This window comes from Dromaius novaehollandiae, chromosome 6 (assembly GCF_036370855.1).
Source record: "Dromaius novaehollandiae isolate bDroNov1 chromosome 6, bDroNov1.hap1, whole genome shotgun sequence".
NCBI lineage: Eukaryota > Metazoa > Chordata > Aves > Casuariiformes > Dromaiidae > Dromaius > Dromaius novaehollandiae.
In genome coordinates this window covers 11,928,136-12,162,621 of record NC_088103.1, presented here as the reverse complement: position 1 = coordinate 12,162,621, position 234,486 = coordinate 11,928,136, and the positions used below count along the sequence as shown (strand labels likewise).

The following is a 234,486-nucleotide window of genomic DNA, read 5'->3' as shown; positions in this document are numbered from 1 at the left end:
AGGATATCAAATTATTAAACAAAATTAAATAGAAAATTGAGTAGGTGCTCATTATCTGAATGCCGTTTATCCTATGCACAGGATGAAGTAGAGTTTCAAGAAAATCAGGATGATGCAGTAGTGTCTGTCAAGACTATCATAACACACCCATGTTAGAAGACTAAACAAGTGTTTTGTGTGTAAGCTTGATTCTTTGAGAACAGCTGATCCATTGCATCAAAAAGGTATTAGGTTTTATGAAAGGGCCATTAAAATCTCAGGCTTTCGGGCTTAAACGAATCTCAGGTACAGCCAATGTGGAGAGCAAGTTAACCCTTATCTGTGTATTAACACAGTCTCCAAAAGCACACAGTACTGAGTACCGCTAGGGCCACGATTCTAAACTTAGATCTGGCTGCGGCTGGAAATTGTTACACCTCTATTTCTTGTGGAGCTTTTAGGGTAAGCGTCATTCTTTCTTACCGCAAAGACCGTGGTGCCTTGGTGTCCATCACCCAGGTGCTTTTGGAAGATTGTTCTGTTGCTTACCTTGCACAAGGCAGTGGAGTTCACAAATACCTGCAAAGGTAGTTATGCATTAGACAGCTCCCTTGTTGTCCAATTTGACAGAAAGATCAAATTTTATTGTCATTCCCAGCTTCTTCAGAGTAATGGTGTCTAGACTGTGTTGAAAGGTTGTGGGACTGCTGGAAGCTCTGTGGTTAATGGGAGACTTTAATCTCTGCTGTTCTCTGTTTCAAACTGCTGTTTGTGCCACAAGAGAGAGACCTCTGTGCAAGAATCATTTGAATGCATTGGAAAACAGATCAAAGAACATTCGCATTGCAATGAAAAATCAAAACACATATTTTACGAGAACTTTATTTTGGGAAACGCTGTCTGTGATGTTCCAGTATAATGTCAGAGAGGTAGTTCTCTATAAATTTCCTAAACTGAATTCTGGCATGGGACTTGCAGGTGTTAGAAACAACAACATTTCAATGGCAAGTTTTTCATCATGTCCTGGAGTGCGAAGCTCATTTCTTGTCTTCAGCCTCTTTTTCTTCCCCCCACCCTGCCCTTTTTTTTTATTATTTTTTTACTTAAATTCCAGCTCTCCTGGGCGTGTTAATAAGGTTCAAACAATTTCTGCCCAAGTTTGCAGCAAGTACAGAGCCTGCAAATTGAACTAAATTTAAGCCAAGTTCAAGAACAAGCTGGTGTAATGCACGGATTTCAATCATTTTGTCATGAGTGCATAAAGGCACGGCACAAATGCTGGTGATTTACAGGGAATGTTCACAAACTCTCTTGGAGCAAGGCAGCCCGACTGGCTCCCCTGGGTGCTGGCAGCTTAGTACATTTTTACTTGCTGTCACACAACGTGTTAGACATTCACACAGTGAAGTGTATTGGTTCCTGTGTTAAGCAGTAATAATGTACTCAACTATGAAAATCACTTTTAAGCCAGTAACAAGAAAACCCTTTTAGCCTTTCAGGTGCTTTTGCATTTGAAAAATAGTTATTCTGATAAAGCAATGTGAAACTGTGTTTTGGAGGATTTTTTCTTTTTATAACCTTTTCAAATGGGTATGCAATGAATGCATAAAAATGAAAAAAGGATATACAATTTCTTTTCTGTTACAATTTTTGGTCATTTATCTCTTTCTCTCATTACCAAGGTGTTGCATGTGAATTGTGTGGCCATGTTATATTTTGAGTTTGGAAAGGGTTTTATTGCGGAGATGAGATTCCTGCTGTGGTTACCACTGTATACATGAAGACTTGCGAATTTATAGTTGCCTCCATTCCTGTGGCTACAATAAATTGAAATGGGAGGGAGAACTCTCACTGTGCCAGTCAAGTGATAGAAAGATGTGAGGGAAAGTGAAGTTTAAGCAAGCTGGAGAGCCCAGGGCAAAAGAAGTTCCCTTTGCTTTTTGCGAAGAAAGAGCTTTTCTTGCATCTCTGCTCAACTGTGGCGTTCCTGTGCAATACCACTGTGCGCATCCTAATCAGACGGCATTCACGCGCAACCCCTCTCTGTCACTGCGTTTTTCAAGACTACCTAGTCAAAGCAAATCTAGTGAATAACTTACATTTGTTAGAAATTTATTTACATCTTCTTGGTTCATTTGAGTTCAGTGTGCTGGAAACAAAAACATACTGTATTTTTTTCAAGCATTTTTTTAAATTATTTTTTTCCCCCACTGTGAACATCTTTTAGCTTATGATAAAGACAGCATGACCTGACCAGATTTGTGCTGAAGTAAACCTATGGAAATTAAAGCTCCCTGCAGTCGACTAGCGATGGGTCCTTTCTGGGCGAAGCTGGTGGAATCGGGCTCCTCAGGCTGTAGGTTTCCTGGTGTGGGTGCATGCAGGGGCATCTGCCTTGTTCAGCGAGCTTCAGCACGAATTGCAGCGTAACAGCCCGGGAGACTGTGGCTTAACCAATTGTAACAGCCCCCAACAGCGATGCGATGTGATGTATGCTCACTCTCTCCCTTGTGATCTTCTTTAGTGTCACAACAGGTAAGCTAACCAACATCAAAGACTCTTTTTGGTTAAGCTCTGATGTATATTTCTCATTAACCACCTCTTAGGAATATTACACTGGCTACAAAGGCTTCTTTTATGTATAAAATAATTGGGTCAGGATTTCTTAATGATTTTTTTTTCATTCAAGACTAACCACTGAAATGAAAGTCAGTTAATTGAAATGGAAGCTTTTCACACAGCTTTTCTGTTCAAAGTGAGTCAACCCTGGCCAGCCCCAGCGTAGCCAGCAGTCTGGTGTGCAGGGCGACTGATGGGGAGGTAAGAGACCAAGGAGTCAAAATCCTGCTGGTTCTCAGAGTGGGGACTTGAACCTACTTGTCTCTATTTCAGAAAAAGACCCAGCCCCTAGACTATTTCTCTTTTTCTCTATATATGTGCATAAACAAATATGTGGGTGTTTATCCATAATGGAATAGTTCCAGTGGGAAAGACAGATGAATCGAAACAGCTGAATTCTTGCAAATAAATAGCTTGACAGAGCTTTGTGGGAGGCAGTTTGGTAAATCTGCCTGTTAAAAACAGCCTCTGTTCTGTAGTTTGTTGTCCTCTGAAGTTGGAAGAGGAAGTTTCTTCCTCCTGCCCATGCAGCCTTGGACCCAGAAAGACCTGCCCTCACACTTCGTCACTCCTGGAGCCAGACCTCCTCCTCCAGGCAAAGGGCAATTGGCTCCCTTGTGCCTTCTCCCCTTCTGAGCAGATAAGCCTCTGCCTCACTGCAAAATTTTTGAAATAGCAAAAAAAAAAAAAAAAAAAAAAAAATCCAGAAAAGCGGAGACTCACGTTGTGCCAAGCGCTCCTAGGAAGTGCAGCGTAGGGGAGGCACTTGAAGCCCCAAAAGTTCTGCAGGTATCATCCGAATATCCTTCCCTCTAGGAAAACAGGTCATTTGGGGCATATATGCTTCTGTAACTTAATTCAGTCTGGGCCAAACTAGGAAGGTTTCAGGGCCATACATATATATATTCAAGACTGGTAAAATGTTCAGAAGAACCTAAGGCTGGGGTGGGGGGAGTCTCCTCCCCACAGCTGGATCTGAAGTAACCAAGACGCTCTTGTGCTGACTCTGAGGACGTTGCGGTGTGTGGGGACAGCGGGGACAGGCCTGGGTGTAGAGAGCTGGCGGTTACAAGTGTTTTAGCTGTAAGAATTGTAGCAGCGGATGTCTAGGGAGACTGCAGAAGGTCTTTCTTCCGGTTCTGGGCAGCGACCTCGGCATGTGGTAATTTCTGGGCCAGAAAGGTTAGTTTGGCCTGGGTGCAGTTCCCCGGCTCCTCTGCCTCCTCAGCTGTGGGACTTTGGCCTGGGTGTTTGTGTCCCCTGCTCCGTTGGCTCGTTGCAAGGAAAAGCTCCTCAAGCACTGGCTTGGGTTCTCCTCCTCGAAGCACTGGTAGGCAGCATGTTTTCTCCTTTATTAATCTCATGTAAATAAAAAAAATTACTCACAGAAGTGAGCACAGCATACAGTAAACAGCTTTTGCCTGTATGCTTTGTTGAACAGGAATTGACTTAATTATATGCTTAAAGAGAAACATATGCATGTGAGCTCTGCTGAATCGCAGCTCGTGCTGGTGATGGGTGCAGATTCTGGCCCTTAATTGCTTCTTCAAATACTGATACATGTACCTGAAACAAAACTGATGCATGGTTTTTGAAGACTTTTTTCCCTTGTGTGTTTATACAACAAAGACAGGTCAAAGTATTTTTAAGAATTACTGCTTTATCCTTTTTACAAAAGGATGGATTAAAGTGTATAAATTAAAAATTATTATAGTTTAATAAAGAATGGAGGCAACAGAAATCACTTTAATTTCCTTCCTTGCCATTTATAATGATAGCCTTAAGGAAAAGTGTAGAATGTGTGAATAGAAATGTATCCGTTAGGACTGTTTTTTCTTTTTTCTTTGCTTCCCTTGACATGAATATGCAGCTAACAAAAATACTTTTAAGGGACAAGCGCTTGCTCTGTAATTTAAGGGACAAGCGCTTGCTCTGTAAATAATGTGTTCATTAACTGTGTGACATAGAAATCATAAAGCAGCTAACTGGGGGGTTCTTTCCTCAACATGCAGAAGAGTTTGAGCTTCTTGAACACAGCATTCATTTTAATTTTCAATGCTATGCACCAAGTTCATCCCTGGCGCGCTATCAGGAAGGGGTCGGCTCCCTTAGCCGGGGCCGGTGCAGCCCACGGCACTGGCCTGGAGCGCCACGGGGCCGGGAGCAGGCTCTGCACCAGCTCCTGCCAGGGACCCAGCCCAGGGCAGGGAAGCGGCACGCTGGGCGCCCATGCCCACGGCTGTGCAGGGGGGCCCCGTGCTGCCCGGGGGGAGCGTGGCGCCGGGCCCCGACAAAGGAAGGAGCCGCAGCCTGGCAGCTGCCTGCGTCTCGGTCTCCCGCGAAGGCCACTGGGCAGGAGGGCAGTGCGGTGGCGGGGGCTCTTGGAGCGCGCGCTCTCCTCCCTGAGCGCCCTCTCGCCGTTTCGGGGGATTGGAGTTGTTTGCTTTTGTGCACGTCTGCAGAGGAAATCTTTCCCTTTCCTTGGCGCAGGCCGCGTCCTCCGTTGCGCGGAAGGTGCTCCCTTCCCGCAGGCGACTGGCACGGTTCAGGGCCGCTAGCGCTCGTGTCGCCGAGCAGCTGTGACGTGAGGGCTGTGCTTGGGAGCCTTCGTTACAGATATTGCCTAGGCTACGTCATAATATACCCGGTTTACGGTTGCTGACGAACACAGAGCCAATTTGCAAAGCAGAGCGGAGCGAGCCCTGGGCGACATAACGCCTCAGAGCCACCGATGAGGGGACCTCGGAGGCCCGTCACCCGCTTCTGCCAAGGCTGTTTCTGGAGTGAAACCTACTGTGTGAGTCAGGCTTTTAAGGCTGCTCTTTCTTCACTTGACCTACAGCAAAGGCTATAGGGTTGCCACGCTAGTGTACGCCCAAATCCTCAGTTGTTGCGAGGGGGTGGTGGCTTTTGTCAGCAGAAAGCTGCCGCCGTGTTATACCTGTCCTCTGTTTCATAGCGGTGTTGTGCCACGCAAGGACTCCTCCCTCCTCTGATTTAACGCCCTCGGACACTGTTCCAGTGGTGTTCCTGTTTAGGAAAAAAGACTTACATGTCTGCTTACTATGTCCAATGAAAATGTTTAAACTCGGCATCATCTTGAATTCTTTCCTGAGAGCCTCCCGCCAGGTCGTCGCTTCTCGACGTGCACCACGCGTTCCTGCACTTGCTCCTTAGCTCGGTCCCTTTAGCACTCCTCCTCCTCCTCCTCCTCCTCCTCCAACATCACCCCCCTCCCCCCCAAACCCCACACGGCATGCTTTGTTGTGCCTACCCTATTTGCAAATATCATCCTTGTTTTCTTTGCTTCTTTCTGGACCTTCACGTAGCAAAACCTTTAGAGCTGTGGCTGGGTCGCTGTAAAGTCAATAGGACTCAGAGAGGTTTTGTTTTTATGTTGCACTGAAGCAACCTGCACAGTTACTGGCTCAGAAACTGCCACAGCCTTTTGCTTGCTCAGTCCTTTTGTGCTACCTTTGGCAGCCATATCAGCTGAAAACCCAGTTTTTGGAACTTTTATCCCCTCAGGTACCTCATTAGTTTAACAAAAATAGAGTTTTTTCCTCTGTGATTAATTTTGTACACCTTTTCAGATCTGCATTTGCCTAGTGGTGTGCAGGGAGGAGGTGGCCGTTTTCCCGAGGCTCAGTTCCTGCTGGGCTTCCCAGCACTGTCGGAGACGCGCAGACTGCCTCTGCCGTTCCTTCCCCGGGCGGGTTTTGTTGCTGTTTTAAAAAATGAATAGGGTTTCCAGCTGATATCCTCAGATCTGTGAACTTCTGTCACTCATGTGCTGCAAAAACTTCCCAATTTCCCGTGTTGAAAAGAGCCAGTCATCACAAGAAGTAATTGCTCTTCAGTGCAGAGGGTGGGGGTGGGGGGGGGATAATAATGTAGCGTTAATTATTCAGTGTGCTGCTGATATATTAATGTCGCCCATAATAGGTGCATTACTGAAAGAGAAGACACGAGGCACTTAAATTCGAGGTCTCTATTTTAGCTTTGCTGTTTTTAAGAAAGTTATAAATTAGGTTGTTAACTAACTGATTTAGAGGATATGCTTATTGTGCCCATAATTTTCTGCGTCAATTGTAAATTACCTTCTTTTATTTTGCCATCTGTGTAATTGTATTTTATCCTTTTGCCTGTGTGCAAAATTTGTTACTTTGACAATCTTTACCAATCAAACATTTTTTGTGGATTTTTTCATTTTTCTCATGTGAATATGATATTGCAAAAATAGATATATACTCCAGTGATATGAAACTTCAAGCGACAGCATTGTCTAAGGCTAAAATTAGTTAACCTGCCTGAATAAAGTAAATGGAAAACTTGTTTTGTGCCTGCATGAAACTGTGTAAAGTAACCTTTTTATAAACTACAGTTAATAGGAAAAAAACAGAACTGTTTTTTCCATATAGTTTACCCAGTTTAACTAGTTTGACTTGCAGAAAATGTGACTAATGGTAGTCGTTGTGGCATTAGCTAGCTGTGTAATGATATTCCCACAGGTCATCTGTTTGGAATATAAAAATACCTATGAGAATCTCTGTGGTACAGGTTATTTGTTTTTTCCAAAAATATGTTAAAGCATTTTAATTCACATTTACTTTAAGAAGCTATTTTCTGTGCAACTGTTGTATAGAAAGCTGTAAGGAGGAAGGATAGAAATTTGTCTCTACATGTATCTATAGTCATGTCTCTCTCTATATGTTTATATATAGTAAGATGATAAACCAAAACAAAAGCACCTGTAGTGTGTCTGTTTTCCAGTATTAGAGTAGATGTTATAACTTCACTAATGTTAACATTAAACTGCATGTAATGGGGCTTATTTGTATTTTTGACCTGATAAATGATGTTCTAGATCAGGCTTTGTCTTGAAGTAAACTACATTGATATGAACTGATGAAACGGAAAATGATAAATGCAAGGAAAATGATAAATGCAAGAAGGAAGTGATGTGCAATAAAATATCCTAGGACAAAAATGAAAAGATGTTATCTAAAACTTGACGTATTTTGTAGGGTTTTTTTTTTTCTTGATAAGAAGGTAGAACTCCTGTCCCAGAGAAAGAAAATAGCATGTAGAAGATGAGAGACCTTAAAACTGCTTATGATTTTTATTTCTTAAATTGGCTACATCTAGAGGAACTTTAAAGTAACTTATCCCTGAAAATTTCATTTTGTTTGAAAGAACTATTTGATTTAATACGCAGTTCCTAAATATAAATATCATTTGTCTTTTTGTAGAAGCTGTGCTAGTATGTAGTCATAAGGTGATTGGTTTTGTGGGTTTTTCTTCCTTTTTTTCTGATGGATGGATATTGAATGGCTGGTTATTGCTAGGTCTTTTTCAATCAGTTATTTTAATAGGACTTGGGCTCAAACTTTCCATAAACTGGAGACGTAATGTCATTTCAGGATCTGTCGCTGCGACAAGGTGGGGCCGGCATGCTCAGCAGCGCTGTGATCCATGGGAGAGGCAGCCTGCGGCACGTTGCCCTCTTCTCTTGCATGAGTTTTAGCTGGTTGTTTTGTATTATAATAACTTCACTCATCTGTGAGCTGACTATTTTGGGGTTTGTCGTCTTTAATGAGACTACACATCTGGGTAAAAATGAACAGCAAATAGGAAGGTTTGAAAGCTGTAAAATTTGATTTGTCTCCCCAGGAAGAAGAAATAAAGCCACTTCAGTTTATAAAGTGTTTTAAGTGTTAGGTTGACTGTTTGGGGAAAACTTTTTGTAACTTTCTGATCTATACAAGATTTTTCCTCGAATGGTAACTTCAAGGAACAGCTTGCTCTTTCTTACAGGGACCACGAGCTGGTGATTTCAGCTTTCGTTTCCATGTTCTGTAAAGGTCTATGCTGTATTTCCTATCTGGGTTTTAATTTGTCCCATTGAACATCTTTTCTTTAAAGAACATATACTCTAACATACACATGAAGTAGTGCCGCTCTCCCCAGAAGTGACTTTTATATTACTGTTGTATTTTCAATTATAAAATATAATGGAACGTGGGATGATCCTATAAGCTTAGCTAAGAAACTCTTCTCAGCAACTGCTGTACAGGGTATTTTTATCACAAAGCTATGAAAAAATGCTTGTTGCTGTTGGAAATGCTTGTTGGAAAGATGACATGTGAGTACTGGATTTTCAAAGTAACTGTTAAAGTGGGGGGTTGGCAGCAATTACAGCATGGAAATATTTAATGACATCTTGGCTTTAAACATGTTGGTAATTATTACAAATATGGATAAATCTTAAATGAATGTGTGGCTTGAGGAGTACTGGCATTTGCAAGGTCTGAAGCCAAGTGAACTGACTGAATTTATAACAGCATTTTGAGTAGAAAATGCTAATATAAAACAAAGAAAATACTTCCTTGGAGTGCTATTTTTCGAATCATTGATTTTTTTATCATGGTGGTTTCAGGAGCGTCCATTGATCTGTACTGATTAAACCTAATCCTGATACAGATGTCAAGATCCTCTCTGAACAAAGGTTTCTTACTCTTTAGGGTTTTTTTAATACACAGCTTCACACTTCCATTTAATGCCATGGCTTGTATGTTTTAATATTAGCACGTTATATTAAAAGAAGGCACGGTGCTTCACAGGCAAAATAGGCATTAATGAAGAGAGATTAAAGAACCAGACCTTCAATAACAAATCAAGATGGGCGCAAGCCGGGGGTGATTTCAGGAGCTGGTAAAGTATGAATGCAAATGGACGTCTCTTGGACAAATGTGCCTGTTTGCTGGCCTGTAATGCAGAAATGACTCCTGCGCCACGGTGTTCTCCAACAGTAGAGTAAAACCTTTCTTTAACAGATGTGTTTTGGATGCGGATAAATGAACTTACCTGCAGGTGTGTGCGAGGAAGTTGAGTGCTGCTGCAGTTGACTGTGCTATGGCGTAGGACAACGGAGAAATAACAGCTAGAAGAGACTTGGCGTTTGGATAACGTAAGGCTAATCAACAGCTGGCAAACTTAATTCCTTAGAAGGAAGAATTCCCCCTTCCTGAATTAATCTGTCAACTTCCGGGTAGCACGTGGGTTACTGTGTGTGGTCTGATGGCTACGGGGTATCGCTGCGTGCTTACGTTAGGCAAAGCCTTTGCCAGCATGCGCGGGTCTGCGGTCTGACGGCATGCTGCAGTGCCATGGGGAGGGGGCGAGGCGCCTTGCCGTCCCCAGGGACCCCCGGCCTGCTCTGGCGCGAAGCAAGCACCAACGGCTCGGTGACACCAGGCAGTCGAGGCACCGTGTGCTCTGTGCCACTAACTTTTGGCCATGCTTTCTTGCTGGCGCATTACATATCTCCTGCGACGCTGTTCACCTGAAAGCCACGCTGCCAGTTTTTAGGGATGGCTGAAGGGAACTCGGTGACTGTGTTTGCATGAACTCCTCGAGACCTGTCTGATTAGAGCTAAAATTACCTCCTGATTTATTGGAGCTGATGGCCCTTAAGCAAAGACCATTAGTCTTTTGAAAGACTCCCATTTGACATAAGTGGGCTCTAGATCAGGCTTCATGTCATTAAACAACTATATTTCCTGATTCTTGGAGATGTATGCACTGGATTCTTGCAATGATATTTGAATTAAGTATTATGAGCCTGATGTAGGAAGTAATGGGTGATATTCTGTAATATAAGTTATAAGGGAAATTGGAACAGAGGATGATAATGGTTCCAGAGGGCCTCAGTGGTTAAGTGGTTATTAATCTTCTCATCCCCTTCCCCCTGTCACCTCCCCGAGTCAGAGGCTGGTACTGAAGCAGAGAGCATTGGGACAAATATCGATAGCTTTGCGACCAGCCTGGTGAATTCATGCCTGCTGTGATTTTGTGAAAGTTAGTGTGACCAACAGTAGACTGTTCCCTGTCAGCTCCATGCAGTTAAAAGCGTATTTATGGAGGGGGGGGAAAAGAAACACCTTTAATGACTTGAAACTTGATGTAAAATAATTGGAAAAATGCTTAGATGAAGAGCAAATGTGATATACAGAATGACTGCAAGCAAGAGCTTGCTGTAGAAATACAATACAAGAGTCATCTTGTAAAACAGAGATTATAGTGAAGCAGTTCTTTTATATAAAAATTTCTTTCCCCCGCCAGAGGTCGAGGCAGATTGTGCTCTCTTATGAATTTCATAGTTCATTCTAAATATTGAATTTGAAGAAAAAAAAATTCAGATAACGCTCAGAGTAAAACTGCTTGGAAATACACAGGATTTTATTTCTCTCTCCCATTTTTCTCAAAAAAAAAAAAAAAAAATCTGAATGCCGGAGTGACTAAAGTCTAGCGCTGTGCTAAGTCACACTGAGCTGGATTTTGAATTACTGCCTTCTGCCTGACAAAGGCTGCAGCTGCTCTGATTCCTTGTTGGAGTCGTGTGGTGTCCAGGTGGACTTCCCAGAGGTCTCAGCTCTCCACAGTTGTGGATGGGTGCACTATATAAATTCTCCTTAGCATTTAGAAACTCCTTAGCATATATAAAATCTCCTTAGCATTCTCCTTAGCCTCCCCATTGCCCTCTCGGGGGAGTGCTTTCCTGCCTACCTTGGCAGTGACACTGCTCCAAGTCCAGAAGAGGTTTCTGTTGTTTTATGTGGTTTGTTTTTCTGAGAAGGAGGAGGAGGATAATTGAGGGCAGAATGCAGTAAATCTAAATATTTGTTTTTTCCCTCCAGTGTGGAGTCTCCTTCCATTTTTTGCTCTGCAGGCTTATCCTGTACAGTCTATTCAATAGCAGAGAACAGCTGGAGAGAAATTTGACTGATTTCCAAAACAGGAGTGCAGCCAACATATTTTGCAGATGCAAGTTAGTTTTTTTATATACCTGCTAATTTATCAGAGCGTTAACCTTAGAACAAGTACACCTGAGAAAAAGGTTAATCTTGTCAGACAACTCAGTGGTACAGGATCTTTCCCAAGCAGAAATTCGAAGCTTGCATTCTGAGCGTGAATAACAAAGGCTGTAGCACAGAGAAAATTAGAGGTGAGCTTGTTTTTCCTCATTCTTGATTATAGAGTTTAGTGCTTGCACTGCTCCGTTCACTGAAAGAACCCTGTAATCACCCTCTGCACTTCCTTTTTATGCTCACCCACGACTCAATTAAGAACTCATTAAACTGCACACCTGCAGTGTCTTTACTCTGAACTGTAGCTTTTAACCCCCTACATCTATATAATTATAATACAGCCTGCGGATTGCTTGACTTAAGCCTAGTAAAAACTTACTTACAAAAGTAAAACTTATATATCTTATATCATTTAAAACCAGTTCATAAACAAGAAGTGGTACTTTTTTTTGTTGTTAGCACTTAAGATGAAAAATGAGACTAACTGGGACTTTCTGAGAAGGTAGGACAGGGTAGGGTGCTAACTAGGGAATACCTAGAGCACAGGCATGTTCTCATTAGAGCGGTGGTGATGGAGGAGACTCAGGGAGCTGCTGCTGTATTACCGTGGGATGTAACTTGCACAATGGCCCTGTTCCGTGTTTGTTTTCTCGAGTGTCCCTTCTTGGCATGTGAGCGCTGTTAAGTCTTGGAGGAAGTGACTCCGGTTCTTTTGGGGAGACCTGTTGCAGGCAGCATGAATTTGAATCTTTTCCATTGTGTTTTGGCAGCAGTTCGCTAGAGAGGGCAGTGCCTGTTCTGTTAGTGCTCAGCTGTGTTCAAAGGGTTGTAAACATACCAGATACACTGGGAAAGCATCTGTACTGAAGTACAGATCTCTGGTTTCTTGTCTGGCCATAACGTTCCCTAATTTGCAAATGATTGCTGATGATTTGCTAGGATGGCAAGAGAGGCAGCAACAATAGTGAACCTGACAGATTCGAAGAGTATAACCTCAGTGCTGAGCGGTGCTTGGATCTGTGCTCTGGGACACCAGGTGATTTTTTCTTACATACTTTCTTAACTTTGTTTCCTTCTGAGTCTAGTATTTAATGCAACCATAGTAAGTATTTAATGCAACCATAGTAAGGTTTTTATAATGCTTTGTTTTATAAACTCTTTACTTACTGTTACTGTAGGATCCCAGTGGTAAAGGAGCTGCAAGAAATATCTGCTTTGCTTTTACCCTATGCCTCTGTACAGTGTACTTTATACACTTTATTTGCTTTTCTGCCTACACTGAATAAATTTTATGTGGCATTGCCAGAGATTCAGTTGATTGCTTCCTACTCTGAAGTTTTAAGTGAGAACATAGTGAGGGGTGGCAGGAGGGCAGCGAGCAAGAGGAGGTGGTTGCAGGTTCTCAGTAGTTAGTGAGAGACAACGGAGGCAGCCCAGGAGCTGGGGAAAGAGAACGAGTCCCAGGAGGAGGCAGTAGGTGGTTCAAGAGCATGGGGGAAATGAAGAAGGGAGGAGACAGTAGCAGCAGCCCAGGAGAGGAAGAGGAGGAGTTCGATCCCACGTGACACAGAGTATTGCAGATTTTTTCTCATGGGAGGTGTAGCTACAAAAAGGCTGACAACCCCACAGCAAATGAGATGTGGAAACTCATGAGGACTGCTGAATGCCCACCTAACTTCCCAAAGGCACGACGCTCTTTCTAATAATAACGTGTATGTTCGAAGAAGCATACAGCCCAATTCTTTCCTGGCCATCCTGATGGGGAGTGGTGCTGCATCTGCGAGGGCCGGCGTGCACTAGGAGCCTTGGGAAGTGTGCCAGGGCTGTGCGCTGGGCTTGGGGTTAGCCGGCTGTCTGCTGGAGAGCTGGGTTGTAGACCTAGGCATTAAACTTGTCAGGATGCACATGTTCTCATTGCTTTGCCTGCTGATAGGTAGGTAGCACACGCTGTTTAATGGAAGAGCTGCCTGATTCTGTGGCTCAGAATGGCTGCTGCAAGTGGTCCAAGTGTTTTCCCCTAAAGAAGGTATCTATACTGCAGACACACGCGGCATAGAATAATAATCGCCTCTCTCACTACAAAACCCGACACGTACTGTAGCCTTCCCTGGTTTCAGGAAAAACCAGGAAAAAACAATCAGCCTAATGTTCTGGCTCAGTAAGTCAGGGACATAAACAAACGTGTAGTTGTCGGCTTGATTGCAGTTCCCAGCCAGAAAAGCCCTGCTAGCTGGGCTCCAGCATGAACACCTGGTACCGGGAGGGATTCTTTTCTGACGAAGCCAAAAACTCCTTCCCAAAAGGGGGATTTTTACAGATGCTAGGAGGTGTTTCCCTGGGCTGTTGCTGGAGCTTACAAATGCCCAGGTGCCAAAGGGAATCCCAACAAAGGCGGCAGAGCAGCCAAGCGTCGCTGCCTGTCGAGCCGGGCACTGACACGCAGCCCTGAGCAGCAAGGCGATCCAGGCAGGCAGCAGGAGAGCATCCAGGGCTATCCTAGGTGTGTGAGAAAGCAGACCGTATTAAACCAAAACCAGAACAGAAATCTAGTTTTTTTGTATTGTATACCCCACATATTGCTTTGGGGCCTTGATCAAAGAGTGTAAAAGTAAATATAGCTGACGTGTATTCTGGATATATTTGTAGTATGTTTACACATAGGAGATACTATTACACATATTGCATGGTAGGTGTTGTTAGTGGTACGAAATTGGGAAGAGTCACGGGGAAGGGCCTGAAAGGGCCATAAATGAATTATGTGTATTTTCTTAAATGAAAGACTATGAATTTTATTGCATTTTTCAGCCACGTAAAGTTTATCAACGTTTGGTACAACTGCTTTTCAACCATTTAACAAATTATTTGAAATTGTTCTCTTTTGTCGCTTTGGCTATTCAGTTCATTGGCTCTGTCAAACACTTATTGAAATAAAGCTCTTAGGTGCCACAGTTGCTTTGTAGCAGGGATAAAATGGAGCAAAATGTATGTACTATACACAAACAATAGTTGCAAAATACCCTTTGACTTTAACAGGTAAATGACTGTGCAGAAATTTGAAAGCACTCTAAAAGCGACCTAAAACAATTTTCTCTGCCTACTCCAAATGCCAGAGTCCTTAAGTGTTATCTTTGGATCTTTTGAGCACTAAATATGTGCTCCCTCCTGCTTTGGAGTTTGTGGGGATATCAGTGTTAGCTCAGGCTCTGGGTTACAGTGCACAAGGGAGAAGGAAGATGAAGAATTTGAAGAGGCATGGCTAAGTCGCATGATAGCACATCTGTTTAGCAGAGAAACTAAGTTTATGTACACTAATTCACTTTCACAATGCTTTTTCTTTGCAATTCTGTCACACTAAGAAATTACGCAAACACCTGAGAGAAGATTTTATTGAAAATGTGTGTCCTACCCTTTTTTCTTTTACAGTCAATAGTAAAGAGATGATCTTTTCAAGGACACTTAAGAGTTATTGGGTAGGTTTCCATACCAATGTTAAAGATGTTTTTATTTGTAAGAACATTTGTGACACTGTAAACCCAAGTTCACTTGGAGCATTCAGAGTTTCATCAGAAGTGCTAAGCTGGAGAGCTAAAATTCTGGTATCCAGGAGGGTTTTTAATTATGCAACTTGAAACAAAAATAACAATTAAAATATATATTTTTTGATGTTGTCTAAGTTAACGATTATCAGACCTACATCTTTCAGATATGCATTTCAGTCATACTGAGCGATATTTATGCCATGGTACAACAGCTGTGTTCATTGGCATGCTCTGACCGTAGGCTTCGGTGACTGGGATTCTTGTTTGCTCAGCTTTCTCCTTAGTGGATGATGCTATTTATCCTCATACTAAACATTCAAGCTGGCTTTGTATAACTCAGTGTGACGTTTTGTTATTTTCTCCTGAGATGTGACTAACAGTGAGATAATTCAGGAAAAGCAAAATTGGGGATGCTGCTGTGTAAACAGTATGTGCCTAGAAATGCAAAGTTAAGACTGCCCACTATTTCTTTGTTGTGCCCCTCTGCACGACAGCATCCTGCAGAACTTCGGCCCTGTTCACTGCTTGGATTCAACAGCAGTTACAGTAACTTTTCAGTATTTTTATTCCCTCGGAAAGGGGTCCTTCTCCTATTCACATCACACCCGTCCTCAAATATAAAGCTGGTATTGTCCTCCATAAAATATTGCCTACTTTACCTATTTGATGACATGCAAATTCAACAGGCATAAATGTTTACACTAGTCTTAGCTGAACCTGTTCAAGATTGGCTCGTAAAATAAATTTGTAAGCTGTGCAAAAAAAGAGAACCTGTTTTATGAAGACTGGGTGCATATTGAATTTATGCATACTATACAATTATAGCATGTAATTCCTATAATGTAAAAAAGAAATATCAATGTTACAGTTCTAAATTCCATGTTGCAAGTGCTTTGTCCTTGAAAAGCTTGCAGAGGGCTGTCTCCCACAGACACTGAGTAATAACTAGCTTTAAAAAAGGATTAACGCATGTAGTGTTTCATAGAATGGGGCCTAATCCTGACTGTGACTTTCAGGTTCCACCGAAGTACAGGTGCTAGCCAGAACGGGAAGTAGCTCGGAAATCTCCAGGTGCAACATCAGAATTGTTGTAGTAACAGGAATATTTTGAAAGGAACAAGTAAGGTTGGTGAATACTGAAATACAACTTGTGCTGAAGGCTGAAGTAACACTTCAGTTGTGCGCACAAAAGGTGCACTACAACAAATGAGTTAAGCTTCCCCGACGTGGGGGATCCCCGAGGTAGATTCCCCTGCTACCCTCGCAGGCACGTGCTCTGAAGGAGCGCAGAGCATTGCTTTGCCACCCGGTGCGGGTTTGCTTTGCGGGGAGCTGGGGGCACGCACCCCTGGGCCCTCCCGTTCCGGGAATCCCTGGTGCCCTCAGGAAATGTGACAGTTCGAGTTCAAGTTGAGAGCTCTGCCTGGGACTCGGCACGGTCAGTTGTGACGTTTGTTGCTGCTGTCAATCCAGCTGTGATTTCCCAACATTGTTCAGAGAGCAAGGGGTTAATGCTGCTGCCAACACCCTGGCGTGGAGAGTAGTTATTTCTGCTGACCAACACTGTCTGTAATGCAATTAAACTGAGATCTGCTTGCTAATCATCGCCCCACTGTGCTTTTAGGTTGTCCAGGCTGACAGAGCCAATACCTGTTTTCTTCCTTATTGCCTGTCTTTCTGCGAGATAGCTGCTAGCCAGCCTCTTAGTAGGATCCGTGTGCGGATCTGTCCAAGAGAGAAAATACATTATTGTTAAAAGAAAGTGTATTATCCTGGATAGGGTGCCACGCTCAAACAGGTCTGTACTGTTGTTCTAGCTTAGGTTATCACTGTAACGGCACTTTCTGAGCTTTCACCCATGGCCGTGAAGTAGCAACTGTCTCTGCACTACCTTCTGAAAAAGGTCACAGAAATGCACGAGGATGCTGTTGGGTGAAGCATTCTTGCTGCTCTTATATGGGACATTGTGACTCCAGAGGGACGGGGCTGAACGAAAGGCAACTGGATGATCCTGCTTCCGTAGAAGGAAAAATTCTCCTTCTGACGCAATGCTAAAAACAGTGGGCCAAAAAACCAAATTCACCATGAGGTTGATCACCTGCAGCCACAGCACACTGAACAGAGCCTGATGGGGAATATAATTGTGTGTGTGTGTGTACAGGCAGAGTATATATGTAAAAAGGAAACATGTACATAATGGAGCAGTAGTTATGGTTGTAATTGTTTATGCTGACACAGAAGTTATAAGGTCAGTGTGTAGAGACTTTGATGATCTAAGTCATTGATTTTGTTTCTCACTTTTAACTGCGTTTGTGTTCACTGCAGAGTACATCATGTAAATTCCATCACTGCTTTTTGTACTTCAAAATGTGGCAGGAATCTTATGTAAAAATTGAGATCAAAGATAAAATTCAGCTGATTTGCATCTGTGCAGCCTTCAGAAAGGCCACACATATATAGGCAAGAACCAAACTCATCCCCATAGTTTTACATTTTCATCTTATAGTAATGTGGTTTAAAAATATCTACATTGGAAATGTTTTTCCATAGTGTAAGAAGGTTATTCTGATTGCATTTCATCCAAAAACTATCATAATACTGAAAAATGATTGACACTTTTCTGCATATCAGTCCTTGCTTATGAAAAGCTTTTGCAGCTTACTGAAGTCAGAGTTCAAATGCTACTTTGATCTGACTATTTTTGGATTTGTATAAGCACATGCAAATAGAGGACCTCTTTCTTTAATTCAAGACATGTTCCTTCTTTTTTTCATCCAAGAACATTCTTCTTTCAAGGAAACCTTTAAAAACTTGTATCAAAGTTTTTGTTTTGATTATAGGTAAAAAATTCATCAGAGAGTATTGCAGTGGAAACAAATGAAGTTAAATCCAGACGCTAGTAGGTTTTTTTTCCCCCTTCTTGTGGATTTCAAATAATTTCCCAAAGATTCATTGCCAGACCTTTAGAAAACCAAATCTATATGCTTAGATTTTCCCTAAGGAACTCTTCCTGCCTGCGTCTGGAAAGGACAGCTGCACAGAAACAGTTGTGCATCGCCCATATCCCATCCCTGACTTCACAACACAAAGCTGCCTCTGGAAGGAGGAGAGTGTATCTCATTTCTTCCCTCAGATTTGAGACTCTTCTATTTGCCTTTATTTGGTTGTTTCCAATGCTCAGTAGACGGCTCACTTTTATTCTAAATACTGATGACTCACCTATACCCCCTCTCTGCAAAGAAGTACGTAACCATGCCAGGCTCTCCCCCACTTTGCGAGCACAGATTGACGAACATGTCTCTTCTGCCTACTTACAGGTATGTGAACGTGGTATAAAATCGGCGCCTGTCAAAGGCCAGCCAGTAGTGGAGAAACCCAGTGCACAGCTAGTCAGAATGTAGCTTGTCCACATAACACATTTATCAAGTCTCTGAGCCTTAATGGCGGTAACAGACATTTGCGATGCAACTCACACCCGTGAGCATGTTTTCTTCTACAGTGTGTTCTTCGAACAAGCTGAGTAGCAGACCCTGAAAGTCTCCTTGTCAGTACTCTAAGATGACAATTTCTCCATTGCTTATGAACCAGAACCATCAGTCTTAAGATGTGCGTTTAGGATATTGTGCCCCCTTCACATGCTGTAGTAAGCGAGTTGTATGCTGTGCACACCCGAGGCATTGCAGGGAGAAAGGGCTGCACCACAGCAAGTGAAGGTGCCCTTAGCTGCTGTTTGACAATCTCTCCAAAGAGGAATAGTTGAGCAATCGCAGGGTTGTCAGCCGTGGATCCCCCAGCCTGGTTTGTCTCATCACCAGGTCTGCGCTGGCCTACAGCTGCCTCTGGGACAGCTCGTACTTGCTCAGCAAGACAGCAGTCCGCCTGCTCCGTCCCGCTGCGAGGGGGCAGCTCCTCTTGCCCAGCACAGCACGTGGCGCTGGGCTAGCTGAGTTTTTAAAAATTTAAAATGCGTTGTACAGAGGCACAGAGGATAAACTCCACGGGTGTCCTTCACTTCACACTGAAAGTTATGAGGGCAACTAATACATACATTTAAAATTTTGTCTGAATGCTGGCATCGCAGGTATGCCTAATGGTGTTTTCCATGTGTGCACGCTACCTGACTGTGACCTAAATTTCCTCTTCTACCTTGCACATAATTAATGAAGTTGAAATGACAAAGTACAAAGTCAAGTCATATTACTGACACTGTACTGGTGTCGTTATTAACATGTTATCTCATTTGCATAATGGAATCAGATGGCTTTAGAATGTTTAAGCTTTTTTATTCTCGATGTAATTGTCATTGTGTCTTTCATTATTAACTAAAAAAAATTGCATGAATAATGTGCATGGACTTTTGGAATGATTGATTTAAAAGAAAAAGCCAGTGTGAATTAAATGCCTTGTAGTGATGTGATCTGGCATCAATGAAGAATAGTAATGGTTTTGAGGCTCATTTATTTAGCCTTAAGTTTATTTCTAGATCTGATGCTAAAGGGAGACCAAAAGCTTAAGCTACAAGATAGACGAATGCCCTGTGTTAGACTTGTAGAAGTTCCCTGCATAGAGAAGACTGAATCATCTTGAAAACCTGGCCCCCTTGATGGATGCTGAGTGCCTACAAAAATTCTGCCCCCGTGCATACTTATAGGCAATATTATGCACTAAATACTAGTTTCCTGTGAAGAATATGACTAACTTCCAGGAGACAGGGACTGCTAGAGGAAATTATTACAGACTGCTGGTCACTTCAGTCTAAAAAGCAGGTACATTTTCCTTAATCTTACCATAACAGCACAGCTGGTTCAGAATTGGACTTATTTTAAAAATGTACATATTCAGAAAGTGACTTTTAAAATTGAAATCACTAAGCACTCAGCTGTTTGTGTAATTAAATAAGCAAAGGAATTAAATAAGCCAGTGGCTGACCTAACATACAGCTATTTATAATGAATGTGCAGGTGCAAAACATTGGGGTGTGTCTGTATTTTTGCACCTGTAATTCCTTTGATCTGCTTTCTAATGTGACCTCCTAATATCTTTCAGAAGTCTCTTCTAGTCTTAAATGGGCTGCAACATCAGTTGATGTATGCTGGCCCCTCAATAAGTTGCTAATTATTTATAGGCAAAATGTCCTGAGCATTTCTAAAAGGCACTGAAAAAAGACAATCAAAAAGCCTACTGACCCAAATGGCGCTGGAAAAAAACTTGTTATTCAGCACTTTGTAGGCTCTGCTGCTCCACCGACACCAGCTTGAATGAACTGCAAAGTTTATGATCAAGTTTCCTACTTCGTAAGGATGTACTATGACATGAAAGGAACACCACACCAAAACCTACTCGCAAAAATTCCTTGAACATGTCCAATGAATTGGCTGTAGTTGTAATTTTGGAATGTGTATACCTTGGATTGCTAGGGTGCTCCCATAAAAAGTTATTGTATTAAATACAATAAAACATCTAGAAAAAAAAAAGCATGTGCAAAACACTGAAACACTGAGCTGAAGAATGCCTGCAGGCATGCTGAAAGCTTTGTGGAGTTGAGGTGGATCTCAAATCCAGCCTTTGCAGGGGGAGTAGCAGAGGTGAAAGCCTCTGTCTTGTCACTCATGCTTAGCTGAAGGCTGAACAAGGATATAATAAGCAGATATTAATTGGCACCAATTTAATGTTCCCTTGGCTGTTTTCCTGAGAATAAACTGACAGCTTCGAAGGAAATTGTGGTGTTGCAGTTTAGTGCCTGGTTTGTCTTTAGCAGCCTATGTACCTGCTCTCCTCTCCTGATATAGACTACGTTTTTTACAGTTCAGCCCAAAGTTTGCAAGTTACAGTGGAGAGCAATCACTTGCATGTCTCTACTATGGTTCAAGAGATGGAGAAAGCATCAATACAAATTAAACCAAGAGAATTCTTTAAAATTGGCTTACAGGGAAAAATATAAGTTACAAAGCAATTCCACCTAAAATGTTAAAGTATTCCTCTTTTTGATGGACAAGTCTTTAGCTTTCATAAGAATTACTCAGAGCTCAGAAAAACTATTGTAATTCCATTTTCATGAGCAGATAGGTTTTAAACTCAGAATGAAAGAAGTTTAAACTGATATTATTACTATTACACAGAGAAGATATTTAGAGTATCAGATAGAAATAACTTTTCTTCTACCCACTATTTCCATTAAATTTTGAGAAGCTGCACTAGTATGTTGAATTGTAGATCGTGCTAAACAAAAATCCTGGCTTCACAGTTCCTCACAACTTTGAAGGTTAGATACAGATCCAGAACATGGATTGTGCACTAAAGAGGCAAACTTAAGATCTCGGTGAAACTTTCTTGACAAACTAGTAATCTGTTAGTGAATAATAAATTCTGCATTCATTTCATTCAGGAGAACTGTGTCCAGGGATCATCCAAATCTGCTGATGTAAAGCTGGTTCGGCATATCTCAGTACTATCATCTGCTGTACGAGTTTGTCTCTAGTAGGTGTGGAATAGACATTGCATAGGATACACTGCCAGCTGTTACTTCCCTGCTTTGCTGTGGGCTGTCACCATGCTCCAGGGCTTAAAATTGCATGGAATCATATAATCGTCTTTTCCTTCAAGCAGATATTGTGGTGCTCCTAGAGAACTTGGAAGATGCAGCCCTTATGAGCAGCAGAGCCTGATAAGAGAAGGAAGCTTTCAGCATGCGTTGAGCAGGAGGCAGAAGAGGCTCAGGAGGGAAGAGACTTGCAGCAGCCATCTGGGAATTTGCAGAATTCCCAACTGAAACTAAGAAGCTGCTGAGGTCAGCAGGGAGTAGACCCAGCCAAACCGCAGAGGTGATAAAGAAAAAACTTCCCAAGGACTGCAGAAAATTGGGCAGCTTCCTCTTCTAAGCTAGTCACTCTGAGGTTTTTTCCTATTAGAATGCTAATTATTTCAGTATTTTTTCAAATAGAAACTGACCTGGAGTCAGTTGTTTTGGGGATGTTTGCAATAGGGAAGAGACTGAGACCAGTTCATTTCAAAGCTCTGTTCTAGTCAGGGTCCCGTGACACCTGGTTTAAGGAGCAGCTCTCCCTTCCCTGGTCTTAGTTTCACTGTGGAGGGCCAGCCTCTGCTCTGAATGGATGCAGGCAGATATTTTAGCTGGTTTGGACTGAAAACTCAGTTTGGACCTGAGAAATCTTTTTCAGTGAATTTTTTATTGAAATTGGTAACTTTCCTAAAAATTCACATCAGTAGGAAAGTGTTTAGATAAATTGGTGCATTTCCAATGAAAAACGTTTCAACAAAAAATTCTCATTCGGCTCTACTTCTGTTCAGTGTAGGAGGATTTTTTTTTAAGATAAGCATTTTTGTATTCTAAGCTAGTGAAGTTAGTCGTCCTTTGACTGTTGTACCTTAACGTTTCTTCTGTTTTTACAGGTAACTGTATTTTAAAGGCTTGAAATCCATTGAATATGGAAGAAATAGCTGCTATAGCAAACATACCCTTTGATGCAAGCAGCATAAAACATGAGGAGGTCTGGAAATTGAGAAATTACTTAGCTTTGAAGTGTCACAGACCCAATAGGAAAACCCCAAGCAGGTCCCATTAACAACCTGTTCAGAAAAAAAAAAAGACTGTAAAGCGAAGCTTTTTAAAAAGGTTCAGGCATATGTTTTCAAATGCAAAAATGAGAAGGAAACATTGAATGTTGCATTGGCTTTTTGTGGAGGAGAGAAATAGAAAATACCTCTCTCCTGGGGGGAAAATGGGTTCTCCTCTGACTGTTATTTTCCAAGATTTCACACCTTCGCTTGTGTTAGGGGTGGTAGCTGTTGCACAATTTATTAACAAAGGTCTGGGCTGGAAACAGAACTTAATCCTCTTAGATGGTAGCTTTCCTACTCATTTTTCTACTCAGCTGACCTTTGCAAGTTAGTAGTCATGGTGTGTAAAATGTACAGTATGGGAAACTTTCCCTGTTTCCACTCAAAATCTATTACTGGAATTGAAGGCAATTAAGTATAAATGAAATACAGAAATGATCGGGTCCCAAACTCTATCTTTAGTATTCATTTACATGAACAGGAACATTGCTCTAGTTTTAAGGCTAATATAGATTTTGCAATAAAAAGATACCAGAAATTTTGTTGGTTATCTATTGGCCTCAGAAAATATTGCATGGGTGTGGATTTTGCTTGTGTTTTGCTGAAAGAAAACCTTAAAAAACAAAACCTTTCCCCTCTGCATCAGCTTACAAACTACAACAGTTCCTAAACAAACAAGTAACTCCTCTTTGATATTAGTGTGAATCGCAGGTGAGGAAAGGACTGTTTTCGTGTCTTCTAGAAGACAGTTGCCCAGACTCTGATGTGGCTTTTCCATTCTATTTTAAGCCATGAGAGATTCTATTATTTTGATGCATTTTTGGCAGTTGGAGCCAAAAATACAAATATCCTGGAGATATCTAAATGTGTACATATATTTAACATCAATTCTAGTGCATTTTATAATACATCTCTGAAGCAAGAACAAGGAAAGGGGAAAATAGGTGGTAGTAATAGCACAAAGTGATATAAATCGCTTTTTTCTTTTAAAATGGCATCTCTTACAACCTGGATGTGGGTGGAAAGCCTTTATATGGTTCAGGATCAAAATCCAAACATGATGCCACAGTATTTCTCCCTAGGTACAAGCTGGGTTATATTACTCACAGGAGACTCTTATTAGATCTATTTAGACTTTCTTCAAAATTTTTAAATGGAAACAATGCCTTGCTTTAGTAGTATGTGACAGATGTTCCTGTACAAAGTGTTTGAACTGCCTCCTGGGTCCAGACAGAATTCCTTCCCCATCTTAGGCTGCAACGATCTTCTTGTGTTGTGAAACCAGTCAAGGTGACATACTGACAACAATGCTGTTGATTTCAATAGGATCTTCAGGGTCATCAGTTACATCAAACAGGGTGGCGATGACTGGTTTATCAGAATCATTGTTTTGCTTTAAAAGATATATGTATGTATGTATTTTCTCTATATATATATGTATATCTGCATTTGTCAGAAAAATAGAAGAAAAATAAAAATCACTGTTTTCTTTAAAGAAAAGAGGAAAGAAGTCAGTGAGAATCATAGAAAGGTTGCTGTGGAAACAAGGAAAGAAGCACTGAGAAATATCTTTGAGGAGACAGGTCAAGAAAAGTAGACTGAATATCTAATATGTCTAATTATAAACAAATCTATTAGGAGAAGATTGTGTCTTTGTTTTTTTGAGGAAGAGTTCAAGAACAGATAAAGTATCCACTTTGTTAAATTCTGAAAATCTTTAGATGAGTTTATGGCAAGGAAGCAAAAGTGATGAACAGGATAATTCTGAAACTGAGAGAAAATACGGAAATAGATTTCTGGTTGCAAAGATGTGCTGGATTGAAAAAAATGGACTGTTTTCTTACTATTCACAGTTTGTTCCTCCTGAAGAGATACTGATTCACATCGTCAAGTACACCAACAAATGTGTGAGGAGAGTCCTAGGAAGAAATGCTTTCGGTGCCAATACATCTGCTCTCTGCAGGTTGTTGAACTGGGGAGTTTTGACCGCTAATAGCAGAAAATGGCATTGTGGCTCCCAAAGATGAGATGCCATATAACGAAGTTATGTGTTAGCAAAGCTGAAATCCACTTCAGGATTTTCATTAGGATATACCATCCACTCCTTTTTTTATACTTTGGTTGATGTGCCGCCACTAGAGCACCAATAAGAATGGAAGAAGAAAAAATCAGGCTATTCATAATGGCTCTGCTCAAGCAGTGCCATCTGAGAGCTGGGAGCACGAGTGCTCGTGTGGCAGGATTTATGAGCCGTTGTGCTCTCTATTATTGTTTTGTGCCTTTCTTGCAGAGCATAGTGGCCATAAACTGGCTCAAAACATCCAGAGCTTATTGCTGAGTCTGCTGTCAAGTTTTAATTTTGGATCTAGGTCATGCCGTGCTTTCCAGCATTTTCAAAGACTTGCTGGAGGAGTTCAGGATGTAACAGAGAAGTCCTGTGGGAAGACTAGACCCAGTAAAGAGCAGTGTGCTGGTATAGAGGAAGGAGACCAAATCTTTTTTCCCTCCTCCAGAACATCTTAATTTAAATCTTATTCTTAGTCTGCCTGTGGATAAAGAACCCTGAAAGATAATTAACATATTTTCAGCTGCCCTGGATTGCAGGAAGAAGCTGTAGGGCAGATGTTTGTATAGAGCCACTATTGGTCCTGCAAAGGAGCAGTATTCTTGTTACTGGTCCCGGGTGCATGTTCCCAACAGACTGAGAAAAAATGACAGCTACAGGCAATCAGGTAGCTTCTCTCAAATACAACAGACAAAATACAAGTGAAATGGGAAATATTTCACTTTATGCAATTAGGAAGAATTATGTTCAGAAAGGAGAAGTATTAGATGAAATTCAGAGCTCTGAGGTAGACTTTTTCTAGGCATCTTTTAAATGTCTGCCTACAAAATCCTTTACCAGCAGTCTTTTGAACAAAGCTCTGTTGCAGCACAGACATCATTTTGGTAATGAGATGAGACTTATTAAGAGACTGAAATTAATTTCTCTTTGTTAAGTTTATCTGTGTAGAGCAGTTATAAAATTGCTTAAAGCAGTCAAGATTTTGGTAGTTTGCCAGCTTTTTAACAGATAAGCAGTTTTGAAATAATTATTTTCCAATAGTGTCATTGAAGTTGAGAACATTTTTGTTCCTCCTACTCTTTCAGCTTTCTTTTTAATTAAATGGGGGGGGGGGGGGGCGGGCATGCAGTTTCTAGAAATCTGTAATGAACAGGCTGTGAATACCAAGCCTGCATATTGTAATATTGTACTTCTTTTTCAAGTGTTCCCATGAGACATTGTAACACTTAATACAACTTCTGTACTGTTCTGTTTTATAAGATATATTTTTAGGGCTACTTATGCTATGATGCAGCCTATTCTATAACACCATTAATAAATCTACCCAAATGTTATATGAAAATACCTATATGCATCTTTGTATTTAGCTGCCAAAAGAACAGCTCTGCTCTAAAATTATGTAAAAAATGAAATTACAGAAAATAATAAATGGACATGTTAAAACGCATTTCACTCCTAATCAAGATGGTGGTACCTAAATGAAAATTTACTGTGTAAAAGAGAAAGGAACGTAAGGAGCAGGTTTATCTCTCCTTGGGATTATCCTGAGCTTGCTGCTTAAATCAATATCTTCACTGAGTTGCGGTGTGGGGCATATGGTCTCTTGAGGCTCCGAAGAGTTCGTGGCCCTCCTCTGAAAGAAAGTTAGCCTGGGTGCTAGGAACCAGACTAGGGACAGTTTTTATAAAGTCAGAAAATAGCTATATTCTGTCTCCCTGGAGGTGAGATGAGGGGGCAGACAGGAAAAGAGGGGGAGAAGAGATGCTCCCGCAGGCGGAGAGGCATGGGTGCTTCTCGGGGTGGTTTCCCAAAGATGGACCGAGGCCATGGCTGCATGGCCTCAGGAAGTGTGGAGTTCGCTGCTGCTGTTGATTACGCAGTGATTTCTTTTTGCTCTGAGGGGGGAAAAAAAGAGTGATTAAGATATCGTGTGCCAGAATATCTGTGGTACATGTTGTCCAGGCTAGCAGGAGGTGTGATCAACCTGCAAATTACTTGTTTAGAATTATGAGAGTGTAATCACTGCAAATTAAAACGTTGCTCTAATCTACAGGCTATTATTTCCCAAGTTCAGTTACAAACTTACTGTATTTTTTACTTTTTACTCTCTCTGTGTGAACAAGAGAGAATTATTGATAAGTTAGAAAAATAACATAGGCAGGCTACTAATTTTTTAAAAATATAACCCCAAAGCTATGACTAAAAGGTCTGTATGAGAACAATAGAATTGCAGGAAGTATGTAGTATTGATTGATGAAACTGGGTGGGAAACAAAGCAAATTAAATGGATTTACTAGCTTTGTTCTCTTTTTGTCTTTTTTAGTTATGAATATGTTTGGAATACTTGCAATGCAGTAGCTTTCAGAAGCAATGACACAGTGTGTTAGATAGCAAGATATTAATAGAAAGAAAAGTAATTTAGATATTTTATTACTAATGCAAATTTACTGAAGCATCTGTTCTTTGTCTTTTTCTTTTAATTGGCAGAGACAGCAAGGAGAAGTTTCTTTACCTAATGGCTCTAGAATCGTTTTGGGGTTATTTCAAAAGAAATTCTCCAGAAGAAAGATGTCTGTGTGAATCTTTGGCCATACTACCAAAAATCCGCATTATTTTTAAAGTCAGATTTCTGTGAAGACACAGACAGGCCAAAAATATGAAATGGACCAGAGAAGAAATCAAAGCACCAGCCAACACACTGTGTTTTGTTGGCCAACGTTAAATAGGTTGGTAAATGTCTTGAGATGTTTTCCATTGCTGGATCAAAACCAGAAACACCCACGGCTCCCTAGGACTGCATGCCTATGTGTGCATCTTCTTCAGTCTCAGTGCCATCCTAGCCAAGAAATCAGATTAACCCTAGCTCCTTCAAAGAAATCCATGCAACCCAAATTAGAAAATCTCAAGCACCAAATTAGAAACTCCCTAATTAGAGCAATCCCTGATTTTTCTCTATATTCTGGTGTGTCTTTGGAATTTAATTGTCATTTCCCTCCTGCACACCTATTGTTGTTAAACTGGCACATCTCCCTTCTTTCCAGAGGAATTAGCTTTGTTAAAATGATCCTGCCAGTTCCTAATGGCTATGTGGTCAAATGACAAGTGCATCTTTCTACTGGCATTCCTCAGTGCCTCTGTTGCTCGACTCAGCAGATATTTATTACAGTGAAACAGCTGTGAAGAATAAACTGTACTCTTAATGTATTTTGTTTACAGAAATGTGGGGTTTTTTGCTCTGGTTGGGGGCATCATTAGAGTTTTAAAGCTGAACATGAAGTTATGTCCTCCCTGCTATGGCAAAGGATAAAAATGAGGAGGGAGGAAATGCAGGTGGAAGATGAGGAGGAAAAAAAGAGAGGCGCTCAGAGAACAGCCACGCGCTCTGCCTCCTGCAAGGCTGCAAAAACATGCAGAGGGTTGTCTCAGTGACAGCAAGGTTGCAGTGCCGGCCCCTGGTAGGAATGCGTTCCTCCTGAAAGGGGGCAGGGGAAGGAAGCAGCACTGGGAAGATGTGGGCCCCAGCAGGCAGTCACCGTGGGGACTTCAAAGAGTCTCTGGCCCCTATGTGCACTCCTAGTTACCTTGGCTTGGGAAGTTAGCAGGAATGCCAGGGCCACGAACTCTCCTCTTTCTGGCAGGCTACATCTTCTTGTTGATCACTTTGGTAGCCAGAGCAATAAAAACAATCAGGAGTGCAGACATAGGCAGTTAGGCTTTAGCCTGACCATAAGACTTTCTCAGCTGTAAGAATAATTTCAGAAGAGCAGACTAAGGGAAATAATTTTTGCTTAATAAGTTACAACATCTCATCGGTCACATATCACACAACACACAATTTTATGAACTGTTAAACTTTGGCTGGATATAAATGGATTGTAACTGATAACCCATAAAAATTAATAGTTATTTTGAGGTTTTTAATGGGCTAAAAGACATTGCAGTATTAAAAAGCTGAGGTTTTAAAGACTGATAAAACAACAGAATCATCAGAAGAATGTATTAGCAGACTACCTATGTATACACTTGGTTAAGCGTAACAGACCTACCATCAGAAGGTATCCAATATAACAGGAAGGAGGTAACCAAAACTAGAAAATTGAAAATTGGGACACATGAATTTGTAGGAAAGATTGGAAAAAGTATGATCTAAGAGACGCTTGAAAGCTGGTACTTTGGCAGAGTTGTGTTCCTGAATGCTGTTGATCTGTTCATTACCTTGTATTATAATGGCCAGAACCATCTTACCACAGGGTTGCATGGTCACAGCAAAGATACATAGCCTGTGCTGTTTTAAGTTGTTTTGCTGTTTAGTGAATTTGATTAGTCATATTCCATTCAAGTTAAATAAGAGTTTTATAAACCTCAAATCCATTTCATTTTCATGAGTTCTGTCATTCTCCAGCCTACAGGAGGGGCATAACCATTTCCTCATTGACACATGGGATCAAAATGGAAGTCAAACAACGTATGGCCTAATCAATACTGGTAAGTGAATATCACTGAGTAATTGATCTCTGTCCTTGTCTGCAGCTTGTTATCATAATGAGTGCTCAGCAGAGCTGAACGGGTCTAGACAGAAAATAAAGGCCTTCAGTGAAAATGAGTCTTTTCAAATGTAAATTCAGAAAACACTAGAACAGAGGGTTATTTTTTTTCCCTTTGATTAAATGCAACTTTTTTAAAATCAGCACCAGCATTTTCTTCAATTAAGAAATGCAGTAAACACTGGAATTATTTATGACATTATATAACTGTACAGCGGCTAGTTATCTCTCTCCCCTTTGTTATTTTTAAGGACCTGTTTACTGAATTCAACAGTAAAATCCCATTAATAATTAAATACTTAATTTTCTTTAGAGAGAAAAAATAAGATAAATACTCTATTTTCTTAGGTAATTCATGGTTATGAATTGAATGACCTGTTTAAAATCAATGCTAATAAATTATGTATCAGATTCTTTTTCAGCCACCCCATAAATACAAAGCTGATTTAAGAAAACAGTGAATGTACTAATGGAAATATATCCTCAGGCAGCGATAAGATTTTTGTGTGTATGTCCCAATTTATATGAAATTGCTTTCACACTACCACTGGCAATCCAAGCCTTGTATCAATCAACTCAACACACGCACTAGCAGGTGAATGCTTAAATATTGCTTTCCGCTTGCTCAGTTGCTGCTCAGGGCCCCCGTGGTAAGGGCCTGTCTGACTCTCCTTTGCCACCATGTGTGTGGTTCTGCACGCCTTTGCAGGGTTAAGACCCACATTTCACGTATGTTATTTTGGGCGACTCCTACATCGCGTATATCTCATCCAGTACTCTTTTGCTGAATCCACATCTGCACATGTGACCTGTGTAAGGAAGGTGCCTCTCCTGACTGAGACAGGGAAGTCACTACAAAGTTACTGTTGGAGGCAGTGGCTGAGTTGGGAGCAACCTATTTTATAGGGGCAGGAGGGAGGAGGAAACTGTAACGCTGTTTATGGCAAGCAGGAAAGTCAGGTTATGTTGAGGTTCTGACTGGGAAACGTCATAGTCCCTGAAGTTTGTATCACCAGCATCACCAAGGTTAAAACTCTCAGCTGATGAAAATCATCACAGATCCATTACAATTTAATGGTTCAGAATTTTGCCCTTACGTGGCCCAGGTAACTTCTGTTTATTATACTAGGCATAAAGGATGGTGGAAATCTGGTCAGGAGGTTCTTTTATCTTCTTTTTTTTTCAAAATCAAGTAATAATATATAGAGAAATGATGAAAGTAATATATTAAAAAAAAAACTGAACAGAGAATTCAGCAAATAATTTTACATACATAATTTTACATTACAGAATACATGCAACACAGATCCTGTTAACATGCCTAATTCTGTTAGTTGCATCAGCATACATCAAAACTCAAAGAAGACTATTCCTAATTGGCAGTGATGAGAGGTGTGTGGAATCTGGAAGACCATCTGTGCTATCAAAGAAATGGAGAGTCACAGGCTACAGCCATTACGGCAAAATACAACTAGTGTGTTGCAACTTTTCTCAGGGAGAGAAATACTCTTTTCTTAGATAATTTATGTTTATGGCAGAAGAGCAGTGATGTTGCCAATAAGGCAATATGTGAGTAAGGCTAGGTGAAGGTTTTTTCTTTTCTTTCAAGAGGAAATTAAAGAGAAAATACGAATTCCTTGGGAACTGAGGTGCTTAGCACCAGAGCCTGTTTTCAGCTGTGGAGGTGTATAGTTGGTTAGGTAAAATAGAGTATTGTCTCTGAAAATAATAAAGATGATTAAAGTGTGGGGTGATGTATCATAGATGAAGAGGGAGTGTCTATGTTTTGGTTGCAATTATCCTGAAGATTTGAGAAGGATTTGCTTAATAACTGTTATACCTGGTTTCAGATCTCATTTTAACACTGAGAGCTGCTAAACACTGCAGTACTCAAGGAAGGGAATAAATTGTTTAAGGTAATGAACAGATTTATAGGCTTGGAAAATGGTGAAGAAGAAAAATGCATTTAGGTTAAAAGCAAGCAATGAGTTTCTTGACAGGTACAAACATAGATCCTGAATTAGGGAGAATGAGGTTGAGAACATCGCATGAGTGCCTGCTATAAAACCAATCTTTTTGACTTGGAAACCACCTAGAAGTGACATCAGGCTTAATTATGTGAATACACTAGACTGTTTTGTGAACAACTTTAAGCACAACTTGTGAAGCACCCACTCTAGAAACAGACATGAAGCACCCCAAACTCTTGTCAGTCTATGAATTGTGAATGTACCAGGCAGTGCTGAATATGTCACTCCTGTGAGCACACAGGGCTTAGCCTACAGAGTGTATCGCTTAAAAAGAGGACTGTACAGACAAATAAAAAAGTGTGTAAAGAAAGGATACTGAAAACCAGATGGTCTGAGCCTTCACAATATGCTTGTAAAATGAAACAGAATGGGTTCACACCACTAGCAATGCTAATGATGAATTCTCTTCTCCTTCTGCCTTAATTTTGGGCTGGTAGTTTTATACTAGAAGGCATTAGGAGAAAGTAAGCATATGAAGGTGGACAGCCTTGTGCCCTTATTAGCTGCTTTGAACATAGCTGACAGCGTTTTGTAGATAATAAAAGAGCAGCTCCATGAAGGTTTGGCAGTCATTGAAAGCATTAGTCTGTGGTTGGTATTTTCTGCAGTTGCGTGGCAAATCCCTTTCAGGACTACAAACCACTTGAAAAAATTCAAAAAACAGACAAAAAGCCCTAACATTGTAAAACAGATTTCCATATTTAAAAACCATAAAAGAATCAACTTTATCCATTTTACTTTAAAGGTGACTTCCTGGGTCACTATTTCTGGTATTACGCTTCCATTCACTTCAGTGCTCTCTTTTGTTATGGACTACTATGACTATGATTAATACAGACCCAAACCTTGAGGAGTTGTGTTTGCACATCTTGTCTTGTCTTAGGGACTCGCCCGTTTATTGTATTGTCTAACACCTTTTGATGACCTGTATTTCTTTCAGTGAAAAAAAGCCCACACTCCATTAACAAACACACCAGAGACAGGAAATCACAGAGGGGAATTTTCAAAGATGCAGAGGGATGGACATCCTCACCCTTTGCATCTTTGAAAGATTACTTTTATTTTGAAAGATCACTGTTACTTTATAAAGGGTTACATCATAAGCTGCTATTGATAACAAGGTTGTCAACTGAGTGTATAAACATCTCTCCCCTTCAAGGATGCTCTTGAGGAAAGCCATTCATCCAGGGAAATTAAGCTTCAGCCTTTATCTCTTTGTGCGTGCTTTTTGCTACAATGATCTTTGTTTGACCCTCGTCTCACAGACAAACAAGGCTTTATGCACGTGTCTAGCAATTGATTCCTGCCAGTCTCTTAACCACATGGTATGTTGTACCTTCTAAAGCTCCTCTGAAGTAGTGTAGTATCATAGCATGCTGTCAGAGGGGAAAGATGAATAAGATTAATGTCACCCCTAGCGGAACCTCCTGTTTCCTTCATTAGTATAAGCATTAGGAAAATCACAGCACTCCTGGCTCTCTCGGACTCTGACACTATGAATGGTAAAGAAGCCACGGCCAATTCTTAGGCCTTGCGAGTTTGCACTACCTGGCCATCTTGGCCCCTTGTATTAGGAAATTCTTCTGTGCTGATTTCAGTTTTGGAATAGTAATTAATGACTACACTGCACCTACACACACAAAGCCAAAGCACTACTATATAAACACTAGGGAGCTACAATAGAAAGTTTTGGGAATCCTGCAAACTAGAATCACTGAGTGCATCTCTATGAGACCTATTAAAGAGCAGATGTTAAAACAGACTGTCACTTGATCTATGTTCCTATGAAGTACTTGTACATCATTAGGTGGGCTAATGCTACATTTGTTGAAGGCAAAGAAAGATAAAATTAGAAGTCACTTGAAATGACTCCTTAACCGAATTAGATGTTTTCTTCTGAGTGCGCAGCCTGTGTTTTGCCATCTTTAAGTTTCCATTTTGCTTTTTCTGGAGTGAACTTAGCATTATTTGAAATGTCTAATGTCATAAGTAAACCTCACTTGTTTCTCAAAGGGAGAAGCCTCTTTGGAACCCAGAGAAATTATGAAATGATGTGACAAAGAGGTATGACTAATAATGCTATTAAAATCTGATTTCTTTGGAGGGAAAAAGTTCAGTATGAACTGCGGAGTAAGTGCCTACATCTTAAAAGCCTGTAATGAGAAATGAAATTAGTTCCATATCATTTGGCTGTGAAAGTTTGTATGAGATTTTGTCTTCTGAAGACTGATCCCAAAAATAAAATAAAATCTCATTTAAAGTGGCAGAACTGTGTAGCGAGAAGACATATTAGTGCTAGTTTGAGAATTATTAAAAAGAATCCTGAAAGAAATGACAAATGTGATTTTAGGAAAAATTCTATTAGCACACACTGCTCAATAATGTATAAGATATGTGACTCTAGCTTAATAAAACCAGAGAGGGAAAAGTGCTGCGTGTACATTTATGTGAAATCTCCATGTTTTGAACTCTTTAAAAAAAAGGATTGAAGACAAAAATGAGAGTTAAGCAATGGTTTTACCAGTTACTGTTCAAGAAATGGCAGCAACAATGTTGCACTTAGTAAAATTACCCAAACTGTTCACTCTGCAATATGCTGTAGAAACATAATTATCTGATCTTGCTGTTCATTTATTGTTGCCTGATTTCTTGTTATTCCTTAATGAAACAGACATTCAGAAAGTTACAAAATGCAAACCAGGTTACTAACATGTTTTAACGCAATACCAATTTGTGGAAAGCAGTAAGAGTTTTGTATGCCCTGAGCAATCTGGTTGACCCTGCAGCAGACCCTGGTCCCAGCAGGAGGTGGAACAAGAGCCCTCCTGAGGCCCTGGCCTGCCCGAGCTATCCCATGGCGCTGTGAACAGTATTAGTGTGACAGAGTTATGTATAAATACTTTGGAGGGGCAAAAGATGTGGTCAGTATCCTCCCTGAGCAGGGCTGTCTGGGATGTGACTTGACTGGCAGTGACAAAGAAGAGGTAGCTGCTCGGGTGGATGGGAGGGATTTTGGTGAGCGTTGCCTGGCACTTCACAGCCCCCCAGCTGGTGGAGGAGGCTGCGTGCCTTGCAGCATTACTCGGTTCTGCTCCTGCTGGAATTCCAACACTGGGGAAAATTACTCAAGCTCCATTTTGATTTTCATGTATCTTTCACCATTAGAAGAATGAAGGTATGCACCACAATTGCTGTGTGAGAATATGACCAAAGGAAGGAAAGCAATAATCACCTCCTAGCCAGGAGTACTACAGTGCCCGTGTTTTCTCAGTGCCTTGTTTTGGTCAAGCTCTGAACAGCTTCGCAGTTTACTTGTTCTCAACTGAGAGGAGGCATCCTGCCCTAACATACTGCAGCGGGCAAATGAACTCTGTGGAGCACATTGGGCGTGAGTTACGGGGTTTGCTGTGTTTTCACAGGCGCGCCCAGGCAGGAGCGCAACTCCCCCGCGTGGCAGTAGCAGGGCTGCAGCGCTGCCCCGCGGGGCCCGCCAGGTACGGCTAGCCGCTGCGCCGGCCCCGCTCAGCAGTAACGGTCCTGCGCGCGGCGGTGACGGCACGTGGCACGGCCCCGCCCCGCCCAGCAGTAACGGTCCTGCGCGCGGCGGTGACGGCACGTGGCACGGCACGTGGCACGGCCCCGCCCAGCAGTAACGGTCCTGCGCGCGGCGGTGACGGCACGTGGCACGGCCCCGCCCCGCCCAGCAGTAACGGTCCTGTGCGCGCCGGTGACAGCACCTGGCACGGCCCCGCCCAGCAGTAACGGTCCTGCGCGCGGCGGTGACGGCACTTGGCACGCGGCGCGGCGCAGCACCGCCCAGCGTCACGTGGCGCAGGCAGATTTTAAAAAAGTGCGGCCGCCACGGGTTCGGGCGGTGTGTTGCGAGCGAGGTGGCGGTGGCGGTGGATCTGTGGGGCTGAGCTTCTCTGGGGATCCTGTGGTTGGCTCCCGCTGGGTGATGCCCGCAAGGTGCAGAGGGCACCCGTCGTCCCGCAGGGAGGAGCGGCGGGGAGGAAGCTGTTGCGCACTGGCGACAGCCCCTTGTGCTGCCCGTCGTCTCGCCGAAGGGCTGGGGGGACGGAGAGAGACCCGTGGTGAGAACGAGGTGAGTTGAGCCTGGGTGAGGGGAAAGGTGTTTGATGAAGCTGAGCCGTGGAAAAGGGGAGGAAAGGTTTTTACAAGTGTGTTTTTTAATAGTTTGATACCTGAATTAATGATTAGATGTTGGTGTTAATTGGCTTTTTAAAAAAAGTGAAAATTTCCCAAGATGTGACTGTTTTGTCTATGATGGTATCAGTCCAGTGTGGTGTATCATAACTTACAAAGAAATTTTTTGTGGATATCTGTTTTTCAAGTTGTGAATGAGTGTTTCACTTTGAGGTCCAAAAAACTTCTTTGTCTGAAACAAGTGTAACGTATGTGATAACACATTAAAATAGGTCTCTTTTTGTAATGTCTCATGTTGGATGTCATTTAAAACCCCCCAGGAAATAATTTTATCAGAAAATTTTAGTGATACTCCTGGAGTTAATAGTGCTTTTGCATGTACTAGAAAAGCATTATGGAACATTGGTATTCAAAGGCAGCAAGCATTCCATCCTTACCTTAAATTACAATCTAATACAGTCTTCAGAAGTATTCTTAAAATGGACTTGCCTAGTATCTTAATTAGTGTATTCTCTCATGCTTGTGATGAAACAAATTGTTCCTTCAGGCCAGGTGCTGCGTTTTGTCAGGTAAAATCAAACACAATGCTTGCTATGTAGGAGCAGTTCTGTAAATAATTAATTTGTCATTTCTTTAACCAACCTAAGAAAAGTAACCAGAAAAGCACCTACCAAAATTTTGAAAATAATTAATGGAGCAATTGGGTTAGATTCAAATCCTTTGTTTTTGTTTGTTAGGATCTTATCAAGCCTTTTCTGGCTTCAGTGGGACTATTCATGGAGCTTAATTATCTTCCAAGAGTGGGAAGAGTAAAAGTAAGAATGTAGTCAGAGGCAGTGGCGTTGGCCAGCCTTGCTGCATTCAGCAGTGTTTCTAGCTACCCTCTTCCTCCCCCATCCCAATTGGTGACCAGTCTAATATTTGCATTTCTTTCTTCTTCATTGTTAGTAGAAAGCTCTGCAGTTCCCAGTATGAGAACCTTTGGCTGGATACATTTTTAAAAGCAAGCAAGGAGATAAGTTAGCTCTTCTAGAATGCTGTGCACAGTGCTATTCCAGACCAACAAATACTTCCACAGGGTGGGACTTCATAAAAGTTGATCTTATGCTGGGGATGTGTTACTGTCTTTCCAAACTGATGATCAAAAAAAGGCAAATGATGTAGTATAACTTACTTTCCATTTTATCTTTCTAAAAGCCATAAGTACCATAACTTATTATCAGGCTTTTTTAAAGGGAAAGCTGGGAAGCTAATGCAGAAAAATATGATGGAAATTTGACCTTTTTATCTCTACAGAGATTTTAGGAAAAAGTAGTTGTAGTTCTACAAAGACAAATAGCTTGCACTTGCTTAAACTATAGGTTTAACTTTTTTAAGTGCTGAAGAACATTATTCTATGCAACAATTTCTTTTTTCAGGGTAATTGGATGTGTCCTTTGTAACTGATAGGTAAAGATTTTTAATCAAGCTTTTTGTCATAATTATGGTGGCATTTAAAAACATGAGACAAACTTGTTTGGGTATTATTGTTCTAGTGCTTTAGCATTGTGTTTATGTTCAAACCACCTCTTTCACTTTTCTGTCAATTGCTATGTGAATACTATGCCCTGCTATAATGCAACCTGCAGAGGAAATCTGTTTCATTCCACTGTTGCAATAGAAAAACTTAAGATTTTGAGGTGAGAACTTTAGTGGGACTTAGTTTCTTCATTAAACTGCAGGTTAGTCACGTTTCAATGCTTTGTAGGAGGTGTTACCTAGTCATTTTTTTCCTACGCTATTCCTGCTAATCCTTCTGAGAGGCTCCTGTCTCCTAATTTCAGCTGCTAGAGGGTAAGAGTAAGACTATTTTTGTGTCATTTCTCAGTACAAAGGATGAAAGCATTGCTCTAATGGAGCAGCTGCATAACAAAATAATGAGCTGTATTAACTGTCCTTTCCCATGTTTTTAGAGTATGATACCCCTAGGGGTAGTGCTGGAGATTGGGGGGACCAGAAGAAAGTGCTCTGGTGATCTGGGCCCCACCATATGAAGTGTCTTAATTTTTTGGTAAAGCTTCTTTGTAGCCCCAAGATAGAGAAGAAAATAGCATAAAACAATCCAAGTTCTGAATTTAAGGACATCTGGAATATTGCTTATTGAAACTAGGGCTTTCATTCAAGATGATGGTGTGTGCTCAGGAATGAGATGTGTAAACTAAAGATCTGATATACAACAACCTGTTACTGAAAAACCTACTTAACTGAGAGTAGCTTGATAACTCCTGACAGTGGAGACTAGCACAAAGTGATATGTTTCATGAGCTCCCTACCCCTTTTTACATGTAATGAATAATTTAAGTAGGGTTTTTTACTACTTACTGTTCTGTGAGTGGCAGAATGATGTATGACCTGAATAAATATTTAAGTGTATTAGTGTCTGTAAAAATTTCCCATTGCTATAAAATGCCTTTAAGAGTGTTAGGCAGTTCAGAAGAGTAAAAGCAGTGAACTGGAATTGTCCCAGATAATGACTTAAAACATATTTGTACTTTACTCAACCCATTCTTTAAATTAAAGGCTAAACAAATTTTGGATGAATATTGACATCTTCATACATTTTAAATTGAAGCTGACTTTGTTAAATGTCAGGCAGGTACTATAAACTAATATTGAAAGCTGTAAAATAACCTGGTGCAATTATGTATGGCTAATCTGGATACGCAAGATTAAAGAAAGCAACAGTGGGAATAGGTTTAACATGACAGACTATAAATTTATTAAGCTAATGCCAAGATAAGGATGAGCACTTTCAAGAACAGGAAACTGGGTGGGGGGAAAAAAACACCCTATCTTATCTACTTGTGGAAATGAAGTAATGACAGTCTTACCCCTCCTAAACTCTGACTGTGTACTTTAAGATGGGGTATTTCTGTGTTCAAAGAATGTCAGTGATGCAATCCATGATAAACTTGCATCTGCCTTTATCTCAGACCCAGTCAGCTTTGGTTTTGGTACTTGTTTGGCTCTGACTTTTGCCATAGGAGATGATTGCCTCTGTTTTATAAGCAGCACAAGATGCTACTGAAGAATTGACCTGAAGGCTGTTCCTGGGGTTTTTGATCTCCAGATGGTTGATGCATTGACTTTGAAAGCCCTCTCTTCTCATGCTTGTTTCTTGCACAGAAGGGAGAAAGTGCAAGAGGAGCAGAGGACTGTACTACTTCCCATTTATTGTTATACCCAATTATTTTTTTCCTGTGCATCAAATTCAGTTTAAAATCTCTGATTTATCATAAAGCAGAAACTTGCATCTGAAGGATTTCTTAATGCTGTTTTTTACCTGCTGTCTTAATGCCTACTTTTGTATGGAGTTTATGGGTTTGAGATGCACAGTGAAAGCATAGCTGCTAATTCATGCTGGAAGTTGTCTGGTACTGAGCACTCCCAGGTGTTTTAATGGAAAGCTTCAGATGGACTGTCTTAAGGGCGTGCTTATTTTCTTTAAACTGGTTTAGCCTTTTCTCATCAGTTCAGAAACTCTTGGCATGTTACTTTAGGTTCAAAAACATATTTATAGCTTAGTATTTTTATTAATAAATACATAATAAACTGTCAGATTTTAAAGCACATAATATTTGCAATTTGTGGCATGTCCTTAAAAGCAGGAAAATCAAGTTGAGAATTGTTTTCTTATTCTAAACTTCAGTTCATGGTTTTGTCTCTTAGCTCACTGGATTTTTCTACTGGTTACTACCAAGCTAATAAATATGCTTTCCCCATGAAGAGCTATCACTTCCACTTGATATCAGTGAATTACCAGTGCTCTCTGGAGGAAAACTCTGAATCATTAGTGTCTATTTAGAAAAGCAACAAGTGGTGTGTGAAACCTTGTCTGATCATGGTGGCCAGAAGTTGGCCTAAATATGGAGGGTTGAATTGTGCCACAAAACCCCTCCTATATTTAAGGTTGTTTTTTTTGTAAAATAACACTTGTACCCACCCTGCTCATCTGAGCCTGACCAGGCTGTATTGTCATGGAGGTGGGGCATAATAGGGAGTCATGGTATAGGTGACCATCTCTTCTAACCAAGGCTTTAGACCAGAATGTATCTGCCAATTTAGGACTAAAGACCAAAAGTATAGGCTGCCTGATACTCAGTAAGAGTATCTCCTGCCAGTGACCAGCTGTCACAATCACTCCCTCTCATTAAGGGTGCTTATGCAGTGGTGCCAGGGTAACTGTGTCTAGCTGTAGTGTAGATCTGTGTTCTAAGCATTTAGCAGCCAAATAGGGTTTTTTCAGGTCAGCGTTTATCACAAGCATAATGTATATAATTCTAAGGCTTTGTAAAGCATATGGATTTATTTGTTGGCTATATTTTCATGCTTCTTAAATGAATATGCATCAGGATATATATGTTGCAACTTTCAGTGCTGTTTGGTGCTTATGGAAAAAGGCACCCAGCTCTGGAGTAGGATCCAGGACACTGTATATGTGCCATAGATTGCTAAAGGGAGAGGGAAACATCAGGAGAGACTTCAGAACAAGCAAAACTAAAAACAAAGTAATCTGGAGCTAAGCAACAGAAAACACTAACAGACTGGGCAGTCTATTAAGTATGTTTCCATGTATGTGGAAAGTGTCTCTGTCCATGTAAGATGCTCAGTTCATATGCCTGTTCTGGAAAGTAGAACAAGGATGGGCTCAAGCCTGGCATCTAGCACAAGCATTCAAAACCACAAGCGCAGCATCTCAGTCAGCAGAGTTCAAACAACCATTTCCTGGCAGAGGCATACTGCTTTGACTGTTTTGTGTATCTGTAGAAATAGGTGCACCACAGTTAGAAACCTGTGGTCAAAGTCAGCTAGTGTTTCATTAAACTCATCTGTTCAGTTTCTTGAGTGAGATCTTGATGCTGCTGAAATCAGTAGCAAAATTTCCACTGACTTTTACTTGGAGCTAGATCTCATCCCTTGTTTTTGGTAAATACAGAGAAACAGTGACTACAAAGGCCAAGGCTTTCAAAGCTGCCAGAGGGATTTAAGTGCCCCCAAAACATGAAATAGTTGTGGGTGTCCGTTTCCCTCAGGCAGCTTTTGCAATCTGAATTCTACATTAATGGAAAACCATGATCAAATATTTAAGCCCCTGTGAGTTGGAACATGCGAAGTGCACAATGTGTGGACTGCTGAACTGCCATTTGGCAAGAGCCAGCCTTCAACTGTCAGTGCACAAAGATACAATTCCAGGGTAGGGGAAGAATCTGCAGTGTGCCCAGAAGTGGTATTTTCCCTGTGAAGAGAAGAATTTAGATGCAAAATTACTATACACAAAAAAGGAAGAAAATTACAAATAACCTTAGGGCTGATGGCAGGCTGTCAAAGAACAGATCTGAATAAGAGAATAAATAAGCTATGTGGAGTAGTAAAGTTTTCTTCAGATCTGCAGGCTTTCATCTTTACCACAGAAAATCTGCTAACCTTCTTGGTAAACTATCATTAGAACCATGACACCACCAGCTTAAACATTGCTGAAATGAGCATGCCAGTAGTAACTGCTGAAAACAGCTTTTTCCCCTCCCTCCATTGTAACCCATCTATCAGTGTTATAGAGGTTGCTTTTGTTTAAGAATTTGGTGAGTGTGTTGGATAAGACTGAGTTCACCTGTGGATTATAAGAAGTGTGCCTGCTTGAGGTTATAAAGTACCTTACTTCCTGCATTCTTTAGGTGGATGGGGCAAGGACTTCATTTCATCAGTTCACAGGAAATTGCTTCTACAACAGATAAAGCTGTGTATATTAAACTACTTCAGAAACTTGATGCTTCTGTTTTTTCATAGATTATTCTGTCAGCTTGTTTGATAGCTTGTTTAATATTGGATCCCTTGTCCTCTGGCAAATAGTTGGCAGCCAAACTCAGTCCACCTATTTCAAACTTAAAGAGGATAACTTATAAAAGCCTTTAACAGATGAAGGCCTTATGTTACATGACCAATACAGAGTTAGAGCTGCCTGCTCCCCTATCTGCTTTAGTTATCTGTTACTTTAGCCAGTGTCTCTGCTTCCCTGAATGTTAGAGGAGCCCTCCTTCATTCAATGTCACATTGCTGAGTTGGACCAGAGCTTGGGAAGGGTGAAGGGGCAGGGGCAGTCCTGGGAAAATGTTTGAGGGGGCAGATGTGCCCAGGCTCCTCTGCTGCTGTAGTCACCCAGGGAAAGAGGCTCCCAGTGTCCTGCAGTGGTTGTAGCAACTAGCCTTGGGCAGAGGGAGGGGAGCACTCAGCTTCCTCATGGGGCTGAAAGAGTAGCATCAGGACTAGTTGTGTCCCACAGGCCAAAAATATCTTATCACAGATTTGCTGAGGAAACATTCCAGCTGTGAATGCCAAATAGGCTACAGACACTGCAACCCTTTCCCTGTCTCTGACTAAACAAATAGAAAGCAGCAGGGGACCCTTGAGAGAGATGGATATGACATCTGTAGCTGTTCCAATAAAAGTTCTATAGAAATGTTTTTGTCTTTCTACAACAGAGGAAGAGGTAATGTTTAGATATTCTGTAAATCATCTAAGTCAATCCATGTTTTGAGCTGCTCTCAGGGGTGTAGATGTTTGGTAAGTTTTTTCCAAACAGTGCCTCTTTTTATTCAGGAGAGGAGTGAAAGACTCTCTACCATCCCTCAGAGAGTTAGCCTGTACACATCCAATATTGGCAAGAGGTGCTATTCAAACCTAAAATAGCTCAATTTTTTTCTTGAACAGAAGTGAACATCAGTATGGGTCCGCTCATTTGTCTTGCTCTTGAGCAATGTCTTCCAGCTTGAGTTTGACTAAGACAATTCTTTTGGTATAATCTGGCTGCCTCATCTGTCAAGGGTATGTGTGATGTGGGTTTTTTCTATCATTTATTTGCTGTATCACAAACTGACTTTGCCTTTCTTCCTCTTGCCTCTCCATTCTAATTTTGAAAACCTGAACAATACTGATCGCTTCTGTGCCCAAACTGCCAAGAAAATAAAATGAAAAGAGCACCAGAACTGAGAACACTTACTTAAAAGACATTTCCGTTTGATTCTGCTTGTGTTTTCCCACTTTACTGAAAATCATTTGCATCAGAGTTCAGTGTTTGAATTTCAGACCCTAAGGAGTATATTCAGAAAGACCTTCTCTCCTTTCTGTGTTGCTCTGCAATGCAACGGCAGTTTCAAAAGTGTACCTTTACTTTCCTGAGTCAGTTCATTGGGATCAACATGTATTTGTAAATCCTGTGCCTTTGTATGAGGTGAGGGGGGACTTTAAGACTTGCATTACTTTTACACTGTTTCTTATGTTCTTACTGTATTCTTACACTGTTGGTCATGAAAGAAAACTGAGAAATAACTCTAGTTGAAGTACTGAAGTGATAGTCTTTTATTTTTTGCAAGTTTTAAATCTATTTTGTACATAAATACATTTATTTGGTTAACAATAAAATTCTCTTCATTAACGAATTCTTTTATCAAGAAATAAGTGTCTAAGGCTTTACCTTGTTCTCTGACAAATCTAAAATTCCTACAGACACTGTGTAAACATAAACTAAAACATTCTTGTGAAAAGTCCACATATACAGCAAATTCACAGATCTGATCCAGGGGAGATAAGTATGAATTAGGCCATTAAATAGTGATGGTTCTGTACTTAAACCGAACAAAAATATTTCCTGGAAGTTTGTTGAAAACTGGATATGTGTTAAATGGAACTAGTTAGAATGACAAAAACTGATAACTGGAGTTTGAGTTATTTTTACTTACAGATCTTGTGCTCCCTAACTTCTTTAACATCTTAAATGTTGCCAGCCTAGTAGAGCGTGGTAGTAAACTTTAATCTCTGGAACAGCCCACAGCTTGTGTGCTTTGATCTGTAATAAAAAGAGTGTAACTACTTTCTATGTATCCTGAAAATAGGCTTAAACAAGTTAACATGAGAACTAGCTACTAAACAAAGTTATTTTATCCCCTCCCTCCTTTGGGGAAGGGATAAAATAAAAGTACACAGAAGAACTGCCGGTGCTTCTTGTGGATGTGTGGTGGGGGGGCTTTGACTTGTTATAGTTTTCCTCATTGTTTTCAGGTATCAGTAACTGAACATCTGCAACTAACCAGAGCAAAGGGAAGGACAGAGTAAGTTAATTCATGGCAGAGGCTAAATTAGCAAAGCTGTGTTCACAGAACCAAGCAGCCTGAAAATTCGCAGCTGCCAGAAAACTTCCTGCTGCCAGAGGGAAAGGACAGTCATTTGGACAATCAATTTCTGACTGTTCTCAGTTTTGGGTAAGTGAATATTATAAATTATGGTACTGAAGCTGACTTACTGAAATTGCTAAAAGCTTGTGCCACATGCAGGTTACTCTCAGGAAACTGAGCAGATGTGGCAAAAGATAAATGCACCTGGTGAATCAAAAAGGTATGAAGGTTTTGAAATACAGAGGTCTATTCCCACTCTGGCAATTCTTAACAGTGGTATTATTGATAACTTAACTTTTAATAGCGAAATGATTGTGATTAAGAAAAGAGGATGTCTGCCATGCAGGCTATCCTCACAATATTCAAAATGCGCAGGGGGGATGTCTCAGACTTTTACTGGAAGACTGGTGCTGCACATAAAGATACAGGGTGTGATACGAGGTATGTACACTGTTAGCATGTTATTTATAAATGTTATGTTGACTTGCTAAACTAGAGAGTTTTCTCATTATGGAGAATGTAAAGCAGAACAGCACGTTCTCTGAAGTTATAGAGCAATTGTACTATACAAGAACCTGTTTTTTTATATTAAAGGAATTTGAATATTAAATGCAGTGGATTTGGGAGGAATTTGGATCTCCTTTTGTAACTTCTGTTGAGTGTGTGTCCCCATGATTTTCTTCAACAGTGTTTACTATGGTATGACAGAATTCAAAAGAATAAAAGTTTTGGACCTGAACATAGCAATATTTTGCTGAGAATTACACTCATCAGTGCCTTTAACACATTGTTAAAAGTTACCTATGACAATCTCTTGCTCCACCTGTTGTTTCTTGATGATGATCAGTTTTGCATATTATTTGGTACTTGTTTCTTATGGAGGTAGATATTCAAGAAAGGTTCAGTCATGTTCCTACCAAAACCCTTTTCCTGTATACTGAGTTGTAATAATCTGAATGGAAAAACTGAATTTAGAATTTATAGTAAAACTTTAATCACAGGTGATTATTTTTAATACTTTAATTACAATAAGTTCTGAAAATTATTTCTAATGTTTCAGAACTAGTAGACAAAAATGGCTGTGTTTGAACATCTTGACATGGTAGAGAAGTGCATATGTTATTGGATTACTTAATTATCAGTATTTAGCTGGGCTTTTCTGAGACAGACTACCATGGACAGAGGCATTTCTCTGGGGAGTATGGTGGAGGGTTTTTTCCTACACAAGAATGTTTTTTACCTGCCATGTTACTTCCTTTTGTCAAGACTTAATTTAAAAACACACTGTATTTCCCCATGTTTCCCTGTGACCCAATTTTTGGGAGGCCTTCTGTAATAATTGGCAACAGTAGGGTCTTTGAACTGTACTGACTAGGTTCTGTGACCCAGGTCATGTCTTAAGGTCACCTCCTGTAAGCTTTGACCAGATGCCTGGAAAAAGCTCATCTGTGTACCGGACTCCTATAAAAATACTATCTGTACAAGGCTTCAAATCTGAAAATATTGTAATGGTGATACTTTATTTTAAACTTAAAAACCAGATTTAAACAGATTTAATTATTCTTAGTTTCAAGGCTAATAGCTTGCAGATTCCTGGAAGTACATAGCCTGAATGGAGTTTAAAAAAAAAAAAAAAAAAAAACAAAAAAACAAAAAAACCCACCCCAAACCTCCACTTTCAACATGCATATCCAAAACACTGTTAGGGAATTGGTCTAGGCTATCACTTGCTCTTTAGCCATCTCTTGTTCTTCTAAGATGAAATGTTCTTGTATCTCAAATACCTATGCTAATGGGATCTCTCCTAGGAAGGCTGAAGTTTGTATTAATTGCAGCAGTAAGTGGTATTGAGAAACAACTGAAATAATTTAAAAACTTGTAAAAGTACTTCAATGTTATTTTTAAGATGACTTAAATTATTGTTGTTCCTGGCCATTTTTGTATATACATGTAAATGAAACAGGAAATAGAATATATGGGGTGAATTTCTATATAGGACAAACATGGATATACAATTAATGGAGAACTAAGTTACTTGCATCATACTCACTACAAATATATTTGAGACTTGAAGCAGATTTCAAAAACACTGGGCTTCTAGTTTATGAAGAAACACATCTTAAGGATTAATAGTATTAAGACTTCATATTTTCTATCCCTTCACAAAGTATATTCCCATTTCTTACTGCTTCATCAATCAGTGTATTGGAAACTGCCAGAAAGTAGTAGTACAGTATTATGCTTTTTAGCTCAAAATATCCAGAAAATCTTAAACCTGAGCAAATTAGTTGAAGAAAAATCCATCAGTGTCAGTTGAAGCAGATGCCCTTCCTCTTCGCCAGGAGGACTGTGGGCTTACAAGGCTTTGAAGTCAGGCAGAGCTTTTTTAAGGGAGGAGGAAGTGTCCCTGTAGGGTTGTTACCCCTGGTTTTTATTTTTTCCTAGGTGATTGCTATTGGCTGCTGCTAGGGACAAGGTGCTTGAGTGAACTGATGGACTTCAATTTGACTTGGTGTAGCTGGTTCTTATATCCATCATAATGTCAATTGGTTTATGAGATTTCAGAGATCAGTTTTTGAGCATCACTATCAATCTGTTCAAGATATTAAACATTTTTATATGAACAGCAGTATGCTGCTCCCACATGTGCTTCTCCCCCTGCTCTGTCCTTCCCCTGCCATCTAAATTATTGGTCCTTTTTGAGTAAGCAGGTGAAGGTAACCATACTCCATCAGTGTTAAAATGACAGTCTTTACTTTTCTAGAGCTTGTCAAAAATGTGTTTAAAAGATACTTAGGTTTGCAGAATTTATACATAGGCATTACAAAGTAAAATAAAACTGGGGGGACAAAAAACTGCTTAGCAGAACCTCTGGATGGATTTTAAGTTTCTATTTTTTTAAGCAGAAATGAGTTCTTTAATATAGAAACTACTGTGTTTAGATGTCATTATAAGAACAGCAGGGATATGAGTAGGGGCAGTCCACCAGAAGCATACCATAGAGCAGAAAACCTGTATTTCTGCTTTCTGTTTTCAGCTTTTTTCTCTGTTTAGCAAGGGACATCTGAAACTCACAAGGGAAATAAAAAATAAGGACAATGATAAAACCAAAATTCTTTATGATGGAGCTGAAGATGTGGCAGTGTTTGATTCATTTTTGGTGTCTTGTAGGAACTGAAATATTTTTTTTTCTATCTTTCTTCATTTAAAACTTTTTATTGTTGAATGAAAAAATGGGCAGTAAGAATTTTTTCCCTTTATTCCCTATGCTTTCACTTACTAGGTGTTGGAATCAGTTACCTGATTACATTATTTTTTGCTTGTGGTATTACCTTTATAATCCTTTCTATAAACTGTTTTCTGTTTTTTTTCAGTGACCAGTGTTCCTGCTTTTGAAAGACTGCAAAATACTCTTAACTGTGCTCTCCCCTCCAACCCTATCTCTCATTAACAGCTATTGGTGTTGAGTATATGTAAGGAATTTGGGTTGAGACCTAGTTTACATGCCCCAAACCTGCTCATCAGGTGGTGTAAATTATCCTACCACACTGACTTGCAAGTGGTTGCATTGAGTGGCAATGAGTGGGAGGGTTGGTGTCAGCAAGATCCTGGTTAGGGATTATGGTCACTGAGACACAAGAAGGAAGGAAGAGGCAAAATGACCCATAGGGGAAGAGTTAACAAGTAATTTACTATCTGTTTTTATTCTTGCCTAAAACACTAATACACTAATACTAGTATTTAGTAATAAGGAAAATCTTGCATGATAAAGCAGTTCTTAATTCCAGTTTAACATCTTTTAAATTTGCCTTTTGTCCTCATTTACTGGCAAGCTAAAAACAGCTGCTTCTGGCTTGTCAAGTGGTTAGCTAATACACAATTGAAGAGTTTTGTACACTTTGACTACTTTATATTTTTAGTTTTCCAATAAAATATCTGAGAAATGTAGTTCTGCTACCTCTAAACTGTTCTTCTGTGCTGCAACAGAAATTAATGTTTACATGCATTGGCTTACTGTTAAACCTCTCTACTAATTTCTTGATCTGCTTTGGGTTATGTTGTACTGCTTTCACCTTCATTTGTTAACTTTTAACTCTTCTGTAATATGTAAGGGACTGATTTTATAAGCGGTGCCTCTGTGCACCATCTCCAAATGTTATGATGGTGACATGGACTTTGGTCAGTAACTAAACTTAAAGCCACTTTTTTCTGGGCTCCTCCAAAATAACCTGTTGATGTGAAAGTAACCAAATCAGAACCACTCTGTGCATGCATGTCTACCCTTACATTAGCATGGAGTGGGTATGCTTTTAACTTGTGGTTAAAGATGGTACAAGAATGTGTTACTGTTATTACAAAACCAATCATCTCTTCAATGAGTATTTTCAGAGTTGATTACAATTTTCTATAAGTATTTTGGGGTAATCAAAAAACATCTGAATGAGCATGATTTGGGCACTCAAAACTACACGAACAATACCCTGTGGTGTATCTGTATGCTAGCCATATGGCTCTAAGGCATTTTAGCATTTGTATTTGTGTCCTAGAGGAAAAGAAACTAATACATATTGGACAATAATTTTATCCTCCCTACTGTGCTGTAATTGAGGATATCTACATGTCCTAACTGTGCATTTCCACTTCTAGTATTCATGGGTTTCTTTTCAGTGCAGTATAAGCTCAAATCCAAGTTTATAATGTTTGAATTGGGGATAACTGCAACATTATATAGTGTACTTCATGGTGCACTACCAGAGGAATGCTAAACTACGCTCCCTGCCTTAAGCTAGTTTGTCAGACAGCTCCCTTGGTTTGGCTTTTAGTAATTTAATGAAGACTTAAGTAAGCATCAGCACATAATATTATCAAAGAATTGCTTTTACCTTTGACTTTCCTGTTCAGATTCATCAGTATATTTTGGCTGCTGTATTTATTTTGGAAAAGTATAAAACCTTTGGATCATACTATATTTAAAATGGATTTATATTCAGAGCAACAAAATAAACCTTGAGGCTTTTATCTCCATTTCTGTATCTTTGCATTTTTGTCTTTTTCCACTTTCTATGGCTGCCCCTTCCTTAATCCTCTATTTTTGCTTCATGCTAGTGCAAAAGAGTTTCTGCATGTCTTTTCTGCAGCTCATACTCCTTTCATCCACAGCTATGCTATTTTCAAGGCCAATCTCCTTTTCTCAGCCCTACTTTTTATTTCTTTTTTTCACTCTGAGACCTAAAGGAATGACTTAAAAAAATATTTTAGACTACTACTATGTTTTTGCCTTTCTATTGTGGAATTGCAGTTTATTTTTTGCAAAGCAGTGTATAAAGATGTTAACTTTAATTTTTGAAAATGTTTGTTAACTTCTATTGTATGGTAACTGGCAGCGCTGGACTTGCCTAAGCAGTTCATGCACTTTGTAAGTTACATAATTTTGGCAATTAGGACACAGTCATCATTAACTTTGTTAGTTATAATATGGGCATCTTAAATAAAAAGATCAAGAATAATGCTGGCTATATAAACGTTTACAGGGTCTCACATTGTTAAGGCCCTTTGAACAAAGACAACTGTTCTTCAAATGTCACCAGTTTGGGTTAATTTTAATCTGTTTTACAGAAGATAAATACTGTTTGAATATACTGTTGTGTGGTGCCAAAGGTGGATTTTTAAGTGTTTGCTTTTTAAAGCAAAGCTTTTAAGTCTCAATCATTTAACATGTTTTCAGTAGAGTGCAGCCTTTTTACTTGATAAGAAAGAGGGATGAGATGAAAGCACATCTGATCAAGACATATTTGAGATATTAAGAGCAGTTTATCTAATTAACACAGCTTTGTTTTAAAAGTCTAAAATTCAGCCTGATTAAATCATGTACTTCCAAGAAATAGAAGTAGCTTATACTGGTCACTGTGCCCCTTTTACAATCATGGAGTACTGTATAACAGACTTAATAGAACATACTGTCTGTAGCCCACTGACCCCCCAGTTTTGTCAAAATGTATTTTTTTCTAATTAGTTGTTTCTTGAATCGCTGGTAACTCCAGCCATTGCCTACTGTTTATTACATACATGAATAAAGTGGAATATTTGACTCTACTACTAATGTTAATACATGGAAAGAGACATTTATGAAATAGATGTGCATGACTATGGAAGATTATAGTGCTTTAAAAGGAAGCTTTTAAAAATACTTAACAATAACTTGTTCAAGTTCCTTGGCTTTTCAAGTCTAACTTTCACATGGATATCATGGTTACTTTTGTACTACTGCTAAAGAATTTCTTCTCTTGGTATGGCTTTCAGTGTTAGAGCTTCTCCCATATGTCTTCATAGTCTTGTCTTAGTATTCAAGACTCATTTACTTGGAGAGCATCACACCAAGTACTGATGAAAAGATGCCTCTTGAGGAAAATGTGCCAATTGTCAATGCACACTTGAGTGTGATATTGGAAGGCAGGATATAAAATTTTATCCCTCTGAAACTGCTGGGGGAACTTAAACAAATTGGTTGATAATAGTAATTGTTCTAATTGAAATTTTCCTAGGATTTTGGGTGTAGCACCTCACTCCTGACAAGGCTGTGCAAAATGCGTAATGACTATATAGCTTGTCTCAAGTGATGCACTTCATTGCCACAACAGCCCCTTAAACAATGATGGACCTCACTTAAGTATAGGCTAGAAAGAGTGAATTAATCATAATCATTAAACCTTATTTTCCCCAACACTGGCTTTTTCTTAAATGCTCTTGACTAGGGTAAATTTTGAGCTGACATCCAGCTTTGTATGAGGAGGGAGAGGTCAGATTCCAAGTCCCCTGACTCTGACATACTCCTGTGTAATTTGCAGCAAGGCTGCACAGCAGCACTGCCTGGTTTTTCATTTTGGTTCAGATACTCTCAAAATGCTGCTCCCTGCAACTCTTAGCTGAAAGGTGATTGAAGTCATGTAGGAACAGTGGAATTTGCAGGGAGTTTGCCATATTGTTCTTCAGTTTAACAGGAGCTGAAAGCCAGACTTGAACTCTAGCCCATATTCTGCTTCACACTTGAAGTTGCGCTAGATCAAGCCTCTTATTTTCTTAGTCTTTCGTGGCTATGGTATTTGAAGAAAGCAAGCTGTGTTGTACAGAAACCTGCACAACCTATATTTTCACTTGAGCCATGGCCTCATGTTAAATTAGAAGAGTTTGCCCTCCCCTTAGCATTTCTGCTTACTCTTGTTGAAATCATTGAGTTTTACTATATGCATGAGTGGCAGATGATCTGTTGAGTCAAAGTACCAGCATAGTATCATCAGAACTAAAATATTGGACAAATCTGCTATTTAAGAAGTAAATATATTACTGTATTTTTATCACACAGTGTTCCCAAAAGTTAAAATGCTATTATGCAACTGGTCTTAAAAACATTGCTCCTGCTGCTACTGGTGGTGAATTACTAAGAAAAATAATACTGGCATATGATTTCTTCCAGCATGCAGGTGTCTGATTCACTCTTTAAATAAAGACATATGGCTTACCTAAAGTTAGCCAGAAGTGTCAGTTGGTGTATTTCAGAGCTACAGAAGAAAATTAAATTCCTTTGAAACTTGGGGGCAGCATACCACATATATAACTTGTTTTGAGGGTTCTGATACTCTTCCTTTCCCTGTGTTTTCAAAATGCTTCTGTGAGCAAATTCATGACTTTTTTTTTTCTTACCCAGAAAAGAGCTGTAAAATAGACCTTCATTTTTGAGAGGCTTGGACTTGGTAAGCTTGCTCTGAAAATTCCTGGCCTGTGTTTTCAGGATTTTCCACGCAAATGTGCAGTAATGTTTGCCAGTTAACAAGGAATGGGACTGTTTCTGTCCTTTAATCTAATAGATGTTTTGTCTGTGATAGAAATTTACTTCCCTCCTGTGCTTCAGGGGGTTCAGATTCACATCTACATCTTCACGAGGATTGCTCTAGCCTCTAGGCTATAAATGATCGCACTGAAAAACTTATCCCCTATGTGTTCACAAAAAACCCTAACTGAAAATTGAAGAGCACTGAAGAAGAGAAGCAGTAATGTAATAATATATAGGTGAAGATGTGTGTTTGGTTGTGGCTCACAAGTCTGTTTCAGTTTTACCTTAAGTTATCAGATAGAATAGTTGGATTGAGGACTCCTAACTTGGTTCTTCCTTCCTTGTCTTATCTCTCCCAGTGCTGTCTCATTAGCATAACTGCTGGATGGAGGCTGAATGAGAGAGTGGTTCCTCCGTTCATTCTCCTGCAGCCCTGCTCCTCCCTTTAAAGGCTGAGATACTGGAACAGGTTGTGGGTTTATCCAAATTTCCTCAGTTTTAGTCCCCTTCAAGATTATGCTGAAGTCTTAAACAGACCTAAATAAGTGGTGGAACCTGTCATGCTTGAGGCTGGATCAGGGCCTGGGGTTGCTCATGCTTAATGTAGTGTGGGAAGCTGAGCATTCTGGCGGTGAGTGGGCTGTGCACCTTGGGGTGGCTGCTGGCAGGCACCCTGATGCTTTCAGCAGGCCTCCTGTTGGCAGCTGAGCCAGAAAGATGGCTGAGGGATAGGGCTGCAGTTGTCTGCCAACAGGAGTTAGGGTGTGAGGCAGCAGGGGAGGAGAAAAGTGAGCAGCCTGGATGAAACTCAATCTACCACCTGAACCTTCTAGCCTGAAGCTGAGGCTAGCAGCACGGAGGTATTTGGTTAGACAGGGGCTGACTTCTGGACTTTTGGGGATTGGCGAAGTTATCTGGGTCTATGTCAGCAGTGGGTACTGCATGTGAACGGATACTAAGATGCTGTCAGAAACCTGATAGCTGTCTGCTAGTTTTCTGCTGCAAAGATGTTGCTGTAGAGATAAGCAAGAAAGTTCCTTACAGCAAAATTGGTGGAAACTCCTATCAGGCTTTCAGAACCTCTCCCCAAAATAAAAAGGACTTCTCGAATGGGGAAGAGCACATCTAGTCAGTGTCTTTTTTTCATGATTGAAGAGTGACCCTGAATGAAAGTAAAAATTGCCAGAGGTTATGAAGATTACTAGAGGTTACAAGAGTTGGTGATGCATCCAGCTCAAAACAGTAAATCAGGCTAATTGTTTTTTATTATTACAATATTTAGTAATGCTTTACTTTTGCAATATGTTGGGCAAAAAGAAGAAAGCACTGCAATGCAGTCAGATATCTAACTTTTTCCCTTGAATTATTCCATTTAAAAAAATTTTTCCTGTAATAATGGTAAGGATGTTAATGAAGCATTGATAAAGCCAAGTCATGTGATATATGCCACCTCATTCAAAAACTGAAAACCAGAAAATCTTTAGTATAGCAAGAAATGCTTATCATTCCTCCAAAAGAAACCAACAAAACCTCCCCAACTGAAGGAGGAGGATTACTTAGCACTTTCAAGGGTTCAGAGTGTGGCAGGCAATGTGAGAAAGATAAATACACTTTAGCAGAAACCTGAATACTTAACAAGGAAGCAATGTCACTGGTCAGATTCTACAAATACATATTAATGGTACAGACTATACGTACCATAAAATGGTTTGGAGACTATTAAAAAATTTAATTCATAGTTTTGTCAACTGTTAAATTTGGACTCTATAAAGCTACTGGTGATAGAATTACTTGCACCAATGTCTTTTGAAATGGCAGTTAAAATGTCTTTCAGTGTATTCGCAGAGTGCAGATGTGAAGTTTTGAATCATAAGTATTCACAAGAGACTGCAAAGGTTATATATGATCACCTGAGGAATTGGAACACATTAGTAAATTCACAGAAATGGGCAGAAGAATAATTCTGAATCATGAATTCATTTGTGAAGATGTAAAAAACTAAATATAACGATGTGAAATTTGTCATAGAAAACTTATTTGTGCATTTTAGCCATATATTTTGCTGGCACATTTTCAACAGCAGAAACCAGTGTTAGCTAAAAAGGAAAGCCTGTGAGTTTAATGTCAGGTACGTGATTGCACTAGTAGGCCTTACTGACCCTGACCAGCCTCAGCTGGGACCCCCCCCCACCCCCCCTCACTGCTGTCTAGGCCTAGAACTCCTGGGGGGCCAGCTCTTGCAGTGCCCTGATAGTTGAACTAGTCTAAGTCAATGGCGTTTCCAAGAACAAAAGGTAAGAGAAAAGATTCAAGGGCGTCCCTCTATTTTCCTCCCTCCTTCCCTTTCTCCTACTGCTGAGATTTAGTGTAGGAATGGAAAGATATTTTTGGTGAGAGAGAAAAGCTACTATGGAAATAAAGTAAGATCAGGGTCTCTGTAAATGAATGGCATGAATCCACCTGATACCAGCTGGAATGTTTCTTCCAGTTTTGTGGGTATTAGACTGATAATGTCATTCCCTGGTATGTTTTCTTTGTGTCAGGATGCTGTAGAGCTCTGCAGATACCTTCAGTTTTATTTTTTTTTTTTGCCCCATCTGTGGGGTTGCATAGGGAAACCATTGCTCTTTGGCCTTATGTACCAGTTCTCTCTCAAAAATAGCAAAATAACTCTGTAGCTGTTTGCTGAGTAACTTGCAGATCTTCACAGCCCTGCTCTTGACAGTGAAACTTTGGGGGATTATCTGTCTTCAAGGGCTGAGGGTAAAAACTCAAGCTGTTCATTAACCTATCACTTGGGAGTCATTGGTAATACTAGTCTCATGCTGTTACCGGTATTGTGGGGGAAAAAAGTTTGGGAATTGTCTCTTGAGACAGCAATTATGTAGGCTCCTTCAGTTCCATTATCTCTTGACACTAATGGCCTAGTTAAACTGATTAAGAACTTGTGAAAGTGATTATACTTAAACAGGGCAGCATGAAGGTAGGCAATGAAAGGACTGTCAGATTCTGACTTTTATCTGCTCCTTTACCAATTGGCTTTTTTTCTGGGATTGATTAAAGTATATGGAACTTTCTGTTATGTGACTTTGAAATCTTGCATATATTTGAGCTGGTTATTTCTGTGTCAGTTTATCCTACACTGTGTATGTACCTGAGTTTCTGGAAGATCACTAAAATTGTCACTTATTTAGAATGGGGAAAGTCGTTCCTGCATATCTGACAATTACACTACTATAAATAAAGTGAAGAAGTAAGTTTGGTTATTTTTATTGTTTTATGCAGAGCAGTGAAAGAATAAGTGGTAACAGGATTGAGAAAAAAGGAAGGGCTGAGCATAGAGGAGATTGCGTTAATTAAAATCTGTGAGAGACTCATTACTTTGACATTTTAAATTGTGTTGAGATGCAATGTAATTTAATTTTGAAGGCATTTAAGTAGTCCATTCTTGAGTATTGACTGATTATCTTTTGCTCCATATATAAAACTTGAATAGCAATTTATCTTATTGTTGAAGTAAGTAGTTTAGCATAGCTCCTGCTTCTCAGAAATATTTTTGATTGGTAATCAAGCCAATGTCAATATTTCAGAATGAATGGAATAAAACTGTAATGACTGAGGTAGGTTAATGGAAGTGTTTTTAAACCTTGTACCAAGAGTAAGCTTATATGACCTGTTACAACACATAGGGAAGATGTTCTGTGGTCTCCAATTAAATCTAAATTCTCTTGCTCTTTTAAACTTAATTTGGATTTTTAGGGCAAGTTTGCATCTTGATAGGTATGTGCAGTTCTTCTGGAAATGTAGTGGTGTTGGGATGGTTTTGAGCCACCATTCACTGACTTCAAGGAGACTTGTGCTGGCTCTTTTTAGTAGCACCTCAGATGCCTTATCCTAATAGAAAATGCACTAATGATCCTTCTGCTAGCATGTTGCCATAGTTTGGCCAGAGCTAGCGAATGATGTCTGGACTTTGGTCAGCCAACATGTCTCACATAAACGTTTGTTAGAACAGTTCAAGTGTTCTTTCATCTAGGAGTTCCAGGGCTGAGTTATGTCAGATGGCTGACAGTGATACAGGTATCCTTTGGGAGGAAAGGGGAGCAGCACCTTGGCAAGAGGAGCCCCAGGGAGTATCCTCAGATCACCGACTATCATCCACTCTGTCTATTACTTGGACTTGCCACAGTTTAGGTTGCAACCTCCTCTTTCTGTTGGAAGCTTCTTGGTATGTTGGCCTTGTCTAACTGTTCTGGGAGAGCCATGCCACATCTTTAGGCACAGATTAAAATATTTGTGTTAAATACACAGTTGTGTATATATATGTATATAAACATACATATGCAATAATACAAAATACAAGCATTAATAAACTCAGATTAAGAAAAAGGTGAGAAAGGGAAGGGAGGGAGCAAACTAGCTCAGTGCAAACATGGGAGCGTAACAGGGAATTTCAGAAAATATTGCTTTGATGTATCTGATTTGCCTCTTTGTAATTGAATTTTGTGATTCTGAAACCCGTATTGTTGTGTAAGAAGTAATAACTGAGTTATGCTTTCACTTCCAATATTTATCCATCTTAACAACTGCCCTGGGAAACTGTCCATTTCTGGAGGAAGAAGAAGAGTTACTAGTTTTCAGGCTGCTAATACTTTAGAGTCTGATCTGTACTTTCATAACACCTACCTGTTCTCATTATTTGTGTGCCAGCTGTTTCTCGTTTCCTGTCTGAGTCTGACTTATCAAAGTTGAATTATGAATTCGTCTGATCTGTACTTAAATGTCCACCTTCCTTTTCTGTCCCCTTTTACATAAGATTGTAATTTTCATTCCTGTTAAGATTTCACATTATTTAAGTGTTCATTTAACTATATTATGGTTGTTACTCCTTTCCTGTGGATTCATAAATTACCTACCATATCTACTTTATTCATGTGAAGTTATTTTGCAACTAAAATTGTTACTTGATAAATAAATGGTTAATTCATGCTTCCCCCCCCCCCCCCCCAGAAGACCACTTTAAAACTTGCTCTCTAACCTCAAACATTTTTAATTTCTATCATCATTGTCTCAGGGCATTTCCTGTTTGTTTGAAGCTAATTAGCTCATCTGAATTAGTTGCAGAATATTTTGTGTACCTTAGAAAATGCCAGGAAATCACTTAATATTTCAAACATTCATCTTAATGGATGATTCTCAATCTATAAAAAAGAGAATTGTTTTAAGCCTTAAAAAAGCCATACAGTATCTAGCTGTGGAAATAATTCCAGAAGCTTTCAACATGGATCACTTTAGCATACAGAACAGCTTGAGCTGATGTAAAATATATGTAGTTTCATAAGGCTACTATGCTTGCAAAATATGAGCAATTTTTTCTTGGAAGAAAAATAGATCCAATGCATACATTTCTCCTAAGCTGTGTTATTTTACAAGATTCAGTAACAAAAATCTTCCTGAAGGTGTTTATAGAAGAATCTGTACTGCAGCAGTTCTGTAAGAACTGAAGCACCTTAATTTTCATGAAATTTTCTTTTTGATAGAAACTGTGGTTATGTATGGTGTTTTTGAAAGGAAAATCTGTGGTGTTAGTCCATCAGGCATCTAATATATTCTGACCTTTGTTTTGTGAGAAGAATGTCAAAATGAAATAGAAAAGGACCCTGAAAAGATCCTTTAATCTATTCCTATCCTTCAAATTAATTCCTGTGTTGAAATAAGAGTGGGGGCAGGGGACCCAAATCCCTGCAATAGATTGCTTGGGATTTATCATTTATCTGGCTGCAGCTACATCTCTTGTTGCTTCAGTGCAAACTGGCTAAGGGACTTATATAAAAGGGGAGAGAGAGAGGGCCAATGGGAATGTGTTCAGTTTCTGTAGAAAGGTGATTGTGTCCAGTGTGAGGAGATGGTCTTTATCAGGAGATCTAATTTATGTAGACAGGGAGCTTGTCTTTTCAAGAAATCCGTAATCGATTAATATCATACATTGATGTGAATTAGAGTAGGATAGGCATCATATGAAAATAAATCTGTAGGCACTCTGGCCTATTGGAAAGGAAGTATTTGGTCCATTTTTTGGCAAGCATGTGCACCAGGGAGAGAGAAGGGATGACCGACAAGGTTTTATGCAAGGCAAAGACAATATGGGCCTTGGCTACCATGTGCATGATGTAGCTCGAGCAGGGCACATGCGGCCCTTTGCATGGTGCAGCAGGATGGCTCCCCCATCCCAAAGTCATTGTCACTTGGGTGCACTAGTAGCCTCACCCTATGGGAAGCCTTAGTTTGTAACCTCGTTTCCAGAATTGCAGTGGTTTACTCTGTATCTTTTGCCTCTACTGTTATCTCTCTCAGATTTAAAACTTGTCAGAGAATTTGTTCAGATGATACTTTGATGTACTGTGGTCAGCCACTGTTGCAACTACCTCGTAGTTGCTGATCTGTCCATCCAGACTGTCAGCTCTCTGACTTCCAGATACTTACAGCTTCCAGGATTAAATCTCCCACACAGAATAAGAATTAATCATTTACCTTGTATTTATCCTGCCACTGTTTCCCTTCAGCTGTCCCTTTACAGTTCTTTGGTGTCACCTTCACAAAGTATAGGTAGTCAAGGCTGTGTCAGTTATTTCTCCTCTGCTTCCTTGTCTGTAAACTGTGCCCATCTGAGCTCTGAAGTAGTGTGTGAATGTGTACCTCAACATTTTTCTGCTGGTGCTTCTGTGATTCTGTGGCTTGGATCTTTAGTTTCCTTTTTAACAGATTCCCTGAGAATCTTAACCACACTCTGGTACTTAGGTTTTATAACGAAATACTCCCACTTTGGAAGACAGGGCATAGCACTTACAACTGCTCCCTCAGGCTTTCAAGCCATCTAGACAGACTTTGTGGGGTTGTCTTATATTGGATTGCTGCAGTTGTGTGTGGTGCTAGACTTCAGCTATCTGTGTACTTCATTAGTCTGTTCTTGAACTCCTTCCTGTCCTCTCTACTGCTTTGGCTCCCAATAACTAGAAGTTGTTATTGAAACTGTGGTGTTGTCACAATTCTTAAATTTTGTAGGTAGATGGAGCTATTACTTCTGTGCATTTAGAAATCATGAGTCAACTCCTGCCTTCAAATCTCTCTGTATGTTTCTGTTCATTTTATTGATCTATTTTTTCTGTTCTCCCCTTATTTTAACAAAGAATTGATGACAGTTGGCTCTAACTAAATGAGAAGATCTAATTCTGCTCTTACTTGTTTCAAACTGAGGTTCTTTTAGTTTCAAGTTTCAGTGAAGCTTGTCCTTTTTGTTTTGCCTAAGGCAAAACAGTAGTGATCTCCCCCACCAGTTTCGATTCAGCTAGATTCAAATGAGTTGCTTTTCAGCCTAAGATATTTCAGTACAGAAATGTCTTGATAAACACTGGAATTTTAGATGCTTAAATGGGACTTTAAGCATTTTGAGGTTCACTTTTTTTTTCTCTGGTTGTAGCTATTCTAGTGCTTGTACTCTAGCTGCTTTTAAATTCAGCTATTTTCTGTTATCTGAGCTACTTCAATTTTATTTGTATATTTTTGTTTTGCTTTTATGAGTTGGAGTATCCAGTTCTCCAAAGCATTATCTTGTTCTTTTATCTTTGAAGTGCTAGGTGGTACTTTGTATACAGGATGTTCTATAAAATTGAATTTATTTTCTTTGTGTTATGCTGTAGATCCTTTAGTCTGTGTAAGTCTTATCCTAGGCAGATCAGTCCTTCCTTCCCTCCTGTCACCTCCCTCCACTATCTTTTTAATCCAGATGTCCCTGGGCTGAGAGGCATTGCTCTTACATAGCAGTTGTAAACTGAGATCAGACATTCTTAACTTTGTGGTATTTCCCCAGTGAACATAGCTGTGCCTCTGTGTAGCTTTCATCAGAGTTATGTTGTGAAGTAGAAAATGCTTGAGCCTTGGGTCAGAGGTAGTGATGGACGCAGCAGCAGCTCAGGGCAAAGCCATATATAAGTGAAGAGAAGTAAGATCTTACCCAGACAATGAAGGGGCCAGAAAAGCTCTGTAATTTTAAACCTCCATTCTGGAAAGGGACTCAGAAGAAATTGCCACTGGAACTTTCCTGTGGCAGAGTCAGTAGGCAGGGTGTTTACTTACAAGTAAACCACTTCAAAAAGTTAAGCTTGCTGGGTTTTTTTATTGTTCTTCCAGAACAGAAAAGGATTGGCCGAATACTGCTTCACTTTTCCCTTTCTTAAGCCTCTTCATTCTCAGCAGCATTAGACAGCTATAGCTGAAGGCATAAGGTGCCTTAAAGTTTCTTTAGCATTTTGAACAACTACTTGAGTTTGGGAATAAAAGAAACCCAGCTTGATTCTTGTGCTGAGTTTATGGGTTTAAAGGGATTTTTATTTGGCAACTGAGCAATTGTGCTATGGAATCAGTGAGACATGCTCATGGGACGAGTTGAATACTTCAAACAACTTTGTGGTCTCAATCACATGTATGAGTACTTCTGAAGTATCAAAGTTCATGGATTTGATAAATATTTACACTGTGAACTGAATTTGATGTGACTGGAAGCAAGCAAGGAAAATTTCTGGGCAGACAGCAAAAGGTGGTAAATTGCTGACTTCTGGGATGTAGGACTCCTCTGAGAGCACTTCTGAGCCTGAGTTAGGCTCCTGTTTTGAGCAGGTGTCTAAAAGAAACCTTTTTTCCTCTCCACTGATTGCAGGGTTCCTGCATATAGAAAGGCAGGTGCCTGAAGTCTGGCAATGTGAACACATCCTACTATATTCCTCTTCCTACAGGAAGAGGAGGGGAGAATTTAAATAGAAATCCATGTGAAATATTCAGAGCTTTGAACCCAATGGGACATGTAGAGCAGATACCACTCAAAGGAAGGTTGTCACAGACTGAAGGAAAAATGGTTTGTGGCAGTATTGATGGGGTTAGAAGAGCTGGCTGCTGGCAAGTATCTACTTTATGTCCTTGATTTAACTGTTAATGCGGAAATACAACTTCACAAAAATTCTGAAAAGCCTAATGCTGTTCAGCTACTTTTCCATGTGTAGATTGTTAAAGGGAGACTGTTCTGGCTGATAACAAAGGTCTTCAAAGGAAATCAATGTCTTTAATTTTGAAGTAGCATTATTTTCCAATTATGTCTTGGTTATTCAATGTCATATGAAGCAGTTGCAAAATCACTTTAATGTACTTCATTTCATAATTCATAACAATTTTTCATATTACTTAGAATACAGCTTTAGGTTCTAAACTAGTAAGCATCCGAGCCAAATAAAAATACAGAAAATTAAACTCCATTCGCAACACGTTTAAAACATATCCAAAAAAATAGCCGAAGTAGTTATTGAATTAACTTAAAAATGTCTCATTTTATTCCAGTCTTCTGAAAAAAAGCACCAGTATTTTTTAATTAAAGTGGTGCTGATTTCAGTTTGATTGTGGTTATTTCTTATAGGCCAATTTTCCTTTTGTGGATGGGGCTCAGATAGCAAGAATTGTTTATAAGGTCCATGTCTCTTCTTTTCTCCTTAATTAAGTGGACACTAATGTAAAGAGGAAGTATTTTCATGTGTGCAGTGTGTCTGCTATCTAAATCTCAGCTGCTTAATAAAACAGTTTGTATTGCTGTCTTTTGTGTCCCTTTTTGAAAACAGCTCTCTATTTTACTTGTTAAATTTCAAAAACACTTTTGAAATGGAAATCAATCCCTAACATAATTTACATCTGAAATTGCTTGCATATGAGAACAGCCTGGTCTCCTTCAGGCATTTTATTATGAAGTATCAATTAGGAACAAAATTTAACTTGTGAAATATACAAATCACATGGAATTTGCATGTGCTCTGCAAGGGAAAAACATGTGAATACTGGAAGTTATGCATTTCTGATATTCAGTTGCTTGCTATCATACTCCAGAGCCCCAGTGCACTTTATTTCATTCTCATTGGCTTGTTAAGAATAGAAAAAGGAATTAGAAATGTAAACATTTGTATTAAGAAGGGGAAGCAAATCTACTGCGCATTTGTTCATCTTATTCTGCAGAGACCTTCACAAATTGTACCTGGGAAATAAACAGGTTTAGACTTTTAAGTGACTGATGGTCCTTTGAGGACCAGGCCAAACTTGAGACAACCTGTTAAGACCTGTTGCCCCAAATCACAAGACATTTCTAAAATTTTACCTCATGATAACTTTTATTTTTATCCTCCCTTCCTGAATCCCCCATTTTTCTTTATAGAAAGCTGTTTGTGCCTCATTAAAAAAAAAAAAAAAAAAACAAAAAAAACAAAACAAAAAAAACCCCACCATCACTAAAGGGTTCTGTCTGCCTTTGTGTGATGGGTATTGCCTTGGCCATCACCTTAAGGATTTAGGCAGGGAGCCGAGTGCTTAAAAATGCATGCATTTCTTCAGTTTGAGTTGAAAAGCTGACATATCAGAATGACTAACATGTATTTCTGTAGATTTTTGTAATATATGTAAGCATTGTGCAGTACTTCAGTGGATACTAAGGTCTGAATAACATACTTTTTTTGGTAACAGCTAATCTCTATCATGGTGCAATGCTAATACAAGTGAGTTATAACTCCATCTATATAATTTCATACAAGCTACTACATATTACTTCATCTCTACTCTCTAATTTATATTGCCTTTTAAAAACACAGATTTAATTATAACAATTTTACTCTTGAGATAAAATATATACTTGCCCAGAGAACAAAAGATAATAGAATAAAAATCAGTTAAGCCAAATCTAAATTAAATTCAAGCCATGTTGAAGCTGAACACAGTTCAAATAATGATCACAAAGAAGAGAGGGTAAGTACTTTGTATTTTTCTCCTCCAACCCAATAAGCAATCAGTGAGATTCAAACAGCTTTTGTATGTGCAGTATGATTTTGGCTGGATTAACATTTTAATTCTTCTGCTCAGAAGAAAATAGAGCAGGTGAAGTTGCCTGCCTGAAGCAAAACAAAGTCTTGGTGGAATGGTGGAAGGCAGATTCCTGCAGTCACTTGGAGGAGCTCCTGGCAGCATTGGCCCTGACTCAGGCAAGTGTGATGGATCTGTTGAGTAAGACCCTGCTTTGCAAGGGCCCAGATGGATACTGGCCCCAGTGAGAATTAGCAGGGCTCACAATTAGGCTTGGGCACAGGAAAATCATGAAGGCAATGCTTTAGCATCCGCAAAACCCTGAGAATGAGCAAGAGGGAAGCAGGAGCCCAGTGAAGGCTTTGTCCAAGAAGATGGTGGGTTACAGTAGTTGCATGATGGGATCTGCGTGTTAACTTGAAGAAAAGGCCCAACTTCAATAATTTATTAAATTTACCTCCTGCTTTCTAAATTAGGTTTCACTAAAGGATGAAAATAGCTGCTTTTTCTAGTTAAATATAACCTAGCTTGAGGTCTGTGTTTTCCAGGGGATGTAAAGGGTGTAGATTCTTGGGGTGTTAACATGCATTTTATGTAGCAGCAGCTACAGTGCTTTCAAATAGTGTTGTTGCCCAAGCACAATACAAGTGTTGCCTAACCTGCCTCCAGAGCAAGCCTGGCACCTTAGCTTGCCTGGCCCCTGAGCTGTTGAACCAGCTGAACCCCCCAAATTGCTGTGGGATGGTCATGTTTTCCCTTCTGCTAGTAGCAGGAAAGTGTGGGGCAGTCACCTCTGGCAAAAGGGCAGTAGCTACCAGTGAAGTTCTGTCTTTTTATGGTCTAGGGGAAGACATGTCTAAAACTTTATACTCTGAGATGTAGTGTGCGCTGCTCTAGCATGAACTACAAGCTACTTTGTCTCAAGTCTTTAAGGACAGGGAGGTTTTGGTTATGGCTTGGGCAAAGTATGGAAAGGAGTTTTTTAGTGATTTTAACCATGTCACCTGTAGTGCTGTGGTGTAAGAAAAGAGCAAAACGTTCCTGTTTTTGACTTGTAAAGGAGAGAAGTAAAAAGGAACATACTGATGTAGAGAAGGAATCTTTCTGGAGTATAGATCACAGATGGTACCAGGGGTTCAAGGGCATCAGTGCCATTTTTTTTATCTGACAGTTATTTCAGTTAGTGCATATATAAAGGTTGGTTAATATCTTTAGAGTAACCATCCTGAGACTCAAGAGCAGCTGTCTGACAGTGGCTAGTAGCAGATGCTCAGGGAAACGGGAAAATGTGATGCTTCAGAAAACTCTGCTAGTTTCCAAGAATGGGTTGGGGATCTCTTCAGGCACAGTGAGCACCTTTGTATTTAACAGGCCTTGATGGATCTCTTTCTTAATAGATTAATTTGGTTGATCGCTTACTGACCCCATTTAAATGTTAATATCTACAGCATTTTGGGCAATGAGTTTCCTGGTTCTTGTGCTTTTGAGAAATTGTTTTCTTAATTTGATTCTGCCATCATATAACTACATTTGGTGTCCCCTATTTCTTCTATATAATGTGACAGTTAATAATCATCCTTATGTGCCTTCTCATGTCACTGAGTTAATAGACCTGGTTATACTGCTTTGTCATGACTTCCAGGTTGAAGGGTCCTAACCTACCCAGCTGTTCCTTGCACAGAAGTGCCTCTGATTACCCTTTTATCCATCTCTGTACTTTCCTAAATCTAAAATATGCCTTTATTCAGGGGGAAGGGCAGGGTCACATCTATGCACAGCATCTGAGATGAGGGGACTGCATGGGTTGAGCAGTGGCATACTGATCTGTTTTCTATTTTCTAACTCACAAGATGTAAATTCTTTATTGTTCTTTTGACAGCTAGTGGGAGTTGAACTGACGTTTCTTGGCTGTTGAGCATGCACAGTAGTCATTCATTGGATTATTACCCAATTAGGGGGGCTTTTCCTTGCCTGAAATCAGTATGATGTGTGGGGCAAGGCATTGCTGACTGGTGACATTTTCATAACACAAATGAGGCTAATTAAATCATGCTTGTTTTTATTATAAACCCCAAACTTGCTCAAGGTGGTCATAGTTATCCAAATTCAGATTGTGAAGGGCCACATCTCAAATTTCCTTTCCTTCATGATAAGGGTTGTCTGATAATAGGATGTCTTTTGGAAAGCCAATGCGCTAGAAGAAGGGGTTCAAAGGAGTCCTTTCAGAACTGACAGTTACAATTATGCATAGACTATGGCTGGAGTTTGATAGCTATCAAAGTAGGTTTAATTACTAGGTATATGTGAGGGTTGGCGATTAGGATAGAAGCTCATCTGTGCTGGAAGGTTAATGAGCTTCTAAACATGTTAAAGTGTGGGGAAGGATAACACTTTCCTGAAGGCAATTCTCCTTGATAGAGGGAACCTTCCCTTATAACTCAGATCTCAGAAGTCTAGTGCATGGATAATTTGTGACAATGAAGGTGATAAGAAAAGCTGTCAGAGCCTGGGATGAGTTGGGAGGAGTTTTATCAAAAGAAGCCAGTTTTGCCATGTAATTATCCAGTTATGCACCTGCTAAGCCAGTCTTGACGCAGCTATCCTATTTCAACTTTCAATGTGATAAGCAGTGTGATACTACAAAAAAAAGCTTGCTAGCTCAAATTCCAGTTCATCAGAAATAATCTCTCTGGTTTTTGTAATTATAAAAAGACTCAGGTTTTCTTCACTTACTTTAGCTATTGATTATATGAAAAGGTTACAAATACAGTCTCATTTTACTGTACAGCTACAATGAGATTTTTAAGTTTCATATTACTTTATAATATTCAATCTGGAGTTTAGCAAAAACTTTCATTTCTTCAAAAAACTCATCTGTTAATATTAGAATGCAAAATATTTAGGTACTTTGCAGTAAAAACTCCAATGAGAAGTTCAGCCACTTAATGCAGTGCTGCCTATCTGGAGGTTGCTTTTTTGGCTAATGCATTAAAAATTCACTTGCATATGATTCCTTTTAGGCTATTAATGGATCAAGAAGGGTCTCTTGAAGTGAACAGCATGTACACAATACTTTCGTTTAAGTGAAAGAGAATTAAGCACTGTTAGCCCACTTCTTTGAAGATGTTTGGATTTAAATGTTTCATTTCTGAGGAATCACTATTTTTGATAACATGTTCTGAAAACAAAACAAAATGTATTGAGGGTTTTCTTTTACCTTGTGTATAAGGGTCTCAGACAAAAACTAGTCGAGGGATAGGTAGCTTGTTATGCACAGTCTTATGGTGTTGGCTATATGAGCACAGTCTCTGCAGATCCTCACTCTAGCAGCCTTCAGCAACAGTACTGCTGTGTAGATCTCTGCTGCTACTATGCCCAGAGAAGAGGGTTGGCTCTGTGCCCCCTTCCAGGCTGTGCCTACCAGGATGGACATGAAGCTAAAATAGCTTCCTATCCCTAGTTCCTGCTGATAGGGAAGTCTCTGGGCCAGTTCTGAGGCAGATGTTCCTGGAGGGAAACCCCAGGTGTTGGAAATGGTCTGAACACACTTGCCTATGTTAGAGCCTAGCCTTGCATCCACCCCTGTGGTGACAAGGGAAAATGGTGCTGGAGCTTGCCTGGCAGTGTTGCAGGGTACCTGGGAAGTCTCTGTCATTGCATGATGCAAAAGAAGGCGTCATCTGTAGGTTCTGGAGAACTTGCAACTTGCCTTCACTATATTTGGGGGATTTTTACAGCTTGTTATAACAAGACAAGTAATGTGTCAGAGCACCACTAATGTTCCATGCTTATTTGCATGGTACAATGTTATATAAACTTAGTAAATTCAATTTAATAGTAGAACAAAACCTGATACAATGGGAACAAGAACTACTATTTGGTATTTTGTAAGGGTCAGTATTCCCCAGTGAAGTCTAATGCTCCTTCCAGTTTTGACTAGGTACTCATGATGACTGGAAGCTTGGCAAAGAAATGAGAATAGAAACAGCGACAGCATGAGGAAAACCAGTTCAGTGGAGCTTGGTTTAAATTTATATTGCATACTCAGTAGAGACACTTGTATACTGCAGGAGGTATCAAAAAACAGGTTAGTAGAGCAATACTAAAAGTAGAGCAATAAAAATAAATGCTCAGATTTCATATGAGTGGAAGCCTCCTTTTCTTAGTGACTTATCATATGGGGGAATGTTGTGCACCAGCTTGAAAAGGCATGAGAAATATATAGGGAGGGCTGAGGGGAGGCAGTCCTCCCTCCGAGGCCTGTGCATTGTATTTGCTTCAGCACCTAACTGATAAAAATCACCTGTCTTGAAGAGCGTAGGCGGGAGTGGGAAGAGACTTTCATAACCCACTTACTTTCTGTATGCAACTCCTGATTACATGGTATGGTGATCATGTTTGAAAACATAACTCTTACTGCAGTTATTCATTATTCACAGAGAATTAGAGGAAAAAGTGTTAATTATTTCTACTTGGTATATTAGATGATAATGTACTCTCATCTTTTTTGTTTTTCTTTTTCTGAGGATTTTAAGTTTCTCCTTGCTAGCACGTAGTCATTTCTAATAATGAAATCACTGATCATTAGTGCATTTCATTTTAAAAAGGGCAGGTCCAAGTGCTTACAGCTGACACCATATTGTGGCAAAGAATGATTTGCTTGTTTTAGATGTATAAAGTTAGAGAGTATGCTTAGCTTGCCATGCAAAGAAAGAACTGATTGTATTTAATTGCTAACAAATGTCAGTGCTAGAAGTGCAGCAATGCTCTTGCCCCTCAAAACAAAAAAAACCTAACAACAAAGACATCTTTAAGATTATTCAGTGAAGATGCATGAAAACTTGACTGATACACATTACTATTCTTACTGCAAGTCTCTAGCTATAAAAGTAAATCAAAAGTGAAGAGTTGGGTGGAAATTGCCTCATCCGTCCTTAGAAACATAAAGGGTATGTAGGTGATAGCTAACAGATAAGTAGCAGTGAGAACTGAAATAAGCAGATCCTAAATGGACTGGCTGCTTAACTCTTATCTTGATTCTGTTTTTTTTCTTTGCTTTTGCAGAAAATATTTTGATCTATGTGGGAAAAACTTTATAAAAATGTTAAATTTTTGTTTACTAAAACTACCAGAATTGTTTTCTATATCATCTGCTCCCAAGTGGAAGATTCATCCCATGTTCATCAGAAGATTGGCTACAGGTTGAATGGCATTCCTGAGCATGGTTGAGTGTTTGATTTTTCTGAGGGCACAATGTTGACAGTCCTGTGAGGGGTGAACTGTGGGCTGCTGGAGTAGTTGTGGACTGATGATACCCTCAACATTTGCTTCTCCTTGCTTGCTGTAAGCAAAGGAGTCTGCACCCATCTCTCTGTGACTTCTACTTTGTACATATCTGCAGTCCTGGTCATAACTGAAGCTTTAGCCCAACAAGTAAAGCTATTGCATAATGACAGCTTGCCTTTAGCTGTCAGAACAGATATAAGAGTGTTTACATGAGCACTTCAAAGTTGCAATGAAAGAGCTCTATTTCCAGTTTAGGCACAAGGCACATAGGGTTCTTATATTTGCTCAGTATTCCCAGTTCACCATTAGACTGTGGCTGCTCTGTGCAATCTGTTTTGATCTGCTCCCATCTGCTTCAATCTGATGTTTTTTTCTGAAAAATGAAGCTGGCAGTGTGCGATTGTTGCAAAGGCAATCAATTACTGAAGCTGTAAAAGTGTTCTGCCTGGTAAAGACGGAGTGTGCTCTTACCGGATTGCTGCCTTTCTTCCAATCCCTAACATTTTGCAGGTAAGCTCCACAATGGATTATTGTGCAGGCTTAAACTGGCAGTAATGCAGGGAGCTCCAGCTGACCTGCTGTGGAACGTAAGGGCAAATAAGAGACTCCTTGCTGTCTTTCCCTTTTGTGAGGGGACTTAGCTAGTAAAAACAACTACTGAGGGTGTGCAGCTGGTTGGAAAACTGCATTCAGGGAATAGTTATAAGTGGCTAGCTTTGAGAGGAAGGATGTATTGCTGAGGAACTCCAGACAATCTGTCCTGGGTCTGGTACTGTTCAGTATTTCATGGATGACTTGAAGGAATGGAGAGTATGCTTATCAAACTTGCACGTATTTCAACAGTTCAACAGGTGATTGAACACCTGATTGAACAGGTGCAGAATCAACAGGCATGAAGAATAGCATCTCCACACTGGATACAGAAACCCTTCAGAAAAGGATTCTGGGAGTTACTGTGGTCTACTTGCAAGAAAGGAAGAGGAATCCTCCTACTGTGTGTGATGTTGCAAGATGCAGCTGGAATAGTGCATCCAGTTTGGAGCTTCAGTCTTATGGTAGGTTGCAAACCAAGTGGAGAGTCTGGAGGAAGAAATAAGAATCATCACAGGTGGATTAAAACATCTTGAAGAGGGTTTGGAAGGACTATAATGTTACAGGCTTACAAAGATAAAAGTGGGAAGACAGAAGATGACAGCAGCCTTCAAATGTGAGAGGCATCTACAGAGCAGAAGGGAATGATCTCTCCATGTGTGGTGATGTCTCTGGCTTTAGTTGTCTTAAAAATAATGATTTGGAAAGCTTTTTATATAAACCATTCTTTTAATGAAACTGGACCACTGAGAAGCTAGTAGTGGAAAGCAGTTGAACGGCATTGATAAACAGATGACAATCAGATCAAGGTATTCTGATAAGAATATATAAGAATATATTACTTCATAGCTACAATTTATTGAAGTTTTGATGTTCTTGTGATCTTCTTGGTATGAGTACCATAACTTTTGAGGAGCAATTAAATGCTACAGCATGCAGACAGCTATGTGAATCATAATCCTCAGGCTTTAACGTGTGCCTAAATTAGTAATTTACAAGTTATGGATATGGGAAATATTTTGCCATAATTAAGAAATAATTAATGCAAAGCTGTATTGGCAGCTTCCACCCAGTCATTCATCCTTATTGCTTCAGTGACATAATGTTTCAGCCTGCCTTAGGAGGGAATTGGAAGAGTAGAGTCAGAATGACAAAAACCACAATCACAAGGAGGTCTTGTGGATTAATGGCATTGCGAATAAACAATTGGTTAATGGGATAGGGGGTGCATCTGTTGAAGCTGGGGGCACTTTTATGTAGGAATAGATGTATGTCATGCTAAAGGCTGCAAATTGAGTGATTGTTTATCTCTTCAAGGGAGGGTGGAAAAGTGAGTATGTCTGTGCTTTGAATGTTAAGGTGCCTGAAGTCTGGTCCTAACCAGTGTCAAAAATAAGTGGCTGCACACATGCATCTTTTCAGATTTGCCTCACCTGCTACATGAACACTGTGTAATATTGAGGTTCATAGTTTTCATTAACCACTTCATAAAAATGAGAACATATTACTGTAGTGAACTGAGGAAAACCTCTGATATTCACTGCATCCTTTAGAGCTGTTGTGGAGATCTTGTTCCTCAGTAGGGTTAGCCACTGATGGCAAAGAGGGGCAGAGAAGGGAGATGCTGGAAACTAAAATGGAGGATCTGTGCAAGTTCAAAAAAGTTCATATCTTGGGGATATGTCAGCTCTGGGCGGCAGAGCCAGCCAGAGTGGACAGTGAAAGCAGTCTGAATTTTGCAGGTGCAGGTCTGCGCTAGGACTCATGCACCTGGGAGTGCTGTTGCAGCATGACTATGCTGTGTCTGAACCTGAGCTGAGGACTGCGCAGAGCAGCTCCAAGGTGTGCAAGCACGGTGCTCTCTGCGTGCTGCTCTCATGGCGAGCTTTAGTGTTTGCCTCCACTTTTTATTTGTAAGTCCACATAGTATGAATCAGGCTCGCACTCTAAAGTAATGAGTTCTGGAGTAGGGTGTCAGAACTTGGTCAAGCCAAGATCAGGCCTGAGTTCTATATATCCTCCCTTTGAGCTTCCCTTGCTTGCAAGGCACCTTGCGTCCAGGCTGTACCTTGGCTATGCTGTGCAGAGACCAGTGCTGTGCTTTTGACCCTTTTCTTTCACTTTCCTTTTATTCTACTTGCCGCATTACATATGCCTAAGGATAAGAAATAAGTTAGGCTTCCTCAGTGTCATCGTGTCAGCAGAGCTACCTTGGTGGAGCTCCCTAGTGAAGATGTACCAGTGGAAAACTTTCTGCCTTTTTTGGCCACAGATAGGGCTCCTATGTGCTTTTATAGCATGCGTGATTAACGAGAATGCTCTGATCCACTCTGATCCCCATAAAAGCACAGAAATTATATAGCTCCAATTTCAAGAACCCACTCTAAGAAACTAAGGGAGGAAATATTAATGAATATTACTGCCATTTTCCTTGACCTCAAGAGTGGTACAGCCAGGATTGTTCCAGAGTGTCCCCAAATATCCTCAAATACAATGTAAAATCAATTAAAGGGCATAAAAATTGGCTTTAAAAAAAATCAAGGTGTTGATCTGATTCTTGGAGAAATCTTAAAGAGGATCCTACTATGATCTGTCTTTATTTTCTTAAGAGGAGTGAAGAAAAAAAAACAACTTTGAATTGTGATTTTTGGTGTATGTGAAGTTCACAAAAAATGGTTAATGCTTTGCTTGGATGATTTCCAACCTGCTTGTGAGCAACACTTTCTTGGAGAATTATTTTTAAAAATTAGTAACTCACAAAGGCTGAGTTTACAGGTATGACCTGAACTTTTCTAAGATTTGTCTTTTTTCTTTGACAAGAACTTACTTGCTTATTTTACCTAATTCTTCTCAGCTTCCAACATCTGTGTTTTGCTACTGTGTTATTGCATACTGGGTTCGTTTTGTAACAACTGCATTGAAGGGTTTTTTAAGCTTTCTGCTGTATTTTCCAGAACTACTTGTCTTTCACTCTCCTGTGTTCCTCTGAATCAGACAAACTAGGAATTCTTTTTTGACTTGAAACAAAGATCTAAGACTTACAAGACACCAGATGGTGGCAGTGGTCTTTCACATCTAGAAACTAGATCATGCAGTGAAGCATGAGAAGTTTTATGCAAGTTACACTAGGATGGCACACTGTGTTTTATTTTCCAAGCTGTATAGCTGGAATAAGCAAGGTGACACATGCTTTGAGCAATGCTAATACCTTTTTCTGTATTTGTATCATGCTATTCCATTTCAGAAATATTTGTGTAATTTGAAATATAGAATAGCTTGCAGAATCAAATTCTCTGCAGTTGTCAATAGCTGTTACTCCATATATGCCAACTGAGCTATGTCAGTTTATACTAGATGAGGCTGTAGTTGTGATTATTAAAAGCAGATGTGTACTTTTAACTTCTTACTCTTGAGTGAATCTAACTTCTCACATGTACAACAATGTTGTGTGGTTCCTAATCACTACTTTTTTGCTGAATGTAGCAGATATTAGATTTATGGTGACATTGTACAGTTACTAGCTCTGTTACTGAAATCTTCAATTTGTTTTTTTTAAAGGCACCTTTATATTATCTCTCTACTTTTAAGGAGGAATAGCCACAGAAATCTGTATTTGAAAGAGATTGATATCTTGCATTTAATATGAAATACTTTGTTAGTGAAATACTAAAAACAGAAAAGCACTGCTTGGATTAATCTCCAGAAACAAAAAGGAGTTGATGCTGTGATTCTTTCCTGTTTTGGCACTAATTGTGCCAGAGAAGAGAAAAATATCATATGCAGATATAAAGGTGGTGGGTGCAAAATGAGAACATAGGTAAAGGCCAATGCTAAATAGAATGCAGACAGTGAACAACACAAAAATGGCTAACTGCTGTAGTAGTACACCACTGCATGAAAATAAGTTAGATATATCAATATCACTTCAGACTTTTAAGCCTCATGCAACACCTGTAACATAAGCTTTGAACAGTATTAGTGAAAACAGGACAATAGGAAACTTGCTGTCTGCATTGCCCCACAATCTGCACAGCAAACCCTCTCAGTAGGAAATGTCCCAGCACTATGAAAGAGGCAGGATGTGAGGTCCGCAGTCTGTTTTCATCTTCAAACCCAGTAGGCTTTGAGCTACAAACGTATGTTTCTCAATGAGAACAATGTAGTTCAGAGCAAAGATATGGATGGAAAATAGGAGTTGTGGATGGCAGAGCAGAAATGACTGTGCATGTCTGTGATGCTGGGTTCACTTTTAGTGAACGTGGCCACAGAGAAGGCTCTGCCTAATGGTACTTTTGTCTGTGCTTGAATAACTTAAAATGAAAGTATCCTGCACCACCATCACTTCAGATACAGAGGTTCATACCAGAGTTTCAGCTATTCTTTTATTACTAGGTTTCCATTATTATTAATGATTACAATTTCAGCAAATGAGCTTTTCTTACTTTAAATCAGAGAGTAATGTTCTCTGGGTAAGAATTACTGAGATTTTTCCATAGTCTAAAAACTCCATGGGAAAACATTCCTTGTTGCAGATGGCCTAAGGAGGATTAAGGCATTAGAAGCATTACTTACATATTTGAAGCATAACTTGATTTCTAATTTATCGTGGTTTGTTCATTTTAAACACTTTAAGTGAAGTTCTTACTAAGCAAAAACAGGGACTTGTCATTTGCCTTGCAGTGATCAAAAGATGCTTTCTTTCTTTTCTTACAAGAAAGCCACAGTATCAAATAAAATTATTAATTTGGTAAAACTGTGGTATCTGATCTAACAGTATATATATTTTATGTAGCAATGCCATAATTATTTTGAGGCAACTAGAATCCTGATGGGAGTAAAGGCAAGGGGAACTGGAGAGATTCAGCCCTATGTGCCCTGTTCAAATTAAGGTATAATTAAGAGCGCCTTCCAAAGCCTTTTGTGAGGTTGAGGGTTTGTAAATCAGGGATTAAGTGATTGTGAATGTTTTGAAGTCACTGTAGTCTCTATGCTGTAATGTGTGTGTTCCTTGTTTGCTGAAGGAAAGAAGTTATATTACAGTTCACTAAGCTGTAGGTGGAAGAATAGAAAATGAAGCAGTGTGCCCAGAGATGATGAGGATAATGTAGGGAAGAAATGGTAGAATTGTTTCTATGACTGAGTACTATTTTTCTTCTTAAATTAAGACATCCTGTTTTCCTGTTTTTATCCTATCTGTATATTGCCTATCCTCTTGGGTGGAAAGCTTAAATTTTCTAAAGGTGGGGGGACCCAAACCCTGGCTTGTGTATAGCTTATAGCCTTCCTACTTATGCAAGGTTCAGTACAAGTTCAGTCTACTACAGCTATGGTGCAGTAATTCAGTTTTAAATAAAACCTTACCTTCAGGAACCATTTAGATTTCTTGCTGAGTCACTGGGCTGAGATTTTGCCTTTTTTTGTGTTAAGTCAGGCTTTTCTTTGCCTGAAGAAGTTAGAAGGCTAGTACTCTTCTTTTTCCCATAAGACACAACTTTTCCCTGAAAGTAGATATATGCAAGAGAACCCAGCAAAAATTCAACTGATGAAATGACCACTGAGTATGTTATTCTTGTGTTGGAAAATTTGCTGCTGAGTGCACACTAGGAATAGGTTGGTCATTTTTGTTGTGCTTAAATATGTTGTGAAATTTCAATCTGAAAGAAGTGTAAACTGTGGATCAAAATGGACACTGAAAGTTGCAAGTTACAGGATGTCCCTGCAAGTAGTGCCTGCTTTTCAAATGACAGAATGTAATAGCAGCTATTAGACAACATCATCTGCTTTTGTAGCAACACCTGGCATTCTGTAGAGTTAAGCCTTTATCAGACCTTTGAAAACTAGGTTTTCACTTCTACTGTATTCTCACAACTGTCTTACTCCCCTTTTGTTTCTCAACATGACCTTGGTTGTGAGCAGTTTAGGGAAAGAATAGTCATTCTTGTTTGTATTTACAACATTGGCCTGTTCACAGCCTGAGATTCTGGCTCATAGCACTGGTTGCAATATAAATAGTGTAAATGTACTGTAGTGTTTGGCCTGAAGTAGATTTAATGTCTCACAATTTTTAAGGTGTGGGGGTTCCCCCCCCTCCAAGAGACAAGAGGTTCTCTTTTACCTCCTGAGTAGTAGGAGCTGCCCTCTGATTTTTCAGTTAAAGTACCTGTATGATTAGAGATTTGTAGAATCTATGGTTGCTGTTTTCAGTCTCAGGATGTCAGCAAACTATTTTGTCAGTGCACAGGCACTGCATCTTATTATTGCTTTTGTGTTGAGTGGGGTATGTACTGGTCAAAGTGAATATTTATGAAGTTAGTGAACTTTTCTTTGAGGCTTACTGTTGTCACAGTAAAGTTACTTTTGGGTAGCTACTTTTGTTCCTTATAGCCTGCAAGTCTGAGCTGAGGACCTTTTAACTTTGCTTTTTTTAGTAAAGCTCCCCAGAAGAAAACTTATTTTACCTGCACTGAGGGATCTCGACCACTAGTCGTACAACAGGAAAACTGAACCCAGAGTTGCCATCTCCTTAAGGTATCTTTCTATTTTTTTTAGTTTAATAATATTTGTATTAGCAGAACCCATAAAGAGGGCTCCCATTGGAAAGCTGTAGTGCATACATGAGTGCAAAGACAGTGCACAGAGACCTGTGCATGAGACTAGCCAACTGAAGATGATCTAAACCTGGTGTGCTGTCTGATGTGGGAGTGGTGACTGGGCAGCGTTTTAATGTGCTGACCTGTGTAAAGACATTTGCATCAATGGGAAAGGTAAAATTGGATGCTGAGTTTTTTATATATACATTGCTTACTGTGTTGGAAGTCATATCTGATAGTGGAAGACTTTAAGAAGCAAATGCAAAATACTAAGTTGGGCAGGGACATTTTTTCTTCAAAGTAAACCAATAGCCATGGATATTTCACCTTTCATCTTTTGCTCTAATGCCTCACTTGGGAAAAACCTTTCCTCTTGGGTGATGTGAAAGCAGTTGTCTTCTGGCTGGCAGATGGCTTAGGCAAGATTTCAAGAAAAGTGCTGTTGGGGAGGACAGAGAGATTGTAAATGGTGGAGAGTAAAAGATGGTTAAACACCAGTGAGAATTGCTTTGGTGTCATGCAAGGGCAGAAATCACACTGGAGAAAGAGGAAATTGAGCGCAGACATGCAAGAGCATAACTAAGAAGCAAGTTTGGTGGCTTCTAGGTGGAAAAAAGTAAAGTCACTGTTAAGATGTTTCTAAAAGCCTGTTTTTGTGGGGAGGAAAAAGAACTGAAAGGAATGGTAAGGAAAAGAATAAGTGGAAGACAATTAACAAGGAAGGTCAGAAGTTGGATGGAATAGGATGGGAGAAAATGCAATGTGGAAAAAAGCATATGAAAACTTGAGAATCCATGACAGCTATAAGGAACAAAACATAAAGGAGGAGACAAAAAACAAGCCAAAGAGATGATGGAAATCATGTTATATTTTATCTAGTTTCTACTAGAGAGGAGTAAGCAAAGTCCATGAGTGTACGAAAAAGCCTAAGTAAGTGGAAGAGTGGAGCAAAGCTAATGAAAAGGCAGGTGGAAGAGCAGGATACCAAATGAAAAAGGGAAAGATCAGCTTTGTGCACCGTTTTTTCTATCGATGGGAGAAGGACTTGGATCAAGGGAAATGTGTGATGCAAGTCAACAGTCTGGACAGAAATAACAGGAACTTGCACAAAAGCCTCTGAAGTAGGCATGACAGTTACTCTATATAATAGTCATAGGATGATAAGAAGGATGACAATGGGTTAATCTACCAAACTTCTTAGATGCCTGTGTACAGATGAAAGAATATCAAAGTCGTCTTATGTGATTGTGGCCATGACAGCAAATTGGGATGATAACTGTCATGATTGGTATATTAATATTTAGGAGGTACACATAAGAGCTCTGTCATAAAGCCTTTATCTTACAAACCATGCCAGGACCACCACAAGGATGAGCCTTTTTACAAACAACTGGCAAAGTAATCCAACATACAAGAGAGACATCATCATTCAGCCATGTGTTGTGAGCAGAGTAGCACAGAGTTGAGCACAGAGCCTCCAGGATGCTTTTGTAATGCCCTGGTGTCTTTAGTGCAGAAGGTGCTGGAAGCATCTGGAATGGGGGTAGGTGAGTCTTCCAGATTTGATTCTAACCAATGGGGGAACTGGTTGAGAATGTAAAAGTGGAGGTTACCTAGGTGTGTGTGATCATAAAATGACAGGACTCACCATCATGTTGATAGGATGGAAGAGAACAGCAACATTACAAAACAAACAAACCCCCCCCCCCAACCCAAAACAAAATAGGCTTCAGGGAAGCAGACTTCAATAAACTTAAACAACTGGTGTACTTTTTTGAGGCATGAAACAAAAAAGAGTTAAACTCTAATTCTTTAAAGAAATGGTGCTAATGGCAAAATGTAAATGATCATAATGCATAAGAAACATGAGATGCTAGTAAAAGATCAGTCGGACAAAATAATGAGCATTTCCCTATCATCAAATATATGAAGGAACCAAGCACATAGGGTAAAAACAGGATTGGGTCACTAACAAGTGTAAAGGTAGAAAGGCTAAGATATAAAATTTAAAAATGGTGTAAAGTTAAAAAAAAAAAAATAAATAAAAATAAAGATAATCCAAAACTGCACTAGCAGTAAGAAGGCAGCCAAGAAAGTGCTGGGTTCCTGCTCAGCAGAGAAGGAAAGCTCCTGATGACAGTGAGAAAGCTGAATTTTTAGGGAAGTCACTAGCACACCAGGAAGCAAAGGTTTAGGAGACTGTTTTCACTTCTTCACATGCAATTCTGTAAGTTATTTAAAAAATAAGTAGTAAGAAAACTGAAAGGGGAATCAAAACAGACCACAGTTTAGTCTACTCCTTGAAAATAAAGTTTATGAACCTACCTTGCTTCAAACAAACCCCAAAAGCAAGCAAATCTTTTGAAGTGGTCTTTGTTTAAAAATGAGAGATTACAAAGTGATTTGGACAGGAAGTATTTTGCTGCTACTTGCATTTTTTTTACAAGAACAAAGCAATTTTCAGATAAAAGAATTCCTAAAATATTGCTTTAACTTTTTATTCTCGCAAGTAGCGTGTTGGTTACGTTTTCTGCAAGGTGCTTGTGATTTTTTTGTCTGCTCAGTTAGCTACCATTAATATTTCCAAGATCATGTTGCACCTTATTGAAAATTTAGTCCAAGGAAAGGCATGTCATATTTATGAATTGAGCTTATCACACATCCCCTATTTTAAAAATATTTGTGTATGTGGTGACTCACTTATGCAAGCTCATGGCATGATCAGTTTTGCATCGGATAGTAACTAAGTAGATACTAAGGTCAACATCTTTACGCAATTACTGATTTTGGCTGTCCATTTCTTGTACTGAGTAATTCCAAATGAGAGAGCAGTAATAAATATTAGTTCTAATGGGTACAATCTGTACAAATCTCAGCCGTCTCAGTTTCACTAGTAAATGTTTATTCCATACATGTATGCTTTCATTACTTTAGGACTAGTTTAAAAATGTAAAGCAAGACAATGTACCGTTCTGACAGAAAAAAAACCCTGGCAGGCTGATAAAGGGATGCAAGAGTATTGCTACCTCTTCTAATAGCAATAGCTGTTGTTTTTTTGCTAGTATTACCACTGTGGGCAGTATGACCTGAAACTCTTAGGGAGATGTCAAGGAGATGGCCACAGTTTAACCTTATCCAGAACACTGGGCATAATCAGTTGTTTAAGATTTTTAATAGAGGCAGAACAGCTTTTCTCTGGTGTTGTGCTTTAACTACTTTTTTTTGTACCAGTGCTGAACTTCAGTTCTGCTGTTTCATTAACCACTGCCTGCAAGTATTACAGTAAGGGCCTGTTACAGGTACCAGGCAGTAAACAAGAAGACTAGGAGTTACCTAAGTAAGCTGGCAGGTGCCCCAGTGGACAAAGGCTGCAGTCTGTGGGGAGCTCTCCTTTGCAGAGTCAGTGGATGATTTCAAAGAATTTGGACCACGTGTATGTTTGCAAGAGGTGGTGGTTGGGAGTACTTTGATCAGCAGTGTTTAATTTGGAGTAAAAAGCTATTACTTGCTCTTGTAACAAGAGGACAAGTGGATAAAGGATGAGGTGTGACTAATGATGCTGTTATGCTTACTGGAGCAAGGCTATCTGGAGAATATGAAAGGGAAAGAAAAGGAGGATTGTCCTGTTTTAAACTGCAGGTGTCTCTTGAATAAAAAAGACTTTAAGGTTTTATATGCAGAGATGAGGTCTTGAGTCAGCTGGAGCTGACTGAGAGGCAGAACTTGTTGCCTTTTTCTTTGTGGTGAACACATCAAAAACAAAGGGAGTTTGAATACCTCTCCTTGGAAACCTGACTAAAACTCTGAACTTCTAGCAATGAGAAACTCGGAATGAAAAAATTAAAAGGGTTTTGTAAGCAAATCTCCCCTGCTGATCCTGTCCTTGCAGGGTAGCGTTTTTTCTTCAGGCTGGTTCTCAGTCTGGTCCCTTATCGATTTCCAATAAACCTGTCTGAGTTCCCAGGGAAAACCTTCTTCCCATCACTTTGGAGGCCTGCCCATTTCCTGCTCCTTCAGGGGGCTTGGCACAACAGTCCTTTGCTGCTGCATCCCTTCCCTAGGCCCTCAGTCTGATCCTGTGCTCCAGAAGCAGCTCGTAGCTGAGCTGATTCAGTTTCTTTTTGGAGAGAAAAATCTTCCTTGACCTTGACAGCAGCAGCTAGGACAAGGCTAAGAGGCAGTTGAGACTTCTGTTGCCCAGCTACTGTCCTCTTAACTAATCATAACAGACATTAATTGGAAGCAAACAATAGAAGCAGATTTCTGCTTTATTGCATATGCTAATAGATTTTGGGCTTTGTTTATTTTCTGCAGATTTGGCATAGAGCTGAGGGTGGCAGGCACAATAGTGGGTACCTTCCTTAGCATCACACCTGGCAGTGCTTCAGCCAGATTATGTGGTGAAGCTGCTGCAGCTGCTCAGGAAATTCTGTCCTTGTGGACAAGCCACAGCCCCACCTGAACTTCAGATGTCTACTGTTGGCAGCAAATATTGAGTCAGATACAGGAGAAAAGAGATGCTGTGAAGCAGCCATTGCAGGAAGGCTTTGCCCCAGCACGCTGTGGTTTGGAGACTTGAATACAGGCAGTTAAATTTCTTTCCAGGTTTCTGGGTGGGAAGCTTAAGTTTGTGTTAAGTTGAGTCCATCTACTCTGTCTCCTTCCCCTGTCTGTAATGCTTGGCAAATGGGTTGTGCTGTCTGCCAGAGTGACCACATTAGGTCTGTTTGTTTAAGAATACTTAATGCAATTTTTGAATGCTAGGAAAATCATTTCCAAAGAGGTATCATATGAAAGTCAGTAGTTCTTTTCTGTGCCATGTTGTTAATGAGACAGAAGCAGAAAGAGGGTTCACTGGAGCAGGGGTAAGATCAATACATTTGAATTTTAATTGGATCTTCTTTTACTACTAGCTGAGTGCTGTCTGCTTTTAACCCTATATATGCAAAATACAAGACCTTTGGCACCTAGCAGACTTTTTCCCCACATAATTTCCTTTAAAATTTTCCCACCATTTCTGTTTTCTGCTCAAGCTTAGTTAAGATATTGTTCTTTTTAGGGCTGATTTGTCTTCTCACATTGCCTGTGATTCCCATTTAAGCAAGCTTTCCTATGTTTGTTTTTTTTTTTTTTTCCCCCCTTGTGCATGTATATTTGCTGTAACCTTCCTTTACAGCATTCTTGTGGGTGCAGTGGGTTAATAAAATCATCTTCTCCATGGGCTATATGAAGTGTGGAGATGTTCATAAAATATTGTCCGTGTTTCCTCAGAAATACAGTATTTTCTCACTTTTACTTATCCTTCCCCTTTGTCTGTGATTGCAAATTCATTTTGGCCACTGCGGTTATTGAATAACCTTCCTTCGTCAGCCACCCCATCAAAAAAAACTCCTCTGAAAATGTTCCCATGTCCTTTTGGCTTCCTCCTCTATAAATTCCAGAGCCAGATAAGTCTCCCTCTCTCTTTCTCTCCCCCTCTTTCCCCTGACCCCCACCCCCGAGAGTCTCACTGGGATCTCTACTATGGTTTCCCTTTCACAGTATCTGTCTCTGAGGTTCAATATAATTTTATTTGTAAATTGCCCAATGCTTGGCTAAATCCTCCTGGTGCAGTAATTCTGTCAGCTGTCAGGTTGTGGATTTTAATGGGATACCCTTTACAGCATATAAAACTTCTGTAGGACTGTGTTCTGTTCTCCCTGAGAGCCCAGCCTTGGTGTTTGCTGTACTTAGATGTGTATAATTTGTGAACTGGTTGCAAGGAATGTTTCCTTTCTCTGCATACCTGGAACATATAATCCAATGTGACCATTCTCTGAAAGTCATCATGAGAATAGAAATATAGAATTATCTGCTTCATCTTCATCCTGTGAGGTTTCCACTGAAGAGGAAATTCTACCCACTAGTATGATTTTTGTCAAGGGACCCAAATGCAATGCCTGGGGCCAGCCTGTATTTTTATAGTGTCAGCTAAATAGCAGAAAGATCGCTTCTTCCTCGAGGACGTAGGATTGTGAAGAGGTGATGGTGAGATGATGCTGTTGCTGCTGTTTGTGATAACTTTTAAGAAGTTTTAAGAAGAAATGCTGAATGCTCTTACTGATTTTTATAGTTTCAGTTGTGTAACTTTACTGACTTCAGTGTTATTTCTAGTGTGTATGAGACTCCTGAAGAGGAGAGAATCTGTTGTTTTGTGGCTAATGAAGAGAGATTATAGTCACTGTTTTATTACTACATGATATTCTTCTCTTATTTTCTTTGAAAGCACAAGTGGTAAAATTTTATGCTGTGCTAGTACAAAAATTAAAGCCCTAGGGGAGGGAGGCGTGTCATGGCTCCAGTCTTCTGTCCTGCTCCCTGAGCTGATGCAGGACTAGGAGAGGCTGTAGGGCAAAATAAGTGGATTTGAGGACCTTCAAAATATAAAGCAGCCTGTTGTGGCAGCCTTGCAAGTCATTATCCAAAACCTTTACACAGCTGTTGTTGGGGCCTTCTGTGGCTCAACTCAGTTTTCCCCTAGCAGTGTCTTGACCTGTCAGCACATTCTGCTTCTTCTGACTGAAAGAAGGGTGTATCTGCATCTTTATACTAGTCAAGCCCTTCTGTAAAATGAGTTGGAGCCTGGGTAAAGCTCTGATTCAGGATGCTTAAATTCAGCTCCTTGGGCTTGTTTACAGGTGTGTGCAATAGAAGCATGCAGCCTAGTTAAATAAATGGATACTTAATTTGAATACTTCTGGACAAGCTGTTTTGAGCAAACTGAGCCATCAGTTTGTGGCATGTGAGGCTGTGGCAACGGCAGGAGCATGCGGCTTATCTTAATGCTTTTTCCCCTGAGGTTTTCAGGACTAAATTATGGGCTCAGGTACATCACCCAACAGATGTGCCTGTAGGACTCCTGAACTGAAGCTGGTCCCTTGAGGCTAGTCCCTTGTAATAGGGGTAAAGGCGTTTGGGTTGATCTGTGTAGTCTCTACCCATCCATGTAGACATGCTTGGAGTGTCTTCTGTAAAGTGCAGTCTTGATTTTAGAGCTTATCTGCAGACTCTTCATGGGAAATAAGACTTGTACAGTTAGTGATTTACCTAAACTAGTAGAATGGGAGGCATGGAGGGGAAATGGCAAAATGACTGCCCCGAGGAAGGGAAATAACTTGTTGGCTTAGAGCTTTCACTCAGCAGTTGCTCCATGATTTTTTGTTCTTGCTTTGTTTTTTGTTTTAATTTTACCAAGAAACTTGCATTTCTGAATTTTCTGAAATTTCTGAAAATTTTGTCCACTGGTAGTTCTTCAAAACACATCAGTAGAAAAGTGATTTATTTTTGATATTTGTTTCCATCAGATCTCTTTGCAACTTGTATCTAATCTTCTATCCTCTCACTCAAAGACTGCTTTTGGCTTTCCTGCTTTTCAGTTCAAGGCATCTCATTGACTTTGCATTTCAGATTATTTTTCACTGAATATATTAAGTTTCAGGCTAGAGGCTCTCATAGAGTTATAAGCCTCTTAAAGCAGGGAAAGTGCTGACATAGCCTTAAATTGTAGTATGGCAAATGTTACACTATAATTACCTTTATCTATCATCAAACTCCCTTTCAGAGGCCTGGCTGTGTGCCGTGGGCCTAGTGATGGAATGCTCCATTACACAGGGATTTTTCATGGAAAAACTCTAAACCAAAGCATGATAAGTACTTTTATAAAAGTAGTCTCAGTAGCAGTGACTGGGTGGTGAGAAAAGAGATGATGGTGAGTGGCTGGAGGAAACATCAGGCAGTATTAGAGGTAGATCTGTATGAAGAGAAGAATATGAATTTGTTACTTTTTTCACCTCAGTCTCTCTGCTGTATTACTACTTGACTTCCATATACTTTCAAAAGTCAATGTTTAGCATGAGCTGTGAAATTTAAGCATATGGTATGTGTATTTTTACTATGCACTGGAGTACTGGACAAAGATTTACAAGCTGGCAGACACCAGGCTAGCTGCAGAGTGGAAAGCAATATAGTAATGTCACTGTACTAGCGCACTTGAGCTAATGCACCTGGCAGAATAGCTCTTTAGTTTTGGTTCAAGGCTATGCTGAAGCAGTTTTACTGATTTCAGGACTGATACAGTGTCTGTGCACTGTATCATGTCTTCAGATCTGTGCTCATTTGATTGCCTTCTGATCTGATTCATGCTCAGTGAAATGTGGGTTTGGTTTGTCAACTCTGTGCCTGTAAAATAAAGGTAAAAGAAAGCATTAAAGGGGGGGGGGGCAAAGAAAGAAGGGTGAAATGCAGAGAAAGAGTAAAGGGGTACATGCTCCATTAATGCAAAGGCTTAAATAGAGGAGAGAGACAAGATACTAAAGCAGTATCTTTGTATTGCAGCCCGGACAGTGTCATGTCTGTCAGGAATATAGTTAAAAGCAGAGACCAGCAAGAGCATGTTACATTAGTCGAGAGGCCCTATTAGTAATGTAAAGCATGGAGATAAAACCATTTAAGGACAACACTGAAAACCTATTTAGAGACAGTAAATGTTTTCTTGATTAATTAAAACACTTGCATTTACCTGCTACCTGCCTTTGCTGTCTTTTGAGTGACTTTTGTAAGGCTGCTGCCTGCTCTTTAATAGTTGGGACATGGTGTATCCATTACTGAAATGCGGCTACAATTAATGTTGTCTGAAGTGCCTGGGAGCATTTCATGTGCAGATGCTGTGTAAATAAATGAAAAAGGGAAAGAAGAATTTGTGTAAAGGAAGATACTAACATTTCTCATGCAGTTGACTATTGAAGTAAATTAGATTCCTAGAGGCAGCTAAAGGGAAATAGTTTTGTCCACCAAGATCTACTTTAGTTTATCAGATTCTATAATTACTATTTGTGCATTTTTATATTCCTGCTCAATACTTTGTGTTTTGGTGGCTAATAAAATTAACTCAATTTTAATACAGTTCAGTATTCTGCTTAGGATATGCTACAGCAGATATGCTTTTAAAAAAATGTGAACTAAACATGTTGGACTTGCATCTCTCTTGCTTTGCATATTGAGCAGTCATTTATCTCAGTGCAGTGGATGTAAAATTTTCCAGTCATGATGTATTAGTGTTTTGTTCATTCTTCAATACAAAAGAATAAAGTTCAGTGCATTGAGAATCAAGGAAATGGTTTCTAGACTGTTATGCTATTACAAAATAGTGAATATACTAAATATCATTAAATACTTGAGATGAAAAAGTATGGAATTAACAATCAAATTCAACTACTTTGTAACAGAACTAGTGGAGTCGTCTGAAAAAAGACTAATCAGCTGGCAAACTGCAAGGACTTGGAGAGGTAAGTATTTGGATTTTGTGTTTAAGAGGAGTAAATCCATGAATGAGTGTGGGATTTCTCTTATTGCAGAGTTGCTAAAGGTAAGAAGCTGTGCAGTCCCAGAGCTTAGATGACTGAAATGTGCCCAGCTAAGTACATAGAGGTGCATCTCAAGATAAAGACTTTGCAGCTGAATTTTTACACAGGAAAGAATGGAGTCAAAATGATTTGAGATATGAAACCAAGCAGTTGTTCTGGCCTAGATGCTCTTTCTGTGAGTTGCAGCAGATCATCTTGGGGTGAGATGATGAGTGTCTCATGCATAACTTGCTGATGTGGGGACACTGCTGGAATGGGAGCAAATGTTCCTCGTGATCTGATTTGTCTTTGAGAGCGAGGTCTTCAAAACTTTCTTTTGCTTTTATGTGTTGGTAACTGAGTAGGTGGGTTTGCCTTTAAATTCTCTCTGCACTTATCTAACAGTTTGTCCATCCATAGGACACAGTGAATTAACAAAGGAAAAAATCCTTAGTTTTACTACAGCTGGAATTTAAAACGGTGGCAACATCTTGAACTGCCTGCATCTGTCTTGAATGCAGGCACTCTGGCCTTTCTCCAGGAAAAAGGAGGAACAAAAGGATGATAACTTGTGATTTGTAGATCCTGTAGTGTGGTTGGTTTGAGAGATAAGAGCCTTATCAAATTTCTGCAGCAATCAGATGATGGCTACGTGCTTAAACTGTAAATTATAATTCCATTACTGTAACCTTCAAGCATCTCTAGCAATTCTACAAGAATTTTGCTATCATTTCTCAAACAAATTAAAAGTCAAGTTTAGTAGTTGACAGACCTGGGCTCGAAGTTGTGTTGTGAACTGTGTTCTGGTTCTATGAATACTAATAGACCACAATGATTTTTTTTAATTATGACTTTGTATGTTTTGTGTAACACTTGTTTATCTGAAAATGTTCATGACTGTTACTTTGAAGGAGATAAATTTTTTTCAGGGAAGATAGGAATAAGTGTATTCTTAAAAAGGCATTTGTGCTGTAGGAAAAAAAGAAACCCCAAGTACTTCTTGCACAGAAATGAGTGGAAGCTGTCTCTCAGCTAATGTTGGGTTTTCACATCCATTGGGAATGTAACTTGCAAAGCAAGATCGTCTTTCTCCATTAAGCATTTCTTGATGTTCTTGGTTGTATCACAGGCTGACTATTACAAACATACTCCAGTAAAATCTGATGCTGTATGTATGCAGTCTTAAAGTGATCTGTAGCCCAGCCTGGTTGGTTTGTCTTTTAGTGAAGTAAAAAATCCAGGATTTTGCTCTTAATGAAGCGGGGACTACTACATGAGTAAGTATTACCTATAGCTCTAGTACTGAGATGTTTAAACACTATAATTTGGGAGAAAACACAATAATGTCTGAATAATTGTAACAGCTGCCTATTCACATGAAGCATGCTTACACAGAGGCTGGGAACCACGTAGTGGATGGTGATTAAAAAAAAGATAAATGGATTCTGCAGAGACCTGCAAGAGTCAGGATCATGGGTGGCATTGCTCTCTGAGACAGTTACAGAAATGAGCATCCCTTTTTACTTGGAGCCTTTTTTGTCAATCAGCCAAATGTAGGAACTGCACAAAATATGGAAAGATTTCTGTTACAGAGAGATATTAGGTTGGGCCATTATGCATGGAGATACAAGCTTCAAGCTATCTGTCATTTTTTAAATAGTGTGCTCTTTACCTTAGTTGCTCTAAGTCAGTTTTTAAGTGTACAGCTGCTGTTCAGGGTGGATTTACGGGGAAAAGGCTTGGAATGGTGGCTTTTGCTCATGTGGTCACTGGTGCATGAGCGTATGGTCTTTTGAGGTGGAACATAATCACAGCTGCACAGCCCCTCTGTTCAGACCTCACCTGGGTCATCAGTGCCATATTGCTTACAGTTTAATGTCTACATACTGTTTTTAAAAACCTGTTTTCAAGGACAGCGTAACATGAACATTGATTTGCCGATAGTTCATACCTTCTCCATTCCAGGGTGAAATTATGTTCCTTGGTGTGACAAGAGAATGACAATATGAGCAGATAAGAATTCACAACTTATTATACCTTGATAGTCTTTAGAGTAAGCAGTGGGACCTAGTGGGGATAGGCACTGGGTTCATTTACATGAGCCTGACAAGGTACTTGTGGTAGAATTTACTTTTTTTGGCTTTTTCTTCTGTGCATAAAATAGCTTTTTCATTTGATACTCCTGGAACAGGAGACAACTTTTCAAGAGGTCATTAAAAAAAAGTGCTGACTTCTCATCTGTAGATATGTTCTCATTTAAACCTGAGAAGACTTTTTTCCTCTAAGTATGTCTGTTTTTAATCTTTATTGTTCATTTAAAATGCTGTATACTTGTAAATATGAATATGCTGTATAAATACTAGATATGTTCTGTGTGTTTTAAGTGTGAAAAAGTTACCTGAGTGATATCTATCTAATTTAAAACATAGAGACAACAGAGTTTTAAGTCACTTCCCTCTTTTTAAAGATAAAAGACCTAGGAGCTATATTCGTGGTCTTGGAGTGCCCTGGAAAATCTTGGTGTGTGCCTTGAGCATGTGTGTGGGTGAATGCCTTAATGTTTGTTCTAGAGTAGCTGGTGCAAGTGTACAATGGACATTATACTGTGTCAGATAGACTTCCTAAGCTAGAGCATGTGATTGAGAGTGACAGAGAACCAAGGTTTTGGCAATGGATGAGGACAGCACTTTAGTTCTTCTACTGATGGATCATCAGTCAAAAGATCCAAATAAGTTTCTGGTGCTTCTTACTTGGTAAGGTAACACAGATCCTCAAATCTGATAGTCTGAGGACTTAGACATCTATATTTTTAATTTCACTCTGCTTTCTTAAAAGAGCAGTATAATATAGAATCCTGTAACTCTTCTAATAAGAATTGAGATGTCTTTGCATCTTTTAGACTTACGCAATTTCTTCAGAGCACTGGGAGTTGGTGTGGAGTTTATGGCTTGCTAGGAATTTAGCAAGTATATATTTGAGAGAATATAGTTTTCCTTTTGCACTCAACCCCCAAATCCATTTATAATAAGGATGGGTATATATTTAGTTTTGTTTGCATATATTAGCTGCTGTAGTCTCTATAGGCATGAACAACAATAAAAAATCACTGTCACTTTAAAAAGGCCTTAGTGATCTCAACAGACCAAACATGAAACAAAAGGCATTTTTAAATGGACTAAATTTTAGGAACCCTCCATGAGTATTTTTAGTTAAAATATTTATTTGGAGAAGGATAGAGACCTTTGGAGTGACTGAAAATGGTGCTGCTCCTGTTGAAAGTTCACATTATAACACATTTGAAAAAGCTGTAAAATTAACCCACCCCCCCCAAAAGCTATTAGAAGTGTATCTTTAAACTTCATGAATTTTGAGATTGCTAGGTAGCAATCACATAATGAACTGAAGACTTCTCTTTAGGTGAACAGTCTATAACAGTTTAATGGCTTTGCTTCTCAGTCTTAGGAATAAACTGTTTTCAGAGTAAAATCTGCCAATGATTTAAGGGGGGGGGGGGGGAAGCACACCTTTAAAATACACAGTACCTGCTACCTGGAATGCCTGTTGCAAAATGGCCATGGACTTTGGGCCCAAAGTAAGTACTTGTGATTTCAGTATCTCTGTTGCCTGGTTTCATATGAGTGTCTTTGCTGATTTATTTCTTTGCTGATCAGTGAGGGGAGAGCCAAGTCCTAGAGTGTTGGTTAGATAATTTTACTGTTTTTTCAAAATACATAGTGGCATCTCTGGTTAACAGCACAATTTTCATGATTTGACTTAAAGTGAAAGATCACTGTTGAATTTTGTTGTTTATGGAAGTGAGCGTGTAGAAATGAAGCAGCCAGAAAGCAAGTAACACAGCTTTATAATCAGAAATATGAACAACACTATAAACCAGGCTCTCCTGGCCTTTCCAGCTGCTGGTGCAAGGATGGAGAGGGAAAACAGCACGTGAAATTTTTGCACCACAAACACCAGTGTGAGGAACACAGCAAAAGCACCTGAGTCACATCTGGTATAAATGCTCAACTATGGCTCCTTTTTATGCAAGAGCAATGTTACAGAGGTTCCAAAGGTAAGCTTTATGCCTCTGGGTAGCTGTATGATCAGCTGTATGAGCACAGGAAAGCAAAGTCATGCATGTCCTCCATGGAAACAACCTTTGTATTCTCTCGTGGGGAGGAGGGAATGTGCTGGTACTGCTCTTAGCACAGTCTTACTTGCTGCATCTTCCAGTAGTCCATGTCAAAAGCCATAGGTTTTATGGGATATGATAAATTTACACTCAGTTAATATTGCTTTATAAAGAATAATTCTTCAGTACCCAACTTTGAGTTTGACAACTGCTGTTACTCCAGGATGTCAGTATGTGTTGTGGGGACTGATTTTGCCTTGTGTAGGTGAAACAGCTGACCCTAGCTGGAGCAGTATTTATGCGCTTTATTTAAGAATTCAGTATGGGGTGACTGCAATGTTCTTCTGGAAGTAAGTCCTCATACAGATCCATAGAGCTACTTGGCTTTGCCATCTCTATTTGTGATCAGTAGGATGTTGCGTGTAATGTTTTGGCATTGGTAAATCATCAACCATTAATTCTGCTTTTTCCAATCCCAAAATAGAACTACCCTTTAAAATTAGTTAATCATACTGGAGTGATTGCAGCATAACTATACTAATGTGTTCCTTCCAGAAGCCTGAGACAACTCAAACTGAAATGCTTATATGGTTAATAAAAACAAAGTGTTTTTGTTTTGACCAAATATTGCACATCCCTGTTTTCTGTAGGGATAAAGAATGGAGCACTATTTTTTAAGGCAGATTGTCAAAATGGATAGTGGTTCTCCAGGAAACAGAAGATAGCAGTATAGTTGAAAGATGCTAACCCAGGCGTTGGTATTCGGTAAAGCTAGAGGACAGAACACAGGGAAACAGCAGCTGAGAAATGCTCTGGTCCACTGGAGGCGGAATAGATAAACTCTAGGCATGTTGGATTTTGAATGGCATGTCTGAAATATGGCTGTTGAGGGGAGGAGTGGGACCCATGTGTTTAAAAGCAAAGCCAGTGAGGAGGGTTGTGGTTTGGGCAGGCTCTTGATCCCCATCTGTGGAAGTGCAGGAGCTGTGTCCTTGCAGCCCTAGCTCCTTGACCTTCACAGCAGTCTCACCTCTGGGGCCCATTTAAGAGGGCTGTCTGGTTTGCTCAGTATGTTACCATCTTAGGGCTCAACATAAGGATTAGAACTTCTTGTGCTTTGGGTTTTTTCTCTTTGCTGTTTTTTTTGTTTGGTTACTTGGTTCTTCTGTCTTGTCACTGTGGGTAAGGCAATCTGTTGGGATGGGGGCAGGGGATTTGTTTCTAGCTGCTGCATCTTAGTGGTTGGCAGGTGCCAGATGCAGTTCCAGAGCGAGGCCCATATCCCTTTTAAGCTTGAAATGGGCTCCTGAGATGGCTTTGCCTAAAGAAGCTCAGAAATAGTGTTGGGGCTTCTCTCTGATCCAGCAGAGAGACTATATGTAGGGGTAAGGGGTCCGGACTCACAGGAGTGGTAAGAGAGGGGTCCTGGCTTTTCCAGTAACTTGTCCTGCACTGCTTCCTAGGAATCTTAATAAAGCTGCAATGGTGAAATACTTACCAAAATATCCACCAAAACTTGCTTTATTTCTGTGTGCAACCTGGAACAGAGAAACTGTGTATGAATGATCAGCATAAGTCACTCAACAAGAATTTTAAAAGCCTTCATACTTAAGCAGTTTTTTTGGCAAATGTTTCACTTGGAATTTCATGTCTTCTAGAGCTAGAAGAAAGACCCAGGCATGAAGCTCTTCCTTCTTTTCAGATTCTTGATGCCCTTAGGCTGTATGTGGCTCTAATCTAGTCTAATAGGAAATGTATATGGATTCAGACAAAGAACTAATAGATGCTGAAGAATGAATCAGAAAGTGAACTTGTACTGAATTCAAAAAATACATTTCAGTTATTAGAACATGTTAAATTGCAAATAAATGAGCTCTTGCAAAATCAACAGTCTGAGCTTTTAGAGTATTTGATCTCAAATCATCTCAGCAGTGCCACAAATGTTAAAGGACTTTCATATGATGGGTGTAAATGAAATGAAGACAGTGGCCTGGATTGGTACTTACGTACAGCAGGCAGTAAATACCAGGTGGAGTTGGATGTAGACAAATGGAAGCATGGGTTGTACTGCTATGTTAATGCTTTCTATGTGTAAGAATTGAAATCTTCAGCCAAAAAAAGGAGAGAGATTGAATGGACATTTGTACTGTTAAATGTAGTTCTGGGATAGTCTCTAAAGTTCTCTTAGCAAATAATTGAACATAAAGTACCATATGTTTGAAATTCAACATGTTGAGTTGACTTCAAAGAAAGTTCTGAGGAGAGTTGTAGGAAAGCAACAGAGAACAGACACAAGAACACCAGAATTCAGAAAGGCAGAAAGTAAAAGCAGGGTCAGAGGTTTGCAGGGAGGAAATGAGCTTCAAATTTTACAACATAGAAATTCTGGAAGATCTAGGATATGTTTCCTGATAAAGTCTGTGACCAGGGGCCAGGGACATGTTTAATAGGACCTGCTGTTTCCTTTCCAATTGCAAGGAAGGGTCTTCCCTTTTCATCAGGTCTCAAATCTAAAATGTACTTGCTAAAAGTTTTATGAACTCTTCTTTCTTTTCTTCCAAGTAGCAAAGTGTAGCTATTACCACCACCATTAACAGAATGGTTTGTCTGCATATAAACTTTTAATTAGTTGAAAATTACACAGCTATGCCTGTGGATGAACATACCAGTTTAAAGCCTAAAACAATAAAGAGCAATTTTGACCCATACTTAGTTTTTTTCTTGTTTGTATGAGTTTTTATAAACCAGCTCAAGTCTAATGTTAACTTGTCTTAAGTAATACTTCATAAACCAGAGTTGATGTACGCTTACTTTTTTCAAGACTCTTTAGTTCTATGGTCTATATCTCTTTTGCTTTCTATATTCTTCTTACATCCCTCATAGAGAGTGGACAGCTGACAGAGGTGGTTGGCCAGCTACCTTCTGTCACCAGGTGCTGTTATGCTGCTAACAGAAAAGCAATGTCAGCAGGGAGAGCTAATTACTTATTTTAATCCACTTAGCTCTAGGTTTTGGTATCCCAAGTATGTTTTTAGAGTTTGCCTCTTGAAGTGAATTAAAAATTGGCTGCCACTATGTCTATTCTATGGTCTAAATATTCTTTTCCAGCATCACTTTTTTTCCCCCCAATGTGCTTACATGGAAACTGAATTTGGAGCTCAATAATTAAAATATATATTGTACCCATTGAATTCCTTTTACAGGACATATTTTGCCCACACTTTGATTTTGATTTTTTTGGGGGGTACAACTGAATGAATAAACATCAAGCAACAAAAAAAAGACAAAATACTTGGGATAACAGGGGAGGTTCTCTCCTTCATAACACATTAGCACAAAGTTAGAGCAAGTATTTCATAAGTGTGCTCCGTTGAGAAATTTTCTATGTCCACTGGACCTTGGCTATTGCTTTAAATCTGGCATAGGTGTTTAGGAAGTTTTCTAAGGCACAAAGGGCAGTAGGTACCCAGCTTACAAGAGGCACTTGACTTTTCTTTTTTGTAGTCTGGACAAAGAAATTCTTATTTTTAATAACTTCCCTGTAGAGAGATTAATTTTGATGGTATGCATTTAAAATATATTTCTTTTAAAATTGGTTTATTTAAAAAATAAACATTCTGCTGAACTGTAAAGAGGTCTACAAATGTAATTGTGTTTATATAGAGTCTCTATCTGGAATTATAAGCAATAGTTTAATACCTTACCATCTGGGAACTGGATTTGTTTAAGGGGAAAGCATAGCACCATAGATCACACTGTTTGTTTATCTCCATATTGAACATCTTTTCCAAATGTTTTTCTGGTATCTTGGACTCGCCTCTCTTAGTGATAAGTAGCTGCAACCCTAAAGTGACCATTTGCTTGCCATTTTGGAGGTACCATCTCTTTCTTCTATCTTTCTCTTATTTTCCTCCTGAGAAGCTGGAAATCTAATGGAGGCTTTAATCTAATGGAGCTGACAGCCTCTTGAAGCCCCTTCTGCTGATAGCTTAGTCAGTTGGTAAGTTTGTCTTCTGCTTTTTTTAACAGCAGAAAAATGCCACAGTTTGTTTGTGAAGCATCAAAATTAACCCCCTAGTGGTAAAAATATTGCATTTATTTCCATATGTACATAAGACTACCCAGAATGTAATGCATTATCCTATTTCTTATCCATTAAAAAAGATAAAAGTATTGAGCAAGTGCAGTCCCTACCTCTGAAAAACTCTAATATGACTAGACTTTAATCAGTCTTCCTGAGTTGGTGTGTTAGTGGGCTGACACTTGCCAAACTGATTTAAAATCCTTCTTCCCAGCTGGTAAGCCAACTGATGAAATAAACTGTGAACTTATGTGGGTTAATTTGCTTCTTCATTATATGTCTGCTGGAGAAAATTTCTCTTATATAGATCTATTTATAAATAAAGGATCTGAGCTTTGGCTTAATCAAAGTGATATGAAATGAATTTGATTGAACAAAGCGCACTGTGGGTGAATATGGGCTGGCAGGAGAAAACTTAATACTGATGGACAACAGATAATTGTTTCCCACTCTTGCAAAGCAGTTTGTTTCCTGACGGGCTGAAAAACTGGACTTAAATCTACCTGGCCACATTACATTATTCCATTTTTAGCAAGTTTTGGATAGTATGATACTTGCAACCTGACTCCTAATGTGGAATTTCTCAGCCCCAGATCTCAGGGTGTCTTACAGAGTAGGTCAAGGTTGTGAACAGGATTTGCCAATGCAGTAACTGAGGCACAGAAGGTTAGTGACATGGCTGTGATTACCTGGCAAGCTATGGCAGAGGTGCAAATATAATCCATTCTCAAAATGTAATCCACTGTTAATTTAAAGTTTCCTAAACAGGTCTGTTCATGTATATATGGATCCACTTAAATTTGCACCTGAGCACATGGGTTACAGAAACTTCACTTTTATGTTTAGTCATAACACTCCAGAAAAACTGTATGTACAAAAGCACTCAGACTTTGCAAGAAACTTGTGGGGAAAAAAAGCCAAGCATATATAGTGGTAAAAGCCAAGTGCTGCAGTAAATCTCATAATTACACCAGAAATTTTTTTGTTAAACATTTTTTCTTCTTTCTGCAAATTAAAGCCATGTTAATGCATTTCATACAACTCTTTCAAAGAAGAACAGCTGCTTTACATCTATCAGGTGCTGTATCTGAATTTTTTTAGTGTTTATGGAGAAATGTTGCTCTATACTTCAAGTATTCTGCAGCACAGGCCATCCTGCACTGTTAGTCAAATTCCGTTCTGTCTTGAGTAAAGTAAATCACATATTTTCTCAAAACTGCTTATTCTAGCTTTCAGAAGGAGGCTGTTTCATCTTAATTAGCTCCCAGATAGTTCTGTTTAAATAAATTCTAAAACCATGTTTTAGTGAATTATTTTCTTGATAAATGAATTTAAGTCATTTGTTCCCCAGAGGGAATTTAATATATACAAATAGGCTATGGTACTTTCTTTATCTTCTGATCTGTGATGCTATTTTGATTCAATTTGCTGTGAAGTTTTTTCTTAAACCTTGTTTCCAGAACATGGTCCCAAATCCTAACTGAATCATTGTGGTTTGTGGTGATTGTTTGTTCTATCTTGTCAAGTATGAAAATAAAAAGATAGGGTGTTTTATAGCAGGAAAGGCCTGCTTTGTACTGATGGCAGTTTTATGATTACTGAACAAAGACATGTGAGAGGCGGCAGGGATGAGTGTGTGAGAAGGCAGACGGGGCGGGAATCCCTGTTCCCCTGTGTCCTCCACCTTCCCTTCCATGACCGAAATGTGTTGCATAAAGTCTGACCTTGACAATTGCCCTTGGATTGATTTCTCTGTGAGGGAGCTATGATAACATCTGCTGCTTCTAGGTGAAGTGTAGATGCAAGATATGCACTTAGCATTCAGGCCTCTGAAGACTAGATCACATCCACATGTTTGTTGAAGCCCAACTTCAGGTCTGGGGAATCTGTGCTCCTGGAGGTGCTTTGGTGCCTTCGAGGCTGGGGTGGTTCTGAGCAGTATCTGTCACTACTGGGATTTTGGACCCAGTGCTGGAGTTAGACTCCTGAGCACTACTGTCACTCCCACCCAAGCTGCTGCAAGCTGTGCCTGCTTGAAGCTTTGCAGCTTCTTTCCTGTACATCCTTCGTTTTCCAAGTCTGCTTTCCTGTTTACATCTCTTACAAGAATTACCAGTTGTTATGCTGTGAACAGTGTTGTATTGTTTGGTAAGGCATCTGCTGGATTTAGTGCTTGGGCTGGTATCCTTATACTAGGTAAAACATATGGAGGTTTCTATTAGACTGCTTTTCAGACCTATTTCTTCTAAATTCATTTTTCATGTTCAGTCAAAGTTTAAGCATTTAGTACTCCCTTCCCTCCAAGCAGGCCCTTTGTGAATCTTCAGTATGAAACAAGCATGATAATATTGGGCTCTTTTTTTCTTTTTTTTTTTTTTTTTTTTTTTTTTTTTTTTTTTTTTTTGAAACTAACGCGTTATAATGGGTTGCGGTACTTTTTATCATTTCAGATTTATCAGATTACTGTAACAGACTTGATATGCTAAATTACTAGAGTACTTAGTAAAGTCTGTGGTTGTCAGCTTCTAACTGGTAGCAGAAAAGTTCAGGTTTTGACATAATTTTAAATTTTTTTCTTTCTTTCTTTCCTGTTTGGAAGGAAAAAGGAAAGAACTGTGATACAGTCACCAGAGTCATAGGGAAAATGTAACATGAAACTTTTTGCTTGCTTTTGTTTTTTTAACTGGAATATATCTTCTACTTTTTTTGCTGCTAGATAGGTGTGGGTTTGTGTGGCACAGTTGGTTCCTAACATGTAGCTTTTAGGTCCAGATTACACTGATAGTTATTTAGTTTTGCTCATTCTATCTCAGAGCACAGACTGTAAGGAAAATGCCCAGGTAAATTAGGAACACCCCCCCCCCCCCCTTCAATGTGTGGAAAAACTTTACTTTTTCACATACATAAAATCCAAGAGACAAGTTTTCCCTTCCATTTGGTGGGGTTTTTTTTCCTCCTCCTAATGATAAAAGAACTAAGGACATACACTGAAAGTAAAGGGGAGGCTGCTTGATTTGATAGTTTGTCTTTTTTTTTTCCCTAACGTTAAGAATTAACTTGTGGAACCAGCTAATTTGTGTATATGTACATGGATATATAGCAAGAGAGAATGTATCTGCAAATGATAAACAGCTGTGTTTTGCTATTTCAAGATTTTAGTTAACTAATGCTACAAAAGAATTTACCAGAAACATGGTGGTGTAGATATCTATTGCATATCTCTGAAAGGGAGGTGCCCTGAGGCTGCTCTAAAGGAGCTCAGTTTTCCTGCTCTTGGTGAAATCTTTTTTTATGAACATCTTTGCAATTAGTATGGCTGACTGTCACTCATACACAGTGACTTATGAATACTTTCGTATCTCTTCTGAACATGTATTAGGTGGGTTTTAGAATCCTAGTTTGTTCAATAGGAGATAACTTAGTCAGCTAGGCAGAACAAGGAAGTTTGAGCAAATGATTTCTCGTATGTATTCAAAACCTGTTTTCTGATCTCAAAGATATCGGAGCTGGTGACTCCAAAATACCTTTCATAATAAGGTTTGGAAACTGTCATGCACAAATTAGGAAAGGCAAAAGCAAAGTAACAGGTAATTTTAATACAGTACAAGTAGAATTTAGGACTGTTATGGCTTTTATATAACAGGGTGAAATTCATTTTCCAAAAATGTGTTCATTATCATTTTTATTATTTGCCATCCTTTAAAATAATATTGCTATGTATCACTGAATAAAATTAACGCTTTATTAAAAAGTACTCCAAGCTGAAATCATGAGCAGTTTGTAACTGGAATGATCAAATCTCTGGATCCCTGATGCCTTTTTTTCATACTGTGTGGGGGAAAATGCTTCTATTTTAAAATTATAGAACTGGGCAAAAGGAAATTTATGATCTGAACTTGCTGCAAATCATTTGTATTGATCTGTTTTGTTTCCATTCTGCTGAAGCTAATGGAAATCATTTGTCACCTGACTTGTCCCAGTTGATTTGGAAAACCACCATACCATTTATCAGGCCAGCTGAAGGTCTGGTAGAAGTGTGCTTATGTCTGCAATTACAAAGATATATTTAACTTCTGGCCAAGTAAAGAGCATCAAGTGAGAGTGTTCTTTTTATTTCAGCATATACTGTCTGTATATTCATGTCACTGTCTTATTGCAATTGAGTAATTATAAACTTGACATGGGGCTCACAATGGGTCCTGTCTTGTTTGTGCTCTTCTCTTATAGGGTCAGTACCAGGTCATCAGCAGTTATAGATCAACATCATTCCATTTAAACAAGCAAGTAGCCATTAGGAGCAGGACTGGTAACTAGCCATGTGTTAACACTTAGGTCCTAGTCCATGTTAAGAGCAGCCTGAGCTCCTTGTTCTCCTTTTCCCAAAAGAGGAGAGAATAACTTGTTGAATCTCTTAACAGACCTTGCACATCCCTTCCCACTGTCTGGCTGCTTATCTTCTGACCGGAGAGTGAGTGTGGCAAAGCACCAAGCTGCCTCCTCAACATCATGCCAGTGCATAGCAGAGGTGCAGGCACCAGCTATAGCTTTCCCTCTGCACCAGACTGCCCTCAAGTTATTATTCATAGGTATGTGATTGGGATGGGAGGAAGAAGACCAAACTCACTAAATTAGGTCTGCTCCTTGCATCTCTAGGACACCCCCCCACCCCCAACAGCATGCTCTTTTAGCTACAGCAATCCTTTGCCATTTCTCAGTCTTAAAATGGGTACTGTGAGTTAGATCTGAAGGAATGGTTGTAAAAACTGTCTTTCTCAGCAAGGTACCCACATGCACCCAAAACACCCTCTGTGTGGACTAGATTGAGGGTGTGGGCCCTCAAACTTGGGACTTTTAGCACCTGTCAGTGCTTTGTAGTCAACATGACTTTGGGAATGGAAGCCAGGTTTTGCTCTTCTCCAGTAAAAACAGAATTACTACTTTTTTCCTCTAGAGTCATTAACAGTGATATGCAGCAGCAAGAATGAGCATAGTCTGGCTTTCATAGAGATGTTGATTAAAACATTGTGATTAAAGAATATTGAAACAAATTGTGAACCCCACAAAATAATCTGTTTTATAATACAAATTAAGCTATAGTACAGTTCATTTTAAAGTGAGGCCTAAAACCTCTTGGGTTTTTTTTGCAGTATATTATAGATAAAAGCCTTAGATGTCCAGCTCTCTAGTCTGTGGGGTCAGAAACTGTCAACTCTTGACTATATGTACAAAATATATGAATATAAATTAAGCTGGGTCCTCAGTCAAGTTCAGGAGCTGTGTAGTTGTTCAAAAATAAGAATTGTTTGGAAAGCCTGACCTTCAGCTTTTGAAACTCCTACACATCTTTAAAGTTTTAAGATACACTAAACTTTTTTTAAATCATAAAGCAGTTAAAAATGTAAGGCTGTTTACTAAGGCTGCATAAACTGACTCATCCTGGGTCTGCTGAATGTCTGTAGATGCAGTATGTTTTTAAACAACCCAGATTTCAGATGACCTCACTGCTCTGCAGGCATTCAGTGTCATTCTAGTTCAGTGGCAGTCAGTGAACAGGTGTCAGAGCTTTAATTCAGGTGTCCAGATACAAAGGCTGGTATGCCAGTCTCTTGGCTCTGGTTTGTTTTTTACAGGTTTGATCTTGTGTTCTGCTCATTTTCAGAACTTTGTAGGAAATCAGCAGTTATGCTAGCGAAAGTGTCACTAGCAAAACGTATATTGCCGAGAGTGAAGTGTCTTATAAAAGTCAAGAAGAACTAGAAATGAACATGCTCCAGAAGTCCAAGCTCTTTTTAGTCTGTTCATCTACAATTTCGTTGGAAAGCATTTGCTTTCCATTCTAGTCTTTTCTGGCCTCTGTCCATGTGTAGTTTCTCATGATTGTCTCCAGGATAGTTATCCATGTACACTCATGGAAGATATAATCTGGTAATGTTTCAAAGAAATCCTTACAGTAACAGATCAGCTCTGCCTCTCCCTCTTTCTCAGTTCTTTGTTGCAAAATGCAATAAGAAAATGGAAAGAGAATAAGAAATCAGTCAGAAAACTGCCTTATTTTTCTGAAGTTTTATACAAAACCAGAAAATTTTTGAATAAGAAAATGCTGGAAGGGATTTTTCATCTGAGCTCTGGTGTAGGTACTACCTAGTTTCTTCCACAGAAGAAAAATTAGAATATGCCACAGTGCAGTTGTAAGAGTGATGGCTGGAAAAGTAATCCAAGTTAAGTTTGGTACTGTTGCAATTCATTTGTCAGCAGTAACAGTGGTGCATTTAAAGCTAATACAGTATCTTTAAAGAACTTGCAGTTACTTTTCTGACTGCTGTGTTAGATATACCCTTAGATTTAAGAGCAGTGGAATGACTGCGTGTACATTTAACAATTTATGTTGAATTAAAAAATATAAATTCTTATTCACCACAATGTGAATTAATTCACAGTAATTATAAATGTAGCTGCATTTTAAGCAAGCACATATCCTGAAACATATTCACCATAATTTGGTTTTTTTATCTTGATATTTTCCAGTGACTGAATCATTGAATTATTTTCTCTCCATCCAGTTTGACATTTCACATGTATTTGCAGGAAGACTTAATTCCAAGTACAAATTTATAATGATAATTTTAATTATAATCATTGCTAAATTTAAGCCCTACACCTATTGTATTTAATTAAAATCATAATAGTCTAATTTCAAGAAAAAACAAGATTTGCTAAGAAGAAAATATATATACTATTATGTTTTCTGTTACAGCTATAAATGGAAGGGAATACTGCAATGCTGTCTCTTTCTTGCTAGTGTTGCAGCTGGTAGCCCAAATAGATGTTTTGACAGACTGACATTGGATGAATATTTCAGGTCTAGTACCAGTTTACATTGCCCATTTTTTTTTTTTCAGCAGTGCTGTCTTTGATCTGATTCTATGCTTGTATTGTCTATTGGAAGTAGGAGTTAAGGACATATGAGGAATTTTTTCAGTCTGTGCCCCCCCCCCCCCCCCAAAAAAAAAAAAAAAGAGGCAAACCGAACTGCCCCCTACCACTTACATCGATGTGCTGAGAGTTCTCACAGGCATCCAATCTATGGAGCTAGGCTTTAGCTGACTGCAGAATAGTAGACTAGAACAGCATAACAATGTAAACTTGGAGAATTTGGATCTTTTGGAAGAGCAAGTTGGAGTAAAGTTTGGAAATCTGTCCCTTCCTGTTGCATCTTCATAGTATAGGTCCTTTGCATTTTAACCCCCAGTTTGCTGTGTCTCAGGAAGCAGTGTGGTGACTACTTTGCCCTGACAAGTGCATGAAGTCTCCAAAAAAGGCAGTCCCATCCTTTCCTGCCTTTTGCTCTGTGCCATGGGTCCCTGCTACTTTCCCTGTGTTGGTACTCATGTTCCTGTTGCTGTGCAGTAACTTTATTTAGTAAGAAATTAACTCTTGAAGAAAAGGACAATTCCAGTGGGGTCAATACCTGGACAATAGCACAGTCATTTGAAAGCAGAAGGAGGCTGTAGGTATTTTAAGTAGTCTACATTTACATTTGATTAAAGTGAAAAAAACAAGTACAAAAAAGTCCAGTTTTGGCTTCAGCTGTATTTTGGGAAAGCAAGTTCCACTCTCTGGTTCTTGCAATCACTAGATTTCCCTGTTTGCCATACAAGTACATATGATGAAGTTGCCCTTTTCCCCTCCAAAACTGTATCAGCAGTGTGTACTGCGTGATTGCTAAGTAGCAGAAAGAACAATTATTATATCTCTGGGAGAGCCAAAGGGTTATGTTTACTGTGTATTGGGTTTCCTTTTTTGCCCCCAAATCGATTAAAGTCCATGATTTTTATAATTTCTCTCCTATTCTGAATAAATGTTTGCAATTGGAGGCATAGTTGGGCTACAAAGATAACTCCAAATGTAGAAGTGGTCTACTGATGTGCATAATTAGATCTGTCCTAGTTATAAGTAAATCTAATACTGCTGGCTAACAATGGACTACAGAGGACAAGGATTGACACATACTATCATGTTGTGGAGTAACTGTATGATGGTTGTGCAAATGAGAATTCTTCAGGAATAATTACAGTGATTGGACAGTAATTGAACAGCAAGCCAATATTCCATTTCAGTGTTGTGTCCTTTGTGCAAAGCAAGTTGTCCTGGTGAAGGCTGAGCCTGATAAAGCAATGGTTACAGCACTCTGAAATGTGACTTGAAACCAGGCACAGATTATGATTCAAAGTACAGTGTTTGGTGAACATGGGATTATTATTCATTGTGGTTTTTCTTATTTTGAACTCAGTGGTGGAATGTCAAGCATCTATGAATATAAATGTGGAAAAGTTCCATAACATCTGCTACTAATTTCTGCCAGATGAAAGGGATAATGATGATGAATATTTTTGTTGATGATGCTGATACATTGGCCTAAATAAATTTACTTGGAGACTGTGAATATCTAGTTGAAAATACATGATTGTGTTACCAAATTGTTGACTTAATGTTCACTTAAATTTTTAATTGTTCTAATTTTCTGAAGAGTTTATGATATACTATTTTGGAGGAAAAAAAATACTGCAGTGAAACCAGGTGTCATTAATGCACTAAATAAAGGCAGTAGTTACAGATGACTAAACTGTTACGTGTTTGAATTTTAGGATCGTGATATACTGCTCAGCCATTTTTGAATGGTGCAATAACCTTGTTTGAAAAACATTGTTTTTCAAACAGAACGGTGCATAGCAGTAAAGGAGTAGTATCCTGACTTTAGTGGGGCTTTGATTACTTCTGATGTTACCATTGCAAATACCCGCCACTCTCAGTGCCCTTCCTCCATGCCACTGCTTCCTGCACTGTCATGGAGCACTGTTGTACCTATGTGAGAACAGGGCTGAAAGGTGACTGAAAGGCAGGAGGGCTCTTTAGCCCTTGAGTGCTGGGTGGTGGTGGTGTCTCTTTCAGTCAGGTGAAGGGCTTCTCTAGAGAGATCAGTAATGTACACACAGAATATGTTTAATTTCTAGTTCATTAAGAACCACCCCATTTTTACCTCATAGGTTGTTTAGGATTAGAGACTAAAATACATCATTTAAAGGCCCCTATGGCAAAAGGGCAGTTCATCTTAGTGCTGGAGACACATACTTGTTCTCCCCTGGTTTTCTTAGACATAGGAAGTTTTTTGTAAAACATATCCTGTATTGAGTGCTACTGTTCATGACTGTCATGGTCCCAGTGAGAATCTGGTTCAGGAAGTTGACAGTTAAATGGGCAAGGCTGGCTGGTCTTTGGTAGGAGGACACTTACAGAGGGTGTGTCCTGGTTCTCTAGTGCCAGGGTATTTAACTGAGGGATGCAAGAGCTGTGCAGAAATTGGCTTCCAGTAAGGTTCAGCAGCTATCTGAGAGCAGGTCTGTGTCTAATTAGACAGATTTTTGCCAAATCAGTTCTGCATGCTTTGGCAGTGAGAATTTGTGAGGCGGTTGATATCATAGTTCACTTGCAATTGTCAGACTGATAATGGGCCATGTTTATAATTGGCTTTAAGGGAGTGAATTTTCCAAACTCTTCTGTGACCGACTACAAGCACTTGGATGCTAGCCCTATGGAGTATGGAAATACAGCAGCAGCAAAGGGTGCTCATCAGTTAAGTGAAAGTAGGCTAATTGCAAAGACAAGTGCCTGAGCAAGAGTTCATGATAACCTCATAGTAACTTGCCTGCTAAGATAAGCAGAGCTCTTGTTCTCCCCACACAGCTTAATTTCCAAAATGTTTGAATACACTAATTCACTGTTAGTTTGAGTTCCACCATCTTCCACTGTCATGGCTTACTGTACTCTAATATTGAAGAACATGACGGTAGAAGGTTGCTGTGATGACATTTACAAACATTAGAGTTGCAGAAATGTGGTACCATGTTTGTTAGGTAGATATCAAAATGTCATTGCTTGTAAACTAAATGTGCCCAACCATCTATCTATCTGTATCATTGCTGTGCCCTGCACAGCTGCATGAGAATAAGGGTGAAAGCATTCCCCATTAGTCACTATGGGAAGCTGTTGGTTTACAGGTCTGAAACAGAAGATGGAGTTGTCATCAGATGGTCTCAGTACAAGAGAGCAAGCAAATGAATAGCTGTTATGTGTTTATATAGCCTTACCTTGCTGTATTACGTGTATGAAGAGAGGTGTGGCTGCCAGTTCTGTTCCTTTACTTATGTTTGAGAATCATGTTGAAATATTAGCAGACTTTCGTATTTTAAGAGTTTTGATGCAGCTCTTGTATAACTAATTGGTTTGGTTACAGAATATATAGGTATCTGAGATCTTAAAAGTGCAAAACTCTGAGGAAGTAAATGACACGGGTACAATTTCATCGATAACTTCCAGAATTTCTGTTTTTATCATTGTGACAACATGGTACACACCAGCTGCAGATTCTGACTAGTTCTGGATCTTGTCTAGTATCCAAATTATCTAATGGCTTCCAGCAATAACTGCAGTGTAAAAACAAAGATACTTAACTTGGAAGTAGTATTGTTTGAAGTCTCGCTGCAGCAGGGTGAAGCACAGCATGAGCTGAGTTGCCAAAAGTATTGTACATGATGACGTATCTTTCTTTTTCTGGCTGTACTTGTCCGGGTAATGGTGGCAGTAGGGCTGTGGAGTCAGCTGTTTGGAGGAAGAGTGCCCTTTTGGCTCCAGATATATGAAAGAGGAGCAGAGGAAGGAAAAGAGGTTTTTCCTCTTATGCAGAAGCCGAAAGAGAAACCCCTGTTGTCTGGGGGAGTTATCAGAGTTTATCAGAGGTTTGGTGTTACGGCCTAGGGGGACAGGCAAGGTATGAGGGTGTAAATTGGCTCCCATTTTGTTAGTGAATCTGAGGTGCTGCTGTAGATTATCTGTGACATTACCTCTTGATGTTTGTATTGCAGTGGTGTATGTGAACATGTGAGTATTTTGAAATGAAAGTATGAATTTGCACTGTAGTCTGATTAGTCTTAAATAATTTTATTAATATACATTAAATAGCACAACAATGTTGCCCCTCTCTACAAGTGACTGTAATGGTAATAGTAAGTTAGTTCTTCCATATAGTCAGCATTAATGAAACTGTACACTTGCAAAAGAAGACTAATCAATTGTACCAGAAGAACAAGAGATTGTGACATAAATATTCTACTACTCTAGTGACCACTAGCATTAGAATTTCCATGAAGCAGCTTGTATACTAGGGGCAATCTGATTTAGTCAGGGAATTATTCACATGATGTGCTTACAGGTGATAGGCAAGAAAGGAGAGGAGAAAGGCAAACAGACCAGGACCTCTGTGTACCGCTTTGTGTAATGTCTCCCTCGTTATAATTTCAAAGGGATGTTAAGCTAGACTTGCTATAAAAGCTTGTATAAGGAGCCTTCTATATGTAGAAATGATTTTGTCTAAACTAAAGCCTTGCATTTTTTTCATATTCCTACAAATAATCAGCAGTTTGAGAGGCTTTTTTTGACAGAGCTCTGAATAAAATGTCAATGCATTTTTACTTATTTGAAATGTCATGCATTTTACTTTGCAATTTTCCCATGTTATCTAGAGTCAATTCCTTGGATAAACTTACATCTTTGTTAAAATGTACAAAATAGTTGTTTACACTGAGAAGTAGAAATGATTCGTATTTCACCTAGTCTAGTTTCCAAACGTAAACAAAAAACAGTGTAGCTTCCTCTTTCTCGTGCTTCATTGTTTTCTTGTCATGACATTTTATTCTGAAAATAAGGTAAAGCATCTTTATGAAAAAACGTAGATAAATTACTTCTGCTAGCTATACAGAGAGCTGCTTTCAAAAGCAACTCAGCCAGATTTAGACTTGATGGAAGTAGTAGAAAAGTAAAATTATTTAAAAGAAGAATTTCACTAAAGAAGTACTTAATTCTGAGTGTATCTAAACCTTTGTGTAGTAGCCTTTTCACATATTGGTTAATGTAGCCAGGAGACTTCAAACTAGTTTTCTGTGACTCAAGTATTTGAAATGACATAGTGCATGATGAACTGCTATGGCCTGATGCTGGGGAGCACAACTGGTTAATCATGGTCACTGCTGTAAGCAAAGCCGCTAGACATATGAGTGAAGACAGAAGAAATAAGGCAATTCCTTCAAGTCAGCAAAGCTTAAGGCAACTTTGCTAAGGAAAGTCTGCTTAAAAAAATTCAGTACAGTACATGAAAGTTGTTTGGAATTTGTTTGAAGCCATTTTTTTTTTAAAGCCAAATGCTGTGTCAGTGTATTTGGAAGCTCACTCTTGTAAACTATCCAGATCTTACAGCCTGGATAAAATTTAATTTTGGCATTCTAAATGATCATAGTTTTGGTATTTTGTTTTGCAGTAGTCTGAGACAGTCTGACATCTCTCTGATGTATCTGAGGCTGATACGATTCTGTCAACTGAACTGCTTCAAGCACAACTATCACTAAGCATGTTGACCCCTAGCAAGTGTGTAAAGGTTTTTTGCTCTTCCCACCGCCATGAAAAACGACTTGCACTGTCACTTAACTCACGTACGTGTGTGTGTGTATACGTACCTATATGCTTGTCTGTGTGTATGTATTTGTGTGTATATATATACTTTTTACATATATAAAATGCACATTTTTTATATATATGGAAATTAGTTATAAGCATGGTGATATATAGTGAATAGCGGCAGCAGAGAGCTCTGCTTTGTGAAGGCACTTCTTGGAGCTCTGAAGGATATGCAAACCTGCCTCCTCCTGCACCTTGTCTTGCACAGGGCTGGAGACTGGTGCTGGCTGTGGTACCTGAATACACCTGGATTTGGAACCCTGGCATCAGATACTACTTCATAAGCACTATTAATTTTCACAGTTGAGTACTGGCTCTCCTTACTTTTTACATGGCAGTCTGGGCTGCAGGATGTTAAAGAATATACCTCTAAACTCCGTCACCAAGATGGTGGCAAAAAAGGAGATTGTTTTATGGCTCTCCTAAATACTACGGCAATACTTAAGTCAGTGGATTACAATATCCCTGAAAAATCTTTTGAAGTTTCTACTGTTTTATTTCTGGTGTATCTACATGGTAGCAGTGATGGAAGCAAAAACTGAAAATTATCAGGGCAGAATTTAAGATAACTGAAGCTACTACTACATACATTTTCTTGTGCAGATGCGAGGAAGCATTATCCTGTAGTTAATTCTACAGTTGAAAGCATATAAACTTTGAGGCTGAATATGCATTCAAGTTTGTGAAAGTCACTTAAACAGTCTGCTTACATCAGCCTTATTTTGCACAGAGGGAAGCTGATGATGATCTGCTCCTCATTCCTGCTGTCACTTCTCCCAGCCAGCAAAGCAGAGCGTTTGTGCGGGGGTATGGAAGCTGCAAGTCTGTCTCACTTGTATGGAGTTATCCCTCCTGCAGTGCAGCTGCTCTGAAGGGTAGCTGTAACTCTACTCATTTCAGGCTTCTTTGCAGAGGTAGGAAGGGTTGGGAGAGCACTGATGGGAGAATCATGTCCTACGCACCAAATCAGCAAATGAGTCTGGCCAGACAAGCTACCATAATTTAGACTTGCATTGCTTAGGGACATCATGTTTTGTAGTGAGGTCTCTCCAGTATCAGATTAATGAAAAGGAGGATTTGTGAGTGGCTTAAAGCCTCCTCCCTTGGCTGTAGTCTGCAAGTCCTTGGCTATCACTCTCACCCTATGTTTGTTGAAATAGTATAGCAGTAAAAATGGTGAAAGCCTGATGAGAGCGAAATGGGGACTTTCCTGTATTTCAGTATGGTGAAAAGCGAAGCCTTTTGTATAATATAAGGATTTTGGAATTGGATCTAAAACAAATGCACTTTACTAGGAGAAACGTTAAAAAGTTCTGATAGACTGTAGGATAGGCTTTGACAGAAGACAATGTAAGAATTGTATTTTTTTGACTGGAGTGAAAACTGACAGGTAAGTAGAGGTCTATTTTTCAACAGCAAGAGAATATTTTAACAATAAGCAGGATTTTAGAATATTAATAACTTTCATAGCTTCAGTCTTGCATATCAAAATGAATAGCAAAGTTGATTATAAGGAAATTACTGTACTACAAATGATAGTTTCTGTTAATAAAGTTCTAAATCACATTTGAACTGCATCCAGGAAAATGAGAACTAAACTAGATTATTATAAGCAATAGTTTAGAAAGAGTAACGTGTCAAAGGCTGACTTCGGATGCTTTCAAACAGATATAAGATAAAATGCCACAGTACATAGCAACAGATAGAGATGTGTCATAGTCAGTGACAATGTATGTAGATCATGCTATAAGGTTATTCTCAGCTTTATCTGACATTGATTCTTTCCCATTTCTCCTTCAGTCCTTTAAGAACGGTTTTTTCATTGTCATGAGAATAAAGAGTGAACGAGCCTCTTTGCATTGCTACTATCTTGCTAGATATAAATACACAAGGTACTATTGCAGTAGTCAATGTAAAACAGAATTTGATGCACTGTATATGGAGTTTTTGGTAATTTCTGGAATTTCTTTATTGATGTAGCATTTCTGTGACTGTTGTTCTGTAGCAGACTTCATGGAATACTGGGAGGCAAAATAGCATTTTGGCCTAGTCTTTACTGTGGCAAAGAGTAAACACCTGATTTCTGGTAAAACTTAGAGAATCTTCAAACCTTTGAATACTGCCAGGAGGAGTACTATGAAATTGCTTCTGGTAGTAAAAGTGAGGACTGGTTGTCCTTACTGTTGACTGGTAGTTTTGAAAAATAGAATTCTGAGTTCCCTTCTAAAAACTGACAAGCAGTTTAGAGTGTAAGTTTTGTGGAAAGCAATAGGAACAAGGTCATTAAATGCCTGTCCTTTTTTGAAAAGGAAGCTTTGGCTCTGGAATTGCTTAGGTGCTTTTATATATGTGTATATACATACATATTTTTTTCTTAGTCTTAAAAAGATTTTTATACTTAGTTCAGAAACCTTGTGTGTTACTACTCATTTTAAAGCTTTTTGTATGTTAAGTTCTTTCATTTAATAGGCTTACTTAAAGAAATAACTTTATAACAATATTCTGGGGCACTGTAAAGAGTTAGCCCTGTGATGGCAATTGTAGAATGGTATATGATACCAGTAAAACATTTACAGTCACATTTCTAGTCCTTGTGATGGTGGTATATTGATTATATACAACTACAAAGCAGTAAGAAAAGATCAAGATTTTGTGAAGTACTTTGTTTACACTGCCTTCATGTAATACTCCCATTACTCAAGAGCCCTATTCAGTCAGATTTTTATGACTTTCCAGTGCACATAATTTCCATTAGGCTATGTAAGCTGGCTTCACATCAAGCCAACCTACTTAGGGAAAACTTAATTAGAGCTGCTGTGTTGGAAGGGAAGAAAAACAAATGCACCTGACAGTAGGTCTGTTTATTCTTTTCTTGTTTGCTCAGAGTTAAGTAGTGTGTGAATAGACAGCTGACATGTACTTGGGCAAAGAGGTCCAGGTGGTCTAGCACTGTGTGGAGGACTTCATCTTCAAAGAGGAGTGAAGAACTGTGAAATGGAGAATTAGGGAGAGCTTTTGCAAAGGAGAGCTTTCAACCTGACTCCTGTTAAACTGAGGCTGCCTTATATCCTAGAATGTGAGAATTTCTTTTCCACATGTAGATAATATGAAAATTATTTCCTGTTGTCGGTTTGAATATTTTCCTCCTCCATATGAAAGATTTCTTCTTTTATGGAAGCCTACAAAGGTGTGATAGCTCGAGTGACCTAACTGAATTTTTCAGTGGACCAATGAGCAGCTAAAGCAGTATCCTAGTGTCTAAATTTAAAGGATAATAAAGGGAAGCAAGGATGTGTAAATATGCTATATTCTTTATGGGAGTAATGTCCAATACTTTCTCGCTTCATTTGCCCTAGTAAATCATGAGCATTACAAGAAAAGGCATATGTAATAAAATGTGAAATAAAAAGTACTAGTTACAAACTTAGTTTGAGAAGGCATGCAAAATCAATTTATTTTACGGTGCAATAAAAAAGTGCCTTGACACCTGCCAGTGAGATGAAAACTATGAAAAAGATTTTACAAAACTGGTAACAGCCATTTTCCTGTTTTAAAGAGGTTCCTGGAGAACTCTGTTCTCAGCCAGATGCAGGATATACAAAGTTTTGGGAGCCAGCACCACCTGTGGCACCACCTGTGTAAGGCATTTACCCATTTCAAAAGTCTGTAGCATTGCTAAGAAAATTGCACTTTCATTTCAGATCCTCCCCTTCATTTCACTGGCAGACTTGTGCAAACCGACAAAGTCAGGAAAAAAACCCAGCATGCACAGACTTGTTAAGTAGAGTTGTGTTTTTGGGAGAGACTGCTGACATGATTCTCCAGTTTCCCTGCTGCCTCATGCTAGAACCTTGCTGATTTTCACTATTATTCCATTAGATGAGATTCCTTGGGGAAGAAGTACAACAGAGATCCCTTTCAGTAGGGTTCTTACAGGCAGGAGTGATTCACATCACCTTTAAAATCAGGTCCCATTGTAACAGATCCCATTGTACATTGTTTACATACAAATGTAGTAAGTCATGGTGTGTGTTTGCTCAGTTTGTTACATTTATCTTAAGACTTCAGGCTTTCATGTGCTACTGAAAATTCAGGATAGCAGAGGGATGTGTGACAGATTTCAGAGATCATTTGAGGGATTGGGTGAATTATTATTCTTTGCTTTACTTCCCTTCTTTTTCACATACCAAAAAATATTTATTTAGTTTCTCAAAAACTGCATATTTAACTTTCTAGGGGAGCAATATTGAGAGAAGTTTTGTTCACACAATAATGTTTTTTAATAAATACCAGTAGTGCAGTATAGTAAATATGCTGCCATAGGTATTGATTATGCTAGTATGTGATTAACCATTTCAAATAATCAGGACAGGAAACTTCACTGAATAATTGTTGTATATTTTTTCTGTTATTATTATTGATAATATATGCCTTAGAGGGAAAGTCATCTTAAGGGGGAAAAGTCTATTTGCTATCAAATAAAGATTTCTGTAGCTTTATTATTTCCCATGAATAAAATTTGTTTATAGAAGAGGCTGATGAAATGTTGATTTGATGCTGATTTGAATTGAAGTGGTAAATGTTTTTTTTTACAAGAAAGAAATAGAGATAATCTGTTTCAGGAATATAACCGTTTTGTCATGATCAGCTTCTCTGTGTTGATTAGGAAAAAGAGACCATGAAAGAGAATAAAAGTTATATTTTTGACTCCGTTGAATAGCCCCTTCTTCTAGTATTGGAAACTTGACCTGATCATTGAAATAAGTGAGAAGCTTATTTGGAGGTGTTTGTGTCTTGGTCCTGTCTGTGAGCAAGTGAGGAGGTAAAAATTTTTCAGGTAGGATATTTGATTTAGATTAACTGTGATATTGCATTGTTATGCTCGAAACCTTGTTATGGGCAAAAAGGAAACACCCACTATATATGAAAATCTAAGCATTTATTTTTAATATTAGAGAAATCTTTACTGTCTAATCAGTCATTAGTCTACATCTAATTATTGCAGGGAAAAAAAAAAACCAAAGAAATGAATACTACATACAGAAAGATCTCAATAATAAATACAGTTAAAATTATTATACATGCACTTCCTGGTTTCTATTCCTTTTCCTGCTCATCCACACTCTGCTCCTCTGAATCCTAAGGGCAATAGCGTTGGTCAGAGGGGCCAGAAGGGGGAGGGGAGGTGGCTGTGCAAGTTCTTTGCTAGGAGGAAGATTGTTGCTAGTTTCTTCTTCCTCCTCTCATTGCCTTTCTTTTTCTTTTCCCTCAAATTCACATGGAGCTACCTTTGTATGTTTTCTACCATGCTTTTACAGCTTGCTCTTTCTTCACTAGTCTGCAACTCCACATTATATCTGAATTTACTATGTATGGTGTATTTTACGCATGTTAGATACTACTCCTTTGGTCTTGTTGTTAGCCCTAAAATCTGGCTTTGCCTAGCTCCAGGTCTGTTTCTCTTTAACTCACTATGGGTGAGGGGTTTTTTATAGCCATGGGGTCTCCATTGCCAAGCCTGTGCCCCATCTCTTATTGTCCTAAGCCTGTACTTGTCTACACTGCATCCTGTGTCTCCACTTCTCAAGGCCTCTGCTATCATACCAGGCCTATACTACATAATTATGCTAGTTGTAAGTACCTCCTTTTGTATAGCTATTTATTACTACTGTCTGTATAAAATTATGGTGGGTGCTACACAAAAGTAAGCAAAGGCTGAAACAGGTTAGGCATAGCCACCTGGTCAGAAGGAGGGAAAAAAAAGTGCTGTTAGAGCCAAGCTAAATAAAAACAAAGCTGCAGGCATGTCAAGCAGTTCAGATAGAGCAAGCCTAACAAGCCTCAGTCCTGAGGCCTTGCAAACTCAGTACAAAGCCTGTGGTCTGATACTAACAATGGTGGTACTGTATTACTAAGCTACAGTGTACATCCCCCACTAACTTCAGCTGGTTTTGAGGATGCTCTGTATTTTTGAAAATCAGGCAAGCAATGTCAAGTTTAGCTACTAAAAATGGGAGGACACAAAATCCTAGCATGTACTTGAATATTTCAGTGTTTATTACTTTATCTTAGCTCTTCAAGCCCAAATATTGACAAGTCAAACAGAAATGCTGTGAGATGTTTTTGCAGTGTTTTGAAAATGTCTAGATGAAAAGCATTATAAAAATGTGCCGTAGTCCATTCACTGTTGGTTTGTATGCAAAGGGCATGAACAATGGAGCCATAACACATGCAGTTAACTTTTTTTTTTCTTTTCCCCCCTAAGTAGATGAAGTCCATACAGGATACAAACTAACAATTTTTAAGGAAGTAGACTTCTTAAGCCTCCACCTGTCACAGGTTTTTGGCTGCTGAACTTATTAACTCTGGTTCAGACAAACATGAGTTCTTTCCTTCACAGGGAGCAGGAGATAGTGTCTTGTTGGGTCCTTTTCAAAAATGTTGTTATAGCTTACTTAGGGCTTATCTTCTAAAACTTGCACTTATTTATGAACCTCTTCAGATTAGGATTGGACAGTGTGTTTTATCTGTAATACGACTGAGAAAGTGAGCACAAAAAAAGCGATCAAATATTTTTGCAAGGCCTGAGATAAACAGATTACTGAATCTGTTCCTTTCCAGGCCCAACGTTATCCAGATCTATGTTAAAATTTACAAAAGAGTGGAATGATTTAGTCCTAAGTAGTTCTGCTGTTGCTCAGAGGTGGTCATTTTTGTATTCCAAATGCAGTTGATATTTTTCAATTAAAAATTCTGCCTATAAGCACTTTTCTGGAGCATATATTAAGCCTGGTAGAAAATTAGATTCTGGAGTATATATTAAGCCCGGTAGAAAATTAGATTCTGGAGATTGAGGGAATACTGAGAGCAGGGTGACATAGAACGTGTTACTGTGTTTGAGCTGCTTTGTGATTCAACTTCAGCCTTCACATTAAAGTTAAATGAGAACTCTCCATAACCCTTCAGGGCCTGTCTATACTTCAAAGCCTAGTCTTTAGCATTAGTTCTGCATTAATACTGTTTCTTACCATGAAACTCAAAAGCAGTGATTAAGTTGATTTGTGAATCCGTTATTATTTGGTGATCAGTACAGCTGTGCCTGTGTTTGGAGATAGGGGGAAGATTACGAGTTTGTTCTGATTGCAAGATAGTGTGCTTGCAGAACAGAGCCTGTGAACGTGCAATATATTGCCTTAACCTTAAATTATACAAAAGTATGGTTACCCAGGATTGCAAAGGAGCCTGGGGTTACCAATATACATGAGCATGGAACCTGATTTAATGCTATTTTGTTGTCTGACAGTTGATAGTGCAAGTCAGCATATAGAATATGGATTGTTCTTGAATATTAGAGAGTCATATGGCATTCTTCCTGCTTGAGAGCTAAGTTAGAGTTTACTGCTGGAGCTGGCAGGTTTTTTTGTTTACAAGGAGAAAGATGTAATGTGCTAGATGCAAAAGAGTAGAAAGTCTTTGCCATAGGTGGACTCTTGTGCAATGCTGCTTGCATTGCCTTTTGTTACGGATAAGGCAACACATTTGAATTATGGAGATCCAAAGTATTTACCTTGGGGAACAAAATCTTGAGGATTGAAAAATTCTATTCAATTTTCTGAACTTTTCCAGTTGTGCTGAGGAACAGCATCTCCACAGTGAATTTTCTTGAAAGGAAGATTGAGGGAAAACATGCTCACCTTTGGCCTCAGAAGCAAGGAAGGAAAAGAGGAGGCTATTTCATCATTTAAATGGGATGTACTTGCTTGGAAGAGATTCCCTTTCTGAGTTAAGAGCTGATTTCAGTGATTAGCAGATCTGTACAGGTCCTCAGAAGTTCGGGCTTCTGTACATTACAACTTTTATTGATGCTCATTTGAGAATATTCAGGAAGTATGTAAAGTGTAAGACTGGATTGTATTTATTTTTTCCAGTGACTTTTTTCTTGTAGAATACTTTTTTCTGTTTCTTGAAAGAATATAAAGGAAGCTAACAGCTTTGGAGGTGACCTCTTTACAGTATCTGGAGGTTTACTTGGTCTTGGAGTGCAGGCTGTGTGTGTGTGGGAGCTGGCTGGCTTTTTGTTTCTGCTGTTAAAAATGAAAATTTTCAAAAATATCCACATCTGGGAGGGAGATCTCTAAGGGAAAAGAATCTGACAGGAAAGCAAGAGAGGCACAATTTTATGTGGGGGGGGGGGGGGGGGGAAGGCTTTGATGCTAAAAATAAAGCTGCCTTCTCTGTGGGGCTACATCTCATTACTTTCTGTGAAGCTGTGAGCAGTGCGCTTTTGTCTTCTAATGCTGTCTGTAAACACTGGTTTTGCTCCTTTTTTTTGGTGTATTCCACCATTTGGTATTTAATAGCTGCTTTCTCAGATACTTTGAATTTTCAGGGCCAAACTGAAAAACAGCCCCCTCTTTCTATTAAGAAAGGAATTGTAAAGTCAGAATTTTCCCGGTGTACTTGTGATGCCGAACCCAAAGGTGGGCTGTGGAGTTTCCTGTGGTATCTGCAGATTGTTTATAGGAGTCCATGTTGTGTATATATGTTTTTTTTTCTCTGTTAGATTTGAAGGAAAAGTTTGTGTGAAAGCTGGTTTGTTTGTAAACTTTGGCCTTTTTTCTTGGTTTTTGGTATGATGAGAGGCTTTTGAAATGATAATTGCAGGGGGAGGTGCTTGCTCATTTCAGAAAATACCGGCTTGGGAACACATTGGCTGCTTTGACCTCGTGTGCCTGTTAGCATTCCCGCTTTCCCCTCACCTCCTTCCTTGACTTTCTGTATGTTACCTTAAAAACAGGGTGCGTGTTCCCTGGGACGAAGTCCTGGCTCCCTATGGCCAGGTTATTGCAGCAGGAGCCAGAGTGGTGGGGAGCCCTTGGGCCCAGCCTGGCCCTGGGGCTGCAGGAGTTCCCCCTGCAGGGTAGAGGTGCTCCAGCAGCTCCCACTGAGTGCTTGGCCTTGGTGAGGGCTGCCTCTAAGCACCTGCCTTGCCTAACTCAGGCTGATTTTTTGCTGTTCAGTTTATGGTCAGTTGTAACAGTTTCAGCCAAAATGGTTCAGCTGTTTCTGGTAATGATGCTGGGGAAAACCCCTTATCATTCGGCAGTCTGGCAAGCCTTCCTTGGGAGACCCTCTTGGCACCACCAAGCCTTAGAGTGGAAATGTAGTTTGGCTGGTGGTAGTGTTGGTGTTAGAGCTGTTTGAAACTTAGGTTTTACAGGCTGTCATGTTTGCAGAGGTTTCTTAGTGTGCTACGGCCTCTCACAGGCCATAATAGTGTTCGTGAGCCACCTGGTATAGTGGTCAGGCACAGCAGATTGGTGGTTACCTCAGGCCTGTGTGAGACCAGTACTGGAACTGAGAGCTGCATATCTGGCTGCCTCTAGACATGGCTTAAATGTAATGGGGGTGAGAGGAAGAGTCAGTGGGCTGTGCTGAGCAAGTGAAGAAAATGGAGCTCCTGGGGAAACGAGAGTAAGGCTAGGACACTGGGTTTGTTGCAGTGCAGTCCCTAAGGTGTAGGAATGGGATCAGGTTAGAAACAAGTGTGACAGAGTCATAGCAGAGAAGAGATGGGTCTGGGACAGGGAGAAGGTAAAGGAGATGCTGCACAGGAAAGGGAAGTGAGAGCCTGACCTTGTGAAAAGGAAGTCTCTTCCAAAGCTTGTCATGGCACCCAAGAGTCTCAAATCTCTTCATTCTTCTCATGTTAGCAAAACTCTAGCCACTTGCAAATATCAGCTTTCTTTAGGTCATACACAGGATATCAGTTTACTACAGCTGAAGCAGAGATCTTCCAGTCAGCCATTATCCCATCAGAATTTATCTTCTTCCCTTCTTTGCTCTGGAGAAGGGAAATGTCACATGGAAGGTGTATGTGCTGGTAATGTACACAGGACCAGAATGCATACAGTGGAAGAGACTTCTTCCTGAGTCAAATGCAATTTTCTATCTTTTTTCCATGTCAATAAAAGCTTGTGTTTCTTTTCTAGAAGAAATGTTATGTTAGAATCCAGAATCTAGTAATGTAAATCAGTATCAACAGTAATTGTGTTGCAGACTGTAACTACATCGTTTAAAACAAAAAATCTGATTAACTCAGATAAGCAAAGGCTAGAAATCACACAATACCGAATGACTACGGTAGCACTCTGTGGGAACATTTTACAGTGGTGTTTATAGCTAGATCATCATTGATTAACAATCTTAGAATGAGTTTTCTTTTTTCCTTTGGACAAAATTTTTTAGACAAAAGCATTTTTAAATAATTTCATGGTGATCAGATTTTCTTCTTACTTATAACAGCTAGTTGTTGTCTTTCAGATCAAACACATTTTTACCTACATAAAATATGCATTGACATAATAAAACAGCCCAATCTATGTATAAATCAGCTCATGAAGAAAAACCATACTCAGAATTTTTAATCAAGTATAACAGCATCAATATCTCAAAAACTAACAATATAGTCTAGCTATGGAAGTAGCTGCCAACTATTCCACTATAAAATTAGATGATACAGCATGATCTGGAAAGAATAAAGTGTTTGCACCAAAAATTATCAACATATATTTGTACTTATTTTAATTTCAAGAATTCAGCCAATAACGAGGGCTGTAGTACATGTAAGGAGCTATGTATGCTTTAATGCTTCTTAGTGACATAGCAATATTACGTTGGCAAATGTCACTGCATGTCGTCTCAGTGGTAGTGCATTCCTAGCGGGAATGAAATTCACCGCAAGTTAAGAAAACTGTAACCCAGCTCAGAATTAATGAGAATGCAGTTCTAATATCAACCAGTCTCAAATCTACCTAAGAATGCCCAAGGTTAATAGGCTTCTTGTTATGTAATCTCTTGCCCATGTCCATCTTTTGCCTGTACATGTGTGGTGTTTTGAAGGTACTATTATCTTGGCAAAACTTTTGTTTTGGAGTATCAGAAATGATGGCCAAATGTTGTGAGCCATGGTCATGCTGAAGTCTGCAGGCACAGAAGAGTGTGTGTATCATCAGAGAAAAATGCGAGTTTATTTGCTATTTAAAATTAAAATTTATTTTAGAAATTGCTCAACATTATCAAGTGTAGTTTTGATTTAGTGATTTTTTTTTTATGATCTGAAAATCTTAGAACTGAGAAGTGAGGTAGGATTGACTCCAGCCAACTGTTACAGTGATGCAGCTAAGCTGTGTCAGATTATCTGGGGGATATGAATATCGGTGTCAGAAAGCATTTAAATAGATTGAGGTGAACTAATTGCACACTCGGGTGGATATCATCAGAGATGGTACCTCATGGAGCTGGTACGCTGAACAGGTGCTCCAGTTTTTCCTCAGCTTTCATAGCTTTCTGTGCATTTGACTTTCGGGAATAGCATATGCATATTGAGGCAGTACAGCAGATGACTGGACTGCAGTGCTGCCGTCCCGGTACACTTCCCTCTCTATTGGCTAGCAAAGAACAGTTGTTTAAACATGGTCCCCTGGTAAATAATTCTGTCTGCTCCTTCTTCTCTATGATACAGCAACATGTACAGTTTCCTGTAACATTACTTCTGCTGCAAGAAATAATCACTAGTGCATGTATATTTAAAATGTTGTCATCTTCATGTAAAGTGTTTAGTGCACTGTAACTGTTCCTCATAAGCATATAATGGCTACCAGGCTCATTCATAGTTCAAAATCTGAAGCTGGTTAGGCAGTGGTTGTTTATTAAAGCAAATATAGGAAACAGTTCAAAATTTCATCACAGTAAATCTAATAATATTTGTCTCCTTGTGGAGGTCATCCTTTCTCAATGAAAAGACTAGCTGTTACATACACAAAACTGACATGTTAGGCAGTGTGAGTTCATAGCAGACAAGAAAGGTGGAAGTCCGCTCAGGAGAGTGGAAGCAGAAGCATCTCATGAAAAATATTTGAAATATGTTATCAGAATTTTTATTTACTTATTTTTTAGAACTTTTTCATTTCAATAGCTGTGATGATTTTAGATTGAACAGTCATGTAATTATGCCGTGGCACTATTCCATTAACCATAGCACAGCTCAAAGCGTATCTAAATGATACATTTCGGCGGCACTCAACATTCGTTAACCAGAGGACTGTAGCAAAATTCCTTTGGAGTGGTGAAACCTTTTGATGGAGCCTACATGCTGTTTTAAGGAGCATGTTTTTTCTGTGTCCATGTGTTCATTCTAATAATGGATACATTTATGCCTAATCATTTGAGACTAGTTTTCTCTCTCCCCTGCACCCCTGTCCCCTGTGCTTTTGTTTCTTTTTTCTGCCTAGTGTCACATGTAAGATGTGTATGGTGTCACTTCCGTTCCTTTCTCCTGTCCATTTGAAATGGAATGCTGCTTATGAAACTCTCTTCCAGCAGTGTAGTAACTGCTCCATGCTGCAATCTCCTTACCTTGGCTTAAGGCTTCCTTTTGACTGTGTGCTGCTGGCAGTGGCTGTGCTCGTTTATCTGGTCTGTGTTCTAGCAGTCTGTAATGCCCTGGCTGTGACAGACATGCCCCGTAGGCAAGCCTTTTGAGGCCCAGCTAATGTATGCGTATAGCTCAAGCCATCAAGAATTATCTCTTCAAGTCTGTGATGTGTCCCCAGTTTGGACTGTTGTCTCATCACCCCCAGAAGCTCCTAAGTGGAGTCAGGCGAGGAGACAGTTGTTGTCTTTGTCATTTAGTATCTGTGCTGTACCTAAGTATTCCTGTGACTATGATTAAGATATCTTGGTATCTGGAGCCACTGGGAAGTTTTGTCTGGTGAGTGACCTTCTTCCTAAAGAAGTCATTTCTGACTGTAGACCACCTGGTAAAGGCTCTCAGCAAACACCGCAAATCCAGTCTTCCATGTGGCTCAGCAGCATCAGCTGGGTTTTTGTCATTATTCCTGAAGTCATTTACAGGCATCAAGGATGGTACTGGCTGTGTTCCAGTGTTGGCACTGGACCAAGTCCCTACCATTACAGTTCTTCGGTCATTCAGCCTCACAAATGTGTTCCTCCAGCACTGATGTTTCAGCGCCAGAAGCACAAAGTACCATTTCCCTCTACATGGCAGTCTCTCTTGTGCAGCATTATGGTGAGCAGTCCTCCTGTAGCTATTGCAGAGGATGGAAGAGTTTCTGCACGTTTGCCTCTGAGGAAGCTGAGTCTCGCCTCCAACTGACTTCCCTTGCTATCTTTTCTCCTGGATTTTGCTACCTACCATTCTGGAGTTCATTTAGGTGGTATGGACATGTCTGGTTTTGTGCTATCAAGTGTCTGGTAGATATTAAGGAGATGGAGTACCTGCCTATGTCCAGCATCGTCTTGCCTGATGATGGCAGTTGCATTAGAGAAAGCCAAAACTTTTTTTTTGAAGTCACGGGGCTGTTAAGAGACTGATCTGGAGAAGCTGGCTTACTGCTCACTCTCACTTCGTTTCTGCCTGGCAAACTGTTGAGACTTGTCTGTCAGGTCAGAGCTCAGATTGCTTGGCAAACTACTTTTGTGGATTTTCTTCCATCCGGCACCAAGGAGAATTTCACGTTTACCATGGCAGATGTACAGGTGACCTCCAACATTACTTTTCAAGTTTTCTTTAAGTTGGAGGACATAGCCACCTACACAGTGTTGTTACTAATAGTGCACTTTAAAAGTGCACAGCTTACATAAAAAAGGGATTGCTTTAATTGCATCGGAGAAAGTAGTTCTAATCTATTGATTTCCCCCCCCTTCTCTCTCTTATTTACAGAGCATGATCTTAGATCTCATCTATTTTAGTTACATAATTTCACAACCAGTGTTTGTAAGAAAGGATTTGGGACAAGCATTGTTTCAATATTAGCTTTTTTATACCTGAAATAATGAATTTTGAGGAGCCAGTACAAAACATGATGAAATTTCTGGAAGAAAGCAAGTATGTATTCAAGTTGATGTATGCAAATGTTAGATCAGCTTTTTTCCTAGTGATGTTTTGTTTTTGCCAGCACAGGGTCAAAAAAACCCCCAATTCTCTTTTCAGTAAAATAATGGTAGACTACTGTGGAATATTAAATCCAGCCCATATCACCAGCCCCAAATCTGCAGAATCCTTTTCCCAGCATTCTGCCACTGTTTGGGAGCTGGGGGAGTGAGGCAGGAAATCTGTGTCCAGTTCACCTGGAATTTCCCATGAAACTTCTCTTTTAAGATAGAACCTTTGAGCCCTTTGTCCTTCCATTTCAGAGTGAAGTCCTTCATGGTCTCCTGCAGGAGTGTGGGGATACTTTGTGTGTTTGTAATTTGAGGCTTGCAGTATGAATCTGTTCTGAAGAACCACTATTAAAAATTGTGTTTGGAGGAGTCTTTTTTGTTTCCAAGTAATTGCAGAGTAGATGCGTTCATTTAGAAGTAGACAATGGTTTTATTCTAACTATATTGAACTCTGCACCCAGAATTCAAATGATGAGATATCATTTAAACAATGCAGCAGTTTCAGTTTTCTCCTATTCTATGGAAAAAAATTGTCCCACAATTATAAGCAAGTGAATAATTGTATTAGTGACAGAGTGCAGTCCAGTGCAGCCTGCTTTAACTCATTCTCTTTTATCTACATTGGGCCTGCAACATGAGTAATAAACAAAAACACCCCCCCACCCACCCCCAAAAAACCTAAATGCAGCTCAGAGTCAAAATATGATGGTATATCATGTGAAACAGTCTGTCTTTATTGACATGGAGTTCAGCTGAGGGTAGTAAAATATGTATAATTCCTCACAGTGTGTAACTCAGTAATAATAGGCTGCATGGACAGTGCCAGGGGAGAGGTCTTGGAATCTGTGCTTAGGGTTCTGTGCTCAGCTGCTTCACCTACTGCCCCTGAGCTGAAAGGGAACAGCCCCCATCTTCCGGCATTCAGTGCCAAGATACTCTGCTTCCCTGTAGGTGAAGAAGAAATTTTGTCTTTTGAAGAGTCCTCCATGTGCTCTTGAAGCTGTTCAAGTAGTCCTTTTTCTGTTGCCTTCTGTTTCAGATTTCTTGTTCCGAATAATCCATACAGAAAAGAAATAGTCCGATTCATTTGAATGAGAATGAAGAGGTTAGTAGAAAGCCTCCCATATACTTCAGTCAGCTTTAAGTCATAACCAAGTTTCTAGTCCTAGTCCAGAAAAGCAAGCATTCCCTCTTTTGTGTAACTTCATTGACAAATTAGGAGCCTTGACTATTGCAAGGTTTGCGTAACAGTCAAATTTGAGTATTGATTTTTAGAAAGTATTTTATTCTGTTCACGTAGCTATGCTTTAATGAGTTTTGGAAAGTAATAGGTGATCGTACAGGTTGATGTGCAATAAAAATATTTTTATTATGAAATAAGGTATCTTGTAATGGCAAATACATTGTCATGTTTTCATGCTTTATTTTTACATGTAACAGATGTAGTTGTCTTGGAAACAATAATTGATGGGATATGTGTTGCTAAACACAAACAGGAAAAACAGCACTGAATAAAATGACATGGGTAATTTATTAAAACTCAGGAAACCAACAATCGTGTTTCTCGTAAGTGTCATAATATATCTGTAATTAGTTTGGTAAGGATGCAGGGAGATATCGCACTGAGTCAAACAGTCACACTTCATAAAAATTGTGCCCAGTAAAGCATTACTGTTTTCTTATGGTGCTGATGGCATTTCTTGCAAAAGCAAAATAAACTAGAATTGTAAGCCAGTCTACTGTGTATGCAAAACAGGTACTTACAAACATATTTAAGTTTCCTGAGATGAAAAAGCGTAATAAATATTTTTGAAGGGGGTCAGTTTAGTGTCAGCATTGCAAAATTAGTGCTCCCTCTTTCTCTGATTCAAATCTGCTTGGATAATTGTGCCAGTCTCTTTTTAAATGAGGCCAAAGCATGAGTCAGTGCACTGTTATTTCTCATTAATGACCTCATCAACACAGCACTTTCTTTAGTGAAACATCTCTTAACCAAACTGCATCTGTGAATACCGGATGCCATCTTCTTTGCTTGTGCCAACAATATTTTATTGTTTTTAATATGGTAAATTTAACTGCAGCTTTTCACTTCAAAAGCCACATCATTCTATATGAAAAGGCAAGACTATACAATATTTTACAAACTTTTTACCGTGTGTTCAGGATGGCAGTATCTCTGGTAAGACTCTTCTAGGGACTTCCAGAAGCCTGTCTTTGCTTCTGCTATAGCAGTGACTCATGTTGAGCTACATACTGAACAGCACTTGATTCTGCTTTGGCCTAGCAGTTATGCTTTGTACTACCACCAACTTGTAGCTCAAACAGTAATTTGGCATGTTATTTGGAAGGGTTAATTTTCAATCTGCTATGTTGTCTTACTGCTTTCTGCCATGAATATTTCATTTCTTTATCTCTTCATTGCCTACACCTCAGCAATGTCCCTCATTAATAAAGTGAATTCAGGGGTGTTCCACGTGGGATCCTGTGAAAGGTCCTAACCATCACGATATGGAGAGATGGTGCGCAACTACAGCATCAAAGGAGGCAGTCAACCAAACCATGGTTTTTTGAAATTTACAATCTACTGTATATAAAAATAGACTATTATAATTGTAAAATTATACTATATACTATAAAATAATTTAAAAATGTAGTATCATAACTTTCGATTGTTAGTTGTATTAGACTAAGACTAGATGGCCCAATTTTGTTTGCCTTTAGAGGACTTTGCTTCTGATGTAAAATGGACCCTAAAATTGTTGGAGAGGACCCCAAGTTCCCCACAGCAGAAGCTGGTTGTCTCATTGTTTAAAACAAACCTGGCACAGTCAGCAGAGAGGGAGAGGATGTCTAAAATACAGGGACAAATGTGGAAATCTCTCCTTTAAGCAGTTTTGGAACACTTTTGTCTACTGATGATCTATAAACATGTAGCAATTACAACTTTCTGTTAGAATTGACATGAGACATGAGCTTGAATATATTTTACTGAAACTTTCATCTCATTGTTAACCTAGTTGAATAATCCAGAGTCTACCTTACAGAAAGCATATATTGATGTTGTTGTTGTTGTTTTTTAACCAACACAGTTACTGTAGCCTTTTTGAGAAACAGGTCAGAGATGTCAACAGACTTGGAACTTGATTTTTTCTTAGGCTTAAACACCCTCTGCACCCCCAAAGTAAAATACCTCAGTAGGGTCAGCAGTACATCTTTTTTATTTGGAAGCTATGAGGATGGACAATATGGAAGCTTATAAATAATACTGTATTTTAGAATTTTTTTTGTTACCTCTCCTGTAATTGCTTGCTATTTTTTTGAATGATATTACTGAGTATAAACTGTTTTTATAAGTACTGTCGCTGTTAAATAGAATAGTTAAAGTACTGCTCTATCTGGTAGTATTTCATTAAGTTTTTGAATGAGATTTCAGATAGTTTTGCTGTATCTAGAACAGGTGCCCATAACTTCTACTGAACTCATGTCAATTACAGAGTAGTTTCTAATCAAATTAATCTCCAGTAATTTAAAATTATGTATTAGAATATGTATCGATTGTTGATGGCAGAATTCAAAAATGCATATTTTAAAATATGCAAAAACGTGTAAAAATGTAAATGGGTTCTATAGCCATTGAAAATATTTTAACAGGAATACATCAGTATCTACCACAGTGATCTACTGAGATTATTCATGTATTGAAATAACGTAATTTCAAATTGTTACATATTTATATGGAAAGCACTATGGGGGAACAGACTTCCTATAAGCCTGAGATCCTATAGCATTTTAGTCCATTAATTACAAGGTGTGTTGCTCCTTCTTTCAGTAAGGGAAGATTTATGTCCTTCAGTTAATTGCTTGCAGTTTTTATTTTAAAAGCATGTAGAGTATTAATCAATTTTTATATATTTCAAGTATACAGAATCTCCAGTATGTGAAATAGGATGTACCACTAACAAGGAAAAGGAGAAGGTGTCCCCCTGTTCACATTCTGCACCCCCACTAACCCCCCATACATGTACACTTACCGGTTGGATTGGGGAGTTCAGCTGAAGGTTTTTCAGTGTGTCATGGGCTTGCTATAAAAATAAATAAATAAAATCCGTTCAGTTTACATCTTGAAGAATAAGGCATAAGATCAGAAAAGCTGCTGGGGTGATTTGCTTTCACACAGCACGGTTACAGTGAACTGCAAAGCAATGGTGTTAGGTCCGTGTTGTGGCTGTCAGCGTTATTGTAAAGCTGCTACTTAGTAAGAAAACAAGAATTAAAGATAATACTGAAACATGTGCACGGTTTAGTTTCAAAGTATGGAGGAGGAACAGTGACAATCTTCTGTAACTATGTTCAGCACTACATCAATGAGAGAACAGAAGCAGGAACTGTGCAACTGCAAAAGTTGTTACAGCACTAACAAAATGGAAAATCTAGTTTGGGGGAAGATATAGTCGTTGTTTCTCACGTATGATGCAATATGCCACAAGTGTGTACTGTGCTTAACCTTTTAAAATATTTTTAAAAATATGAAATTTGGGAAATAATATTTTGAAGAACCATTAGAGTTAGGAATATAATTCCTGCTCCTGCCTTTGGAAATTCCTCTTTTAAAGTGTAAGGAGTGTAAAGAATTAGTTATTTTAAAAGTAATTATATCAAAATGTAAAGGCAAGTATTTATTCTAGCTTTCCTTTATTTTCTTTCCAGTGATAGTTATAGGATTTATTTTTATTTCCTCCAACTTATTGCTCCTTCTTCATGCTACTTCAGTTTTGAAAAAGCTCTTATGTAGTAATGAATTTTGTATTTTGAGAGCAGTGGGATTTGTAGTCGTTGTGAGTCTCTATTAGAGCTGAGCTCCGTAGCCTTTGGAGAGCTTGTCCAGCCAGCTCTACCTTCAAGCTCTTGTGGATTTCATCTGGATTCTGATGCTTCAGATTTTCCAGGATGGCTTGAGGTTGCCAAAAATGATTATTTTATAGGGAAAGACAAGGTTTTTTGGTAAGTGCAAACTAATTTTTTGGAGATACTTAAGTTAGCACTAGGGTTCTTACAGTGATGCAGCATTCTGGGAAAGCTAGTGTTACGAAGTAGAAATCTAGCACTTTGTTTTTTCTTGGTGATTTGGGAAGCTTAATTCTCAATTGAGTAACAAGTCTTCTGAAGCTTTTGAACTACTCTCTGTAAGGAGTTTCTGGGGTGCCTTTCCAGGGGTCAAATAGACATGATAAGAAACACATGTCAATAAAAGCAGGAAAATGAAAAGTAAAGCAGTGGACACTTACTTTCTTCTAGAATGAGATGATGACTTTTCTTATGCTTTCCTGCCTGCAAGTGTCCGGATTCCCAGTGAAAACCTTATTTGGGCAACATACCTTGGGTGTGATTCATCACTACAAATATTGTGTCTATCATGAACAAACATGATAGTTTGTAAATTGCAGTCTATGTGAAAAGATTATTCTGAAACATCTTTTCAGAAGGTAAATTGTTCTGTTAAAAGATCTTTTTCTTAAAAAGGAACCCTACCTACAGTAAAGTTTTCCCCCTTATTTGAATTAAAATCAGACTATTTCAGAATAGTCAGCTCAACACATGGCCTCATTGAAACTGTACGTTTGATTTCTTCCTGTTGTTTTGCTAGGTGGGTAGAACTTCATTCCTTGACACTTATGATCCACTAGACCCAGGGTCTTTTCCCTGTCTTACTTTGAAAAGGAGCTATGAAGCAGATCTCCCCCCTAACTGGAAAGGAGTGTGTTTTGTTTCTTAAACAAAATCAATTCCAGGCCCAGTTGAAACTTAGCATATAAAGTCCAAGCCTGAGAATTTGCTGTTGTTTTACCAGTTCATCAGAACTTTTAAGTTTTTTTTAAGTTCAAACAGTTGCCTTAAAAATGTGCTGTTCTGCTAAGCATTTTTGCTGTGTCATATACGCTGGTAAACCAACCAAATAACACTCCAGAACCAAACACCCAACTGTTCTAGTGTGTTTCTGAGGGCACTGTATGGTGTGAAGGCCTGAGAGCGCCTCTTGGAACTTGTTATGTGGAGCTGGCTGGAATTCTTGGACCTGATGAGGTGGTTGCTGCCTGCAAGTGTTCTTAGAGAAGCTCTGCTTTGGTGTCAGCTTGGTTGAGATAGCTTTAATAGGAGCTTTTCCATTTCTTGTTGATACAAGAGCAGGGTATGAGCTGTTTAGCTGAGCCAGTGGTAACCTATATGTTCTTCTATGTTTTACCTTTTAAATGCGCAGGCCTGTTATGTGCTGTGTGCAGAAACTTTTTGGTATGCCTTCTCATACTGCACTGCAGTGCTGCCAGTATGGATCATGCTTTCCTGGTGGTCGAGGAGAGACTTTTCCATTTTCCATTATAAAAATGTTGAGATGTCAGACTGTCAGAATGTCAAGAAATAGGGCCAGTATCTAGAGTGGGCAGCAGAAATAACATTTAGTGTTACAATCCTCAAACACTTTGCCAGTTTAACCAGGATATTGTCACTCCAGAAAAGGCTGGAAATGACTCTGCCTCAGTAATTTCATTTTTTCATTGATGGACTGAAGCTGTGACCTGCCTTAGTATAGTTAATTCATGAAAAACAAGGGAAGGGAGGCAGAAAGTAAGATATTTTACTGAAACAATCACTACCAGTTTTCTTGCTCAGAAGCTTCCACATGCTTAAACTCTGTGCCATAAAAATTCCATCAGGACTGTGTTCCTAGCTCTGGTAGTCAGTGCACTTCCTCCAACAAATACCTCTTGACTTGTATTTGCAGTGAGATTCACTTCTGTCCTAGCTGTCCATGTTGTTTGCTGCTGTTGCATACAGGAGCTTTGATTACTTTCGCTGTTAAGGCAAAAGGAGTAATTGGCATGGCCACAGGCTCTGATGAGGTGTGAAATTGTCTTTGGACCCTGGGCTCAGCCCCTGGCAGCCGTTAGCACCTTTCAACATAATGTCTGTTAGGCTACTAATAATGACTGTGATCCCATATTGAACTTTACAGACCCTTGCCTGTCATAACCTGTTGTAAGATGATGTGGGAAACCACATCTGAACTCAGACAAGATAGTTTCTGTTAGTATTACTGTAGTTTGTGGTGTTCTTTAGATATATTAGTTTTTTTCTTTTGTATGAGACATTTATTTCAATATAGAATTTCTAATACATCCATAAATCATCTGTGGTACCTATCATTTTGATGCATGGCCCAGTGGCACATAGAGAGTTGGATGGGAGTGTGGTGAAGAGTGATTATTCGCAATTGAGCCTGAATTTAGCATAGAAATACGGAAATGTCCTTGGGAAAGTGATTAATTACATCTGATATGGATCAATAATCATTTATCAGTTTCTCTATACATCCTCCTTGAAATGACTAATCTGCACTTTCTGCACTATTTTGGCTATTAGTAGTATGCATGGAAATGGAGGAGGGGTACATGTATGTGCATGTGGTCTAAAAAGTTATGGAAGTGGTAGCTTCATATAAACAAAAATTACTAAATCATGCTATTGGAAGTTAATAGTACCATTCTCTACAGAATAAAGAACTATATCCCCAGAAGAAATTCAGCAAGTTAAAACTCAGTGCCAAGAAAATAATGGCGGTAGCATAATCTTTATCTGTAGTTCTGCTATTTCTTGAAATAGCATGGTAAATTAAAAACCTTGTGGGTATATTTCTAGTGACTAATTGTGGATTAAAAAAGAGGAAGGTATCTCTTTAATGATACGTAGTTGGTTTCAAATCTTGGCATATATAACTCGGTTACTGTTGCTTTGAATTTGATTATTTCAGTTACTTAAGTGGGGTTTTGAGAGAGACTCCTGCGACCATGCCCTGAGTTCAAGCTGAATGCATTTTTATATTTATACAGCTGTCATTTTATAGCTAGATATATTTCATGATTTTAGGAAAAAATACCCTAATATTAAGTTTTTAGTAAGTATTGTGCTTTACGCTTTCTTAGAATGAACATTTTTACCATCAGATTGTGCTTGCCCATAAGATAAGGCTCTTGAAAGAAATTTTCTCTGGGTATTTTAAACTAGTTCTGTTTATCTTCAGTCCTGTTACTTAACTTTCTTTTTGCATCTTATTTCAATCCAATGTTCCCTAAATTGCTTCCAAATGAAGCACACTGGAGAAATACTTGATGCCTTAGAAATGGGACTGAAATTTATTTGTGCAGTCATGGGCAGAACATTGATGTACACAGGGAGCATGTGGAGAGGAGGAAGTTCTTTTGCTAAAATTCTGCCACCAAACTGGAAAAAAATGCTAAAAGGGTTTCTCTGGCTCCGATTGAACTCTCCTGCCTCCCTGAATGCAGCGACACCAGGCTGCTACAGATCGCTTGTTCTGGAGAGCGAGAGCATTCTTCTGAGGAGTGACTTTCCAGTGAAGAGCCCTTAGAAGTCAGTAGCCCAGCGGTATTATCTTGCTCCTTAATTATTGAAACAACAAAACATTTTTCTTTAAATATAAAGTTCAATTGAATCTCCAGTCACTCTTCCTTATGAGTAAAGTTAGCTGAGATGCACAAAGCTGATCTAACAGCTTGCAGCAACAAAAAGATGCAGTCTTGTTCCCTCTGCCCTTCTGCCAGTGTGGTTCTAGTCTTATTCGCACCAGTTCTGCTCATCTGACCCCACAAGGAGTTGATTCAGCTCACTAGGCCTGCAGGAAATAAACACAGTAGAGAGTATGAGTTGTTTTCTGCTGTCTTTACCGAGTTGAAACAGCACACAGTGCAGTCAAGTAAGAGCTGGAACTGGTGTATGGGAGGAGACAGGACTGCATAGTCAGGCATGGAGCAGGTTGGATGGAGAAAGGAGCGAGAGAGACATTTTGGGGTGCAGTGAGCTCTTTAAGATTAGCTTAGCTGTCCTGCTGAATGCTTTAAAGTATGAATACAAGTACCACTATCTTTGGTAACGGCTTGTCATGAACAAAAGAAGATCTTTCTTGTCAGAGAACCTGGTTAAGCAACTGGCAGCACAGGAGTTGTTAGCAGGCTTTCTGTATAAGGTGAGCTTTATTTATGTGAAAGTTACATATTTTCTAGTCAGCCTCTCCTACCTCCAAATCTTCTGTGTTAATTGTTCCAAATTTCACAGTTAAAGTTACATAGTCCTTAAATTTGCTTTGAAAGTATTGTACAAAAGCCTCGCACTGTATAGAGTACTTCCTGTTCTCCCTAAAGATGAGAGGGCAACTAGGCAAGTTACTGCAAGGGTTGTTCTTGTGAGCAGATTGACACCGTTTTGGGAAATGCAATTGTCCTTACTAGTAAATTGAGTTTTAAGGTTGAAACTGTAACTCTTGCCTCACATTAGTGTCTGTTCCTCCTATTGTTTCTGTCATTTTTGTGATCTAAGTGGCTGTGGTCTGCAGGATAAACTAGACAGCTGATTCTTGCCTGTTTTCAAATCTCATCTAATCATTTACACTCATGCAGCTGGCAATATACTGAGTATAATAATTATACATGATTTCTGGAGATGCGTTGAAAGATTTAAATGGTGAGATAAGATGCAGGGTGTTAGAGAACTACAGTATGGATCCTGAAGTCTCCCTTTAAAAATTCATCTATATATTTAGTACTTAATGTTCTTGTCACCTATCAGAGAATGGATTATGAGTATACGTGGCTGCTAAGTGATCGTCTGGATCTGTTCTCGCTCCCTTGACTTCACTGAAGTCACTCCTGATTTACAGCAGTGTAACTGCAGTCCAAGTTGGTCCTGTTGTTCTGCACCTGGGATCGTTTCTCTGTATCTGATGCGGAGGCATCCTGTTTGTGACGAGCACGGGCAAGAGCTGCTGCTAAATACAAAGACAGTTCAGAGGGCTTCTTGGGCATTTGCTCCTCATTTCTGGCAATGATGATTGGTTTGTCTTTTCATTGTATTCTTATATTATGTAATTTTGCTTGCTTTTTTTTTTTTTTTCCTTCTTCCTTATTTGGTAATGCAATTATTTGTATGCCCGGAATACCCCAAACCCTGAAATACTTACTACTTTTACTCCTTTTGACCAAGTTTTTGCTTTGGAGGTTCTTTTTAATTGTGTAACTTATTTTGGATGTTGTTAATTTTTTCAGTGTTGTTTGTTCCTGGCATTATCTTCCCTTTTTATTCACTTAAAGACATACTTCAACGATCACACTGCAGAATTTCCAGTATTTTGGGTATCTTTTAAAGTATTGTTTTTTCTCTCCTAGTTCTATAATGATTAATCATGTTGAATTGATCCTAGAGAATAGAATGTTGTTAAACAAACAAACAAAAAATCTGTTGCAAATTGTGTAATGCTTTTAAAATGCAGTTGTCTGTAGACACAGGAGACAATGATTGTAGACAGATGGATAGTTTATTGGTGTCGGAGAATTCCAGAAGTCAGTATGCGAACTGTATTAACTCTCTGTTGTTAGCAGGCATGTCAGCCTCAATCAGTTAAACTTCAAAGCATTAGTGAGCTGGAAAAAAAACCCAATGAAAAGATGGGTTGATTTGTATGAAAGTAGCAACTTTGAATGAAAGTATTAGAGTACTAGATTTTAGGGCTTTCATTTTCAAAAGGATACTCGCAAAGCTCTCATGTTGTCATTTGAAGACTGCAGCTTATTGAAGATAAGAATGCAGTACTAAATCTACCTAGCTTAACCTTTGGATGGGGGGCTGCTAAAATAAGACTGATTGTTTGCACTTCCTTCTCTGAATGTTCTTCTCAACATTCAGGTGGGTTCAGCAAAATCTCCAGAGAAATGAATGGAAAAAATTATAGTGCGAAAAGGCAAAAGTTGAACAATCAGAAAAATTAGAAAATAGATTGGGCCATTGCATCAGCAAAAAGAAAAACACCAGACAAAGAAAAGGAGAAACTTGCTTTGCTTTGGTACAAATGCAGCAAGCATGTACAGCAGAACTGTAGAACTGCAAATACAGTACTCAGAGAAATATGGTGTAATTGGGCTAAATGAGGCTTGGCTAAATAAAGAAACATAGGGTATTAAAACACCAAGACAAAGTACTGAGAAAGTAAGATTTCAGAGAATAGGTGGCAAAATAACATCTGTCTTAGGTCTCATACTGCTGAGAGCCAAAAATGACACTACAGATACTTTGTGGCTTTTGTGATGAGTCTTCAGTAGCACAGGAGGGCAATGTGCTAACCTGAACTGAAACTTTAATTACATTATAGGACTGGTAGGAGGTCAGTAGTATTTGTATTACGAGCATTCATGACAAATCAATTGTATAATGAAAGAGATTATAACATTGTTAGAAGTCTGATAACCCAATAACTTTGCGATAATTACTTCTCGGTTACTCACAGGGAATAACTTTCCACAGGAGCTGCTGGAATGTTAGATACGATGCCTGCGGTTATATTCATATCTGACGCGTACGTGCTATTTCGTACCAAGTTGGAATCTCATCATTCATTTGAACTCTGTGGACTTTTGTCATGTGAGGATTGGATTTGGAAAGATAACTAGATGTACATATGTATCTTTCGGTCCCTAAGCACCTTTCAGTCTTACTGTAGTGTGCTCTTAAAGATGACGAGCATGGTGTTTCCTTTTTTTTTTAATCTTTTTTTGTCAGATCAGTGTGCTCACTAGATCCAAGGCAAGGGAGGTGTGTAAACAAGTTGTTGGAGATAGAGGGTGAGAATGAGAGCACTTTTTGACAGTAATTGGCAAGGACGCAGAGTTAAGTATAATGTGAAATTATACTATATTTTACTTCTGAAAATTAACTTAAACTCCCAGGTCACTCCTGCGCACCTTTTTTTCCATGGTACCTAAGGTGGAAACAAACTCTGGACAAGGAGAATAATCTTATACTAAAGGCTATTTTTGTCTGTATATTCAGCATGAGTTCACTAAAGTATTTTATTTATTAAAGCCTCTCTGTGTTTCAAGTCCTTTTCAGGAAGATCAGATTGATGGATTTTGCTGAACTATAATTTAAATATGGCAAATGATGAAAAGCAAATTCGGTTATTCTTGATACCTTGGGATGCATAATAAGATCTAGACATTTTTCTCCACTATCACCTTTCCCTCTTGTTTATTAAATAAAGAGTTTTAGTCTGTTTTTTATGATGTACATTTATTGGCAACTGGAAAACAAACCAGCTTCACAGCTAGCAACAATTAGCAATTCAACAACTAGCAATTAAGTAAAGGAAACTTGATCAGTTGATAGAAGCAGCGATATTTATTTGGACTATTCAAATCTTTGTCGTATTTATTTCAGTTCTATGGCATCAAAGTATAAGAAAACTCTGTTATTGTAGCCTTCTAATATAATATTTAAGCAAGCTTCAGATTGTCTTGTCATGATTTTCTGAGTACAGCTTTTAGAAACATACATAGCTATTTCTAAAGTGAAAGAAGTGATGACTGAGATTCTCAATACAAAGTTTTAATGGAAGACATGGTGCTAAATCAACAGCTCTTTTTTCTTATTTTTTTTCAAGAAACTTATGTTTTCTTTACACAGAGACATTTTCAAGAAACTTACGTTCTCTTTACACACGTTTTAAACCTAAATAGCTGTTAAAATTACCTCCTGGGATTTGTGCTTGTGAAGCAGGCATGGGTTATGCTCTAAGACTAAAATGATTCATTATTTGTGAAATTATTCTGTGGCAACAAAGGATGATATTCTCCTTTCAGAAAGACTTCTCTTTCCCTTTCAGAAAAGTTACTCTGCCAAACTATTGGCCATCATATGCAAAAATTATTTTCTAGTTTTATAAATTCAGTATTTTCTCCACTAGCAAGTGTTTTCCATTGTATTACATATATGACTGGAATTTCAAAAATGGTTATGATGCTTAAAGCATTAAGTATGCTAAGAAGAATTTGTCCACATTATTTCTGATCCTGATGAGGCAAATCATCATTTGATATGTTCATATGACTTACATGTGGTCTAATCAAACCACTGGAATTTAGTCTGAATTACACATAGGTATTTTTACTTGGTACTTGTCTGTGAACTTGGTAAGCAAATATTTTTACTTTGTTGTAAGTATGCATTTCATTTTAGAGGTGCTTACAAATTGACTGTGGCCTTTCCAGACTGGATGTATTAGAGAAAAATATGATAGTAAGAAGAATAAAATTGGAGTTTACAGTAATATCCTGAGAACCAAATGACAGAATTTTAACTTTTGGGGTTTTAGTTATCTTCAAATGATCTGTTTTATATCTTTTTGTAAATAAAATTTTCCAGCCCTCAGGAAGATTTTTTTTTTAAAGAAAAGAAATTGTTGGTTTACGCGGAGTGTATCACACTGGAGTGTTGTGATACAGTGGCATTTCATTTGTTTCCTCACTAAGGTGAGGCACTCAATCCATAAAAAAATGAATCAAATCTCCATGGCAACATGTTAATCCTACGGTGTAAACAGCATGCATTCCCACTGCCTATTTGCTACTGAGGAAGACCATCCTTTTCTGCGTATGTGTGTGTACCTTTACACTTGCATATGTTTACCTTCGCACATATGCACAAAGTCTACCTTTTAGAATTGAGTGTGTTTTTAAAAAAAAACTGTTGATCAGCTATAAGAAAACAAAATACTGAAAACAGCCAAGAGCTAAACATGACAGAGGTCTCCTGGGAGGCAGTGATTCAGAAATGTCCTCCCCCTTGCCCTCTGTGTTCCAAAATAGTTGTCTTTATTTATATTTAGTGCTACTAAAGTGCATCTTGCACCAGTGGTCGGATTCCACTAGCATTTGTCCTTGTGCATCCATGGCACATCCTGCTTCCTGTTTACCACTTTCTCAGTCTCCTCATCTTCAGATTTTACTCATTATTTTTTCCCTTTCTAATTTTAAAACTAAAATATTAAAAGCTGAGTAGAGCCTACAGGAGCCCATTAAAAACTCTACTCTGCTGATGAGGGTTTTCTGCTTAGATTTTCAACTGAGATTTGTCAGTTAATCAGTTTTTAATTTGATTAACACATGACATTGATTTTTGTTTCGTTCTAGCTTCTCAGTCAATATTTCAAGAGGTACAAGGTCTAATTCAGCCACATAACATTCTTCTGTATCAAGCTATTATAAGACAAACTTTTAATCTTGTCAAGTTAGACAAGATGCATTTTCCATAAACTTATCCTGGCTGGCATTAATTATATTACCACCCTTTAATTCTTTGTTTATCAAGATATAAGCAAACTGTAATTTATTTGTGTAAACTATTCTATAGACTGGAGAAATACTGGAAGAAAAAAAGTCTGTGCAAATAATTCAGTTTTTTATTCTGGTCTCATAATGGTTTAAAATAGATATACGTATATTTTGGCATCTTCCATCACTGAGTCAAATGGCCTAATGCTGCAGGGTATTCTTAGATGGAAAATGCTCCCCCCCCAAATTAGTGATGTTTCACTTTGAATGGAATACCTGAATAGTTTTTAATGGGATTGGTGATAGGCATGAAGATGACTTTCTTTTTTTTTCTTTTTTTTTTTTTTCTTTTTTTTTTTTTTTTTTTTTTTTTTTTTTTTTTTTGGTAAGTGCTCTTACTAAACAGTGTAAAATCAGTCTCTCCCTGCTTCAGTAGATATTTATGTATTCCTTACAGGTGGTGGAAGAAAATTCACAGGAGTTTCAGGCTGTGGTCAGAACTGTTCACACCTGAGCTGAGGTAAGAGAATTGTCTTTCCCTCTATTTTGTTACTCTAAGCATGAAATGCTTGTTTAGGCAGAAATGCATGATTTTGTTACGATCACACAAACCTGAGGGAGATTTGCTGCTTGTGCTGAATTCTAGGACAGGAAGTTTGAAATGGATAAACTCCATTTCTCCAAATTTATTCTTGTCTTATAGCACTGAAGAAACTCAAATCAAAACTTGCAAATAGCTTCTAGTTGTCCAGAATGTCATTTTTTCCAGGAAAAAAAGGACTCAGATGCTTTTTATCATGCTGTTAGGAAACAGTTTGCATTTTGGAGTCTCCTATGCCCATTTTAGTTTACATTAGTTTCCTCTTAACACTTTTAAGTTCCTTAAAGATACAATGTCGATAGGCATCTGGCCTAATTAAATAGAAGGTGAATTCTATTCATTTTTGGTACATGAATTTGCCAGAAAAGTGATGTGAACATCTGGCTTTTGGTAAGAATTTTAGTATTTACTCACACTTAGATAGTTCTTCCTGTTTTTCATGTGTTGTAGAGTATTGATTTGTCTGAAGTGTTATTTGTAACATTGACCAATCAGTCTAATGTACAGTACTGGTAGGGAGCCTTCTGAGACCCCTCCTTCTCTCCCACCCTCAGCTGGAGACAATACGCTTAGAGGTGCGCTTAGTCCTTGGGGAAGATTATTGAAACTAAAACAATTTGTAGCAAAGGCTACTGCCCATCTTACCATGCATAAAAGCTTAGGGTATTTCCTATGCTCTGAATCAGGCGTTTCAGTTCTAGCCCGTTGTAGTCCAATGCTGAAAATGGGAAAACAAGTTGCAGTGCAGTGCGCGATACTCAGTTTCTACTTATGTGAAGATTTTTGCACAGCCTTTATCTGTCAAGAGGTTTAAAAAGATAAAAAAAAAAAAAAAACAAAAAAAACCTCCACACAGGTAGCACCTTGTTTTTATTTCTTAATTCCTTATATTTTTCTTGTTTCATAATGTTAACATCAGGCACACAAAAACTGTAAGATTAAACTGTATTAGCAGTTCAATTATATATAGCATTGGATGGCCCAAATATTTCTATTATTGCAATATGGCTCTATGTTTTGATTTTATTGCTAGTCCATCTTTCAGCTTGTCTTTTTAATGACTACAGACTAATTTACTGTTTGCTTGCACTGCTATTGGATTTCAAAATGAAAATGAAACAAGGGAAACAATTGCAAAAATAGATTTTGAATTAAATGAAAATTGTGGAGAATGTGGGGCTTTAAGATTAAGTACCTAAGACTGCATGGATTTTTTTTAAATTCCATATGTATGAGTGTAGTTAATCACACTGTTCTCCCCACCCCACTCCCACATTCCAAGTGGAAGAGTGCCGTCTCTTCAATGTGTTAATACTGAGGTGCCATGTCACAGGCACATATTTGCTTGGAACTGAAACAGCCACTTCCATTTGCTGAAATTGTTTTCAGAAGAAACAACAAGAATTTTTCTACAAATGGATTTTTAAAAATCTATTACCTTCTATTTCTACTTTCTATTCTATAATACACTTCATTTAAACATGAGTAAATAGTAAGAGTTTTTTCTGCCATCAAAAATGCTTTTGTATAGCTTTTCTCTTCAAGAGAAGTGCTGTGAAAAAGCCTGAAGGAGGGAAAGCTTTGAAATGGGAGGCTAGACATGCAGCTTGCATAGAATCATATAATACAGACTGTAAAGGACCTCTGGTAGTTGTGTCCAACCCTGTAATCAAATGAAGGCCAACTTAGAACAAGTTGCTTGGTAGAGTTACTGTTCAGCTTGAAGATGATGACTTTTTGATTCTAAGGCTTCATTATTTCTGTGTTACTGTTTACTTTTTGACACTGGCTTTGTCATAAGCAAAATTGTTTGGGAAAAAGAATTCTGTTTTAGGCAGAGGAACATGGCTGCTATTTGGAATCCAAGAATTTATTTATCACCCAGCTAGTCACAGTACTCCATAACAAGCTAATAGAGCTGTGCTATCTCAGCTGGCCTACTGACCGGGATATAGCCATCCCTTTATCTGGTGGTGGTTCTCTTTCATCACCCATGGTGTCCTAAGGTTGATGACCAATCTGTTAAGTTGGGGTGTTGCAATTAGACATCAATATGCAAACTTGTCACTGGGAGGTGTTCCTGATGCTCTTTTCTCCCTCACTTTTGGGTTCTCTTGGAGCCATTTTATACATTTGGTATCACAGGCCACTTATTCCTTCTTCACAGGTCTGCAGTTTTACACTCTACCCATATGTTTTATATACAGTACTCTACCAAGGGGTGGGTTGGTATCATATATTTCAGGTTCTACTAACCTTTGTTTAAAGTGAAGTCACATAACTTACAAAGTGTTAGACAAAGATTTAGTTGCATATTATCTTACTTACTCAGAATGTGCATACCACCCTATCTGCTGAAACAATGCATCATGGCATTTAAGCCAAGGAATTTTAGTTGGATACATGTCCTGACGTCTAGCTCTTTTGACCTGAGAATGATGACTGAGGTAAAAGTAGCCCCTCAGCCTATAAACTCGAAGGATGCAATTCTGTTGTGGAAGATGTACACCAGCAGTTCAGACAACTGAAGGAAACCCACTGCTGATGTTCCTTCATCCTCCAGTTTCCCTGGTAATCATTGCATGGTCTCTGATTCTTTTAATGGATGATTTTAAATTATGTAGTAGCTTGCTGGGCAGTGTGAGTACTGGACCCCTTGAGCTAAGAAGTAGTAACCAGAAAAGTACAGAATTTAGATGTGGTGTTCAAAGATAATTACAGAAGATAATGTGATTGGCATTTCTATTAAAGCTTTAAGGCATGTTATTAACTACTTAAGATGTTGCAGTATGCTTGATAGAAGGTAGCCAAAGGATGCTGTCTGTGACAAACTAATTTGGGATAACTGGGCAGTGGACAACACCCACTAAAAAAAAAAAAAATCAATTTATGAAAACAGTTATGGTCAATAGGAACAGCATACAGCATTTTCAGAAGTCATCACTGAACTTTATTTAGTCCAGTAACTTAGGCTAGTTAATGTCAAGACAACAGTTTTGTTTATCTCTCCAGAACAGGTCATTTGTTCAATTAGACTTTGTTTTAGGCTTCAAGTAATTTGGATGGGCGATGCAGTTGTATGTGTGGAAATGCTGAACAAATGCAGAATTTACTACTAGCAGAGTTAATTCTCTCTTCTCCTTTATGCTACTAAATTTTGTTCTCAGGTTTATAGTAGACAATACAAACTCAAAAAAGAGAGGTTAAAAGAAAAGTTGCAACTAATTTCAATGCAGAAATTCTCCACATTTGAAGTTATGAATTGCAAAAATTAGATCCTTAAAATGGGCAAGCTGAGGGAGAATAAATTGTATCAGTAAAACTTAAGCAATTCTAAATGTATATAAATACAGAAATCACAGTAGCAATGTTCTTGGCAAAAAAGTTTTCATCTTACCATGCTTTTCAGTGTTTTTAATATGGTAGTATAAGACTTCTTGTCTGGTTAGTGTTATCTCATGTGAGCAGCAATTTTCACCTGAGAGCTAGAGAATGAATTATATCTGAGGAAAAGAGGCAGAGAAGAAAGTTCAGCCAAAGGTAAGTGGAAGAGAGACCTATTTGCAAGGGAAGCGGAGATACGGGTTCTTTTCCTGACCTTCTCTGTGACCTTGGGCAAGTCATTTTATTACCAGCTTTCTCTGCTGTTCCTGCTATCATCTACCAGTCTTTCCTGTTTAACCTGTGAGCTCCTGAGGCAAGGATCGTGTCTCATTACTTATGTACAGCACCCTGGGACCCGAATCTTAGTTGAGGCTTCTGCATAGTGCTGCAAAACAGTAAAGAATTAACACAATTTGTGTGTCTGTGGGAAGACTTGGAAGAGGAAAAAGTAAAATAAAATAAAATAGTTACAGCTGTAACATATCATTTTTCCCAGCATAGGAAAATTAATGCCCGTTGTACTTGCTCTAGACTGTGACATTAATAGACTTGCTAAAATTGTAATAATGTATTTCTTTTAAAGAGTCATTCTGGCAATCTGACAAACCACCAGTTAGCTCTAACAACCAGTTTGAGCCTAATTCTGCACCATAGACTTGTTGGTTGCTTCTAGAAGACTGAAGTTGCAGATGTGTCAGACTAGGATAAATTAAGGAATTGTACTGCAGGGAGATGGAACAGGGAGGTGAGATGTTAGTGCTTCCCAGGTTCTTGCTGACTTTGGGGTTTTACACCATCCTCCTCCAGCTTTCTACTTTTTCTTTCATCCCTTATTTTTGCATGTCATCTTCTCTGTTGTCATCAAAAATTCCAGCTTTTTCTGCCCACTTACCTAGCTCATGCACAGAAATCTTTGCTGCTTCTGCATTGAATCCTCTGCATGCGATTGCCTTCATAGCCTCATTTCTGTCAGCATTCTCCATATTCCAGTGTCTGACGAGAACCCAACTGCTACACATCTGTGAGAACAAACAGTCTTATATTTACAAAGTTAGGCTTCAGCTCAGGAGAACAGCTAAAACCTGTATTTCATTCTATCAGAATAGGAACATTTTCCCAACAGGGAGGTCTCAAGAAGCAATTAATTATAATTAATTGCAATCTAGGTAATAAATTTTAAAATGAACAGATAAAATTCTCCTGACCATGTCTGTCTGCTGTGTGGAAAATTGCCTTTTGACTGCTACTTTATCCTTTTTTTGTGGTCAATAAACTACAGGCCACTTCAGGTGCAGGCCTTTCCTCCTCTTCTGTTTGAAAAGTGACAAAGCACATCAAGGCCTTTGTGTTCTATCATGCTTCTACTATGTTTCCATTGATACTTTTATTTCTGCAAGCTTTTATATGCAAGAACACTAAAAATAGCTTATTCTAAATTTTACTGAATGAAATAGGTGGACTAAATCATCATTGCTTTAGGATGGAGACATTGTACATGGAAGAAGATAGTTTTCTTAAAACTGGACACAGTAACAAGAACAACAAACTGGAAACTCACTTTGTTTTGTGAGGAAGGGGGAATCTGCAATTTCATGAAAAAAGATATAATCCTCACTTTTAATCAAAGCAGTTAGCTAAACTCCCTTATAGAGCTGTGATTTCTTTTTTTGTGGTAGGAACAGATAAAGAGAAAGGAATAGCTTTTTTTTATCTAACCAGCGGATATGTAAATGTACGAAATTCAAATTAAGTACAGGGAGAAATGTAAGATATTGCAGCGCGCTAGTCCATTTCTTTCCATATCCATCAGAGAAGCAAGTTTCTTCTACAGCAATGTTTCCTGCCCTTACTGCGGAATGATTACTGTGTGAAGAAAGTTCACTGATCTATTTCCTTCATATCCACTTTGTGCCAGTTCCTGCTGCAGGATGAACTCTCACTCCACTCTTTACTTATATTGCTTCTTGCCAGTCATGCCAGAAGATAGGCTTACTCTAACTTCCTGTCCATACATCATTTTCAGTATTCAGGAGTATTCTCCATATAACTGGAGAATGTATCACGGAAAACTTTTCTGAGCTTTAAGTTATGCTCTGTTTACTGATGGAATATAGGCTGAAAGTGATTAAAAAAAAAAGTTCCCTTGGGTCAAATCTCTTGGTCTTTACTAAATGTAAGTTCCAGGTATGATAAGAACTTTGGCCCACGACCATATCAGGATGTGATATGATATGTTTCTCTGTTCAGCCATCAGTTACTACTGTGTCTTATTTCCTACTCATTCCTTTCATCCCTCTCTGACAGTATGCAGAGAAGTGGTTTTAGAGTATAATAGTAGAAAAGGGAAACTGCTGTTTTCCAAGTCAAAACTCTGCTTGCTACATTTTGTAGGGGAAGGGTCAGTGATTACCAAATCTGTGTGGAAACCAGCTACAATTGCTGTTCTATGCAAAGAGTAAGCATTTAGGAGAGAGGAACATTTTCATGTAAAATAGAAGGGGGGTGGATACTGGCATTACAGAGACTATTTTGAATGAAAACTTAATTGCCTGTGAAATTTAAGAATTTTGCACAATACTCAGCATTGTTCCTTCTGACATACCAAACAACTATAATTGTTCATCCTAATTTTAGGGAATCTATCCCAGGATCTACTCTGAATTAATACTAGGTATAAACATGGAAAGCCTTCATGACACTTGCTGCTTTTTGGTTTGAGAAATTCATTTTTCAGGATCAAATATAGTTAAACTATATTTGGAAACCTTTTCTGAATAATAGTTATGTTGCTCTTGTTGTCAAGGAAGAACTGTATTCATTTATTGAGAAGTTATTCTGGCAAAAAGTTCACAGATTTAGAATAACCAGTAGAGATTGGTTAGGGCATGCAGAAGCCTTTAAAAACAAAAACAAAGTTTGTATAGTTAAGATCTCAGCTGGCTTCAACACACTTGGTCCTGAATTCCCTTTCATGACTTCATTAATAAATTGCACCACTGTTTAAATAAGTTCTGTAGACCTGAATGTATAGGGTGGTAGATTTTATTCTTCCCACTTTCTCTCTCCTTGTGCTGAAGTCCCAGCAACATGGGGTGCATGTCCGCTGTACTTTGTGCTCTGATGAACTAAATACTGTTTTCCCACAAAAATAAATGGGATTTTGGAATGAAGTCTGTACAAGGTAGGAGACTACTTTCATTTGTTCTGCTGTATGAAACCTTGAGGACTTGTAGTACTGGCAGGGACTGCTGGAGTGTATCAGGCTTTGACAAACCCCCCATGTGCCTTCCATGTGGGGCAGGCTAAGAGAATCAACTAAGAATGTTCCTATAGCAAAAAATATGGTGCTACTCTTTTGTAACTATGGTATCGTAGCTTTGCATGTGGAGAGCCTGCTATGGAAATTTCAGAGCTTTGAGCACTTTACTGTTCAGTGGTAGTCCGCTTTTTTGTGACCTCGCTGTTTAACTTGGGAAAATTACACACCAGGTACTTGGTTTAAACATTATTTGTGACCAAGGTGCTTTCTTTAAAGCTGCATTTTCTGCTTGGTGATATAATAGTTCGAGAAGGTATGAGTAAGAAATGTTTGAAAGTTGGATCAATAAGGGGAATAACATGCATATGAACTTACTGATTAACATTTTCAAACACCTGAAAGAAATGTTTTAATGAGAAGCACCTACCAAATGCTTAACTTGTTTCAGTGAAGTAGCTTCTTTTTTCTTTTCTCTTTTTTGTTTTGTTCTGTTGTTTTTCCCTGGCATGACACATGTTTCTAATTATTGAACATGACTGGAATGTAAAGATTAAGGTTGCTTCTGTTTGTTAATAAGAATTTTTAAGTCCTTCCATGTATACATGAGAAAAATGAAGCCATGGTGGAGATTTGGCTCTATTCTGCTTAGCATATGCTAATATCATCTTCTCAATGTAATCTTTTACCTTGCCTAAATAAACTTCTAAATGCATATTTCTCTCAAGATGCTCATAGAGGTTTACTTCAGTCTGCAGTGTGCAGCAATTCCCAGAAAAATAATATGAGGAGAAGTCACTGTGAATTGTGTTATCATAAAAGCTAGAATCACTTATTTCCCTTTACAATTTAAAACATTGCAGAAGACTCTCCAGGGTAGAAATAACGTCTCCAGCTGGCCTGATTTGTTACTAAAAGTAACAACAGCAAAAAAGTATTGCCTTTTATAAGTTAAGTTAAACTCAGATATGTATCTTACTACTAGAACAGGAAGAATGCATTTCACTGCAGTTTTCATGGCAATCCCCCATCAGGGAAAAAAATGTAAGAAAAAAAGCATCTGATCATGGAACATCCTGGTTCATAAACATTTGGTAATGAATTCACTGAAAAGTCATTTGAAATGTTTCAATTAAAAGCAGTCATTATGGATGTTGAGTGTATGATACAGTTTCTCAAAATTCATCTTGTAAAGTTCTACCCATTTTGACATTCTGAATTTACTCTGCTGCTTTGTCTCACTGGCTTTAATTGTATCTTGCTAAAAGACAGAAAAATACAGAACAGACAAAAGGTACATGACAGCAGAATTTGCTCTGCAAGTCATGGTGTCCAGACTAGCGGACGTGCAGTCACACAGAGGCAGTGATGCTTCACATCTGAATAGGGGTGTCTTATTAGAGAAGTCATTGCAGGATTATGGCCCCCATGTTCTGTGTCTCTTTAAATATGATGTGTAAAGGGGGGGGGGGAGCAAAACTGAGGGAAATACATCCTCCAGTACTCTAGGCTATATGTACTAAGATGATATCTCTAATGAGTTATGTGAAATCTTGGATGCTGTTATGGGTAAAAGTGTAAAACTCCAGCAACAGCAGTGTCAGACATCTCCTTGACATGAATGAGATCAGGATTAGCTCAGCTGGATAAAAGCTGATGTAAAAGGGACGGAAAAGAATGAATGCTGTTATGAGACAGCTCTCTAAGAGAGTGGAGAAGGGTCTGTGTGCATAGTTCTTGTGATCCTTCTGGAGCTGCTGACAGATGAGCTCTGAATCTAGTTGTTACGGCTTAGAGTGTTATCTCTGATACCTGCTGTGCTTACAGCATCCTTTTGTTGAAGGTTGCTGGTCCGCCTTCAATGACAGTAGATCTGAGCTGCCTTTCCAACCTGAATTATCTTAGGATCCTGTGGACTCTCTCAACCTTCTCAGTGGTAGCTCAGGCATGTGTTCCCTTCCACCAGTACTACTATGGGGCTATAGTTCCTGGCAGAGAAGTGAAGCAGACAGCAGTTAGAGCTTCCACAGATGTTTTCTTTGGTGCGCACAAGTGAGAAGCCTTCAATTCATTTGTTGCCTTAATTGGTCTGAATTAATTCATGTTACAACTCCATTAACTTCAACTGATTCCACATCATCATTAAAGTGATAAAAGAGGTTTTCCCTGTTGCAACCAAATTGTAATAAATGGAGTCAAACTAATTGTTACAGAAGGGAACCAAAATCCACATGTACCTTTGTTTTGTAAATATACACTCTTAAATAAAGTAGTGTTTTTTAGCTTGCAGTAGATGGTTAGTATTTGTATCAAACTCACTGATTCCTTTGCAAAAGAATGTTAATTATCTGCTAAGAGCCAAAGGTTGCTTTGCTTGCCATTTTTGTAGATGAGAAGGAAAAGAGGGAGAACAACTGGAGGAATGGTATATCATATAAGGCATAGCTAATATACCAGCAGTGTTCAAATGGTGAATTAAAAAGTGGGTAAACTTACCTGTTTGGAGCATGCAAAAAGGTGAATGCTGTTTGCTGAAGTTAGAATGGGTTTGTTCTGTTTTTGTTTGCGTGGGATTTTTGTTTGTTTTTTCACTTCTAGCTGTAGTGTTTTGCAAGGGCAACATTTATGCAGAATTTTAAAAGGGCTTTTTGAACTTCTCATATCAGAGTTTCCAGACCTAAAGGAAAGTTCACTAATGAGAACACACATTCCTTCATAAATCCTGTGCTGAGAAACAAGACAACCTGATTATTGCATCTGAGCTGCTTCACATTTGTGGGTTTTATTTTCCTATTTAAGAAATACTAGTTTAAGATGGTTAGATGCAAGCTTTTCAATAAGTAGTATTCCCTCTCCTTCTCTTTTTAATTTTTCTGCCTTTCAAACATGGTCTATTTGATATATACCTTACAGTTCTGCTCAGCTCATGTTTATATAATATAAGCAGCTGCTGCTGCTTATTTCTGGTATGAAAGGCTTTTGTGTCTGAAAGATAGTCTGCCTTTTCCAGGTATACCAGCTGGTCTAGTGAAAGATGCTCCTGCCTACAACTCTTTTCCTGCCTATGCTCTTACATAGAACATGGTCGGTGTTTCAAGAAACTTTTTTTAAACTAAATTGAGTTGCAGTGTAATAGACCTGAATCCCACATCAGAATATTGAATGTTATATTTATTGAATACAAAATCTGTATTAGTTTTGGTGAATCTATTGACAAAATACTTTTGAGCCACCCAAAAGTGCTCATTTGATCATTTTATTCTGATTTTAAGGTTTTCGTAGTTCACTTTGTGTTGCCACATTGATTTACTGAATATCCGTTTGGTTTAGTGGTAGTTTCCTGATGTCGTCCTTCAAGTCTATCTTTCCTTGTGAGTTTTTGCCTGACACTGTGACTGCTTACAGCCCTGGAGCAAAACAATCTTCACCTTTGAAAGAAAGGTAGAAAAGAGCTTTTGGAGTCGGTATTCAGAATAATGGCATATTCAGGTATTCTTTTCTTGACCTCCTTGGACCTTCTTTTCTTGACCTCCTTGGACCTTCTTTTCTTGACCTCCTTGGACCTTCTTTTCTTGACCTCCTTGGACCTTGGTCAGCTCACCTAGCTATGTGGGGTTGAAGGAAGCAAAAGTAGGAGAGGCAATGAATGTGTGTTTTGCCTGAGGCCAGCAGCCTTTTCTAAAGAGAATCTGGGGGGAACAATCAGCCACTGTAGTTGGTGCCAGTAGTGAAATGGAGAAGGAAGTTAGTGGCTCTCCGGTTAGTGCTACATGAGATTTTTTTTCTTTTGAGCTGTCACAGCCTTAGGCTACTTCGTAAAATCCATGAGTTAGCTTTGAAACTGTGCTTAATTTCCCAAATTCCAGAACCAGTGTGTTTTTTTTCCTCTCTTTTCCTAAGTCAGGTATCTGGATGGGGGTACCAGTTGCGTTCTCTGTCTTTCCTGATCATAAAGTAGAGGGAGAGTTGACAGAGAACAGGACAATGTTAAACCTCTGCATTTAGCTTTGGAGTTGCCACCATAAGCTGGAGTTCCCCATTCCCTCTGCCAAGAGAAAACTCCTGGTTCAGGAACACTGGTGCCAAAGATTGTGCCATCACTTTTTGCCAGACTGCAGATTCATTTTTACCTCTTTCCCATCCGGAGGCAGTAGAACTAGCTACATTTGCAAAGCACCCAGCAGCAGAAGGATACATCTATAGCTTTCTATTACTGGCATCAGAAAAAGGATGTTTGGCTAATGTTGCATCTGCTGCTTGGCACCTGCCTTTCCTCCCCTTGCTGGAAACATGCTGAGAGTGCCTCTTCGCTATAGTTTGTTCCGGTTTCCAAGAGTCACTCATCTCCCATCAGTGAATATGGACAGGCTTTTATTCAGCTGAATAAACAGGCAAAGGTTTCTTGCAGAACATGCCTGGAAAATGGCGAGGATTACGTACTGGTCTGTAGAAGTACCTTTAAACTCTGAGTAGAGGGTAGAGGAAAAAGAAAGATGCAACTGCTAGGAGGATTGTCATTCATTAATTCCACTTGCAATTTTGAGATAAGAAACACTGAGTAGAGATCTCTCTCCTTTTCTTCCCTTCCTTTAACTGTTTCCATCCGGATAATGATTTAAGAGCAACTATTCTTGCTCTCTTGATTGCTTTTACTGATGCTGTGTACAGAAAGATACTACTCAGTTCAGTATGAATTCTGCATGTTTGTTTCTATCAGGTTTATCTGAGATCTTCCTCTCCTTTTTTATTTTATTTCCTAATTATGAATTTAAAAATTGCACTGATGGAAGAAGATGACCGTGCTGTTCTTGCCAGACAGTAAATGATGTATGACAAGTGGACATGAATATTTAGGTTTCTAATACATTTCTCTGAATACATTGCTGTTCCAGACTCTGCTGCTGCTTCTTTCTGCTTACTGCAGATGACATATATGCCCCCTGAAAGCTGTATTAATTCTGCATGAGACCTACCAAGGCTTGAATCATGTGGCTCAAATAAGGGGTTTGAATCATGAAAAGCTTGAGACCCCAGGCTCAGACTTTTTTTATCCTTTTAACCATGAAGCTGAAAGAGCTTCTGTGGAAAGTGTGCTGCCTTCCTGACTAGAGCTGAATAATCACTAATACAAAGATCTGAGATATAACCTAATCACTTTAGCAGTGTGTAAAACTAGCAAGAACGTGTTTCACTTTCTGCTAGGTAGTTATATTAAGGTGACATGTTGGTCCTAGAAATCATTTGCTGTGAAAATTTGCACAAAGCAATGACTGCTTTGGTTGAGAATATATGGCTCATTAAAGTCAGTAGAAATTTCTTTCCAAAAAAGGGAAAAGAGTCCATAGAGAACTGGCAAGCTAGTACAGAGGAGATACTGAATGAACACTCCCAGGGCAGCCTGGATAATGGTGCTCAGAATTAGCAGTAACACTTAATCTGAGAAAGAAAAGCAGCTTGTTGATTTCGTATCAGTGTGTGCTGCTGTAGGGGATTTGGTTAGTCTCAGTGCACTTCTCTAATACAATATTCTCTGCTCAGTTCACCTGAAATTCAAGAGGAAGGTCAGTATGGAAATGGCGTTAGTAGATCAGCATGACAGATGCGCTATAATCCTAGCGCTGTTTTGGCTGAACAGTGTAGGCTTATCTGCCTCTTCTTCATTGTTTTTCCTTTTTTCTTCCTCTTCAGATGTCCATTATCCTAAGAAGGCATAAGCATTTTTCTGTTCAGCTTGAGTCAAACTGCTTTGTTTTCTATTTTACTGTGCTGTCCTCTTAGCTCTGTAGTCAGAGGAACAGAGCACAAGAACTGCACATTATAGTTCTCTTGGACACTGAAGCTAGAATTAGCTTCTGAAAAAGCTGTGTACTGTGTGTGTGAAATTGGCTTAACGTGAATTTCTCCATGACTAATTTACAACACCATTTTTAGTTTATACGAACTGCATTGGATAGTGAGAACAATGTACTACATGGGCATTTAGAATCAGTGTTTTATCAGCAAGTCATTCATGTGTTACACTTGCTTCATACTGTAATTCTGATGGAGTAAATATAATCAAAAAGACTCCACTTTTAATATTTCCTGGTTTCAGCTGTACCAGTATATTTGCCTTAGCTGGCAGCTCCAGAACTGGAGACTTGCAAGTAGGATGAGCAAATCCCCTCTGGAGGGTTACACTGCTGGTCATGGTGAAGGGGGTTGTCTGACTGCTTGGGAAGTATTTGGGAGTATAAATGAGGGCTGGCTGTCTGACAAAAGCTCCACTGCATGATGGGCATGTTGTACTGGCACAGGCCGATGTGGTAAGGGCAGATCCACAGCATGGCATTTCTGCTGAGAAGTGGGCACTCCTCAGCTGCGAGCAGGGCTTCAGGGAGCCGATGTGCAAGCCGGACATCTGTATCTTGTATGATGTGTTGCGGAGTTGGAGGAGAGCTGCCTTTGAGGATGGATGTGTTACTGCAGAGGGACAGTGGGAAATGTGGGCTAATGAGCCTAATGCATTCCCTCTCCGCCTCACCCTTTAAATCTGCATCTGACTCTGGTCACACCAGTGGCACTAGCATGATATTTGGGAGCTTCTGCTTTATAAAGGTCATACATTTTCCTTCATGCTTTAAAACTGTCAGGAAACATGATGTGACACACAAAACCCACCAAAATGTACTGAGCACACTGAATCTCGAGCAGCTGTGGACAGCCATCCCTGGGTGAAACAAGCTGTGTGGTCTTTCAGAGAAGACTCTAGAATGAGATGGGAAGATGCAACATGCATCAGTTCTCAGCAAAGGAATCATACTGGCAAGAACTGAATACGAATGAATGAGTATCCTGAAGGGAGCACTGCTCTGGTGCATGAAATTGTCTGTTAATCAGACAGAACTAAACCAGAATGTTCAAGTCCCTTTTAGAGCGCTTTGTATTCTGAGGAGCAAATAGTCTTGCTTTTGACTGCAAAGAGTGATATAAATTACATTTACCTGGAACACTTTGTTTGAATATTTACCAGATTGTAAAATACTCTTACGGAAAAAAAAAATTGTAATGCAGAAAAAAATGAAGTTTTTTTTCTATTTGACTGGCAAAGCAACAGAGCTGAGTCTGAAATTCCATCTTACTCATCCTTCCCCCTCTTCCTTACTCCTGAAGTTAAATGATCTTTTCAGAGTCGATCCCTGTATCTTGAAGAAAAGAGATAGGAGAGGCAAGCTGATATTAGACCTCAGGATATCTTCCTTTTGGTTCAGTTTGCAATGTTTTATTATTTCTTAATATTAAGATAGTAAGAGATACTTTAATACCTCTTGATGCTTTTTTCAAGTGGCTGTAATGTACACTCATCAGTATTTCTTCAGTAGTTTGGGGAATCTACCATACACTTTTACATGTGCACTTTGAGCTAGAACAAACACACCAATGCAAAGCTTCACTCTCCCTTATTTTGCTAAAGAATCAGGAATCAGCACTGTCTTTCCTAATGGAAAGGTCAGGTCATGGAAGGGTACAAAGGAAATAAATGCGCTGGTTATGTAGCTGCTGCACTTGGTCCTTATCCTTTCTTGCTGCCATGACAGCGTTAGGTATGTGGTTTTATAAGCTCTTATACCAGCAGGGCGAATGAAACATACAACATAGCTGTGTATATTCATTTAAAAAGAGCAAAAGTGGATTTTTTTTCCTACTAAAACCCTGTAATGTATTACAGAGTGTTATCTGTCTCATCAGAGAGCCTGTAAATTGTGAAATACATCATCAAAAGACTGTTTATTCAATGTTTCATAATGGAACATGGTGTATTGGAGGTAATGAATTTTCAAATTGCCATGAGCCACCAAAATAATTTACACTTTTTCTCTAGAAAGAAGGGCAAACCCGAATACATTTTCTAGTGTGTAGAACTCTTACCAAAGTTCACAGTATTAGTGTGCATTTTTATACTGTAAAGTCTATTCATGTGTTAAGTACACATTGTACAAGCAATGAGTAGCTTAAAGTTGCCTTTGCAGCAGAGCTGTTAAGACTTGCTTCGTTCATCATATTCTTTTAGGTAGAAAATGGACAGAAACTAAACCAAACAGTATGTCCAGGATTATTCACTTTTTATATGGTGGAGAGAGGAAAATAAACAAATTTTGACTCACACCATTATTAATTTGTCATTCTGTCACAAAACCTTTAGGAGACAAACAGAAAGGTTTCCCCCTCTCTCGCTTTTATGTAGTGGTTTCCTGTGCTAACGTGGTTTGCTGAAATTCCCTGTCCAATGACCAGTCCATTAACCTGCAAGGAAAGAGTTGGGTGCATTGTGCTGATTCACTGAGGCAGAAATCTCTGTATCCATCCAGGCAAGCAGGCTAGTGAGGAAGCTTAAAGCAGAACTGCATGTTTTCTATCTGCTTCTGTTAAGAGTTGAGTTCTAGAAAAAGAGTATGAATATTTGCTCTTACATTTGGACACCTTTGTTCTGAACTGTTTTGGGAAAGGTAGGTAATTTACCCCCAAATGAAGAAGGCTCTTTTGCATATGTTAACTTTGATGCAATTGCTTAGAAGTCCATCTGAGCATCAGGATTATGCGGACTTGAGGATTAAACCTTTGGAGATTGTAAAGGGGAGGTGGAGCTGGGTTGGGGACCTAGGAAATGGTCCTTGAAAGTGAAGGAAGTTGTTAAATCTGAGGTTTCGGCAAAAAGACCATTGTTAGGATAGGTCGTTTTAGAGTGGTAAGAGCTCTGTGTTGAAACACTGGTAAATTAGCGGACCAAATAAAAAGAGGTTGAAAGAAAAAGGAAGAACTGTGAAGTTCCTTTTATTTTAACTCAAATTAGTTTATAACCAGTTATAAATGATCACTGGTTACTTAGTCATGTAAAGACTTCCTCCTATACTTCCTCCCTTCTGTGGCAACTGTTTTTCTTGTAGCTTCTTTGGCAAGGACTTCTTTTTTGATGGTGTCACCTGGATCAACTATGTGCTTTCTGACTGCTTCAGAGAATTCCCAAAGATTTGTGAAGTATGACTTCCATTTGCAAAATCCATGTTGACCCTTTCCCAGTATATCATATCCATCTTCATGCTCACAAATTATCTTTATTATAATTTCTACCAGTTGTCCCTCTATAGATATCAGATGTACTCGTGTGTAATTCCATCTCTCTCCTGGAACTGTTTTTCAAAATCAGTACTGCATGTGTGACTGTTCTAGACTTCTTGTAGAAAGGCCCTTTAAGCAAGAGGTTACACAGCACAGTTAACTGCTCAGCTGTTTCACCAGTGATTTCTTGCAAGACACATGGGTAAATGCCATCTAAGTATGCTGACTTGTTATTGTTTAGCATGTAAATTTTTCTTGCTCCTGTAATGCCTTCTAGCAGCACTTTGGAGAAAAATCCCCTGATATATCTCATATTATGAGGGGATCCAGTAAGGGAATCTCTTTAAGCTGCTGTACAGTGAAAATTAATTTTGAAAAAATTAATCTATTTTTTTTCCTGCAGTAAGCTTATCTTCTGAGTGCTCCTTTTATGTTGCACAGTAACTGGTTCTACAGATTCATAGGCAGGTGTTCTGCTCCTGATATGTTTGAAAACGGATATATTACTATTTTTTTTGACTCTTACAAGTTGTTCCTAAACCACCCTTTTTTCTGTTTTTTTCTCTCCTGACTGTGTTCTTACACCTAGCGTGCCACAATTTATGATCCTTTCTATTTTCTTTGGACAAACCTTCAGCTTTTTGAAGGATGTCTTCTCATCTTTTAGTCACTGTTTAACCATGCCTGCTTTTGCTTAATATTCCTAATACCTTTTTGATTTCAAGAGCAGACACTTTACTTGAGCATCCAAAATAGCATCTTCTGTGGGGAAAAGTACTTCTGTGTGTGAGTGAGAGAACTTAATTAAAATTAAGTTTGAACACAGGAAAAAAAAGTCAAATGTTGTGACATCCCTAAGATATTTAGACTAGTTATAGATGAAAGAAAAGAAAAAGATTAAATCCCGGATGGTATTTACCTCAGAAAAGAAAATTGGCATCATTCAGTCCCTATGTTATTAACTAATGTAGCAATGCATTACATGTCAATTGAAGGAAATGAAAAACTAGACTTGTTGATCCTCATGCATTGGATAGAATATTTCTCCATTGCAGATCTGCTGAAGATAATGGGACTAATTCTCAAGTAAGATAAAATTAATGTTGTGCAAAACTATTAGCACTTGAGTATGAAAGCATTGAGCATAGCAGAGTCCTGAAACACTGGCTCTGGTCATGGAAAGACACCTCTTCTTTCTTTTTTTTATTGGGTTTGGAAGAGTAAGTAGTAAGCAGTAAGTATTGGAAAAGTAGAAGTGACATTTGGGGATTTTAATAAAGGATATCTGGAAGAAAATCTCTCACCAGATCAGCTTGGAGAAGAGTATTCTTGCATAGAATAACTAATTGAAGGATTATATGCAAAAGGTTTATCTATGGAGAGAGCCTTGACTTGGCAGGAAAGCCGTCTAGTACAGGTGCATTATTTGAATATATTTTGTAAAGCTCTTGTATTTTTAACTGAAATAGGATTTTGCTCACCATCTCAAATAGGACAATGAGTTAAAGTTCAGCTGCTGAAAATTCGTATGAATGCTCCATTGTCCAAGTAATTTGAATTTTAATACATAGTAATTTAGTTCACTATGAATGTCTCTAATATTTTGGGCTGGATTTTAGTATGTGAAATACTTCCGATTATTAAGGAGTAGTTTTCCTTTATTTCTCATATTTAAGCTTGCTAAGAGCTCTCTGGTCTTGTCATTGCTGTACTGCCTTTGCTTCATTCAGTATATTATTTATATGCATGTAAGATCTTAATACATAGATTACGGAAAACAAGTCCAGTGTAATAGTGTATTTTTATATTTATGTACAATGTATACACCCACATTGTATCTTGTATATATCTATATATAGTGTTATATGTATCTATATTGTATATATATTCAATATACATTTGCAGGTATATAGTGTATGTTATATGTATACATATTGTGTGTGTATCTCCAATATATTTGTCTATAAGATCTTAATGCATAGATTATGGAAAACAAATCTAGTCTTGCCAGTTCTGTCTGTACCTCATTGTTTCTCATTGAGAACCAACCTTCGAAAGCTTTTTAGAGAAAGGCATTGAGAGGAAAGCCTTCACTTCAGACTAAACAAAGTCTACAGATATCTAGAGACATGTCCCAGGAAATACATTCCTTAGGTTTCTTTCTGTGTGGATGAGAACCTCACTCACTGTATCCTTCTTGCATCAAGCAAGTTTGGCAAAAAAGCACTTAAAAGCACATACTAAAAAAAGCTAACCAAGAATCACTATGAAATGGTGTTTGCATTTTTACTCTAAATCAACCTTTTTAAAAAAAAAAAAAAAATCATAGCAAATGAAAACACTACTGTGCCTCACCTTTATAGCTGTTCAGTGTCATGACTTGTAGGTCATGTTAGCTTATGTTTACTGATTCATTCAAATTCATCAGGTTCCCTCGCTCTCTCATAAGAACAGGGAGCTAACCCAGTAGTTTGGCATTTGTTATTCAACAGTACTTCTCAGTGACCTGAATTAGATGTTACTTTCAGAAAAGATATTTTTGAAGTAACAGTGCCATTTTTCTAACCTGTCATGTCATTTGACGGATGCATTTTAAGCCGTTATTTAAGCTTTTATTATTAGGGAGTTGCATGGAAAATCAGTGTAGAACAAATTTGTTAAATAAGTTGGTAATATAATGTTGCAATCTCTCATTTTCATGTTCTCTAGCATTAGATGGCACTGTTTTCCAAGCTTACCTTTAATAAGCAAGTCTGAGAAGCTGAAAGCTAAAATGAAATGCCATCTTGTAATGGAGGCTTTTGTCAAATTTTAATTCAATTATCTTATAGTAAATATACTGAGTAAATTGGAAATGTACTGACCACTATCAGTAGGAAGTATAGAGACTTTCCAAATTAATGCTGTTACAGTTCTGGATTAGTAAAGCATCCCCTCAACGCACCAGAATTTTTAACTCTCCAGTACAGCTTCTGAAAGCAACTTACAGGTTTACTTTGCTGTAGTCATGGCTGGTAGGGGTATGACTGACACTCAAAACTGTAGCTAGTTCACTTGGACATGGATGTCCTTACTGTTTTTTCACTACTTTCCCATCCTCCCAGTCCTCAGAACTCCTGTAGCAGCTTTGCTTCTTTCATGCAAAGTCACCTGCACTGCCTTGCAACAATTTGCCTGAGAACCACTGCAGGGATTGAAAGGCAGAGTTCAGCATGCTTTTGCTAGCCAGCACAGCAGAAGGATGAAAGATTTCCTGTAGCTCAGGGGGAGGCAGTGTGCGCCTCTAGAGGCTCGCACCCAGCAAGAGCCTCCGCTCGCCTGGTGAGCGCACCCCCCTTGGCTTTCCTGGCTGGGCAAAGCAGGGTGTTCCCCAGCCCCCTCAGCTGCAGCAGCAGGAGGAGGCAGGCATGTGTCACTGTGGGGAAGCAGGGATTACTGCTGCCTGTGAACGCTGTCAGCTATAATTGGGCTACGGGAGTGGTGGGGTGATAGGGTGGCTAAGGTAAAACTGCAGGCTCAGTCTAGATCAGGGTAGACTGTTCCCAAGGCTCTTGGAGTTGAAGGAGTGGAATCAACAAAACATTTCTGCATTTCCCAGTACTGGAATCTGCTTTGAAGGCTTTCTTGAGACAAATTCCATGTGCTGGTTGTCACTTCGAAGGGCGCAGCCACCTGAATGTGAGTTGCGTCTTAGCAGTGCTAATGGTATCTGGAGTCTCCAGAAAAATGGAGCTGTTAGCGTCAGGAATGTACCTTCTTTTGTCCTGAACTAGGACTTGCAGCTTCTGGACCGAGTCCCTTCTGTGCTCCCTGGGATCAACTTCTTGGCAGGATTTGGATGCATCATCATTTATCCACTGTCCTACCGATATTTTATTAAACAGAAGGGTTTTGTGGATATTTAAAAACAGTATTGAGGAGAACAATGTCAGTGTGTGGTTAAAGTATTAATAAGTGTCATTTGGGTGTTAATGCAAATTCAAGGACTCTCGTTTTAAGAAAACATTAATAAAATATGGTGAGTCAGCAAACCTTTTTTTTGCATTGATTTTTTATTATCTAAAAACTTTAAAGCAGAACAGGAGGAATTACTGTTCACCCAAAACTCCAGCTTTACCTTTGTTATAACTAGTTTATATAATTTTCATCGTCTCTTATAAGATCTTTTACCTTCTGATTCCAAGGCACCGGAAAACTTTATTTTTATAGTGGCATCTATTGCAAATATCTAGAAAGAATATACAAATTGTTAGCCAGTGAGTTTAGAAAGCAATGCCCAGAGCAGAGTGCTTGTGTTGAGCCCTGGGTGGTTAAAGGCAAGTGATCTTGCTCCAGGTACATCATTCCTGTACTTCTTGAGTGTCAACAGTATTTGATTTAATCAGTGGAAATACACAAGGGTGTGAACTCTGGTACTGTGAACAGCACTGCAAGGGCACCATGGTTAGGAAAGGGCTGGAGGTTTTATGGGGATTTCCTTTTTCAGAGGCAAAGTTCTATATCCCTCTGCTTTCCCACCATGACTGTCATCCGATGGCCCTTTACAGTCCAGCAATAGTTTTTGCAGGTGCAAATCTAGTCAGTGACTTCAGTTCTGGTATCATTTAGGGACGATGACAACGTTAACCAGCCACCTTTTACAATACATGGTATTTATTTAGGAGAAGCAATGTAAAGAAAATGAATGTTGAGTCAATAAGCAGTTTATATATGCTGGATATTATCTATCACCTGCGCAGTTCTCTGGCAAGTACACATGTGTACATGATACACTGGGGACAGAAAAAAGCTCATTCTCCCCTTGGTCCAAGTTGAGAAAGAATTGTTTGTGACTGCAACAGATCTAACAGACCCAGCTGAGAGGGAGCAGAAGAGTCACAGTATATTAACTTGAGCTAGGTTCTTAGCCTTGTTTGGTCTTACAGTGCTTTCCTCTGTTGTGGAGTGCTGACAGTTCACTTGCATCTGCTTGCAAAGTACAAAGTAAAAGTGCCTCTCAGTACTCAAATTTTTCAGTTTGTCCTGTTGTGAATCTGTGAGCATCCGCATCAGTTTCCATGTTTTCAGGTTTCTTTTGTGTTTAGTTCACTTTCTTTGGTTCAGGAGGTCTGTTTCCCCTTTCAGGGGTAGGAATTTAACAGTCCTGTCACTTGCTTTTGTAATTTAGATTAATTAGCTGCTGCTTTCCTGAGATTCCAGTTTCCACAGAGAATTAACTTTGAGCCAGTAGCACAGGTGCTTATAATCCTTGCTATGTTTAGTATTAAAAAACCCGAACGAATTGTGTCTGTGGTATCAGAGACATGTCAGTATATGTTTGTCACATGATTGCTCTAGAGTCTTTTGTTTCTTCAATATGATGCAGTCACCTTAGGGTAACTTACAGCATTGAGCACTTCGTACACACGAGCATGTATTAACTCAAGTATGTTTCAGTTGCTGAATGGTTCACGTGGTACACGATCCTTTGTGAACCCTACTCTGGGTAATGCTTTTTTTTAATTTTTACTGTGCCCCGTTCAGCAGAACAGAAGATCTCAAGATACACTGAAGGATTCGGAGCTGTTTTGTAATTCAAGAAAACTGTACTGTCCTAGTTTACTGCATATTAGTTTTATTAGTTGGCAGTTAGGGAAAAAAAATAAGGTGGTAGGAAATAGTGTGCTCAGTGCAAGCTACTGTCTAGTAAATAGTTAGGTATTTTTAATAGATAATCTAGTATGAGAAAGGTCCATAAGCATAGGAAACTGGAAAGACTTGGAGAGTTTCCTCCAAGATGCAGAAGTTGCAGCAGGCTACAGGCATGTCGTTTGATGTGTTCGTGGTATTCTGAGGAAATGAGACATCCACAGTAAATCCTGAATTGCTCTGTTAGGTTTGGGGCAGGGGGACTTTACAGTTATTTGAGAAAGCTTTTCTTCCACTGCAAAATTAGTAGTATGTTGGTTTTGAAAAGGTTGTCCTAGCGCAACATATCAATGCTCAGGAGTATGGGGAGAAAATTTCACTGAATCTGCTGAGTAAAAACAAATGGAATCTGATAATCCTGAGTTTTGGAAACTTGCACTGTTGAGCTAGCAATAACACAAGACTGGAGCTGTAGCTACTGTGCAGAAGTCAGAAAAGAAATTAACTTGAGTCAATCGCTTCACCTGTGTGTGCTATATTTCTTCCCACCCCATTTTAGCTGGTGGATAAGAGAAGGGTTGCTGTGGAAATTGTGCATGGATATGCTGAGAGCGTGTTTGAAAATTCTGTATCTGCTTGTCTACAAACCAATTTAAGATGAGCAGTAACTCTGCAGTTTCTGATTGTGTCTGTCTGTCTACTGAATATTTTGGGAGAGACTGTGGAATTAACTGCAGCTATGGTAGTCAAACGTTTGTCAGTGAGGATGGCCTGAAGAATTATAGGGACACCCTCAAATCAGAGGATTTGACTAGACATCTCAGTAGAGAAATCTCTTCATTCAGGTGTGATTAACACACAACCTTTAAAATGGAATTTCTGTTACTTTCCTAGGCTGTTTTTTAAATTGAACAGACTGCCAATTATCTTTTAATCTGTCCTGTTTTATGACATATTACTGCACACATTCTATAATGAATTGTTTGGAGCAGCTGCATGTGGATAAAAATGATACTTGATACACTCCTCTTTCTGAAGCCTTCACATGTCAAAATAAACAGAAAATATCAGTATATAGCTTGGAAGGCAGTTCAATGAGTGTAATAAAAACATGCTGATACAGAGGAAAACAAATGTGCTGAGGTGCTTCTGTTTTTCTCTTTTGTACAAATTGGAAACTTTTACTCGACTGAAAATGAATGATCTAAAGATGCAGGTCAAAATCTTGGAATGTCTCTTGGGAAAAACTGTCACAAATTTCTCTAGAATTTCTCTCCTAGAGAAAAGGCTAAATGATAAATCATGAAATTAAGATATGGATCTGAACTTTCCTAAAATGTAGAAGTATTTGAGTTCTGGTGAATTCATTCTAACTCACCTAGAATCTTGAAAATCAGCAATTTTTGGGGGGTGGGGGTAGAGAATTGATGATAGCACCGTCAAAATACAGTTCCTTGCTTGTCTTTTAAATGGAAAAGTTGTATTGAAAAACTGAAATGGCATTTCCTTGTAAAAGTGATTTTATGGTCTTAATCTGTACAAGTGAATGAGAAATACACAATTCCAGAGAGAAACTAAGGATCCAATTTTTCTTTCAGAATTTACTTAATTCTATTAATTTACCTTTGGAGTTGTGAGAGTAAGAACAACCGTACAGGACTTGGAGTTACCCGTTATTTTAGATGTTGGAAGCATCTAAATTTTGGAAGAAAACAATGCACTCTGAATAAATTCTGTTACTGCTATTGCTTGATGTATAGTCTGAACCAAAGCATAAGATAGGCTGTGTTGGTGGGTATGTCGTAATGATTCCGCTTAGTAATTTGCATGTTGCTGTACAAATAAGTAAACTGGGACCTATTTTTGGACTGTCCCATGGTATTGGTAGTACTATGGATCAGATTCTCCCCTCAGATGCACGTGCTCACAACTCAAATGAAAGCTAGTATCTAAAGGTAAACTTGGACTTCTTGTGAACACAAAATTTGTTTTGGTCACTTCCATTTTTCTTCTCAGAATTAAGTGTATTTCTTTGCAAAATTGTTGGGAGATGAAACTTCATGCATTAAGCTTGAATGTGCTTGGCTTGCACTGAGGAACTTACCAAGATCAGAAGTATATTCAGGGTCATGGAACGTATCTGTAGCTCAATCTAGGTCATAAGTTCATAACATAATCCTGTCATACTCTACAGACAACGTTATCTAACTGAAGCTATGGTGCTGTATCTGCAGATAATTGAAGCTATATTTAACAGTTATGTTGCAGAGTGTAACTTAACAGCTTGGAAACTCATGCAGAATTTTAAAAAAAAATCCTCTGAAGTACAAAATTTGTGGGAAATGAGTATCTAATCAAACATTTTGTGCTTTAAGTATAGATGTAATATTTCCAAAGTTTCTTACCTAGGATCTGTATCTTTCTCCGGTAAGCTCCATTTTGAGCCGAAGAGTTCACCATTAAATTGATCTATGAAGTCTGAAATAGCATAAAGGGAAAGAAATGCCTAAAAAGATACAAAATAGGGAGGAGGGAATAATGGCTATGTGACAAACAGATTCAGAACTACGTTCATATATTGGCATGATCCAGGCAGTGGGTGACTTGGACCACACTGGTTTTGTGAAGACCTCTCAGATCTTCTGGCTCTCCACAGATGTCCTGATTCTGTTGCCTGAGCCATAGTTTCATAGTTCCTTGAATTCCTGAGCAGTCCTGCAGTAAAAAGTGTTCTCCAACATGTGAGTGGTCCCCTCAGTTCCTTTGTACAGCTGGAAGGGGGAGAGGGGAGAGAGACTGGCTAGAAATGCAGTCCTGGAGGCTTAAGAGTGTGCTGACTGATCTCTGCCATACCAGCTAAGAGTATTAACCATCTCTTATGGGGCTGACAGTATGGTCCTGGTATCTCCTACAGCAGCCAGAAGAAACTGCCTTCCAGATGCAGCAGTTGGTTATGTTCTCAAAGGACTTTTGCTGTTCAGGTCCTCCTTTTTCACCTTGCGTGATTTGGGGGAGATACTGTTTATGCAAGGGAGTCCTGTTATGAATGTGAGTGAGACTGCAGTAATTCATACTAACAGAATAGACAAAAGTGTATGCACAAACAGTAAATGTTAGCATGGATGCATTTTTCTTTAAATTTAGAACTTGTTTAAAAATCCCACAATAAAAATTCTGAATCAAGAAGTAACTCATGCATATATCTAATTTCCTAGTTCAAAATGCTGTGCCTAGCAGTTTAGCTGTATTCTACAAAAATTCTTTTAAGTTGTAGGAATATACAAACCATTGCCTGGAACCTGCCACATCATCCAGATTTTCTCATAGCAAGCCACCAAGGTAAATTACAAATGTCATGATTAGAAATGCAAAATTACCTGCACTGCATTAAGTACTTTCAAAATCATTATTTCCTTTTATACATCGAAACAGAATGTGTTCCATTTTTTCATACATCAGTAGTTCGGTTCTATTACATCTTGCATGATACTCAAGATCTTAAATGCTAGTAAAAGATATGAAAAGAAGCAGTGCAGAAAGATACGAACGAAGCAGTGCATTACAAATAAGATAAAACACAAGACACTAGGTCTTCATACTGAGCCTCATGTCATGCCTAGTTTTGTTTATCTGTGTGTTTTCTTTTTTGACTTTTTGAAAAGTCCTAGGCAAGTAGTAGGCTGCACAGCAACGTCATGATTAACAAGAGATTAGGTCCCCTGTGTTTATTGTAACATCGTAAACCTTTTACTGTGTATATGCAGCGTTTAACAAGGACTTTTACATCAATTTTTCTGTGAAACTGTTGTTTGTTTTCTGGTAACCAGATAAGTTGATCAATACACTTTCTAGATAGTCAGCCATCTAAATGAATCAGTCTTAATAGATGAAAAATGCTGCAGAGTAATCAAGGAAAGCAATTACTATTGTCTTCAAGATTTTAATACCCTTCTTGAGTAAACCAATGAGAATATACTATAGATCTATTAGAAATCATGAAGTTAGAATCATTAAAAATTAAATTACTGTATATTGAAGATATGTGAATCCATTCTAGTTGAGAAAAAAGTTGCCTGTTTAGTTGAAATGTACTTTGTTTTTATTAATACTGTGATTTATTTTGATAACCGTGCTGTTACCTTTAATAATTGATATAACCAATGCTTTATGCTGCTAATGCCAGCTTGTTTTAAAGCAGTGCCTGATCTTAACAACAACTTCACAACATTTTAGTAGAAAATCCCATTTCTCATTTTCTTTTGAAAATAAATGTTTGAGGTGGAGTTTGATTAATTGCATTCAGGTTTGATGGACAGAGAAACTTCCACCACTGCACCAGGACTCAGTAATTTGTTGTGATGAGATGTGGAGGGAAATAACACAATACACTGTAGGTAAATAACATGCATCAATTATTGCTATGTTCCTTTTTCTGCAAACTTAAAAATCTTATAGGACGGTGCATAAACATGCTGTATTTATTTGTTGCTCTGGGGTGAAACAAAGCCTAAGGAATAGGGAAATGCTGTTTTACAAGTTCATTGGCAGCCTGAACGTGGAAAGAAAACCTGGCAACCAATTGTGGAAAGCAGCAATAGTAATGAAGCCATCATTCAGTGAGAGTGGTTGTGGACAGGTGAGTCCATATCTTTCAGATGATGTGCTTAGTGAATAAGAGGAACACAACTATTATCTTGCAGAGGATGAGGGCTGGGGAAAAGGGGAGATGTAAGTGGTTCTACTGATTAATTAAAAACCAGTAAGTGCAATTCCCGTAAATATTCTGAGCCAATATTCAGGTGCACCTATTGCATTCTCTAGGAAAAATAAATGAGTTAAATAGATACAGATTGGGAGAGTGAGGAAAGGGAGGGGAGAATTGGAGGCGTTTGCTATATGCTGGTACATTCTAAACAAGAACCATTAACACACTTGCAGGAGAATAAAAAATACAATTACTAGAAAAAATCATGTATGTAGAAAGAGAGAAAAAGAATCATATGGGATCTTGTATTAAAGAAAGGAAAGCATTTGAATATAGGGCTATAAGAATATGGGCTGCAACAAAAGGTTGCCATTTTTTCCAGAAATGGCGCTTTTATACTTGAGATATCTAAAGTTGTTGTCAACAAGAGGTGTTATTTTTCAAAAAATGGAAGTTTCACACAGTGGTAGTTTCATTCGAAAGGGGCAGTACCTGACATTGTTTTACTCCACATAATTCACTGTTCCTCCAGCAATGATGCAACTGTAACAAGTTTGCAATCATGTTGACTGTTCTGTTTTGTTTTGTTTTTTTTTTAAAAAAAGGGTTTGACTCTTGAGTAAAAATACAGACATATGCTGAAAACCAAATAGATGAGGAAAATACCTGAAAATCTAATTCTGATTATTTGAGTCAACACGCAGAGGTGATCTACATGCATGTCATAGAGAAGGCAGGCCACTGAGCTTCACAACTGTTACAGCTTCGCAGCAATTACAGCTGCTCAGTTGCTGGGGTTGGTTTGTTTGTTTAATTGAATGAGCTGTCTGTACTATTGCCCACCTGGGTGTACTGTAAGGAGATCTGTTGAAGCACTGTGATATATAGCAGGGCTGTATGCTGAGGAAAACCTACTCTGGTGCATTTAGAGATGAAAAGCTTCTAACCTCTCTCTTGAAAGACTACAGTGTACTCATTAATTTTCAGGCTAAACAAATATATCTTAAGCATCTTTCCCAGATGTCTTTGGAAAACCTAGTAGCACTGGACATCGAAGACTCTTGTACCTCCGCTTTCTAAGTGCAAGCATGCGGTAGTGTTGGCCATATAGTCTAATTTTTGCTAAAACTGAACTGGCATTGCAAGTGTCTGGCCTAGTTTAATTTTGAAATGCTTTAAAACAATAGGAAATTGAAATATTAAATAATATAGCTTAGAATAAATATCTGCTTTGCTGCTGAAGTGACTTAGTGCTTTTCTACCTTGAAGGGGAATGAGTTCAAAGCTAACAGCTGGATTCATATTTTTCCTTCTTTTTTTCCACCTGTATGTTAGCTTAGTCTCTTGAATATCATGTGGTTATGCTACCAGATGCTTTTAGGTGCAAAGTATGCCAGCATATTGCATAGATGTTTCTATCCAGTAGCTTAACCTGTATCTTTCCACGCACTCCAAAGACAACTGGCTGGTGCCAGAATGTACAGCAGTACACGGGCATAAAACTGACTTCAGTCAGGCTTTTACAGTCTTGTGCCGACAGATCCCAGTGCAGTCTTTGCAGAATAGTGGTTACTTCAAAGGAAGCCAGTTTGACACAATGTGTTTCATGAAAGTGGTTAGAGCTTTATGTTGATCGATACACATAAAATTGTAAAGCTCTTTGCTTTTTTTTTTTTTTTGCATATGGAGACAGGTCAGTTATAACCTTCACACTCAACAAAAATCCTATTCCAGAAAATTCCCTGTTTTCCTAGAGCTTTAGCTATGACATTTCTAGTGCTCTCTGTCCTAGCCATCCTTTGTAGTGCTGCACACATATGGATGCATTTTAGAGGCACTGATAGTGTAAACTAAGTGTTAGTGTAGTGGTTCACAGTAAATGGTCCTATTATATAGGATTTATTTATAGCCATTGATACTGGGGGTGAGGAAAGATGGGAAAAGAGAGATTATACCTGAACAGATATTCAAGATAGTGGCTGGCTGGAGTGTTAACATAGCAAGTGTATACAACATTTTTATCATGGGAGACAGGGTTTTTCAAGGAAATTCACCTCAGGGAGCATAATGAGAACACTGGGCATCGAAATATAATTCATGTGAGGTACAGCATTAACATTTTCCTAATCAAAATGGTCCTGCCCTCCCTCTTCACCCTCCCCCCCCCCCCCAATAAAAGGCTTTCTCCCTGCCTTTAAAAAGCTTAGATTTCAAGTGCATGAGACACCTTTTGGAGACGATTATAACCAGAAAGACAATCTGTAAATAAAACTGATAAAGATTAGACACATCGAGTAAGAGCCATCGAAGTGTGGCGTATGTTTGCAACACAGATTGTGGCTTCTCTGAGTTCATGTGCATCCATTTGCCTAAGAAATGGGAAAGATGATAATTGTACGATACAGTGAAAGAGCAAGAAAGTTCATTTACTGAAATTATACTATGGATTTTTTATTAAGGCTGTTACAGAAAGGTTTCTTTAAATTTTTTTTTTGCTGTTTGTAGAGTGGGATGCATGCTCTTCAAAACTCGTGTTTTGAAGACTTTAAACCTTAAATTAAGAACCCCCCCCCCCTTAAATTACAATGAGGACTTGCTGATTTTGGAATAAAGGTAAACAAATTAATAAAAATGGCGCAAGTATGTTGGCATCCTCTTTTTCCAAGTTACTGCTCATGTCTTTACTGTGCCTACCAATTATTCCCCCCCCACTTCAGTAAAAAAGGCAGTATGGAAATATTTCCATGAATCTTACCATCTTCTTTACTGAATGAATGTCTGAAAAACACCAGTACATTAATAATAGAGTGCCCCTGAGAGCTGGCTGTATCATTAACAATAAAATACCTCTTTAAATTGCAATATAACTTTTTAGGCAGTTCCAAGTATACCATCCCTTTTCTAGCTATACAGACAGAATAATGGCTTTAAATTAAGTGATACAATACCTTGTACTTGTTAAAAACTACTTACCGTAGATGTTTTGAACCTGATCTTACAATGCCTTTGTTGTACTGGGAGTTTGGCCTGGGAACATATTTAGGTTTGGGCCTTTTTGTGATAATCAGCTAATGAGTTATGGTATGTTACCTGAAGAAATGAAGGTGCAGAAAAGGTAATTTGAAGACAGGTCACAAAAGCTGGCCATGTAAGCTTTTCTTGTTGTTGTTTGACTTCTGTACTGTAGGTGAAAATCAAAGGCTTTCAAATTTGTGATGCAATCTTGGAGGAAGTTTTAGGGCCATCATGACTTGAACCTGGAAGTTGAATAGATTTCCAAAGCTTAGATTCTGACTGCAAATTGCATCAGTTTAGAGTAGTGATTGAGGACTAGGAGGGAAGAAATCAAATTGTTAGAAAGGTACGTCTCAAAAAAAAAGTTGACTCCTGTTCCTTAAATGGAGTAAGTAAACAAAGTATCTGTGGAAATGGTAGGGTAGCTATACTGTAAAGCAGGCACAGTGGAAGTGAGAAAAGGGACACTGTTTGAAATACATCTGAAAGGCCAATCTCTAGGAGTATCTTTAGACACCCCAAGTAGATGAGAAATAATGGGCACTCAGTAGTTGACACTGGCAGTACCCAGTAGCGCTCATTACAGTTTAGGAAATCAGGGTATTTTCTGCTTAGAGATCTAGCTGTGGATATACTAACCTAATTTTAGTTGTAACTTAGTTTTTAATGGCATACAATTAAGTAAAATAGTTCCACTGTGTGAATTTAGAATTATAAAGGCCATTTATTGCCCAGGCACAGACAGGCAGCTGTGAAATGAGCGGTCAGTTACAAGCTCTCGTGTGTGTTTCCAGTTTAGAGTGTAAGGCTTCAGCATGGGCTACTAGTAGATCTTCATGAGCCCATTGCTTTTGTGTTGTTCTGCCCTCCCTTAGCCCTTCTGCATCTTTGTCAGTTCAAAGCTTTGGTCTTGCTTTCCAAAGTGATCCCCATGTGAGGACCCAGCAATCTTGGTTCCTTCCTGGGATTTGAATCAAAGTCTTTTTCTTTTGTGGGTTCTTCATTTGAACTTCTGTCATACTGCAGTCTTGTGTGGCCTTGACAAGCAGAAGTGTATTTCTAGTGTTATTACAAAACCAGAATAAACCTGTAGGCAATAGACCTTGGTGATATATAGGATGTTTGACTAAAACACGATTTTCCTGGGGCCAGATCCTAAATTTGTGCCTTGGATAATATTGTATCCTTATCCAGATCAAGTTAAACAGTTTTCTGTATAGTTTTCTAAGTGGCTCACTTATTAAGATAGTAAGTTTGTTGTCTGGATGTTTGCACCGCGTTCTCCTTCTTTATGGGGGTTATGTAGGTTGGAGCCCAAACAAGATACCTCGCCCTTTAACAGAGGTCAAAAGACTAGACAGAGGAGCACATGAAATATTTTAGTACTGTTTTTTGTAAAAATGCTTGTAATTCTTACCTTGTAAAAATAAAGTTTATATTAACTCATATGTTTTCCCTTTGGGGAGTATTTTATGTTCTGCAGGAACATAAGCTATATTGGCAGCTTTTTAGAACTACAGATTACGGCGCCCGTTAAGTTGTCCTGTGGTCCTTACTGTGTATCTGAGAATACTACAGCTTGTGCCTTATCTGAGCGGAGTGCTATACAATCACTCGAATGAGAATACCATCAGTAACCAAGTTTCAACTTTGTGCAGAGCTACGTCTTCCAGCAGTGAAAGGCCAGTGCAGGCTTAAGCAAGGACTGCGTTGTTGTGGTTTATAATACAGAAAATTACACATGAACCCCCAAACACCACACACAGTTTAGTATATACACAGCTAACTACCGTTTTGCTTACAGTATATTGGAAATGTTTTCATCTCCTTTCTGCTAACGGCACAAGTCATAACTCATTACAGAACAGAGCAGGGGGACACAGGCTCAACCTCTTCCTCATTTTAGTCAACCGAGATGCTTAATTTAGGAGCAGTATTGATGAAGTCTTGTATTAGTGACAGGAGAGAGAAAGAAGTGAATGCTTTTCGGTTCACAACATCGTCCAGTTCAATTAACAAAAAATACTTGGCATTCAGTTTGATTTTATTGAAGATTTTAGTGTTAATTTTCCTTCTACTCCAAGTATTTGTTATTTTTAATAACCAGATCAGGAATCTTGCTTCAAGTTTTGCTCTCAACAGCATTGTGTTCTGCTGCTAACACCTGATGAGTGCATTAGTTCAGGAACATCCTCATTCGGTGATTTCTGTTTAGAGGAAGTAGAAGACAACTTGTTAAAATATGATTTTCCTTTGAGTTTTCCAGACAAGTACAGGCCATGTTCCACAGTACTGAGTTTCTGCTTAGTCACATTAGTTTAACTTAGTGTAATTGTTGAGGATATTCCTAAGCAAGCAACATGAATCCATGAGTTTGATTATGTGGCAAGTTCAGCTAATATTAATAAATTACTCATTTACCTAAAACTGTAGAGTGAAAGCCTATTCTCCCTAGGAGGTGAAATAATGTAGTATTTCAATATCAGAAGCAAGCAGTCAATTTATCCAAATTATTCTAAAATCCCTTATCACCTGATTTGACATAACCATTCAACCTTTCCTTTTTTCTGTTGTTTTTTTCCTGTAATAAAGATATACTGCTGATTTCATTTTACTGTGTATTAAATGTGCAATAAAAATTCTGAAAGGAATATAGTGTTAGGGTACATTAAGTTAAGTTGGAGTCTTCTCAATTTTCTTAAAATACTATGCTTTAGTGGAATAAAAGTATATTTTTATTAACAAGAAATGATTGCTCTGTTGTTTAAGTGATGGTTATATAGTACTGGAGTCTTATTCATGTTTATGTACTTGCGTACCTTTGTATTTGCCACAGATTAACCATACTATGGATTAACTAACAAATTTAGGACTTTTCAGCATTATAGCATATTCCAAAATGAATGCTTGAATAGGAAAAATAATTTTGTAGTCTCTTAAGAAATAATTTTCGTCTATTTTGGCAGGTTTTAAGAAAGGAATATTAGTTTTGGGTGTCTGATACAAGTAAACGACTGTGCTATGTGAAAAAAGACTACATCACCTGGAAAGATTTCCGGACACTTGCAGATTTCCTAATCTCTGTGGTGTAAAAGAAGCTGTGATATTAATTTCAAGTCTTGATCTTTTAGACTTTATTTAATGAGCTTTTTATTGGGGAATGTTGCTTCTGATATTAAAGGAGTTCAAAAAGTTTAATCAGACTGTTTTGTATGAGATCTGCCAGGAGCTATAGGTTTGAGTATAGGGGATAGATTTGAGTATTATCGTCTTTATATTGCCAGAGCATCATGTGGCACATTCAGGAAAAAAAAAATCTTTTAGTATATGCCTGTACAGTATAATCACAGTCTCAGAACTATACTGTTAAAACACATATATCATTATATTTGTGCTTTAACCTGAATAGGATGTAAAAGCAGTAGAACAGAATAGGTTTTCTGATGTCTTTCTGAATTTTGCTTGGTAAGATAATAGTGTGTTGGAAGGGTCAGTTTCTTGTTTTGAAACTAAGAGTGGTATGAAAATCAATACTGAATCTCAATCTTCTCATTACAACTTTATCTCTATTGGTTCACAGTCAAGTGTAATGTAGTTTCCTACACTTTGCTTCCCTTCGTATTTTAGGAAGTGCTGAATAAAGTCAATGTTTGGTGCATTTAATGAAATCCATATGTGATTTCATTAACTGTTCACAGACCTTGACCTGCAATAAGCGAACTAGCTGCTGCAGCACTTTCAGGTAGCTGATAGGGGATGGGAAGCAGATTTGTTAACAACATTGATAATGTAAATTTCTGGACATATTTAAATGAGTTCTATCTTATGAGGCAATCAAGAGATGGCATTCAGTTATGTTTTTGATGGCTTATGAATAAGGAAATGTGTGCATGTTTCTTATTAGATAAATGGGGGCAACAGCATTTATCGCTTGTGTTCCTTAACTACCCTGGAGATGTCTTTTGTATCAAATGCAGATATACAATACCAGCAATATCTGTAATGAGGTATTAAGAAAAGTAATTTCCCTGTTACTATACTATTTCATTATCTTTGATGTTGCACAGAAATCTTCTGAGATGACAGCCAAATACAATTTTAGAGATAAAGATAAATGACTTCCTACAAGCAGGTCTGATTTTTCGTCATAACTTAACAAAATGGTAGGCGTGATGATGTTGGATGTGTGCTAATACAGAATTAGGACCTTAATACATTATTGTTTGTCAAGATGTAAGATTGTATGGTGCACAAAATTAACAAAAATATAAGTGAAGGGGATTACAATTAGGATAAATAGATGAATGACTAGGAGAGGAAAGTTACATTTGCTCCTGTTTACAAATACTGAGGAAAAGTATGGAGGTTGTGAGCCTCAGGCTTTTTTAGTGCGTTTCCTCTGTTGAAGGTTCTCTGTTCTAGAAGGCCCTAACTTCTACTGCTGCAAATGGTTCAAAGTAATCACTACTCTATTCGTAGTGAACAGTTTGCTGTGATAGAATAATTTAGATAGAAAACACTTGCATCCAGTTCCCATGTTAATAAGGCCTTGTTCATATTACACAAATTACATTTTGGGGGGTTTTGACATACCTAATCAATGTGTCAGGAGAAAAAATTAGAATTAGATTTGGATCTGCAGAATTCAAGTTTGAAGTAATTCAAGGTGATAAATGTAAGTGTTAACAAAGATGATAAAAATCTGCTGTGTCTTTAAATACAAATATAATACTAATCAGTATTTTTAATTTAAACCTCTGGCGAGTGGCCGTTTAAATTTGGTCATAAATAGCAGATGGCATTCTTTTTGGAACTCTCCTCACTGGTCTTCCTATTTACCTTAAATTTATGTGGTTGATAGCAATGAGGTAAATCGAAGTTGCAGACAGAGAACTTGTATCTTGTTATAAACATATTGCGAGCATATTTTAAATAACTGCCTCATACTGTTATTATGCATGGTTCTTCTTTGCACTTTAATGATGTGATTTACATCGTATCTTGTGAGGATCTCATCTGTTGCTGAATGCTCTTAGTAAAGGGTTTATAGATGGTATAAATGTCTTAAAATTATTTTAAAACTATAATTAAGACAGACTACTTTCCTGCAGAGGAAAGGTGTGTAGTTCCATGCATTTGGGAACATGAACATGTATGAAATATGCTACAAATGGATATTATTTGTAAATATAGAGAGAGCAACTCTTTTGCTGTACATATGAAAATACCCTGTTGGTTTGTACTACAGTTATTTTCATGACTTTCCTATATGTTGTATACTGTTCAGGAAGTTTGATCATGTCATTGTATGTAACATGGGACGTAAGTATCAGATTTAAACTTTGTAATATGCAAAAAGGAGACTATATTGTCCCTGGTATAACACTGTAGGACAAGGAGGAGTACGTACTAACTCATGTCCAGTCACGTATGTCAGAATATCGCCCTGATGTGCTTCAGTGTTATGTGTCTCTACACAGAGCTTATTCACATATACTGTCTGTGCTCTATTACTTGCTTTCTTTGATCATATCTCTGTGTTAACATTCCTTGATCCTTTAGAACCAAATTTGAGTAGGTGAAAAATAATCCAAATACAAAACAGTAAATTACGTCCACTGATTGAACCCTCCTGCCTTTTTCAGAACACCATTTATTTGGGGCATATAATAGATCCTTTTTACTGGATTAAGCAAAGATAAATCCGCTCTTGAAAACTCAGCAGGCCCCCGATGAAGACTTACTTCACTTCATTTTAAAGTGTTTCTAAGCACAGAAGTTAAATGTGATTGCTGTCTGTCTTCTGGTACATCCCATTCATTTAAACAAAGCATTTTACATCATCTCATGAACTGCCTTTTGATATTAGCTTGCCTTGTCTGTGTGAAGTGGCTAATTATTTCCCTCTGATGATTTGATTTAATATTTAAAATGTTTCAGTATTAATCTTCTATCATAAAAAGATCTCTCATGCCCTGCTCAGGGCTCTCAGTTAACTTTTATAAACTAAAATAAGAAATTAATTCACATGTGGTATCAACAAAAGCATCTGTCACTGTCTTCTCACTTGGGGCCCTTTAATGACTTGGCTGGTTCCTTATCAGACTGGATCTTTCATACATGTATAAAGTCTTGAAATCTCCAGTTCTTCTGTAGTCCTGAGAGACTAGAGTCAAATAGCAAGATTTATAGCATCTTTGAACAATTTGAGGGCCAAGGCAGAGAATTTACTCCAGTTCTGAGAACTTTCTCTTCAGTCCAACCTTAGCTGGAGACACCAGAGAAGTTAGTGCAGACCTTTTTTTATCTCCTAGCCATAGCATACGGTAGCCAAAAACTCACTTAAGAAAAACAACCTCTTCAAGTGCCCTGTCATCAGTTTCAGCAGAAAAAACAAAATCTCAATGAAAGTGTAGACTGCATCTTTCTCTGTTAGATGAGTTTTTTTTCTGATTTATCATTGAGAGACACTGTTGAAATTACAAAGGGCAAGTAGCAGCTATATGCTGATATCTGGCGTTTTAAAGCTGCTGGCTTATGAATCTTGCACCTGTCTAAGCACTGAATGAACTAATTGTATAATGAATAAATTTATTTCCAAAGAAATGCAATGAAATGAGCTGGATTAATTTCATGAATATGTTACCAAGTGCATGGCCAAAGTTTCCAGAAAATAGTGTATGAAAACTTATCCATTATTCTGCAGCCAGAGTTTTCTAACATATTCAGTATTTCAAACCATTTATTCCTTAGCATAGAGAGAGTAAACTGGACTTGGGAAGGAGTCCAGCTGACAGTGCATTGGTTTGAATAGTCTCTTGTCAAGTAGTCATTGACAGTGCTTGAGGATCCCTAAGCACTTAGGTATTCTGCTTAAAAGTTTGAATGGAAACTAACAGTAGACCAACTTTCAAACTAAAACCAATTTTCTGTGAATCTTTGTTAAGTCGTAAGAAACTGTGTCACTATGCAAGGCTATTAACACATTTTGGAGAATTTTGAGAGATTAAGTCCTCTTATGATATGCCTCTTTTGTGAGGCAGTGCTTCTAGGGGCAGCTGCAGATCTGACGATGTGTGCAAGGATAGTTACAAGACTTTTGAATTTGTAAAAGCAGTATTTTGAAAACACTGATGAATTTTCAGTGAGAAGCATTCAGGTTTTGATCCAAGTGTTGTGCTTTACAGATGAGACAGCAGAGGACCAGGGATTGGGGGTCTTTTCCCTTAGGGGAAAAGGCTTAGGCTTTTTGCACATTCAGAGGTGTCAGTTCTTGCTCTGCACTTGCAGCAGTGCAAAAGTATTCAGCAGTATTCAAGCCCTATATGATGATAGGTACCAAAGATCAGTAAATTTATTTGCAATATAACATTATTCTATGTAGAGTACCTAGTTGTTATATGTAATTCCCAATGCCAAAACAACTGAGGTTGGGGCTAGGGGACAGGAGAATAAAATTACCTGCATGTCCTAATCTTGTATTCTTTGTGGGCTGTTGGCTGGTGTTGGATGATGGGTGGCTGGGCTGGAGGTTGTTGTAAAGTCAGACAGTGAAACTCCCATGTATCCCTCCACTGCACTCTGCATTTCTATAGCATCCTTAACCACTGTGAGTTCAAAAGTTATCATGCACAGGGTAGCTGACTTCAAGTTGCTTATCAAATCATAGATCCGGCACTTTTCCAACTTGACTTCCCAAGCTCATCAGTGCTCTTTTGATACAGTCCTAGAGTTGAGCTGTTCATGTAAGCAGTAGCTCAGTTTTGCTATTGCTGGATAACTGCTTCTTTTAAATCCTTATATGAAATGGTCTAAAGTCAGAGTCTAAGTCTAAATAATGAAACCCTTTGTCTTTTATGTTAATAATTGTGAAAGATACTTTGGCATTCCCTATTGGAGTGTTTCTACGCTCAGTCTTGTTGTGGCATTTGTGGCATCTGATCATTGCTCACTCGCAGTGATAGTAAGCTATGCCGTGTGGTTGATCAGAATTTTAAGTGTATTTGCCATTGACTTGATTTCACCTCTGTGATCAGTGTATTATGCAACTACCTAAATGCATTCCTTCTACTCTTTAGGTCTCAGTGCTTACGGGCAGCTAACTGTATGCTCATACTATTAACAACACATTTCCAGTTCTCTGATCGGAAAGAAATCAAATTTCATTTTTAATAGCTTTTAAAGGGGGAATAGGGCTGGAAGAAATTCACAAAGTCATTTTGAATTTTGAAGTTAGGCTTTACAGGTATTTTGTATACTGATGGTGGCACTAAGAAAAAGACCAAAAGAAACAGAGGAGGGGAGGGCAGATGGCACATTCTTTATAAATTATAATAATTCTCAGCGGAAAAATGTCTTTTCTGCTGTCTTTCACTTGTTTGTTTTTTTCCAGCACTTCAAATCCCTGCTTTCAGTAGTTATCTTTGAAATCAGAAGTCCTTGCAGTCCATTCATCCATCTCTCTGAAAGATGCAGGAACGTCCTGTAGCTTCATTCCTTCCAACAGCCAACATACAAGAAAAGGAGAGATGGATTCTTCACTGGGAATTCTAGTTCGATTTGGGAAACTAAATTCAGAGCAAGTTTTCACTGCCCATCTTTCTTAGACTCATATGAAATTGTATGCTGCGATTCTTGTGTGGAGCTGCGTTAGTTTCCAGGATCCAAATCTTCCTTCTGGAAGTTTCACTCGCCTACGCAAAGACTGCGTACTAATTATATTGAACGAAAAACAATTCATTAAGGCTAAGCTTACAAGCATACACTGACAATTTACAGTGAGACTGCAATAGTAGGAAGTAGCTTAAGAAGAGATAGTGTTTAGACTTCTAGAAAATGTTTTAGCTTATACTTCCTCTATTTTGCATGTCAACCCAACTTACCTTTCTTGTAATTCATCGTAATCATTTTCATACATATAGGCCCCTAAAAATCATTGTTTCCTGTACATATTCATTCTTGCCCTAATAATTGAATTGCCATAGGGAATATTTTTATACATGTTATTGGAAGGTATTTGAATGAAATACTACAGTTCAGTATAGTAAATGTTACCCAAGTTATTGAACAGATATATTTGATAGTCCATAGGTCCAAAGATGGTATGTAAAAACTGCAGTCATTAGCAACATCTTTTTGATTGTTCTTAATGAATTGTGTCTCCTTAACTGACTTACGCAAAATTCATTGATCCTTGGAGTGGAATAACAAGCAGAATGGCTTTTAGATTTCACAGTTGAATTGTTTCAAGCAGAAGTAGCTTGCTTACAATGCAAGTAGCTGAAGTTTTGCTCTCTGGCAGAGGGGAAGAGGGCTACCATGGGTGGGGGGGGGGGAAGAAAAGCATGTAGTTACATGTACAGCCTTGTGGTATATAACAGCAGCAGGTTGGTGCCATGACAGAGCTACCCTAAACTGCTTTTGGGTTGGTTAGAAAATAAATGAGAGTCGGTCACTGCTTATTAATGCTTTGCATACTCAAGATGTAACAATTCACTGTTATATAGGAGACAAAATAACCAATCCCACTTCTCTCTCCCAAGTGAGTCCTCTATTTTCTTCATCAAAAATATCATTTGTTGCCATGTATGATCCAGATTATCCAGACTCTTGTTTCAAAAAAGCATTCCAGTATCGGTCAAGCTTTAGCTACACCCTGCCTTTTTATCTTTAAACCACTGGTTAGCACTCTATCTTCCAGAGAATATTTTTATGTGGAGACATCCAGGGTTCCTTAATGCAGCTAAATTATACTTCTAAAGCAAAAGTTCTCAAACATTGCTTGCATAGTACTGCAGGTCAGGTTTTTGGGGGTGGTACCAGCAGCTGCTGGGTGCTCAGAGACACAGGAAGGTGATCAGTGGCTTGGGCAGTCCTTCCCTACTGCACTGTTGCTATGCATAGCCTCTTCTGTTGGTTTCCTTTTCTCTCGCTAAGCCTTTAGGTTACACATTTGGTTTCCTCTGCAAACAGCTGAGCTTTTCTTCCAGTCTCATGCCCCAAAATATTAACATTGGACAGCTGCAGTGGAAATTGAGTATGTTCTAGTTCTTTACAATGTTTTAAATAGTTCCACTTTTAAAGATATTATTTCTGCTTTACTCTGCTGAAATTCCTGCTGGGTCATCTTGGAAAACTACAAGACACCCCTCAGACTAATCAGTAGAATTCTGCAGAGATTGAGTCAAAAATTCTTGAAAATGGCACTTTAGGCTTATGCTATGGAACTTTCTTATTACTTCAAATAGCGAAATGGACTTCAGCTATGAAATACCTGCTTGTTTGTTCTGAGGAGTAACTTTTGTGGTTGAAGAGGTATGAGAAGAGAATTTCTGTTTCCAGTAAAACAAAAAGCAAAAACCCAAGATATAGCTAACCTATTTTTTTGGTGGGAAGGTTCCTAACTACCTATGTTTCAGTGTTTTATTTTGTCTGATCAGTCAACTCCCCCTTGCAGGGAATGTCTTATATACTGGAAGTTCTAAATAGATTAGCTAAGCTATATAAAATACTTCTAAAAATTTATATTATCAGTAATAAATACCAGAGCTAGTGCTGTGCTCAGTATATTAGCTCAGTACTTGCAACAGTATTGTATTTACTATTGCACTTCAGAAAGCATTATAAAGCTTATATAATACTGCCTATAAATGCTTGTACAACACAGTAGAATATTAAAAATTAACTCACTGACTTTCATGCTGCTTTTAAACATTTGAAGTTTGTGAGACTTTCATACAGCTTCTAGTTTCACTTTTTGTGCTTTATAGTACTGCCTTAAACTTCCCTCCTGCAATATATTGCACTTTAGCTACACTATTATGGGGTTTTAACACAGTGCATGTTTTACGTAGGTATCATACTTTGGCACTCATCTAACTAAACAAAGACTGCAAATGTACTGATGGAATTTGCAAAAGCAAAATCTTGGTGATTCAGTTCCAGGCTCATCCTTGTTGGAATCAGCAAGGTTACAGGAGGGAGTGTTTGAATAAAATTCATAGTTATCTCTGAATTAGGCCTGTCTACAGGTTATATATTATTTAGATCTGGCTCGTGGCTTCTTATCTGTGTTTATAGGTGCTGGTACCTAACTAAAAATGTCCTCTTAATAGAAATCTAGAAAAATTCCGTTACAGAGCTCTAGAAAACATTTGTCTTCTATGCAGTAGTGGTGGTTGATTACTTTCTACAAAGTAGAAAGGTTGATAATCAAAGATTGTGCTGAAATAATGAACGATTAATTTGCATTAACCTTTTCATTACAAATGGATATTTCTTGCATATTTTTTATTACCTTGCTGCATTGTTTAATGAACATTGTCTTCATTTTATGGAAGTTCCAGTGACTGTATTATTTTACATATACCAAGGTCCGAAAAAAGCACGGTAATAGGTAGCTAACACAAAACACAAGAAAAATTTGTTTTTTCTGACACTGAGGACCAATTCTGTTTTAATTTTTGTTCAACTAGTAATACATTTAAATATTCAAGTGAAGATGAATATTTGTTATGATGCAGTCTTATCGTAGCACTAGAAATTCAATATTGTTTGGTCGTTAAACAGCACGAGTGGAAGGAAATATTCTAGTACTAAGCTTTCAGCTTATTGAAGAAAAAGGGCACACTACTGCTTCTGTCCAGTTCACCCTTCCTCTCTAGGTGGTTCCTTATGCTGGAAACAGGCATTTGATCAGCCTATTTGAATTCAGTTAGTCTTGTGTGAGAGATGCATCTCACCTATCTTTAGACATCCCGAATATGAATGTCAGTATGGGAGCTAATCATCTAAGACTCCTCTTATAGTCAGTGAAGAGAAACAGGTATTTCCTGAGGGTTGTTTATTTGACCTAAATATGAATCACCTAAATATGAATCACAGCCCTGACTATTTTGAATAATTAAAATGATCTTTAGACACTGTCAACTTCCTACTGAAATGCTCTGAGTAACTCTCTGGAAGTACTTACTTCACTACACAGGCAATCTCTGTATGTGGTTTCACATCACATCAGATCCAGTCTAACTACTGCTGAATGGGTAGTCCTAACCCACCAACTCCTAGTGACTCAACAGTTTTGAGTCAGATCACTTCACTGGTCCAGCTCCCAACCACACTTACCCCGAAAAATGAGTTTTTTGGCAGATGATCTGACTCATTCAACTCACCCTGCAGCTGCCTGAGCTATAGATTGGATGCAAGGCATAGAGTAGGATAGCCCTCAGCTGCAGGTGGTGGAGGTTAGCTACAGAGCAGAGCTGTCCTGGTTAGCAGAGGTGTGGAGATGGATGTTGTGATCATGTGAAATTGTGTCGTTAGGCTCCTACCTTCAGTCTGCTGCATCACACTCAGGCCAGATGTGCAACACAGGTGGGAAGGCTTACTGAATTTGTTTAATATGTAAGTGCTATATTTTTATGGTCTAAGAAAGAGATTAAGTGGGTGAACAGGAGAGGGAATGGTTCCTATTTGCCTTCTCTTGGTTGTTGTATTCTGGGCTTTGGAGGTGGAGTAGGCAGTCCCAAAGGAAGCTTGCAACATGACTGGCATATCTGAAAAAAGTATGGGAGCCTGTGTGCAACTGAGGACCAGAGCAGAACTCAAGCCTTGGGAATGGAAAGAGTCCTCCTTAGGAACCAGAATTCTGGGAGCCAGAGGGGAAGCTGGAGAGCAGATCCTGTAGCGTATGCCTCTGGTTGGAAAGACTCTGGACGCTGCAGGTTTTGAAGGAAAAACTGGGGAAGAAAGAGCTGGACTGGAAGCACATGTTTATATTCACTGTGGTCTTTTGCTTAGTTCTTCCTTTCCCCTGTGTACAGGGGCTTTCTTCTAGTTCACTCTCCTCGTGTTTCATTGCAATGTAACAATGGGAGATTTCCAGGGACATTTGGAACACTTGTTTCAGTACAGGAGTAGTTCAACTTCTCAAGTCGTGTTCCCTCCCCCAGAAAAAGAGTCCTGAACTGGGTTAGTTTTGGCCTTTAACATACTGTACCAAGTGCCTAAAATGCGAGCATGTTTTCTTTCTTGAGAACAGGAATTAGGGTAACCATTAAAGCACCCGACTTTTTTGTTCAAAATATTAAGAAAAATATTTTTCTTAAAATTAGGTACCTAAAATGGTGGTGTTTGCACAATGGAATAGTTTTCCAGTGCTGTGGAATTTACAACTCATTCTTATACTTTGCCTTTCTATACAATATATTAAACTTCAGAGCATGTCATCCATATGGAGGCTATAAGTTATGCAGCAACTCTAAAAGGTTATACGTAAGGATCATTTCTTTTGCAATTTTATTAAGCTGAGGTCAGCCTATCACCACTTAAAATGTTTTAATGATTAGCTCTCGTTGGCAAATTCAAGATGCTACTGTTACAGGTTTTGAAGGTACTAGCTCTCCTGTCAACTCCAAATCAGCTGTAAGTCTGTGATCTTGGCACTGAATTTGAATTTATCCAATTTTTCCTGTTCTTTTGAGGACAAATAGGTGTTTCGTTACTGAAAAGAGCAACTTGATACGTGGCTCAATTTATCTCACAAATCCGGCCACCTGAGCCTTATATATATGATTTCTTGAGGGCATGGAACAGCAGCATCAGTCAAAGTCAGCCACAACCTATCTTTTTTTTTCCCATTCTTCATGTAATAGAACTGTCAGCTGGAAGCTTTCAAAGTTCAAGAGAATGGTTAGCTGGAATAGTTAAAAGTAGACGGAGATGGCAGTGAACATTTCCATCATCCTAGCAAGCTCAACATTACATTTTTATTTGAGCAGTAAATGAATAAAGTTTACATCTGAAAGGTAGCAGGATGAGTTAAGTGTTGACTTTTCAGAATGTTAATGTTGGCATGTATTTATAGTGTATAATGCTTTAGCCACTGACTTCAGATGCTTGTGAAGAGTGTTGTAATGACACAAGTGAAAATTAAAATCTCATGCATAAGTTGCCCCTTGATTATCTCTCTGCTGTCTTGGAGAGATCATCTTTTTGATGATGAGAATAATTCAGTCTGCCTTCTCATTCAAAAGTTTGGCTTCTGATTAGTCAGCCAGTTTTGGTGACAGTTTTATGATGATGCACTTACTTGGTGGGAGGGCTCTAGAAAAGCTCACCGTGGACATATTTGTGGACAAAACTGAAATACTTGTAAAAGAACTTCTGTGGACTTTTTTTTCTTGCATTCTTTGCTAGAGCTGAAAACCAAAATAAGTTTCAGCTTTTAAATCAAAACTTGGAACCAAGTGTCAGGAAGTATGGAGGAGAGTGCCTGTGGAAGGCTGTTTGGGATTTCATTTAGAATCATAGAATAGTTTAGGTTGAAAAAGGTCTTCTGGATGTCATGTGGTCCAGCTCCCCACTCAGATTTCCTATGTCTTGGAGTCTTATATAGCTATTGTTTACAAAATGTAAACTACTGTACAGCGTATACATATTTGAACAGGTTGCCTGTATGGGCAAGGCTCACTTCTAATTTTTAGAGGCAATATGTTCTCTTGCATTTTAACAAAATGTTAATACTTTATATAACTTCTTTAATTTTACCAAAGAAGGAATGAATGCTCGCATGTAGCGTGTGAAAGAGCAGTCCATTCGACTCACCAGGCTCTGTATCTTCTCTTCTCTGCTGTATTTCAGAGAATCAAAGACAAATGCAGGAAATGGGGAAGAATAGACCATCATCTTTATTTCTGTAAGTTCTGCATGCCCACTGGTAGACTCTGTTCCTTAAAAGGAGGCAGTTGCTGACACTATACAACAATATTTTGGGATCAGCTGTCTAACATGGTTAACGCACCTGTGAATATAATGATCCTAAAGAGCAACCTGTTCAACTTAGAGGGCAGCCTTGCAAAAGCATTGCAGTAGCCTGATCTCTCTGGAGTGCCCCTGGTTATTTAAAACTGAGTCATTACAGAAGCCAACACAAATGGGGATGAAGTGAAAAGCCAATTATTCTTTCATGCCAGGTACTTCATCCATCCTGTCTGCACTGCTGCCAGGGTTGACCTGTGATGTACATAGGGGAGGCTCTTTCTGAAGAAATTCTCTGTATTGCAGTAGCTCTAATGAGACAAAGCAAGTACCTTTTGGAAGCATGTGGTGAATGGTAGCAGTACAAGAGTTTGGAGCAAAAAGGAATTAAAAAAACAAACAAACAAAAACCACCTCATACAGACTTCAGTGTTAGCCCCAACCACTTCCCCTGCACATCCATTATAGAAATTAAACTTAAGTACTAGTTCAGTGGTTATTTTACATAACATCATAGTTGTGAAAGACTGCTCTGCTGTTCCTGTGAAGTGGTAGTCGTGTGAGATGTATCTATCTAGGATCAAAGAGTTTTGCATATTTTGAAAATATATTTGAATGGGATAGGGAAGTGTCTTGACTTAACATTATGCCTCCAGTAATGGAAGTAAGAATAGTAAAAGATGTAGACTGTTTGCAGATGTTAGTTGGTCATGAATAAACTATAGTAGACTGAATGTTGCTGAAGAGTTATTTTAGGAAGTACACACTTCTGTTGGCCTTCGTAACAAATAGCTGGCCTTATGCAACAAATGTGTTGGCTCTCTTTTGGCCTCTCCTCCTTTCCCAGCAGCTTGATTATGCAGTCAAAAGGTCACAAATAGTCATATAAAATCACACAGATAATCACAGATTTGTTCTTGTTCTGAGAAAATAACCAGTGACCTCTCAAATATCAATATTGCAACTGTTTTTACCCATTGAAGACATAAAGACTTGACTCTTGCCTATAGGAACAACGGAGAAGTTCAGCAGGACCACCACTGGGAATTTCCTTCTAACAATTTGGCATCCAGAACACTGATGTGATGCCCCAAATAGTTCCCAAGCTGTTTTCTCCAGTGACAAGAGCGGCATAGCACTCTTTGTCAGTTACCATAGAGCTGTAAAATACAGGCTTTCTCCCTTTACTGTTGGCTCAAAAGGTCTAGAGAAGAAAATAGGCAAAGCTTTTTTTTCTTTTGATAATTATTTGGTTGTTTTCTTAATTCATTTTTATAGCCATATGGAAATTAGGAAAAAAAATAACAAATTTCTAAATGATTTCATGTATGAAATGTGAAATATTTTAGATCTTGAAATATTCATTTTTTAATAGTGAATAATGTATTTCATTAAAGAGCTACTAGCAAATTTTATGGCAATATAATTTTTTTTCTAAAAAATACAGACTTGGAAAATTTGTATTCTGTCAAATTTTGTGCTGGATTTGACAAAATGGAAGCAATTTACCAGGTCTAGGATAGACGGTATAGCCAGAGGGTGAAAGAAATGCCAGCAAACTCAGTAGCTCCAACATTGAGTACAAGTGTTTAGCTCTGTCTAACTGAGGCTAAACCAGGACACAAATGTGGTGTTTTCTATTCTGGAACATGCTCTTTCTCAGTTTATGTATTTATTTTTAATACAGATAGGGTTTCAGACCTTAAAATCTCAGTTATCTTGGAAGGAGAATGTCATTTCTTATCCAGACCCATTTTTTATTCTGATAGTCACTTACAGCAGACTTCAGGTATATTCTGTAAACAGTACCTAAAGAATAATTTGGGAAATACTTCAGGAACAAAATAGGGTATATAAATCCCAAGCAGAAGACACTGCTGATAAGGTTAATGTTAGAGCTGTTAATTGGGAAGACATTTAGTGTGAACTGTTGCAGATCAAGGCTAACTAAATATAGCACACTCCTAACAATAATTGAATGTGAAGTGGTGAATTGGCTGTATCTTCCCCAAGCAGAGGAGTGGTGCACAGGATTTCTTTTGCTAACACTGACATGAGTTGATCAGAGCCGTGTGAGACGCTCAGCTGCTGGCGCAGCCACCAGCCTAGGTGCGAAGACAGTCAAGCTGCATTTTCGCATAGCTTGGTACCAGCATAGCTGTGCTGTCTCACGCTCTGCTGCTGGCTTATTGCCAGCTCCATGGGTACGTTTGCACATGGGATAAGACTGACCACCTTTGTCACGTTGGAGCTGAGCTTAGGGTAGCACACTTTTCATGCCTGAATAATTGTTTTTTGTTTTATGCCTAGACTAAGCATAGCATCACCATAGGTAGCTGTTACGACCCAGGGCTGTAGGGATCTAGGTTTCGTGATTCCCTTGGGCTAAATTAAGGTGAAATGACACCAAATGATCCGTTACATGCTTTATTCACTTTATTTGTTAACATGGACTTAGAAACAACATTAACTTGGCAACCTGAACCTGGAAAGCGTAAATGGTCGGCAACGGGTTCTATTGAAATGTTTATAAGAAGAAACAAAGAGAGAAAAGGAGTAAAAGATGGAGAAAGAGATGGTCTCTGCCCTTGGATCCTGTGGTGTTGGTAACGGCCGTTTCTGTCCCCCAGCGGTGGGCGTGCACGTGCTTCACCGCGTCTGCGGCTTCTATAGGCTGCCCGGCAGGGCGCTTCCTCCCTTCTCATGCAAATGAGGTGCCAGGCGCAGCCCACCCTGCTGGAACCTTCCAGAAACGTCTAGGGGCTTCTCGGGGGCTCTGCTGGTCTCTGCCCCTGCTGTTGCGATGTCAGGGCCAATCAGAAAGCGGGACCGTGCGCCCTCCGGCGCACCGGCCCCCCCCCCCCCCCCCCCCCCGCCGTGTGTTGCCCAACGGCTCTGCCCCACCGTGTTCCAGAAGCTTCTACCGAGCGGGGGCGGCCCTGCGCTGTGTTTTTTTTGCCCGTTTCCTTTATGGTTTGCCACTGTTATGCAGAACTTGTTTGCAAAAATTCACCTTGTGACAATGTTTGAGACATTAACAACTGGCGTGTCCTTAATGGTCTCTTACAGTAGCAATGCAGCAAGAACTGGTTCAGGAAATAATCACAGTAAGTAAAAACATCTATAATATGGTGACGTTATTGTGCAAGATTCAAGCAGCATGAGAAACAGATGGGATAAAAAAACCAAACCCAGGCATGATCCAGCACTGTAATTCTTTGTTTTACAAGGAAAAAAATGGGGGGGGGGGGGCATTTTAAACTCTTCCAGCCGAGGGCCCTGTCTTTACTTTGAGTAACGTGACGTTATGGTATAAATAAAAGTTAAAGAGACTCACAGTGGTCTCCCTTGGAACACTTTCATTTATCACTTGAGATATTTGCAATATGGCTAAAATAAGTATCAAAAAAACTCTAGTAACTTAAAATGGATTTTGACTGTACTGTACTCAAAATAGCAGAAAACTCCCTTGAGCAAAAAGGGTGCTTTGATGAAACACTGTATAGGAAAATACTTGTACTTCATATAGCTGTGTGGCAAATATGGACTTAGCTTTTGGATTTTTTTAATACATATTGGAATAGTACCTGTAATCTTATTGATGATGGACCTGTCAATGTCTGTGTGCTACTGAAAGACTTCCCCCACGCAGTGTTGTATTTTTCATTGATGATTTTAAATCAACAAGACGGTGTAGGAAACAGACATTGGAAAATGATTTCTGAAGTTAATATTAGTGGTTAAAAACTGAATTTTATTAATCATCTATTTTCCAATCACATGTATTTGTCTGCATCCCTTAGATCTGTCCTGCGGGCACTGCAACACTAAGCCTTCATGGTCATGGCTTAAAACTGAATCCACAACCCTGATTCAGGCAATCTATGCCGTGTGTGGGGGAAGTAAGGCCTCAGTGTTTTCAGTGGCCCGAGTGTTTTGAAAATAGTTAATTTGTTTTTCAGCAACATGGCATCCTCATTTAAAATGTCATGGACTTATGATGGTTATATAAACTATTTGGAGTCATGTTTTTTAAAGGTTTGTATGTTTGTATGTTTCTAAAATACTTGAGGCTTCAGAAAGGGTAGTGATAGTAGTGTTAGAAATTTGCCTCCTGGAGTGTTTTTCCCCCCTAAAACTTAAGATTTATTGACATTTCAAAAATACCTTCAAAATTATGAAAGAATGTTCACAATTCAAGCAGAAATATTTTTAAGACTTAAAACCTTGATGACACATGGTGGTGGGGTTCCTCTTTCTTGTCCTCTATGCTAAGGTAGGCAAATTGTGATTTCATGAACACATTTATATCTTTGTGTGAAGTCATTGCGTCACTCTGCAGTAGCATTGTGTCTTTGTGTTCTGACAGACTGTCATCAGGTATAATCATAAGTTATGTTATTAACATAGTATGTAAAAAGCTCTTACTGGCATGCAGCCTGTACTTACTCGGAACAACACCCATAAAAGTAATGAAATATATCTAAACAAAGGAGATTTCAAGTCTAAAATGATCAGCCCAGGTTGCTTTTTTAAAATTCATAAGCAGCTATGCTCTTACATCTCGAGGCTAATGTTGGAGGCCTGTGTATAACTGGATGAGAAATCAAACTGGTGGCATACACTAATTATGCTCAATCGTGCTCAGACATTTTGAAAATTAATCAGACCTCATCAACTTTTGATACTAAGAAGTCACTAGGAGATATTGGTTGTAAGCATAGAATCATATTAAACCTTGTAAAGGTGTGATTTTATTAAATATGGGCTTACTGTATGTGAATATAACTAATAAAAGAAGAATTCAGTTTCACCCACTAAAAATTATAATCAATGATAGTAATAAAGTGTACACTTGAGCACTGAAAAACCTGATGACCTGTGTCAAATTTATTTGTCTTTCTTTTACCCAGGGCTTGGCAGAAGGTGCTCTTGAAACAAAATAAATCAGTTAGTGAAGGCACATATATGCTTAAATATTGATTCACAAACTTCTGTCAAGTCTTCTTATTTCCGGTATCTATAATATTGTTGCCGATTTTGGACAGTAGTAAAATAGATCTGATTGGACTCTGCAGGATTTTAGTAAAGATATTAAATGAAACATCTTGAGTAGCCAGGAAGAACAATCCTCCTACTCTTGCTTTGGAGGTGCACTAATATCCTGGTCTGCTTAAGTTGCAGTCATCACTATTAATAAACATTTTAGAACTAATCCAGATCATGTTCCTTGGTTGCTAGTAAAGCAACAAAATCATGACGCTCTGTTTTATTGAAAGAGTGCCTAACTGTAGTTTACAAGTAATGTACAGTACTAAACTGTAGTTTACAAGTAATACAGTAGTCTATTGGTAGAGAGCTTTTAGAAAGAAAATCTACTTGCATTTTAGCCCGGTGGCGTAGCTTTGTGACCATTAGGTGCATTTGGATTTGGATGGTTTGCAGGTCAAGGGTGGTCATGACAAGTTTCAGGACTTGACAGGTATGTAAGGGCAAGCAGAGGAAGAAATTCTAATGTATGTAGTGTGTGGGAGTGAATTGAGAAATAAGAAATGGGTTGGTTTAATATATTCAATAAATTATTTTAATCTTTTTCTTATAAAAAGGTGATATGCACACTGAATTCCCTTCTGTTTGCATAAACTCTCAAGGAACAAATGTGAATTCAGCCACCGCATTTTAATATTATTCAACTATGAGGGACAAGAGATGATATGCATTTTTTCAGAAGGACCTAGGAGATAGGGTGTTTAGTAAGGCGTATTTGCAGATCTATGCACTGTGACATGCCAGAGTTACAAGTAGGATATCTTTGCTAGTGAAATAGCTACTCCATCTCTTCTGTAGCTTTTGTAGGACTCAAAGAACCTCTTTTTCTTGCTACCTTGGAAATTCTGTATGCCCAATGGTGGCTCATATCATGGAGCCTCATGGTTTTGAAGTAAATACGCTGGGGCAGCCGGCAAGCAGCCCTGCCTCTACCAAGCAGCGGAGTAAGATTTTGAAGAACCATTCCTCAGCCAGCAGAGCTCCCTGCAGAGCCGGGCTGCTCTCCTTTCCCCTGTGGCTCCGCTGCAGAGCTCCAGCTCTCCTCCAGTCTGGGCGCAGGGTGGAGCTTTGTGGCCAGCCAGTCTTTCAGAGCAGGGGCAGTTAGGAACTAGGTCCCAGGGTGTTTGTAGGGAAGAGTGCCTTACATCAGGGTTTCCTCAGGCCAGTTAGGATGAACACATAAGAGAAGAGGCAGTGTTCATGAGGAGATAGGAGGGGGCTGGTGGCTGGTTCAGGAAGGAGTCCAAGTTTTGAAGATTGGTATTTTTGACTGTCCTGTGGAGAAACATTTTGAAACAAAATTCAAAAATGGCACAGGCCGTTTATGTTCTGTTCATTTGGATAATTATGTTTGATACCTTTTATCTCATATAAACTTACAAAAATAAAGGTAAGTCGATAAAGTCTTGAAAGATTTTAATATGAAGAAAAAAGTCATTTGTATATTTGACAGCATGCCTGCTGATTCATTATTACTTGCAAAAAGACAATAGAATTATTTCAGTGCTCTCCCTTACATCCAGAACTACACAGGTATAACGTCATATAGAGAGTATAATACACAGAACACAGTATTTCTAGCTCCTGTTAGAAAAATAGGAACATCTTCGGATTTTGACATTACACTGGCTCCTTAATCTGTGTTTTCCCTTTCTAGATAGAAGGGGAGACTTAAAAAACCTTTGTCAGCAGTGGGGAAGTTTCACATTTTTGTCTAGGTATATTTGTTTTCTTTCTAGCTCTCTGTTCAAAATCAAACGAACAAACACCACTGCCCGCTTAACCCACAGACATCCTAGAACTTAGGTTTTCTATAAAAGCCTATCAAAACATATGGAGACTACAAAATTGCAGGTAAAATTTTGGCCTCAATAAGAATGCTCATTAATTTCCTATTAACCTTACAAGTACAACTAAAAATCACACTCTAGATTATACTGTTGCCTGTCTGAAGTGTTAAAACTCATTATTGGCTTGAAGTGATGAGTCTTTTTTTTAACTAGCATCTGCTTTATTTGCCATCGCTATTGTAGCCTTTAGAGTTCACTCATCAAGTTATACTTTATAGCCATGTGAATGGAATTTTCACTTTAAAATTTATGCTTATTTGTTGATCACACGAATGTAAGAAACAGAAATTTAAAAGAAAAAATTTGAAATACTTGCAGTTGCATGGTTATTGGCAATGTTGATAAAACTGAAAGCAAAGAATTTAATGTGCAGGAAAGGAGAGAAAAACTCAGATGTATGTGTTGCTCTTTTGAGAAATACATTGTAGTATTTCTGTAGTGATATATCATAGTATGCTAATCTCCATATGGTAGCATGTTACAATGTATTGTTTTTTGAAAAATGAAACATTAGTATCTGAACTCAGATTCCCTGTTAGTTTTTGTGTAGCTTCATGCTACAGTTACTAAGAGGTTTGAACTTGGAACAGAGAGAAAATATGCTTGTGAAAAATCAGTGTAAATTAGATTTTCCCAGTATCCTTCCAAAGAATAAGTACTGCACAGAAAACACAAGTGTAAGTTTCTATACCTGACTCTAATCTTATTTATGTTTAAGTCTGGAAAGGTAAAATTATTGTAACTGGTGAGCCAGTTACATCAAAAAAGACCTGTAATTTGCCCATTGTACTGGTGTTTTATTTTAAGAGTGCTGAGAGAGGTAGTTACAGTAGATTCAAATGTATTTTGAGATGAATCTTTTTATGACAACCCTTGTGGAGATGATTCTATTCCCTACTGAAAGTTTTGGTATCTCAGTGACATTTACATGTTTAAACATATGTATTAGTTAATCCTTTAGATTTGGTAAGTGTATTGTTGAAGCGTAAGTATTGTTGAATGCTGATTGGAGGAATCATTTTGTTGGTTTGTCACAAACTATTTACCTATTTTTATGTCCATTTGCTATTTCTTTACTATGTGGCATCTCTTTTCTCACAGCCAAGAGTATTTTCAATGAAGTGTCCTGACATTTCTTCACAGTCCAAAAGAATTGCTTTGAGAAGCATCTTTGATAAGATTCTTAAGCAAATGAAAAGATTGAGCAGAAGCAAAGAAATGTATTAAGCTCCTTATTTTAATCCTTCCTAAATCATTTAAACATATGTATATTTGCATGTGAAAGCTGCTGTATTATCATTCCAGTAGAATTGTTGATATAAATAATGCCAGTCACTGTCTTGCTTTTATTTTATTTTTAGCTGGAAAAGCCTCTCTGGAGAAATGGCAATTCCTCTTTAATTGCCTTAGAATTTTAAATATGGAGATGAACCAGTAATGAATCATGCATCGCTGTGAACTGATAGGATTGCCAAAATGACGTATAGTCCAAAATTGCCTTGTTAGAAAACAGATGATAAAAATTAAGTTTACTGTTTAGAAGGCTATTGGCTATGTGTATAATATAAGCACTTCCTTGTTAACGCTGAAAAGCTTTATGTGTCAGAGAATAACAATGACACTTCTGTATTTTTGTGTTTGCATGTGTAGGTACCTACCTATCTTAATAGAAACCTTGGCCAATTATAGTCTGGAATGACAGGAAAGCTGATCATGTTTTCAAACGTGTTAAAGAGGAAGTAGGACAGTCTTGCATAGAGAGATTAAATGCTTTTGCTTTGCCTTATTGAACAAAAGGGAGCAGCCAGATGTTCTCAAGCAGGTATCAAGGAAATGCACTGAAATTTTAGTTTGGACAGCAGGATGGGAGGTCTACGATAGAGAGATTGATGAGTTCTACTGAAAGATATTGTAGTTGAATGAGTGTTTGTAGCTACAGATAAATTAGAGATAGGTGTAAAGAGAGGAGGAAGGGAGAGGACAAGGACAGCACCTAGATGGAAGGGGAATGAAGAACAGTTTTCCAAGGACAATTTAAAGAGGGTTAAGTTTGGAAGAGGGAGTGGGAAACTTGAGTATACTGTCTCCAAATACGGGAACCTTAAGAGAATCCTTACCTTCAATTCTTCAGGTAAGTCTCCGTTTATAATGTGCAGACCAGAAAATCAAAATCTCCTGCCTAACAGTTATATAACTGTCTCTCAGACAGTAGATGTACAGAAGTGTCCTTATTTATTTTGTTCCACTACAAACTGCTTAAGGTTATGAAAGATAAAGAGCTGGTTACAGTTCCTCATCATCTTTTCACTCATCTGTCCTGATTTCTTGATTTGCATATGTAAGCAAAGATTCAATCCACTGACTCAAAGCTAGATGGAACTCTGGACTTAGTGGCTCTTTTTTAGGAAAACATCAGGGAGAGGGCAAAGATTTGCACTTTTCACAGAGTAGAACTAGGCCTTTAGTCAGCATGCTGTCTTCACAGACACTAATGCCTTGAAAGGGCTTCAGACTTCTATGCTGACTCCCTTAAGTACATCACAGAGGAAGCGATCAATCAGGCTTTGATTTCTGTAGAACTCTTAGCCCAGATGACCAGGTTGCAACTTCAAAAGCTGGCATCTCCACAGCATAAAAATCTGTCAAAAACCTAACAGTAGGAAGAGCAGCCGTACACTACAGACGCCCTACTGAGGACTCTACAAATGACCTAATATGTTAAAAAGAGAGAGGAGGTCAAGAGGAGGAAGGGGAAATCTTTAAAATTGTTGTCCCAGAGCAGCTCTCCAAATAGAATCCCCCAAACTCCTGAGGCACGATTCTTTGGTGAGCTTTGTACTGAATATTAATAAAGGGATCCTGGGTAAATTTACTCATCTTTCCCCTCTTCTAATGGGTACAGAGAAGTTCTAGAATGAGAGAATGAAACAAAGAAAAAACAAAACCTCCCAACCAACCAAACTGAAACCTAACACTTGGCAAATGACAAAAAAGGATCAGTAAGATGGAAAGGCACTATGTCCTGTTCTAATTATACTAAATGACAGTGAAAGGGAAATGGAGTAAAAGAGCTGGAAAGAAATTATGGAGCTTTTCATAAAAGGAGCCTCATGAGTATATGTCTGTGTCTGCTGCCAGCTCGAACTGATGAAAGACAGAAAAGCTTGCTTCATTGACTTTTGCAGCTTGCAAAAATTGCTATTATTATTTGATCGTTCTTAGCTATTGTACATATGGGAATAGCCAATATAAGATCGTCCTGTCCTGATGTTTGAGAGACTGTCATGTTGCATTATAGAAGAGAGTCTATGTTGCTAAGGTCTGCCTTTTGATAGAACTCCACTTTGGTGTAGCAACTGCCAGGTTATAGTAATCCTGGACTCTGAAAGTCTGGTTCTCGATATAGTGCGTTCATAGGGAAGGCCTCAAAATAATCTGCAAGAGCCCTTTATCAAGATTTTGTCCAGATTTTTACTTCCTCCCAGTTTTTGCTTTAACGAGTAAATAAAATAGCTTGGCAGCTCTGTAACTGATGGACTGATGAGCTAATATTTTATTGCATACTGTCTTTTAAACTGCTCGATTTTTCGGCAGTAAACCATGGACCATATAATCTACTGGGTGCTCAGACATCCCTAAAGACTAAATTACATTTCTCAAAGGCCAAAGTTTCTAGTATTACAGTGTTTTCTAAAAGCCTGGTTGAATGCAAGTGTTGCATATGCATTAATGAGGCAGTTAGATTTCTTTTCCTGAAAACAGAGCTCTGTTTTTCTTGGTAGATGTGATTGGGGCACGCAGTTGTGGTGTTTGGGAATTTTTTTCACAGGTATTTTGTATCTCTTATCACTCCCTTGCTTTAGTATATCTGTTAAGTTACAGCATGCTTTTAGAGAACTACCTGCACTCCTTTTCTGTCCTATTTTGGTTGAAAACAAAGGGCTTTATATTTTTATATATATTTTTATTTAAAATCATTAGATTTTTAGATCATGAACCATTTATGAAGGGAATTCTTGTAATAAGTAACATTCTTAGTTGCTTTGTTTGGCTGCTGAATGAATGCATGATTGCACATTCTTTTCATATTTTTAATTTTATTTGCTGATCACATGCATTTCTTCTGTCAGAGTAAGGTAAGTTTAAAGAAAACTGCATGCTGATTAGCATCTCTGCATTTATATGTATTTTATTAATAAAATCATTCAGAAAATCAATTTTATCAGTCTTTGTGATTATGGTCAAAGCTATTGGTGCCCTGATATTTGCCACTTGATCTGAAATACATACATGCAATGTTGAGAGAACACTAATACAATGACTTGGAGCCTGCTCCCTCTCCCCCCCAAATTACTGTAAATCGGTTGTTAAAATAGTTCCCCATGAGACATTAGCGTGAGTTAATGATGGCTTTCATTCTGCCTTTCAGGTTCACTTTCATTCAGTGAGGGCATAGAAATTTGAGAGATCACACCCAGGAAAAAGGTAGGGCTTTTTGTTTGATTGTTTTTCTGTAATCTTGGAAATATTTTGTCTTGGCCCTTTCTATTTTTCTAGAGTGTATATTATACATTGACCTGCAAAGGGCCTCAGTAATGTGCTTTATCCGTATGAATTTTAATTAGCACAATTCAAAATAACAATGGTGTGAAATTGTTAGTACTTTCTTCAGTAAGAATAAATGTCAAGGCACACTGTGTATATTACATGTATTGCATTGCACTGTGTATATTCCATGTATTGCATTTTTCTTTTTGGTTAAGTGTTACATTTTCTAGATGACTTTTCCTAGGTGGAACTAAATAATGTGGGACTTGAAATAGATATTTTTTAATATTTATAGTTTATTCAAATAGGAGCATGTTTTTACAAGTTATATCTTGTTTGTTCTAACCTATATATGTTCATCATTTCTTTGATGATGGTTGAATTAGTTTTGTAATTACTTCCCTTTTTATTGACTGGTTGAGTAATTACTAGAATAATCATTAAAGTAATTACTTCTTTGTTCACCAAGAGCAATCTCAGTAGAGAAAATCTATACGTGTTAGCAGGTCAAAATTTGGAAGCTTTTCTGGTATAGAACTGGCTGACCAGACAAAATTGAAAAGGGTACGTAACAGGGCAGATTAATTTGTGTTGTAAATAGAAGGCTCATTTAGTGTCCCAAAGCTAATTTCGAAACTGTATTTTGTGTTATTATGGGTATTGAGGTCAAGGATAAGAAATTAAGCATCTCTTTGCTCTTTTTAAAGAGAAACATCAATGAATACTGCAATAATTGAGCTTTTTCACATTTAGTAGCATTTTGCCCTCCGTAGGTGTCTTGAAAATGCCGCGTACACGAAACTGAAAAGTGAGAGAGGCTCAAAAGTTTCTTCATCTTCTGTTTATTTTTGATACATATGTATTCTATTATATGAAGTGTTACATCTTAAAGAAAATCTAATTCATCAGGGCAGTGGACTGCAACACAAAAATCAGGGCACTGCACATCACACCTAGAAGGTGTTGTAGTCTGTATCAGCTTTATTTGCATGTTGTGGACGGTGAAGAAGCACTCTGCAGTTTGCCTGCCTTCCTGGCATCACTGTGGGCAGCACACCTTCCCTGGGCCCCTGCACCAGGCTCTTTGCTACTGTTTTATTTACTCCTCCATTTACTGCTTGGTTCAGATGAATTGTAAAGGAAAGATGAATTCTTAGAGCTGGGCAACCTAGTAATTTACTGTAATTAGAAGTGCCTTCGCCATAAGTATTGGATTGTTTTTCAGAGTAAGATAGCCTGAGTGCTGAAAATGTTGAGCCTGTGAGTGTCATGTGGACTTAGCCCAATGGGTTTCTGTGAGAATTGCTTATAAGGCAGTAAATGAGAACTACAGATAGTCAAAACTGTGATTCATTAGAGCTCTTCAGCAGTAACTGAAGTGATTCAGTGTATGTGGGCTTTAGTTATGAAAGGTACACTACGTCATCAGCTGAGCAGGGCTTTGGTATTTATACAATGCCCCATTTTGGTACATATGCTCAAACTGTGATGTAGGAAAGTCAAAGCCCTACTTCTGGCTTATGAAACTGCAAAATTTAGCTACTGACATACAACTTTTAAAGCATAATTTTTAATTTAAGTAAAGCTGTCAGTATTTTTCTTTCTTTGTTATGCATGATCTGATTGAAGGTATGGTCCCCATTATGACACAGTAGACTATTTTTGCTAAGCCTTCAACTTGGCCTGAAATATGTAGGCTGTCTGTAGATTTCCCCACGGCTTTGGAGAAAAACAAATTCATTTTTCCAGTATTTCACATATTCTCGGTATTGCCCAAATTGCCTCCTGACTTAGGCATCGCATATTTGAAAGTTTGCTTAGGACTGGAGCATACATGTTTTGGGATTGTCACATAGGTAATTTGGAGGACTACAATTTCTCTGATATTGATTTATGTGGGAAATGTAAGCATATTACCTTAGTAACTGACACACTGTAGTGCAAAGGATACAGAAATCCTCTCTGATAATCGTTGGAGTTGTTTCCAGCTGTTAAGGATTTGTGTCAAGTGTTTGCGTTTACAGTGAGGCTGTATAGATACTGCATCTGAGTGATGTGTGTGTTGCTGATTAGTTTGGTGTTGACGTAAAGATATTTTAAAAGGATCTTGGTGATACAGGGAGTATCAAATAAACGTGGAAAAATCAAGTTACTTCAACTTTGGCTTTTGACTTTTGTTAAATTGTTTTTGTTAAACTACGAGGTCTCTCCAATTCTTCCAGGGTTCTGAAAAACCTTTTTGGCTGCTTTTTCTTGCAGTATTTGCCCTCCGTACAGCACTACTCTATTTCACTTATACAGTTAATTGGGGTGGTTGGGGATCAGCCAGTTTGACCAAAGAGCTACAGCCTGGCCATTTGATAATCCTGAGGTACTTAGCAGTGAAGATTCTCTGTGAAGATTATGGTATTGAATTGGAATTACTCTCCATATGTCCAAAGTATATTAAATGTTTGTGCTTGAAAGGAGCAACTGGTAGGGCAGAAAGTATTTTATCTCTGCTGAATTAAGACTGGTCTCACTGACCACATTAGCAACCAGGGGAGGGAACATGCCGCCTGGGGGAATTGGGAGTGAAGTGAAGAAAGTAACAAATCCAACAGAAGAGCTGCTTTCATGAATGCCTGCCCCACAGCTAGCCTTGCCTTTGGACTAGAGGTCCCTCTTGGATTTAGGATGGAGGGAGAAAGGGGGCCCAGGTTCTAAAATAGCACAGCTCTAGTTGGCTGTATTGTTTTGCAGGAGTACTGTAGGGTATTTGAGGAAAAAGACTCATAATGACAGCGTAGCATTAAATTTGTAATACAGTTGTTTCTTAAATGTAGCCCTTTTAGAAAACAAAGCTACTAATTACTGTTATTGTTGACTTGGTTTCATTTTTGGAGAATACTGATACATTAAAACCGTCATTGGTTTTCTGGCTTTCTTTTTAAAAAACTCCATGGTTACAGCATGCTTTAATTCTCCCACTGCAGATAAGATCATATAATTCTTATGAGTTTCAAAATGCCCTAATAGTTGCTTTCATAGTTGTTCTATAGCATATTTTCTCTGGCTGATTTATACCAGTCTTATAACTTCTTATTGTAACTTCAGTTAGATCACTGTTTAAACAGAATAACTATTTTAAAACAGCTTTAAAGATTAATAATTCTATTTAGCTGGTGTACTGTGATTTATGGAAAGAATGCTATAATCAGAGCATTTGTTGATGTCCTAAGTTTCTTATGAACAGTGATGTGCAATTTGCAACAATAAAAAGGACAGGTTTTTTTGTTTAAAATAAGGTTAGCTATCTAAATTTAATTTTCGAAGACCTACAGCTATTCTCATGGTAAAAGGCCCCCACCCAAAATATCCCTTTTCTGCATAAGTAATTATAATAGTTTTCTTTGGAACTGTGTGTTCTCCCAGCACAGCACAATAAAGTTGTGCATGGTAATGAGAGCTGGAATGCCTTCTTCCCAGTGGCATTAAGTGGTTATCTAAAATAATCTAATAAATTGATGATAATGGAAATGTAGAAAAGAAAAATCCCAGTAAGATTTTTTTTTCTTTAAAATACACCTGTCAGGGATCAAGGAAACTGGCTGGTGAAGGGGAGTTTATGAAAATGCAGCAGAGTCCTTTGTACAAGCTGATGTCATGTGGGGAAATATGATAAGTATCAAAGTTTTCCAGCTCCATCAGGCTATTCTTTCTGGCTTAAGGACTCTGCCTTCTTCATTACAAACAGGGATTTCTGGGATAAAGCTAGCACCAGGCCTCAGGAAACGAAACAAAACAATAAAAATGGGCTTTCTTGAGGTTTCTGCTTTCTAGGGTTGCTTCTTATGCTCTCTGAGGTCTCAAATCATTGCACTGATTGCGTCAGCCACAAGTTATCTTAGCTCTTCAACATATATCACATTAACGTATGATAATTATTTGCCTTCGGGAAAAACAAAACTCTGGCCAAGAGAAAGTTAGTCCATGTCTGATAAGCATGAGACCAATGCTTGGAACCGGAGCAAACCCTTTCTCCCGGGTAAGCCTGAGCCCTGTTCTGCTGCGAGTCAAAATCTCAGCCACTTTTCAGGGTCTCCTTGGGGGAGACCATCCCGTCCTCTGAGCCCTTCCTATTCTTCCTGCACATGTGGTAAGGTTGCCTGCCATTCATTCTCATCCCTCAGCTGTTTGAGGAGATAACCCACTTCTAAAGAACTGAAAAACAGGAAAATAAAGATGAGACACATACTGAAGTTTCTCAGTATATGGAAAGTGAAGGGAGATGGGGAGACAAGTGTGAAGATCAGTTACTTGATCAAAGCAGAGGCAAGATATGCCATATATGGAGTCTAGTTTGTTGCATAGTTGTTGTATGTATGTGTGTTATGGCAGTAAAGGTAAAAGCCAAATAATAAGAATTTATAGGTTTCAGAACATGACCTGTGTTTGTATGTTCTCACTGGCCCTTTCAGCAGCTACATGCTTCAGTCATCTCAAGGCTTTAATCCCATTCCAGCATCAAAAGGGTACAAGAGCGAGGAAGACTGCTTTGAACTTACTGGTAGCCTTCACCTAGTCATGTGTACATCCCAGCAGGAAGCCACGTGGTAAGATATGGTAGCTGCAGTAGCATAGAAAAATCAGTGAGGAAAGACATTGTCCACACCAGTTGTCCATGTACTCTCTGAGAACACTGTGTTCAGTCAAGTAGGAAAGAGAGATTCAGAGCTAATCCTGACACATCACTTTGATCTTAGCCTTTCCTGGTCTGATTTTTGTTTCTGATTTGGAAAGTTGGAAGAAGAATATTACTTGCCTGGATAATTCAAAGCAACCTATTTGCCTGCATTTTCTTCATTTATAACTTCATGTTAGAAAAAAGTCATATAGTTTTCGTGTTGAAAACAAAAAGGAACATACTCTGTTGCTAAAAGTTTTGATACATAGCTTACTGAAAAATCTTACTGAAAAATCTTAAGCAACGCTGATATCATTTGTCTTTATAAAAGATCTTGCAATTAAGTTTAGAAGTTGTTACAACAATTGTTGACAAATTAAAAAGAAAAAGAATTTTGGTGCAATGGCAGTACTCTAGAAGAGCTATATAATCCTGACTGCTTTATTATTATTATTATTATTTGTTGTTATTATTATTATTCAGGAATCTATACACAGTTTTTAATTTCCTACTTAGTGTGTAATCCTAATTCAAAGGAAGTCAAGATTTGCCTCTGGATTTGGCAGAGAGAGAAACCTAGTCTGAAACACTGGTCTAGGAAAGAAGAATGTGTTTAAATTTTATTTAATATGTGATTTAAGCATGTGCATGATATATAGCATACAGTTGCCATCATCAGTCCCTTTTAATTAAGGTTTAGTATGGTGCAAATAAACTATGATGTGATCTTTCAGAGCACATAATGATTTAAGGAATGTATTCAAGAATTTGTTCACAGCGTATAACATTTTGTCATGTTTTCAAAAAGTCACCCTGATTCTAAGGTGCTGGATCTAGGCTCTGTCAAGCTTTGGAGATACTGCATTTATCTCATATATTTCATATACAAATTTTCTGATTTAGGCTTTTTTCCTAACACTAAAATATTTGTTATGTTTTCTTATACTTGCATAATACAAATAACGTAGAAAATCAGCATGTCATACCTGAATTCCTTGCATTTGATAGACTGCCCAAGTATATTTTGTCAGACTCCTGATTGCTATGGTGGCATAGCGGCTTGAGGATGGCTGAGTGTGATTGCTTTTCACTTTGAGCAGGGGCAAGCTTGACAAAGTATTCTAAGTTCTCCATTAAACTTGAACTCATTTTTATCATGTGGTTTGCTGAAGGCAAATAGATTTTTATTTATTTTTTGCAGAGCTGTGCAGAAGCATGAAAGTGAGTAGGAGTATGAGCTTTATTGTATACTCTAACATTCACAGAGACTGCAGCCCAGGATTGAGAGCTTTTTGTTTAGGCACTTGTCTTACTCAGGGAGTTTCTGAAACTTCTCTTGCCGTATCACATATGTTCAGAGAAAGCAAATTAGTCTTGTAATGGTATTTTTGAATTCTGCAGACCTTCTTTTTTTCCCCCCAGCGCTTTGGCTCTTTGTATTTGCTTTTATAGTCTGAAGAGTTTGAACCTGCTGGATTTTTTTTCTCTAACAGTACTGGAAAATTAACGAACTTCTTTAGGATTATTAATCTACTGGAAACGTTTTTAGTGATCTTCTTGCTAGAGATCATTCAAGCGGTAATTCAGTCTTCAGATTTAATGAAGCATAAGGCAATAGGGCTCCTGATGTAAATAATGAACTCCATATTCCACTTTTGTCAAGTTACTCAGAAAAGAAGGATTCATCTCTGCGTCACTGGGTAGACAATGAGAGTCCTCTCTAGACTTCTCCGGTGGAACATTTTTATAGGTTAAATAGAACTGTCAAAATAGCAGAATTCATTTTTGCTTGGGGTACTCATGATCTTTTATGTATGCTGTTTTTTACATTTCCCGTATTGTATAATAGGCAGTATGTAGCATATGTCTGTTTACACTTATTAATACAACTCGTAAATGGAATTGTTTCACAGAAGTATAGCTATTTTTTCCTTATTAAAATCATAGTTAACTGAAGGAACACAGCAGCCCTTAGAGTAGTAGTGTTGTTCTAGTGGGGCATGCCTAAGTTCACAGACAGTATGCAGGAAGGAGCCTCTTCTCCAGCACTCTGTATAAACAAAGTAACTTATTATGCTTGGCACTTCCTCTGCATTTAGGTGGCTCAAAGAGAACAAGAAGATTAAGACAGTGGGCAGAATAATGAAGACAAAAGCAAAATAGCATAATGAGGCAGTTCATTTCGTGCATCTTTTTATTTGAAATTGAGCATTTCTGTAGTTTAAAAATGCAGTGCTTTGGCACGAACTCCATAGTGCAATGCTCTTCTGCAGCATTCAAGAAATACAGCAAAGAAAGTAGAATTCTGAGCAGAACTGATCCTACAGTTTTAAAATTGCAGAGCTGTTTCTAGGTGGTACCGCGGAAAAGTGGGAGACTGTGAGGATTCATCTAGATCGGCAAAAACTCTTCATATATTCACCATGGTGATGGGCTTCTTACTTATAAAGGGCATAATCAGCATTCACTTATCCTTGCGTGCTTTATCTGGGTTGTGGATTTTCTATGCTACTGTTGCAGAATTCCGTTAGCTCTAGGCGGGGCTAAGTCACCTGTGGCAAGTCTTAGTGATTCAGATGTAGTGCTGTACAAAACCAGCTGCCCTGCTTTCTGGTTGTCTTGGACCTGAAAGCAGTTAACTTACCTTTGCATGTACTGCATCCTGCTCTAATAAGGCTGCCAGAATTAAACAGACTTTGCAGAGACAGGCAATGTCTCATTACTACGTTCCAGGAACTGGAGACCTAAAGAACTGTATCATGTTAGTTTAATATTTTTACTATGCCATATCAGCTCAGGTCCAAGAGGGTTTGTTAGCTGTAGCTTAGCATTCGTCTTATGGGAGGTGTAGGCCTTTGTGCAGAGCTGCACATGCCTTTGCAGTAGGTTCCCCTTGTCCTGTGGTTTTTGGAGGCATTGTGTTGTTTGAATGCACAGAGATATGGAAATTCTGAGGCTGAGCCTGACGGAAACAGCCCAAGAGAGTACGGGGTTTCCAGAAGGTTTTGTATGAGTCAGATCAGTACTTATTGCCCAGGTCTCTCTCTGCAGAGCCATATGGTGGTTTTTAGGGTGCTGTGCTCCCTAAAAGCATATTTGTGCCTTGTGGATTCTGCTGTTAAGTCTGCGCCTGTACGTAATACCAAATACTGGAGCAGTGACAGGATATTGGAATTGAGCATCTGTGAACAAACAATGCCTTTTTCCACTGGAGAGTCAGAAGTAAATAGGAATGAGTAAGGCATAAAACACTACTTTAGAGTCCTCTCTGGAATAGGCATATGGTTTGAGAACATGCTGTATCTCATCCAGCAAGCTTTTGGTATGCAGTGCAGCACATCTCCATCGAGCTCTCAAAACCTCTCCACATTTGTCTATTGGATGTGTTCCCGCAGTATAGACAGCTATCACAGATGGTTATCCCCTCTGCTTGTCTCCAAATACATCGTGACATTCATCCCAAGGCACTGACCATTGTCATATGCATAATTATTTGTACAATTTACATTCACCTGTTGGAATTAATCTCCATATGTGGATAGCTCTACCCATTTTAATGACATGTTAACAAAATGTGCAAACATAGGTCAAGATAAGTTAGGCTGTCTGTAAATTGAGCCAATTCCTATAATGATTTCTGAAAAGACATGTTTCATTAAAGCTTGCCCACTTCGCCCAAACCATTTTTTGTGGGAAAGGAGAGTACCCATATCATCTACAGGATGCGTGTGTATTTATAGATCCATTACACTGAGATTTGGTGCTGCGTTTTTTAGGGAATACGAAATTGGTGCACCAAAATAGAGAAATTATCAGTGCTTAGGGTGAATGTGCATTTGGAGAGATGCAGAGAAGTGCAGCAACTGGCAGTGAGGGAAGAGAGAGAACTGCAGCAAAGATTGGCCTTGCCTAGCAGCTGTCATTACTGCCTGTCTGCTCCTAACATAGCAGAATTAACTGTCACAGGGAAGAACTAATCTCTGCTCTCTGTATCATTCTCAAATCCTCAGATGAGAATTTTACTTTACTTTATTTGAGATTATGTCCAATTGCATTGACCAGCACCAGCTGAAATACAACCTTTTCCATTGCTCAAAGTAAGAATTTTATATCATACCTAATTTAGCTGTGTAGATTAATTTCAGGTGATGGAATATTATAGGAATAGCCTTTTCATATTTTATTAGTTTTATGTATTTGTCTAGGTCTGTACATGTGCACAAAATTAACAAGATGGTCTAAATACCACTAAATACAGTAATTTTGAAAATATTCTGTGGGATTGCAGAATGCAGATTCCATTGACTGATGATCCCAAATTGCCTGATGTTTAAAAAAACTCCCACAATATTGGTACAGTGACATGCCTCATACATACTAATCGTGTTGAAAAAAAGGTAGTCACTTTTCATTCTAACCCTACCACTGTTATCAGAGAAACTGCTGCATATAAGAAAACGCCTTACATCTTAAGTTGTTCTAAGTTGGAAAATCACAGTAATTGTAGCTACCTAGTAGTCCATAACATTTTTAGGGAAAAATATAAATCCGGATCTTGGGACTTGGCAATTTTAATATCACACACACAAAAAAAAAACAGGCTTGTATTTAAAAAGCAGTTAACTCAAAAAAAGAATTAACCAAATTATTAATTTGATAGAATTATTAAGAAAAAAATCTTCAGACAGTTTTCAGTCATTTCTTCAATCTCTCTACTCCTTGATTTGTTCTCTCTCTCCTAACCTTCCTGGCAGACTTTTAGCTTATCTTTAAGATAGAAGAAAAATGCCAACTTCAGACTGAGAGAACAGAATATTTGTTAGTACTCCCTCTCTCATTCTTTTTATGTAGTAGCGCAGGGACATTTAAATGTTTTGATGTTATGTCCTGTGATTATATTTCTGATTTTGGAAAGTTTTAACATTTAATACCACATATTTTAAAATCTTATTATGAGCATTTCCCTGACTGCAACCTCTGTTGTGGAGTACAAGGCCTTATGGGAGACAGCAATCCACTTGCTCCTGTACAGCTCATTTGTGGCAGCATTCTGGGGAGGAGTGGTGATATTTATTTCCAGTGAACACCTGTGTTCAAAGCACTGAGGAAAAATTAAAGAATGGATGTGATCCATTCGCTGAATAGCACTAAAGGATTAAATATAGTCTCAGATTTTGAATACAGGTAGCTTGATCATGGAGGCACACTGTAAAATTCATGCCAGAGGCTGGATCTTCATGGTTTAGGATGCCCCTGAGAAAAAAAAATGAAAACCAAAATACAAGTATTTTGAAACTTTATGGTTGTTTGGGAGTTTCACTAAAAGCTAATGGAGGCTTTTGAAAGATAAAATATTCATTTGGCATCTCTTAGTCTGTGTAGCAGTCATCTTTAGTGGGAGGGAAAGAGTTTCATTTCCCTGATATATCTTAAATTAGTTGCTGTAAGATTATGTGAGCTTTTCTGCTTTTGACAGAAAAGGCAGAAGCAGAGCAGGGTTTTGCTTGTGTTTATGCTGTCAGGCTGCAATGCAGTTATGCCAGACTTGCTGTGTCAGCCACAACAAATATTGTTCTGTACATCGCTTTCCTGTTGCTGTGTTCAGGTCTCTCTTCTTTGCCAGTTATTATGAGCGGACAAAGTTGAATGGTCTATGCCAATCCGTTATTTATCACAGAACCACAGACTTGTTGAGGTTGGAAATGACCTCTAGAAATCACCTAGCTCAACCCCCCTGCTCAAAGCAGAGTCAGCTGGAAGGAGCAGGTTACTCAGATCTGTGTCCAGCTGAGTTTTGAATATCTCTAAGGATGGAGACTCTGCAACCTCTCTGGGCAGCCTGTTTCCAGTGCTCACTCACTCTTGCAATAAGAAAAGCTTTTCCTAGGCTTAAATGGAATTTCCTGTGTTTCATTTTGTGCTTGTTTCCTCTTGTGCTTTCCCTGGGCACCACTGAGAAGAGTCTGGCTCCATCTTCTTTACTCCTTCCCATCAGGTAGTTATGCACTTTGATATGATCCCCCTGAGCCTCCTCTTCTCCAGGCTAAACTTTCTCAGCTCTCTGTCTCTGCTTGTGTGAGAGGTGCTCTGATCGCTTAGTCATCTCTGTGGCCCCTCGCTGGATGCACTCCTCATGTCCATGTCCTGCTTGTGCTGAGGAGGAGCCCAGTGCTGCATGCAGCACTCCAGATGTGGCCTCCCCAGGGCTGAGTCAAGGGAAAGCATCACCTCCCTTGCCCTGCTGGCAGCGCTCATCCTAGTGCAGCCCAGGAGGCAGTTGGCCTTCTTTGCCACGAGGGCACATTGCTGGCTTACGTCCAACTTGGTGTCCACCAGGACTCCCAGGTCCTTTTCTGCAAAGTTGCTTTCCAGCAGGTCAGCCCCCAGCCTGTAGTGGTGCATGGGGTTATTCCTGCCCAGGTACAGGACTCTGCACTTCCCTTTGTTGAACTTTGTGAGGTTCCTGTCAGCCCCTCTCTCCAGCCTGTTGAGGTCCCTCTGAATGGCAGCGCAGCCCTCTGGTGTATCAGCCACGCCTCCCAGTCTTGTGTAGTCCACAAACTTGCTGAGCGGGCACATTGTCCTATCATCCAGGTCATTAATGAAGATGTTAAAGAGCATGGATCCACATTTGACCGTTGGGGTATGCCGGCGGTGACTGGCCTCCAGCTGAACTTTGTCCAGCTGATCATAACCCTTTCAGCCAGTCAATTCAGCCAGTTTTCAGTCTATCTCATTGCCAATTATCTAGTTCATATTTCATCAGCTTGCCTATGAGGATGTTATGGGAGGCAAAAGCCTTACTGAAGTCAAGGTAGACAGTATCAGCTGCTTTCCCCTCATCTACCCAGCCAGTCATTTCATCACAGAAGGCTATCAGGATGATTAAGCATGATTTCCCCTTTGTGAATCCATGCTGACTACTCCTGATCACCTTCTTGTCCTTCATATGCCTGGAAATGGTTTCCAGGATTGGCTGCTTCATCACCTTTCCAGGGATCGAGGTGAGGCTGACTGGCCTGTAATTCCCTTGCCTTTCTTGAAGATAGGAGTGATGTTTTTGCTTCCTTCCAGTCCTCAGGAATCTCCCCCAGTTGCGGTGGTCCTTCACAGATAATTGAGAGTGACCTCACATATGAAATCAGCCAACTCCCTCAGCACTTATGGCAGCATCCCATCAGGTCTCATAGATTTGTGCATGTCTGTCTTGTTTAAATATTCTCTAACCTGATTCTCTTCCACCAAGAGTAGCTCTTCCTTGCTCCAGACTTTCCCGCTGGTCTCAGGGACCTAGTATTCCTGGTGGCGAGTCTTACTGGTAAAGACTGATGCAAAGAAGATATTCAGCACCTCAGCCTTTTCCATGTCCTTTGTCACCAGATCCCTTGCCACATTCACTGGTGAGCCCACATTTTCTCTTCCTTTTGCTGCTAATACACCTGCAGAAGCCCTTCTTGCACTTCACGTCCCTCTCCAGATTACACTGCAGGTGGGCTTTGGCTCTCCTAGCCCCGTCCCTGCACACTCAGATAGTGTCTTTATATTCCTCCTATGTGACCTGACCCTGCTTCCACCTCTTATATGTTTTCTTTTTATGTTCTGAGTTCTGTCAGGCGCTCCCTGTTCATCCATGCAGGCCTTGTGCAACCTTTATTTGGCTTCCTGCATGTCAGGTTGGACTGTTCTTGAGCTTAGAGGAGATGATCCTTGAAAATGGACCAGCTCTCCTGGATCCCTCTTCTTTCCAGGGCTTTATCCCATGGGATTCTTCCAAACAGGTCCTTGAACAGGACAGAGTCTGCTCTCCTGAAGTCCAGAACTGACATCCTGCTATTTCCCTTGTTCCACTCTCTCAAGTCCTACACTGCACCGTCTCATCGTCACAGCAGCCATGGCTGCCCCGACCTTCACATCCCCAACGAGGTCTTCCTTGTTTGTAGGTATTGGGTCCGGCAGATCATCTCCCCTCATCAGCTCCTTGACTGCCTGTGTTGGGAAGTTGTTATCAATGCACTCCAGAAACTGCCTGCGTTGGTTGTTGCTCTCGCAGTGGATACTGTGCAGTTTATCTCAAATCAAGGTGAAAAGAATGGAAGCAAAATAGGATGATACATGAGAAGAGGGAAAGAGGAAACATTCTTTTTGAAGTTTGACAGAAGAATTGTGATTAATAGAATAGATCTCTGTCTCATTGTTTTATTTGCTAGTTAAGCTATTGATTTATTTTTAATGCATCAGCTTTGATCCACCGTTTTTGGACTCCCATGCTCTTCATTTCTATCTTGCCAACTCTCGTCACAGTTCTTGGGTGGTAGTAGTAGCCTTTCTAGTGTGGATTAATGTAGGCATTTGTAGCAAGCAGAGCTATCTTTTTGTTACTTGTCACAAATTAGAGTATAGAGCTGTGTTCTGGGAGCTAGTGTTGGGGGTGGGAGCTGAGTGGGGGTGGATACTTCAGGATATTGGTTTTGACCACAGGGAAGAGAATGCAACCGATGGTCTTACTATCCCTTCTCTGCTGTTTGGAGGACAAGCTATGTAAGTGCTTCTGAGAGTCTAGGGAAAAAATGGGGCTGGGAAACATTGATGCAAGAAGAGTGTCTTGTGGGAGAGACACAGATGGCTTTCACACTTCACAGTTCTTGAAAGTGTGCACAGTAGTGCTTTAAGTAGAATAATAGTACCAAAACATTCTCAAACTCATTTGAGAACTACTCATCTGTATCAGAGCCCTGAAACGTACCTAAACAGATTTTATACTGGTTTTGAATGAAAAGTGCCTGGAGTGGGCTGGTGGGGGGTAGGGGGAAGGAGGTAGTTTTCTTTACTACCACGTGGCTCAGGAAAATCTTGGGTTGCTGGGGCAGTTTGCTGATGGCAAGAGTAAAAGACTAGCAGCAGGTAAAGGAGAGAACCAAAAGAGTAGGAACTTCTGTTCCCTCACGCACCACTGTGAAGGTGTATGGAAGACAGCTGTTCAGATATGACAGGTAACCTAGGCAAATGAATGTAGCATTGGCTGCTGAGGAAAGTTAGAACAAGGAAAGTAAGGGTCAGGCTTAGACTGTTAGGAGACTGACAGCTTGCAAAACTTGGGATGGTAACCCTTGCGAAGTAGTCTGTTGTTGGTTCTCTACTCAAATGAAACTTACTGAAACTGGTGAGGATTATGTCTCAATAGGTAGTGCAGGATCAGGGCTACTGCTGTTTTCAATGAACTGTGGAATAGTTTCAAGGATCATAGAAAATATTCCAAGCTCACTTTAATTTTATTGCATTATGGAATCATTTCTCAGGAGAAGAGACACTAAGCCATGGAATTATCACTGTTGGATGTTTTTTAATGAAGAACCAAATATGCCAGTACAATCTGGTTTTCTAAAATGTTAACCTTAAAAACGTGAATATTTTGAAAATTTGTTCTTCGAATATTTAAACCCCTCACATTTTTTTTTCTAGGCAGTCATCTTTTCTCACTGCACAGTTAGCTCACAAAATTCACTGTTTTCAGTGTGGTAATGCGGCAGAGGAGGAGGGCGCAAGATGACCCTTCCTACTTGAAAACATACTAGGACAAATGTTAGCACAGAGAGATTTGTGCTGGACTCCTGCCTGAAACAAACTGTAAAATTTTACAGAATTTACGTTGTTTCATAGAATTTGCAATATGATCTTACTTATTCTACTTACAAAGCATAATGTTCTGAATTCTGTTGTCTGCTGCCTTCGTCACTGCAATCCTCCGTATGAAGTGAATGGTCCAAGTTAGCTTCTCATGTAGTCCCGCTGGTCTCATGTTCACAGTGCAATATGCATGCATTATGTCTACTCACTTGGGGTATAGCAGAACAGAAATAAATGCTGTGTGTATTTCCAGGTAGTTTTCTCTATTACCTTGTCCAATAAGGATAGTAGAGGCAACAGTGGAAAAGTGAACAGAATAAGCTTTCCGAGAGCAAAATGGATAATAAATGCTCTGTGAGTGAATTTAGTTTTTTGAGCACAGTAGATAGAAATTGTGTCTAAATGTGTTTAGGAAAGCCCTTCACTGCATGAGAACTGTGGATGGCTCATGAAAAATAAGAATTCTTCCAGACTGTAAACTGTTTGTAGCAAAAAAGTTTGATTGATTTTGCTTCATAAGGAGAGGGGCTGGACAGCACAAATTGAGATGGGCTACTCTCAAGATTAATTCAGATATATCAGCTGGTGTGCACTGTCTTGCTCTTTCACAGTTTTCTGCCTGATTACCATAACAAAATGTTCAAATAGACTTTTTTTCAGTGCAGTTTCTATAAAGACAGAGATCCTAAGGCAGGTAGGTTTAGGAGGCTCTGTTTCAGGGTGAGATCATTAAGAAAACTCTGTGGAACAAGCTGTGTTCATAGGCTCATGGAAACCTAGTTTGGGAAGGGACCTTCAGCATGGTCCCCTGTAGTGCTGGTGCCTTGGTGGTCCTTGTTATTCAGATACTTCTGATCAGGTTTATTCCATTTGCACAAACCCAGATTTTCTTTTGGAAGAAATCCAGAATTTGGGGACAGGAAGGTTAAATTTGGGACCTGAACTGTGGACTGCTCCTACCTGTGGCATCATGGTTGGGTCTCAGGAAAACAAAAGATGACTGTTTTCCTGAGACTTGTCCTGGAACTGTTAGCACTAACCATATTAGCTAGAGAAGATTACTCTGCACATGGGAGTTGCTTTTCTGTATTTACTTGGTCATATCTATGAATTATCTAATTTCAGGAATAAGGGTTTGAACTTGATGTGCTGAGCATCTCCTTGTCGGTAGAAGTGTATTTTTCCACTTGAAATCAAGGGGAGTTCTGCGTTCACAGCAGTTTCAAACTCAACTTTCAATATCCATTGTTGCATATTTGGTGTGGACAGAAACACTGGAGAGCATTAAAGAATAATAATTAAGGACCTCCTCAAAGAAGTGTGCAGGAGAAGACTGGTTATTTCTGAATATTTATCACTCACTCATTTGCACAGCGCAGTTTCAGATGGTTGCCTGTTTGTTAGCTCTTTGTTATTTGCGTTGGTACAGTTGGCTATCGGAGTTTCCACGTATTGTGTCTGTACTCTGGTGTTAACAAAATGGAAGACTTAGGATAATGAGTAGCAGGTAATGACCAGTATCATTTCATTACCAACTTAAAATATTATTTAAACTTGGAGAATGTTCAGAATTTATGTGTGTTTTTACCAATCTGTAATACAAATATTTGCAAATAATTAGTAGTAGAATGTTTATATATGACAGTGGACAAAACTTGGCATTTTAGATGTGGAAATGTGAGTGAATTATGGATTGTTGTTTGTTCAACTAGCTCTAGCAGTGAAACAGAGTGATGGAGAAACACATGGTAGCCTGGCAAAGGACAAACTACGCTAGCAAATGGATGCTGAATTGAGCAATTAGGCAGGAAACCAAAATGAGGATTCACTCTAAGGCAGCACATGGCACGTAATACAGGGTAGGACTAGAAACACCTGTAGAAACTGGCAGAGCACTGTCAGCACCTGGTGGTGTGATTGATGGTCAGGACAGCCAGCTCCCTGGGTAAGGGACTCTAAAACAGCATGAAAATTTTTCTTGTCTGTCTTGAAGCATTCTGCCTGCACAAGCTTGCTCAGAAGTTTAAAGAAAGAAAGAAGGGAAAGAAAAGGTTCCTGTTTACTGGAAGGAAAAGAGAGAGGGTTTGGTTTTATAACTTTAGCATATGACAATGTATTCCTTTTTTTTTTTTTTCAGTAAGTGTCTATTATGGAAAATAGTTGTTGCGTGAATGAAATATCTGAAAATGAAGTGTTTTAACTAGAAATACTTTTGATAAGTATTATATGTTCTTAGAGGTCAGGGTAGTGAAACTCACCAGTGCAACTATGAGCCAAATCAGTTTGTGGATTCAGTGATAATCTCAACCTGATGTTTGTGACTAAGCAAACCTTGTGTGTGTTAATGTTGGAAGGAAATGGAACAAGTGGATGTGTACAATAAATCTCCAACCATTTTCCTGCCTTACCCTGGGTGTGACTTTCTGTGCAGGCCTGCAAAGAGCAGTGGCAGTACTTCCGTTCTTGGCCCTCTCTGCAATCTCTCATCCTCAAGCTGATGCTTCCTCCAGTCTCCCGGTGGAAATTCAGTGGCATAGAGAGCCTTGCTGCAGTCTTGCACGCATAGTTTAATTTCCATAGAGTGGCCTTGTGAAAGCCAAAGCTTTAATAGCTCTGCCTGTACGATGTCGTTAATACTCATCTGTCAAAAGCAGCAATATTCATGCAGAAAACATATTGAAATAGAAAAATAAAAATTTTTCTCCCTGTTAGGATAAAGAATAATTCAAATCTTCCTCAGAAAGTTTTCTGCATTATTTTGCAAATATCTTCTGTTTGGTTAATCCATACAGCAAGTTTAGTCAGATTTTTAGTATTTTGGAAATGACTCAGGTTACTTTTGTGCATCAAACAACTGTATTTCAATGCCTATGGCACACACTGGGGGCATGAACACCAGTGTGTGCTGAAGGGATGCATTTCCCTGGAGCGGCAGGCATGCACTTCGTTGCCGTAGCACGACAGTGGGGCTGTACTCCAGTGAGACCTGGAGTGCCTGTCTCCCTGTGTAACATGAGTTATATGTGCTCTCAGGCAGATCCTACTTTATCTGTAGCCCAGACAGTTCCAGGCAGGGCATAGAGACTGGAAGGTAGATATGTATGGAGTGCTTCCTGCCTTAGCTTGAAGATCAGAATCCCAGCCATCTGTTGCAGTGGTCCTGGATGTTTCTAGAATGATATACATGTCCTGAGAGAGAGTGTTAAAAGCTATCATTTTAGTGAAAAATTTAATTTCTTGCGTAATGTCATCAGTGTCACAGCAAAATAAACTTTAGAAAATCCATTGTATTCCATTGTCCTTCCTCAGCTGCTTTCACATGGTTCTCCCTTCCAGCCCTTCATTGCTGGGAAGAGTGAGCACCTTCACTTCAACAGAACCCAACTACATCCTCATGTGATTAATCTGAGGGGGCTGTAGTGACTTCACGATGGGCTATGAGAGTTGGTGGTTCCTCACTTTTGGATGAGATGTAACTTGAATAATCAAAAGAAAAATTAAAAGCTCTATTTTCATTAAAATAATCTGGAGAGGATTCTGATAGCATCCACTACCACATTGCTTGAGTATAGGATATGAAATGGGGACAAGCTAGGAGAAGTTCTCATTTGTTAATCAAGCTCAGCTGTGCTGACTGCAGGATGGTGAGCTGCTGTTCTTCATGCCTGGTTCTGCTAAAACAGGAAATGATACCTAAGCCATGTCCTGGGAGTGTGGCAGGGGCCTGCTCTTCAATAAAGCATTTACATTCAGGAGAAAGATTGCTTCCTTTCACCTGCATGTTAAACAGAAAATACTAGAGAGGATTACAAACCACTGAGACTGTCTAATAGATAAGTGAAACAAATACAGTTTAGCACATTATCATTCAGTGATTACTGCCAGCTGATACTATCTGAGGGTCCCTGTTGTTGGTTTGCAACCTGTTCTTGGAACATAAGTCAGTAAATGTATGGAGTCAGAGGCTGCATCTGAAAATGAGTGAAAAACATGTGCTTTGATAATAGGGCATTTCAAGGGTAGGTTAATTAGCATTAACTTCCTTTGCTGTCACGTATTGGGGAAATACTCATAATAAGAATGATGCTCAAATTATTCAGATCAGCAGGAACAATTAGGAAACATTGCCTGCATTAACAGATCATGGGAAGGATTTTAACTAGTACAAGATTGATGCAAGTGTCTAAAGAGGAGGAGAGTTGCCCATCCATTTTTCAAAATGGACAGGATATCTAATTTCTGTAGGAACTGATAAGAATCAGGTCTTTGCATCCCAAAATCTCAGTAAACCTCTGAAAAATCTACCCCACACCTTGGCTTTTAGTATCGGCTTCAGAAGGGAGTGAACTCTTCACAAAAATATCCTGATAATTGCTTAATGCAACCAATAGAAAAGGTCCCATGTCTAAGTGCTATCCAAATGTAATTGGAAAGACTGTGCCAGTTGTTTGGTCCTCCCATCTACCTTCACGTAGTGGTTCAGCTTGAAGTTCACTGCTCATCACCAAGGGGCTGTGCCTTGCTGCATCAGTGCTACTGCAGGAGAGCTAAGCCTTTTTGTAGTGTTCTTAGTTGTTTACATACATGCTGTATAGCTCAGTGTAGTTGGGGAGATGTTTATGATGCATGATCAACTTTATTGAAATTTTTTTTCCCTATTGAGGACAAACTAAATTCCATTGGGAAATGGTTTATATAAGACAATAATATGTGACCCTCCTTAGTAGAGGCAGAGTAGCTGAAAACAGATGGAACTGCGTTATTGATAGGAACTAAGTATATTCAGAATAAAGAAAAAAAGGATAGAATAATGCATAGTGCATTTGATCAGCTGCTAAAGCAGGAGCTATATAAACTTTCTTAACTGGCACAGCCTAAACCAGTGCAATCAGAACTGAAAGTTATAGGAGGAGGGTTTTTTCAGATGAAAAGCTTCAAGAATATTTCTGTTAGAATGTTTATTTACATTGTCCTCTAGGGTGGATGTGGGTTCATTAACAGGATCAAGACACAAGCCAAACAAACAGTTTGTTTCTGAGTAAGTTTTAGCTTTAAATGGCCGAAAGTGTGACATTTTGGTGTATCGAGTTATTTCATTTGTTCATTTTAACAACTTTGAGACTATTTCGTTTCCACAGGGAATAAAGAAAAGTTAGTAGGGTGAAATTTTCTGAGATTTTGTTTTGTACTGGTGCCAGCTCTTTTTTTATTATTACTATATTCCAAGCCCAATTATTCTGTTAATATGAAGAGTATCTCACTTGACTGTTTTTGACCTTCTCACTGACATGGATTTTGCTTTACTGTATAGTCAAAGGAACCTGAAGAACATTCAGGGAAAATGGCCTTTAAAAGCCTGTTCATTTCAGGTAAAGAATAATAAGGGTTCACTGGTTCCCAACAGATGGTAGGCTTTCCTTAGGTGTCAGTGCAAATTTCTTGCAGTAAAAGAAGAGAAATGCCTAAAAGCCATTTGTGCAAAATCCTGAACTCGGTAGCTAGATAAAAATTGGCTTGAACGACATCTCTTCACTGGATAATAGTTGGAAGTACCTGCAATCCCACAGTAGGGGAGTTTCAAAGCTACAGTTGGCTAAGCCTGGTTTAAATCCTTCAAATAAAACCGTCCTGTCCTTCAAGCAATTTGTTTGCACACTCCGCATTTATAACTAGAGGATGAAAAGCTGGATGGAAATCAATATTTACAGTCCGCGCAAACCAACAAACGTGAAAGTAGTCCTGTCTGGGTAGCTTTGAAGAAGATAAAGAAATTAATTAAAATTAAGCTGAAGATCAAAATATTAGAAAGCATTTAATCTGCAGATACCGACGTGTTTTGTTCCTACTCTTCAAGCAGTAGGTTTCAGTCTTTCAGGGATTTTGTATCTGCCAACCAGAACAAGCAGTAAAATTGTTCATCCCATGACAAAGCAGTTCAATGCCAAGAAAGCCGGTGCAGCTGCGTTCCCTCACTTTCAGAGAGTGGACAAATCAAACTCAATTCAATGACACTTGGATAATGATATCCAGTTGACATCCAATGACACATGGATGGAGGGTGATGGTAATTTTCTAGGGTCATCTGTCTTGGTGCATGTCTCCATGCACAAGAACTTTATACAGAAACAGCACTGCGCTGTCTTGTCACTACAGTAATGCTTCTGGAAGGTGTTTTGGGGTTTTTCTTTTGGGGGGCGGGGGTTGCCTGCTTGACCTCCTTACAGTCAAGGAAGCTGTGTAAGTATCAGCATCTGATTTATCACTGACTACAGAACATACTTAGGCTTCTTCAGAAAATGCACCCTGCCAGAATTTTTAATACTTCTTCCCACTTTGAAGAAAATAATGTAGGAGGGGAAGCTAGGTCAGTATCCACATTCCAGGTTGCCCTGGGGTCACAGATGAAGAATTTTGCCCTTCTGTTAAAAACAAGTTCAAGGAATCATTCCATGTCTCTAGAGAAAACAAAAGAAAAAGCCAAGTTCCAACATTTGAACTACACTGTAGCTTCTTTAAAAGCAAGTATGGGGCCATTTATAAGTGTTCAGACTCTTTCTGAAAAAGTGTTAATAAAGGATAATTCTGTGATAAAAGACAATGTCTACCCAAGGAGGTTTTCATGCTTAGGGGGTGGCTAGGAGGTGGGCACAGAGGGGCAAGGTGTAGTGAGAAAGAATTAGTGGAGTTACCTTCAAAATGGTGGTCTTCCTTGTGACTGGCTATTAATTTGCCTAGGTGTAAATTAAATTTGATACTGTTGTGAAGATCAGAATCTTTCCCATCTTTGTACAAGAAAAAAGGTTGATGGCTCTTTGCAGCTTGTTTGAAATCTCCCTGTGTTAGCAACTGAGGTGATACAAATGGATATAGAAAGAAGCACTATTTAGGGAGAGGACTAGAGAGAAAAATGCCAGTGACCTCGAGGAAAGTCTTCTTTTAGGTCATCTGGGAGGTGATGACAGGTAGTCAGTTCAGAGCAAGCAGACTGACACTCGTGACTGTAGTTGGTGTACGGATAACCTGTAAAGCACAGGAAGACTCGAGAAACAGAGTAGAAAGGTTACTGGATAAGGCTTTTAAAGTTCGGTTTTTCATGACTTGAATAGAAGCTCTGTTGATCCAAATACATGTTTTAATGTCACTTACCTCTTAAACATTTATTTCTTCTTTCCTCCCTCTTCTCAATTTTGTCCCTGTCTGTATCCAAGGAGATTTGCTATTGCTACAGTTTGGGTTGCTTTTGCCAGAGCGTGAAAGGCTTATGTGTGAAGGTGATGTTTCTTGGAAAATGTACCTAGAAGTAAGGAGAAAAGATGTGCCCTGTAATTTTGATGAGACAGCTTTGAAGCCAATGTGACAATAGCAGAGTTACCCAAACTGCTTGTGTGTGGCATTCGATGACACAGACCACAAGAAGAATGGTGCAAGAAAGCCTTTATTGAAAACACAATGGCTGGTTATATAGCCATCAGGCTCAGCCACTCCTCCAAGTATCTCCTTGGCATTGTGGCATCCTGTGATAGGTAGAAGACGTCTTCTGATGCCCAGCAGGCGGGCAGGACGGGCCCACCGCAGCTGCTGACACGTAGGCAGGAAGGCGCACCGTGACTGCTGACATAGGCAGGAAGACACATGATCACTGGCAACTCACGTGCACACATTCTGGCCACAAATCATAGTTAGCAGATCATTACTTTCTGCCTTAGAGATCCTCTGCTGTCTTACACAGCATCATTCAATCTTGGTCCCCAACAATGCTGCAGCTTGAAGATGCTAGAAACCAGTGGAAGATACGGAGGAGGGTATTTAGGATGGAGGAATCACTGCTGCTTTCTCTAGTAGTTGTTTGCTACTGTCTGCCTCAATTACAGCTCGACCATCAAGCCTCAAACCATTCTGTGAGCTCTGAGGACCAGCAAAGAGCTTAGACTCAGCGACAAGCAACAAGAAGACTTAAATGGTTTTCTGCTGTTGTAACTAGGAAACAGCAACATCATTGATCTCCAGCCCTGGCAGAGTGTACTGGATTCCAGGGCCCCGCTACTCTCTTGCCAAGAAGGAAATGATTCTCTGCCCTTGCTGTGTTTGACAGTTTTACTGCTCAAATTGAGGATTCCTCTCCAAGAAACAAGGAGAGAAATGTGTATAGTTTGCCACTGAAATCTGGACAGGCAGCCAAACCTGTTGTCTGCTAGCTCATTGGGTCAGGATTAGCAGTGAGAACATAGAGACACTGGGTTGTCTCTTCTGGTATTTAACAGTAGAAGCTCGCAGAAGAGGAGGAAGTGCGCTGTTTCCTTCCATAACACTCTCATGTTAACCAAAAAACCAGCTGTGAAGTTACTGTTAGGAAATCCTTGTTTCTCTCATTTTACTTCCCCTTCAGACAATTAAAGTAACTAGAAAAGGGCCCAAGCTGGAAAATTTAGAATCAAATTGTTATTCCTCTGAAGACATTACTTTTCAGCCTTTACTCATCCAGGGTGTAAGGAGCAACTCCTTTCGAAGTGCCTCTGTAACAAAATCTCCATCAGCTGTGCTTCGTCTAATGGCCCGGTTGCCTTCTCAAGATTTCAGATTTGCAGAGGATACCCGTTATGACAGTGTATCTCACTAAACTAGAATGTGACCAAAATATCAGCTGCTCATCAAAGCAATTAGGTCTTTTGTTCAGGTTCTTCTGCACACAGTCACGCTGCTACAGGACAATTATCGGTGTTCCCTAAGGGTAAAGTTATCCTGCCTGACAGTACCTGTAAGTAGACACTTGCTTATAGTCACCATTTATTGCTTGAGCTAAGAATCAAAGGTGGGCTTCTCTAGAGAGGCAAGCTGGTTTCTAACATGCTAGAAGGTATTTTAGAATACTTCTCCACAGCTTTTCTGTGATAAGGTCTGGCCGGTTCTATCCTACTTCATTTTAGCCAAAAGACCAGTACAAGCAAAATGACAGATTTTAGTGATGAATAAGTGTTTAAAAAAAAGCCCCCAAATTCATGTTACCTATCAGTAAAGACCAGGATTTCAAATGAATTACTTTTCACTTATCATTTTGCTTAGTACTGAGTATAGCATATTCATTTCAATACAGAAAGAAGTAATTTGATTGGCAGTTACTTTACATTAAGTTATTTGTCTTTCACTGTACATAAATATTTGCATGAATTTGTATAAGATCTATGTTATATATAAATACACATGCGTATTTATATAAAAGCTCTGCTATATTTCATTTGCAATTGCAGGACTTAGTTCTCATGAATTCTAAGAAATTTGAACGTGAAGCACATAAAATACAATTCATTTGTTTTGAATGTGGCTTTGGAAAACAGTTTTCTTCCCCTAGTTTTGCAGGTGAAAGAGTTAAGAATGCCTGCAATAGATTCCTGAATATTGCCGCAGACAGAAATTGGCTTAGCAATTTTTGCTAACAACTCCATCCTTTTCCTTCTGAACTTAACTTTAATCTAGCAGAACTGTAAATTGTATTCCAACAGAGTAGGCAAACTGAAGGCCAAAGAGCAACATCACTTGCTGAATCACATGGTTTCATTTTCATGAAGGCAAGAAAAACTCTGAAGGAGTAGGTTGTAAACAAGCTGAAAATTTCGGAGGTCAAAACTCTGTTGGAAAAGTAAATATAATTTTACCAGAGCCATTTTTATAGCGTTTTTGTGGGTTTTGTTTTTCTTTTGTTTTTTTTGAGAAAAGAAGGGAAAGTAATGTACATAGTCACCTAGTGTGTTGCTGCAGTCAAGTAACTGCTTATGACAGTTTTGAGTTGAGTCATCTAGTGTAAATTTTATCCACAATGGAGAATGTCAGTGGAAAAGCCCTGGACATTACCTTTGCCTGCATAAGTGCTACTCTGAGGTCAGCTGGAAGACTACTGTAGTTTGTATTGTGCTGCAAAAGCTGTCTGTTCTTTAACTCTACAGTGAAGTCTAACGTGGTAGAAATTTTGTAAGGGCTGAGCTTACTGGCATTCAGAGACCACTGTAAAAGGTACCCAGATTATATTTCAGCTGCTTCTGCAGGCATCATTAGAAGAGTGGGAACTGTGCAGTGCTACCATGCCCTGGTGCTGGCAGATAGGCAGATTTCACTTTCTAACTCTTCACCACTCTACCTGCAATGAGTTTGAATGCTTTTACTTTAGATGGATAGTTTGGACTTCAAAGCCAATGAGAGGCAATTAAAGATCGTAGAGGTCAAAGTTACATCTTCAGCTTTGCCATCTGTTCTGTCAGTGACCAGGAACAAGACACTCAGTATCTCTTTCGTTTGTTATGGACTATTCCTAGTTTTGAATTCAAAGCAGGTTTCTAAGTTTATAATTTCCAAGCTTGTTCTCTCCCACCTGACATTAAACAAAACTTACCTCCTCCTCTTTCAGAAATTATTTTCCTGTTTCTAGGACTGTGTGTAGACTAGAAAATACATATACCTGTGTAAGGCTCAATATTATGAATATATATATATATATATATATATTTTCTTAACTATGTACATAAGTATAGTAAAACAGTAAACCAGATCGTAAGCCTGTAAAAGTGTGTTGGTATTGCAATGAGGGTATGGCACTAAAGTTAACCATTCCCATTGTACCTGCACCAAAGAAGAATGACACACTTACCTTGTTCACTTTGCATTCATGAAAAACAGCTCAAATGTGAACATAGCTAACTTCGTTCCTGAGAGATACTGGTTACTGTTCAGATATATGTAAATTTATGCAGTCAGTAAATTAGGTTTTCTGTGGCGGCATTCAGGAAGGAGAAAATTTAAATGACTTGATGGAGAATTCAGGGCCTATAGCAACCAAGCAAATGTGGAGAAACAAAGGGTTAGAAAGTTTGGGACTAGTTACAGATTTGTGATCAGCAGTGGCATACAATATTTGAGTCGAAACTAGCTAAATTAAAGGAGAGCTGCTTCTGGGAGGAAGAAGAAATTGCATGGAAGTGGCCTGAAGTGGATCTGCCAACAACCTTGTGAATCAGGGACTAGGACATTCTCTGCATCTCTAAATGTGTCATTTTCCAGCAGCAGCAAAAAGATTTGTAGGGAACAGGAAAAACACCTTGGTTGGCAAGCGCGTAGCAAATAGGGGAAGAAAAGCCAAATTAGGGCATCAGCAGGCAGGGAAGAGCTGGCAGGAAAGACATCTGAATTCACTTTCAGCTCTGCCACTTGTGCCCTCTGTAACTGTGAAGAAGTTTAGTCATGAGCAGTTTCCATCACCAGCCAGGACCATGCTGGAGCTCAGAGGAGCAGGTTTTGTTGCAAAGTGATGTTTTGGTTCATAAAGCTTCTGAGAAGCAAAGAACGGTAGCGAGGTCCAAGTCCTGCATGTCTGCCTCACTTCCAGCTGGAGCCGAGAGACCTTGCATCTGTCTGCAAAGGATGCAGTGGGCAAACCCTTCACAAGAGCGGGAGGAAGAATGGGGTTCCACCTCCATTCTCTGGCATCTACTAGTGTGCAGCATTCAGAGCTTTGCCTTTCCAAAATCAGTCATAACAAGCAGGAAGTACAGGGAGAAAAACTAAGTTAGAAAAATGCCACTTAATTTACTGTGCCTGGTATTGTTCAAGCGTGTCATAGTGGAATTTCATGTGAGATTACATAAAAAGTATATACTAACACAAAAGCTTCATGTAAGATAGCTCTGTAGTTTTACATTTCCATATGTAGTGAAATCCATTTGTCTCCCAAGTTAAACCTCTCTTAAGTAACAAACTGGTATATTGAAAAAGAAAGGAAATATCCTTTCCTATTCTTGACAAGCCTCTGTCCTTCTATCCAAACTAAAATTGAAAGCAACTTGTAAGAGCACTTCAAGGGTTGTCTTCCAACGTAAAGAAGAAAAAAAATGAAATAAAAACACTCTGTAATATCCTTTCAGCCTGGATGCTGTTTGGACTGGGGTACATTAGCCTCTGTTGTTCATGAATTAGTAATATCTGAGAAGCTCAGTCGAGAGCGATAACATGACTCCGTTACGCTAGCCATTAGCGCGAGGCTGCTGCCCTTGCCCTGGAGAGTGCGAGGGAATAGGGCCGGGCCGGGCGTCCACGGGCGGGCGGGTAGGGACTGCATCACGAGGGCGGCGGATGGGGAGCTGATGCCCCGGCCCCTCGCCAGCTGAGCTGTTTCTTCTCAGGAGCTGCCCCGGGGAGGCGGCGGGGCACGAGTGCAGCAGAGAGCAAAAGTATCTGCTACTTAGTAGAGTAATGGCTTTAGATTTCGTTTGTCTTGGGAAAGCTTTCTTTGTAGGCAGTTCTGTGCTCTTTTGGTTGGACAATGAGAGACTTTTGTCTCTAGTATAGGTATTATACAGATATTTGTATGTTCCTATGTTGTCAGAGGCTCACCATTTATATGCTAGTTCTACTCTATTTTTACAGCATCAACAAGAGAGGTGTAGGACTAGGGCTCTACGGTGCCGTGAGAATCTAAGCAAATACTATGAGGAATGCTGTCTCTTAGTCTGACATAAATACTGACGGGGGTTACCTCTCTGTGACACCTGGCCATTTGCTGCTCTCGAGGGAGCAGAACTCTGCCTTGTGCTTGATGCTGGACGGCCTCCCGTTACCAGGGAGCCAGAGCCTGCGGCAAGGCATGCTGCCCATCCCAAGGGTTTCCGTGAAGGAGTGCTGGCGCACTGGGACGTGCCCGGTGAGGCTAGAGCTGCCATCCATTGCCTCCAAAGGGATGTGTGGTAATTAACAGCTGTGTTTTATCACCACATGATCTGAATAATTGTGTGATTTGGGTAGTTTTCTAATACAGGGTAGAACATTGTTGATTTTTACGCCATCAATTTCACTCTCTGTTCTGGAGGGAAAAAATTGTTAACAACATTGGTGTTCACTGGACAGGAATCCATCCTTACTCTGGGCACACAAACTCTGGTTGTTTGGTGTAAGATGTCTGTATATCCACGTACTGAAGGGAGGCGCGCTCATTGAGGGGATTTATTTTGGTGTTTTGAATGAGACTGCAAATATTAGCACTACTTTTTGACTATGCCTTTTCTTTCAGTGCCTAAATGTGTTGTATTTGGTTCAAAATTGACTTCTTAGTTATTGTGCCTTTATCTCAGTCAGGCTGCTTCATCATTTGCTGCTTATTCAGAGCGAAGTAGCGTGATTGCTCACTGATTGGAGCTCTTTTGTCAGTGGGAGTCTTTCAATTTGACGTAAGTGGGTTTTGAAAGGGCTGCATTATGCACAGCCTAAATTCCTAGTGTTGGATGCCTGTGAAACAGCTGATTGATTTAAATGTCTTTATTGGCTTTTAAGGGCCTTAATTTTGTTAGCTCATTGTTATTTAAATTCTCTGTCTTGAACCTTGTTTTGACTGGCACCTGAACTCAAGTGTCCAATTCCGTCAAAAGCCTATTTGTCCAAAAAATATATATTGTGTTTATTAAGTTTCATTATTTTGCTGACTGAAATTAGACCAGTCTCCTCCTCTTTTGTTAAGACAGACTTTTTCTAGGTTTTGTGTTGTTTTGTAATACACAAGAATACTGGTATGAGGAAAAGAACTTGCTATTTTTTGCTTATAATTTTCTCAAAATATTCTCTTGTTTTGTTTTACATTTTAACTAACACTCTGATCTACTGAATTGAAATGCTCAAATTCTCTTTTTAAGAGTTCTCATAATGTCTCTTTCTTATTTGTATGAAAATCATTTTATTGGAAGCCTAAAAAGACAATGTAATAATCTTTTCCTAGTAAGACAGGAATAATTAAATAGGAAATGCAATATATTCAACATTATCCAATAGATATGCAATAAAATTTGTGATGATTAATGGAGTTTTTACTGAAGTTAAAAAGAGATCATTATGTTTTTCTGCAGCATGTTTTACTTAATAGTCTAGAATTCTGGAAACAAATTATGGTCTTATTCTGCAGGTCTCAGCTAGGAAAGTGTGCTTCTGTTTATTAAATTCAGTATAATTCAGACTACTGTATTAACAATCAAACTAGAATAAAATGTGAAGTAGTTCAAATGTAAACTTTGAAGATTCAGGAAATTTTTTACTTAACCACTCATATTGCAGTTATCCCTGTATGCTTTTAAGACAGTCATAAATGTCCAGTCACAGTGTTTCGTAATAACAGATTGAAATCTCCACTGGGCCTAATCTATATATTAGTAGTCAGTACTGCACACCAATCACTTTCCCCAGGTGCTGTTTTCTCATGAAGATGTTAGAGAAGTTTAGAGATCACAGGGGGCCTTTAGTTAAAGCTGCATGTAATGATTCTCAATTAGGTCAGGTAATGGTGGGTATCAGCAGTCTGCAGGAAATGGAGCTTGAAGTGTTTTGAGGATGAAAGGTGAGTCAGATTTCTCCATAAGATGCTTTCACTGAAGTTCAAGGAAGAGTAGAGAAGTATTACTTTATGTTTGTTTGTTTACTCAGCCCCATAAAGGATATTTTTGGGGAAAAAAAGAAAACTTTTGTTACACAGTACAAAAATTCACACACACATCATTGTGATCTTTTAAATATTTTGATTCACTGGTATTGAAGTTGTATGTCATGTGCAGCACTGTTAATATGGTATAAAATATTTAACTGTGTATTTTACTAAGCATTTTGCTGCCTTCTCGTAGTTTTATGTTTTCTTAAGAATTAATCATTTCTGTGCTATTTATACTCAGTTTAAGAATTATCATAACTATTCAAAAATTATTTCTGCTTTCTATTCAAATGACAAATGGATTAAGATTCTTAGTTATGAAAAATAGTCGTTAGAGTCCAATTATCATTTGGTCATTAACTTTCTCAAATAATAGGATGTTTTTATGATTGAGGGTGACACATTCTATCTGCAGTAGCTGCATCGTTTTTCATACTTTTTAAGTGGAAGTTTAGAAGTTTTCCCACGGAAAAGACTAATTTCTCATAATGGATTGCGTTGATGTAGTGCATTTCATCTGAAAGCCTCATTGCTTTTATAAACATCATTATTATTCTTTATCTGTATTACAGTAACATCTAAAATCTCCAGCTGAGATCAGTTTCCTGTTGTGCTAAGCAGTTTGCAAAATACAGAATGGAACAAATTCTACCCAAACATACTCATGTCTGATCTCACATTCGGCATGCATGTTCTACACCAGTGACTTACACTGAAGGGTGAACATTAATCTCTCTTCTCCTGCTGATGGGACTGGTGGACAAAGATTGGCACAGCTCTGTGGGAGAGGCATTCCTTCAGGCAGCATGGAGCACAAGGTTCCTGGGAGAAAGTCTGAGTCTCAAATACAGTTGCCATACAGCAATACACTTGAGAAATATGGATTTAATATTTTCCCTAAATAATTCTGAGTGAATCGTTATGGGCAGACTCATTAAAATGAAGTTTCCTGATAAGAATCAGTTTGAGTTAGTGTGTTGCCCAGTAAAAACATGAATCAATTAATGATTGGTATTTCATGGTTCCTGAATATTACAAGTACATCTATATGCACAGTACAGCTCACAACTGATTTTGTTAAGTTCCCTGAAAAATGGAGGGGATCTGCTTTTTTTCTCTAGAGTAACATCTTTAATATTCTTTCAGTAAAACAAAGGAAAATTTTAATAAGTAGATTAGTGAAGTAGGTCAATTTACTAGTGCTGTTTTAGGACCAGTGTTTTAGGTAAAACATTCTGATCCTTTTGATAAGGACTAGGAAGCATGTCTTCTCAGTGTTAATGCATATTCACGTTTGCAGTGACTGCTCCCCATTGGTATACAGCAGAAGAAAGCCCTGGACTATCTGTATGTCTGTTGCTTGAAAGTTGAATGTGCTTGAAAATGTAAGGTCCTTTTCTGTTTAGTCTGGTCAGTACCATGATGGTAATTTTTAATGTGAATGTGAGATATGGCATTGTGAGGGACCCATTCTCTACTTTAGAAGCCACTACAGGGTTTCATCACGTGCATACTAAAAGCTTTGGGGGCCCCTCATCCATGAGAATGCAGATCAGAAGCATTTTTTTCCATTTATGAAAGCATTGTTCAGATAACTGTGGAAGTAGTGGGGATGTGTTTTTGTCTCTGTAAACAAGCAGAACAGGCACGGGCAGCCCTCGGCAAGGGAGACCAGAGATCACTGTACGCTCCCTTTGTATACTCATGACCTAGGGCTTAGGTCCAGGTGAACTGGAAAGCTGGAATCTGTCTACAGGCTTGTATTTGCAGGAAAGTTTGCCTGCATTAGTGTACTGATACAACCGTCTCCCTGTAACTTCTAGGAGGACTCTATAAAAGTCTCTTTCTTCATATTTTACTTTATGTCACTCTGGAAATAACAGAGAGTCTATTTTATTTCAGAATGAAAGTTTACACCTAATGAGCTATAATAGTATTACTATATCATTATAGACAAGCTGTAGGTTATGCCAGGATCTCTGCTCTGCCATATGGCTGTAGAGCTGTTTGGGATCTCTGCTGAGTCTCCTGCTGGTGTTTCTTTGTCCACAGCCCAGCTATTTCTTAAGGCCTTGATTGGGGGCTCCCAAAAGCCTCTTTGATGGCCACCCGTGACTTTTTACTCAGCATAAAGGGTTCTGGGTGAGGGTAATGGACATCCCTTCCCATAAATTTTGAGACAAATTTTATACTTAGACTCCCATTGTCATGGAAGAGGTTTCAACTCTCACTGATCAGAATTTACAGTTAGTGGGGAAATGCTGTTGTGTACTTGCAGCCTTTGCATCCGCAGTTGCCTAAAAGCAGACCCAAAATGTTCAAGTCTGTTGAAATGGCAGGCCCAGGGATTTGAGAAAGTCATATATCAAAAATCAATGTATTATTTTTTTTCCTTCTAAATGATGTAGAAAGAAGTGAAGATATTTGCCTGCTATTACAATTCTTGAAGAAATGTGGTAGAATTTCTTAAAACACGATGACATTTTGTATTTTAGGGTTTTTACATGTTTGTTGATTTGTCGTTTTATTTTGTTACAAATTTCTGAATGATATTAAATTTACCTATTATTTGCATTCTCCAGCTCTGATTCATAAAATTTTCTCCTACCTTTCCATTGTGGACAAAAAAAAAAAAAAAAAAAAAAGGGAAGGAATAATAATTAAAAGGGAAAAATGAATTCACACACTGTTTGAAGGTTTGGGTATGAGGGCAGTTGCAAACAGGGAAACATCCAACTTCTTTCATTTGAAGACTCTGGGAATTTGTAGCTTCCCATCTTGAAGATGGTTCCAGTATTTCTAGCTGCCGCACTCTTCAAAGTGCATGTCTGCTCTTACTCTGCTAGAACTGTGTTGGCTGAAGTCTCTACTGCAAGCATAAGTCATGTAGGCCTATCCAACATAGTTTTAAACAAGCTAACTCAAGCACTGCTAAGCAGCGTAGCTATGACAACCCTTACCGTAAGGTAGCTCCTTCGTCTCAGTCTCTCAGTTTTTTTCACCACCTCCCTCTTTAATTTTTATTTATTTATTAATAAGCCTCTTTCTCCGTCATCTTGGACAGGTTTTATGCCCTATGGTTTACTTTGTTAACAGGTATTCAAGGCAGTTAGTTTGAAGGTAGCTTGATTTTTCCTTACAGTTGTTTAGTGACCTGCTGACGTTCCGTACAGCACTCAGCTGCTTCTGCTAGATGTTGGTAGGGAATGGCTGGATCATTTCAGAGTTGAATACAACATCTGATTAATTTTCTCACGTTTTTGAACCAGATTGACTGCTTATGTATTCAAATACTTGAAGAATATGACAAACAGAGAAATAGCCATCTGTGTTGCTTTCCTTAAGATATCAATCTGAGCTTTGAAAATATTATACTGGAATACTAAAAAGATGCATTCATGATGTGTTGGTTTTCTGCTATACACTGAGCAAATCAAACAGACTAGCAATTTCCAAATGTTAGAGACTGGCAGATTGGAAAAAGATCTACTCTGTCTGCAGGAACTTACATTTGTGCAAATGTCTAATACAGCTAAGCCAAACTGTAATAGCTCACTGCTATCAAAAGGAGACATCCCACTTCCCACTCCTCCCAACTGTTTCTCCTGCTTCCTCCCCCAGCACATGTGCGTGTACACACACCCACCCCCTTTGGTGGTGTTGGCTACACATTCCTCCCTTTATCCTTTGTGCTGGCTCCAGGTCTGCTTGATTCCTTCACTGAGCCAATTCAATCTGGAAAGAAAAAAAGAAAAAAATGAATAGCTTTCTGGGAACTTTGTAAGTTGAATCAGCTCAGTGCAGGCTCCAGCAATCCACAGTGAAGTGCCAGGGAGCAGAGGGCAGGGGGACTTTCCCACAGTGACAGCAAGTACTTAGATCATCACAAGCTGGGAGGGATTGCGTGGGTGGGCCAGCTGTTGGGCTTTCTGTGTTGTCCACAACACAGAGGTAGGTGAAGGGCTGAAACATCAGTGTGCTGCTACTGCAGACATCTGACAAGCAGACTAAAGGCGGAAGCATCAGCACACCGGTTCCTTTCTTAAAGTGACTTTTGTTGGTCCTTCAAATTTTCAGTATGCAGTTCTTATTCTGCATGCTGCACAGAGAATAAAGTATGACAGTGGAAAGAAGAAAGTAGGAAAAGGTATAATTACAACATCACAAACTGACTTACAGAGTCCTCTTCCTGCATGTGCAGCTGATCTCACTAGCACTGTAAACAGGGATAACTGGAAGATACTGTTTTCCCTTCATTTTTCCTGTCGGATGTTTGGGTATTAAGTATCTTATTTTATTATAAACCTTATGATCTCTTATAACCAATTCTATCCTCATTCTTTTGTTTAGGTTGGGTTAGATACCTATATGATGCTTACAGCCAGCTGGTAGTGGGGCATGTGTTGTGAGAGTAGGTTTATAGGGAAACTTCCCTGTATACTTTGTGGTTTTGCTTTGGGGATTTAGCTTTTTTTTGGCTTTGTACTTTTACAGTATGAACCCCATTACCATGCTTCCTGAGGCTTTCCCATTATCACATTTGCAATTTGCTCATTCCCAGCCTGTAGGAAAAATAGCTTGCTCAATTTATGTAGAGTTTTGCTTCTTTGTGTTGCAGAGGGCATGTGTGTCTGAGACAGTTACTGAGGGCTGTTAAAATAATCTCACCTTGTGTTGATCAAAGAGTAGGAACAGCTTACACCTGTTGAAAGATTTGCATGACTAGTTTAATGATCTTTGTGAATGGATCTAAAATAAAAAAAGTTTGGTTTAAAATGATTGTCAGATCATGGGTTAGGGATATGAAATCTCTTTCATTGATTTATGCTGAGATTCATAAACTTTTTGTGATAGCTTTATATTTTAGACACAGTAGTAAAGAATTATTAGTAGTTATGTGGAAACAACTCTTGACACCATGAGAACTAGACTTAAATAAGTACTTAGAGAAATGAAAGGCTCCATATTTGACGTCTTTACTTGAGCCTCGTGTGATAGCAGTGATTGTGAAACCTCTGTGCCCCAGTGTGAAGTCCTAAACCTGTATGTAGAAGATTTAACAGTGGTGACTTCTCAAAGAGCTAAGTATTTGACAAGTTTTTAATGATATACAGGTCTGAGATTGGCCCACATACCACTAAGTCTGGAATAGACTAATGTCAAGAAGCATGCCTTAAGGGACATTCACGGTACTGCCACATCCCATGTACGCTCAGTTGTGAAGTTGGGCAAGGAAAGAATCTGTGACTCAGTTCCCAGTGTAATAGATGGGGCTCTAATGCTTCCTTTTGCCTCATTTTTTTGTGTTTTGTTAAGAACAGTAAGCTGTCAGCTGCAGGGCGTGTCTCCCATCTTGTTACATGCTTATCAGATGTCAAGCATGATGAGACCTTATATCAGTTATACCATTCGAATGCTACTGTAACAATAATACCATAATAAATAATAATAAAATCCAGTCTAGTCTCTTGAAATCTGCTTCTCATACATGCTTCTAGAAAATGAGAGTCTTAAAAAATCATTCACCTGAAGAAATGAGAACACAATGCTAATCACATCAAAACAGTCTGAAATCCAGTGTTGCTTTCATTATCCTAAAGTCAGCAATATGCTATCCTCATTGTTCCTTTGTATAATGGAATTTATTGAGGCTATTCATCCTTCACACACACTGCAGAAGTGCACTTTGTAAAGCTGAGAAAGCTATAGAGTTAATAGCATAATAATTCAGCAAGGAAAACTGATTTGCAAGTGACCCATGTGTCAGACTGTCAATGGTGCTTAAAGGTAGTCTATAAATTCTTGACAAAGAAAGGTGTGGGCTTTGGGGACCGCCCTCTTTTATAAATAAATTGGCCTTGTAAGAGTAGGTCACAAGAGCTTAATGCAGTATGTTATTCTTAAAAATAATTTACATACCACTAAAGGGAATGAGGGAAGAGAAACAACATTTTGTGATCAAGAGCTAACAAGAAAAACACTACATCTCTAAGGACCAAACAGTTTTAACTGAACCTAGACTGTGGCAGAGATGCTGCAGTATCCCGTCTATCCCCTGCCATTTCCCTAGGCATCTTGCACACCCAGTTTGTTTTCAGGGTCATCGTTCTTTAGTTCATACTCAGGCATGTAACTGCCACCTGGGTGCCACTGGAGGCCGTAGTTTTTATCTTTCTGCTTGCAAGGACCACATTAGGTCACTAGTGCTTTGAATCAAGCTGTCTGTCAGCCTGCCTATACTATATGCAAATTACAAATGATCTAGAAACCAGAATTTGTCTGGAAGAAAATTATCTGTAAGTGTTTATGTTGCAGTGCTGTCTGTAGGCATGTATTCTAAAGTAGGTTACGCGCTAACACTTAGCTTCCTGGATGAGAAATAAAGAAGGACTTTGTTCTTATTAGCCAGTCTTTGAATGGGGGAAGGATTGTTTTGCCTTCTTATCTTGCCCTCTTGCGAGGGTCTGGCAACAACTGCTGCCCTGGCACCCCTTTGATTATGGGGGCTTTGCTCTGCCAGTGTCCTGTGTGGGCTGAGCAGCTCTGCAATGACCATGCTCTGTTGTGAGAGGGGTGACTCGGCAGTGCCCCCACCAGCATCCAACCACTTGTTGTTATGGAGAAGTGAATCATGCTAAAAATTTAAGATACTGTTTACTCTGCAGGGATGAACGGCTTTAAATTTACATTAGCTATATATGCGCAAACAGAAGCTTCATAATTAAAAGCAATTCTTACTGTTTTTCTATAAATTGAAGGCAGAGATAGGTGCAGGTATGTAAGGGTTATTTGGCAAAAACATATTTCTAGCAGATTATATCCTTCCCGTGTATGGAATGGAGACAGCTGCTCAATACATGCCAAAGTTATTATAATAGCTAGTTGATCTAGAATGCCCCATCATGTCAATCAATACCCCATGTGATTTCAGACAAAAATGCTGTATGGTAGGTTTACGCACACGTTAGCAGATTTGGAATATATTAATGGAAGCCTTTTATTAATAATTTAAAAGGTGATTTTTGTATAATGAAAACATAAATCAGATGTATCCACGCAAACACTCTATTCAGATTATTCAACTGAATTTCTGCATGGAACACTGAAACATTGCACATACGTTTCACAATACTTCGTTCTTTCTTCATGCAAGGTTTTTTATAGAAACAGAAACTAATCATCTATGTACGAACGTATGAATTAGACCTGGAAGGCATCCACAAGAAATTTATTTAAGTACCTAGTGAAAAAATTACACCTTGTAGCATGCAGGAGAAGTCAAATTGCATCAGATGTCAGCTGCAGCTATACAGGAGTCGAAGAAAGAAACTGATTTTCTTTACAAGGATTTTTATAATTGCTCTTTAGAAAATGAGTATAATGACAGTGTATGTAAAATATATAACTGTCTTTAAAACAAACAGAAGGCAATTGGTGGAGGGCCCTATTTTATAAGCTGTTTTTATCATCTCTTCTTCTTCCAGAGCACTGGGAAGTTCAGATTCAAAAATGATTCCACAAGACAGTGTCTATTTACCATACAGTATTAGCCACCAAAACTCCTTTTTAGGTACTTTTAAGGATATCAGGTAATTAAACACCTTTGCAATGTTCAGAAGATGACATTAAGGTGCTTTGACAAAAAACTAAGCTGGTATACTCAGTAGTGCATCAGAAAGTGGCTACACACGGCTGTTTGATGTGTTTGAGAAAGAAATGAAATCTTTGTTTTCCCCATTAGAACTGGAAGAATTCTGTTTTACTGATGTTTTCCCTCACTGGACATACTACTGTTTGTAGGAAGAAAAACATGTATTCTCACTGCTCAGCTTTTAAACTTGGCAGGGAAAAAAAAAAAGATTATGGAACCCAATGGATGTTCAAGTTTATTGTATTAATAAAAAGTCAGAATCAAAGGTCTTATTCAAGCAAATTTACTTTAAAGCAAAGAGTATCTTTTGCCTTCATAAAAAGATGCATAGAAATGGAATATAAATCTGTCACGTAAGTTACAGAACAAGGCAGTCATCAGTGGATTTACATTTGTACTCTGAGGTACTGATTCTTTAAGTGTTATTCTTCAGTAGTTCTCTCACACTATGGCTCCAGTAGAATAGCTCACACTGTAGCTGTTACTGACGAGTAAGAGCTGGTTATACAAAAACTGAAAGATAATGTCCTTAAGCTCAATAGCATTTGACTCCTGCAAAAAAGGATTACATTTGTTTTATACTTTGTCCATGTTTTCAGAGCATCCTCAGCTTTTCACAGAAAAGACTATCCCTTGCCCCAAAGAGCTAGTGGCCTAGACACAGATGTATGAATTAGACCTTGAGTAAATCTAGGAGCAATTTATTGAGGTAGCTAGAGAAAAAAGGCTATTACTCGTGACATTTAGAGAAGTCAGATTACAGCACGTCAAGTTGTCAGTTAGCAATACGTGCCCGTAAGAGAAGAAAGACAGTGGTTTCCTGAATTTCATAAAGGGCATTTTCTAGAGGATCTCATGTTAGCATGTGTGATCCTGTCTTTCCTAATAAAGATACAATCTTTCCCCTTGTAGAAGAATTAAATTAGTCAGCTGTACACCTGTGCAAAAGCACACCAGCTGGCTAATGCTTCTTCCGTTTTCATAGTCAGTGACCTCTAGGTCTTCACTCATTTATTATTCTCCAGAAGAGTTCTGTAATGTTGAAGGAGACCATTATAATGAGATCAAATTTATCGCTGTAACTGCACATTTAGACCTAGTACGCAGAATCATATTCCCAACTCCCACCATCTTCCCATTAAATGTCCTTGAAAAAAAAACAAAAACCCAGAGCTTCCTACCTCTTTCATTTCCATGTAGTAACAAAGGAAGAAGATCAGATTTTCTTTGGAGTTTGATGATGATGATGTTTTTGAGCCATGGGATTTTCTTGGGAGAGCTATGCAAGGGTCAGGTTGGGATCTGGCTCCAGGGCGTCCTGGTGCTCCCTCACCTCCAGCGGCTGTTCCCTCCCCAGCACTAAGACAAAGAGCAGTGCCTTTGCCTCCCAGCACACCTGGGAGCATGCAGAGGGACACAAGAGAAAGATAAATTTCTCTTGTCTTTTTTCCTTTCCCTGTACAATCAGGCCCCAGGGTTTGGCTGGTGTTCATCTCATCTAATTCCAGCCACTTTTGCTATCTGAAGTAGAAGCCTAATTGTTATAGCCAGTAAAGGGAGTGAAGTGCCACCAAAGGGGTGTATCCCTCTTTACTGAGTATCTAGGGGGTATAGGGTTACTTCGTTCTTAAAGTAAGCAGCTTAGTCAGATGTCTGAAGGAAGGTGAAATACAAGCCTTACAGTCTTTTCATGAATTTCTTAAGTAAAGCATATTCCATCATTAAACCACAGCATTTAAATTTTGTTTCTTTGACTAGGATGAGAATTCCTCATGCAAAACTACCTTTTGTAATTGTAAAATTGCTGTTTGGTTTTGACTTACAAATCTGATTTTATCAATTAAGAATTATATTTAGCATTCTTACTCTTTTTGAATTAAAAACAGGTTAAGAATTAATTGACCACTAATACTGCATTTATTAAGTATGTCAAACAGTTTATTGCAAGAAGTCTGTTCTGGATTATCTGGTTGCTTTATGTGATATTACCAGTACATTTGTACTCTTCCTTAGCAAAACTTTTTCCTTATAATATTTTTAAATATTTATTAATAATGCAATCTCAGGCTGTAAGCTTTATGTGTAAGAGAAATTATTTCATTAAAAAATCGGGCTATTATTGAGAAGTATTGACTCTCCATTCAGAATCCTTTGAATAGCTCTAATTTCTTTGGAAAACTTAGTTCAATAGTTCGCAAATTAGATGTCACAGTAGTTCTGAATGGGATTACGAGTCCAGCGGAAATTCAGTTGCTCATGAGATCACAAGCTCAGCTGAAGTGGGACATGTAAATGGAAACATTTGAGAATCTCTCTCTCTCTCCTTTTTTTTTTTTTAATAGGAGTGGATGGAATTATTTTTTCATGATTGATTATTAGACTTAAATGCAGAGTTCTGCTATTCAAAATATGTATTTGCTGTCTACTTTGGAGAAGAGTTTCCTAAGGAAAACACTGTATGTTTCAGTTCCGAAGTGCTGAATATTTTCAAAATTTATTGAAAGCTGTTTAAAATGCTTAGTAACATTCAAATTAAGTGAAACAGTTTGTTTGAAGCCAAATTATATATTCTATATGGAAATATATTCTCACTCTTTCTGTTGTGCTGAGAAAATTAGAAAAATATTTTTCCAGTCAAATTGAAATGATGTTTGGGTTGTGAGGAAGCAGCTTAGCAGTGGAGCTGAAAAACTAGCTATTAACACAGCTCTACAAAAAATGCTTTTTTTCCTAATGGCCTTGAACAAAACCATTGTTTTGCCAGGCAAACATTACCAACCAGAGCGTGGCTTCTTTGGCTGGGAGAGAGTGAAGTGAGCGGGAGAGCTGCGAGTCATGGCCTGAGCCCGGCCCCGGCTTCGCACGGGAACTAGCTGCCACTGGTCTGGGTTGTGTGCAGCAGCTCCTGGAGCCTTGTGGCTGCAAGAGCAGCTGAGCTGTCACTTTCTTTTCTTAAGGGGAAGTTTCTAAGTTTCCCAGATTTATGTCCGTATAGAGAATATTTTTTCCATTTACACTGGTATTTTCAGTGGACTCTAGGGTTTGCTGGGAGAGTTTAAAAAAAAAAATTATTAAAAACTGTAGCTTTGATGAAATGGCTTCTGTCATATTGTTCCTGCTGGCAAAGGAACCTCTCTGCTATTTCTGGGTGGGAAAAGGGGCTTGTCCCTGCTTTGACATAGGGGTAATATCGGTACTATGTTGTTTTGCAAGCACAATTTATTGTATTTTATATTTATTTGTGCGTGTGTGTGTGCATATGCGTATATATTTATGTGTGTTTATATTTCTCTGTGTTTGTGAGCTCCATATTGTCTTGTAATCTTCACTTTGGAGTAGGGCCCTCATGCCCTAGGCATGTAGGTAGCTTGCCATCTTTCTGAGCGGTTGCCTGAGAATCCGGGGTTGTTTCAGTTTCTGGCCCTGCCCAAGGGCCTGGCTTGTAGAGGAGGAGGTCAGTGCTTCCCAGCTGCAGCCCCTGGGCAAACTGCCAGGGTCTCCCTGTTGGGGGAAGCTGTGCCTGGAAACTGCCTGGTCCAGCCTGGCTGTGCAATGGGAAAGAATGGGTTTGAATTGTACTAACCAGGCCATTGCCAGTGGTGCAAAAAGGAACCAGAGTCATCTGGGGCAGCTCCAGAGGTGGCTGCAGTAACTACAGGGGACAAAACGCAGAGGAACATTTCTCCTGGGAGGTCTCTGGGATCTTTCAACAGAGACAGCTGAGCAGAGGTAATGCCGTGGAGAATTTACCTTCAAGGGGGTGTTCATTGTTAATAGAGAAAATAAAAACTCCGTAATAATATGGTAGAAATTAGGTACAAAATGGTATTCAATATTGTATTAAATAAAAGTTAGAGTATATTGTAAATTGTAGCCTGATGGGCCTTATGAAGTCCTGCTAGGAAATGTAGGCACAGAGAGGTGTGAGGCACACTCAGCGAACATAGTTGAGGCACTGTAACCGCCAGCTGAAAGAAGCACCAGTGTCAATGAGGACAGGCGTATGTTTTCCAGTTACCTTGAGGTGTAGCTCACAACCCTGGAACAAAGTCCGCTTATACCACTGAACTCAATACAGTCCATACGAGGAGCTTTTCTTAGCAAATACAGTATCAGAATAAAGGTTTTCAAGAGTATTCATTTAAGAGGCAGTGTCATGCTGTAACTCCCATGACTACAGAATTAATTGGGGAAAGTCCTTTTATTCCCCAAGAAATACATCAACAAACGTATCTCAAACGGGTGAAAAGTGCATGTCTGCAGAAGGAAATTACGTATAATAAAACAGTTTGCTGTTTGGCTCAATGAAACAAAACACGCAGGTTGTGAGCTTGCAGATGATTCATAGTGCTGCCTCAGAGTAAAACCCCCAAACAGAATTAAATTGCATTTGGCATGCTACTTGTACTCTATAATTTCTTTTAAAATATAATTGATTAAAAAAGATTAAATGAGAAGGCAGTGACTTGGCTGGGATTCTCTTTCTCAAGCTAGGTGAAGAATAGATAGTTTGCCTCATTAGCAAACCTAAAAGATGGGAGGGTGGGGGGGAAGGTTAAGAGAGAGGCAAAAGAGGAATGATTGATATCAGGCCAATGTAACTAATTCAGTTTTGTTGATGGAATGGGAGGAAAGACGATTATTAATTTGATGTCAAGTTGTAATATTTTTTCTGTTTTTTTAGATCTCTGTTTCTATTTTCTCACACGCAACATGTTAGTACTTCTGAAAGAAGCATTTAGTTTTTAAATAATATTCATATGACACCTGACCTTCTCCAGCTTTCATAGCTGGCTGTATCAGGGATGGCACAGAACTGCCATTATCCATGTTAGTCCTTAACTGGTTGAGGCTGTGAAGTTTTGCCTTGTGCGTTTTCAAAGTGCAACACAGAAAATCATGCAGTGTTGGTTAGCTGCAGACCATTCAGCAGCTGTAATCATAGTTACACTGAAGCACTTCCTTGAAGATATGAATCATATGGAAATATATAGAAGACGCCAGGAACAGGGGAAATCATATGATACTGTGAAACTTTTATGTGAAAGTTGGTCATGGTAGTGAAATGAAAAAATTTGTTTGTAGGCTCAGTTATTTGAGCACCAGCTCAAAGCATCTAAAGATGAACATCATTCCTTGCATCAGGGACAAATGTATTATTTAACCATCTCTAGAGTTGCTAAAGTTTTTTCCATTGACTTAGTGGGGAACTGTCATAAATCCCTGTAAAGCTCAGTTCTGAACATGAGAAGGAATAGTACAAATTCTTTATAATGCTGTACTGTAAGGAAATGTATTTTGCAAATCAGCTACCTGCTTTGAAAAGGTGTGCAATGTATATAGGATGCTATTCTTAAACAGTTTGAAAGAAGGGTGTGGATGATACATGCTCAGGCTGTTGTCGTAACACCTCACATATATGAGTTAAACTAATTTAAAATGTTAGAGCTGCAAATAAAGACTACTGTCAATATTTTGAAGCACAAGAGATTTTTCTTGTGTTAATTTCAAGGGTTTATTCCGTTTCTCTATTTAAAACAGTGTTCCTTGAAACAAGACAAACGCCAAACTGGCCAGAAAATACTGTCATCCTCCAAGAAAAGAGATACTTTTCCAATAACAAATTGATTTGAAAATTGACTACAAATCCAGAAGAAATTATGTGGTTGTGAACTTGAGTTAAAGCAGATTGCAGTGTAGTTTGGCATTAAATAGGTGACAATGAGTATCCATTACTCTGTTCAATATGTTAGTGGAAAATGAGGTTAGAATAACAAAGCATCTACTGAAAAGAACTTCAGAAACAAAATCTGATCTGTCTTTAGCATTCTTAATTACTGGATACCAGCAGTGAAACACAGGTTGTCAGGGGATAACTTTTCATTTACCAGAAAACCAGAACAGCTATAGTGCTAGAAAGTTATGCCAGAGTAACCAGAGTTCTACACAAGTAAAAAAGATATGCAAAACATTGCATATGAGACTTGGCATCACAAGAACCATATTGTCCACCTAGAATGGGAGTCTGTTGCTGCAAATTGCAATGAAGTCCCCATAGATTGCTGTGCAGTTTTATGAGGTTGACTCACCAGATGAATACACAGTAATGAAGAGTAATGATTCCTTCATTCCCAAAAAGGAGAGAGCAGAGATGAAATGTAGTATTTTGCCAAGAAAATCACAGGAACAACCACAGTGGATTGAGACAGACAATCTCTGTGACATGATACTGTCAGCATGAATTGACATACCATGTATATCTTCTTTTGCAGACATCATATCAGTGGCTCAGAGCAAATGCCTGCCATTTATCCATAAAGACTTTAGGAACATCCAGTGAAAACCTACCTAGCCAAGTGTCAGGGTAAGTGAGGATATATGTTCAAAATAAGACAATATCCTTCAAAAAATTAAAGTATTGCAAAAGAGAGAAACAGAAAGGATGACAAACTAACCTAATTTAGGCCCTGCTTTCAACAGAAAGTTGAACTAGATGATCTCCAGAAGTCCCTTCAAACCCAGACTTTTCTACAGCTCTATGAAATGTGAGTACACAGTGTAGCAAGCCAAAAAAGAGATAAGAAATAACATCTAAATGACATTAAAATAATTATATATCAGGAGAAGGAAGTTTAAGGTAAAGGCATGGCAGAAAAACTTTTTTTACACATTTTCACTATTGAGATTGGGAAGATACCTATGCTGGAATTATTTTTAATGGGATCGTGGCAGTTGATACACCCCAAAAAAGAAATACTGCAAAACAAATTGTCAAAGTACGCGATCCCTGAAATCACTGAAGGATTTCTCCAGTGAAATTGCTACCTTTGTACCTGAGAACTAGAAGGGTGCAAATTCAGCCAACGTCTAAAAAGGATTCCAGAGAAAAGCTGAAGCACCAAAGATACTAGGCCTAATGCCTTTTGTGGGAAAAAGGTAGAAACCATAATAAAATGAATGGACACGCAGATGAGTATGCTATACTGGGAAAAAAGCACAATTTGGAAGGAAAGTCACGCCTCACAAATCCATTGGAGTTCCCTGGAGCAGTAGATAAGTAGTTGGATAAGGGAAAATCTGTTGATACATTCAATAAAGACTTTCAAAAAGCACTTGGCAAGGTCCTTTGCCAGTATTTTTGACAAAACTTAGGCACCGTTTGTTCATCAAAGGGATAACAAAACAGTGAGGGATCAAAAGAAACGGTCAGGAAATGAACAGTGTGATGACAGCTTGTGGACGATATCAAGTCATTCAGAATACTCGGGAGGGAGGACCTTAGGAATAAAGAGGAATGTGAACATTAGCAGAAAAACCTCACAATGCTGAGTGACTGGGTGATAAACCGTCAAAGGAAATTTAATGTAAACAAAATGTAAAATGATGCATGTGAAAAAGAATAATACTAACTTCAGTAGTACTTGTTTCTAATCTGAATATTAACAAGTAGGTTTATAATTGAGAGTTCTGAGAAAATGTCCAAGTGTTGCCCAGTAATAATCACCAAAACATTAAAAATTATTAAGGTGGGAATAAAGAACACAAAAGAAAATGTCATTATGCAGCCATATTTGCCCATCATGCATGTATGCATTGAATATCATGCACGATTCTGGTCAAATCGCATCAGAAAAGGTGTAGTAAAACTAGAATGGGTACAGACAGAGCAGTAAGTGTGATCAAAGATATATTCCATATGGAAAATGATTAAACTGATTCTTCAGCCTAAAAAAGAGATGATTGGGATGTCAGGAAAAAAAAAAAAAAAGAGATGACTGTCATTGCATCACTGTAATGACAGTCTCCTAAAATCTTGATTCGTTTGAAGCAGCCAGTTGCAGAACTCTAACAGTAATTAAGTTGAACTTGTTTTTAAAGCAATTAAATACAACTTTTATGTGGCGATCAGAAGAGCAAATGGAAGGAGATTCTTCCCCAAATGAAACATAGTTAGGCTATTAAGTCTGTCGCTACATGACAGCGTAGTTGTTAAAATTTTACATAGGTTCAAAAAAAGTTTAGAAATTCACAAAAGACGAATCCATTGAGATCCACTAAATGAAAAGCTAACATCTTTTACTCAGAAAGTCCCTGAGCCAGACATTTAGGAAAGGTGAGAAAGGGTGCTGCAGATAACTCTATCCTTGCCCTCCTAAATTCTTTGCTAAGAGTCTGTCAGCTACCACAGAAGACACAGTGCGGAGCTACCTCGTCACTTGGTCTGATGTGGCATGACTGTTCTTAGATACCAAAGTTTGATGTCAGATTTATTTGGGAAAGGAAGTCTGGAGAGCTATATCTTTAAGGGGTTTACGGTCTGTAGCTGAGAGGTGGTTGGAGACGTGAAAGAGAAAAACTGACTTTCAAGTGATTCTTGAACCTATTCAGCAGGATGTATACGTAAAACAAGACTGGTGGAAAGAGGAGATGGTGTAAAACGTGCACACCGTACCCCGTACAATATTTTCTCTGAGCCACCCTTTTAGGCAGATGGCAATTGTAGGCCAGAGAGATGTAGAGAAGTATCAGGAGTGGAAAGAGGTATGCATTAGTATAAGTGTGATTGGATGCATGAAAAACTTCTCCAAACCCCTCATGGCCAATTTCTTTCACTGTTTTGCCACAAAAAGGCTTGTGTCATATCCGTATGCCGGGAGCACCTGCAAAATGTGCTCATCTTTAGAAAAGAAAAAAAGATGAAATCAGTTTGCTTCAGATTCTTGAAATTAGTCATTTCTGCTTGCTTGTGCTACCTCAGGTGAGCACTGTAGGGTGCTAGATTACAGTATGGCCTTAGGGAAATGGCAGCCTGGGGCAGCCGTGCATGTTCTTTTAAAATAAACAGAGTTTTAGGATTTATAATTAGTTAGAGGGCTCTGAAGATGTATTAAATTTGATTTCCACAAGCAAAGCCTCATCTGCTTCCCCTGGAGTATTCCTGATTACATGCACTGTGACATTCTTGCAAAATCAATCTTGTTTTGAAATCCACATAGCGTAGTGGAGAGAGGCCGGGTTCAGGTGTTAGTTGTTGGTCTTTTTTTTTTTTTTTTTTTTGAGCATGGATATCAGTATCTCTGATTCTGCTGCTTTCTTACATAGTGGGAAGAAAGGTTTAATCCAGTAACAGCAGAGCCAAGTAAGATGGT

At 38.9% G+C, this 234,486-nt stretch overlaps 1 long non-coding RNA gene across 1 annotated transcript; it reads left to right on the top strand.

The window, feature by feature from the left end:
- The first annotated feature begins 27,145 nt into the window (after positions 1–27,145).
- LOC135328798 (uncharacterized) lies at positions 27,146–188,888 on the top strand. Its single transcript, XR_010389836.1, has 4 exons — positions 27,146–27,376; positions 29,053–29,135; positions 133,519–133,581; positions 188,832–188,888. It is a non-coding gene; the product is annotated as an uncharacterized LOC135328798 (long non-coding RNA).
- Positions 188,889–234,486: the final 45,598 nt, after the last annotated feature.